Source organism: Sabethes cyaneus, chromosome 2 (genome assembly GCF_943734655.1).
Source record: "Sabethes cyaneus chromosome 2, idSabCyanKW18_F2, whole genome shotgun sequence".
Lineage (NCBI taxonomy): Eukaryota > Metazoa > Arthropoda > Insecta > Diptera > Culicidae > Sabethes > Sabethes cyaneus.
Genome location: NC_071354.1, coordinates 232,920,671 through 233,209,028, shown reverse-complemented (window position 1 = coordinate 233,209,028; position 288,358 = coordinate 232,920,671). Strand labels below are relative to the sequence as shown.

The 288,358-nt window shown below is 40.7% G+C and overlaps 2 protein-coding genes across 2 annotated transcripts; one reads left to right on the top strand and one right to left on the bottom strand.

The window, feature by feature from the left end:
- Positions 1-111,907: 111,907 nt before the first annotated feature.
- LOC128736783 (uncharacterized) lies at positions 111,908-218,132 on the top strand. Its single transcript, XM_053831272.1, has 7 exons — positions 111,908-112,149; positions 157,212-157,279; positions 157,556-157,710; positions 171,299-171,509; positions 180,717-180,828; positions 180,924-181,099; positions 217,597-218,132. The coding sequence occupies exons 1-7, from the start codon at positions 111,908-111,910 to the stop codon at positions 217,977-217,979; spliced, it is 1,347 nt and encodes a 448-aa protein (XP_053687247.1). The 3' UTR covers positions 217,980-218,132.
- A 51,500-nt stretch (positions 218,133-269,632) lies between these two features.
- Positions 269,633-270,617, bottom strand: LOC128736782 (coagulation factor XI-like). Its single transcript, XM_053831271.1, has 2 exons — positions 269,972-270,617; positions 269,633-269,826 (listed from the first exon to the last, which is right to left on the bottom strand). The coding sequence occupies exons 1-2, from the start codon at positions 270,615-270,617 to the stop codon at positions 269,633-269,635; spliced, it is 840 nt and encodes a 279-aa protein (XP_053687246.1).
- Positions 270,618-288,358: the final 17,741 nt, after the last annotated feature.

The following is a 288,358-nucleotide window of genomic DNA, read 5'->3' as shown; positions in this document are numbered from 1 at the left end:
TTTTAAGTTTAACATAAATTCAATATCAAATAAACCTTATAATTTCAATTACAAATTTGAAAGTTGGTGCTCCACCTTTTGTTCGTGGCTGGGCACGCTGTTATTTTTATATATTCTAGAAGGTGTCCTGAAGCCACAGTCACGTGTCCATAGGTATTACCAGGAACAAAACTAGGAAATATGACTACGGGAATTTCCCCGATAACAAAATATAAAAATTCAAATGCTTATTGAATTAGTAGTACTGCAAATCTGAGAACAACCTGTAGCAATTAAGTCATGTTTTATGGAAGAAGAAAACAGAACGAAAGAAACCCCAAACCCGAGGAAAAAATAAAACAATTCTAGCCGCAGCTATTGACGGAACTCTGGTTCACTTCATGTAAAGAGAAATTACTTGGAACAGTAATCTTCAGCTAGCGTTCTAGATATGTTTGTGTGCATTATTTGTTCTACACTCAAGTGCCAACCAATTAGCTAAACTAAACAATTTGACGTGCTGCACAGGACCTTACCTTAACACACGCAGCCAGTCTATTGTTGTGATAACTAAGCACTTCATCACCTTCCACCGTGCCTCTTAGTGGAGGGGTGTTTTCATTGGAAGCAGCCTATAGCTTACACATCCAAGGGGCATTCCGGTTGGAACTCGCTACGAGTTTCCGTCTAATTTGGGATCGCATCAGCTAAAAACGCTATTAACTCCACTAATAGCTCAGGAACTTGAACACACACCCACACCCACACATAAAGTAGCGTAAACACGCAAAACACACGTCCTGGCCGGCCAGGCCAGGTAGGTATTCTAATTAGTTTGCTTTTGTTTTCCACGCAACACTTAGCGCTGAAGGCACACGACCGTTTACGACCGACGGACGGGGCGCTCAGTCGCTCATCCGTTATAACCAGCCTGTCGGTGGGGCGACCGTAAACAAACCATTAGTCAAACAAGCGTGGCCTTCATCAACTCAGCAGTAGTGGGAGACGAACTGATGAAAAACAAACTTAAATCGGGAAAAAGCAAGCCTTGTTGGAATGATTTTTATCATTTCGACGAATATTTGTAAAGGATTTGTGGAAAGGTTTTGATAGTTATTAAATTGCAGTTTGAATTTGCAGCAAACTACAAGTAATTACGCGTACTCTAGAAAAGCGTTTTCAATTTCCATTTCGCTACCCCCGAAAGCAATTAGATCGTAATTTTTCGTTGCTAGCTGGAACACCTACTCACAGATTGGTTACGGGTAGAAAACAGTACTAAAAATTACCGCTCTCAAAGCGCCAAACTTGTTCCTTCCGGTGCGGCGGTTTTGCGCGAAACAAATCCCTCGAGCAGTTCGGAGTTTTTGCCGGAGCATTGCTTCACCGCGCTTCGGCATGCCGACCGCGCCGTGAAAAGAAACGATTTCAAAGTTAAATCCACTCCCGGGCGAAATCCTGGGTGGCTTGATGAGCGTAACATGCCACAAACACATGGTTTCCCGTAAGGCTAAGCCACCCAGCAGCTGTAATATTGTTGCTTTCGCGTATCACACACAAACGCCCAGTAGTCGATAAAGTTTAAAATTGTGAGTGAACAGATGAGGTGCGTGATTGGTTGAAAAATACATTTGATGGATGAGAAATACTCCGGAAAAGGTATAGATTTCAGCAAATAAAAAGAACTTTTAATTGAAACTGTTTCCAAAGTGGTGCATGTGGCTCTGACTCGTTCAAGATAGTAGTTGATTGTTCCTCAATATTATTAATTATTTTTATCGTCAATTCCACGTTTGTTTTAATTGAAGAAAGCACTAACTAGGGGGGTAGTGTTTTCTAATCTTATTCGTTGCAACGCGGATGCTGTGCTTTAAGCATGGTCACATCTCAGTATTGCATGTTCGCAGTGCCATGCATGGCAAGGTCGTAAAATAACATGCAAGGTTTCATTAAAATTCTTTTCACCACATATCACCCATTCACAGTTCTTATATCCACTTCATAAAAAAGGTAACCGAAACAAGAGACACTCAATTATGAATTTTCACAGCAAAAAGGGTCTTCCCATGCCCGGTGTGGTGCAGTGGGGTGGGGTGGTGTGGTGTGGTGTTCCTCCTTGCCACCAACACCACCACCGGGAGCATGGGAAATCGTAACAAACACGGGAGGACAGAAACATTCGAGTCAACCGTCATCGGAGCCCGCAAGCTGCTGGTGCAAAACTGTCGGCGAAGGAGGACTGCCTCATAAAATATTTATGTTTCGTAACTCAGACAAGAAAGTATTCATCTTTTTACTGACATTCGGGTGAAGATGGATATATACGTTTGTCTGGAGACCCGTCCGTGGACCTTTGAGTACTTAAGGTTTCGTTACTATTTCTTTGATACCGGTTACATTTTGTTACTCGACTCGGCCAGGAATGTGATGCAATAAAAACTTGCAAGATGAAGTACAGCTTGAGGGAAATAAATTCTTGACTGTGGTTTTCTATGACCACTCGAATGCCAACTGAGGGGATGCTCCGTAAAAGTGATGTGTCGTTTTCGTGCTCCAACCAAGTAGAATATCAAATAAACTCTCGGGTTAACCTTGCCGCCCCTTACGATTTGATTTTTTCTGTCGTATCCTTTCACTTTACCGGTAGGATTCTTCCACCTCCACTTCCAGCAGAAAACATACAGATGTGAGGCGAGAGATTCATTGCGTAGTTTATTTGCAGAATTTGTATAAGATATGGACAGTGGCAAATCTCAGGACTCAACTTCATCCTTCCGTCCTATCAAAGAAAACGATAAACTGATCCTCGTCATCCGGAAAAGGACCGAGTAAGAAAACATGAATTACATTAGAGTTTCCTCGCTTTCTGATCCCACCAGCGCCAGCCCCGGCGGTGCCTTTCATTTCATTTTGACTCTCTGTTCTAAGCAAATGTAGGTACATACACTTCTTTTTGCGCTTGCCCCCGGTGAAAGAGCCCCGCAATGAGCACTTTTCTTTACTGTTACGACACTCGAACCCGACCCGTCCCGATCCCGTTTTGACGTCAGGAAGTGGCGAAAAAAATGTGTGTCACACAGGATTCCGTGCGGCCCGTATGCTGACACGACCGTGAGCTTCGGAAACCACCACGCAGATAACACGCTTCATCATCTCTGCCTCATCTTCTTGGGTCTCACTTTCCGAAGTATATAGCTACATCGTCGTCGGTTGGTTGGTTGGTTGGTTAGGGGTTTATTATGTCTGTGAATGGCACACTGCATTCCACATGTGAAAATGGGCGAACTTACCATTTGCGGCACTTTGTTTGCTGCCTGCTTGCTTGCGAGTCGTCCGGAATGGTATAATGCAAAACTAGCGCAAAGCTTGAGGAAAAGGGGTGAATTCTGTGCTGCAACGGGTAATTTAATAGAATTTAAATATCAGAACAATCAACGGTATGATTTCTTTTTAATAGGATTTAATTTCCAAAGTCACTTGATTTTTAAAGTTCTTATGTCATTTAATTTTTACTTAACCACAAACTCGATGTGAGACCAAACGTTATTGAACTGTTTAGCTCTTCGTCACTTCTTACGTTTCACTACTCACCTCTTGCCTCTCACTTCTGACTACTCACCTCTCGTCTCTCACTTCTCATCTCTCACTTCTCACCTCTCATCTCTTACCTTCAGCCTTTCAACTCTCACTTTTCACCTCCCACCATTCACCTCTCACCTCTTATCTCTCACCATTCACCTCTCACCTCCCATCTCTTACATCTACATTCTCACCTATCATCTCTCACCTCTCACCTCTTACCACTCACCTCTCACCTTTCACCTTTCACCTATCATATTGCATCCTTACCCTTTCACCTCTCATTTTTCACCTCTCAACTTTCAACTTTCACCTCTCACCTCTGAAGTCTTACCTCTCACCATTCACCTCTCTTCTCCCACATCTCTCACTTCTCACCTCTCATCTCTCGCTTCTCCCCTCTCACCTATCACTCCTTACTTTTCGCTTAAGCATTTGTCAAAATTATAGCACAAAATAGACCGAAAAGTGAATGGACCTGATAAACGGAAATTATTTTCAGAAAATTCGAAGCTTTATACTTTCTTAGCTAACATTAAGGGAAACCTTAAGATTTCAAAAGTTCACAGTTCTTGAACCAAGCAAGCATAGCCTACACATTACTTTTATGGAAATGTAAGAATTTTCTCAGCAATTGAGGAGAAATGTCAATTGGAAAAAGATTTTTCACAAAATGGTCATGCAAATAATTTCAAAAGTTTTTGTCCCCCCTCCTTGCAAATTGGCTTGAAAAATCGAGGGGCAAAAAAATAATTTGTAGGATATGAGTCAATTTTTTTCATAAAATCAATTGTCTGTGGGTTCTACAACCTGAAAAACTCGAAAAATGAGTGTTCGAGTTGAGTTAATGCCTCTAGCACGAAACAAAAATGAAAATTCGAACAACGGAATTTCCGAAAATCGGCCGAAAACTTTTTCTTTCGTTTTTGTCTTTTTTCGTAGATTTTCGTATGGAAAATAAAAACGTATATATTAAAAGCAAGAATAGATTTGGTTTTCACGTTTAAACTTTAAGTAAAAATGCCTCAAATCAATATCAACAAAAGTATTTCAAATTACGTAGTCGTGCTAACGTAAGAACTAGAATGACTCTTAAATGTCTTTGGACACTACTTTTTTGTTCTTACAAAGTATAAAAATTACCTTTTTTGCCGACCGGTTTCGGGTAAGTAGTTACCCATCTACGGGGCCGAGTCCAACTAATTATGTTGATGAGAGCAGCTACAGACTTAACTTTGTTAAGCCGAAGAGCGGCGATACTATTGGAGCATCATCCTCGTTCATCAGTGGCCGCTCAGCTGTGAGGATGTGTAATGACTCCCACGCATTCAAATGTGACGATTTTCGTACATTTTTTAAAAGTTTAGCACTATTCCAGTTTATCACATGTTCACTGCTAATGGCATGCATTGCCACACTGGAGTCATTAGTACGTTTATTTTCGGTTGCAGCTTTATGTTCTTTCACGCGGACTTTAATTTTTCGACGAGTTTGGCCAATATATATCGCCGGGCAATCTTGACACTCGATTTGATAAATTCCCGATTTTTCTTCGGCGGGGACTTTATCTTTCGTGTTACAAAGCAAATCCCGTAGTGTATTACTGCTTTTGTACACTACGTGATACCCATGTCGTTTAAGGCGTTGCTTAATCGGATTGGTGGCTTTCGGGTAGAATGGCATGCTGATTCGTTGTACATCATCTTTCTGCGGTTGTAACGTAGTGACATTTTTCCTGTGTCTCTTGCGCTCATGCAGACGAATTATTTTATCGACAAAATTATTATCGAAACCGTTGATTCTAGCAGCTTCGTATATTTTATCCCTTTCCGTTACAAAGTCCTCTTTCTCCATCGGTATGCTGACAAGGCGGTGTGTCATTGCATGGAAAGCCGCTTGTTGTTGCGCGCCGTAATGGTTTGAATCCGACGTTATGTAGCGGTCCGTGGATGTGGGTTTTCGGTATATGCCAAACTTCAGCGAATTGTCCTCTTTTTTAGTTATTAGCAGATCCAGGAAGGGTATTTTTCCATCCACTTCTTTTTCGACCGTGAACTTTATTGTAGGATGTCGGGAATTTAATAATTCGAGCGTTTGTGAAAGGTGTCGTTCTTTCACGATAGCAAAAACATCATCTACATAACGCTTCCATACTCTCGGAAAGTATTTTTCTTTTTGTAATGCCGCCTCAAAGTCACTCATAAATGATTCCGCCAAGAGTGGAGAGATTTTATTACCCATACTAAGGCCAAATGTTTGTTTGTAAAATTTTTGTCTGAACGTAAAGAAATTCTGGTTCATGCATTGCTCAACTATTGAAACATAGGCTTCGATATGGGTATGTGAAGCTCGGCTTCTTTCTAAATGTTCTCGCAAACTTCGTACTGCTTCAGGAACTGGTACACTTGGAAATAAAGCGCTAACGTCAAATGAAACCATAATCTCTCCCCGTCGAACCGTTACATCTTTAAGTTGTTCAACTAGTTCAATCGAATTTTTCACAGTTGCACCGTGATTAATGGGATATTTCTTCATTTCATCCACCAACCACGCTGCCAGTTTTTCCATGGGGGTGGAGATATTCGATGAGATAGGTCTCATAGCAAGCGGATTTTTATGAATTTTGGGTAAGCAATATAGCGACGCCACTTTTGGATTTGAAGTTAGTAACCGTTTTTCCAACTTTATTTCACCCATTAAGTGAGCTACTTTCTGGCGAGTGCTATTTGCCCCTTCAATCATAGCGTTAAGCGGATCTTTAGGCTTACCGTTCTTGTAAACGTATTCTATATACGGTCCCGAAGAAATCATATCAAGAACACGTGAGTCATATTCTCCCTTATCCATAATAACCACCGCATTCCCTTTATCAGCCCGAGAGTATATGACGTTATGTGTTTTTAATTGCCGAATCGCACACCAATCATTGAACGCTGCATGTCTTTTATTGTTTTGCTGACTAACAGTGCGCATGAGACATTTCTGCACATCATGCCGTACGGCTGCTTTGAATGAACCATCTCTGTATTGGATATAGCTTTCAATGTTGTTTACTATATCAGCCAGCGGTGCGTGCGCTGGAGAGATAGCGAAGTTTAAACCTTTGTTGAGCAAATCCAGCTCTTCTATATTCTATATTGGCCAAACTCGTCGAAAAATTAAAGTCCGCGTGAAAGAACATAAAGCTGCAACCGAAAATAAACGTACTAATGACTCCAGTGTGGCAATGCATGCCATTAGCAGTGAACATGTGATAAACTGGAATAGTGCTAAACTTTTCAAAAATGTACGAAAATCGTCACATTTGAATGCGTGGGAGTCATTACACATCCTCACAGCTGAGCGGCCACTGATGAACGAGGATGATGCTCCAATAGTATCGCCGCTCTTCGGCTTAACAAAGTTAAGTCTGTAGCTGCTCTCATCAACATAATTAGTTGGACTCGGCCCCGTAGATGGGTAACTACTTACCCGAAACCGGTCGGCAAAAAAGGTAATTTTTATACTTTGTAAGAACAAAAAAGTAGTGTCCAAAGACATTTAAGAGTAACAAAAGTATTCTTGACGATTAGCTAGCTACTTACACCAGCAACTGATTTATGCAAGGCTGATGTTTTAAAGTGCCTTTGCATCGCCGTGGGAACCGAAAGAGAAGAGGCACAAAGAAAATCTCTCAATGTTACTTATATGTAAACGATTATTCACCTACAAGATTTAATTTAAATCTAATCTTCTAATACTTTAAGCGGCTTTTGTCGTCTGTAACCAAACCAGACCCTATACAGGATGTTCATGGTTTGCTATGAATCATGTATCAATTAAAGGCAGTTTAGTTATAATTTTTGTTATTTTAACCACTTACGGAGGCTAATTTATACCAACGGTTGTTATAATATGATAAAATATATCAAATTAATGATAACTGTTATTAGAAAATTTGATAACAAAATAACAAGATCTGTTATAATTTTGTTAGGTCCTCCTGATCGGGTTACTCAAAGCTGAAACGAATAGACGTGACCTAAACTACAGCTGGTACGAGCACCTGACGAACACTCTTTTATCCAGGGCCGGATTTGCTGTGAACCTTGGAAAAGAAGTTGTCCCTATAAACATAACAATATTCGTGTATAGATGTCAGTGTCCTGGTTAAAACCCCAGCGAAAACGCAAACCAATTTTGCCAGTTTGTAGTCAAGACAAGCATCAGTAACGTAGTTGCATCTAGCGTTAGAGGTTCGTATTTGGGTGTTTTGGTCCTATATTCCGGTCATCTCCGTTATAGTGAAAGAATCTAGATTATTACAGACAAATAGTGTTTTTTCGCCGAAGTAATAGAAAATTTGTTTGAGTACCGCAGAAGATCTCGTAATCCCTGTTTCGATACATTGTCCGTTGATGAAGTTTTAAATCAAGCTGCAGCCGCCACGCATTTTCAGAGACTAGTCTTGAAACAGCGATATGGATCTGCGTAACTTCTAGTACTTTGCAAAGTCAATATTTAACAAATAATTTGTAAAAGTACCCAACTAAATGTCGTGTTTCTGCAGCCTAGAAGAAAATTGGGAGTAACTTCTTCTTCTGCCGTTCAACAAAGCAAAAAATCAACGTTTTATCGTAAATCCAGCAGAGGAGAAAAGATATCTATCACTGGGTATTTACGTTTTTCAATCGCTCTGTTTTCAGTCCAATAAGTAACGGGTGACAACTAAAATTTTGGAATTTTTTGAGGCCCCTATGCTCCATTACAAACGAGTTCAGAGAGAAATGAGAGTATGTATGTGTTAGCTTTCTCTCTCCTCTTTTTGTCAATATTGTTTGTTTTGTTTATGCTTGCCTTGTTTTGCTTAAAATGACGTCGAAACAAGAAGCATTACGGGAGCGCGTTGAACACTTCAACGAACTGCCACAGAAATCTCGGTAAAAAGTATACGGTACAACATTTAAAAAGCGAATATGTTGCGGCTTCAACTGTTTACCATATCCTAAGATACCCAAGATTCGCCACCAAGGTAGTGGAAGACCAGTCAAAATTACGGACGCAGAAGGACATCGTTCTCTTTCTCGTTTCTTCAACAACAAGCCCTCTGGTTTGGCTATCAATTGAGATGCAGCAGACGAATGTTTGAAGAAAATTTTGATCCCGTTTCTACAAAAACATCATGCAGATGGACAATACGTGCTTTGGCCGGATAGAGCATCATCGCATTACGCCAAAAAACATAATCGTTCCTGAATACCCATTCGATTCCATTTGTACCCAAAAACCACGACCCAAAAAATCTGTCTCAGTGCGAAGATTTCTTCAGGATTTTGAGTTCCTAGGGGTACAAAAATAACTGGAGAGCCACGCATTGCAAACAGTTGATTGGCAGAATCAAGAGATGCATTCGCAAAGTTGACTTGACGGCCGTACAACGCTGCTCTTCGGACATCAAACGGAAGCTTTGCCGAACAGCCAATTACGCACCGCTTTCAAATGTACACTATTTTTTTCAACAATGGATAATGTATCGTAAATTTCGATAAATCAGATCTTCTTCATGTTTCTTTGTCTTTTTTTGACGGCTTGAGAAAAAAAATCCAAAATTTTAGTTGTCACCCGTTATATTCCACTGTCGTCCTTGCCTGGGATGCAAAGCGAACATGAATGTATGGGTATATTTGACCCTAAAAATTTGATTAATTTTCACTAACGCCATTGCAAATTATTTTTTTGCCACCCCCCCCCCCCCTACTTTGGGCCAGAAACTAAAATTTTGGGACAAAAATATTTGCGGTTGAACGGCATGTCTCAGCTCAATGTCGGCAACTTTTTGAATAAAAAATTGATGCATATTTCGAAGGGGTCGTCCAATATTTAGGCATTACTTAAACAACAATTTAAGTAATAACTTTTTGAGTAAACTTTTTTTCACCTTTATGGTTTCAATATATTAAAGATAAACCAATTTCATGTAATTCTTCTGAAAATATGAAACTTGTTGCTTTTACCCATTTTCAGCAATAGACCTTTTATTATAAACGACCCCTCGAATCACATTTCTTCTTGTAACATGCTTATTTCAACAGACAGCTCAATGTGATGTTCTAGAAAATATTTTGCACATAAAAGAGGAATATTTTTGCTGAAGACTGTTTTGCTTTTTCTGCATCAATTAATAAGATATAACTGATTTTAGGTTGAAAACCGTCTGATGAAAAATCCGAATATTTTAGCCATCTGCAAGTATCTGCAATTAGTTTGCATACCGTTTTGTAGGGAATTATTAAAGCTATCTGCCCAAATGTGTATTCCAGAGAATACCTGGGAATACCATGGCTGAGAATACCTGGGAATAGTGCGGATTTTTTTTCATACATTTTATAACTTAATAAATATGCGTCCTAGCGTCAAACAGTCTTCACAGAAAATATGTATTTCAACATACTGAATAGCTTTGTAGAACGTTTGAAAGCAATAAAAAAATCGTGTGCAAAGTTATTAAGTGTAATTGATTTTTAAGTGCTCTTTTTTAACACATCATTATATTTCGCTACCGGTAAGAGATAGATAGTTACTTCATTCAGCAAAGCTGCTTATTTTAGTATGTTCTGCAACTTTTGGAGAAAAAAACTTTTTTTAAAAATTATTTAAGAAAACAAAAGTTTGTATCAGCCTAATAGGTGAATTCATGGTCACCCTAATAGTGCAGGAAGATGCGCTATATTTTATTATTTTACTTCTCCGAAGACACCACGCTGATAAAAATACACATTTTTCATCAGACGGTTTTTAGCCCAAAGACAGTTATATCTTATTATTTAATGCAGAAAAAGCAAAACAGTCTTCAGCAAAAATATTCCTCTTTTATGTGCAAAATATTACTAAGTTATTACTTAAATTGTTGTTTAAGTAACGCCTAAATATTGGACGACCCCTTCAAAAGATGCATCATTTTTTCATTCAAAAAGTTGCCGAAGACTATATTGAGCTGAGACATGCCGTTTAACCGCAAACAATTTTGTCCCGTAATTTTAATTTCTGGCCCATAGTGCCCCCCCCCCCCCCTTTGTAGTTGGCATGAAAAATCGGGAGGCAAAAATAAATTTGTCGGATGTACAGTGGGCTCTACAGCCTAAAAAACTCGAATAATGAGTATTAACGGAACAGAAATGGAAATTTCGAATAACGGAAACAAGGGTAATGTCTAAGAAGCGGTTAAGCCCAAGATTTTGCTTTTCTCTCCCGTGTTCTGGAATAGATTGGCGGAATTATACGTCGCTTTGCACTGGCTAAAATTGTTCCAGATGCTGATTGGTGGCTGCTTGCAAAGAAGTGTTGCGCAGTACAATTCAACGCATGACCTTTTTCCTAGCCGCTCGATTATCACTAATCTAGTGGAGTTCAGTTCAGAGCCTACAACGTATAGAAGGTGGAGCACAGGTTGACATTGTATATACCGACCTCAATCGGCAAAAAAAGAGAGAAAGAAATAGAGAGAGAGAGAGAGAGAGAGAGAGAGAGAGAGAGGGAGAGAGAGAGAGAGAAACACAAAATAAATCGTGGCTCAGTGAATGGAAATTGATGAAAAATGAAACAAAAAAGAGAAAAACAAGAGGGAAATCAGAGAACAGTGAAATGATAAACCGCGCGCATAAAAATGAAGAAAAAAAACGAGTGAAAGAAAAGTAGTGAAAACAAAAAAAAAAGCACGTGTAGGTCAAAAGTAATTTATAATTTTTAAGGCGCCAGAGAAATAGGTAACGAGTGGTCCAAGATCAAGTTGAATGGAGACGACTGACGATGAAGAGAGAAGACGGGACATGAAAGCAAAAAAAGTGACAAAATAGATCGGAAAGAAAAAGAATGAAAAAGCGACACGAAAGGAAAAATAGAACAGAAAACAAGGGAAACCGAAAAGGAAAAGAAGAATAGCAAGAGAGGAAGGAAAACCAATAAACGAGCAAAATGGTAAAAAGAGGGCAGAGAGATACAAAAGGAGAAAAGTGGGTCAGAACGGGATGGGAAAATTGAACAAAAAAAGAGAAAACTAAAAAAACGAACCAAGGAAAGAGGTAAAAATAAAGTGAAAAGAACAGAAATAAGGGAGGCAAAGAAGGAAAACCGGAGAGCAATGGGAAAATAGCGAGCCAAAAACAGAATAAACGGTACAGAGTTTTCGGGTCATCTAAAAGAGGAAAAACGGAACTGATGAAGACTACAAGAGATAGAAGTAAGAGAGTTAGAAACAGACAAATACTAGAAACGAAAAGAAGAAAAAGGGAGAAGATAATACGAAACGGGAATGAAAATCACACAAATTTTAGTGTGAAAACAGGGAAAACAGACGCGAAAATAAGAAAAAATTGGACAGAAAATGAAGAAAAACGGAAAAAAATGTTAGAGAAAGAGAGGAAAAACGGAAGGAAAAAGAAGAAAAGTTAGTGCAAATACCAAGAAAACGGTGCATTGGAAAAGAAAAATGGAAAATAGCGGAAAAACGAGACTAGAAAATAGAAGACTTCGCAGCCGGCTGTTAGAGTAGAGGATAATTACGCGGCTAGTGCAATGATTCTACTGAAACTATCTAGCATGCATCGTCCAGTCGAACATGCGGCGACTGGCTTGGCTTGGCATACGACGGACCACCTTCGTACCTCGAAGTTAACTGGGCGATTCACAATCCGAATTGCAAATGAAACTTCGTGTCCAATTTCAAGGTTAATTTAATGTCCAATGTCAAGTTCCACTCAGGTTAAATTGCATGTCCGATTTTTAGCTTAATTTCAAGTCTAATTCGATTCCAATTTCAAGTCCAATTTCATATCAAAACCAAATAAAACTTACACTCCACATTGCTCCACTCTACTAGCACAGATGTTATAAAGCAGTTGTGGCAACTGATTTAGAACCAATTTCGGTCGTGAATAAGTTTCTTCAACTAAAAGTGCCAAAAGTGTGCTGCTTGGGTAAATTCAAGTCTAGTTTCCAGTTCGATTTGAAATTAGGTTTCGAGGCCAAATTAGTCCAAATTCAAATCTAATTTAATGCTTTCTGCCAAGTTCGATTACAAGTCCAATTTCAACACTAATTTTAGTTCAGGTTTATGGTCATGGTCAAATTTCAACTTGGATTTTAAATTCAATTGCACCCGAAAGTCCGGAGTTTTCAATCTCACCGGTCGGTAGTTTTGTGATAAGTAATAATAGATTCCGTCCGAAACCAGCCAGTTAACATCGAGGTACGATGCTGGTCTAACACGTCAGCCGTCGTATATTTGAATATCGGCTGGGCAGTGCTGCTAGAATCAGTAGAAGCGTTGCACCAGCGCCGTAATGGTCCTGTACTCTAATAACCGACTGCGAAGTCTGTCCATAAACTAGGGTAATGTCTTAAAAGCGGTTAAGCCCAAGACTATGCTTTTCTTTCCCGTGTGCTGGAATAGATTCGCGGAATTATACGTCGCTTTGCGCTGGCTTAGAATTGTTCCAGATGCTTATCGGAGGCTGCTTGCAAAGAAGTGTTGCACAATAGCTTTCAACTGGTCAGCATGACTTTTTTTTGCTAGCCGCTTGATTATCACTAATCTAGTGGAGTTCAGTTCAGAGCCTATCAACGTATATAAGATGGAGTACAAGTTAACATTGTGCATACTGACCTCAAAGCAGCGACTGCGTTAACCATACTAAGTATGTGCTGCTGGCTAATTTCAAGTATTTGGGTGTCCCTGCTACCTTCATCCGGTGTTTGAAATCAGTTTTTGAAATCCGCTGTCTTTCTGTGACACTCGGGAACATCCGAAGAAAGGCCCGAATTACTTTACTTTACTTGATTTTTCGGCGACAATTAGCTTATCGAATCTGGGCCGAATTGCGTCTATTGCCTCCACTCTTCTCGATCTTGGGCTGTCACTATCCAGTCGCAACTAATACCCTCTGTTCTAGTATCCTCGTCAACAGCGCTCATCCAACGGGTACGGTGTCTGCCTCGAAGTCGACGGTCTCTTTCTGTTTCTTTGCTGAATATTGTTTTCGCTGGTCTCTCATTCGGCATCCTTGCTACGTGGCCAGCCCACTGAATAGAAGGCCACAATTCAATGCAGTTATTTCCCACTATAGAAGAATTATTACTAAAGTAAACAAGAACCTGTAATTCATGATGAAAATTGCAAAAGTTCTTCATTCGGCAGTTCCAACGTCTGTCACACTTGGCCGTCTGGTCTCGTAAGCAGCTGCTGTACAATACCTCCAATCTAGCTTTTTTGATTCTTGCCTTCTACAATGAAGACTAAATTGTCTACCTTCAACGGCTCCCGTACCTTGAACCACTTCGGTCTTTGGTTTGTCGTCTAAAGTCTTCATCGCCTCTTTCACAGCCCTCACCATCAGCTCCCATATACCACTCATGTGTGGCGTCCCGGCCACTTTTTTTTTTTGGGAAAATCCATATGCGCGTAATCTTTCACTTGGTACTCGTTAATCTGCATACAGATATTCGCGCGAAGCTCCGAAAGTTTCTGCTGCTCGGGCTACAAATAATGATACCTATTTAGTAAGCCGCTATTGATTCAACCCTGCCAAAAACTATCCAACGGAGGTCGCTGTACAGAGTATCCACGCTGAGAGAGAGTCATGAATGTGTTCGGAATATGCCTCCTGTAGAACTAGCAGGAGGCATTATATGCAAAGTTGACATTTATCTCACCAGGATTTATAGTTTTATTCGCTAACAGATTTATGCCGGTCGTCTTTTTCGTAACACTGTACACTTACTCGGCGACACATTAGACTACCCCACTAACGGGGTCGGGATGGGGTGGGGTGGGTGGAACGACGCGACGACGGGATGTATCATGTGTCCTTAACTAGGAAACCAACATCAGAAGTGCAACTATTTTGCTGTGAGAGCGAGAGAGAGAGAGGGTGCACACACTGGTACTAGGGTAATTCCGTAGGAAAAGCTAGCGAAGCAACACCCAGCAAGTGTAGGGGGTTTAGGAAGCTGCTTTTGAATTCGAATCAAATTGTGAATGTACAGGATAGGGCGACTCGAACTATGGTCATTTTTTAATTATAAAGAAAATTCAATTGAGAAAAAATAGTATTCTATTGACCGACATAAAATTTAATGAACCACGTTTTTATTTCGTCATACATTTCATGAGATTCTACTGAGATGCAACTCATTCTTAAAAAAAAAAGGTTTGGCACTTGCAGAAAAGTAGAAACCCGGTTTAAACTGCATTTTTAAACCATTCCAGCTCAATCATTAGGTTTGTATTTTGTGTTTTGCGTGGAGTTGGAGTATCCAATTTTTACTTTCGACTCTGAATTTCCTGTTACCCTAACGTAAACCCTAACCATAAAACTGGAACTAAACTGGAAAGTACACATTTATGAGACAACTACTTTGCTCCGCCACTTGTTAGGTTCGGATTTCGCTTCTTTTCCCTAACTGTATACACATACCTACTTGAAATTATGTGACGGGTTGCGAATGGATGACACGTTGCTAGTTGCTACTATGTAGATTCAAGTCAAAGTTGGTGTAGGAGAAAACAGAAAAGTTAGCTGCAGTTAGGATTTCAAAGAACAGTTACTGGGAATACATAGTTTTCTTTTCTTCTTCTGCAAGACGGAGTTGTTAGAAAGTTGACAAAGTAAACGGTGTCACTCTACTTGGTCTCGAGTGTTGGAAAGGAAAAAATCTTTGCCATCACATGCCACACTCAGACGCCATCCAACAATCTTTTCTAATGTGGCGTGAAAGCATCGGCAAATTTTGTTCGCTGTTCGAGCGAGAGTTTTTCCGGTAACAATATCAGCACTTTGGCAACAAACTTACACATCTGTTGTGTGTTAGGTACTAATTACCTTGGCATTGCAAGGACCTAATGGCTAAACTGGTATCACGAACAATCATAGCTGTAACCAACTAAATAACGTATGTTACTTATCGTTCTAACCACGCTTCGATTTATTTCGCGCAACCAAAATGCGGCGGCTTCAAAAGTTCAAATCCACTTCCTGCTGTCCCGACGATGCAACACAGTGCAGTGCAATGCGGTGCAACGGTTCGTGATTCCGCTGGTTCTTGATAAAACAAATGAATCAGTCGAGTTGAGTCGGGCCTCGTGCTGTTCGGAAACAAAGCCCATTATCCACTCATCCACTGCTGATAATCGGCCATTAAATCGAAAGGGTAGCTCACGGCCAGCCAGCCGGCCGGCCGGGCCCGGTACCGAAATCCGTGTGACACAACGTGTTTTGCACGTTTTGATGTGACCTCGATAGTAAAGTGATTCCATTTAGCGCTCTCTGCCTCTATCTGATGGGATCTCTTAACATTTCCGAATCGTTGTCACCGGTAACCGGTCGCCGGCTGCTGCATGTCTCTGTCCAAAATGATAAAAGCTCTCCAGCTCAGTGCATTTTCCTGCCGTGAACCATTACCAAAATCTGAGGCTTAACAACCGGCGCAAAGTGTGTAAAATTTCATCGGCACCGTTGCAGTAATTGATTGGCGTTCCGAATAAATTTCATAAGTAACACTCATAAAGTAAAGCCCGGGTATCCGGATAACAACATTACGTAGCAGTTTAGGTATGTTAGTGAGGGTAAATTGAATTTTACTTCGCTACCGTTGAGTTGAGGCCCGATCCGCCTGGAATTCAATGGAAACTAATTATTTACACCACAGTGATAACGCTTCGAAATTAAGCTGCCATCACCGTTTTTCGAAAAGGACAATGCGAAGAGGACTACCCAGACTGACTGGCTCGTGCCGCCACAAAATCGGTGTTGCGTGGCAGGCGCATCACAGCATCAGCGGAGCATCAGATTAAAAGAGACATATTTCCGACTGGCACTTTGGCAGCTTCGGAAGATAGTAGTGCCATGGATCATCGCACATCGGCTGCGATTGAAAATTGGATCGACGAAGCTTTCCCCTCCGGGGATACGGAGCTGTGCTGAGCGCGACAATAGCCTTATGGGTGGCTTCACCTCTGCTCATTTATGCGGATTGATCAATCAATAATTAAATATTTGCACGGTCTAAATTAAATTTCAATTTCGCTGCGAAGCGGGGGTGAGCGATCGATTTAAGTACCTTCTGCTGTAATCCTGTGATATGCTATGAGAGTACAGCAGAGAACAGCTTGCCTGTTTTGGGATGGAAATATTTGATTCCTTCGGCAGCAGTAAACCCAGTAAACAGAAGAGGCAAACGACAGTCAACTGGTCGCACGGATGCAAAGTGTTTGATACTTGTACTGAAGCAATGCAATATGAGCAAATAAGATTTGCCACGAGGCAAATGTGGTCTTTTTGATCTGGTCCACTTCTGGTTTGAATTCTAATCTTTCATATTTTGGAAACATTCTTTTCAACTAGAGATAAAATTTTGTTCTTGAATGTATTTCCATAGCATATTTTTAAGAACAAAATTATCCTTTTAAGCAAAAAAATGTTTATGAAATTTTCAATTTGACATTTTTTTTTTGAATTATCGTATAGGATTGAGCCGAAGGTTGTAGCCGTTGTAAGCCGAGTGGTTCTCCAGATATAAAAGACTTTCAATGAATATGATTCTTTTTCGTGAGATAGAGATCATAGAACACTTGAAAACACTTTGGATAAGCACATTTCGAGCACACCAGTCGTTAAGGTCATTCAGATTCAGATGTCACTGAATCACCTGCAATTCAGCTGTCGAACGTACAATAAGGTAAAGCTTTAGATCATCAAAATAAATTAAATATCGGCCTGATGGTATAACCTTACAGACGTCGTTCAAAAATAGTAAAAATAGCCAGGGTCCCAGATTACTCCCTTGGGGTACGCCCGAGTAGTTTGTGATGCATTGTGATTCATGACCGACTATTTTAATAGATTAAATACGACTAAGAAGGTCTGCGTTTGTGATTGATTCGCACATTTTATCAGCACAATCGACTGCCCTGACAATGTTGTTAAGTGTTAATGGTAAGTGCGGAAAGAATATCTTCGTTCGAAAATCGAATGTTTCGAAAGTTTAGCACATTATTCGGAATATCATGGATGGCATAATCAATCTGAGTCTGATTATCTGATCAATCTGAGCTAATCAAGCTGATTAACTGAAACAGTTGAAAATACACTCGAAAAGTACTTAGCAAGAAGTGCCACTTGGTGATACTGGAAGTTTCGTTTGCTAAAAACATACTGAAGACCGTGTTCTTTGCACTACTCATTTAGAAAAAACCAGAAGCGTCTTGAATTTCAAACCCGATATACCGTGACCGTCCCGAATTCTGCGCATTTTTCTTTATATAAGTATTTTTTAACATTGTGTATAACTATGATCATTGCATTATTTTTTATAAATGTCTGTTGAATATTACGCCATTATTCACACATGGGTCATAATATTTGAGAGCGAAATAATTTAACGTGAAACTGAAAGTATTTTATATGGCAGAAAACATTGCCGTTAGCACCAACGCTAAGATTGTCCTTCTAGAAAATTAACACATTTATGATCGAAATTCTTTGCAATGATCAAATTACTCAGCATAATTAGAAAGAGTAATTAGTTTTAGACAAAAAGAGTAATTGTATGCATTGCTTTTCTTAGAAAAATGCGATGCAATAATGCGCAGATTTAGGCACAGATTTTTTATTCATGTTCCTAATTCTGCGCAGTAATGTATCCTACGAAGAAATCGCAAAAGAATACGCAACCTCACGCAAATGACTGTGGTATAGGCATGAAAATTCAAGTAGAATCTTTAACTAGCATTGATTGGAATCCTGTGCTGTGTCTCGGGTCCAAACCTACGAGCGCCAATTCATGAAACCATGTCTTCTATTTTTTTTAATGTCAAACCTCATGGGGCTGTCAGAGAGTGGGCAAGTGATTTCTATATGAAAACACAATTTTTAGTATTAGTCTAAAGTGTATTGTTCAGTATGCAGAAAACCCGAATCAATTCGCCCTTCACGTTATCGAGAATAAAATATTTAAAATGAGGCAATCAAAATGATAACAATATTGTCACCCGGACAGCACAAGAAGGTCGGATCATGGATTTAATTATGGTGATGGCTAATGCCGAATTTTTTAATGTGCTTTCAGCGTATAAAGACATAAACAGCATGGTAGAAGTATTTATTTTCACTTTTTGGGTACCCAGAATTAGGAACATGGACAAGAAAGTGCGCAGAATTAGGCACCGTGGATAAGTTTACAAAACGAAAAATATACTCAATTGTTGGTCGACTTATAATTCCTATATTTTTTACCAGATACTATAGACCGTAGCACTACACGTTGCTGCTATTCACGTTGTAAATTCAAATCTAGAATACTTAGAATAGCGGAAAAATCATAAAAATGTCTTGACTGCGCAGAATATGGTACGTTCACGGTAGTATGTAACGCGTGTTTAGGAAAGAGTAATCGGTTATACCGATATATACATTGCAAATTGTAATTGTACAGTAGATTGCAAATCACTCTGGAGAATAAAGTTGTTAACCTGCAATATTTTTCCAAAAGAGGGAGGTGTTGTTTAGTGACATTTAGTAACATTTAGTAAACAACAACGTTATACGTAAACAATCAAAGTTCAAATTCAATCATGCAAATGAAGCTATATAAACTAGAGCAATGTCCACTTCTTGAACTTTAGTTATCAAATCCGCCTCTTCACACGAGATTTCGACTTAAACGTCACTACAAGGAAGATAGCTACCATTTGTAGATCATCGACGCGATGTCAAAACGTCGGATTTATAGACCAAACTCGTGTTTTTAGTCTTTAACCTAGAAATGCGATCAGGCAATAATATTATTATTTTTTTGAAACGGTGGTTCTACAATTGATGGAGGGACGGTAGGGCACAGTAATAATTTTTTTTATTGGAATGGAGGGAAAGGTACATGGGTACTAGCGAGCCACATGCCCTGGCGGGTGTTGTGGGTTCGAATCTGGTTATGATCTTAGATTATAGCTTGGTTCGACGCATGCAGTCGTTGTGATTCCTACCTTTTGTCCAATGCTGGAAGGTGCATTGGACAAAAGGTAGGAATCACAACGACTACTTGTTAAGCGTAGCTACCAATAACCCCCCCCCCCCTTCACCTTCCCGCTCTTTCCCGTCCATTCCAAAAAAAAAATCATTACTTTCCTTTACCGTTCCTCCATCAATTGTCGGATTTATGAAAAACCATCAATTTGAAAGCCATCAAACCATCAATCTGTATAGTTGTAATCTGTATGCACACATCCTAGGGTGCCGGTCGCACTCACGAACTGTTGAATTTGCTTACCTCGTGAGCGGGCTGTGCAGAAAGACGCTACTGGAGAAGAAAAAATTGGAAAGAGCTTGGAAAAACTATCTAAGCATTGCCACGAGGGAGAAACCGGCTAAGTGTCGACGAGCGTGGAATGAGTTGACGACCATCCTGAGGAGAAAAAGGAGTCCCCACAAACGGTAACAGCGTCCCGGCTTCCGATCTCGAGAAGATCCGGCGAGAAATTGTACAGCTGAAGGCAACCTCCACAAAGCACCAAATCCAAGCAGAACACTTTAAAATTGACAAAGAACCACAAGTAACGGCACTTCATTGGATAATTTGAAGGATCTGGAGATGGACTACCGAAGGAGTGGATGCAAGCTTTGGTTTGTCCGATTTACAAAAAGAGCGACCGGCTCGATTACTGTAATCATCGCGGCATTACGCTGATCAGCGTCGCCTACAAGCTGCTCTCCCAGATCTTGATACGTCGTCTATCCCCAATAGTAAGAGATTTCGTAGGTATCAGGCGGTCTTTCTGAGGACCCGTTCTACTGCGGGTCAAATGTCGGGGAAAGGTCGCGAGTTCAATGTTCCCACAAACAGCTATAGGAGATAATGTTCAATAATGACTTTCTGAACAAATTGACGCAGCTTATCAAAGTTACCCTGAAGCGAATGATATGTTATGCTCATCCCTTTGAATCGCGCAGAGGGTTGCAGCAGGTGGGTGGACGGTCCTTTACGTTATTCAACATCGCTATTTAAGGTGTGATTTGGCAAATGGACATCGAAACGAGAGGAACAATCTTCGACAAAAGTAGCGAACTCCTACCCTTCGCCGATTGTTACTAGAAACCTCAGGTGATGACGATTGTTTAAAATGATTCATTTTTTCTTGACGCTAAGCTGCACTAGGATATTGGAATGATACCCTGCGGTTAAACGTAGTTCTACGTCAAAATAATAATCTTTACAACCTTTATAAAAGCATGCGCCGTCTTTCAGGCTCTCATTACTGGCAGAGCTGAATTATTTTTAGGCACAAATTATGCCTCGTTCCTGTTTATTTCTTACTCACTACTATCCATTTACTTGCCTACTCCCTTAGCGTCAATTTTTCTAGCTAGTCACCCAGTTAAGGCCCAAACAGAATGCTGCGTCAACGGAAGCGTCAACGTCAATTTGACAGTAAACACATGGGAATACTGTTAGAATAACGCTGACGGATGTGCTAGTGCTACGATCCTCCCAAGCAACAATGTGAGATTTATTGTACTCTTATGGTGGTCTTCAAGACCAATTTTGGTCTTAAATGCCATCATAAGAGTGTAATAAAACCCAAATTGTTACTTGGGAGGATCGTAGCACTAGCACCGCCATTCTTCTGTACCCTAAGAGACCCTGGCTGCGAAGTCTGTCAAATAAAAACAGAAGGTAAAGTTTCTCAACCGGAATGTAGCACCTACACTTTGCTTTAAAAGTTACAAAGTTGCCCTAAGGATTGTACGAAAGGGCGATGTAGGATTTCAATAGTGAGCAGGCACGCTACGGTTACATTTCGCGAAATTCAACTCTTCTTTTGTTTCTTGTTGCTGAGTGAATTAGCCAAAACACCGTCCCAAAAGGCACATAATTATCATAGCATTTAGGCTCCAAATAAATGTTTCAAGCCAATTCTGAATATCATCCATCAATCGGCCATTTTTAAAAGTCACCAAGTATTCATTGATAGATAAAATTTAAGTTTTTTTCAGCTGAAAATAAATCGAAGAATCGAAGTAATATCAGCAACAGCAAATTTGTTTCAGAGAATTCTACAGTATTGTAGCTTAGTAGTTTGAGGTGAACGCCACAAAAGTAGCACGTATTTGGCGTTTTAGGTACGATTAACTAAAAATTTGAACAAAGTGATAGATCGAGAAAAAATACATTTAACCTTCTTTAAATTTGTTCGTGGCCCTTAAAAGGGCCGTTAGTAATAAATACCGATGACACCCCGTTAGGCATACGGACGTTAGGCATACAGACGCGAGGCATAGTACGCTAGGCATAATGGATATAAGGCATACGGATACAAGGCATATAGACGCCAGGCCGAATAGACACGAGGCCGAATAGGCGCGAGGCCGAATAGACGCAAGGCCGAATAGACGCGAGGCCGAATGGATGCGAGGCCGAATGGACACGAGGCCGAATGCATACTAGGCAGAAAGATACGATGGCCTAAAGATGTGCAGAGCAAAAGCAACACATATAGCATACGACGTGACATGCGGTTAATCCTCCGCTCCGTTAATCCAAAATTGATCCAATTACCGATTGGCTCAATGTAATATGCCAACCGTTTGTTTATTAAAAAGAACAGAATGATTTCTTTGCAAAACACAGTGTCGTTTAAAACACCGAAAACACGTCAGTGGTGAAATAATAACTTTAACTATTTTCCATTTTCGATTTTTTTTGTGTTTAGCGGTATTGGGTTTAATGTTCTAATATCCAAATTTTATTTTTTTGTTAAGAAGTACCCTCTGCAATAGTTCCACGACATTAGCCCAAAACCCACTAGCCCGAATGTAACATAACGAATGGCTTCGTAACCGCAAGGTTGCAGAATTTGCTTGATGAGCGAATCTTTGAAGAAACAAAACCATTTTACTTAAAGACGGGATTATTCTCAGGTCTCAGGTATATTATCCCAATGATGTTCCTTATAGAGTTAATATACTGGTAAGAGGAGCTGTTGAGAATGCACCAACCAAGGATGATAACCTCATGCGGCCTCGCCAGAGTTATATAATTGCATATTGATACAATTAGATGTAATAATCTTATCGAATACTTACTTATCTAAACTGAAATGATTCCTTTAAAAGTATCAAATATTCGCAGCCCGACTACGCCTTCAATCCTCTAGGAAAACTTGTTATCTATAAGTTACTTTTTTATAAAAATATATTTCGTGAATGTTACTTTTAGAAACGCAATTATTAACTTTTACCTGATGTTGTGAAGTCTGTTGTTAAAAAAGTTAAGGTTAAGTTTTGAAACGGAGTGTAGCACCCACGCTTTGCTTTCGGTTTTATTGAATCCCAAGAATACTAAAGAACACACAACACACACAACAATGGCGATTTACCTGATTATTAATTTTTTTTTTTAGATTATAGTCACTTTAACCAGTTTTGAGTCATTCGTGACTTCTGCGGGGTTGGGATTTGAACCCGGGTCCTCGGCGTGAGAGGCGTGAATGCTAACCACTACGCCGGGACTGACCCCTGATTATTAATTGTTATGTAAACTTTATTTGAAAACTAGTCGCGCTCTAACCTAATTTATAAATGCTTTAACATAAGATCATCGCTTATTCAGTGTGATAGCCACAAAAAGCGGCTTCGCCGCTTTAAATTTTTCAAAAGTTAAATCGATGCGAGGACTAGGGAAAACTAACTAGGGGTCGGTAGACCTAGGAAAACGAATAGACCTAGACAGATGTGATTTCTGCAGGGGGGCTGCCCCCCCGCAGCGGCCGGCGCTTCCGACGGCGGGTCACCGGCGAACACTCGCCGTTGCCTGCGGCCGGCTCGCCCTGAATCATCTAGGAAACACGTGATACTAACATGGTAAAAAGGTTTCAAATCTTATGATAAGCATAACTTGCTTAACTGAGCTTACTTTTGTCACCTCAATTTAATTGAATTAACGAATACGCCTCAAATGTTTTTAGCGATCAATTGAGAAAATTGTCGTATATTCGGGTTACTGTCACATTTAGGCAAGTGCCCTTCTGTAACACCTCCGTTACCAAAAAATCACAGAAAATGAAATTCGCGTTAGACAAAGATTTGAATTGGATCTATCACGCTGTATAAAACTTCGAAATGAAATTCAAAGCCAGATGACGCACCCTGTGCCAGCAGAACACAACTGTGTTTTTAGCTTGAAAAACAGAAAGCGGCTTTGTCGTCGATGTGAGAACTAGGAAAAACTAACTAGGGTCAGTAGTCCGAGGAAAGCGAACCGGTTCGCCCTGAATCATCTGTTTGCAGCATCTGGCTAGTAAGCTGACTAACCACTTCGGTTCCTCATCGTTGTGTAGGTGATCTAATGTCTATTCGGCCTCGTGTCCATTCGGCCTCGCGTCCATTCGGCCTCACGTCCATTATGCCTTTTGGAAATATGCCCTCCCTCCAGTATGCCTCATATCCATTATGCCTGACGTCTGTATGCCTAGCGTACTATGCCTTGCGTCCGTATGCCTAACGTCTGTATGCCTCGTGTCCCGTCCCCATAAATACCATCAAAGCCAAAGCACGTTCATCGTAAATATGACGTGCCAGTCGGATGTCCTTTTGCCTTGAATGGCAACAGACACGCAGGTTATCGACATCGATTCACGTCATTTGGATCCGACTTACGGGTTTCCTAGAAATATCGAAATCTAGAGGCTCACTCTTAGTTTTGAGCCCGAACGAGCAACAGCGAGTAAGGACAGCCTGCGTCCCGGACGATCGAGTCGGCTACAGGAATTTATTTTTACGCAACCGATCACTACCAGTGTGTACCAGTGTTTTGTTTCCGATCCATCAAACAATCTACAACCATGTTAACCATGGTACTGTAAACATTGTCTCTATCATACCAAACATTCTTTCCATACAAGTTATCGTTATCGTTATCGTTATCGTTATCGTTAAGTAAAGTTAAGTCAACACGAATTATTATCTGACTTGGTTGACCGTCGGTGAAATATCGAAATTTTGTCTTATATTGCGACTCTTTTTCAGCTTTCGTCTGACGTATTCTGCACGCCCAATGACATGGATGTTGCCTTCCAAGGCACCAACCGTCTGCGGTAGACCGGCGTCTACCAGAGACTTCTCATAGTCTTACAAAAAACGGCCGTATAGTTTTATATCGCATGATTTTGGAGGCCAATTCACGGGTTCATTATATTCCAGGCGCCAAACGTTTTTGTTTGGCAATAACTATGGCAAACTGTGACACAATAATTATCGACCTGAGTGATCTTTCTGTTGCGTCACATCTACCGCTACCGAAAAGTTCTGGCTCTATTTGTCGAAATTAAATCCACTGATATCGAGTGATGACGTAAAGACGATCGTATCGCGCTGCCTGAACATTGCCGAGTCAAGTGACGTTGTTCGCTTAGTTCCCAAAGGAAAAGATGTGTCGACTTTGTCGTTTGTTTCTTTGAAAATTAGACTCGATCCTGATAGACGGGACGCCGCTCTGAATCTTTCATCATAACTTGCTGGTTTACTGTTCCGTGAGTTTATTGATCAGTCAAAAAACTTGGACTCGCGCCTGGAACCTACTGCTTCACGAATGGAGGATGCTGTTGCAATGAATTAAATACAACGCGATGTTTGGGGGACGGTGTACAGTAATTCTATGTTACAGTACTGTGTCACGTATTCTAATGATATCGTCGTCTGTTATCAGAACGGCAGGGGATTGAGGACAAAAGTGGACGATATCTTCTTGACTTCTTGTGATTGCTGTTTTGATGTCATCATATTGACGGAAACCGGACTCAACGACTTCATTAATTCTGTGCAGCTGTTCGGCGAAAGGTTCAACGTTTTTCGCTGCGATCGTTCGTCCCGTAATAGTGAGAAGCGGAGCTTTGGAGGTGTATTGATCGCTGTCGCCACGCAGTACCCTTGCGTTGCCCTCACGTCAGCACAAGCAAGTAAGTTAGAGCAAGTCTGTATTACCGCGAATATTCATGGGTTGAAAATTTTATTTGGTGCTGTGTACATTCCTCCCGACAAAAGCCAGGATCCTCATGTTATTGAATCGCACGTTTCTTCTATTCGTGAATTGTGCGAAAAAACCTCTCAACTGATGCTATACTCATTTGCGGTGATTATAATCAACCACCCATTGTTTGGGAATACAATGACGACAAGATAAATCACACTAATACATCGCAGCTTCCCACTGCGAGTGCGGTTTTAGTTGACGGAATGGATTTCCTCAGCCTCCAACAAGCCAACTTGAAACGTAATCATCTCGGAAGGGTGCTTGATTTAGTTTTTTATTCTGCTGACCACGTTGTATCCGTTTACGAGTGCGTTGCACCATTACTTTCTGTTGACTCTCATCACCCCCCATTATTGATTTCGTTACCCGCTTTAAATGACCACTCCGAGAATCATACACCTTCAGAAAATGAACGACGAAAATTAAACTACCGCTAAATAGATTTTGGCCTGCTCTCTGAACATTTACTTAACTATAACTGGGAGAATCTTCTTGAACTGAGCGAAGTGGATGACATGGCCAATTTATTCTATAACGCTATTAACCGGTGGCTTCAATCAAATTTGCCTTTTGTTAAGCAACGTTCCACACCGCCCTCGAGTACTAATCGTTTACGAGCCTTAAAACGTTCGCGCAATACTTGTTTACGTAAATACCGACGCCGTAAATCCGCAGAATTAAAACGTGAATATAAACGCACCAATGACGAGTATCGTCAGCTCAACGCCTCCCTGTATAAGTCATATGTTCTCCGTGTGCAAACTAACCTGCGAAGAAACCCGAAAGATTTTTGGAGTTTTGTAAACTCGAAACGCAAATGCAATTCTATTCCCGCCAACGTACATCTTGATGGCTCAGAATTGTGCTCCACTACAGACTCCTGCGAAATGTTTGCATCCTTCTTCTCTTCGGCATTTGCAAATGAGTTCACCTCCGACGCAGAAGCTGGTTTGGCTGCAATGAATGTTCCCGAAGGACTAGTCGACCTTGACACTTTCGAAATTACTCCAGGGATGATTGTTGAAGCAGCTCGTTGATTGAAGCGATCATATTCCCCCGGACCTGATGGAATCCCAGCCGCTATTTTTTGTCGCTGCGCATTTGAGTTATCCGTACCACTTTGTTGTATTTTCAACAAGTTTTTTGCACAAGGAAAATTTGCTAGTATTTGGAAGCGACCCTTTATATTTTCCGTTCATAAGAGTGGCGATCGTCGGAATGTTAGGAACTACAGAGGAATTACCAGCTTGTCTGCAGCTTCCAAACTTTTTGAAATTATTGTGGGCACTGCCATGCTTAACCGTATCAAAAATTATATATCAGCCCACCAGCACGGGTTCATGCCTGGCCGATCGGTTTTCACCAATCTACTCGACTTTACCTCCTTCTGCATCACGCAACTTGAAGAAAAAGCACTGACATAAAAACTGCATTGGACCGGATCGATCATCGCATCCTTCTACGAAAATTGCATCGTTTGAGAGCCTCAGAGCAGCTATTGGCTTGGCTTGAATCATATTTACGCGAAAGAGTCTTGCAAGTCAAGTTAGAATCTACTGTTTCATCTGTGTTTACAAATAAGTATGGTGTTCCTCAAGGAAGCAATATGGGGCCCTTGCTGTTCATATTGTTTTTTAATGATGTAGTTATGGTACTAGAAACTGGGTGCGCACTTATCTACGCTGACGATCTTAAACTGTTTCTTACCGTGCGACTGTCGTCGCACTCCAAAGATTGTTAGATGGCTTCGTGAATTGGTGTAAGATCAACTACTTGATAGTGAGCACAGCAAAATATGAGGTAATAACGTTTCATCGCACTCAAAACCCTATCACCTTTGACTACAATATAAATGGAAATACTCTCCGGAGGGTAGAGCAAGTTAGCGACCTCTTACTCGACTCCAAACTTATGTTTAACGCTCACCGTTCTGCTATTATTTCCAAAGCATCCCGACAGCTAGGATTTATCTCCAAAATCGGAAGAGATTTTAAGGACCCTCACCGCTTGAAATCTTTATACTGTGCACTAGTTCGTCCTTTGCTTGAAAACGCCTGCGTGATTTGGCAACCACATCAGCTCACCTGGATTCTAAGAATCGAACGCATCCAAAGACGATTTATCCGTATTGCCCTCAGAGAGTTGTCTCCCTCCTTATCGTGAACGTTGTCTTCTGCTCGGTTTGGACACACTAGAACGGCGCAGAAAAGTTCAGCAGGCAACGTTTGTAGCAAAAAATTTTAACAACGACATTGATTCGCCGATGCTGCTTTCAAAAGTGAATTTCCGAGCATCTCAAAGATCTCTGCGAACTCCGGCTTTATTGCGGAATTTCATCGAACCACGTTTGGGTACCACGAACCAGTGACGTCATGCATCCGGATGTTCACTCGGGTTGAAAAACTACACGAATTTGGAGAGCCTACTCGAATTTTTGTTCAAAAATGGTCAAGAACTGATGCTTTGTAAGAGTTTGTGTGACCTTCATTAAGACATTGTCAGATGAATGTATCAAATAAAATAAATAAATAAATAAATAAATAAACTATGGTACGGACGGTGTGGCATGTTGCACCGTCTTGTTGAAACCATAGCTCCTCTCATTAGGGGCACTCAATTGTGGCTCAAAAAATTGGTAATTAACTGTTGTTCTGGTCGGCATAATTAAAAAAAAGGGTGTAATGATTTCCCCGGCCCGTATGGAACTCCAGTGACTTTCTCGGGATGCAATGGTATTCGACAATAGAGACACAATTATTCCTTTCGGAATCTTTACGAGCAGCCAGGCTGCACTACGGGCTCTCAAGTCCACTAAATTTGCATCTAAATTAGTTAGGCAGTGCAGCGCAACTTTAAGGCTCTTTCGCCAAAAAAAGTTTCATTATTCTGGGTGCCTGGACACTGCGGAATCGAGGGTAATGAGCTTGCTGGCAGCCTAGCGAGACAAGGATCTGCGCAGCAGTTCATTGGTCCCGAACTGTTTCTGAGTACCTACCTGCATATTCACTGTCAAAAGAGAATTACTGACCTGGGAAAAGCTTGAAATAGCATCCAGTTGGTATCATGCGCAGGGCTGTAGACTAGCTAAACAGTTTATCTGCCCTGACCCTGTAGGGTGAAAACTACTTACCTTAACGCGTAGTGAACTGCGCACAATCACGGGACTCCTCACCGGATGTTATCCATTTATCATTTAAATAGAATTGACAAGGTCCTCACCGACATTTGTCGCTTTTGCAACTTAGAACTAGAAAGTTCAGCGTACTCGCCCTAATCCTGTGGAGCTCTTGCGTCTTCCAGGTACGGCTTCTTCGGAAGCTACCTATTAACTTCATACTCGGTATGGAAATTCCGTCCATCAAGAAGGTTATTGGTTTAATTAACTATGATAGTATCTAATTGGGGTACAGTCTTACAACCTAGCTCAACTCCTTCACAGGGTATGAGCAATTCATAACAGCAATCGGGGCCTGTTACAAAAGACAGTCTTCGAGACTGTCACAGCGGCATTTTTAAACCCAGTGCCCTTCTGGCATGCAAAAAAAAATCTTTTCGGAGCCGCATCGATGGACAGCTTTTTTTTGTGCAATTCTTGCACGAGTGGAATTTGGAAAGCCTGCAAACCGAAATCATTCCGCAAAATTTTCCCTTAAAATGAATTGATGTAACTCCAATTGTTGAACACGATGCCAAATGGATTCATTGCCACTTGAAACTTTGTACTTGAATAAAAATATCCTTTGCAAGTAAAAGTTATAAGTAAAAGTTATGAGTGTGAAAGAAGTTAAACAATTTAATCAGTAAAAAAGAAAGAAAATAGTGAAGCCTTATTCAGAGACGACCCAGCTGCTGACTGAAACTCTTCAAAATGTTTTCCAAATTTAGCTTAACACTTCAGGGCACAATAATTGAACGATAGTGTTTCTTCAGAATGGCTTACTGTTCGTCTGTTGTTTCCAGTGTTGTTATTCATCAGCGAACAGTCTTACTAAACCACTAACTAAAATTGTATAAGTCTCGCAAACAAACAACTTTTCTTTATATATTGCTCTATATATAAACAAGAAAAAACCTAATTTAGTTGGAACAGTGGTTTTATAATTTTCCGAGCGTTTTATCAAAACTTTTCCGCAAAACTACAATAAAATTAACTTTTTATTATACTGGTGCCACCAACCCGAAACAAGCAGACTTCAGTGGTCGACCACACGGGGTGTATATTTTCCGGAATCAGCTGACGATTGACGTCAGTGGTGCTGCTGCTGTGCATCGTAAAGTTGTACCGCCCTCGGGTTATTAGGTACGTCGGCGGACGACGTCGACGACCGAAACATTGATGGTGTGTCCTATCGAAACTCAGAACATCACAGTAGCGAGTACATACCACTACTGTACTGTACTGTACTGGTTGGAAGTTCGAAAAGCGGATTAAACAAACAATTAACCCATGGAACCGTACAAAACGCTGCGTAAATTATGTATTGTACCGTCAATGCAATAATGGGGTGCCTTTCGACGCTTGGTTGCTCGAATAAATACCGTTGTGAATAGAATAAGTGGTTAACATTAATTTTTAATCGCCTTTAACTAGTTCAATGAAGAAAAAGAACTGGTCAGAAATGCATTATTTTCTCAATTATTGTCGTCTTCCATGGGTATTAGTCCTCTGTACCTTGAACTTCAGGCGACGTGAGCTGCATAGACACCATCGTGCTAGACGGAACAATTAAATTATTTTGCTTAATCTCTGCCCCGATTTACCCTCGAGATAGGAAACAAGAGTTTCACGGGAAAATAATTCCATTCAGTAATGTTCCGCCCGTTGGTTCCGGTCGAAAGCGCGGCGACTGGGTCGCCAATTCAAGATCAAGCGAACCATCTATTTACGGTACTGCTGCTGCTGCTGCTGCTGCTGCTGGGTCAAGGGTCATTCGGGTGGATGTTTTTAATAGGAACAATCCAGCTTACTTCCGTTTCCGCCAAGAAAGCCAAGCAACGGGGTTAATTACGGGATTCAATTATGAAGAAATAATGCCCCATCCGTGGAATAACTTCGGCTCGTTACACCGCACTACCCACCACCGCACCGGCAAGAATGAAACGAACCGGGTTGTAACAGCTGGCCCCGCGAGCAGTGAGAGTCGAACTTTTCACAACTCTACTTGTGCTATCTTTATCACGATAAAGAAGTAATCGAAATTTATTCATCTGTCGTTTTATACTCTTGCTGGAAGGTTGATCCAATTACATTTTGTTTTGAAACAATTATTGCTTTTACAAAGAAGACGAATAGTTTTCGGTGCATGTGCTTCCCTATAGATAAGAGATAAAAGCAAATAAGTCCTTCACAAAACTTTTCGAATTGCTTTCCTTTCTCGACCTTTATCTAACACTAGTAGTCAATTGGTAAATTGTTCTTACATTCTCCCTTCCATTGTCAATGCAAATAAGCGATTTTTTGGGGGACTAAACTCGATCCCATTTTCGATTTGGTGTAGGAAAACATTAGTTTTCCATTACCGAATAATTATTATAACTCAACAAAGAAGATTATCCGGATTTTGTTCTACAGTTCTAAATCAACGTGATGATTCTTGTACATAAATCCCATTGAGCAAAATAATCAAACTAGACTTTTATCCTGTTCAAACAGAATCAGCAACAGAACTAAACCAAATCTGTTTTTTCCAAGAATCCATTTCTTTCAATCAAGCACATCTACTTCCGTCAATAACTTTAGTAACGCATCAAGCATCAACCGGCAACTTGCTGATTGCAGTCTAAAAATAGCAGAAAACCGGAAAAATCAACCTCACGCATAATAATGTCTGCTCGTTGAATGTAGAGATACACCTCAACCCCGGGGGGAAGTGAAACCCCGAAAAGTTTAGTCCCAGTCAATTAGCTCAACGCAAACCACCAAAGCTGCTAGTTCCGGGTGTAGTCGTGCTCGCGCCTAGTTTCGCAGTGATTCACATCCGAGCATTCTACTACTATAGTATTTATTTAATTCAGTTTGTTCTTCTCTCCTCCCAGCGTCGCCGCCCAAGGCATCTGCACGCATCAGGAACGCTACAAACCGCAGATAAACTTTTCAGGAGTTCTTCCCGGACCGTTATTTTATCATCGTGCTCTAGAACAGCCACAACCAAAATGCTACTGCATCACACACACACGCACGGCGGCACAGCCAAGCGCATTATTTGTGGAAAACTTTCAACCCGAAACAGTATGATCCATTGTTGTCTAACAATTTCGAAGTCCCCCCCTCGGAAACTTAATTAAACCAAAGCCGGGTGGTAATGGTTGCCACCAGACAATAGTAGGTATTCATCGAATGTTGCACATTCTTACACCGCGCACAATGACGCGAGCGAGCGCCATAAATCTTTACTTTCGGCTGTGCAGATTCAAGGCTGATGACTTCCTACCAACCAGTAAAATCGAAGAAAATACGGAACGAAGCAAAACTTTTCTGTTTTCTGTTCCAGTTTCCATTCCAGGAGGGGCAGGGGTGCAACTATATAGCAATGCCTCATAGTATTCCACTTACTCGAGCTCTAATGAACCGAACGGATGCCGGAAATTGGTGTTGTACCACTCGCTGTACCACGTACCACGGCACGGATCGGATAGGACGGAATGAAGACGACTCCATTTAGGCCGCCCTTAGCTCAATAAAGCCGAAACAAGCCGAACCGGCAGCAGTTATATCCGGGGCCGCCACCAACAAATGGTAGGCTCCGTGAAAAAGTTTTCACGTTTACGTTTCATTGTTTTAGAAATATTTTAGCCGGGGCTATTCGTTGTGGCGATGAAAACCAAAAACAAAGAAAAATATTTCTATTTGAAAGCTTCCAGACCCGATGCACTTTCGTTGGTGATCGTAAAAAAATGGGAAATGAAGAAAGTTCTACGCATTTCATCCCGTCCGATGAGAAAATAATGCCTCCAAGAATTTGATGTTTGCTGTCACAGAACCAGAGAGAAAAATTGATTTCATTTTTATTATTCTTTTCCCAATTACTGCTGTAAAAATCTAGCTTGTTATAGAACTTTTAACGCAACTTTTAAGTAGCATAATTTTTTTACAAATTTTACTTCATGTCTATTACCGAGTTTTTAATTTCGATTTTAAGTCCAACTTCAAGTACGGGAATGTCGTCGTGGTTGGGCCATCTTTTGGTCCACAAATTTCATTTCAAAAAAAACTTTGGAAACTTTACAAAGGTCTTATTAACAGTTCGTATTTAGACCTTTGTATTTAGACCTTTGTTAAATTTCCAAAACTTCTTTTAAAATGAAATTCATGGACCAAAAGACGGCCCAACCACGACGACATTCCCCTATAATTTCTACATTTACTAAATTTAAGTAAAACTTGACTTCCGATTTCAAAACCTGAAGCTTAATATTGAGTGCAATTTGAAGTACAATTGAAGTCCAATTTCCAAGTCCCGTTTTAAAGCCAATTTCATGTTCAATTTAATTCAAATTACCTCTTGATCTCAAGTTCAATTTAAAATCCCGGTTTAGGTTTTATTTTAATTTCAAGTTTGATGACCGATTTTAAGACCAATTTGAAGTCTAATTGTAAGTGTATTCTTATGTCCAATTATGTTCAATTTTATGTTTTCAGAATCTAATTGAGCTTCAACTTTACTACCGATATCCGGTCAAATTCCAGACGCTTCAATACCATGGTATACCATTTCCTGGTTTCCGTGCGCGATTTAAAATCCCATTGAAGTCTAATAGAGGATCCATATTTCGCCAGGAGCCAAATTTCGCCAGTGGTATTTTCGAATTGTAAGTAATACCTGATAAATTAGTAACAAGTCAAAGGAATTAATTATTTTTGGTAGTACATGATCTTATTGTTACCAAATCGACAGATAATTTCTTTTAAGTCTACCAAAAATATGTAAAAAGGCTTTGGATTCATCAAACTGGCGAAATATGGATCCTCTACCCTATCCCACTTTAAAACCAATTTCAAGTCTAGTTAAATTTCAAATTTTACCTCCGATTTCATGTCCAATTTCAAGTGCAAATTTCAAGTTCCATTGAGGTCCATTTCAGGGGCTTATATATTTTCAATTTTACCTCCGATTTCAAATTCAATTTAAGTCTAATTTTAAGCCTAATATAATGTCCCATTTTAGGTCTTATTTCATGTCTAATTTAATTCCACTTTTGAAGTACACTTCGAATTTGACGGGTAGGACTTGTCTACTAGTCTTAATGGTGGAGCTCCAAACTTTGAAACTTTTAACCTAATTGGTTGAAATTTTTGCGAAAAATAGTTCAATTGCGTCCCAAATACCGTCCAGTTACCTTCAAAGCTTCAAATGACACCCGCAAGTTTTACGAGAAGGTGAACCAAACTCGCAAAGCCCACACACCAAAATCTGGCATGTGTAGGGACGAGGGAAGGGATCTAATCACAAACGAGCGCGAGGTGGTTGACAGATGGAAGCAGTTCTTCGATGAGCACCTCAATGGCGATATAGCAGCAGGAGACGCAGTGGAAGTTAACCTTGGAGTACATTCAAACGACAACAGCGTACCGGCTCCCGATCTCGAAGAGATCCGGCGAAAAATCGGCCTTCTGAAGAATAATAGAGCCACCGGAGTGGACCGACTCCCGGCAGAACTCTACAAAAAGGGCTGAGAACCGCTAGCAACGGCACTTCACTGGCTGATTTCAAGGATTTGGGAAGAAGAGAAACTACCGGAGGAGTGGATGGAAGGCGTAGTTTGTCCCATCTACAAAAAGGGCGACAGGCTAGACTGCTGTAACTATCGCGGCATTACGCTGGTCAACGCCGCCTACAAGGTGCTCTCCCAGATTTTGTTGCATCGTCTATCCTCAATAGCAAGAGAATTCGTAGGGCAGTATCAGGCGAACTTTATGGGGGCCCGTGCTACTACGGATCAAATTTTTACTCTCCGACAAATCCTCCAGAAATGTCGAGAGATTTCAGAGCAGCATACGATACCGTTGAAGGCGAACAGCTATGGCAGATAATGCACGAGTACGGTTTTTCGGACAACTGACGCGGCTGATCAAAGCTACTCTGGAACGTGCGCGTTTCGGCGACACTCTCAAGTCCTTTCGAATCGCGCAGAGGGCTACGGCCAGGGGATGGACTGTCCTGTTTATTATTTACTAGCTGACCCGACAAACTTCGTATTGTCACAAATTTACCTGTGTTGTACATAAATCATGAATCTCGGATGATCTTTGTCACTATCTCGAGTTTTGCAAGCCCCCCAGTGGGCGGCGCTTCCGAAGGCGGGTCACCGGCAACACTCGCGACCGGCTCGTCCTGAATGATCTAGTGTTACTATAGATAGTTTTTGTGGTCTTGTTATTGATTAATGTTTTATGGAAGACTCTCGAATTTCTCGAGTTGGATTAGTTTTTGAGTTTCGCAAAAATTTCTGTTTTATTTGTATGAGAGTCCATATCCCCCTGCCACAAGGGTGAGAGGTCTCTAACTATCATAAAATAAATTCAAGACTCAAAAATCTCCTACATGCTAAATTTGGTTCCATTTGCTTGATTAGTACTCAAATTATAAGGAAATTTGTATTTCATTTGTATGGGAGCCCACCCTCTTAAAAGGGAAAGGGGTCGTAATACACCATAGAAAAAAAATTCTGCCATCTAAAACTCTCACATGCCAAATTTGGTTCCATTTGCTTGATTAGTTCTAAAGTTATGAGCAAATTTGTATTTCGTTTGAATATTCGTTCGCCTCCAAAAACACCCACATGCCAAATATGGTTCCATTTGCTTGATTAGTTCTCGAATTATGAGGAAATTTGTATTTCATTTGTGTAGAAGCCCCCCCTCTTGAAGTGTGGAAGGATCCTAATTCACCGTAGAAAATATTTTTGCCTCCAAAAACCTCCACATGCCGAATTTGGTTCTATTTGCTTGATTAGTTCTCGAGTTATGGGGAAATTTGTATTTCGTTTGTATGGGACCCCCCCTCCTAAAGTGGGGAGGGGTCCCAATTCATCATTGAAAAAAAAATTGTCTCCAAAAACACACATATGCCAAATTTGGTTCAATTCGCTTGATTAGTTCTCGAGTTATGAGGAAATTGGTATTTCATTTGTACAGGAGCCCCCCCTCTTAAAGTGAGGAGGGGTCCTAATTCAACATAGAAAATTTTCTTGCCCTCGAAAACTTTCACGTGCCAAATTTGGTTCCATTTGCTTGATTAGTTCTCGAGTTATGAGGAAATTTGTACGGAAACCCCCCCTCTTAAAGGGGAGAGGAGTTATAATTCCCCTTATAAAGAGGGGAGGGGTCTCAAATTACCCTAGAATAAATTCTTGTCACCGAAAACACCCACATGCCAAATTTGGTTCTATTTGCTTGATTAGTTCTCGAGTTATGCAGAAATTTGTGTTTCATTTGTATGGGAGGGGTCTCTAACCATCACTAAAACCTTTCCTGGCCCCAAAAACCTCTACATGCAAATTTTCACGCCGATTGGTACAGTAGTTTTTGATTCTATAAGGAACACAGGACAGACAGACAGACAGACAGACAGACAGACAGACAGACAGACAGACAGACAGACAGACAGACAGACAGACAGACAGACAGACAGACAGAAATCCTTCTTTATAGGTATAGATTATTGAATACCGCTATTGAAGGTGTGATCCGGCGAGCGGGCTTCGAAGCGAGAGGAACGATCTTCAGCAAGACTAGCTATCTCCCAGCCTTTGCAGACGACCTCAACATTATTACTAGAAAGTTTCTAGTAGAAACCGTGGGACGGCGGAGGCAATCTACGCCTGACTAAAAACGGAGGCTAGGAAGATGGGGTTACAAATCAATGCGTCGAAAACCAAATATATGGTAGGAAGAGGTTCCAGAGAAAGCAACGTTTGACTCGTTTGATTTCTTGACTAGAAGTGGTTGATGAGTTCGTATATTTGGGATCTTTGGTCTCCACCGACAATAATACAAGTAAGGAGATCCAACGACGCATTCAAGCTGGAAATCGATCCTACTTTTCCCTCCGCAAGACGTTTCGATCTAGGAGCATACGCCGCCGCACAAAGCTGACGATGTACAAAACGCTAATAAAACCGGTAGTCTTCTACGGACTTGAGACACTAACCTTGCTTACGGACGACATACGTGCACTTGCCGTTTTTGAACGAAAGGTGTTGCGGACTATTTTTGGTGGAGTACAAACGGAAAGCGGAGAGTAGCGGAGACGTATGAATCACGAGCTACAGGCACTGCTTAGAGAGATTCCTATCGTACACCTGGCGAAAGTTGGGAGACTACAGTGAGCCGGCCACGTCGCAAGGATGCCGGACGACTGTGTAGTGAAATCCGTTCTCTTCAAGAACCCCACCGGCACCAGGAATAGAGGGGCTCAACGTGCTAGATGGCTCGACCAGGTTTAAGCCGACTTGCGTGTGTCGAGACGTGCAACAAATTGGCGACGAGTGGCCCAGGACCGAGTACAATGGAGAGGAATTCTTGATACGGCAAGAGCCACCCCGGCTCTCGGCTGAATAAGTAAGTAAGTTGCTACAAAGTACGATTCTGATCACACAAGCCTACTATCGTACGTTAGAATATCGGCTGGACAGTGCTGCAAGAGTCAGTAAGATCGCTGAACCAGCCCAGTAATTGCCGTGTAATCTAGCAACCGGCTGCGAATAAATCAGTTTATCAGTCGATAAAAAAGGGACAAGTTTAAAAGAAATTTATACCGAAGCTTTTTCTTATTTTTGTAAATTAATTGTGAAAAAGATTCGCCATCCTACGATTATTCGGTAATTTTCAGGCCAAAGCATGCTTTTGGAAGGTCTGTACCCACCTTCCGTTTAGGACTGGGAACGCCAGTGTTGACAACTCCTGACTTTCCTGTTGCACCTTCAGGAATTATTATGTTATGCAATAATTTTTTGAGAAGGTGTGGCTCCCGGCCCAGTTCGCCAGCATGAGCACATTGTTGTCATGTCCAAGCAATGTACTATTGAACAGAAAATATGTAAGAAGCTATTCGCTCACTCTGCGCTCGCCGGTTTAGGGCATGAGTAAAATGGAAAGAGTTGAATTTTTTTTGTGGTTTTAATCCAAAGGGTCATTCACCACCGAATGAATTGAAATTGAAGATTCTAGAAATATTGTGCTAAGGAACGGAGATATGGTACATCCTCCCCCATTGGAAAAATGATGCAACCTAATAGAAAATCATTTTTGTTTAAACTCGAAGATCAGTTTATTCCAAATTTTCTTAATAATATTGGTTTATTGTCATTCTATGAGGATTTTTTTCGAATATTTCTAATGGTATTCACCTACTTTTGTGTACTTCCTTCCTTCCTTAGCAGCTTAGAACCGAGATGCTGCATGCTGTGCTGTATCGAGAACTCGTTTCCACTCTATCTGGCCCGGAGTGACGATGGAAAGATCTTCAAGGAGTGCTTGCAGATCCCTCGGTTCATACGCTTGAGCCATTCTTCGCTTCCCATTTTTAATGCCAAAAATAGTACGCGAAACTTTCCGTTCGATTGCGGCTATAGCAAGTGGGCCATTCCACGGGCAAACCTTACGACGTGTCCGGCCCGCCGTAGCCTTCCGACTTTCGCCAGATGTACGAATGGATCTCTCCAAGCAGTGCCTGTAGCTCGTAATTCATACGCCTACGCCACCCTCCGCTTTCAGTTTTTACTGCGCCAAATAACGTCTGTAGTCTGTAGTCGGTAGATATTTGGCGGAGTACAAACTGAAAGCGGAGAGTGCCGGACGACAGTGCGACGAAAATAGTCCTCTTCAACAACTAAACCGGCCCCAGGAACAGGGTGGCCCAACGTGCACGATGGCTCAACCAGGTCGAAAGCGATTTGCGACTTCTGAGACGACTAGGAAACTGGCGACGAATGGCCCAAGACCGAGTTGAATGGAGACGAGTGCTCGAGCCCCCCCGGCTCCATACTGAAGAAGAAGCTAACCACAAGCAAATTCTTGCAAACAGATGGTCAACTTTTCTGGTCCCATTTTAATAAACTCTGGTCCAATGCCATCTTTCCAAGCCGATTTATTGTTCTTTAGTTGTATAATAACATCCTTAATTTCGCCTATCGTGCGAGCAGAAACCTCTTCTCCGTTTGTCGCACCAACGAAATTACTTTTTCCGCTGCCCTGGTTTTTCGCCAGGGCGCCATTCAGGTGTTCATCGAAGTGCTGCACCCACCTTTCGGTCACCTCACGATTGTCCGTCAACATTCTGTCATTCTTATTCCGACACATTTCGGCTCGTAGTACAAAACCTTTGCGGTATCCGTTCAGTTTCTGGTAGAACTGTCGCGTCTCCTGAGAATGTTCCAGCCGCTCCAACTACAGCGCTTTTTCTTCCGAAAATTGCTTCCTTGGGAGTTGAAAGATCGGCAGTTCCCCATCCCGAGTCTATTTTCGTCGCATGGGTCTATTCCGATTTCCGATTTCAGTTCGAACTTCTTTGTTCTTTGTTCATCGTTCATTGCTTATAAGTTTTTCATGGTGGTAGAATGCACCTGCAGCATCAACACCCCGTCACGCCGTAAAATCAACGAAGCTCAAAAGAGACCCTCCATCCGTATCAGCATAAGACCTTGGCTTCCATCGGGGTTGGCTATCCGATCTCCTCCATGCTCGTATCCTGCCTGGTACCTTGAGGTGGTAGGCATCTCAAGTAGCACAATATAGGTCCTTTTAGTTAAATTAGCCGGATTACGACTAAAATTAGTCATATTTCGGTTACCCCAACAACTTTGTAACACCCGTGCTAGTAGGGATAGGAACTGTTGAATAAGAGGCTGTGAACTACCGTCGGGACTTTTGCCAACCTACAGGTGCATAAGGAAGCGGCGGTACGCTTTATTCTGTCGTTTATCAGCCAGCCATTTTACCAGTGTAGTAAGTAAAGTATAAAAAGTAAAGTAGAAGTAAAATGGAAAGAAATGATATTCTACAAAATTTGCACTTAGTGGATCGATTTATTCGTAGGATTTCAAATAGTTGCGCTGAAAATTATGTAAAAATTTAATCCAGATGGGTAAGTTATGATCTTGCGAAAAACATATATAGAAATACATCATTCCCCTTTGGAAGAACGATGCAACGTAGTGGAAACAACATATTTGTATAAATTCGAAGAACAGTTTGTTCTTAAGTTTCTTTATTTTTTGTTTTGTTTTTTTTTGTGTGGATATTATCACTACGACCAGCAATTTGATCTATTGTGATCTTATCCAGGTGTTGTTCCGCACTTCGTTGTTATTGCAGTATCGCTATAGAGTGAGCGAACTGCTTATTATCCGTGCTTAAAGTGTCGGTGTGTTTTCACCCCTTTTTCCCTCTATGCTTCTTACTACTTTTCAACCAATCTAGCTCTAGAGCCAGGTAGTGCGGAGACTAGTTATAATTTGTCCTTGGACAAGAGGCTTCATTCGCACCTCAAGCAAGTACCACTCTTACAACTTGCCCTGACAAGAGGCTTTCATTCTTAGTAAATGCAGAATGCAGAAGAGAGGATGAGGAGGGGCCTGGGAATAAACCCATGCTAAAGTCACTTAACATCGAAATGCCTGATTCTACTAAGATTCGAACCCACGACCACTCGCTTGTCAAGGCAGACTCGGTAACCTTGCGGCTACAGGGCTGTTTTGGTTAATTTCAATCATACTTTTGTTTTAATATTTTTTAGGTGGACTTTTCCAATGGTAATTATTTTCTATTGAATTAACATTTTATTAGCCCTTTTTGTGTACTTCTGCAGAAGCTTTGAGCTGGGGTGCTATATGCTGTGCGAGAATTCGTCTCCATTCCACTTGGTCCTGGACTACTCGCCGGGCTACTACTTCCTGGTACTTATTTCACCAATACTTAGTCTAACAGAAATCGCTGGTGCTTGTTCCCTCCATCTTCGGTTTCCGCCTCTCTTCTCTATTGTCTCTATATTCTCTAGCAGAACCAGGGACAATTTAGTCGATTTTTACCTTTGTTATACTATATAACAAAGGTTTAGAAATTGGTCGAAAAACACGAAATTGATCCGAGGCCCGTAGGGCCGAATCACATATACCAATCGATAGAGCTCGACGAACTGAGCAATGTCTGTGTGTGTGTGTGTATGTGTGTATGTGTGTATGTGTGTGTGTGCAGCTCATTTTCTATCGCCTGTTTCTCGAAGATGGCTGAACCGATTTGATCGCTTTTACTTTTGTTTGAAAGGTATTATTGTCTAGTATATCACTATTGAATTGCTTTGCGGTCCGACGTTTCGTTTAAAAGTTATAAGCAAAAATGTGAAAACTACGTGACACGCGTTTCTCCTGAACTACGCAACCAATTTTAACGATCTTAGTACCAAACGAAAGCTCTTGCTGTTACTAAACTTTTTACCAAGTTTTATTGAAAACGGACAAGCAGTTTAAAAGTTAGCCTTAAAAAACCATTTTTGATAAGGTTCAAATGATCGCCTGTTTCTCAGAGATGGCCAAGCCGATTTATGCGCTATTAGTTTTATTTGGCAGCTAATATAGCCGGATAGATCACTATTGAATGGTTTTTGGATTGGACGTTTAATTTGAAAGTTATGAGCAATCGTATACACCACACCAAAATTAACAATAATTTACAATGATTTTAACCAAGATAATTTACCTAATTTCAATTATTTTAATATCAAACGAGAGGTTTTGACACTACGAATATATATGCAAAATTTCAGAAGAATTGGTTTTACCGGTCAAAAGATATCAATCCTCGAACGCTCGCGCCAACTTTTGCAACACAGTTACTCGCGCGCACAATAACCCAAAACCAAAGAAAACGTGCGCACTAGAGTTTTGACTAGCAAAACTTGTTTTTAAGTTTATCGAACCTTTGGAAGAGTTTCTTGAAATTGAATGCTCTATCATCTGGTGCAATTTAAATTTGGATTAATCCCCCTAAAAGTGAAAAAAAATTTTTTTTCAGTTTCAATATAACACATTGATATGTTCTGCAAAGTTTTAGAGCATATTATTACAAGAAATTTTGCTGAAGACTGTAACCTGAGATAGAAGCGAAGACAGAGAAATCTTATTTATTGTTTCTGTATTTGTAAAATCAGTTTTTCTATTTTAGCTCTTTTTGTAATTGTTGTATGACTTTTTCATGTTTTACAAAGTTATACAAATAGTAAAAATACACAACTTTGCTGAAAATAGTATACCTCTATGTTTGCTTGTTTAGGAACTGTAGAACTTTGATTATAAAAATACCCTGATTTTAACCCCGAATTACTCGACTACCAACTGACGGATACATTTTAAACATTTTACATTTGCTGATAGTTTTGCTACATACAGACATCATTTTTCCATATGAAGTAACGTGAAAAAATTCCAGTTTGGGGCCAATAGCGGTACACGTACACCTCACATGCTGCTTGCTTCGTTTCTGTGATCTCGGTTTATGCTGATCTATTTTCCTAACAATTTAAAGTATTATTGCATTGAATAATTCAGACATTTTGCTGAACATTTTTTTGAAGAATATACGTTAGTTAAACTCCGATTGGTAAATATGGCATTCAAAAACCTACACATGTTATTCAGTATACAACAGCGTGAGTAACCGAAGGTTAATAAAAATTGATGAATTTTTTTCAAGAAAACCTTAATGATGCATAGTTATGCATAGTTCAAAAACCTATAAACTAGACCTTTACTACGCAATGTATATGTTAAAGAATAATATTTCTTCTTACAACTTACTTTTACTTGCACTTACCCACATTAGTAACAACTTACTCAGCAATTTCATGAGAAAAAGAACTATCAAAATTTGTAAGTGCTACTATTTTGTTCAAATTTTGTAAGCTTATTCAATTTCCAAAATTTTTATGTAAACCAACGCACAATGCAACGTTAACTAATAGATGAATTATGTTCCGAAGACGTGTCGATTTCTATCTCAAATAGCAAGTAAGACCGTATAACAAAGGTTCCTTTCACCAATAGGTGGATTAAATCAGGTTTTTTTGGGATGAACTGCACTCCATTGTCATTGTAGCACGACCTTTTGCTGTAATGGTAGCTGGCTAATGTTATTGTCTTCGATAATCAGGGCCGGCGCACCGTGGGATGAAACCCAAATCTAGGTGGACAAAAGTAAATTCGGTGTTCGGAGTAAATTCGTTATTTTAACTTCCGCATTTTTTAGTGTATATGACATTAGGGTGACCATCATAGTAAGCGAGTGCAAAATATAAACTTTTTGATGGCTTAATTTAGCTGAATAAAATGTTCAGTAAAGCTATAGAACAGCGGGCCCCAACCTTTTTTCGGTTCGCGTACCCCCTGACGGATTTCCCTATACTATTCTGAAGCGAACTAAAGTTTTGGCGTACCCCTGGGGGTTCGCGAACCTCCATTTGGGAACCGCTGCTATAGAACATTAAATTTTAAGTAACTTTGCCAAAGAAATTGAAGTTCTATCTCTTGTGGTTGATGGGTTGGAGCTATTTAAAGTTTTTTGGTCGGGTAGACCTAAAAAATCCGTTTTCTCTTTATATCTTCTTTCGTGTTTATTTCTCACAAATCATGCCTTCTGAGCACTTTCACACGCATGGAAAACGCACATTTTGTTCGAAGGAATCAAGTTGCTATCTCCTTTGGTTCCGAAGCTACAGGCATTTTTTCTAAAAAAGATGGTGTTTTCAAATGTTAATAACGTAAAAAATGCTCAAAAGCAGCAAATCAAATTTGGTACAAATGTTTAGTAATATATTGACCTCCGAAATTAAATGAGAACACATCGGTCCAGGTCGGCCCTTTTTTGTTAGACCGTATTGAATATTGAAGTAAAAATTACCGTTTTACTTACCAAAATCACAATTTTTACGTAAATAGAATGGATTAAAAAACCGAAAATAAGTCTAAATGCTTGATTTTGGGCTTGATTTGTGGCTTTGGGAGCTGAAAAACCTTTTACTTTAGGGGATGTGAATGCTGTAGCATTAGCATAGCTCCAACATAGCTCTAGCCATCTCAAGTTCCTACCTAGCGCCTCCACGTGGTCATACCCGGTAATGCTCTTTTCTTAAGATTGAGTAGTTAAGCTAAAAGGTGCGATGCTGCGTGAATCTCGGCTGCCTGATATCAAAATTGTCATTTTGGGCAAACGGTCGATCCACTCGACCCGTTGATAGGTAAGTCCCAACATATACTCTAAAGTCATTAAGAATAACATGGAAACTGATAAATGATAACTGATATGAAAATGATAACTGATGGAAACTCAAATGATGCAACTATATCTGATTCAAAGGATTGCTGGTGAGCTCGTTCTATTTTTATCAATATTAATTTCATTTCATTATATATCATGTAATAAATTCATTATATGCATTATATGATAAATTCGTAAATACAGGGGCATCATATGAGTGGAAGACTGGAGGATGGTGTCAGGAGGTGTCAACCGGAATCAATAGGAGGAAACTCCTGAAGGTCTGAAACAATATTTATGTTGCACTCTTCGAACAACAAAGCTGGTGCAGCGAAATTGGTTGTTACATAGAAGGATCCTCAGAAAATGCTTTCAGTTTTCTCTGTGATATTGGGAGCATGAAAAAATAATCTTTTCCGCCAGAATCGTTAAAATTCTTGCAGAAATCTTAAACCTGATTTGACAAATGATAAGCTTTCGACGCATTGCGATACTTTTACTATTTATTTTACGGTTAGGAGCGATTAGTCTGGAATAACAGCAAAATTAATTAGATAGGGCGCAAAAATTAATTCTAAAGGCGAAAATGCTACTGCACAGGAAGTGTCAAACAAATAATTTTGTAGTACTGACGTCGTTATAAACGCATTATCTATCCGAATGTATCGACTTTATTTTTACGACTAAATTCTGGAGGCGCCATTTTGAGGATTAGCTTGGAGTGACAAATTGACTAGCGCCGGCCCACAGTGGGACGGATTCAAAAGAATACGGACATCGATATTTGCGATGAAACTACCAAAGATATCAACTTACTGTCTTCTGCAATGTTTCTTCGATTTATAAGAACTTTATAATAGTATTGTAAAATTTGGGATTAAGGGGATACCACAACAGATAGAAAAAATAACTTTTTAGTTTCAAGCTTACCGTCTTCGATTGGTGAGAAACATTTGTAGGTAATATTGTTTTGAGAAACTTCACTGAAGAAAGAAAGTGGCTATCTCTTAAGGGAAAAAAGTTACGGAGCGAAACTTGCGGGTACCCCCTTAATATTGGTATTTTTCACATAGCTCTTTTATTTCAACTCTTATAAACATGAAATGTTCTGCAAATTTGTAGACAATACTAATTTTCATATTTTTGTAAAATATGTGGAAACTCTACAAATGCCGGGTTTCAAGTTATTTAAATTTTTTGCTTTTTTCATTGCAAGCTTTAAGGGGATGTTTCTTGAGTAGTAGCAGAATGTAGCAGCTGACTTATAATGTTTTTGCAACATCCACTCTTTATGTATAAGAGCATGTATAAATGACAATGGGATCTCATGGGCCAAATGAGTAAATTGCATTTAAGTTTTTCAGTTTTGAAGATTTAACCCTCCAACGAGAAAGACCGCCTGCTGACCTAGATCCTTAGAGCAACTTATGAAATTTGTTTTGAACGAACAATATAAAAAGTTTGTTTACAATAGACTTCTTGGCATTTTGGAAACAACATTACAACATTCTGACCATGCGTTCGAGAGTTTTCATCTTTCAAAACCAAGAATTCATGAGAATTGTAAAAAGATTATTCCGTCATTTTTACTTTTAGAGAAAAGATCATTTAGAACAAATTAATCGACCTCATCATTTTTGTGAGTTGTTCATATGCTTTATTTAAATTTTGTAATACATTTGATTTTTAAAAAATATTTAGATATACCGCTGGAGACATGGGAATCGTGGAAAAAAAGTCATTAGCTCGAACGTACGGTTTTTTTCGATGTTACCTGTTAGAGAATCAAAGTAAATAATATGTACCTAACAACTTGTCGCCTGTTCGAATCTTGACTGGTAGATGCTGCGATAGAATCGCAGCACTATCCCTACAATTGTCCTGAATTCCTACAACTGGCTGTGAAGTCTGTCGTAATAAAAAACAAAGTGCCAAGTTTCGAAAATAGCATCTAGGCTTTACTTTACTTTCACCCTGGTTATGGCATTCGTGCCTTAATTTGTTTTTATGTTTGTGTATATATAAGACATGTTTAGTAAAAGAAATCAGCTAATTTAAGGTAACATGAGATTTGTACGACTTTAAACGTTCTTTTGTACTGTAAAACTGATAAACTAAAATGCAGTTTACTCATTTGGCCCATGAGATCCCACTGTCATTTATACATGCTCTTATACATAAAGAGTGGATGTTGCAAAAACATTATAAGTCAGCTGCTACATTCTGCTACTACTCAAGATACATCACCTTAAAGTTTGCAAATAAAAAAGCAAAAAATTTCAACAAATTGAAAACCGGCAATTGTAGAATTTCCAAATATTTTACAAAAATATGCAAATTAGCATTGTCTACAACTTTGCAGAACATTTCTTGTTTATAAGACTTGAAATAAAAGAGCTATGTAAAAAAACCAATATTAAGGGGGTACCCGCAAGATTCGCTCCGTAACTTTTTTCCCTTAAGAGATAGCCACTTTCTTTCTTCAGTGAAGTTGCTTAAAATAATAATGTCTACAAATATTTCTTACCAATCGAAGACGTTAAGCTTAAAACTAAAAAGTTATTTTTTCTATCTGTTGTGGTATCCCCTTAATCCCAAATTTTCCAACACCATAAAAAAGTTCTTATAATGCGAAGAAACTTTGCAGAAGACATTTAGTTGATATCTTTAGTAGTTTCGTCACAAATATCGATGTCCGTATTCTTTTTAATCCGTCCCACTGTGCGGCCCTGTCAATAATAAATCCATGTACTGTATGTGTGTGTACCAAATGTTATGAAATTTGATAATTTGTATAAATCTACTCATCTGTTTTCATTACGGAAATTGCTTAATGCGCTAAAATGAAAGCCCTTTTTATCTTATTTGGACCTTCCCCGCTTTGTTAGGGCTCTTTTGTCAATTTCTCTATAATTATTCCAATATGTTATGGGACACGTATGGCAAGTTTGATGCAGAACGCTTCCGAGTTATAGCATACGAACATATATATTTTGTGGATAAAATAATAAGGCCATAGCAAATTATTTTTAAAGTTTTGGTCACCTCCCCCCCTCCTTGGAAATTGGCTTGAAAAATCGGGGGGCAAAAAAAATAATTTGCATGATCTACGTCATAAAATCAATTGCCGTTGGGCTCTGCAGCCTAAAAAACTCGAAAAATGAGTGCACGAGTGGAGTTAACATTTCTAATCGAATTGAATTCCAATCAAATTTCCGAAGCCGGCAGAAATTTTTTTCTATCATTTTTGTAGGACTTTGCACGTAAAATAATAACGTGTACGTAAATAAAAAGAGTTGATTTGGTTTTCACGTTTAAACTTAAAGTAAAAATGCATTTTTTTGCCCGATTAAAAAAATTTCTTAGTTTTTTTTCGCCCCCCTCCCCTCCTTTCAGTGCTCCAACACCGGAAGGACAAAATAAAATACTGGTAATGACCTAAACTATAATTTTAATTAGACCTTGAATTTGTTGAACCCATAACCCAACTTGACGTGATTTTCGGTAGACAAAATTATAGCTCAATGAACAAAAAATGAACAAAAATAGAACAGAATTTGCTCGACTTTCTTTGTTCAGTATGTAAAATTGGATGCCATTCATCAAGTAACATACAATCACGAGCTTATTTTTTCTTTCTCTGATTTCTCTATTGTTTATTGTGCGTTGATAGGAAAACATGCTGATAAATCGTTCCAGTTTTGCCTACGATAGAATCTCGAATAACTGCAAATATTTTTCGTGTGTCCAAACAGTTATTGGCTGGAGAAATCATCCATCCGATTTATAACTCCCGGAAAGACTGAACACAAAATAAGCAAACAACCAGAAATATTTGAATTCGGTCGCCCGTGCTAGTCTATCGAATGTTTTTCCCTCGTCCAAATACGGTTAGCTTTCGGATGTCTGTCGGGATGCCTGGTAAACAGAGCAATAGTTTTTTTTCTGTTGTTGCTTTTGCACCGACCAACCAATCACAATATTTACTAGTGGTTAGGCTGACTAGCTGGCTGGCTGTGTAACTTATACGGTTGGCACGGCTTCGCTGCTTTGCCGGCAGAAAGTAATTGGTTTTCCTTTTTTTCCTCTTTCCACTATCAATCGAATTTTTTATCCTCTCAGGTCAACATGTTGTTCTCACTTGGTGGTTACGTAAATCAGGATGCATTTGGACTGACAACGGTTCCTGTTTCATCCCGAGTGCTACCTTGTCGATGGTCAGGTAGCTTGTGGGCCACACGTTCGTCAACGTCATCCATTCAGGCAGGATGGCAGATGGGACTGTAGCTCAAAATTCGAGCAGCCCGCGTACGGCTCATGCGCACTGCGCCGCATTCGAGCACTGCGATCTCCGACTCACGTGTGTTTTGTGGGAATGCAAAATCAGCAGGACAGCCGAGAAACCGAGGACGGTTTTAGTCACTGGTGCGAATCCAATGCGTTCGGTTGGGACTTTTCCACTGCCCCGGAGCCGCGAGTGCGAATTTCAACTCAACCCGAGGCCAGCCAGCCAGCCAGCGTTCGCTCCCTGTTCCCTGAGAAGAGCAGAATCTGGTCGTCGATTCAGTGCACACGGGCGGGGGACACACCGTTGTTGGGTGAGACGTCCGGACTGTCATTCCATCGGTTGTGTGTTGTTGTTCTTTCCGCTGAGGTCGGAGCAATGGTTCGATTGCGGTGTAGCCCCAGGTAACCTCCTCCGTTGGGAATATCCGGGTGATTGCGACGATGTTCGGATGTTCGATACTCGAAGGGTTTCCCGGTTTGAATCAAACTTAAAAAAAAGATCAATAGTTTGGAGTGTGGGGTGAACGGGAAAAAAGTTGCTTCCAATACGTCACTGAATATGTTCGAGTTAATGCAGTTAAAATGTTAGCTGAAAACTAGCGCTTCGAGTTTAGGTTAATTGAATAGTTAAAGTGAGCTGTTATGCTGTGCAAAAATGTTTATATTGAAATTCTTCCTCTAAATACCGCTGAATGACAGTGTTTAAAACATTGAAGAAAAGAAGTAGGTTACAGCTCAGTAGACATAAAACTTAATCTTACCGACGAAAATCTCGCTTAAACATTCCGAGGATAAATTGCGAGTAGGCTTCGGAATTATCTCAAATCTAACGATCTCCGCCGCTGCCGTCGCATTTGTCGCACTTTCATTCACCGCTCCGTCTGTCCCTCTCAGTCTTCGACCCTCCCCTGGTGCTGGGGCAGCATTTGAAAAGTAATTCCTCCAACGGATTCCGACGAAGCATACCGTCGGGCACACAACTTAATCGGGATCAGCTTGGGCAAACAGCATGTAATCAGGATTACAATTTACATCGCACCCCACGCGCGGACCGAACGCGACAGGTTCGCCGAATAGAATCATTACTTTGCAGGAGCCTTTGCCGTGGTGTGAAAAAACGTATAAAGCCTAAGTGCTGGCTTCATTTTTCTCCCCGGGAACTTTGGCTAATCACGAGACTCTGACCTGACGGTCGCACCCAGTTTGCGGACCAGCAGTCGTAGCAGCAGCAGCAGCAGGACATAACCATAAATTAATCGTTCATTTATATGCTAAACACTTTCCTCGCGGGGCCGTTTTCCCACATTTCTAGGGATTTTCGGAAAATGCTGTTTGAGTTGAGTGCTGCGTAACGTTTTGCCGCCGCGTGAAAGTGCGATCTCTCCGGTGGCCGGTTTGCCGGAATGCAGAAGAAGTGAAGAAGGATGAGCATAGTATAACATCCGCATAAAGGCGGAAAACCGTCTGCTGTCGTATTGCAATAACCGTAAAAGTTGAATTGTTTCCAACTTTCGCCTCGTGAGTTTTTCTCGTGTTCGGATCGAGAAATAAAGTGGTGCAAAAAAAGTAAAGAAAAAAATTCCTCGGTCTGTCATTGCACGCTGCACGGCAGCGCACGGCAAGTCGGAAAAGGAAGGAAGTCATAAAAACGGATGTGGATTAAAAAAAAACCGAATGCTTAGTAACGAACGGAATGTGAGTGCGGGCCCCGATAATGCTTTACACCGGGTGTTTTGAAGAACGACATGAAGCGAGTGGTTGAAGATAAAATGTTCGCATCCGTGGGTTTCGAAATCAAAGAATTGCTTTGAGGCCGAGCCGTCCTTATAGGAAGCGAGAAGAGAAAAAAAAACGCAAAACGTAGTGAACAAAACAAGGTGGCGCGGTGAAACGACGAACAGGGGAAAATGTGGCTGGAAAAGCTTATGCTAGTGTATCTGTTGGCACTGTTCAACTCACTGGATGGATACTTCCTGGATAACAACCTGCAGAACACCGGCCGTCATCGAAGAAAAGGTAGGTTGGTACGGCCTCACTCACTGGCTGGCTGATGCAAGCCCAGCGTGCTTTGGGCATTGTGCAAAGCAAACATTTGACACTCTGACACTATCTCGTAGGAATCTTGTGACAAACAATAATATTTGCTTTTGTCAGGGATTTGGTGTCAGATTATTATTATTATTGTTGTTGTGTTGCCAGCAGGGAGTGTACACAGCATTGATGAGATTTCCCATTTTATGTAAATTAGTTTGTATTGGTGGAAAAGTCTGGGCGTTGTTGTGGGTGTTTCCTGGTAGAAGAAAGTAGGTTGCTGGAAAGATCGTGCTGACAGTGATAAATCTATTGTTATTTGAACCTACTTTCATCATTCTATGATAACCAAGGGAATACACATTTGCATTTCATAATCAAGACTGGCTTCTGCAGTTTGCTCTAAACGAAGCTGCGAAAACACAACAGTTTCTAACATTATTTGCCATGAATTATTACCTTCTCCACTTTCAGATTAAATGATTCGTAATTTTCATTTTATGCGTGGGCTGTATTAGATTCACTTCCAATACTACCAAGCAAAAGGTAAATAATAATCCGTCTCCAAAGTAATCAAAATTGGTGGAGACGCTTGGTCAACGACAAACGAGTGGCGGAAAAGTGAAACTGATTTGTTGTTGAACAATCGCTTCCCTGTCAAACCATATTGCTTCTAGGAAAAGTCGAATAGAACCTTCTTCTAATCTGTAACGAATAGAAAACGAAGTGGAAATATTCCACAATCGACATCGACCATTATTGCGGTTTTGGGAATATTATATCCCTTCACGCCCCCCCTGAACTGGGTGGGGGGGAGAGAGAAAAGATTCAAATGACAAACCAAAATGATTACCTGGAAGACGATTTTGTCACGGAGGACGAAAAATGATACCGCTGTCTGGCCAATAAGTTAATAGTCCAATAGGAAAAGCTTTTCCGATAATTAGATTCTTTGAAGATGTTTTTCCGTAGTAAACATTCTTCTTAGGCTGGTTTTACGTGCGCGCCGGCTCTTTGATGGTAGGCTTAATTTTCGCGCAAGCTGCCGTTAAATTCAATGAGTTTCTTACGCTGACTGGGCGAGCAACGAGCAAGCAAATCGAAGGAGGGGGAAGGTTCAAACGGTCGTTGAAGTGTGAAACGAGAAAAAGTAGGTACCTACTCTCGAATCAGTAGGGCCCTGATGAAAGATATGCAAACGCCTTTTTCAGAAGTGATGATGTGCTGCGCCGAAGAATGAAGCAACATCCTACGTGAAATAACTTAGCTAAATGAAAGACAGACTAGATCGAAAGTATTATTTTGATTCCTAGTATTTTATTAACTGTTTGATCAAACCGAAGACGCCAAGAAAAAGGTAATAAAATGCAGACGCACAAAAAATTGTTTTTGAGCAACGGAAAGTGAAGTTAAAACAACCCTCCAGCAGAGTGGTTTTATAGATGAATTGAATTGATTTCTTAACTGTTCTTTGGAAGCTTATGCTAGAAGAATCACTTAACGGCTTAACTTGTTATGAAGAGGCAATCAAGTTTGAACGAAAAACGAAACAGTATACATTACGTATATCCCTATAAAACCTTTTTGCAAAAATGTTGGAAATTGCTTTATGATTGAGCCAATTTTTGAAGAGTAAAATTGCGCTTTCACCTAAATCATTCTAAATGCTATTCTTACTCCTACTTAAAGTAAAGCGAACTACACTACGAAATCACTAACGCAAATCGAAATCATTTGTGGATAAACAGTTATGCATAAAGTGAATATTTTGTGATTCATGCTAGTTGAATTTATAATTTTTGTAATTTTTTTCGGATTGTTTACATTCTGAAATTCTACGAAGCAGCAAAAAAAGAATAAATATTTCTGAACTTTGAGTATTTTACGTGTATGAGTGGAAGATTTTCTTCCCATTCCATTTTAGAAATGGAATCTCCATTTAACTTTTCCTCTGCGGTTGTGCATGTGGTATATACACAGCGTCGAAGCGTGCGTAAAACCTAAACTTTAGTTAGGTACTAGCAAGAAGTATAGTGAAGTACTGAATAAAGGTCGCTTGACGAATCAGGCATGAGTGTATAACCCGTAAAAACGATAAACTTGGCAAGAACACTGAATTAAGAAACGAGAGGGCGTTAAATCGGGTATTTAAGGGTGCCAAAAGGGCATGCTACGGTTCTGTGTATACATACCTATACGGCAGACAATAAGCGCCACACTGCTCGCTGCTGTGCCGATTGGACATCTTCTGTACCGCAAGGGTTTGTTCTCGGACCGTTGTTTTTCTGCTTCAACATGAATGATTTTGCACAAATATTGACTAGAGAGCTTAGTTCTCAAACATCTAAATGAATACTGATGACGTTCATCTATTCATTAGACATCTCTAGGAGTAATACACTGATGTAGCTTTTACTTTTTGTCACGAGGTACAACATAAGTGGAAAAATTGTTAAAAACTTTTTCTAGTTATTATTTTTACTGAATTTTGGGTAAAACTTGCCTATCTTTCTATAATTTTTCTATTCTACGATGGTTGCTTCATGAGTTATGAATTTTAAAATAAGCTATGTGCAAGAAAATTGGAAAATTGCGCAGGAGCACCGCATTTTTGAATGTTGTTTTCTTTCGGCAGTCTATTACCTATACTCGTTTGCCAATTTGCGTGGAATTTTGGGATCTTTTTGGCCAACCAACCATCCGCCAAGAAAAATGAGACAAAAGTTATAAAGATTAAAAGAATGTCAAAATAAAACGAGAACAAAAACTTGAAATGAAGTAGGAACTTTCTTCAAACTAGAGTGCAGAATTTTCAACCTTCTGCAGCTGAGGTGCTTTAATCTTAACGATAATGCTGACGTGGTAGTCTGCTGGACACCTAAACTAAACTCAACTTATTATTGAATTATGTATACAGTAATGTTCCGATTTTGTCATTTTTTGATTTGTTTTGAGTTTTCGAATAAAATGATGCCTTCTTGCGAGTAATCCGGGGTCAAAATCAGGGTATTTTTATAATAAAAGTTCTATAGTTCCTAAACAAGCAAAGATAGAGGTATACTATATTCAGCAATATTGTGTATTCTTACTATTTGCACAACTTTGTAGAACAAAAAAAAGTCTTATAACAACTACAAATACAGCAAAAATAGAAAAACTGATTTTAACGATTTTTCATTCATGAGAAATAGGATTTTTCTATTGTTGCTATAGAGATAGCAGGTTACAGTCTTCAGCAAAATTTCTTGTAATAATATATTGTAAAACTTTGCAGAACACACCAATGTGTTATATTGAAACTGAAGAAAAATAAATTTTTTATTGCACTTTTAGGGCGATTAATTAATATTTGAATTCCGCTGGGCGATAAAACTTTTATTTTAAGAAACTCTTCCAAAGGTTCCATAAACCTAAAACCAAATTTTCCCTCTCAAAAACTTTCGAAAAAAAAAAATTTCCCGATGTTGTCAGTTTCCCCATTTTGTCAGCCCAAAATTCAACATGGGGCTGACAAAATCGGAACATTACTGTATTCAGATCTTAATTATTTTAGAATTGTGAACATATATTTAGCAATCTATTGGATGCAATAAAACCGCTGTAGTGCCACATTACAACCTCCGCCGCAGAAGGTTAAAGAGTTAAAGCTTATGAATTTCAAAAATTTAGAAACAGAAGATGCGACAACAGCCTTAACGTGGGGCTGCGAATAAAGATGCAATTCATCCTCTAAATACAGAATCCAAGGATCATTGGACAAATTTTCTGCTCCATTAACAATTTTTTTTTAATTTTGAATTGTTCCCCTGAAAAGGACTGTTTTGTTCTGATTTTTTCCCCTTTTATTTATTCCACAAACTTGGCTTGCCATTTACTATTCCGTTTTGCAGGGGCTTTTGATGGACAAAACCAGTTTTGCTACATACTGCTTTTCGCTTCTGCTTCATTCCTGTGAATACATGAGCGAGTGATGGCACCACCGAGGTAAATGTGCAACAGCTCTTGCAATGTTATTCCCACTTAGTTAGCCTCAAGTACGACGCTGGTCTAAAAAAAGTCGCCGTTTGTTCGAATCACGGCTAGGGGTAGATTTTTGCACTAGCCCCATAAATGTCCTGTACTCTAACAGCCGGCCGCGAAGTCTGTAGAAAAAGAAGGGTCAAGTCTAAGAAAGACGGTCAAGCCCAAGGCTTTGCTTTTTTGAAATTACTTAATGCAGCTCTGTTTCAACCTCTGCAAGCCTGCATACTTATTCTCTTTATCAGCATTTTTGGCTCAAGCAGCATGTTCCTCCACAATTGCGTGGAAGATTTGTACCCCTCTCTGAACCGTACCATACCAGGCAAGCTTGGTTGTATCTTATTTTTCTTTTATATTTATCTTACCAGCTTTTGCGTCTTATCCTCTTCACGAGCGAATAGAACAAGGCAGACTTACCAACTATCAAGATTTAAATTGATAATGAGGTGACATTGAGCAGTCGTCGCGATGAAATTTAGCAATATTGCTCTTAACGCAGAGTGAACTAAAGAGGAGTTCAGTACATACAGTGGAGCGTATTACAAGCAACAGTTTGAGGTTTTTCGTACTTGGTAGTCTGCATCCTGGTGTGCTGATAAAACAGAGATAGTTGAAAAATATAGAGAATAGCAGCGGTCCGAGATTGCTTCCTTGGGGTACACATGATTAACTGATTCATTATTTCTGATCTCCATTGTAAGAGAACGGTCAATCAGATATGCTCTACTTTTTCTTGCTTTCGCGCCACCGTAAGAGCACCACAATAATAAAATTGGTGGACAAGACACAAACACGTATCACTCTTACAACATTTAAAGATAAAAACAATATATTGCTCTAAGCCACTCAATGAAGTAGAATGAAGCACCCAGTCAAATAACCTTTACCACTAAAATTAAATGATCGACTCGATGTAGTGTGAGGTGAACTATGTCAAATTAGTAGTTTTTTGACTCTACCTGGGAAGATAGATGGATCCTAATTTTCCCTATTAATATTTCGAAAAGCTTGGAAGTAGTGTCTAGAGAGTTTACACCTATACGGTAGTACGGCGCTAATAATTTATTGAAAATTATTCTTAACGGTCAATCATGAAGTTTTTGCTTAGGGGAAAGCCCTTTGCGCTAGACTTGAAGTTGAAAAGTTGAAAGAATTAACATTATATGGAGTTACACGTCAAAACATTTACGAAAAGTAGAAATTTGTTTTGTTTGCTTGATAGCCGACCAAGCGGAGTAAGACCGATTAATGAATAAAGTCCCTCATAAGGTGGCAAACCATTCGTATTTCTCCACGGTAATGTGCGGCATACGTAGTGTATGCCGTAGTGGACGAAGCGTTTTTGAATGCTAACAATTTGCCTAGATTCTAGGCCCTAGACCAAAACTCGAACTGTGGATCCCATGCAACACAGCTTGTTTCCACTGTTTATCACATGAGTGAGCAATGAAGGGCTAGCAATGTACCTGGGTTGCTAAGCTCCTTTTTAATCCTCATGATGAGCCCGAGTTGGTGGTTAGATTTGCTAATTATTATGTAATAATGATGTTGGAAGGTTCATCTTTGGCTCGAGCAGCACGTTCCTCACAATCATGTGGAAGATTTGTGCCTACTATGATGCAGATGCTAGCAAAAATTTTGTAGTAGTCATCGATCATTGTTTGCTTTTTGCAGTAGAAACTAATATCTGTCGCATCACTACGCAAATGTGTTGATCAGTATTCGGGGTAAATTATGTATAAACAGCGTAAACAGTAAAGGATCTAGAGTGCTACCCTGAGGTACTCCTGAGCAATTTCCGAACTAGTCAGATAAAGTTGTCAGATAAGAGGCAAGCTTTGTTGCAAAAGTTGCTGAAGCTCCGGGTTTATCAAGTTTAGGTAACAAAATATCATAATCGACTCGGTCAAATGATCCCTTCAAGTCAGTATAAACTACGTCAACCTGCTTTACCTGGTCCATGGTCCGCAAACACAAAGACATTAAACATTTATGCAAGTATATTCCAGAAATGTACACCTTTTCTAAGACTTGTCCCTTTTTTATCAACAGACTTCACAGCCGGCTATTAGAGTACAGGACAGTTACGGAGTTAGTAAACCAATCCTACTAAATCTATCTAGCAGCTCCGCCTAGCCGACATTCGAACATACGACGACTGGTTTGTTAGACCAGCATCGTACCTCGAAACCAACTAAGCGGTAGAAATGTAGACCAATAATTCGTTTATTTTACGATCTATAAGAAGTGTACGGAATTGGGAGACACAATATCTATACTGCTCGTCCGTTAAAATAGTTTTAAAACGATACAAATACAAATTTTGGTTGAAACATAATTTTTTAGAAGCGTCATTGTCATAGCAAATTAAAAAAAAAGTTTATTCGCTATGAGAAAATTCATTCATATGAGTCATTTATAGGAGTAAGAGATAGGAGCTAAAAATTAGGTACGGGAGGGTCAATGAAGCAACACCTACTAGATTCGTAGTTCGTTTCCTCTACCCAAGCTAAGGGATCCGCGGGTTGAAGCAGGTTATAACGTGAGCCATTTATAACTGGATTTGAACCCAACTTTCCATTAGATTCCATAGTTCGTAGGTATTGCATAACCCTTGAACCATTTTTCGGTTAAAACGTGAACCAACTGTTGTGGTTGCCCTTTAAACCATACAGGACTGGCAAAACGAAATCTCTATAATCTGTATATATTAGTATATACATACAGGGTATACAGGGTGTTAGGTAGTTTAGTGCAAATATTTCAGGGGGTGATAAAGGATGATATTTGACGAAAAAAATCCTTCTACGCAAGTGGCCAAATCTCAATCGTTACAGAGTTATTGAACATTTTTAATTTTTGGTTCTGTTTTCTTTAAATTAGCTCTGGTACAAAAACTATGCTGACTAGCTCAATTTTGTTACTTTCATTCGAAAGCTGAAAAAATTTTGAATTGAAAATTGCGTTTAAACCTTCCATTTTATAAGATTTAGTAGCTTCTCAGAAGCAAAAAGCTTTGATATAAGTGTTTCTCAAGGAATTTTTATCGAATTTTCCTAAAGATGTGTGATAAAACTGATTGCTGTTTTTCACCAATTTGAAGCTCTAGTACCGTTCTACAATTCGTTCTTTGACGTAAAACTTCTATCTCTTTTTGTTTCGTTGCAATTTTATTTTAAACGTATGGTTTTGTGTGTTGAATTAGTATCTGAAAACTGCAAGAATTCATACATCACGCATGTCACACTAGATTACCGCGTGCGATGAACATATTCTGACACGTATGTAAAACAACAGCAATGTTTTTCATAAATTGGGGGTTCGCCGCCACTTTTGCTTGCATAATCCTGCAAAACTCAAGCCGTTTAGGTTTATTCGCTAGCAGCAGCTCTTGAACCTGCAGTGTTGATAAGGATGCTTGTGGAACAATAGGTTCCACACCTTCATGGTGACAAGGGACTGTGCCGCAATTTGCCTCGTGCTTGTCTTGACATGATCTCTCACAATTCGCAAAATTTTATGGTCAATTGCTGACGCCACTTGCTTATGAGGCTGAGGCTTACTTCAAAGCCTCGTTGAAAACAACGTTCCTTCTCGGAAGCGACGGTGCGTTGTCGTAGACGTCTCTGAATTAAAATCATTGTGCAACAAAACGAACACTTCTGAATTTATGTTCACTGAATTGCATTAGGTAGCCGACGATCAGCTGACGAAAATCGACAACCATACTCCTGCTGGGCTGTCGTTGCTACACAATTAGCGAAGCCATAACAAAGGTGAATGTCCGCGAGTGGTGCCAGAGAACAAATTTTATTACTGTTATCGTTTCCAGAAACGTCCCAGAGAGACCCGAGAAGTCAGTTTCTGTTTTCCATATGCGTCTAACGGTGTTCCTCGCACGCGTTAATCTAGTGTGCTATGCGTAATGTATGAGTTCGAGCCGTTTTCAGGCACTAATTCAACACTCAAAAACATACGTTTAAAATAAAATTGCAACGAAACAAAAAGAGATGGAAGTTTTACGTCAAAGAACTAATTGTAGAACGGTGCTAGAGCTGTGGACTGGTGAATAACAACAATCAGTTTTATCACATATTTTTAGTAGAAATTCGATAAAAATGCCTTGAAAAACACTTGTTTCAAAGCTTAAAGAAGCTTTAAGAAGCAAAACTTAAAAGTTACTAAATCGCATAAAGTGGGAGGTTTAAACGTAATTTTCAATACAAAATTTTCTATGAAAATGTTCAATAACTCTGTAACGATTGAGATTTGGCCATATGCATGGAAGGATTTTTTTCATCAAATATGATCCTCTATCACCCCCTGAAATATTTGCACTAAGCTACCTTACACCCTGTATAGTATGTATATAGTGAGCATATTCGGTCAGAAAATACACAGAGAAGAAAATATTTACCTTCCCACAATCGTTGCCCAAGCGTGTTTAAATTCTCAATGTTTAGTAGTTTTTATTTCCTGGGAACTAAAGTCTGAATTTATGGCAAGAGTGACTTTTCTTCTTATCCTAAGGTTCCTCATTATTCTGAGCAGAGCCCGGCATCGTCGAAACAAATAAATGAAACTGACTTTCTCTTACCTTCGCTTCATACATGAAGTGACTTGCTTCATTTGTTGAACAGAACGTTTCAAGCAAACTTCAGTTGAAGTTGGTGGCTGTTTCAATTGATGACGGCAGAAAGTCAGGCACGATTTGTCGACATTGGCTAGATTATCTTTAATTTGCATTGCATTGTAGGAAATGTTACTTAAATTCAATTTATTTGAATTCAAAGTTGCTGGCCTTCTTCTGAATATTTGGTAGAAAAGTACAAATGAAAAGTTTCGCTGACGCTGACTGAAGCCAGTTTGAAACTGAAGCAGTGCTGCTTGTGTCACTTATTAGTTGCTTTGCGGATTAAGATTCAAAAATTTTGCTAAATACAGAAGACTGTGTATATACCGCCGGATAAAAGCAAACATGTGGCAATTACCGACGCGCACATTGCTGCTGTGTAGGATTATTAGGAGAAAAATTCTGATGATAGTACCGTGATTGATTGTGGTGACTACAATACGTGGCGATACGTGGCTTGGAAAACATGTATCGGTGTAATACGGTATATATTGATTCAGTGCTGCTTTCGATAGCGAATGCAGCACTAACAGACGGCATGGATTTTTTTAATCTGTCTCTAGTTAATGTGCAGCGTAATCATCTTGGTCTTGGCAAGAAATTGGAAGAGTTAAATTACCGCAAGATTGATTTGCAGCTACCAGTGTGCCCGCTGCCTTCAAATTATTTGAAGTAATCGTGAGCGATGATTAACTCGCCACAATTACTTTCTTTGGTGAATTTTCATGCAGTACAAAGGACCATCTTCACTGCTGACCAACCGCTTTCACTCGCTGCGGCCGCAATGAACCGATTATATCGTGTACTACAACGTTTAGTCGTGTTGTAAAATATTTTGAATTTGGTGAACCTTTGCATAAATTTAAGCGAATGATTACAATCTTTAGTCTATTATAACTTAGTTCGTTAAGACTAAGTCATGAATTTTAAAATAAAGAAATCAAAACATCAAAATCTGGAAATTTTGTATTAATTTAAAAAAAAACGACGACCACGTCACCTTAAAAACTTTTGTTTTAACGCAATAAGACAGTTTTTTGATTACTGAGGCTACAAGCGATGAGTAAATTGTGTCACTTTCAGTTTAGGAGATTGCAAAGGTGTTTAGAAAATGATGGTCAAAATGTTTTAAGTTGACTGGTTAAGGTACGATTTAATTCTACTTGCCCTTTAATATTTCCGCTGATTTTTAGCTGCTGTTGGTGAATGAGTTTGTTCAGATGCAAGAAGCGGTCTGTGCAAATCTGTTCCTGGCAGTCAGCACACATTCGCGGTATTTCTTCCCTGTGTTTCTGGCTATGCCTACGCAAATTCCATGAATAAAGCTAACAAGCCCACGGTTCCCTTCGCACTTCCACAGAGGGTAATTGTCGTTTTTTTTTTTCATACCACACTTCATAATTTCACGCGTGATGACGGTCCCTTTCAGCTAGGTGAAAAATCGACGATAAAAATAATGTTTGTACAATGAAAAGGTGCCCACTTGCACACGTGTGTTAACAGTATTTCATGTTAATATATGTGACGGCTGCGGTGCAGCGATGCGAGTCAACAATGTCCATACGGTCGGACGGTTGGACTAGTTGAAATAGTTTAGTGTTTGACGGACAATTTCTAAACTTTTGTTGAAGTATAACACAGGCAATAAAAATATATGAACTAAAATAATGCGCGTGTTCGAAATGTAAGGCAAAAGTGTTTCAAGTTTGAATGTAAACCATAAAAGTACCTTAAACCATAAACCATAAACCATAAGTAATTAGTATTAGTATTAGTAAAATAAATAAATTTTCTGTTTGATGAGATAAAATTGAAGCATTTGCGAACGTACTTTTGGTTTGCCGATCGAACGAGGTATAAAACATGTATTCAGGAATTTGCCGAATGCGGTCTTGCAGTACGTTTCATCATCTATAATGATGCATTTGTATTTCCCCAGGAAATTTTCGTGGAACTTTTTCGAACATTTCTTTGAATCCCTGTTTCGAATGAACTTTAAGGTTGGCTGCCTTTGCTTTTCTATTAGTGTCTGTCTTTTTTGTCGACGTCGATGGTCGATGTCCTTTAGCAAGTCGAACCACTCAATGTTGCTAATGGAATTATATTCTTGATGGCACAGTTGGATAAACTTAATCGGTTTTAAGACAATTTGGTTTTTACTCGAAACTCCAGGTAAAGCAACAAGTTACCGAATGCGAGATAACAAAAAGAATCTACCGAATCGATTATGCAATTCAATCTGTCATTGAGGTGTTATACTGTTTAACTTTCTCGCGCTATAACGTAACAACACACTTAAAAAAAAACTTTAACCAGTTTGCTTACCCAAAATGGTATGACGGAGTTGAAGTTTCGCTGTAAGCAATTTGAACTTCACATCTGCAAATACGCGCGCTGAATATATCAACAATCAAAAAGTTCAAGCAAAGTACTTTCCTCTCCGGTATTCCCATTATCACTTTAATTTCCGCTATCATGCCGTCGATTCCGGGCGAAGAACGGTGCGGCATTCAACTTCAGCAACATGACAAACTTTGCCACTAATTTCCAACATCCCACCTAACAAATTTATTTTCGTCAGTTCGAAGCAGTCAAAAACAGTTAACCAAGTTTCCACTCCCGGCACAATCTGGAGGAAATTTTGGTCGTTGTTTTCGGTGGTACGCGCTATTCAACACACCGGAACAGAGGTACGATTTTCGGCGAAAGTACGGAGCTAACTAAAAGCCTATTAGCAACTTAATCAGAAAAAAAGCTTAGACACCCCGGAAAGCATTAATAACCTATGAAGAACCCTTTCGCTCGAGATACGGAAAAACCTCAATGAGTTCTTCTGTTTATGTGCACACCTTTGAAACTTTCCCAAATTACCACTTCGAACTGCGGACCGTCTGTGCATATTTTCCACTCCTGAATGAGCAGAAAAAACGATAATGCATTGTTTTATAGAAACAAACAGAAAATTTACGGTAACCGAAGCATTCTCCGGCGGGCAAACCCACCGTGTAGCATCCGCATCCGCGGGCCTAAAAAGCGGTGCCGCACCGGCCAATCCTTATCTGTATAGAGAGTATTTCCCACGTTTAAGCAAAAGTTTCAATAACCAACAATGCACCAAAGTTTGCTCGGTTCGAGTACGTGTGAGCGCGCGCGCGGAAGTACGTGGTCGATCCGTGGCAGGACAGGAATTCCTGCCAAAGAAACCCGTGTCGGTTCGAACTGAACCAGAAGCAGGAATGGCATGTGAGAAGCAATTTGCGAACTTACCCATGTACTAGTGCCACCTCGGTGCCCATTAACCGGCGCCGCAAGTACATGCTAGCCGGGGAAGGACATTGAGGTGAGATCTATCCACCTGGCATACTGTCCTCGTTGAAACGGTTATGGCAGCTCAGTTTATATAGTCTAACCAAGAAGCGAGTGGCACTGCAGCATAATGCACGAATCAATAAGCACCGGCCGAGGTGAGGATGTAACGACTTTGCCAAGGAACGGTAACTTAAAATTTCATAAGATGCATTCCGAGCACGTTCGATTATGGGTTCACTTCAGCTACAGCTACAGTCATTGGTTGGGATGTGAAAGAATCCTTGCTTCTACCGCAAACTCCACCGTATCAGAACGGAAAGGAACATTCTAATTTTCTTAATTAAACCATTGTCATACATGCACCTACTACGGGCACGGGCAACGGGAACCTTTTAACGTAGATTATTTTAGGCGAGCGAACCCGAGGATGGGAAGAGGATTGGAGACCAAGTCGAGCTGAGCGCCGGCGGCGCGCCGGGCAGGAATAAAATCAACTCCTAGCGAGCAATGAGTTTACCATACCAATTATAAAGTGCTCGAAACGAACAGTATGCACTCAAAACGAGTAGAGCAGCTCAGTGCAAGTGGCGTACGGGTACGGGCAGGACCGATTCTCTTCATGCTCTGATTAGAAAACTACGATGAACAACGCAGGACGAACAACGCCGGCGACGCGGAGATACCGCACGGGATATGCGAAGATAATAGTATTTGTAGAAACCACTTTGGAAATAATTGCTACTCAGAAGCAGCAGCAGCAGCAGGAGGGTTTAACATTGCGTATCCAAATAATGGGCTCCGGTTTGTTGTTTGTGCAGTTCAATTGCGAGCACAAGTACACTCGTCGCAGTCGAAGCTGCAGGCTCTTACAGGGAAAATTCGAATTTTAAAACCGGTGGATTGCACTTTTCTGGTGAAGTAACGTTAGTGTCTGGCAGATTTATACCGGTCGGACGTCGTTCCTTAAAAGCAAATGCTCCACATTAGACTAAGTAGTAGATTTAAGTCAGTAGTTAAAGTTCTTTGAAATTCACATAAATTTTCAGACAAATTATAATCCTCACGTAACAAAAAAAAAATCGTCGGATCGATCCAACCTCACGAGTCCGTCTCGCAAGCGACTATTTCGATACAGCAGGAACATATTTAAATATTCATTGCATCACCAAACTTTTCCGTTTCACTGCATATCGCCAAGCGGCAAGCCAACAACGTTCGAGAAGTGTTCGTCCCACCGATCGACTCCCAGACCACATATTATTTGTCTTCCAAGAACGGAACAGAGCAACCATCAAGTTCTTAATTCAGTTTTCGTATCCTCCACCGCCCTACCCATCCCAACAATCGCTTTATACCGTTTTTAAGCTGACAACATTACCCATGTCAGGATAAAGATTTTTTCTTCCATGTCTTTCTACCGTAAATGTCTACCGACGAAAGTCTCCGACGCAGTGAACCAGCCCATACACACATGAATGAGATGAATCATTTCCGGTGTCTGTCTTACGGTTTTATTACTTCCAGAACACGAAAATTACTCGATACCTAAGCTTGTCGGTGGGACGGCAAGCGGAGGTTTGTCGTCCTGGAACACCAATTTGCGAAACATTTAATGGTGCTTAATAATGCATCTCCTGTGAGTCACTATGTGTGAATATCGATGCTACTCAACTCACATCAGAGTCCCATTTCGGTAAATTTAACGTTCCGTTGGAAATCTGTTTATGATTCGGAGATTGCCCTTTTGGGAAAGCCGGTCTTTTGAAATTTTCCGGCTTGGTTGTTGTTTGTTCAACCACTGATAGAGAGAAAAAACATGGATTTAAAAAAAAATTCTAGATTTATCAATGTTTTCTCCTGTTGAATTCAACTGTATTTGAAAATCAACTTTAACAAAACATTTTCCTCCAACTTTTTTTTATTTCGATTAAAGAACCGACCGCCATCAGATCCACTGATATACCTGAGCTTTTTCCACAGATAGTTCCAAAACTATTATTAACAGTATTCCCTCAGCTTCCCAGCTGTTGGGTCGGGGGCGTGCGGCTGAGCGGCTGGACCGTGCGTACCAGCAAATCGAAACAGGCACACGGCAAAAAAAAGTTTCCCATAACAGGTGTTTGGAAGTTAAATTGAGGCTGCCAAAACTTTATCCTACCACCTATACTCATCAGCAGACCCTGTGCCCTGTGCTCTCAAATGTGTAGTAGCAAAGTAGCATTTTGCCGCCCGCCGGTCTGTGAATGCTACGTGATATGCAAAGAATGATTTCCAGTTCTGGAAAAAAATCTCTTCCAGCTACAAAAGCAACAACGTTCGAGCTGCAAGCTTTCTTTTTTATCACATCTGTCAGCAAGATGGGATTTTTTTATAATCATTTTATCTACTGTACTTCTGTGTTGGTACTCAGTACATCGGAACGTGCCATGAATATGATTATTATCTTCGGGCGGAAAGATGTCCGATTCAGAATCATCAAGCAAAAGGAGCAAATAATTGAATTGTTAATTTCTTTCCCCCGCAGTCATAATTGATTATGCTTCTTTTCGATTCTCCAGTAGCTAAATTTTAATTTTTGCTTCCTGCTTTCTGACAAGTTTGGCCTAGTTGAGAGCTTTCCCTGGATGTTCTAGAAAGATTGATTATACAAGCAGTGAAAAACTACTTTCGTTTCTAAAATATAATTGACAGCATAATGAACATGGTTATTGAAGAAACCTGAAGAAGCCTCTGTCAGCATGTTGTAGCTAGCAAATACCGCACGTGCACTAATTTTGCATTTGCGTATCGGTTATTTGCTGTAACAGTCCAACAGTCCGACCGCGTGTATGTCCCACGTTTGACTCGCATCGCTGCACCGCAGCCGCGTATTTTAATCTGAAATATCATCAACACGCGTGTGCAGGTGGGCACCTTTTCATTATGCAAACATTATTTTTATCGTTGTTTTTTACCTCGCTGAAAGGCACCGTGCGTCGTGCGTGAAATTATGAAGTGCGGAATAAAACACGACCATTACCATCTGTGGAAGTGCGAAAAAAAACCGTAAGCTTAGCTTTATTCATGGAATTTGCGTAGGCGTAGCCAGAAAGCTGAGAAGAAATACCGCAAATATGTGATGACTGTCAGGATTAGATTTGTAGATCACTTGCACTTGAGCAAACCGCTTCTCGCTTACTACGAGAATTGAGTGAAAAAATTAAAGTCCAAATAGTCAGTCAACCAAAAACATTCTGAACAACATTCCCAAAACGTCTATCCAATTTCCGAAATTCAAATTGACCCAAATGAATCATCAATTGAAAAAACTTGAAACATTAACAAGCCCAATTACCTCATCGTAGCAAATTATGACCAAGAATCGCTAGTAATGACAATGTATCTGTATAATTTCAAGGATTTAGGAGTAAGAAAAACTACCAGAGAAGTGAAGGAAAGGTGTTTGTCCCACTTACAAGAAACTACAAGATATACCGCCCTAAGGGTTGTACGAAAGGGTGACGTAGGACTATATCAGATCATTAGATCAAAGAATAATGTAAACTGCATCTGAGTGCCATTGTCTGAGTGAATGGTTGAAAGAAAAGAGTGAAATATTCAGATTCATTTTACTTTATTTACTTTATTATAACTTTACCAACAGGCAACAATGCCCTAATGGCCCTTAATAACTAATACAGTAAACATCGAAACATTGAGACAAATTTAGAACGTAACACTTGCTGAGACAAATAAAAGTCAAACGCTGTTGAAACTCGGTTGAATGCACGTTGCAGATCAGTGATGGCGCAGGGAAAAGGCAGGTTAAGCAAAGGAATCCTTCACAACACTCTTAAGGGCCAAACAGAATGCGGCGTCAACGCGTCCGTCAGCGTTATTCTGACAGTTTTCCCAAGGGTTTACTGTCAAATTGACGTTGACGGATGCGTTGACGCAGCATTCTGTTTGGACCTTTAATGGTGCGTTTAGATTGATCTGGCGAAGAATGTTGGGGCAATCAATGTTGAAAGTCAGGATATCGGAAACTACTATGGCGCGCGCTGTTTCTCGGCATAATTCGAGGGTGTCTATTCGAATGAACTGGCAGCTATCTTCGTATCGTGTATTCCTCATGGGCTGTCTCCAAGGCAGCATTCGAAGCGCGTAGCGTACGAATCGGCGCTGGATGCTTTCGATGCATCGCCGATTTTGATTGGCATTGTTGTAGTGAGGAATCCATACAGCAGAGCAATATTCTAATGAAGACCGAATAAGCGACCCGTAAAGCGTTACTAAGCATTCGATACTGCGGAAATCACGAGTCATTCGCATAATTCTCGGGTACTTTTTCATTTCGACGTATCTGCAAATGAGAGACTCTCTTCGTGTCTCCTCTCTTCCGCCGTTTACGGCGATTATAATGCATTTTGACACATCAGCTTTGCATGAATCGGTCGCCGGAGTCACTAGCTAGCCAAATGTTTTGAAAATTTTGTTTTCAATGCATTAGTATCGCCGTAAAAAGCGGAAGAGAGGAGACACGAAGAGAATCTCTCATTTGCAGATACGTCTAAATGAAAAAGTACCCGAGAATTAAGCCTAACTGCCTAGAGGCTTTGGCAACAATGAGTGATATTTGCTGCTTGAAGCCTTCAAGTTGAAGGTTAGTTTAACATCTTACACCACACCGAGATCCTTGACATGGTCGACTAGTTGAATTGGAATTCCGTTGAGATTATAGTCGAAACGTAACGGCTGATTTTTTCTTGTAAACGTAATCATAGAGCACTTCATTTGGTTGAGCAGCATACGATTTACCTCGCACCAGTTAGCAAACATATCAAGTTGTTGTTGAAGAAATAGCGCGTCAGTAGTGCTATGGATCCTATTGAATAGCTTCAAATCATCCGCAAAGGCGTGTATTGGACATTTTAGTGAGCGGATTATGTCATTGAAATACAGAACAAACACTAGTAGGCCCAGATGACTGCCTTGCGCAATCTCGGAAGTAGCGGGGATTGCCATAAAAACCGTATCGATCCAATTTAGCGACTGCAATGCGGTGATTAACCTAGTCGAAGGTAAATCACAGGTCTGTATATACCGCATCTGTTTGGGATCGTCCAATAAAGATGTCCGTCACATAGTTTGTAAAACAAAGTAGATTCGTGGATAAAACCGTGTTGCTCATCTGCAATGGCTTGTTGACAATGCGAAAAAAATGGTTTAACCCTTTAAGCCCGAGCCCTCACAATTGTGTAGGTGAGACATGACTACTTTTAAAAAATTTTCCTTTCCTTTCTAAACGTCGTACTTTTACATATATGGCGCCAATCTCTTGTGTAAACATCGTAACTCGTAAAAAAAATCGAAAATAGCTGAAAAGAAGTTTTCTTTTGTGTTTGGATTAATTTATGTCTAGTCTTCAAAATCTTGTGAAAACAGCAAAAAGTTTTATCTGTCGTATTTTCTTATTGGATCCGTATTTCGAAATTGCTTAGATAAAAAATTATTGGTAATAAGTATTTCTAATTGATGCAATTAAAAATTTACGCGAAATAACTTATACAACTTACTTATGCATATTGTTTTTCATATCTACACAATTGTGTAGGTTCGGCCTTACTGTATACCTACTTTTACCTCTACGTTCCCGCCGGGACTTCAAAAATTAGTGTACTTGCCGTTACACTTTTGGCTCTATCTTTACTATTTTTTGATCGATTTTTATACAACTTGTCTTCAAATAACCACCTTAGATTGACCTTCAATGAAAAAATATATTAGCAAATTTTGGATCCATTTTCCCAGAGATATTCCAGATCGCAGTGGGATTACTTTTTCACGTCATAAGTAATAGATGAAATAAAACGAAATTTGCTGCTGCCATCTCATTTTGAGTCAGTAAGAATGAATACATTATACTGTAGAGTATTCGTTCATGCTCCACACTACGGAACTTCCGTTTAGAGTACTACCAGATCCTAAAACTGGTCATTTATAAATTGTAAAATAATAAAGAAGTGTGGCAAATGATGTATTCAACTACGGTATTTTCTAAGACAAATTCTTGGATCAACATTTGAATGTTTTAAGCCAATCTGGACGTTCCGGTATATCTGTTGTATTAAGATTAGTAAAAACTTAACATGCAAAAAGTTGCGCATATTTCCATAGCTACGTAGCGACCATTCCGCTGCTTCAGAAGCTGAAGTTTATGAGCCTCGAAGCGATGATCTCGCTCTAAACTAAACGGGGTCAACCTTATTCAATTCTGTGGGCTTCTTTACACAAAATAATTAGGTTTTCCATGTTTTGTTTTTTCAAAGCCTGGCTTGGTATAGTCCAAAAAGGGTAAAAAATGTTAAAAATAGGGGAAAATGAGCAAAATGAGGCACTTCTCGATGACAAACAGGAAAGCGGTGGGCACCATGCGATTCTCCGGAAAATTTTACATAAGATCATCTACATGTTATCAGCCTGCAGGCTATATCTTAATTGCATCCGTTTTTTCGGCTCGTTTTTGCCCATAGTGCAATGGTATAAGATAAGGCCGAACCCACACAATTATGTGGGTTGCTAAATTTAGCAAACATTTATTGCAATCTGTAGAATACACTGGTTTTGGTGTCTCGAGCGATAAAAAAAAATTATATTGATCCAAAAACCAAAAATATCGTAACGAAAACCCTCCGTGCTTAAAGGGTTAATGACAACTAACTGGAATAGTTTTGACGGAGCGCACATTGCAGAAATTCCCCGGTAGTTGTCGACATTCGCTCGATCGCCCTATTTGTGAACCGGGAACAAAAATGCCCGTTTCCAAGCTACTGGAAATCTTCCGGTAGAAAGAGATAGGCAAAACAAATGAGTGAGAGGTAGGAGCAACCCAGTGATGCACTTTTTAATCAGCGTTACTGTAACCCTGTCCGGACCCGGAGAACACGAATGCTTCAGTTTGGCGGCGGCTGCCAGAATCATATGGTTATCGATGTCAAAAGAAGCGAAGGAGTGTCCAAGACGAGGAACATAGCTTGCGGTGTCTGAAATTTGTGCAGAAGTAAGCACTTCGTTGCAAAAAACGCTAGAAAATTTCGATGGAAACATACTGCATATAGCAGCGTCAGCGGCACATCAGCCTTATCGCCACCAAATTCCATACTGGAAGGCAAACCTGACACCTTTCGTTGTTCGTTAACAAAATTCCAGAACATCTTGGGAACTGACTTTAACTTTCTCTCCATTTGTCGTCTGTAGTTCGAGTAGCAACGTCGCCTGAGAGCTTTGTATTCATAGTTAATACGTCGATTATATTCACGAAGCAATAATAATGCACCACTAGCAGAAAGTCTCTTAAAAGCAGCTTTCTTTTTTGCTTTCAAACGTCAAAGTTCTTGCTCCTTTGTCTGCCATGGAAGATATTTCCTCGAACGTCTTTGAACTTGTGGAACGTAACGGTTAATCAATCCGTTCATAATTCTTCATTGACTGCAATGGTGGCTTTGAAAATACATGGACGGGGGTTCATAAGTACAACGCCTGCAACCATTGCGACATAGAGATTTCTTTTAAAAATCAATTGTGTGCATCATAAAAGTTGAAATAATAATGAATGGCCAGTCTAGCTTGACATGCTACAATAATCTTACTTTGCTCGCTTGTGGCCTTTAAAAGGGCCAGTGGTTACAAATAACATTGAAGCCAAAGAACGTTCATCGCAAATATGACGTGCCATTCGAATGTCCTTCTCTTTTGACATGAATGGCAACAGGCACGTAAGTTAGCGGCGTCGATTCACTGTCTTTTGCCCCGAGAAGGTTTTACTAGTTTACTTTCACAGATTCCCGCTTGTTACATAGCAGAAAATATGACACATACGAAAAAATTTCTGTTTTGTTTATATGAGAGTCCTTATTCCCCTACCACAGGGGTGAGAGGTCTCAAGCCATCATAAAATAAATTCATGCCTCCAAAAACCCCAACATGAAAAATTTGGTTCCATTTGCCTGATTAGCTCTAGAGTTATGAAGAAACTTGTATTTCATTTGTATGGGAGCCCCCCCTCTTAGAAGAAGAAGAAGTCTCAGTATACCATAGAAAAAATTCTTACCTGAAAAAACCTCCGCATGCCAAATTTGGTTCCTTTTGCTTGGTTAGCTCTCGAGTTATGAGGAAATTTGTATATTATTTGTTTGGGAGCCCTCTCTCCTACAGAGGGGAGAGGTCTCAATTCACTATAGAAAAACTTCTTACCTTCTGTAATACCCATATGCCAGTTTTTTTTCCAATTTGTTTGATTAGTTCGAGATTTATGAGGAAATTTGTATTTCATTTGTATGGGAGCCCCCCCCCCCCTCACCTTTTAGACGGGGAAGGGCTCTTAGTACACCATAGAAAAAAATCCTACCTTCTAAAACCCGCACATGCCAAATTTGGTTCCATTTGCTTGATTACTTCTCGAGTTTTGAGGAAATTAGTGTTTCATTTGCATAGGAGCCCACCCCCTCTTACCTCCTCCATAAAATTGCTATCTATCCAACGACATATAAATTGTTCAGTTTAGTTCAGTAATTTAGGAGTTATTAGCATTTGAAATCTTTCATTCAAACGTTACACTTTTATTTTCGTTTTCACAAAATGCTACCCAGTTTAGTAAACAAAGACGTATTCCTACGTCAAAAAGAGGAATCGGGTAGATTGCTATAATTCCGCGGCATTACGCTGGTCAACACCGCCTATACGGTGAGCTCAAAAATTTGTCTACGTCGTCTATGCCAACTCGCAAGAGAATTCGTAGGGCAGTATCAGGCGGTCGTACTACTACGGGTCATATTTTTACCCTCCGATAAATCCTCCAGAAGTGTTGGGAGTACAATGTTCCCACGCAATATATTTTGGTGGACTTCAGGGCAGCATACGATACAGTAGAATGCGAACAACAATGGTAGTTAATGCGCGGAATAGCGTGTTGTCCCAATTGATTTTTCCAGCCCTTATTTTGCAATCTTCATTGGCCCTAGTGAATAATGGAGTAGCAACATATGGGTGGCATCCGATGATTATGTGCCTAGTATTTACTAGTTTGGGACTACGTCTTACGGCAAGGTTTGGGATAGGGAGTAATTCGAAAAAATCTTTCTCGAAAAGTTGTCAGGTTTTGAACGCGAGTAGCTTAGCGGTTTCCCGACCGATTTTCAATATTCTTACACCAATCAATCGAAAAATATTCTAAGAATTGACCCAAATGAAATAGAGTATTGATTCTTGAGGTTGAACTATAGAAAAATTGAAAATACTGAACCCATGTTTTACCAGAATTCCCGCTTCGTGATTGGTTGTCGGAAATGACGTCTTCGAAGTGGTAACGCGTTTTCACGCTTCAGCTTGTAATTCAGTCAATTCTTAATAGATTTGTCAGCAGTTTTGGGGAGTCCATTTCACCGTTAAGCACTTTCGTCACGAGTAAGGCCTGTTGTAATTTGCGGCGTCGTTCAAGTGTGTCTAATTCAATTAAGCGGCAACGATCCGGATGAGAGGGCAGGTTGGCAGGATCTCGCAAGGGGAAATCCCTCAAAGCTAAACGAACGAATCTTCTCTGCACACGCTCAATCCGCAAGTTCCAATCGAGTTGGTGCGGGGTCAAAACCACACATACATTTTCTAGTATCGGACGTACTTGAGAGCAGTACAAGGCTTTCAGGCAATGAGGATCTAGTGATGAACCCTAATTGTCTACTCGCTTTAGACACGATCGCCATGCGGTGCCTGTGGAATGTCAGCTTTCTGTCAAGAATAACGCCAAGGTCATTAACGTGATCCACTCTCTTTAGCGCTTGCCCATTAATAGCATACTCGAAGAGAATCGGCGTTTGAGATCGGTGAAAAGTAATTACTTCACATTTAGCAGTGCTTATAAGCAAGGAATTCAGCCTAAAAATAAAAAATAAGAAAACTTATCCAATTTAATTCTACTATGTGTATTTTATTCAATGACAGATACGTATTTCGCCTACGACTTGCAGGCTTCCTCAGTGTCTGTTTTCGAACTTCAGTCAAGGAATTCAGTTTACCACGTCGTAAATTTATCTAATAAAAACTGCAGATGATAACAATCTTCTAAGCTACGAATCGTCAAGTAGAGTTTGAAGTCATCGGCGTAAACAAGTCGACGTCCATTGTCTATGGCATGAGCAGCGTCATTGAAAAATATAATAAAAAGAAGTGGGCTAAGAATGCTACCCTGCGGTACACCAGATTCGTTTGTGAATGCAGATGATAAATCCGATCCAAGCTTGACTTGTATCACACAGGAATGATTTCAGCCACGTGACAAACCGCTGAGTAGCACCCAAGCGCAAAATTGTGGATACAGTTCGACACGAAATCCAAAAGGTTTGTAGTCACGAAACGACCAGGTACGAATCCATGCTGATCGGGATCTATGTAGTTCTTAGTGGTACTCATAATAACTGTGCTAACAATTATTTTAAATAATTTGGATGCAGCCGATAAGTTAGTTATGCCACGGTAATTCTTTGCATTGCGACGGTCACCAATCTTGAAGATCGGGAACATATATGAATATTTTCAGATATGCGGGAATTTGCCCCGCATAAACGATTTGTTGAAAATGCAGCAGAGAGGAGCAGTTAGAGTTTCAATGCAACGACACAAAATAACAACCGGAATCCCATCCGGACCAGCCGAATACGAACATTTCAATTTTTTCGCAGCAGTAGTAATCATTTGTGGTGTAATTTCACCTGAAGAAGGCTCAGCGGCGAATGGGGAGGAAAAAAACCTTGCGAAAAGCTCACACGCAGCAGATCCCGACTATGATTCCTCATCATCGAGGTACACATCAGTAGTAGTTGAGCGGCATTTTCGTTTTGAGTTTACAAAATTCCAAAAAAAAAATTCGGATTCCTGCGCAAATCTGTTTGGATTCTCAAAACATATGATTTGTAAAGACTGGAACTTAACTTACGGTATTCATCGCTAGAACGTTTAAAATTATTTTTTGTTGCAGCAGATTTACAACGATGCGCAAATTTGCGCAAGCATGCGTTTCGCTTCCGTTTCACTATTCCCAAACGACGGTTACTTCACGCAGGGGAGAGCGGCTGTCTAACAACTGGTAAATTGCCACAAGCCATGAACGATTGTCGCTGTCCAGTAAAACAAACCAGTCTATACTAGAGCTATATGCAGAAAAAGCAACCAAATCGATTTTGCGGTAATTCAACTCACGCATCACAGAAATAGCATAGGAGCGAGCAGCATCATGGTGTCTACCAGACGGAAGCGAAATAGTCAGCGGGGATGGTGTGAGTCGACCGACAGCAACGAAGCAACACACCTCTCGACTGTGGCATAACGCTCAGAAGAGTGAAATACTATATCCAGCACGCGGCCAAGACAATTACGGTGTAAATTAGCCTGGTTCAAATTCAGGAAATCCATGCCGTCGATGAGTGCGACGCTCGCGGTGGAAAGTGTCGTGGAATTATTATGCCTAATTGCCCCATCGCTGTAGTCCCAAACAATATGGGGTTGGTTGTAATCACCGCAAACTAATGTAGTACAATGATCACCGCAGTTCTCACAAAAATCGCGGACAGAAGCGACGTGTGCATCAATGATAGCTTTATCATTACTCTTGTCCGGGGGAATGTATATAGCACACTATAAAAGCTTCAAACCGTTGATAGTCGCTCATATGTAAATCTGGTCCAAACATCTACCTTGTGCACTTTCGAAGATATTTACACCAATCGATCGGAAAATCGAATTGGAAAATATAGAAAACTATTGATATTCAATGCGCGCCATCGAAAAATTGAAAATAACTTCAACTCGGTCTAACTAGAAATTCTCGCTTCGTGATTGGTTGCCATAATTTCCAATTATTTTCGAACTATGTAGTCTTGGTAAAATTCAGGAATCAAAGAAAAAGTTAAAGGAAAATTTCATTTAATTCTACTATAACATATATACTAAGTTACAAGCGAATTAAATGAAATCCTACTCTTTCTCGTTGATTGATAAGGCCTTGCGAATCATTTTCAAAGTTTTTGTCACCCCCCCCCCCCTGGAAATTGGCTTGAAAAATTGGGGGGCAAAAAAATAATTTGTAGGATATGACTTAAATTTTTTTTATAAAATCAATTGTCTGAAAAACTCGAAAAAAAAGTATACGAGTTGAGTTAACGCTTCTAACTCGAAAAAGAAATGGAAGTTCAAACAGTGGAATTTCAGAAACTCGGCCAAAAAAAATTCTTTCGTTTTTGTCTTTTTGTTCGTAGATTTTTGCATGAAAAATAACAACGTATTTATTAATAGCGAGAATAGATTTGGTTTTCGCGTTTAAACTTTAAATAAAATTGCATAAAATCCATATTTTTTTTGCTCGATTAAAAAATTCTCTTTGTTTTTTTTGCCTCCCCTTCAGTGGCACAACACCGGAGGGACAAAACCTTTTTTAAATATTTGTAATGGCCTAATTGGCTCGTTAATTCCTGATTGTGATGTACCACCAACGGCAACACGAGCGGTGCCAAAATTGTTTTAATTTCAATAATCGTCACATTGAAAAATTGTCCACCGTGAACAAGTGATAGCATTTAAAACCATTTAATTTTTTTAGTTTTAATAATTATTGCTGGCCCAATAAACTTTATTGAGATCAGCGGCGAACAACAATCTTTTGTTTCTTCATATAAGCAGTATTAGTAGTCGCATTTTTAGTGACATCTTTTGCATCTTCATATAAGAATTTGTTCGTTCTTAAAAGAACAGTTTTGGGTAATTGATGAAACTTAGGAAACTTGGAACTTAGGGCTTTTCACTTGGTTTTCTTTAGCAACACAAATCTATCCATCACCAATGCTACAGTAATAGGTAGCATAATTTTTCTTTAGCCGCAAAAGGTGAACGGCTCACTAGTAACTTTGCTCTTTTGTTCAAACTGAAATTGAAATGTTGAATAAACAACGTAGATGATGGAATGATGGACCATGAAAAATAGGCGGAGCCGATTCTTGTCGCTTGCTCTGGTATACAACATGAAGTAAGCCGTCGCACAGCATTATTCAAACGCTAGCTGAGCTACTGCCAACATCTTATTGGCATGTCTGGATACGACAAAGGAGGAAGCATCAAGGGCAATCGAAAGTCACGCTCGAGTCGTGCCCGTCTGCAGTTCCCGGTCGGTCGTATTCACCGGCTGCTGAGGAAAGGAACCTATTGGAGCTGGAGCTGCCGGCCGTGATGGAATGGTTAGCTGCGGAAGTGCTTGGGTTTGCAGGAAATGCTGCTCGCTACAACAAAAAGACCAGAATTATCCCACGTCACTTGCAGCTGGCAATTTTTTGATAAAATCCAACATGGCGACCAAATCCAAGATGGCCGCCAAAAATTTTTTTTACGCCATTTGAAAGCCCTGTTGTCCTTCTTTACAGAACCGGGCCATTTGTTAGTTGTTTCATGGCAAATTTTTTGAAATATCACATGATATAGATCTCAAGGTTTGCTCAAAATTCAACTTGTTTTGAAACTGTTAGGGCCCTTGGTGAACGAAGGGTCCACTATTTCGAGGTAGCAAAATTGTAATTCTTATTTTTTAACCATTTTCAACCAATTAAGCGCAAAAGTTCCAATATTTGAAGACCTCGTGTCAGTAGTGGCCCCGTTTCAGCTAGAATTACTCATTAATAAAATAGATTCAATCAATTCACAGAAATAACTCCGAAATCTGTTGATCACCCTTATTCTGCGAGGCGAGTGACGTGACTAATTTGGAGTCACTGCGACTGAGGTGACAATTGTCACTTAGGTGACTCGCTTTGTTACCTAGGTGACACGGTTTGTCACTTAGGTGACAGTGGTTTGTTACCTAGGTGACATGGTTGTCACCATTTCAACAATGCCAAAAGAAAGTACCTCGAGTGGGTAATCATCTGCATTAGGGATTCGGGGAGATTAGATTGCTGGCAGCGGCCTTTTTGAACTTTTGAACTTTAAGAAAGGTGCGTGGAGCGTTCCTTCCAAGAGCGCTTGATTTTATTATCCGCATGATTATCTCTGCACTTACCGCAGCGTGTTCTGTTGCAATAGTAGGTGGTAGTATATGTCGATTGCTTACAATTGAGGCTGTTAATAGCCCGCGACACAAAGCTTTCCCATGCAGATATACAAGACAGAGCATTTCGGGCGATAGTCTCATGAAATATATATATTTTTATATTCTTCTTCTTCTTCAGCAGCATAGAGCCGGGGTGGCTCGTGCTGTTTCAAGCACTCGTCTCCATTCAACTCGGTCTTGGGCCACTCGTCGCCAATTTCCTAGTCGTCTCAGAAGTCGCAAATCGCTCTCGACCTGGTCGAGCCATCGTGCACGTTGGGCCCCCCTGTTCCTGGTGCCGGTGGGGTTGTTGAAGAGGACTATTTTCGTCGCACAGTCGTCCGGCATCCTTACGACGTGTCCGGCCCACCGTAGCCTGCTAACTTTCGCTAGATGTACGATAGGAGTCTCCCCAAGCAGTGCCTGTAGCTCGTGATTCATACGCCTCCGCCACTCTCCGCTTTCAGTTTGTACTCCGCCAAATATCGTCCGCAGCACTTTCCGCTCAAACACGGCAAGGGCGCGTATGTCCTCCGTAAGCAGCGTCACGGCTTCAAGTCCATAAAGAACTACTGGTCTAATAATGGTTTTGTACATTGTTAGCTTCGTGCGGCGGCGTATGCTTCCTGATCGTAGCGTTTTACGAAGGGCAAAGTAGGCCCGATTTCCCGCTTGGATGCGCCGCTGGATCTCCTTACTAGTGTTGTTGTCCGCGGTCACCAGCGATCCCAAATACACGAACTCTTCTACCACTTCTAGTTCGTCGCCGTCAACGGTTACCGTCCGTGGGAGGCGCACATTTGTTTCCTTTGAGCCTTTTCCTTTCATGTATTTGGTCTTCGACGCATTTATTTTTAGCCCAATTCTCCTAGACTCCGCTTTCAGTCTGGCGTAGATTGCCTCCGCCGTCGCAAAGTTCCTGGCAATGATATCGAAGTCATCTGCAAAGCCTAGAAGTTGGCTACTCTTGGTAAAAATCGTGCCTCTCGTTTCGATGCCCGCTCGTCGGATCACCCCCTCAAGAGCGATGTTGAACAGCATGCAGGATAGACCGTCACCTTGTCTCAACCCTCGTTGCGTCTCGAAGGGACTCGAGAGTGTCCCCGAGATGCGTACGAAACACATCACTCGATCCAATGTAGCTCTGATCAGTCGCGTCAGTTTGTCCGGAAAACCGTATTCGTGCATTATCTGCCATAGCTTGTCTCGATCGACTGTATCGTATGCTGCTTTGAAATCAATAAAGATGTGATGCGTGGGCACGTTGTACTCCCGACATTTCTGCAAGATCTGTCGGAGAGTAAAAATTTGGTCCGTAGTTGCGCGAGCCCCCATGAAACCCGCCTGATAATTCCCTACGAAACCTTGTGCTATCGGTGACAGCCGGCGTAACAGGATCTGGGAGAGTACCTTGTAGGCGGCATTTACCAGCGTAATACCGCGATAGTTGCAGCAGTCTAGCCGATCACCCTTTTTGTAGATGGGACAAACCACTCCTTCCATCCATTCCTCTGCCGGTAAGCGGTCCTTCCCAGCGGCTTTATTGGTCTTCAGCAACCTGATTTCTCGTTTGACTTCTTGGAGATCAGGTGCTAGGACATCACTATCTTCCATGGGCGCTCCTAGGTTAATTTCCGTTCCGCCTCCTTCTGCGACTTCGCCATTGAGGTGTTCATCGAAGAACTGCTTCCACCTGTCGACCACCTCGCGCTCGTTTGTAATTAGATTCCCTCCCTCGTCCCTACACACGTCAGGTTTCGGTGTGTAGCCCTTCCGAGTTTGGTTCACCTTCTCATAAAACTTGCGCGTGTCATTAGCTCGGAATAGTTGCTCCAATTCTTCACGATCTCTGTCCTCCTTTTGGCGCTTTTTTCTCCTCAGGATCGTGGTCAACTTGTTCCTAGCTCGTCGGTACTTGGCCAGGTGGAGGAGGTGGAGGAGAAAAAAAATGCTTGGAAAAATTATCTAAGTATTGCCACTAGAGAGAACCTGGCCAAGTACCGACGAGCTAGGAACAAGTTGACCACGATCCTGAGGAGAAAAAAGCTTGTTGGCATTCCCCATCAAACCAATCATTTTGTGTACTCCGAGGCTCAATACCTAGTGCCGTGGTAGCGGCCTCTCCGATGGCCGAGCGTATTCTGCCCCAACCGTCTTCGAGGTTTGAAGCACCTAACTCCTCGGAAGAAGGCAGTGCCTCATTCAGTACTCGCGCGTAGTTCTCGGCAGCTTGTGGGTTATCTAGCTGCCTGATGTTCAGCCGAGGAGGGCGGCTTTGACGTGTCCGGTATACGGTGGACAGCTTTGAGCGCACATGTACTGCTACTAGGTAATGGTCAGAATCGATATCCGCACCCCGACGGGAGCGTACGTTCGTGATGTTAGAGAAGAACCGGCCCTCTATGAGAACATGGTCAATTTGGTTCATTGTACGTTGGTCAGGTGATCTCCAGGTGGCTTTGTGGATATCCTTGCGCGGGAAAAAGGTGCTTCGGATCACCAGGCCTCGGGAAGCTGCGAAGTTTATACATCGTTGGCCGTTATCGTTTGTGTCGGTGTGCAGGCTATGGGGTCCTACCACCGGTCTATACATTTCTTCCCTACCGACCTGGGCGTTCATATCCCCGATGACGATCTTGATGTCCCGTGACGAGCAGCTGTCGTACGTTGCCTCCAGCCTCGCGTAGAACGCTTCTTTCTCATCGTCGGGTCTACCTTCGTGCGGGCAGTGCACGTTAATGATGCTATAATTGAAGAAACGACCCTTTATCCTCAATACACACATTCTCTCGTTGATCGCCTTCCAATCTATCACGCGATCCTGCATTCCGCCCAGCACTACAAAGCCCGTTCCCAGTTCGTTGGTAGCGCCACCGCTCTGGTAAAACTGGGCCTTTCCGCCACGTATCTTCCATACCTTCTCTCCTTTGCGACAGATTTCCTGCAGAGCTACGATACCGAGTTTGCGGGGTTCCAGCTGTTCAATCAGCACCCGCTCGCAACCTGCGAAATTTAGCGATCTGCAGTTCCAAGTCCCGAGTCTCCATTCGTCGTCCTTATTCCGTCGCCTAGGTCGATGCCGAATATTCCGCTCCGAATATGCTTGAATGTTGTTAGTTTGTGTTGTTTAGGTGTGTAGCCGTACTGGGGCAACACTACCGAGTCTCGTGATGGGGCTGCCATCTTATAGTGCCGAGACTCACTACCTCCTTCCCGGTTAGTATACGACCTTAGTTTCCACCGGGGTTGGTTACCCGATCTCCGCTAAGGTTGCTCGTATTCCGGCTGGTACCACGAGGAGGTCGGGATCGGAGTTGCTAGATAAGAGGCTACCGACCACTATGGGGTCTATATTCCGCATTATCCGGCCGTTTACCTACCTATATTTTTATATAGTTGTCAAGTTATACTTTAGGTAATCGCTTGTAGTCCTGTATCTCTACCGGCTAAACATTGAATTGCTGAATCGTCCGATTCCAAATTCCAGAAGGTCCTGGACGATCAGACTAGGATCACTGACTACACAGGCAATTCCCACTACGCAGGCTAAAACGTGGTACTTTCACGTAAAGAGCTCACAAGTAGTAATCTTGCTTGGCTGATTTGGGTACGAAACCGAAACAGACAATTTATTTGACCGGACTTTCAAAATCTCAGTCACGGCTGAATAATGCTTAACCAATCTCGTGATGATTGTAAAACATTATAAGCTCCCATTTTAGACCGAATAAAACACAACCCGCAGTCGCAGACCTGATACGTAGCAGCACAAAGTAAGTGTGCCTTCTTCTAGCACATTAGCTACCGTAGGCACACGATAACCTTTAACCGGATGGTATTAGCCCAAACAAAGCACTTGCTTCACTACTGCTTGTAAGGACAAGTTAATCGTAATGGCACTTTCCAACTGGGTACAGCAAAGTAACAGCCTAATGTCATCCTACGTCTATCATGCGGTAACACAGCCCTTTTGATTTTTTTTTTAATTATAAGACTGAAGTTAGTCGAGTAGTACCTAAATTTTCACTATAAAAAGTGGCATTCTTGGCAGTGGGATTTTCGTGAAAATATACCGGTTTAAAACTTTCACGCTCGTAACGACGAGTATCAAGAGCGATGGACGATTCTACCAAATCGAACCTTTAAACTACAAGCTGATGACTTAGAGTTTCGAAGATCTGCATCTTTATTAGTAAAATAAGTTTTCAAGTAAGCTTTCGAAAAACTGTGTTAAGTTTTGTTCGGATGTCGATCGCTAACCAACACATAAGGCACATAATTTGTCGGTCTTGTGAAATGGCATTTCCATGCCGGATTTATATTTTTGTGGTTCCATGCCTAATGGTACAATAGTTTTGAATGGTTGTTAAACTGAGATTTCCTGGGTACTCAGCTCAGACTTTTACTGATATTCTAGGCATAAAAATGTCAAAAATGCCATCAAGTAATAGTTAGTCAAAATTCCAAGCAAAAGTGAATTCAGCCAGTTAGAATTGCCGACCACTCGGCAATCCAAATTTTTCTGATACTCATGTTTAGAAGGGTGTGTTATTTCTATTTATCGTTACCTACAAGTACTTGTAAGTATTGGTTGTTTTACAACTATGGATTTTGCTTTATCATCTTACAGTATTAGAAAGCTACTAAACCTGCAGGTATTCTATCAAGTAACAAGATTGTGTTTCATCGAAGGCAAACAGAACCTACGCTATAGCTGGTTCGAAAAAAAATCATATTGGTTTGATTTATTTCATCCGATATTTGCAATAGTAGCAACATCCGAAAGGCACTGATAAGATGTCAAAAAACGAAATAGCTGAATCACGGAATGAAACGAAATACCTGCCACAACGAAGCATGGAAGCAAACAAATTGACTCCCCCACAGCAAGGAGAAGCGGTGAAGGTGATTTTCTTCTGACTTTATATCCTTACTCGTCGGTAAATCGACAGCCACGGCTCGGTTTGATTGCAGAAAGTGCTCGAATCAAGAAGAAGTATGTCGTTTTTGCTTTCGTCGAAAGATGCCGCAACTGTTGCTAATGCTGCTGCTGCTGCTGCTTCCTTCTGTTGACGTTGATGGTTTATCGTAAACTCCACTGTGCGAGATTGTACTTGATTCACCGTGTCACACCGCCCGCCGGGAAGGGGACTCGACTGATGATGGTGCACCATCGTATAATCATATCGAGCTTCCAGAAGGAGCAAACTAATTTGGGAAAATAACGAGGAAGAAACGGGTGCTACTGATACAGCGATGACGATGTACCCGGTTGATTCGAACGAGAGCATCGATCGAAACGATTGAGTCTTCCCGGTGTTATGCTAACTAGGAAAACGCACCGCACCAATTTCACCAGAAAAAGAACCAGTTAACGTCGATGTATGATAAACTTTTCCGCTCAAAGCATGTTGTAGTTGTGCGGGAAATTGGAAGCATAAACATGAACAGTTTGTGAATTTTTCATTACACGTATTCTGGAACCAACTTGATGATGTGATTATTACAGGGTTGTAGCTAAAGCGGCATTTCCGCTTACAGCAGTTAGCTAAAACTAAATAGTTTCAAAGCTAAACTAGCCGGTATTTGCCCTAAACTCAAGCCAGTTAAACACCAACAGTTCTCGAAATCGATAAATTCCAACCCTTGTTTCTCCGGCTGTCCGGTGTCCCCATGAGAAGGGTACAACTTTCAGCGAAAACATGTTCCGGTTCCTGAATTGGCTGAAACTTTTACATCCACCCGCAAACCACTCGAATATCTACAAACACAGACGCACACCCACACTCACACGTGACAAGAACCGGTGGAAAAGTCACATCCTTGCCACCGCGCCGTGGGCGCTGGAAAAAGTTGTCCCTCGCTCGCTCGAGACAGGGTTGCTATTTGCTAAACCGCAAAAAAATTTTTTTTTTGCTGCTGCTGCTATCTGCGTCAACCAAAAGCGTTGTGTGACAGTTGTCCATCAACATCTGACATGGCAAAAATGTACCGATTCCGATGCGACTTTGCTGCTAGAAAGTGTCACCATACGGGGTTTTGTGTCGTGTATTTTTACAGGAAACAAACTGAAACTTATCGACGTACATGTTTGTACGTATGTTTGCCGTTTGGCGTTGTGGTTGGAAAATTTTCTTAACATGTACCTTAATTTTAATTTGAAATTGCTGGAGTCAACCTTCGATATAGACTATTGCCGTGAAGCTTTCACAATGTCGTTGAATTCCCTTACCGGTCTGTGAGTTTTAGTGTTAATAAAAGCGCATAGTTTCACACGAGATCGTCTGCTTGGGGACAGATAACGGCATAATCGCCAGCTCAAGTGTTAGTTTTATCACTGTCGTGCCACAACGACATTGGCGCTAATGATTTCGGGGCGAACGAAGCTGGACCCGAGGCGAATAGAAAAGTTTATTTTTCGACTGCTGGCCCAGCAAGCAAAGTTAGCCATATTAGTGTCCGACGCAGGCAGGACTCCGTGGTCCGACTGGGTGATGTCCGACTAATTTTTCGGACAGCTGTGGCTTTTCGACCCGGGCCCGTTGTCACACTGGATATTAATATCCGCCTTTTTAAGCCCGAAAAGCGGTAAATCCAGTTGACCGGTGCAGAAAAAAAGCAAACTTTTCATAGGGGCTTGTTGGATGAATTATGACCACGCTGCATTATGACGGGACGACAGTTAATGGTTTGGCAAATTTATGACCAATCCCTTCTAAAATGAGACTAACCCCAAGGTGGTGGACCCTGGCTGGATTGTGTGCGCACCGTTTAATGCACCGTCCAAGAGTGATGAACTTTTCGGAAGAGTTTTACACAGACTCCGGGCAACGAGGATACAACTTTGTGGCGTTTGTGTGGATTGAACATTGTACAGGAAGGGTTTCAGAATTTGCGGATGAAAACAAAGTTTATCTTTAAGAAAGTTCAAGACAGGGTGGCTGTGTGAATACGTAGCATGTAAGCTAGTTATAAATTTTGCAAATAATTTTCACGTCTGTTTCAGCAGAGCTGGGCTAGCATATTTGATAAATTGTAAATTGGATTTAAAAATTTAATAACGGTTCAGCAGGTTCAGAAGGGTATTCTGATTCAGCCTTGACTTTCATCGTCAGCCGTTTAACTAATTTGAACACAAGTCGAATACACGAACATAACCATTGTGACAAATGCCACTTAGAGATTGCGTGACTAAATTTATAGCAACGATAGAAAACGAACATTACATTATCATGAACAATACGAAACGATACGAATTTATGATGTCGTAAGCAAATTACCAATAATAGCTAGCGCTAATAAAATCCTCGCTTAGCGTTACCGTTGTTTGCGCACTGTAGTCGAGATCTGTGAGAACGACACGCGATATGTGAATAATTTGATTGAAATAGAATGGTTGGCTAAATCCGTGAACGATTCAAAGTTTTTTTTTCTAGAACTACATTTGGCTAGTTTGCATATCTATAAGAATAAGATTATAATACCTTTAGAGTAACTTTTAGATTCGATAATAGGAACAACAATATCCTATCCTACAGCTAGGTCTGGCCAAAACAGCACGGAGCAACTGTGCTCTTAAAAATAAGGCTGTAAGCGATTATTTAAATATTTTTTACGAAAATATTTTGGATAAAAGTAGCGCTTGCCACAAAAATTTCGCTTTCCAGTCCACATATTCAAATCGTCCGTTAAACCGAGTAGTTTTTCACCAACATCGAACTTGTTTTTCTTTTTAATCTTATCTTTCCTTTTCCGGTAGCCGTATAAAGCTCTTAACCTGGAAACAGGTTTCATCATCTATTTTGATCCAATCAATTTTAGTCAACAATGTCGTGTAAAACTTACGCGCTCTTGCTTTGGCCCAGTTGTTTTGTTTGTCATCTCGTTTCGGTGTAACTGTAACCTTGAATGGGTATGTTTTGTGGACTGTGAAATTCACCATTTTATTTTTATCGGCCCCGTTCCTATAAAACAGACTAATCTCATCTTCCGCCGAAGACCCGCGCTGAGAACCGCGGCTAACACGCTGACAGACGAACAACGTCACGTGTAGTACCTTGTAAGTCGTAAGGGCCTGCATAGTGTCGTCGTCCTGCCAGTAAAACAAGTTAGATTTAAATTTCTCGGTCGGTGGTTTCTATAGTAGGTGTAGGAAGAGGCACAATTTGTGTCTAAAAATAGCCAAACCCACCCGAGTCGCTACATTAATAAGGGGCAGTTGAACGAAAGTAATTTGAAACCCACAAAGTAAAAAGTTATACAAAAAATAGCGAAGGACTCCTGGAGAGTAGAGAAATGAAAGTTGAAAAACTCAACTCATCAGGATTTTAGTTCAGATGAATAAAAATCAGGAAAAATCAGGACTTTTTCCGAAATCAGGATCAGGAACATTGGCATCTCTGGTCTCATATCGTCTTCTTGCACAGCTTACTCGCGAGTCAAACAACTCGTGAGAAATCAGCTGCCTCCCTACTAGCACAGTTGTTACAAACCAGTTGTGGCAACCAAATTATGACTAATTTTAGTCGTAAATAAGTTTCTGCCACAATAAGTGCGTAAAATGTGCTGCTTGGGCTGTGAGGGCTAGTGGCGCACTGGTAGGTATACAGATTTTGCACTACTTTTTCTTTTTTTCTTCATCTTCGCCCTCGGTTCTACTCATGGGCGGGAGTGCGAGCCCTCGCGAGTAATCGGTATCAGTAGCTTGGGAAGCAATGACGAACGAGAGCGACGATCGTAGCTTTTAGCTAAATACACACTCGCACATAGCGAGCCACATGCCCTGGCGGGTGTTGTGGGTTCGAATCCGGTTATAATCTCAGATTATAGCTTGGTTCGACCCATGCACCTTCCAGCATTGGACAAAAGGTAGGAGTCACAACGACAACTTGTTAAGCGTAGTTACCTATTACCCCCCCTTCCTTTCCACTCTTTCCCCTCCATTTCCAAAAAATCCTTCTTCATTACTTTCCCCTACCGTCCCTTCATCAATTGAAGATCGTTTCAAAAAAATATTAGAAAATGTTAACTTACGAGTGTCGAGACGCTCAATGAATTGATGATGAGTAACCCAGGACCAAGTACTGGGGACAAGTTCTTGTTACTGCATCAGTTATTCCGGCTCTAAGGCGCTAGAGGAGGAAGGGCGAGAAATAGTCAGTAAGAGATGAGGAGGAAAAGCGAGAAATAAGGAGTAAGTTGGGAGGAGCAAACTGTTTGAACTGTTTGAAAGAGAAGAGTGAAATATTCAGATTCTTTTCTTCATTGAACGCAATCCAATGGGGAATGCAGATTATTATTATTATTATTATTATTTATTTATTTATTTATCTTAAATTCAACCGACCATAATGGTCTAAATGAAATATTGTGGGTGGGAAAAGCCACTTTGAGTAGAGTTAACTATTCATCCTCAAAGCGGCATAAAAACCTAGCATCTTTTAACAGCACAAATTACAAAATATAAAATAATAACAAATTATAGAATAAAAACCTGAATAGAATAAACAAACTGTCAAAAATTAAAATCAAGTCGACTATTGTAAGTAACAGCCATACGCCGGACTGGTTCATTCAGACCATAATTGGTACGTCGTGTTCCTATTCGTAGAAGCGCTTGGTGTCGTTGAGGTCGTGAAGAGCAATGCAATTGAAGCGAAGAAAGTATAGATGGACAGTCATACACTCCAGCTAGAATTTTATGTGCCGTCGTGGCTATGATGTGTTTCCGTCGTTGTTCCAGCGAAGTGACACCGATCAACAAGCAAAGGTCGACCGGATTTCTCCACGGTAATGTGCGACATACACTCCGAACAAAGCGTTTTTGGATGCTCTCAATCCGCCTAGACCAAAACTCAAATTGCGGATCCCATACAAGGCAGCTTGTTTCAAGTATTGATCGCACCAGTGAACAGTAAAGTATACGTTATGTACCTGGACCAAGCCGGCCTCGTCGAAGGTCGGTCTACAACGGATCAAATATTTACACTGCGGCAAATCCTCCAAAAGGGCCGTGAATACAGAGTTCCCACGCATCATTTATTCGTTGACTTCAAAGCCGCATATGATACCATCGACCGGAAAGAGCTATGGAAAATCATGTACGAGAACAGCTTCCCCAGGAAGCTCATCAAACTGATTAAATCTACGATGGATGGTACGCAGTGCTGTGTTCGGATTTCGGGTGGATTGTCAAGTTCATTCGAATCACACAGAGGGCTTCGTCAAGGTGATGGTCTTTCATGCCTGCTGTTCAACATAGCGCTACAAGGTGTTATGAACCGAGCGGATATCAACACGCGGGGCACGATATTCAACAAATCTAGTCAATTCGTCTGCTTTGCCGATGACATGGATATTATCGGCAGAACATCTGTGGCGGTGGCTGAACAGTACACCAGACTAAAGCGCGAAGCAGAAAAGATTGGGTTAAAGGTAAATACGTCTAAAACAAAGTACATACTGGCCAGCGGAACCGAGGCCGAACGACACCGCTTGGGCAGTAGTATATTGATCGACGGCTATGAGTTTGAGGTAGTCGATGAATTCGTCTACCTTGGCTCACTGGTAACGACGGACAATGATACCAGCCGTGAGATTCGGAGGCGTATTATCAGCGGAAGTCGTGCTTACTATGGGCTCCACAAGCAATTGCGGTCGAGCAGACTAAGTCCCCGTACAAAGTGCACCCTGTACAAGACGCTTATTAGACCGGTTGTTCTCTACGGGCATGAAACATGGACAATGCTCGAGGAGGACCTGCGAGTGCTCGGAGTTTTCGAACGACGAGTGCTAAGAACGATCTTCGGCGGCCTACAGGAGAACGGAGTATGGAGGCGGAGGATGAACCATGAACTCGCACAGCTCTATGGCGAACCCAGTATCCAGAAGGTGGCTAAAGCTGGACGGATGCGATGGGCAGGGCATGTTGCAAGAATGCCGGACAACTACCCTGCAAAGATGGTGTTCGCCTCAAATCCGGTAGGAACAAGACGACCAGGAGCGCAGCGAGCAAGATGGTTAGACCAGGTGGAGCGAGATCTGGCGGAGAGTACTCGGTGTCCGAGGAATTGGAGAGCGGTAGCCCTCAACCGAGTTACATGGAGAAATTTTGTTCAACAGGCTTTGTCTTAGGACGGCAAGCCACCTAAGTAAGTAAGTAAGTATGTACCTGGATCCCGAAACTCTTTTCCAATTCTTATGATAAGTCCCAGTTGGCGATTAGCTTTGTTGATTATCATATCATAATGCTGTCGGAAAGTTAATTGATCATCTAGCACGACGCCGAGATCAGTTACAACATTACTACGAAACAGAAGCTGGCCGCAGATGTAGTAGTCATGAATCAGTGTTTGCTTTTTGCGAGAGAAACTAATAACTGAACATTTGGGGATGCTAATCGTCATATAGTGACAATCGCACCACTCCGCAAACATATTGATCAGCTCTTGCAATCTCAGGCAGTCTATTTGTGTACGAATGGTCGTGTCGTTTAGTGTCGTCAGCAAAAAACAAACGTGTGCAAAGTGGTAGTAGTCGGGATAAGTCATTTATGAATATCGAAAATTGTAAAGGTCCCAGAGTGCTACCCTGAGGTACTCCTGAACCATGTCCGAACCAGTCAGACAAACATGCACCTAATTTCACAGCCATTTTGCGGTTTTGTAGATAAGAGGTAAGCCATGTTACAAAATTTGCTGAAGCTCCCAGTTTATCGAACATAGCTTCCCCCCTTCTTAAAGAAGGCAAAGGTTCCAATTCACCATAGAAAAAAATTCCTTCCTTCAAAAACCTCCACATGCCAAATTTGGTTTCATTTGCTTAATTAGTTCTCGAGTTATAAGGAAATTTGAGTTTCATTTGTATAGGAGTCCCCCTGTTAAAAGATGGATGGGTCTCAGTACACCATAGAAAACATTCTTACCCACAAAAACCCCCACATGCCAAGTTTGGTTCCTTTTGCTGGATTAGTTCTCGAGTTATGAGGGAATTTGTATATTATTTGTATGGGAGCCCCCCCTCCTAAAGAGGGAAGGGGTCTCAATGCACCGTAGAAAAAAATCTTGCCTTCTGAAACCCCCACATGCGAGATTTGGTACCATTTATTTGATTAGTCCTCGAGTTATGAAGAAATATGTATTTCATTTGTATGGGAGCCCCCCCTCTTAGTAGGGGAAGGGATCTTAGTACACTATAGAAAAAAATCCTACCTTCTAAAACCCTCCCATGCCAAATTTGGTTCCATTTGTCTGATTAGCTCTCGAGTTTTGAGGAAATTTGTGTTTCATTTCTAACGGGGCCCCCCTCTTACGCCCCCCATAAAAGTGCTGGTCATTCTATTTATCCAACGACATATAAATGGTTCAGTTTCGTTCAGTAGTTTAGTAGTTGTTACCATTTGAAATCTTTCATTCAAACGTTACACCTCTATTTTCGTTTTCACAAAGTGCTACCCAGTCCCAAAATAGTAAACAAAGACATAGACCTACGTCAAAAGAAATGCTCTACAGTATCATTGTATGTCTGTCTGGGTCTTGTTGAGACAACATCAAAGCTGGTTTAATAAATTTAACAATTTTTGAAGTAACCACTTATCTAATATTGGCCGTAACAAATTAGTTAAAATTATCCTTCTAAGCAGGCCCCGATAATGATAGCATAATGAACGTTAGGCATAATGGACGATGGGCATAACATGCGGAAGGCATTATGTGTGATAGGCATAACGGACAAGAGGCAATCTGCCGTTAGCTTGCAAGTGGTCCAATCGACTGAGCATGACCATGAACTCATCGTAGTTGCACCTCCGTGATTGACCTACGCTAATGAAGTTGCACCGAGAACCACTTAGATAGCATTTTGGAATAATTTGCCATTATTAATGTATTACAATTCAGTAGCTACACCTTTAAATAGATCAATAACGGTGCCGGCCACGTCTTTATGGTTGTTAGGGAAGGGAAGGATTGTTAGTTCAACATTGGCTGTTATGAGGCCGAGTGTACTTATGCACCTCCATGAATATCGCAGGAAGGCCGTTTGTATCAGTATGACAGGGTATGGTCAGATGTGGATTCACTGTGGTAAGTGATTCAATCAGGTGGTCTAATCGAGTCAGTTTAAAAATGCATTACATATAGGGTGAGTTGAATTACCTGCTAATAGCCGAAACACAAATGGCTAAAACTGAAAAGGACGAATTAACAAATGGCGCAGTAGATATAACAGCCGAATAAAAATGGTTAAAACACGAATTGCCGAAATACATATTGCTGAATCACAAATGGCCGAATGTCATAGAAAATATTCACTGCTTTCGACTAGCTCAAAAGTTCTTTGTGCATACTGTCCTTGCTCGGTACCACTCGTTCGTAGTCAACTTAGGGATAAGTCCTACTAGTCAGTAAGCTTATGAAAATGCGTGCACCTAAATAGAGGTAATTTTTGCGGGGGCTGTTGTTTTATGGCAGGTAGGACTCGAACCCACAACCGGTTAATTGTGAGACCTTTACACCACCGCTGCACTCTTCTTTTAGGTAGTCTAATGTCTAGTTTTGTTGCATTCTTCCAAGTTTACCATTCTCCACACATTTCTTAGCAAGACTTTTGTTTTTGTGTGTGTGCATTTTATGGAGTTTTGGAATTCAAATTGATTGAAAATCAGCATAAAAATGCAAAATACTTCTCATTGAATACAAAAGAGTAACTTCTGCACATAATCGTGACTGAGCGATAAAAGGTGAATACATATCTAGAAATTCCAAATGTTAGAAAATCATATGTCACAGCCCCAACCAATCACCAAATACTGAAAATTTCCAACCCCTTCCTTTAGATGTGGATGATGATTTTTTCTACCAAAGATAATTGCCCATCCCAGGAGCATACCTTCCCATATAAAACCAAAAACTTTTCTTCAGAGAATTTAAGATTTTTTGCATGCAAAACATAATGGATGAGCTACAGATGCTTATCAAAAAGGCCAGTCTGGTCACAATCCTCCAGGGAGCTTTCCGACGTAACTTTACTTACCAGAACGTTCGTATTTTTTTCTGTCCATTCAGCAATCTGTCTGGTAGCAAAGCGGTTGACTGATTACTGACAGTATGCTCACGCAACGGTAATAAAATCGCCAACCCGGTTTTAAATTACCCTACCGAAAAAAAGACACAATCGAAATAAACCGATCTGTTACATCATACTGCCAGATCCGGGCACAATAAATCACTGCCTAAATGTGCCACCCGGCGACAAGTCCGTCGAGAATTACGGAAATGTTGAGAAACTTGGCAAACGTGACCGAATTATTGAAACAGTACCGAACAGTCCGAAAAGTGATTTCGGTTACTGATTCAACCGCAACCGCCGTCTGCCACCGAGACATTAGTCGACTTTTCACGGTGATTCCGGAGCTATTACGCTGTCGAATGTCCCCCGCGCTGGGCGCTCCTACAAAAGAGTCCACCAACTTTGTAACGAATGACTTTTGCGTTATCTCTTCTATGATTCTGTACATTCATCACTCTTATCCCGGCTATCCATTTTTATGCACGGCAAAGTGGCACATTTCGTGTGCTTCCGGCAGCAGAAAAAAAGACACATTCTCGCACGAAAACAAATGATAAAGTGATAAAGCCGCTAAAGGCTTAATCCTGCTAATTTTTCGTAATGCTCCCTTTGGCTGTGATGCTTCGGTTCGGTGAAACGTTGGTGTTTCTAATTCCACCAGCAGCGCTTGGTGCTGCTGCTACGTAGGTATAGTTTGCAGTTTGATACCGCTTTCGAGCTTTCGAATGAAACAAACCCGCAGGGAGTTGACAGCACACGGACAAAAAAAAAAACGAATCTCCTTTAGTGACCGAAAAATTTGTTGAGCAGCTTTGCGGGTATTAGTGGGAGTTTACTGCCGTCGCCTTCAGCAGCGGTGTCGCTTCAACCGACCGGCCAGGCCGAAGCGAGTAGAATATTTCGTCATGCCATCAGTTGTGTTGGGAGAATGTGAAAATTGCCAGGAAGTTGGTGTACGAAATTCTCGAACTGTGCTTTCGTGCGTCAATTGAACAGCAACTGAAAATCCGGATTAAAAGCAGGGAACGGGAACCGCTTGGTTAACAAAGCATCCTCCTCATTCCCGGCCCGTCAAACGGGATCGACGCGTCGCGTCGTGTCGGCTCGATTGCGATTGTTTTTCTCCGTTGAATTTCCCGCTCAACACTTGAACATGGGGAAAAGTTTTCGAATATTGCGCAAGAAACAAGTTGGAAGTTGGAACCGGGAAAACAAAAGACAGTAGCAGCCAGGCTCGCACATACACACAGTGGGTAGGCGCTGGGCGATGTCATGCGGATTAAAGGAACAGCGAAAGCGCTTTGAAGTTGTCAGCAGGCGACGTCGACGAGGAGGACGACATCGTCGTTGAAAAACCGTGACATGCTTTGGCAGGTGCGGTCGTAAAGGGGATTTTCTTGTTAAGTGGTAATTAAAAACCCTCCATGCAAGAGCATGTGAACTTTGCCGGCAGGGAACTGCTCGGTGGGCTTGATGGTGGGAAATACGAAAAGAAATCCCCACATGCAAGCATGCATGCATGCAATCAAACAGTTTAGAAATGTTTCGAAAATAAATCAACTCCACATTTATTACACCGGCGAAGGTAGCTTACGTGGAGTTGAGAAGCAAAAAAAAAACGGAAATATAAACCGATTGCACCCACCAGCACCGGAGGTGCGTGAAAATCGTTTTCTCGCTTCGTAGGCCGGAAAACACAAATTGGTGAAACCACTTTTTGTACGTTCGGGGTGGAAGTTAGCGAAGCGTGTTCCATTTCGGAGCTCAACGTTGCCTGCTTGGCTGGCTGGTTGGCTGGCTGGAGCAAGGCTTTGGATGCCAGTGCCAGCAGCAGCAGCAGTACGGTCTAACTGCGACAGTAGCGAGAAAATTGCTGGGCGCGATAACGAAATTCGGAAGACGTGTATTTTTAGTATAATTTCACGGACGAAAAATGATACCAGGTAAACCGCTGGTGTTGGAAGAATTCGTTCCAGTTTGTTATAGGTTTTTTTTTCAGGAAGGAAATGATAAGGTATGATTATTTTTGTGTAAGGATTTCGTATGATAAGTAGAATAAGAAGAATACAAGTTAAAAATAGAAAACAATGAATCAAAAATAAATATGGTGAGTCATTTGTTTTTAAAATTTTGCATGTCCATTCGAGTCACATTTGAAATGGTGCACAAAAAGAAAATCTAAAATCAGATATGTGGTGGGATTTTAGATTATTTAAACTTACAACTCAGTCATTTCGGCAACCTGTGAGTTTTATCATGAATCGATCAGAATCTTTTCTACATATTGATCCATGCGGAGAAAGATATCAAACAACAGGTTGCAGAATTTATAACTCATTTATCTGATTAAGATTTCTTAAAAAATATAAAGCAACAGAATTTTGACGTATGCCTAATATGAAGTTAAAGCTCCAAAAGCTATTTTCATGCCAACGTAAGAACCGATAACTCAGCCAGATGAAGCGACAGCGACTCAGTGAGATGAAGTTAAAGCATCGAAAAATATAACCAAAGAAAATGTTTTTGCTAATGATTCATCCAAGCGGGTCTTAACATTAGCTAACGAAACGGGTAAATTTCCCCACCTACTCTATTTCCCTAAGCGAGTTTCTACTGTTCCACCGATCGGCAAATTACATTTCGCGCGTGAGTTCCTCATCTGTTATTTTTTCCGTGCAAGTTCTTTCACAAGCTCAAGCGCTAGCTGAGATCGGCGAGCATCACTCGCACATTCATCACTTACCCATGCGTGCTGTATTGTTCTCGCAGCAGCAAATTCTTTGGCTCCCATTCCGGCTAACTCCAAGAGCCCACCATGATGTTTTTCTACAAACCACGCCGGAAATGTTTTTATGTTTCATTTTTGTCGTTGGAGCCAGCCAGGCATGTGAAATAGTTTAAGCTTTTGTTTAACTTCGATTTCGTTGCGCGCACTCTTGGAGAAACAGAGTCTGCTATGTAACAAGGGGTAAGCTGTGAAAGTAAACCCTTTTAAAGGCCAAAACCGAGTTAAAGTAAAATTATTGAAACATGTTAAGCTACGCATAATCATATTTAATACAATAATTTGAAGGCTGGTCTTTCATTACTATTTAAACCTTTACGGCGCACACAAGTGATTTTTAAAAGAAATTTCTATGTCTCTATTGTTGCAGGCGTTGTACTTATGAACCCCTGTTCACGTATTTTCAAAGCCACCATTGCATTCAATGAAGAATTGAATCTGAATATTTCGCTCTTCTCTTTCAAACTCTCTTCCACTTAACGCAGTGATGGAAATGCACTTGAACGTATTAATTTGGCATGAAACGATTGCCTGCGTTGTTAGCTAGCTATTGGTTGTGAAAAATTGCATTGGAATGCATTTATGTCGCCGTGATAAAAGTAAGAAAGGAGACACGAAGAGAATCACTCATTTGCGCATAGGCCCTTTTCACATGTTGCGCGAGCAGTTGACGAAGTTCAAAAGTTCTTCGGATTCCTACGAAGGCCAGTCTGTATTCGCAAAACATACGATCTGTACAGTGCACGCACTGTTCAGCCGACAGTAGGCCTTAAAGATCGGAGGACAACAAAAAATTGTTGGATTGTTGTCCAACATCGGTAAGACAAAAACTCTATCAAAAATGTTTGTTAAGGCCTGAATAAATAAAGACATAAGCGTTAATCCTAAAGAATATGTAAGTTTTTAGAAAAAGTAGGATAGCAGAACACAAAGATCTTCTGATGTATTGTAACATTAACGAGGTGTTTTCATCTCCAAGAACCCACCACGATGTTTTTCTGCAAACCACGCCGGAAATGTTTTTATGTTTCATTTTCGTCCTTCGAGCGAGCCAGGCATGCGAAACAGTTTAAGCTTTTGTTTAACTTCAATTTCGTTGCGCGCACCCTTGGAGAAACCGAGTCGCGCATTACGAAGATGTTTTATATTTTTATGGTCGTTCTACTTCTACTGACCAACGCGGCTGGTTTTACTTTGCATGAATTGATCGGGATTTAATCCCCTGGGTTCATGCTAGAACTCTGAATTGTATTAGATAAAGGATTAGTATGGATTAGTACCGAGCTGTGAGGAAAACATTGCTATACATTTTAGGAGTACCCTGAGAATTCCAGGTTTTGCCAGAGTTAAATAAGATTCCTTTGGATTCCCAGTTTTCCAAGTTTTTTTCAGGCAGTAGACACCCTGTTAAAGCACTTCTTTTTAGGTCCTCTTGGTTTCGTACTCTTCGTTTTGATTTTAAAGTTTTACCGATATAAATATTATGTAATCGTACTGAGAATATTCGATAGTACATCTAAAAAGTGCGTAAAAATGGGAAGTTTTTATCTAAAATACTTTATATTCAATAGCTCCCACTTGCTTTCAATTCAAACTGGTTATTTAACCCTCTCTATCCCATGGTGGCACAGTGCAAAGGTGCTCCATAACTTCCGATACTAAAATTGGTCGATAAAATTTTTAAGGCTTTTAAATAAAGATATTTCGATTTTATCACGTAGTAAAAACATTATTTTACAAGCTGAATAGCTCTTCTTCTTCTTATTCAGCCGAGAGCCTGGGTGGCTCTTGCCGTATCAAGTATTCCTCTCCATTGTACTCGGTCCTGAGCAACTCGTCGCCAATTCGTTGCGCGTCTCGACACACGCAAGTCGGCCTCCAGCTGGTCGTGCCATCTAGCACGTTGAGCCCCTCTATTCCATGTACTGGCGGGGTTCTTGAAGAGAACGGATTTCACCACCCAGTCGTCCGGAATCTTTGCGACGTGGTCGATCCACCGTAGTCTCCCGACTTTCGCCAGGTGTACGATAGAAATGTCTCCAAGCAGTGCCTGTAGCTCGTGATTCATACGTCATATGAAGCTGAATAGTTGTGTTTAATGAATTGCTTATTAATAGCTTTTTCACATGATCAAAAACTGTAAACCACCAAAACACCCTTGGGACAGAGAGGGTTAATGCAAATTGTTAAAATGTATAACTATTTCTTACTACACCATTTACGTTCATCTGCTATCGTTCCATTGAGTTGATCGCCGCAATTCAAATTGTTTGCTTCTTGTGATCGGCGGTTTTCGGCGAAAACCAGGGTAGGGTAGGGTAGGGTAGGGTAGGGTAGGGTATGGTAGGGTAGGGTAGGGTAGGTTAGGGTAGGGTAGGGTAGGGTAGGGTAGGGTAGGGTAGGGTAGGGTAGGGTAGGGTAGGGTAGGGTAGGGTAGGGTAGGGTAGGGTAGGGTAGGGTAGGGTAGGGTAGGGTAGGGTAGGGTAGAGTAGGGTAGGGTAGGGTAGGGTAGGGTAGGGTAGGGTAGGGTAGGGTAGGGTAGGGTAGGGTAGGGTAGGGTAGGGTAGAATAGGATAGGATAGGATAGGATAGGATAGGATAGGATAGGATAGGATAGGATAGGATAGGATAGGATAGGATAGGATAGGATAGGATAGGATAGGATAGGATAGGATAGGATAGGATAGGATAGGATAGGATAGGATAGGGTAGGGTAGGGTAGGGTAGGGTAGGGTAGGGTAGGGTAGGGTAGGGTAGGGTAGGGTAGGGTAGGGTAGGGTAGGGTAGGGTAGGGTAGGGTAGGGTAGGGTAGGGTAGGGTAGGGTAGGGTAGGCTAGGCTAGGCTAGGGTAGGGTAGGGTAGGGTAGGATAGGGTAGGATAGGGCAGGGTAGGGTAGGGTAGGGTAGGGTAGGGTAGGGTAGGGTAGGGTAGGGTAGGGTAGGGTAGGGTAGGGTAGGGTAGGGTAGGGTAGGGTAGGGTAGGGTAGGGTAGGGTAGGGTAGGGTAGGGTAGGGTAGGGTAGGGTAGGGTAGGGTAGGGTAGGGTAGGGTAGGGTAGGGTAGGGTAGGGTAGGGTAGGGTAGGGTAGGGTAGGGTAGGGTAGGGTAGAGTATGGTAGAGTAGAGTGAAAACTTTGCGTTTTCCCGATCGTTTTCTATTTTCAACTTTCACTCGGTAAAACTTTCGAATTGTACCGTTTTTGTCCTAGCAGCCAAAAGTAGTAAGGACTGTTGAATTATGATTCTGAGAAATGATTGTGACGAAACTAATCTGCAGAAAGAGAAACAGAGACTGCGAATATATCAATGACAAAGTCCGTTGACTTCGAATGAACTAATATTACTAGGATTCGAACTGACGAACATGTACTTGATAAAGCAAACTCGGCAACCTTGCAGCTACAGAACCTCCCAAAATGAAATTGATTTAGTTTTAATTTCTGCGATATTTCAATTCAAGAGATGAGTGGAAAAATAAGCTAGAAAATGACACAAACTGCTAGAATAAAATATGCGAGCTCTCCAACTAGCGTGTATTCAAATAAAAAAGACAGAAGCTAGCAGAAAAAAGGCAACTCTAAGCAAAAAGCGTTCCATGGCAGGCAAAATTGGTTATTTTTTCTTCGGCGCGGTGGTCGTATATTTTCTATGCATATGGCTCGAATTGTCGTTCGTTCGTATGCTCATAACTAGCTAGGAAAGACGCTAGCAGAAAAGAACAATATGCTCTGCTACTCAGTTGCAACAGCCAGCCACTGTGACTGTAGAGTAGAGAAAGCTCATCGTCACCCTCGCCCCGCCTCGCTTTGCCTTCGGAAAAAACGTCATCATTGTGTGGCAGCTTTTTTCCCACCACTCCCGACGACGGCGATAGCCAGCCATTCGAGCAGGGATAAGCTGCTCAATCTGTTTCGATAACAAACGGCAGGAAAAATGCCGTTCCGCTCATTTCGAAGTCCGTCGTAGCGCTTTTATGGGGAATCTTCTTCTAGAAAGGGGACAGGATAAAAAAAGGCTAGAACAATCGTCGATGTAGAGTGGTGGGGAGTAGAGAGGATTTCCATGTCTTCCTCAATTTTCAAAGGAGGAACTGAGGAAAGGAGGCAGGAAAAATCTGCCGCTGATAAGCATTTGCAGTGTGGATCCCCGGAACGATCTACTGGAGAAGTGGACCATCTACTGAATGACTGGATGTTTTTTTGTTTCTTCCCTAACTGGGAAGCTCCGTTTATTACGGGATGGTAATAATTTGTGACATGTCGTGTTTAGATTGTTCTTTACTTTCTGATTTAGAAAGCTTGGTGAATTTATTTGTTAGCACTGCTTTGTGCTATTTTATACAATGTATTTTGCGGGAGGATCCACTGAATTGAGTAGTAAATTTAATTTTCACAAATAATTTTTAACAAGTAAAAGCACATGAGCAGTATTCTCTCTAGTTATTTTGTCAAACAAAAACGAGAAAATTTCTACTGAACGACTAACCGAATAACACAACACGGGAAATCCCAAATGAAATCATATGGAGGACGTTATATGCATTCATTAGCATTTTATACTCTATGAGCTGGTGGATGTTTCTTGCTGCCAGAGAAAAGTTCTACAGCTGTTACTAGTAGTATGCACACGTCGACAGTCAATGGTACATGGAGAATGGTTAGAACACAATGTTATAATCCGTAATTTCGGATAAATATGATGAAATGTTCATATTTTTAAACTTGTAAATATACGATAAAACTTAATTTTTTTGTTGTACTATGTAACAATATCCTCAGGTTTTCCGCGAAAATAAATTTGGTTAATTTCAGAAACTCTGTTCCTGCTGCAATAGCCGATGGCATTTTAAGAAGCAAAAAGTTGACAAATCCGGTCTACTGATTCAACGGCCATTTTCAATCCAGATCTTCGATGAAGCTAAAAAAAACTAAAAATGCACTTCCGCACATGTTTTGAGCCACTGTGCTGCGTTGTCCAGTCCAGCTGGACAAATAAACGCAACCGAACAGAATGTTGTTCGTTTACTTTCCTTTCTCGTTCTGCACGCTTACCACGCTTAATAGATGCTTGATGATGGCAATCGGACAGACAGTAAATGACCAGCCCCGGGGGTGAACCGCAAAAGCTTTTCCGGAACCGTTTTCTGCTGTTGGATGGTTGTCGGTTGCAGTATAGCCTGTTGTTGGATGATGTATAATCAACTGTTTCGTTCTGTACGTGAAGCAAATGAGTATCGTTTTACCAGAAGTGGCAGAACTTTTTCTGCCTAAGCAAACACACACGTAAGTGGGTTCCGGGATAAGTAGAGCACTCCAGGCTTTGACGTGAATGGGACTCCTAGTCATTGCAGAGACCGAAATGGATATACAACTGGACGACGTTTTGCAACAGTTTATCAAACTATTTCTGAATAGAGTAGATTATTTTGTAAGAACAACAAGTGATAGTGTCCAGTATATACATCACATTATTAGTTCAATAGTTCTTACGTTGCACGAAGATACGAAAGTGAAAGTAGATTATTGTTTCGTCAATATAACAGAATCACCATGGAATTATTTGACGTGGTTAGCATTCCCGCCTCTCACGCCGAGGACCCGGGTTCAAGTCCCAACCTCGCAGAAGTCTACTCTAAGGCTAGTTTTAAGCAAATATATATCAAAACTGAACTAAGGAAAACTATTATAGGCAACCAAAATTAATTTAACTTAAAACAAAACAATTGAAATAAATAACGCTAATATTCGCCTTTCTGCGCTTACCGCATCGGCGAACCTACTACATCAGCTTTAGTACGATCAGCGGTCCCCAACGCCACGTTAATCGTTTTAACACAACCACACAACTTTAATTATATCAGCGAATTTCACCCGTCCATCACCGTGTCACAGCACCAAAATAGTACATATTGTAGTTACATCGGGCAAACAGGGAGGAAGTTGGAGGTGAGGATAGCGGAACACAAGTACGACACTAAGAAGAAGGATGCTAGAACTGGACTAGCACAACACACTATCCATGATGGCCACCTCTTCAAATTTGACGACACCCGAATAGTTGCAAGAATCGACGACCAGGAGACCAGACTCACAGCAGAGGTATTTCACATTAAAGTGCTTGGTGAAGATAGAACGGTCAAACTTCAGCGTGAGTGTGGAAATTTCAACACAGCATACGACGGATTAATACCAAAACTCCGTCGCATACAAACGCAAAACAACCCAACCCGCGGGGGATCAACACAACAGAGAACTGAGGATACCACGGAATAGACATTGAACGCTTAAAGTAACTAGACGTGCCTGTTTTGTAAGTGCAAGATTCGTGTTAATTTAGATTTGTGTGTTATAGTAAATTGCATCATAACTGTTCACTTTATATTGACAATAAGCTCGTTATTTTTTGTAAAAATCATTATGTAATTGTGAAATATTAAAATTAAAATATAATAAAACTCTACACTTCCGCAGGCATCCGAAGATGGCCGAATGACTGCAGTAGGCTGAAACGCGTCACGCATAAAACAAACATAGTATCATTTCACCGAAAAGAATCAAGCAATCTCAAATCTTAGTACATATTGTGCCAAATCGTTTTCGTCAGGTAAAGCCAAGAAGAGTATATGTCTTTCCGAAGCTATACGAGCTACTGCGCGCCCTCATGTCGACTCACACTTACAGACTGCCGGTAATCGCAACATGCCTGACTACATCATCGTTGATGACAGCAGTGCTCCAAATGCCAACGCAGCGGCAGCCGAATGGCCATCCTACGAAGGTGACCCGCTTGCTGCAGTCACCGTAGTTCCAATTTTGGCTGGTCGTCAAACATCGCCAAGCCCAGGCACTGGCAGACAGCTTAGTTTATTCTACCAAAACGTCAGAGGTTTACGCACGAAGATTGATGACCTGTTCGTCGCGGTATCCGATGCTGAGCATGATGTTATCATCCTGACTGAAACCTGGCTGAATGACGAAATCACATCACTTCAATTGTTTGGACCAATGTATAATGTATACCGCAACGATCGGGATACCTTTGATAGTTGGAAAAACGAGGCGGAGGTGTCCTCATCGCTGTGTCACATAAGCTGTCCTCAAAACAAAAAACCGGCGTCAGCTTTGAACTCGAGCAATTGTGGGCGAACATAAATTATTGTGATACAGATATCTGTGTAGGTGTTGTATTCCTACCACCAGACTTCTCTTCTGACGAGCGTAATCCAGAAACACATCGATTCTGCACTTCTCGTTACAAGCTCGTTAGACCACAACGCAGTCCATCTACTATTTGGTGACTACAATCAACCTGGCCTAGTTTGGAAAAGTGCACCAATCGGCCAAGGATTCCTGATCCCGTCGAATCATCCTTCCCATGATCGAGTATAACACTGCCTGACGGAAGGTCTTTATTGAACTTGCTTCAGCTCTCTACAGTCAGAAATTGTCGTGATCGAACACTGGATCTCGTTTTCGTAAACGCAGAAGCCTCGTCGTACTATAATTGCTCTGAAGCATACGAACCACTTGTTGATATCGATGCGCAACATCCACCGCTATTAGTATCCCTGACATGTCCTCACCAGATAGATTTTGAGGAGTCACACGATGTGAGAGAGTTCAACTTCTCCAAAACTGATTTCGTTGGGCTTCAAGAATCCCTCTCAGCTATTGAAGGAAGAATCTGCTAAACGGTGCAATCGATATTAACACCGCAGTGGACTTTTTTCACTTCACAACTCTTTAACACAGCAGTGCCTCCCAGTTGGCTTCGAGGAATGACGCTGGCCTAATGAGCCAGTCGTCGTATGTTCGAATCGCGACTGGGAGAAGCTGTTAGAGTCCATAGGATCGTAGCAACTGGCCCTGCAATTGTCCTGTACTCTAACAGTTGGCTGCGAAGTCTGTCGTATAAAAACAGAAGGTCAATTTCGATAACGTAATGTAGCGCCTAGGCTTTGCTTTTTAACACAGCATTTTAGATCATTTTTGCCTTCACCTCGTCCCCGGCCGTAACCTCCTTGGTCGAATAGTCATCTACGGGCACTAAAGCGACTCGCACTTCGCAACTACCTATACTAATCGACGTGGTCATCTAACAAAGCGGGAATTCGTTCTTGCCAGGAATAATTACAGAACTTACAATCGACTTCTCTACTCCAGATACACATTACGTACGCAATCTAATCTAACGAGAAACCCGAAACGCTTCTGGTGTTTTATAAATGAGAAGCGTAAACAAAATGGGCTTCCCTGCAGCATGTTTCTGGCAGACGAAACTTCAAGTACATCAAGTGCTACCTGCAACCTATTTGCTAAGCACTTTTCGAGTGTGTTCTCAACAGTGATACCTAATCTGACTCAAATCGAGCATGCCATCCGTGATGTACCAAGCGACGAGTTCAACATCGCAAATATCAGTTTTTCGGACGAAGACATTCTTAATGCACTGAAGAAGTTGAAGTCCTCAATATCAGTAGGATCGGACGGAATCCCCTCGATTGTGTTAAAAAAATGTGCAACTGCCTTATGTGTTCCACTAAAGTTAATCTTCAATCAGTCGCAGTAGGAAAAAATGTATCATGTTCCCCATCTTTAAAACCTGATTTAATCCACTTATTGGTGAAAGGAACCTTTGTTATACGGTCTTACTTGCTTTTTGAGATAGAAATCGACACGTCTTCGGAACATAATTCATCTATTAGTTAACGTTGCATTGTGCGTTGGTTTACATAAAAATTTTGGAAATTGAATAAGCTTACAAAATTTGAACAAAATAGTAGCACTTACAAATTTTGATAGTTCTTTTTCTCATGAAATTGTTGAGTAAGTTGTTACTAATGTGGGTAAGTGCAAGTAAAAGTAAGTTGTAAGAAGAAATATTATTCTTTAACATATACATTGCGTAGTAAAGGTCTAGTTTATAGGTTTTTGAACTATGCATAATTATGCATCAATAAGGTTTTCTTGAAAACATTTCATCAATTTTTATTAACCTTCGGTTACTCACGCTGTTGTATTTTATTGTATATATGTGTAGGTTTTTAAATGCCATATTTACCAATCGGTGTTTAACTAACGTATATTCTTTAAAAAAATGTTCAGCAAAATGTCTGAATTATTCAATGCAATAATACTTTAAATTTTTAGGAAAATAGATCAGCATAAACCGAGAGCACAGAAACGAAGCAAGCAGCATGTGAGGTGTAGTGTACCGCTATTGGCCCCAAACTGGAATTTTTTCACGTTACTTCATATGGAAAAATGATGTCTGTATGTAGCAAAACTATCAGCAAATGTAAAATGTTTAAAATGTATCCGTCAGTTGGTAGTCGAGTAATTCGGGGTTAAAATCAGGGTATTTTTATAATCAAAGTTCTACAGTTCCTAAACAAGCAAACATAGAGGTATACTATTTTCAGCAAAGTCGTGTATTTTTACTATTTGTATAACTTTGTAACACATGAAAAAGTCATACAACAATTACAAAAAGAGCTAAAATAGAAAAACTGATTTTACAAATACAGAAACAATAAATAAGATTTCTCTGTCTTCGCTTCTATCTCAGGTTACAGTCTTCAGCAAAATTTCTTGTAATAATAGGCTCTAAAACTTTGCAGAACATATCAATGTGTTATATTGAAACTGAAAAAAAAAATTTTTTTTCACTTTTAGGGGGATTAATCTAAATTTAAATTGCACCAGGTGAAAGAGCATTCAATTTCAAGAAACTCTTCCAAAGGTTCGATAAACTTAAAAACAAGTTTTCCTAGTCAAAACTCTAGTGCGCACGTTTTCTTTGGTTTTGGGTTATTGTGCGCGCGAGTAACTGTGTTGCAAAAGTTGGCGCGAGCGTTCGAGGATTGATATCTTTTGACCGGTAAAACCAATTCTTATGAAATTTTGTATATATATTCGTAGTGTCAAAACCTCTCGTTTGATATTAAAATAATTGAAATTAGGTAAATTATCTTGGTTAAAATCATTATAAATTATTGTTAATTTTGGTGTGGTGTATACGATTGCTCATAACTTTCAAATTAAACGTCCAATCCAAAAACCATTCAATAGTGATCTATCCGGCTATATTACCTGCCAAATAAAACTAATAGCGCATAAATCGGTTTGGCCATCTCTGAGAAACAGGCGATCATTTGAACCTTATCAAAAATGGTTTTTTAAGGCTAACTTTTAAACTGCTTGTCCGTTTTCAATAAAACTTGGTAAAAAGTTTAGTAACAGCAAGATCTTTCGTTTGGTACTAAGATTGTTAAAATTGGTTGCGTAGTTCAAGAGAAACGCGTGTCACGTAGTTTTCACATTTTTGCTTATAACTTTTAAACGAAACGTCGGACCGCAAAGCAATTCAATAGTGATATACTAGACAATAATACCTTTCAAACAAAAGTAAAAGCGATCAAATCGGTTCAGCCATCTTCGAGAAACAGGCGATAGAAAATGAGCTGCACATACACACATACACACATACACACATACACACATACACACATACACACATACACACATACACACACACACAGACATTGCTCAGTTCGTCGAGCTCTATCGATTGGTATATGTCATTCGGCCCTGCGGGCCTCGGATCAATTTCGTGTTTTTCGACCAATTTCTAAACCTTTGTTATATAGTATAACAAAGGTAAAAAGGCGATAAACAAAACGTGGCAAACTATCATGGAATTACATCCCTCTACGCAGGTTCCAAGCTGCTTGAAATCTTAGTCGGTGGTATCACATTACGGGAGGCAAAACCCAGCTAGCATTTTCATATGTATAAAAAACGTAAAAATCAGCATTACGTACAGATATACATGCTAAATAAATCGTATTTCATGCGCAAAATTGGCATATCCGTACTATTTTGGAGGCGATATACGTGATTACGAATAATTTTGAGCGTTACGACTATATAAGTATTTATATACGATAATATCCGATTAAGCGCGAGTCGCTCCGTACTACTCTACGATTTTGTGCTGAAAATCGTATGTATGTCAGTCATTATCATTATATACGACAGAAAATCAACTGGATCCCACTTTATTCAGCTTTACTTACGATTTCGAGTTTGTTAGGAGATATTTACGATAGTTTTCGTACATTGATATACGAGTTGGTGCTAGCTGGGAATCCTATATTTCGACGGATCAACATGTTTTTTTCCAGACAGATCGACAACAACAAACTTAGCACAGTTTACTTCCCATTGCATTAAGGGTATGGAAGGAGGAGCCCAGGTCGACACCCTGTATACTGATATTAGGGCGGCATTTGATCGCGTTGATCACTCTATCTTATTGGCAAAAATTGAACGCCTTGGGGTGTCGCCCAACATGGTAGCATGGTTCAAATCATACCTTGTTGGTCGAACTCTTTCTGTAAAAATAGCAAGTCATGAATCGCAATGTTTCACAAACTGCTCGGGCGTACCTCAAGGGAGTAACCTGGGGCCATTACTTTTTTCATTATTCTTCAACGACGTATGCCAAGTCATGAACTCAGGCCAACTGTGTATCAGGCGGAGATTTTTGCAATAATTGAATGTGTAAATGTTTCCTGGAGGAGGAAATATAAACATGCAAATATTTGCATCTTCTCTGATTGTCAAGCAGCACTGAAGGCACTAAGTGCTTGTAAATGTACTTCTAAAATAGTTTGGGATTGCATTCTTTCTTTGCGACGTCTATGTCAAATGACTCAGTCAATCTGTATTGGGTTCCAGGACACTGCGGCATTGAAGGCAATGAAATAGCAGACGACTTAGCAAAGGAAGGCTCTAACTCACAATTTATTGGTCCGGAGCCTTTTTGCGGAATATCAAATTGCGCAATAAAAATGGAACTTAGACGCTGGGAAGAACAAAAAGTGACAGCCAACTGGATGGCAGTCAGAGGATGTAACCAGTCCAAAAGATTTATAACTCCAAATGCAAAAACCATTAGAAAACTCATAGAGCTCAATAAGAGAGCTCTTTGTACATACACTGGCCTAGTAACTGAGGACTGTCCGAGTAGATATCATTTTAGAAACATTAGTCGGGTTGGTAATGATATCTGTCGCTTTTGTAATCTTGAAAGTGAAACTTCGGAACATCTGTTATGCAGTTGTGGTGCGTTATATACGAGCAGATTTAAATTTCTCGACAAGGGTTGTTTATCTCCCGGTGAGCTTTGGTCTGCTAATCCCGGGAAGGTTATTGGTTTCATAAACCATATCATACCTGACTGGGAATGTGTAGCGGCAAATGGCCAATCACTTGTATAATGGTATTTGGTTTGCCTAACACGTACAGCAAATAAGGACATACTACAAAAAGTTCAATTCAATGGACAAGGTAGTCTAAGTGCCCCCTAACAAAAAAAAATATCATCAGGCCGATTTCTTATCTATGTCGACGACCTCAAGCTCTTCCTTATCGTACGTTTGACAGCAGTTTGCTATGAACTACAGCAGTATTTGAATGATTTTCATGACTGGTGTTCCCGAAACCTCCTGGTCTTGAGTGTATCTAAGTGCTCTGTGATCTCTTTTTCACGTAGGAAAATCTTTATTCTTTGGAATTATACTCTTTCTGAAGAGCAACTCAACAGAGTAACAGTAATAAAAGATCTTGGGGTACTATATTGGACACACTAATGTTTTTTTAGAAATCATTACTCGCATAGTATAGCACAGGCGAACAGAAATTTGGGATTTATCGTAAGAATTACCAAAGATTTTAATGATCCATACTGCTTACGAGCATTGTATTTCTGCCTTGTTCGTACTGTATTGGAATCCTCAGCTATTATATGGAGCCCAGACGCGGCTTCTTGGTCAAACAGAATCGAAGCAGTTCAATCAAGATTCCTGCGCTATACTCTAAGACGTTTGCCTTGGCAGAACCCAGTGGAGTTACCACCATACATTGATCGTTGCCGCTTTCTCGACATTAATACACTGGCCATAAGAAGGGACATTTCCAGAGCAGTTTTTGTTGGAAAGCTGCTACGAGGGGAAATCGATTCGCCTTTCATCCTATCTAAAATCAATATTAACATTCCGCCTAGAAGCCTAAGAACATGGGACTTTCTAAGACTGCAATACCAGCGTACTGAATACGGCCAAAACGAACCCATAAGGGCGATGAGTGATATTTTTAATAAATGTTATGTTCACTTTGATTTTTGCATGTCCAGTGTTAGTTTTAAGACACGATTACAAAGATTATTTTAATATGTATGACGCCGACTAGAAATTTGATTAGTTATTAAGCAGTGTATGATTTTTGTGTATTTGTATGTAAGTATTGTAAAAACGACTTTTATAGAATTTGTAAACACTGATAATGATCAAAAGATGATCACGTTTTTATGGCTCTTTGAGAATAGCGTATGTTAGACTATCTCAAAGGGGCTTTTCCCCATCCAATCCAATTGAATTTCATGGAGGCCTAAGTGGCCAGATGGAAAAATAATTAACAAACAAATCTCTGACAAAAGCCTTTGATTGATATATTAGCGTGTTGATATATTACACGGTTGAGTCCAAATGCCAGCATGAACTAGGTGGGTTAAAGTCTGCAAAGCGTCAGCAGCTTCTCAGGTGAATTTTTAACGCCAACTACCACTCTAGAAACCCGAGAATGAAAGCAGATGGGCGGGTTGCAAAACCAGCGAAAAAGTTTCTCGAAAAAGAGATTTCGTGGCTATCGTTGTATTCGTGGTGCCAAGTTTTCGTTAGAACGAGAACGTCCTAGTAACAAATATTCAGCAACAGCCGTAGTTAAGGGGTTTTAGTACGCAAACCTCTCACGTTCTGTCAAGAAATCGAAAACAGATGATCGGATGCTACCACTGCTTTGACGACTGGAAAAATACTGTACTGTAGGTGTCGAAATTACTACATCGCGAGTGCTTGCCTACAATTACAAGCTGAAAGACTTTTTCGTCATGCTCGAGTGCCAGACCGGTGATGGCGGGAATATCTTAACTGTACCGTGTGGAAAGAGGCTTCCAAAACGCTTGCAGGCATGCATTCCGGTGGCGGAAGATTAAAGGGATGGCTTCTCTGTGACAGATAACGAAACGACATTCGAGGCAGACAGTGCATCCCCGTGGGAACGGTATGTATCTGCGGAGCGCTCCAACGCCGAAACGTGATGGAAGAAAAAACGTGATTCTACAGCATGACAATGCTCGGCCTCACGTTGCCATACCCTACTTGGATACACGCAATTGCAAAGTATTACGCCAACTGGAATATTTTCCAGATATCATCACTTCCTCCGTTTCCCTTTCTTGAGCTATAACACTCGTAATTTCTGACTGAATTTTATCTAAAACATTCATTCGCGAAGAGTATGATGTGCGCGCAATGTGTAATTAGCCAGCACATGAAAAAGTGATTATTTTCTTGAAATTATGCCATGACCCTCAGAAAAATTGTTTTGTTCAAGCGGATTGCCACACTAGACACGACTTGCTCCCGTGAGTGCCTAGGCTCCAAGGTAAAATGCGGCGAATTGTATTTCAAGTTATGAACCACAAAACCGTTAAATTTGACCGGAACAGAACGATAATGGCAGTAAGAACGATAGAACTAATTAGGGAGACACCAGAAACCTTTGAGCCATCATGGACTACCACACCACCATTCTTTCATAACCCATGCTCGTTGATAAACCTTGCAATTAAAAAGGCACAACAAATCTTATCGGTTTCGAAACTCATTTTACGAATGTTTTTGATTTACTGAACTTCTCAATTCGACGAACTCCATACAAATTAGCCTACCGCTTCAAAATGCGATTACTTTACAGGAAACACAGTCAATGGCAAGAATATCATATCAAAGTGCAGAGTAAATCCTGCCTAATATTTGAAAATCCTCTATTGTGTGGCACTCCCCATTCACTACGGTTTAAAACCAGGCAATTCAATCTCTACAAATGCTTTTACAGAATGTTTACGATAGAACCGAGATCGGTTTTCGAAACGGGATGAAATTCTGCACTAAAATATTATTTTTTTGCGTACCTAGATATGTTATCATAAAGCATCCCGTAGCGTAGGTGAAATCTGGGAACGTAGTACGACAGATTGCTATTGATTTTTGCGAACAGATCCCTTTTCCTACCGCACTCAGTAGGAGGCAAGCAGGTAGGTAGCTGTTCTTCTCCACTAGTTTCATTCGGTAGAAAAGCTTTCAACAGTGAACATATGCACACACTCACACACACACCCGTAACACGTCGCTGGGGTTTAGTCGCGCACAGTAACGAAGGACGATAGTAAATTGGAACGGATTTGTCACTGGAAGCGCTTCGGAAAATATTTACCAGCAGCGTGTCAGGCACCAGCCTACTCCGCAGCCTAACCCCAAATGAAGCTATTCATCGTGTGTCGTTCATGATGGCTTGCTCTACCTATAGGAACATGTGAGCATGGAATATTGTGTGCACAGCCGTGTTGCGTTGTTCATCCACGATTTTATCGATACCGTGTGCCGGAAAAGTCGCCCCGATTGCTATGTTAATGGATTTCAAATTGCTGTCACAGAGGCAAACATTAGGGAACAATTACCAATGAATAGGATCAGGTGATTGGTTTTGACGGGGTGGCGAAAGAAAAGAGAGAGAGGAGCAGTGGATTAAATGGTAACCATAAATTATGTTCTTGCAAGGGACCGTATTATATTTATAGTCAGTAGTAAATTACTAAATCCACCGCTGACTGTTGTTGATATTTCCGCTTTCCAATGATAGTGGAATTATAATTATATCCTTTCATAATCTGCGCAAAACAATTGAGCGGTATTAATCAAAGCTCCATAAAAAGCTAATGACTGATTTTAACAAGAAACAGTAGCTTCTCACTGATCAGTGAAATATATCGTTCACAAACACGTTTCTGCTATGATTGCATCATCAAGTGAGCTATCATCGATTTATTTTCAGTGTTTTCTTTCTCCATAATTTACAACGAGATAATCGAACCAGGGATAATGTAGCCATCTTATCGTCTCTTGAATCGGCAAACTTTTCCCATCGTCACATTCTTGGAACGCAAAATAGGAAATCAACTCGACAACTCCCATTGCTGTCCAATGAGGCATCTGTCTGCCAGCGTTCCTCCTACACGACGTCCCGTGCTGACGGAGAAATAGATTTCACGACGCCTGCCTACCCTTTCGTGGATCTGTCACGAGACAAAATCAACTTTTTCCCGCCGCACAAAGTTGAAGCCAGTGGCAAATCTCATTTATATCACAGCATTTTTTCTTATCTCGTAGAATACCTCCAAGTGACAGTCAGATAAAGAGGGGAAGCCGACGGCGGTGCGGTATCGACTAAAGCGCAGGCACGCAGGAGTTGGAAAGGAAAAATTGGTTCCAAACCCGACGTACCTACCTACTTCTTTGTTTGCCTAGCAAACCTTCCCCGACTTGAGTTTAACCACAAAACGATAAAGCAGTAGGAGTTTGGGGGCCGGAGCGCCCATTCCTTAAAGTTATATCGTTTTTCCATCCTATCACTTAACGAGCACCGACGAACCGTTGGCATTGCGTTGCGTTCCGAAGCAAGTCACCTAGCGGTGTGAGCAGAACAGCCAAATGGTTTCGAATTAGAAACCAATCCAGGTTTTGTTTTAAGAAACGTGGAAACTTTTCCCAGATAATACACCATTTCAAAAAGAACCTTTTAGGCAAATAAAATGTCTCAAAATAAAAACGGCAAGATTAAAGCTCACAACCGGACCGAAGCCTTCGGCGAGGATAACCCAAACATTAACTAGATAAGAAATCCGTTTGCCTTTTTCCGTTGTTACGCTCTTACTCGTTTTTTTTTCTTTTCCCACTCACTGATACCTCCCATAGGTTTGGTTCTGCTTGGAAGGCGTAAAACACCGATAACATTGGCAATGTTAAAAAATCAAACTGCAGAAAGTTTTTCCCCTCCCGCTTCCGCCGGGCAGTAAAATACCGCCCGACCAGCCGGCCGGTCGGGCGGTGATGATGGAGTGGAGAAATAAAATCTTAACCTAACTTACGCCTCCGAATTGCTGCTATCTCAAAGGATGCTCCTTCTGCTGAAGGCTAGCTAGATTGAGTCTCGGCTCGGTGGCCATTCGGTGGAAATGTAATTGATGGATTATGGAGCAAGAAAGTTTCTCCGGCAGGTTTAGTGATTGGATCGTGCCCGGAATGCCGAGGCCGGATAAGTGGTCCGGCGTTTTTTTTCTGTACTTTCTCAGTGGATATTGGTCCGAACAGCAGCTAGCACAGGTTTAACTGCATTATCGCAAAGTGATGGTTGGAATTTCAATCGAGGATATGCGCTGGTGAAATTCGCCTCCGATGAATAGATCAGGAGATGCTGGCGTAAATGATGGAATGGTGAGCTAATATAGTTTGAAACATTCTCAGGTATTGGAGTAATTTGATAAAATTGGATTTTCTGACGAATCAAATATGTTTTTAGGACGGTTTTATTCAGTGAAAAAGTTGTGCCGGTCAAAAGCAAGAGTAGTAGGGTTAGTTTCAGACGGAAAATATATGGCCAGCTAATATTTATTCAGCAGGTGTTAAAAAATTTCTAACAATAATTGGAAACGGTGTCCATGGGGTGGCATGATGATTTATTTAATTTATAATGTTCTAATTCAATGCCAGGCATGCTAAGAAATTGAGAGAAGGTATAGAAACAACTATGACATTTCGATTTTAGATTTGGTTAAAAAAAACTCAGAATGATACAAATTTTTATCAATACGAAAACAATTTTTAAACAAAACAAACCAATTCGGCATCGCCAAATTAGCCGAAAAACTACGTTTGAAGAATTTTTCATGCTATTGGAGTGGATATGAAATGTGTGCGTTAGTCTGCTATGAAAGTCGGTAGTTGTGCGTGTCCAAATGAACAATTGAAGAGATATTTAAGATCTGCAAGACGAATCTGATGACCTGAATGAACGCATTGAATGTAATGCAAATCGCTCGAGTGACCAGGACTCTGAAAGTGGGTGCTACTGTTTGAATTCTGTCCACATAGCGAAGATTGAAGACAAGGTCAGTAATCGCAGTCTGCCCGTTAAGGGCCTTACGGAATTTGGGATTGGCCGTTTTAAGGAATCTACTGTCCAGTCGGTAGAGATACTGGACTGCAAGTAAGTGCAATAAGTATCGCTTGACAAGGATACCAAATTTTGTACTCTGTCAAATTCGTTTCGGTTGACTTTTGTCGGATCTGCTCTGCCTAGTGACATGTTTCTATTGTTGTATCGTCGGTATCGTGAAGATTCCGACAGCGTTCAACAAGCTGGCTGCTGATCACAGTCAGTCGCCTGCAGTTGGTTAACAGGTAAGACTTGGGTGATTCCTTGTGGCTGTTAAATAGATTTCGCACAAAAAAGCAACGGAATGTCTGCAATGCGACGAGTCACCTGTGATTGTCAAATTGGCCAAGAAGGATGTACGAAATCACTTCCTACTCCAAAGTTGGCCTCGCTCCTAATCCTAAAACGACTGCATTGTTACCCAGTATCTAACCTTCTGGAATATACTTTGTGGGATTTATTTATTTACGACTGCAGTGCTGCGGCTATTACACCAGTCTGTCTGTAACTGGATGCGGTTTTTTAAGGAAAACGGGGGATCAGCCGCCCTCCACACCAGATTTCGAATACTACTTTACTCGCCATTTTAGCTTAATCAACTTATCCGCCACCAGCCTAGCCGTGTTGGTCTTTCATTATAATACTGGACTGATTTTAGCTAATTTTTATGCCACGTTATCAGTTGATTTACACGCAACAGCCATGGCAAAAACAGTCAAGCAACTACGCTCGATAGTTTGTTCGTACTTCCAGCTTCACTCTGGAGCGAACAAGTTTGACATGGAGAAGCTCTTCCTGTCCGCTGAATTGAGCCAATCTGGCATTTACAACATCCTCCCCAGCGATAAAGGCGAAAGCGTTGAGCGAAAGCCTGGTTTCGGCCGCCCTATAGTACTGCGCGACCGTAACGGTCAGCAGAGGCTGACGTTGAAGATAGTTAGCAAGTTAGTGTCATCGTTTCGCACCTTGCGCCGGGAGGTCCGAGCCACCGGCTAAACGGTGAAGTACTTTGACAAATTTATGCAGAAGCGTCAGTCGAGGCTCGCTGTCTTTGAGTAGCAAGCAATCGCCCAGAGAACGGCCGGACCTGACATTAGCCCATCATGCCAAGAGGTCACTTGGGGAGATGAACCGGCTGAAGATAAACATTGTATCGACGATCACTAACTCTCTCAACATCCTCCAAATGTAACGAATCGAAAATTTTAGGGCGAAGCTCGAACGGAGCATTTACTCCAATAATGTTGTGACCAAAACGGAGAAGGAGTTGATCGCCAAGGCTACGAAAGAGATCTTGAATAATATGCCGACGACTATCATTTGATCGTCCATAGCGACGGTTCCGGTGAACCACCGTAAAGCCACCTGGCAGAACGTTGAAGCATTTTTATGGAAGACTAGTTTTAACGAACCACCGGCTACGGTGGGCCGGACACGTCGTAAGGATGCCGGACGACAGTGCGACGAAAACGGTCCTCTTCAACAACCCCACCGGCACCAGGAACAGGGGGGCCCAACGTGCACGATGGCTCGACCAGATCGAAAGCGATTTGCGACTTCTGAGACGACTAGGAAATTGGCGACGAGTGGCCCAAGACCGAGTTGAATGGAGACGAGTGCTTGAAACAGCACGAGCCACCCCGGCTCTATGCTGCTGAAGAAGAAGAAGAAGAAGTTTTAACGAAAAAAAAATTTCTTATGTAAGGTTATAGTAACTTTAACACTTTTAGGTCGTTCGTGACTTCTGCAGGGGTGGGATTTGAACCTGGGTCCTCGGAGTGAATGCTAACCACTACGCCGAGATTGACCCTTAACGAAAATTTGTTTTATTGAATTACCTTTTACATTTTTTCATTGCCATCCGAGATTAGTCCATTAGTGCAGCGAAGTATTGGATAAGGAGCGAATACGAAAAAATGATAAACCTGGAAGAAAAACTGATTTCGTGAGCGAGAGGGCTCCAAATTAGGTTTCCGCCAAGGGCGCCACAATGTCACGCCACGGCTCTGTCTATCGAAGCTGTTTAGCCGTACTTAATGTTTAGCAGTCATGTCGTCATTTCGCGTACTGTTTAGCCGTCATGTCGTTAAAGTACTATGAGAATAGCAATAGACCAATATTGCTGCCTTGTGGTACATCAGTTGACATCGTTAAAGAACAACAAGAATTGCAATGGTCCCATGTTGCTATCTTGAGAAACTAATCAATGTTAGACTTATTAGTGAACAACGATGAAACACTAACCCATTGAGGTATGAGTTCAGCCATTCGATCATTTGTTGAGAAGCACCAAACCGAGATAGTTTTCGTAAGAGTCTGAAGTTTTTGAAGCGTCTTAGTAGAATATGAAACCTGAATAATGCGACCCCGTAGTAATGCTTAGCCTCTTTTCTAGCAACTCCTGCCCATACCTCCTCGTGGTACCAGCGACCAGTACTCCTCGTGGAACACTACCTACTCCATCAAGTGCGCGGTTATACTCCAGGTTAGGAGTGGCTCAGGACAGCGTCTGATCCGGAGCGGGTGGCTGCATTAAGGCTGTTGTCTCTACACCCGGGATGGCAGCCCCATCACGAGACTCGGCAGCGCAATACTCGGCAATACTCCCCAAAAAACAACATTCGCCTCCCACGGATGATGACTATTGACGGCGATTAACTGGAAATGATTGATGAGGTTATATATTGTTAATCTCTGGTCACCGCCGACAATGGTTCGACCAGGTTGAAGCCGGCTTGCATGGGTTGAAGAGAGACCGAGGAAGCCTGCAAGTCGTAGGCGAAGACATATCTGTCAAGAATAAAATATACATAGTAAAATTAATTTGGATAAGTTTTCTTTTTATGTACACTGAAGTCTTTTTTTTACACTGGGGATACGTTCCGAGTAAAAAAACGGTTTAAAAAAAATCGTCACATAATAAACCGTGTTAATTCAAAAATCAACATAAAAAATCCGCGTTAATTCAAAATTAGGGGGCATCCATAAAGTACGTCACGCATATAGGGGGGAGGGGGGGTTGACCTAATCGTGACGATTTGTGACGTGGGGGGAGGGGGGGGTATGAAGTTATGTGACGTCACATGAAAAAAAAATCAAATGGAAAATTTATTCGGGAAATTATAATTTAGCCTTCATTTGAAGATACAACTATTGAAGGCTTCTATAAAATTAACGTACTGATAGATTTTAAAACAAATAGTTAAATTTTTTGAATGAACACTTTTTTGAACATATATGTGTGAACAGGACTCATTTATTCTATGTAGTATGAACTCTCTATTAAGGCTTTACAGAATATGCAGTACACCGCTGAAGAGTTGCTTGAGTACCGTCCTGCCTAAAAGATTTTTGCAACCGCAAATAGCAGTCGCACAAACTCCTGAAGGGTTACGGGATGCTACCAGAGACCCACGGCAATGTTTTCCCTTGATATTCGTGCTGAACTCAATCGATGAACAAAAACTCATACCGAAGTTCCACGGCTGCTTTTAAGGTTTTTCGGTATAATTTATACTGCCCCTCACTCAAAAGCTCTCTGAAGGATAGGGTTTAAGCCACTTGCGGATTAAATTTCGCATCTAAGGTAGTGTTGAATGATTACACGATTGAAGAAATACACAAAATGACAAAGTCCCTCAGAAAAGTTCTTCCAAGGCGTGTTGCTGCAAGACGTCAGCTGGAAGTCCTGATTCTTTCAACTAGATCAGACGAATTTGAGTGGATGAATGTAAAGGGCGTAGATATGCGCTAAACATTAATCGACGGCACATCAGCGACTTCTGAAGCATATCCGATTGCAGCAATTGAAGATCATCTTCAAAATCCGTGACTCGATGCCTTATAAGCTCGAAAGTTTTCCTTTTTTTATTTGCTGAAATTCATTTGATAGCTTTAAATAAAAAGGTTGGAATGAATATTTAATATTAGGTCTAGAAAGATAATCCTAATCCTAAAAGGAAATTGCCGAAGGAATTCGAAAAAAAAACAATGTAAAAATACTTCACCCTATTGTGAAAGCATGTACACACACTTAAAAAAAAGCGCCGAAGTCGGCTAAATTTTGCCGAGATTTGGACAGCCGGTTTGGACGTTAGTAAAGATCCGTAAACGTCGATTTGCAAAACCGAAATTTTTACCGAACGGTCGGCTGTCCAAATCTCGGCAAAATTTAGCCGACTTCGGCGCTTTTTTTTAAGTGTGCACAGTACACTGAAGTCGCTTTTACTCGGCTTTTTTAACGCGGTTTGTTTTTTACGCGAATTTTTAAATTTACGCCGATGTGCTCAAAACGTCTATTTTTTCGCGTAGTGTTGAAATCCACAAAGTTTTATTTACGCGAAATTTTGGTTTTTTTACGCGAATTTTGGAATTTACGCGGTTTTTTTACACGAATTTCGGAGTTTCCGCGGTTTTTTTTACGCGAATTTCGGAATTTACGCAGTTTTGATTTACGCGGGATGTATCCTTCGCGTAAAAAGCGACCTGAGTGTATATAGTAAAAATTTTCTCAACAGTGTTGCAAATTCCAAAGTTTAAAATGAAAAGCTGGTAATCAAATGGCGGTAATTATCACTAGCATGCTTAAAATTATGTCGAGTCGTTGGAGATTAGTTCTCCGAGGGCGATGAACTCGTTGGGTGCTGTTACATTTCCGCTCTAGCTTTCGAAAACGAGGTGTGCACCATGCGGTGAGGTGATTGGCTGCTTCACAATATGAGTGATTCTCATTGAAACGGAGCCATTACTGACGCGAGGTCTTCATAATTGGAACTTATGTGCTTGATTGGCAGAAAATGGGTAATAAATAAGAATTACACTTTTAGTACCACGAAACGTTTAGGTTGTAATATTAGCATCGGCCGAAACGTCGGATATACAACAAATATCATTTGAATTTGAGATCTACATATATCATGAGATATTAACTAAATTGGCAATGAAACAACTAACAAATGACAAATGACTAAGAAGAAGAACAAGGCTTTCAAATGGAGTTGAATTTTTCGGCCGCCATATTGCAAAGTATCATCAGATAATTGCCGTTTTCACTATGAGTCCCCCAACCGGTTTGCGAAAAGCTGAGAATAAATGGTATGGAATATGTTTATCAAATTAGGTGTGCATTGGCAATAACTAAATAAAACAACCATTTATCTGTACGTGAATTACAATTTTTGACGTTTCAACGATAATTATTCATATACAGTTAATAATAATATATTTTTCACATTTTGTCCCTTTCTAAATACAAACAGAGCCATGATTTGGGTAATATTCAGCTGAACTGTCACGTATCATTTATTCAAAGCGACAATTTGTATACTTGTTTTAGAATTGACACTTTTCGGTGAAATACTCAAACTTCGTTTTATTTAAAATTTGTAAAATTAAAAATTGTTAAATTTATACTAGTTGAGCCCGAATCTTACGATACGGAAAATATAAATGTCTGTTCAGAATTCAGAAAACTGCGGATACATTCCATTGGTCAGTGTTTGCGAAGATGTTTAAACTTTGTATTAGTTCTTTGAGTTCTTATGTTGCATAATATAGCTCTACGATGTTGTACATAAAAGAGTCATAGCCGGAAACTGAAACAAATAGTTTTTATGGCCGTATTGGATTTTATTTAACCGAATAAAAACTTTTGGTTGTTTGTAACATTTATGTAGTTTGAAGTAGTCTGTAGTAAAATGTTCTTTAGAAAATTCTTGATCGTTTGCTATCATTAACTCATTTTTTAAAATTTTGCGACTTGGTCCGGTCTGATTTAACACCAACCATATGATATCGCGACAAGCAGTCGAGTCGAACAGTCAAGTCGAGCACTCAAATCGAGCTGCTCAGTTAAGCAGTCCGGTCTAGCTAGTTGAGTCGAACAGTTGAATCGAGTGGTCGAGTAGAGCAGTCAAATGGAGCAGTTAAATTGAGCAGTCAAGCAGTCTAGTCGAGCAGTCGGGTCAAGCGGTTCAGTCGAGCAGGTAAGTCGAACAGTTGAGTCAAGCAGTTCAGTCGAGTAGTCCAGTCGAGCAGTTCAATCGAGCAGTTAGGTCGAGCTGTCAAATCTAACAGTCAAGTCGAGCAGTCGAGTTGAGCAGTTGGGTTGAGTGGCTAAGTCGAGCAGTCTAATCGAGCTGTTGAATCAAGCTGTCAGTTGAGTCTAGCAGTCAAATCGAGTAGTCTAGTCGAGCAATCGGGTTCAGCAGTTGAGTCGAGCAGCCGATTCGAATAGTTCAATAGAGTAGTTGAGTCAAGCAGTTCATTCGAGCAGTCGAGTCGAGCAGTTGAGTCGAGTAGTCCAGTCGGGCAGTGGAATCAAGCAGGTGAATCGAGCGTCGAATCGAACAGTTGAGTTGAGCAGTCTAGTCGAGCAGATGAATCATGCTGTCCAGTCAAGCAGTCCAGTCGAGCCCTCGAATCAAACAGTCCAGTCGGGCAGTTCAATCGTGCTGGTAATTCGAGCAGTCGGGTCGAGTAGTACGTCAAGCAAATGTCAAGCAGTAGAATCGAGTAGTTAAGGCGAGTAGTCGAGTCGAGTTAACTCGAGCAGTTAAATTGAGCTGTTCAGTCAAGCAGTCAAGTCGATCTGTCCAATCAAGCAGTTGAGCCGAGCAGTCGAATCGAACAGTTCAGTCGAGCAGTTCAGTCAACCAGTTAAGCAATCGGCCCGAGTCGGGCAGTCCAGTAGTCGACCAGTGAGGTGACTGAGGATAGAACTCATTGCTACGAAAAAATGATGTTCTGTCAGGGGCCTGTTTTTAATTACCGATAAGCCTTTCATGACGTCCTGTCAGAGACCTGGTTTTCGATACAGATATAAGCCTCACATAAATAGATAGTATCTGAGGATGACTAATTAAAAATATGAGTAAGCCGAAACGTAATTAAAGGAGTTTGAGTATTTCACCGAAAAGTGTCAATTCTAAAACAAGTTATTTATGTACGGTGACCAAAAAATCGATTCAAAGTGACCATTTTTAATCATTTTGAAATAAAACTTTGCACCAACTTCTACCTAGACCAATAGTACTTAATCGCTCTGGCATGGTTCAGTTTGGGAAAGGATTTCATGGTACCCTTTCACTCACCACCATGTTTTGTCTCACCACCAAAAACATTAATCTTCTGCTAAGTATACCTGCGTGTAGCGAGGAAAACCTGAAGAGCTATTATTGTTTTTCTATCTGAGATATTTTCCCTACCTAATAGAAAAAAAAAAGGAAAATCCAACACCAATATGAGTATCCGGCACGTTCACGCGGTCCGGGTCGAACCAGCAAATCCGCAATTAATCATTTTCCCAAGGTATCATCAAAATGTGTAAACATCGATCCCTCAGTCTGGCGCATCGCCCGTCATTCAGGACACCGGTCCGGTGATCCGATTAGTGTTTACCATGGGTTCGGATCCTTTAAGCTCAACAAACACCCTTAAGCGTACAAGAAACAGAAAAAAAACGATTTCGAATAACAGAAAAGCTTGAAAAAACGCTTCACGTTTCACCTTTCGCCTAATTGATAAATTCCTTGCGTTTAATTTACTGAGTTCAAGGTTGTTTCCATTCCGGGCCGCATTGAAAATAAGTAACAAATTGTCAGTAAGCCGACGATTACTCACTGCTGTGCAGATAAATCCGTGAACTGACCTGCAAAGAAAGAGAAAACAAAACTCATTCTGGCAAAATTATTCCCATTCGGACACGATAAAACAAGCGAAAAAAAGCTATTACAAACTTACGAATTTGTGCAACCGTCTGTTGTCAGCGACAGTAATTGCATAATAATGGAGCCCAGTTTTACCAACCACAGCTTTCACTGTAGCCGTTTAACGGACATTTTTAATGCTAGTGAAATGTCGTAGAGCGTTTTACTGAAAAAAAAAACCATCGTCCCAGTTTTTGTTTTTTCGAAAATCCACATCTCATAAGCGGAAGGAACAACCACAAGGTGTTGCCAGCGGGCGAGCCGAGCAAAAAAGGTTGAACACGTAAATTTTTCCTGCTGCAATTCCTCCTTCGCTGCCTGTCACGGTGGCGTCGGCTGTTTACTGGCACCAGAGGTGCACTTTAGACGGTTGCTCCTATTTTGGTCACTGGATCCGCCCTTTTCCAGTTTATTCGCTATCCAATGGATTACTTCGCTGAAACAGAGTACCTGAACTGCATACCGATTTCAATGACTGTTTTTTTTTTTCGTTTTGCTCCACACAGGGAGGTAGGGATAAATCCCTAAAAATTGCAAAGAAAAAAGTTTTAACTCAAACTTAAGTTGAGCATTCAGCGTTTTAAATCGGTCAGAAAAATGTAGGATGAATATAAAACTGTTTTACTCCCTGGAAAGGTCATAAAATATGTAAAATCTGTAATGTTCGCAAAATCTATAATTCCGCTAAAATAAAGGAGGAAAAACATCCCGTGGAATTCACGCCGCTAGGAAAGCCATTCGATCGCTGTAAGGACCGCTACCAATTCCGAGTTTCCGCGTCAAAAAGTGGGACACAAACACATACATTATAAATTACACCTGCAGCATGTTCTGCCTTTTTCGCCCGGCCAAGTTTTTATGCTCGCACACTCCACTCTACGGGCAAGAGAGAGAGAGAGATCGACCGGCATTCATGTAACACAGCGGTTCGTTCCACTTCCAGTTCGCAGCCAACGTTCATTTTTCCGGTTTTACCTTCTTCTAAACTTTGTTTTCCCCCGGTTGGGGTTGAACAGGAGTTTTTTTTTGTTTTGTTTTACCTACCGGCTTGTTCCACCAACAATGTATTGGCATTCACACCAAGCAATGCGGTAGTAGCTCAAACCCGGTCGGAGCCAGCCAGAATAGTTGGAAAAACTGACGAATGGCTCGATAGCTGGGAAAGTCATTAATAATACGGATAATCAGGCTTTGAAATGCATTTGCCGCAGCGACAAAAGGTGGTTTTAATGGTGCACTGAAAGGTGTAGTTTTAACGCAAAATGTATGTTCGCATCCATCACAATTCACATTTGCACGAAGAGTTATTTCGTGTTTTATCAAGGTGTTGAACTTGACAGCAAGCTAAGAACACAACTTCATAGACAAAAAGTGAGCCTTCAATCAAAACCTTAGAACTTGGATGCCAATCCAGGGCCGGTGCAATGCAGGAAAAAATCCAACAATGGTTCGCCTCAATAAATAAAAATAATCACCTTTCTCAAACCGTGCTTTATCTAGTGCCAGCTCTCTCGTTCGTTCGGTCGCTTCCCGAGTTACACATGAAAAATAACATTTTTCCGCATTCGATGCAAGCGCCATTCGTCATCGATTTCCCCGCGTTCTGTTTCAACCGTCCGGTGGCAGTGGCAATGGCGCTGCTGCTGCTGCTGCTGCTGCGGTGCAGTCAGTTGGGACACTCTTATATGCGTTCGTGACTAACTAGGTAGCTCTCGGATCTAGCGGAGAATTCTGTTTGCCTCCCGTCTGTTTTCCTCAAGCACAGCAGCTCCGTGCCGCGTCGTGCCACACCGTGCCGGGAAAATGCTCGAATTCATGGCCAAAAACAACGATTCGTTTCGTTTTCCACCAGCGAGATAGCAGAGCGCTCGGTTGCCAACCGAGACAGTTGTATCCTGTTGGATTTATCTACCGGCAGATATATATATATATGAGTAACATTTGTTGAAATCTTACTTGGCGAAACGGAAGCCGGAGTGGGCGGTAATGGCGGGCAAAACCGGGGTATGAAATAAGTGTGAAAGTACCGGAGCAACGTTATGCAATCACATCCGCAGTCTTCTTGATCCGGAAATATGGAAACACTTGCAATCGATTCCAGTTGAGCGACGAAACAGACTTTTCGATTTTCTGACGGTAAGAGTTGCTTCCGATCGCTTCATTGCTAGGAAATGGTTGGAAATGGAAACTTGTATCACGTGTGTTGAGTAAAGAAAAATTTAATTTAATCCGCCCAAAAGTCTTTTTATCTTTTCCTATATAGTCCAAACAGTCATCTATTAGATCTTCGCAAAGTTCGACTAAACGACTAATCTCTCATTTGACCCTTCTCGACATTTATAAATATTCCACGAAAAAATAGAATCACGTCTCAGGAGCCCATTTTAAGTGCCTGACTTTACCCGAAGGGACTGACTGGAATGTGGCTTGTACACGTCTGATTCAGATAAAAGTTTTTTTTCTTGAATTTGGGTGCATTATTCGACCGTGACAGAGCTTTTTCACCACATTATTTTATGTTTTGATCAATCAAATAAATCAAACAACAAGATTGCTACTTGGGAGCCTTTTATTATGTGAAAAGTAATCATAGCATGATTATCACGGACTTGCTGAACTTTGGGATTGCCCATTTGAAGGATTAAAAGTTCATGTTTTAATTTTCAAACTTTTATAGTCGAATGCCAAAATAATGTAGTGGTACCCGGTGTAAACCAGAAGGGCGCGGTCAATTTAAAAGATTGAGCAATACCTTATTCAAGGTGGTACGGCAAAATCAGTAAAAGGAAGTAAAATCGGATCACAAAGAGCAGGACAACCCTGAGCTCGAATACTGCCCAAGTGACAATTTGGGTTTTATTACACTCTTATGATGGCATTGTAGACCAAAATTGGTCTTGAAGGCCACCATAAGAGTACAATAAAACTTACATTGTTGCTTGGGTGTTATGGGTGTAAGTATTCTTGTTTTGAGGCTATCCATGAATCAATCAAGCCATTTTTAAATGTTTTCATATAAGTGGAACTGCTGATCAATTAGACCACATGCCATCGAACGAAACAAGTAAGAATCGTACGATGCAATATCTGGAAAATATGGCGGGTGGAATAGGACTTTTATTTTTGAGTGTTTCCAAATTGAGTTTCCTGAGGTTGGATAACGTGAGACCGAGAGCTGTCATGCTGTAGAATTACTTCGTGCCTCTGCTTATACCTTAATATGATTTAATCGGTTCAATCATATCAGTTAAATTTGATACCGGTTGTTGACGCCTTTGCCAACATATAGGGTAGATGATCCATTAGTTGCGCCACTAAGCACAATATACCTTCATTTTGCTTATTTATTGAGGTATATGCTTCAATTAATGCTTGTGGGATATAAATTTATCAAATACAAGGTATTTGTCACAAGGCAAGACAATTGCTTTCGTTGTACGAGAAGCTTTATAAAGAAAAAATGAATTTTCCGATTCAATTATATTGTACCAACAGTTGCGCTAATGTTTCCTTAATTAAGTTTGATGTTCCTTTAATTGTGTTATTCCATATACATTGCTAGGTTGCTAAGTGAAAAAACATCGTAGCAAAACTATAGATGAGCGCCTATAATTGTGCGCTCCAACTGCGGGTTAGATTTTGGAAAATTGGCATTTTAGCAAATAATGTTTTAATTTTAAATGGTGTAGTCTACCTACCAATACTTCTAAAAACCTGTTTTATATAATGAATGTAATTGTTTTATCTAAAATGCTACGGTGACGAAAATATGCATTAATAATGAATAGTAGCGCAACTATTGGTACAACCACAACTACTGGATCAACTACCCTATAGGTGGGTGGGTGCGCGGTACCGCTTACTGGCTTGCTGCTAACTGAACAGGGTCAGCGCAGCGGACACGGCAGACTGCTTCGGCGCAGTACTGTACACAGGATGGGGAAAGCACGCAAAGGACAGTGGCAACAGCGTGCCACACGGAAAGGATAGCGGTGATAGCTAACTCGGGAAGCAACGTTCTTAAAAGAACGATGCCTAAAACTCTTCAGACAATGAGCAGCTATTCACCACTAGTACACGAAACACAAATCCAATGCGGCTCTCTTCGGCTTTCTCAGGATAATGAGGGAACACTTTATCTTTGATGTATACCGTATAATGGTCAGAAAACTTATGAACTAAATTGCGCTAGAGCGCCACTATTTATAGCAAATTCAGACTGCGCTGCAGACGCTGCTGGTCGCTGATTGGCTGGGGGCTGATTGGCTGATCGTATGCGTGGTTGGTTTCCATTCGTTATCCAACAGCGCGTACTGTGCGTTAGAGATGGTCGGGTAGCGGAAAATTTACCCGAAACCCGCACCCGTACCCGTACCCGCCGGGTACGGGTCGGGTTCGGGTATTGAAAAAAAATAATTTGCGGGTTCGGGTCGGGTACGGGTTTGGTTTTGAAACCGGGTACGGGTCGGGTCGGGTCTATTGACCTCGTTTAACACTAAAGATTGTCGGGTATCCGGACCCGTACCCGTGCCCGACGGGTTGCGGTCGGGTTCGGGTATCAAAAAAAATAAACTTGCGGGTTCGGGTCGGGCACGGGTTTTTATTTTTTTTCCTAATCGGGTACGGGTCGGGTTCGGGTATTCAAATTTTCATACCCGACCATCTCTACTGTGCGTGTTCGAACGTGTTTGCTTCCTCGTTGGTGCGTCGTTCGCTTGGTCCCTATGGTGGCGGCGTGATGCTTTCCTGCGCGTAGATGAATTTGACGTTGCATGGAATATTCCATTCGCTACCGCGAACACCGGTGGTTTCGCTTGGTTTCAACTGTTCAAGGCACAGGGTAATCATCATAACTTCCTTTTTTGCATGGGTTGCTGTAATGATGAGATGAAGGGAACCCTTCCGGGAGAACGATGTTCATAATCTTTTGCTAGAACATCCAACGATACATTATACCAATGGCTTATATCAAATTGCACGTTAGTGAAGACACCAGCATCCCGCAAGTGCTCAATGCCTGACAGCGTAAATGTTCGAATCTTATAATAGATAAGACATGCCATTATGCGGGTACAAACTGACGTGGGGACCGACGTAGGCCACATCAATTTTCGAATTTTGAAAATTCTAAGCGAAAAAAATTCTTCTGTATTGAAAGATGCTTTTGGCACTTCATGTATAGCTCAAGTCATGTCATTCTTCTCCATTCATAAGCAAATCGGGCATACCATTAGGCAGAAATCTAGGATCATAGGCCATCGATTCATTGCCATATTCTAGTAGACTGTTTTAGCTCGCAAACAAAAATTTATCAAAGCAAAGTGTTTCGCAGAAAGAAAGATTCCTCCTGTTTTCCTTTCCGTCCTCATCAGGTAAATGATGACACGGGCAAGATGGGCAAGGCACAAATCTTCCACATGATTGTGCGGAACGTGCTGCTCGAGCCAAAGATGCTGATACCTGATACCTGATTTCGCAGAAAGAAAGTTATTATCATTCGGTTTTCCTGTCACAGCAAGCAACTAAATAGATTTGGCTGGAAATTGAAATTGACTAGCTTAATATATACATATATATATATATATATATATATATATATATATATATATATATATATATATATATATATATATATATATATATATATATATATATATATATATATATATATATATATATATCTATACCTATAAAGAAGGATTTCTGTCTGCCTGTCTGTCTGTCTGTCTGTCCTGTGTTCCTTATAGAATCAAAAACTACTGAACCAATCGGCGTGAAAATTTGCATGTAGAGGTTTTTGGGGCCAGGAAAGGTTTTAGTGATGGTTAGAGACCCCTCCCCCCACTAAGAGGGGGGGCTCCCATACAAATGAAACACAAATTTCTGCATAACTCGAGAACTAATCAAGCAAATAGAACCAAATTTGGCATGTGGGTGTTTTCGGTGACAAGAATTTATTCTAGGGTAATTTGAGACCCCTCCCCTCTTTATAAGGGGAATTATAAGTCCTCTCCCCTTTAAGAGGGGGGGTTTCCATACAAATTTCCTCATAACTCGAGAACTAATCAAGCAAATGGAACCAAATTTGGCATGTGAAGGTTTTCGAGGGCAAGAAAATTTTCTATGTTGAATTAGGACCCCTCCTCACTTTAAGAGGGGGGGCTCCTGTACAAATGAAATACCAATTTCCTCATAACTCGAGAACTAATCAAGCAAATAGAACCAAATTTGGCAGGTGGGTGTTTTCGGTGACAAGAATTTATTCTATGGTAAATTGAGACCCCTCCCTCTTTATAAGGGGAATTGTAACTCCTCTCACCTTTAAGAGGGGGGCTTCCATACAAATTTCCTCATAACTCGAGAACTAATCAAGCAAATGGAACCAACTTTGGCAACCAAATTTTCTGAATTAGGACCCCTCCCCACTCTAAGAGGGGGGGCTCCTGTACAAATGAAATACAAATTTCCTCCTAATTCGAGAACTAATCAAGCAAATAGAACAACATTTGGCATGTGGGTGTTTTTTTTGGTGACAAGAATTTATTCTATGGTGAATTGAGACCCCTCCCCTCTTTATAAGAGGAATTATAACTCCTCTCCCCTTTAAGAGGGGGGACTTCCATACAAATTTCCTCATAACTCGAGAACTAATCAAGCGAATTGAACCAAATTTGGCATGTGTGTGTTTTTGGAGACAATTTTTTTTTCAATGATGAATTGGGACCCCTCCCCACTTTAGGAGGGGGGTCCTATACAAACGAAATACAAATTTCCTCATAACTCGAGAACTAATCCAGCAAATGGAACCAAATTTGGCGTGTAGGTGTTTTTGGAGGCAAGAATTTTTTCTGTGATGAATTAGGACCTCTTCCCACATTAGGAGGGGGGGCTCCAATACAAATGAAATACAAATTTCCCCATAACTCGAGAACTAATCAAGCAAATAGAACCAAATTCGGCATGTGGAGGTTTTTGGAGGCAAAAATATTTTCTACGGTGAATTAGGATCCTTCCACACTTCAAGAGGGGGGGCTTCTACACAAATGAAATACAAATTTCCTCATAATTCGAGAACTAATCAAGCAAATGGAACCATATTTGGCATGTGGGTGTTTTTGGAGGCAACCATTTTTCCCATGATGAATTAGGACTTCTTACCTTTTTAGGAGGGGGGGGGGCTCCCATTCAAACGAAATACAAATTTGCTCATAACTTTAGAACTAATCAAGCAAATGGAACCAAATTTGGCATGTGAGAGTTTTAGATGGCAGAATTTTTTTTCTGTGGTGTATTACGACCCCTTTCCCTTTTAAGATGGTGGGCTCCCATACAAATGAAATACAAATTTCCTTATAATTTGAGTACTAATCAAGCAAATGGAACCAAATTTAGCATGTAGGAGATTTTTGAGTCTTGAATTTATTTTATGATAGTTAGAGACCTCTCACCCCTGTGGTAGGGGGATATGGACTCTCATACAAATAAAACAGAAATTTTTGCGAAACTCAAAAACTAATCCAACTCGAGAAATTCGAGACTCTTCCATAAAACATTAATCAATAACAAGACCACAAAAACTATCTATAGTAACACTAGATCATTCAGGACGAGCCGGTCGCGAGTGTTGCCGGTGACCCGCCGTCGGAAGCGCCGCCCACTGGGGGGCTTGCAAAACTCGAGAAGTGACAAAGATCATCCGAGATTCATGATTTATGTACAACACAGGTTAATTTGTGGCAATACGAAGTTTGTCGGGTCAGCTAGTATATATATATATATATATATATATATATATATATATAGTTCTCGAGTTATGGGGAAATTTGTATTTCATTTGTATTGGAGCCCCCCCTCCTAATGTGGGAAGAGGTCCTAATTCATCACAGAAAAAATTCTTGCCTCCAAAAACACCTACACGCCAAATTTGGTTCCATTTGCTGGATTAGTTCTCGAGTTATGAGGAAATTTGTATTTCGTTTGTATAGGACCCCCCTCCTAAAGTGGGGAGGGGTCCCAATTCATCATTGAAAAAAAAATTGTCTCCAAAAACACACACATGCCAAATTTGGTTCAATTCGCTTGATTAGTTCTCGAGTTATGAGGAAATTTGTATGGAAGTCCCCCCTCTTAAAGGGGAGAGGAGTTATAATTCCTCTTATAAAGAGGGGAGGGGTCTCAATTCACCATAGAATAAATTCTTGTCACCAAAAAAAACACCCACATGCCAAATGTTGTTCTATTTGCTTGATTAGTTCTCGAATTAGGAGGAAATTTGTATTTCATTTGTACAGGAGCCCCCCCTCTTAGAGTGGGGAGGGGTCCTAATTCAGAAAATTTGGTTGCCAAAGTTGGTTCCATTTGCTTGATTAGTTCTCGAGTTATGAGGAAATTTGTATGGAAGCCCCCCTCTTAAAGGTGAGAGGAGTTACAATTCCCCTTATAAAGAGGGAGGGGTCTCAATTTACCATAGAATAAATTCTTGTCACCGAAAACACCCACCTGCCAAATTTGGTTCTATTTGCTTGATTAGTTCTCGAGTTATGAGGAAATTTGTATTTCATTTGTATAGGAGCCCCCCCTCCTAAAGTGGGGAGAGGTTCTTATTCATCATAGAAAACATTCTTGCCTCCAAAAACACCTACATGCCAAATTTGGTTCCATTTGCTTGATTAGTTCTCGAGTTATGAGGAAATTGGTATTTCATTTGTACAGGAGCCCCCCCTCTTAAAGTGAGAAGGGGTCCTAATTCAACATAGAAAATTTTCTTGCCCTCGAAAACCTTCACATGCCAAATTTGGTTCCATTTGCTTGATTAGTTCTCGAGTTATGAGGAAATTTGTATGGAAACCCCCCCTCTTAAAGGGGAGAGGACTTATAATTCCCCTTATAAAGAGGGGAGGGGTCTCAAATTACCCTAGAATAAATTCTTGTCACCGAAAACACCCACATGCCAAATTTGGTTCTATTTGCTTGATTAGTTCTCGAGTTATGCAGAAATTTGTGTTTCATTTGTATGGGAGCCCCCCCTCTTAGTGGGGGGAGGGGTCTCTAACCATCACTAAAACCTTTCCTGGCCCCAAAAACCTCTACATGCAAATTTTCACGCCGATTGGTTCAGTAGTTTTTGATTCTATAAGGAACACAGGACAGACAGACAGACAGACAGGCAGACAGAAATCCTTCTTTATAGGTATAGATATATATATATATATATATATATATATATATATATATGCAGCGCCACTCTTCCTTAATTTGCCTACCTCTATTTTAAAGTATATGCGGTGTGATATGAATTCCCCAGATGCATTACAATAAGCTGATTGAAGGATCGGCCTTCTGGCGGGGAAAACCCTCATTCACAACATAAGGTTTAATTTGATTTTGTTTTGTTTAACGGCGCTTGCTACCTATGCGCCAAATAAACTAAAGGGATATGTTATTGTTGGCCACTACCTGCCGCCCATCTCGCTAATGTCCATCATCATCATATCAGCATTCCATAGGCAGGACGTTTGCCTGTTTTAACACCGTCTGGACGAAGCATAAATAGGCGGACCGATGCTCACAACCATGGAATTTCCAACGAAGCCTACCGACAGCAGTTTTATTACCTGGTCTTAAGTTTCCTGTTTGTAAATTTAGTTTCAATAAAGAGAGTCGTAATCTAGAGATAGATCGTGCGTGTTTGGTTTCTTTAGATTTAAGTTCGCGGATTCCCCTCTTCCAGGTGGATCCGCGGCAGTCCCATACGCGGGGGCTGCATATATATATATATATATATATATATATATATATATATATATATATATATATATATATATATATATATATATATATATATATATATATATTAAGCTAGTCAATTTCAATTTCCAGCCAAATCTATTTAGTTGCTTGCTGTGACAGGAAAACCGAATGATAATAACTTTCTTTCTGCGAAATCAGGTATCAGGTATCAGCATCTTTGGCTCGAGCAGCACGTTCCGCACAATCATGTGGAAGATTTGTGCCTTGCCCATCTTGCCCGTGTCATCATTTACCTGATGAGGACGGGAAGGAAAACAGGAGGAATCTTTCTTTCTGCGAAACACTTTGCTTTGATAAATTTTTGTTTGCGAGCTAAAACAGTCTACTAGAATATGGCAATGAATCGATGGCCTATGATCCTAGATTTCTGCCTAATGGTATGCCCGATTTGCTTATGAATGGAGAAGAATGACATGACTTGAGCTATACATGAAGTGCCAAAAGCATCTTTCAATACAGAAGAATTTTTTTCGCTTAGAATTTTCAAAATTCGAAAATTGATGTGGCCTACGTCGGTCCCCACGTCAGTTTCGAGAACTAATCAAGCAAATGGAACCATATTTGGCATGTGGGTGTTTTTGGAGGCAACCATTTTTCCCATGATGAATTAGGACTTCTTACCTTTTTAGGAGGGGGGGGGGGCTCCCATTCAAACGAAATACAAATTTGCTCATAACTTTAGAACTAATCAAGCAAATGGAACCAAATTTGGCATGTGAGAGTTTTAGATGGCAGAATTTTTTTTCTGTGGTGTATTACGACCCCTTTCCCTTTTAAGATGGTGGGCTCCCATACAAATGAAATACAAATTTCCTTATAATTTGAGTACTAATCAAGCAAATGGAACCAAATTTAGCATGTAGGAGATTTTTGAGTCTTGAATTTATTTTATGATAGTTAGAGACCTCTCACCCCTGTGGTAGGGGGATATGGACTCTCATACAAATAAAACAGAAATTTTTGCGAAACTCAAAAACTAATCCAACTCGAGAAATTCGAGACTCTTCCATAAAACATTAATCAATAACAAGACCACAAAAACTATCTATAGTAACACTAGATCATTCAGGACGAGCCGGTCGCGAGTGTTGCCGGTGACCCGCCGTCGGAAGCGCCGCCCACTGGGGGGCTTGCAAAACTCGAGAAGTGACAAAGATCATCCGAGATTCATGATTTATGTACAACACAGGTTAATTTGTGGCAATACGAAGTTTGTCGGGTCAGCTAGTATATATATATATATATATATATATATATATATATATATATATATATATATATATATATATATATATATATATATATATATATATATATATATATATATATATATATATATATATATATATATATATATATATATATATATATTTTGTTAAAACGAGCAGTTTTCAAAAATTGCATAATTTTGATAGCGCGTTGATTTTATCCCCCGATCATATCAATATGCACGATAAAATTTAATGCGTACGTGCTGCAAAACAATGTAAACTGCTAAAATTTGTTAGCATTATTATTATTATAGCTGTATGCTTTATAGATTTGTAGCGAAAAGCTTCATTAAATTATGGCGGTAACTGTCAAGCAGCGAAAAGTACAATCAGCTTTATTGCTGCTTTCAGCAGAGCGTGATAGAACTACTTCAGTTCTGGTGGAGCTCATAGTTTTATTAGCGGTTTTATGGAATAGGTCATGAAAACCGCTAGTGGAATGTAATAAAACTTGTTACTTGGGTTGGGTGCTCTCGAAGCCAAGCTAAGTTTTAATCTAAATGGCTGCACTGCCGACTCCAAAGCAACCCGGCGGTTCGTTTTTAATCTAAAATTTAAAAGCTCTGTAGTATTCATTCACCTAGTATTACGCGATCATATGAACCTTCCTTCGTATCCCAACCGGTGCCACCTCATTGGTCTCGATACTTTAGTATGACGTAGGAAACTCTAGCAAACTGTAGAGTAAGGAGGCGTAAAAGTGTGATGCGGGAAAAAGTGCGATTCAATGATTTATCGGTGCAGATTCCGAGTAAATTGACTACATTGGCATGGATGGGTGACTACTTTGACAGCTTGAATCTAACGTAATCTTTGGTTGCTTACGAAGCATAGTTGCTGAGTTATGTTATTGTTATTTTATGGCGATTTTGATGTAATTTTTCGTTATACGGCAAATACGATATCAACAAGAGGATATTACTTGTTGAAAATTTGTAACAGCGTTTTACATCACTCACATATCTGTTTTGAAAATACGGTGAAAAGAATTTACAAAATATATTTCGCTCTTCCGTAATTTAATCTAACCTCGTCACGCGCCTACCAGGGTAAAAGTGCGATTCACGGACGGAGCAAAAGTGCGATTCATGGACGAGGTAAAAATGTATAGCTAATTATACATAGCTTTAGGCACTATATGACAAATACTAGAAATGCAAGATCTGCAGAAAACTGTGTGCTCTACAGATGTTGGCCGAAGGAAAACAATGTTTTTCCGCTGATGAAACAAAAAACAAACGTTTGGAAAAGTTTCCAAAGGATTCATAAACTGGACCAGCGCAAAATGGGAAAGGTGCAATATGAGAATATTCCTTAGCGAAAAATACCGCAGATTGAAGATAATATGGTTTTGTTAGCTACTGCTGTGCTAATTTCATGAATTTGAGCTTCGCACTTTTGCCCCGCTAGTGGGGTAAAAGTGCGAATCGGCACTGGATCAGAAGAAAGAAGAATTTATTTTGCAAAACACTATTACCGCAGATGATTTATAGTTGAATGTGACGACATTGAGTTACTGCATCACTATAAAATATATTATGTTGTTTTCCTTCTTTATATCTCACGAAAAATGATGACAACTTCAAACATCGCACTTATGCCCCGCCCTACTCTATTCAGGCTAAGATGCTTAACGGAGAAATCAATTCTCCAGACATGCATTCATTACTTGGATTTTGTGCTCCTCAACGTTGTCACCATTCCTTCAATGCTTCCTACAATGCTACATAATGTATGGGGGAAGTCGCCATTATTTAAAGCTGCTTCCCATGTGGGTAGACTTACAGTGGAACCAGATTTGGTTATGTGAATTTTACACTAAAGTTACAGAAGGGCCAAAAAGTGTTGTTCGAACCCGTAAACAAGTTACGCGAATCACCTTGCGTTCTCGTAGTGAATTCGGTTGACTACTCACTTCTGTATCCAGTCTTCTATTCATGTAATGCCCCTGTAACCCCATCATCCAGCAAAGTATGAAGCAATTTCCATTTTCTTCTGCTGTCTTAAAGAGTTGTAACACATACGCGTATTTAGGCTATGACTTGGAACTTTTCGTGTTATAAATTATGGATTGCTGAGGAAGCTTACAACTCGTACCGAATTGGTAAATAGAAATTGGTCCAAACTTTCTAGTTGATTAGTGAATTCTACTCAGACGCTCGCTAAAAAAGTTTATAATTAACGGTTAAGTTTATTCCTAAAGGTGGACGCGCGACATACGAGCAAGCAAAAAGTTTTAGACCAATCAGTCTAACGTCTTTCTTGCTTAAATCACTTGAGCGGATTGTTGATCACCACATCCGCCAAATAAGCTTAGTAGAAGTTCCTCTTCATTCAGCACAGCATGCTTATCAAAGTGGCAAGTCTACAACCACTTTATTACATGATGTGGTGAATAAAATTGAGGTTGCTTTTTCACAAAAGGAATCTTGCTTAGGAACTTTTTTGGATATTGAAGGCGCGTTTGATAACGTATCTTTCGCTTCCGTTTTGGAGGCTGCTCGTTATCATAATGTGCCTTCAATAATCATAAAGTGGATAGAACAAATGCTTAGTAACTGATTGCTTTTTTCGTCCTTACGGCAAGCAAGCATTTGGAAGCAAAGTGTTTGTGGATGTCCACAAGGTGGCGTTCTGTTTAAGCTGTTTAAGCAGAACGAAACAACTGCGTTAGATTAGTGGCAACTGATCTTCTAGAGAAAAATCCCTGCTGATCAACGGATAATTACTGCGAACTGCACATAAAAAGTGCGTTGTGGACTATGATTTCCAACACTTGCGAGCAGGCACAAAATGATGTGTATCTCCTTTTTTGTACACGGGAAACATGATGGATTTTTTCCATGATTCAGGAAATACATTCTGCCGGAGAGAAGTTTCAAATAACATCGCCAGTGGGTAAACACTAGCTGCAGCACATTTCTTAAGAACACAAAAAGGAATTCCGTCTGATCCAGCAGCGAACGAATATTTGAGCTTTCTGAACGCGGTTTCAACGAGTTAGATAACGATCAGTTATATGCAATATATTCAAGTTGATCGCATCACATGGAGTATCTTTGATTGCGGAGGCTGTCTGCATTTCCGAAGCAACAAAAGTGTTAAAGGAATTCTTGAAGTGAGTGGCAAAGAGTTCGCATTTTTCCATGGCAGTGTTCGCCCAGACTGTACCCAGGAACATGTTTACAGGCAGTCCTATTTTATTTTTCTTGGAATTCACGAACGACCAGAATCATCCGGGATTTCTGCGCAAGTTGGATTGCAACATTGCGAAGCCGTCGTTAGGGAATGTCTAAATCAACAGATTCCGAGGCATTTTCATTCCCCAGATGGCCCACATTTTGGAGGCCTGTGGGTGGTGGTAGTTCGATCAGTAAAATATATCTATTTTCTCTCTCTCGAGGAACCGGATAGAGATGGATACTGACGGGCTCTATATATAAATACACTCAAGTCGCTTTTTACGTGAAGGATACGTCCCGCGTAAATCAAAACCGCGTAAATTCCGAAAGTCGCGTAAAAAACGCGTAAATTCCAAAATTCGCGTAAAATCCACAAGTTCGCGTAAATAAAAACTTTATGGATTTCAACACTTCGCGAAAAAATAGACGTTTTGAGCACATCCGCGTAAATTCCGAAATTCACGTAAAAAACAAACCGCGTAAAAAGCGACTTCAGTGTAGCTCGATCTAGATAGAAGAGATTCTCCGTCTCGAGGTCAGCGTTCATTGAGAAACAGCGGTTTCAAGAAATTCTTTCTTTTTGCACTCGAATTAATTAAAACTTAGTGTTCCATCATTCCCAAAATTCGCTCGCTGCTATTGCTGTTTCCGCTGCTTCCGTGCTCCTGCCAAAGGCTGAGTTGAAACGAAGCTGCTTCTAACCTTGTGATGGTATGTATATTATTTCGCTTTTGTTTTAGTAGACTCACTGGACAGTTTTAATTGGTGTTACAATTCGCTGTTGTTCTTTTTATTTTTCTTCTTAAACATTTTCATAGTTTCACAGCTCACAGGTTCACAGGTTCACAGCTTATAGTGTCTGAAATCGTCCGTGTTTGGGGAGCACAACGATCCCGTGGAAAGTGTATGGGAAAGTTTTACATCAAAAGTCTTGGATACTTTTTGTTATCTAACAATTAAAGAGCAAAGCATTTTATAACAACCAGACAATTGGTGCATCTTTTATGAGTCGATTGGTATACGAATCTTCCAAATTCGTTCTGATTTGGTTTCCATTCAAAATCTTTCACTCTTTCGTGACGCGGGTCTCAATCTAAATTTAGAAACTATAACCAACGGTAAGACGTAGTCCCGCAACAAAAAAAATGAAAACATGAAACTTTTTACGTAACCGCGTTTTTGGATTCTTTTAACGTAAACTTGGTATTGTACCATTTTTGTGTTTGAACACTTTTAGCCCATGAAATATAATATTTTTGTCGAAATTGGTAAATTTGTAATATTTGATTTACTAATAATAATGGTAGCATTTAGAATAGAACAGTGCTTTCATCAAGATCAGCAAATAAAAAACACGATTACAGGCGCCTCCATCAATTTAAAATATAAAAGGAGACGCATGGTTACGTTAGAAGTCGCAAGAAAAATTATACGAATGCCCCAAGCGATAGACGATTCCGAACAGTTCAATTACCATTCATATTCAATAAACACTGAACACGCATTTCGCCACTTATATAATACTACAATTGTGCTTACGTTCAATTACCAGCATTTTTTTTGTTATATTCACCGCCAACGTCAACTGGACACGAAATCAAGCGCCATTTATCCTGTCACAGTTACACTCGCCGGTGGAAAGTGTAAAAGTGACGACGTGTGTACGAGACTAATAGCAGGACAGACCACTTATGACAAGTAGCCTTTTCACCTTACCAGTCAGTCAACCGACGACCCTCGACGCGTTCGCCAGCAGCGGGGCATGATTGATACCCGTGGAGAATGTCACCTTTATTTCATTTTTATTGCCTTCCACTGCATTCGAGTATCGAGAAGCCACTTTGTGTCATGCCGCCATCGTCATCGTCGTCGTCGTCGTCGTCGTCGGTTAGCGACTCAGCGAAAAACAGGGAACAAAAAAAAATTTCCTCCTTCCCACCCGAACACAGGAGGAGGGTCAACGAGAGTGCATGCATAATAGCGTGTCATTGCGGTACGTACTCATGAGCATAAGTTATTCCAACGATTTATTCTCTCCCACTATATGCGGGTGAAGCAAGGTCTCAACGAGTGCAGGCGTTGTGTGATTGCTGGAAAATTGAACAACGTGCCATCCGGTATGCATTATGCATGTAGATTACATATTTGGCTACAAAGTTGTGCACTATTCCTGTGCAGAGCAAAATGACTGAAAAGTGGTACGTTAACCGACTGGAGACCAATAAAACACGATTAATTTCCAATTCCCACAAACATTCGCTCATATGAATGCTCAGTGGATGAGCATGATTGCTCGTCCTTATTTTATTCAAAACGTCAATGAATGAAATGTGATCATAAAAATCAACAGTTTTATCCGATTCATGTGTCAACACATCATTTGAAATAAACAGTCACTTAACCGAATAATAAAAAATAATGTTTTGTGCACTCATAACTTGTGAAACGAGAACTACCCATTTTTTCCCGAATCATACTTGTTTCAAGTACATTTTCCATGCTACATTTCCTCGTGCTTTCGTGCTTTCCGTGCCGGTTTTTTACTGCCTGCCTGGCAGCAATCACGGCCGCCGGAGTCTGTGCTCTCATAAAAGAATGTGAATTATATATTTGGGAGCAGTTGCGGGCCTCCACGGTAGAACTTTTTTTAATGAGTTTAATTTGCTCACTTTGGATAAAAGAGCACTAAGCTGCGAGCCTTCTACACACAATGGCATGAAGCAAGGCACAATGGCGGGCGGAAATGAAATGCTACACACCTGTGCCGCTCCTTAACAAGTCATCAAAGATGGAAATCAACAATGAAACTGAGCAGCATGTGCTGCATGAAAAATTCCTCTACGGGAGCCTTCACTGTGACTGTGAAATTGCTGAGCTTAGAACGAATTTACGGTTGAAAATGTCGGTGGAAATTAATTATCATAACTAGAGTAGGAAACCACCCTCGTTAACCTTAATACAAAAAAACTAATCCTTAAGATTCGTTCTACTGCAATAGATTGTGATTCTGCCGGGTCGGGGAAGTTTTCCGAACGCATTCGCAGTTCTTTAAAAATTCAAAACTACTTTTCTTCTACACGGGTACACCTCATCGTTTCACCGTCGCTCGTCGTCGTGGCCGTAAAACTCAATTATAGGGGCGAAAACTACAACGCAAAAAACAACCCGAACTCGTTAACTGAAACACTCGGAGACTCGGTTCCGCCTCGCTTGCTTCGGTAATAATTGTGGTGGTCCCGTTCCAACCTTGCGGCCAATTTGTTAGTCGGAATCGTAGTTCTTTTTTTTTCGTTTCTCGCGCGCGCACCCCTGAAGCTTGCGTAATCAATTTACGACTTCTCCCGACGCACGGTTGCCCGTACCGACCAGAATCCAAGCAGGTAGAGCGGTGGTGGTCCGGTAGGTCATGCGGTCACACGTCGGGCCACGGTACCTGTACTCCTTTCGACCCGACCGGGCATTTTTTTTGTCTACGTGAGCTGCGAACGTTCCGGTGGTGGTGGGTATGTGTGTGGGTATCTCGGTTAGCCGAGCCAAAAGCGGCCACAGACAAACGCCAGCAGTGCTTTTCCATTGCCGGGCTGCGGAAAAGCGAGTACGTGAATAATTAATTAGATGTAGTGGTTTGAATTTTATGAGCCCACCCAACCTCCCGGTTGGTAAGAGCTTCCACTTGTGGGGGCAGGAACCGTTGCGTTGGTTCGTAGGTTGCTCGGAACAAAAAAAAAACCCCGTTGTTGGTCGGGTTTCCCCGAATGCCGCACCGGTTGGGTGCCAAGAATTTAGGAGCTCAGTTCAATTAATAATGGCTGTTTTTCGGGTTTGCCATCGGTTCACTTCTGCCTGCTGCATTATCCATTCATTTAGGTCCTACACACTTTGGGATCGAAACGTACGCATTCGTTCAATGAAATGGAAATGGGCGTTACGCATGATGGGAAAACTATCAGAAGTTTAGGAAGGGATTGGTACGCCTTGCCTTACTAGGTGTCAATTGAAGGAAATTTGGGTGGAATAGGTTATACTATAGCAGTAGATAAAAATGAATTTTTAAGCAGCGTGAGGCAATATCTGAAAATATAATTGTTTGACCTAGCGATCAAATGCTCAAGGAATAAAAGGTCAATAGCCAACTAACAATTTCCTGCCATCGTATGAGTTAAAAACAACAATTTCAGAGGGTTGTCCGCAGAATAGAAGTTTTGTTTGTAATCGAAAGATACACATGCATATGTAGTTCACAGATTTTTCTTCCCTTCAAAGTCAGTGCACTACAATTTCCAAGATTTCGTTGGAGCAGCCAACGAAATCACTCAAATCATACGCAGAAAGATTCATCAGAAAGCACCTACACAAATGGACAGAAAATGATAGCCAGTAGTACTTTGATCGTTCGAAGGTATCGCATTTCGGTGGGTTATGGGAAACCACGGTTGCTTCCATGTAAAAGCATTTTGTCTGAGTACTTTTGTGTACTAAATATTCTCTGGTCTACGATGTAGTTACTCTTTTTTAGTTGAAGTTTTCTCATTGAATCAGCCCCAAACCAGTACTAGAGCTTAATGTTACCACTGCCCAGTAATCCAACATTAAAAAATCGTAATCATGAGTAACCGCTCATCATTTTAGACTTGTGGTGTTTTTGGAATGGTTTCTGAAATGAAAATATGTTTCTTTTTGATGATCTTCTGTTTTTGATTACCCTTCCTAAGAGTAACATAATAAAATTATTTTTCTTCTCATTATAACATAGGGTATATTGTTACATCGTCGTAATTGCTTATTCCCGTCCTATCCAACACAAATTATTAAAAATATCAGTATTTTTATGACACACAATGCAAAACTAGTTATTCCCTAATATTTTAGTTTGTTGTCTATCACATGCGATCAATCAAAGTAAGCTGAGGTCTATTTAAATGATTTTTATTATTAAAGAAGTCCTACCAGCCAAATTTCCTACTTTTTTCGTGCGACGAAGAAGACAATGTCGACTAATCGTTTTAATTTCCGTCATTCATAAATGAAAATAACTCACGCAAGGCATTGTCGTTATTCTACAGCCAGGAAAACTTGTCTGACTTGCAGAAATTTGGTAGAATACCATTTGTCATGCCGTCCTAAACAAATACATGCGCGTTAGATTCGTAAACATTGTTGTAATTTTAAGTTCGGACGATGAAAAATTTTGACAGACGGATTTTAAAACGGTACGACGAATTTTAGAAATAAAGTCAGTTGCGTAATTTCAATAATATGCTTTAATAGTCGCTTTTCAGTGATTTCAAAGTTCACGGATCGGAAGGTAAGTGTGTTTTAGTCAAATCAGCACAAGAACTTTTGGAGTATTCATTAAATCCATCCAACAAATGATTAAAATTATAATGGCTTTACCTATTACGACGGGAATTAGACCCTACTAGCCCGAATCTTACGATCCGGAGAATATAAATGTCTGTTCAGAATTCCGAAAACTGCGGATACATTCCATTGGCCAGTGTTTGCGAAGATGTTTAATCTTAGTATTAGTTCTTTGAGTTCTTTGCATAATATAGCTCTAAGATGTTGTAACTGTTAATATTTGGCAGGGCAGAAATTTATCAAGACTAAAGTTTGATATTTTCCCGACGTTTCGACACTTTGTTGGCTTAGTTGCGCTTAGTGTTTCGCAGTACAGCTGCAAAGCAAGAAAAACTTGTTTAATATGTACACTCCTAAAAACAGAACAAAAGACTAAATTTTATTACCTCTTGAAAAAGACACCAAAAAGTGTCGAAACGTCGGGAAAATATCAAACTTCAGTCTTGATAAACTTCTCCGAAGACTGCTCTGCCAGCTATTATCAGCATCTTTGGCTCGAACAGCACGTTCCTCACGATCATGTCAATGTCATGCCAACTATTAACAGTTACAATTGAATCCAGTCGATAAAAAACACAATCTAAGATGTTGTACATAAAAGAGTCATAGCCGGAAACCAATAGTTTTTATGGTCGTATTGGATTTTATTTAACTGAATAAAAACTTCTGGCTGTTTGTAACATTTATGTAGTCTGATTAGAGTAAAATGTTGCTTAGAAAATTCTTGATCGTTTGCTATCATTAACTCATTTTTTTTAAATTTTGCGACTTGGTCCGGTCTGATTTAACACCGACCATATGATATCGCGACAAGCAATCGAGTTCAGCAGGCGAGTCGAGCAGTCGAATCAAGCAATCGAGTCAAGCAGTTGGGTCGAGCAGTCGAGTCAAACAGTCAAGTCAAGCAATCAAATTGAGCAGTCTAGTTGAGCAGTCGAATCGGATGGTTTAGTCTAGCAGTAGGGTCAAGCGGTTAATTCGAAAAGTTAAGTCGAGCAGTTCATTCGTGCAGTCGAGTCGAGCAGTTCATTCGAGCAGTCAAGTCGAGCAGTTCAGTTCATGCAGTTCATGCGAACAGTTGAGTCGAGTGGTTGAGTCGAGCAGTTGAGTCGAGCAGTCGTATCGAACAGTCCAGATGAGCAGCTGAGTCGAGCAATCGACACGAGTCGTCCAATCGAGCAGTTGAACCGAGCAGTTGAGTCGGGCCGCTTAATCGAGTAGTTAAGTCGAGTAGTCCAGTCGAGCTGTTGAATCGAGTAGTCTAGTCGCGTGGTTGAATCGAGTAGTCAAGTCGAGCATTTAAGTCTGACAGCTCGAATCAAACAGTTAAGTCAAGCAGTTGAGTCGAGCGGTCGGGTTGAGTGGCTAAGTCGAGCAATCCAGTCGAGCTGTTCAATCAAGCTGTCAGTTGAGTCGAGCACTGTAACCGAGCAATCGGGTTGAGCAGCTGAGTCGAGCAGCCGATTCGAATAGTCCAATCGAGTAGTTGAGTCAAGCAGTTCATTTGAGCAGGCGAGTAGAGCAGTTGAGTCGAGTAGTCCAGTCGAGTAGTGGAATCAAGCAGTGGAATCGAGCAGTTGAGTCGAGCGTCGTATCGAACAGTTGAGTCGAGCAGTCGTATCGAACAGTCCAGTCGAGCAGTAAAGTCGAGTAGTCAGGTCGAGTAGTAAGTCAAGCAGCCGAATAGAGTAGTCCACTCGAGCAGTTAAATCGAGCTGTTCAGTCAAGCAGTCAAGTCGATCTGTCCAATCAGCCAGTTGAGACGAATCGAACAGTTCAGTCGAGCAGTTCAGTTAAGCAGTCCAGTCGAGCATTCAAATCGAGCAGTCTAGCCGAACAGTCCAGTCGAGCAGTCTAGTCAACCAGTTGAGCAATCGAGCAGTCCTGCAGTCGACCAGTGAGGTGACTAAGAATACTACCCATTGCTACGAAAGCATGATGTCCTGTCAGGGACCTGTTTTTAGTTACCGATAAGCCTCTTATGACGTCCTGTCAGAGACGTTTGCGTTACAGACATAAGCCTCTTATATAAATAGATTATATAAATAGAATGCTATGGCGCAGTAAATTCGACTGAACGTAAAAAACCTCTATACTTCAACGAAAACAGAAAAATCGTCGTCGTCAGCGGTTGTTGTTTCAAAAGTTCAAACGCAGAACTTGTTTAGAGCAGTCGTCTCCATTCAAGTCGATCTTGGGCCACTTGAATGCAAAATCCACCGTACGACAGATTATTCCAAGCTGCATAACATGTCTCAAAAATCGCTCTTCCATACTTGGTCAGCAAATGAGTGATTTACCGAAATCCCACATCATTCCGCATCGCCTACGTGACGGCATTGATTTTGCTGGTTCAATTTTATTAAAACAAAGTAACAGAACAGCGGGTCCCATCAAGGCTTACATCGGTGTCTTTGTATGCATGGTAACTAAAGCCACGCATCTCGAAGCAGTTGACGATATGTCTACAGAAGCTTTTCTTGTACCATTTCAGAGATTTGTCTCCCGACGTGGTATCCCTGAAAATGTGTTTAGCGACAATGGTACTAATTTCATTGGTGTTAAATCAGAGTTACATTATCTTTACTTAATGTTTGAGTCTGAAACATGTAAAAAAAAGGGTTTGAATATTGTCGAATAAAGAAAAGTGTATAGCATACTATTCCACCACATTCACCGCACTTTGGTGGGTTGTGGGCAGCCGATGTTAAAAGTGTAAAATCTGTTCTGAGGAAATTATACCATTTCGCCTCTCTGACAGTCACAGAATTTTAAATTCAAGGTCGTTATATGCTTATTCAGAATTAGAAGTTTAGAACTCCTGAAGACTTAAATATCGGCAGACCCTTAGTCGATATTCCTAAGGCAGAAACTCCGGTAAGTCGTTTGGGACGTTGGCAGCACGTCCAACAACTTCGTGAGCATCTTTGGAATGGTTGGAAGAGAGAAAATCTCATAGAGTTACAGGTTCGTGGCAAATGGACAAAGAAATCGCCAAATATTCGCTCACCATCGCCATCGTTCTTATAAAAGCAGATAATTTTCCTGCCCAATCACAAAAGATGGGTTGCATTATAAAGATTTATCCTGGTCCAGGTGGCTTAGTTAAAGTAGTTGATATCCAAACAAAATCGAGCACAATGAGTTGTCCTATACACTGACCGAGTAGATAACAGTCATTCTTCTCGACGGTAGAAACAAAGAACAGTCATACAAAAATAATATCGTCGCATAGGAAGTGTGTGGTACGCGTTTACGGGGAATGACAGAATTAGGGGGAATAAAACAAAATTAGGTATAAGATTACTCAATATAACAGGTGGTAGTGAAACATTTATTGAGTGTAACATTCGGGTACTAAGCGAAAGAGCGTGAGTACGAGCCCCACCTGCCATTGTACATCCCGATAAATTTTTGGTCTATATCAAAATGTTCCAGTTCATCTAATTAATCATTATTCGCATCAGACACTTCCTTCCTTTCCAAAAAATAGTTAGTAGAGTTTTTAATGGGAATTCTACCTGAGAACAAACCGTTTATTTTAAGTAAGGTCTCGAAATCAAATCTCATCAAGTTGTTTTCTGACCTGACAACTCATACTCTTTTTGCCACACTGGATAGATTCATCAAACGACGCGGGTTGGTAAAGAAAAGCCTGTTGAATAACGCCTCTCAAGGTAATTATTAATGATTTCCTATTCACCATCACCATTTTTTTCATGAGAGAAACCACATGAGCTTGACAAAAATGTCACAAAAGTGTCCAGTATTCACGGTCTCAGCATTATTGCTAATTGGCAATAATTTAACCTTCGAATTGAACAAGGGAAAACGCCTTCCGACATCTTCACATCTACTACTCTGATCACTCCAGTTGTTCAAGATTATGTAGGTTGATCGTCCATAAATAAGCCTACGGTATTTATTCTCGCTTTGTTACGTTAATTGTGCCGTTCCTGTGACTGTGAAGGAAAGAAGCTCTAAACCGACACACGACGCAAACATAGCCGCTTGTCTCGAAATGGAATCCCCTTGAGTTGATTCCTAACAAGTCGGGGTTTCCTTGAAGCATTGAATCAATTTATCAATCGATACAGGATGATCAGTAAATTCCTAAAAACTTGGTGAGCGCTTCCAAGGACAATACTCAATAATCGATGTCTTCCTACCTAAACAGGAGATAAAGTGGAAATTCATTCTACCCAGACCCAATTTTGGCGAATTGTGGGAGGCTGAAGTTGAGATCGTCAAAACGCACTGAACTCTTGGTAATGCAATACTTGGGTTTTACAAGTTTGAGCTACATCGAACCCATAATAAATTCTAGGCCGTTGTATGCTTTATCGGATGACCTGAGTAAGACACCATTGCTAAGAACAAGTCATCAACTACATTTGGAAGACCACTGGAACTTGTTATGAAACAAAATTATTCGCACGATCCGGAACCGACCTTCCGGATGGCAGTTTTTTAACTAGAGCAAAACAGTGAAGACGGACACCTTATGGTTGGGACTCAGTATTCACTCAAATATAACTGCATTGATCGCAATTTTCATACAAACTTAACCTCTGTCAGAAAATTTTAGATTCGGATTTTTTATTTGACCATTATGGCAGTCCCAAAGACCTAATATTTTTGATATTTTTTTTCGAAAAGCTGAGGTTTTTATATGATGTTTCACAATACAAAAATGTGAAGATAAAGCGTTTTCAGTTCAAAACGCTGAAAAATAAACCATTTATATCTCGACTATTGTTGATTGAAATGGAATTTTGCTGATAAATATGAAAGTACGCAATGTTTGTCCACCTCACAGCAGAGATTTTTTCCCGGTAGATCAGTTTCTGCAAATGCGTTCGATTTCACTTCTTTGTGCTTGTGGACCAACTAGAACTAGTTAACACCGTTTATTCTGACCTGGAGACAGTATTTGACCGAGCCGATCATGATATTCTGCTAGCTAAACTGGGAACTTCAGCAAGATTTACAACATGGCTTGCCTCTACAAAACCACAAAATGTGCAAAATTAGCTGTGAAAATATGTGCCTTATTAATGTGTTTATTTGACTAGTTCGGAAATCGCTTAAGAATACCTCAGGGCAGCATTCTAAGACCATTACTCATGCCGAATACTACTCTCTAGCAGGCGACAATTTTATTCTGACGTCACTCAAATTTACACCGAAATGTCCGAACTGTCAGAGACTGCAAGAGTTGATCAACAATCGCTGATTTCACCATGAGTCCTGCTGAGGAAAAATGCTATAAGAAGCAATTATCATTTTAAATGTGTAGAAGTTGTTTAGATTTCGGTAAAATTTAACCGATTTTTTTAAGTGTATAGTCCGGTATAAGGCTGTTATTTACAATAGAGATTTGACGACCTTAACTTCTGCCTCCCACAATTTGCCAAATTGACGCGATCTGGGTGGAATGAAGTCCCACTCTATATCTCGCTTGACTAGGAAGTCGCCAATTATTACCTTGAGTGCACCTTGTTGAATATGAATGTGAATATATGGTACTACCATTTGGCTTAGCAGAACATCTGTTCATAGCAATGAGCCTATCATGTCAAAGAGAGTTGTACATATTCAACGATTGGTCATGCTTCCCAACTCTTGTATGAAGGTCCAAAAGGGAATTGGTCGATAAGCAACATCACTTACACGTACCAGGGATTTAGTGCAGGTCTTAATGCAGAATGATTCCAGCAGGTAGGAAGAAGAGCCCGCTCATTATCCGCTCATTAATTGGGCCAGGATTAACCCTAGAAAGTTGAGTGTTTCACTCTCCCTAGGCACACCGCTTCAAATAAGTGCTCTGATTGTCCCTCTCTCTTCCCGATTCTAGTTTATTTATGAAATGTGGTATACATGGGCAAAACTAGAACAATCTCACCAGCAGTCCTTTGAATGGAATAGAGTTGCGTTCTTTGAGTTTCCATAAGTGCTTCTAATAATTAATTTAGTTTTTTCTTCTGGTATCCATGTGCAGTTTTCACACTCGAATTGGCCAAAGTTTTAACTATATAGCAGGAGGTGCTTTATAAGCTAAATCGAAAAAAATAATTAAATTAACTTATATTATGCTTATTATGACGAGTAAATTAAGCAGGAGTGTGAGTGGTGGTCTTAAAAGGCGCTAAATTGGTCCACTCAAGATCAATTACCCTATAATCTAACAACAAAAAAATAAAGATTTGACGACCTTAACTTCTGCCTCCCACAATTCGCCAAATTGAGCAATCTGGGTGGGATGAAGGCCCACTCTATACCGTACCGTGTTACCGACTCCTCCTCCTCAGTATCGAGACAAGCACCAATTTGTATGAAAATACAAACAGTTTTTCTCAATTCTAAAAGGAGATCGATTTAATCCATCTATTCCTGACAGGAACCTTTGTTATAATTTCTGATTTATCATTTGAGATAGAGCTCAGCATGTGTTAGGAACACGATTGCTGTCAAAGTTAATTCTGTACCATAACTTAGTTTAGCTATAATACCAAAAGTTTTTTTCCATCGCTATTTCTAATTTTGAACAGATTTCACACTAATCTCTTTACTGGTTATTTAATTTTCTACTTTAAATTGATTCCTACACGTAATGAGGTCATCTCATCCGTCGGTGACAAACAATAACTGTAGATCTCAATTATACAGAGCTATCGCCACCAAATTGGACGTAATCCAAAAGTTATCCGGATAATGATCCACCCGGTTCTGACCGGTAACTGCATCCCCGGATGGCAAGCCGACGGCCATTTGGCCCTTACACCCACCGTAAAGAGCTGACTGTGACAGTATTTATGCCGATTTCCACCCAAAATAGTCCACTAAACACCACTTAAAGACCATTTGCCAGTGCCAGAGCGTGCCACCATTTACGGGCCGAGCCAAAAATGAGAAGTCAATTAGTGTCACACTGACTTCCGCACTTCCAAACAAAACGAAACTCATTTCGGGGAGGCATCCCAGTAGGCGTGACCGGGCGGAAGCCGCCATCCTGGGTGGGGGGGGGGGGGGGGGGGGTGGTGGAGGGGGTGTCAAAACAAACCTCCACGGCACGGGCCACCGAACCACAGGACGCTGTGGGAGATCGTCGTCCTCGTCGTAGTCGCTGGAAAGCTGCAAACACCCAAATTGCTTACGTTCCGTGGCAAGTAAAGTTCGCCGGGGATGTTCGGGGGCGGAAGCGCACCTAATAAATTTGATGCTGTCACAGTTAATAATTCCCAGCGCAGAAAAGTGCGCCACTGCTTGCTTGCTTGCTTGCTTGGGAAAACAAACGGTGATAATGTGATAAGGCTAATGCAAGCCCCGTAACGATACGGTGCGAAAATTAAACAAACGATCTGCGAGGTGCTGTTTTGTTGTGTCTCGGAGAAAGAGACGACGCTGATGACGCTTCTGGCTGATGGGAGATTGAGTTTGGCTGTGAAAATGGTTCGAAACAAAATCCGTCTTAATATAGGTTAGGCTGTTAAAAATATTAGTAAGAAGATATTCCGGCGAAAGATGATTGTGGACGATAACCCCGTGGGTTATGAATTGCGTACTTTTCGCCCGGCTTGAGATGGCAAACAAACGGCAGGCTGGAGACAGTTATTGCACAGCGATAAGGACGATCTGTTTATGTGCCCGCTTTCTCCCCGATTGATCGGGCCGTTATTTATGGCTTTGACTTTTTTTTTCTTATTATTTATGGCATATTTTACGGTATGCTAAACGAATTCGATCGATTCGAGAAGGTCGCTCGTAAATGTTACGATATTTTTGCTAAGCCGGCCGGTTTTCTAACGAGGGAATCTTGTTTTTTTTTTCATCGAAAATTGGGTCAATTTTCTACATCCTATAAATTTTCATTTAAAAACGATAACAGTGATTCTTTAAATCCTCTTTGATTTGTTTTTATGCTGCGAGTAAAGAAAAATAATAACTACAAACAGTTATTGCCTGCATTTTCTACATAGGATATTGCTTCTAACAAAATATCCCATTAGAATTTAATGTCCATATTGCGATACTTCACCATGGATCTACACAACACACTGTGCTCACTCTCAACCTTCTAAATATATTAATTCATTGTCATCTCTACTTCCAATCTAAGTCGTTATCGCTTTCAGTGTACATCCAATGATCCTGTCGATACGTTAAGCACACCAACCGGAACGAAAGGCAAATACATCCCGGCAATTGATTCATCTGCCCTGCTCTTGTCGCCCTATGCTATGCTTAGCGAGCGAGTGAGTGTAGTAGAATCAACTTTTAGTAATGCTCATCGACCTAGTTTGCCTTCCTTCTCGGGAAAACTTCTTTACACTTTGCCTTGGTGCCGGGCGAGCTGCTGCTGCTGCTGCGGAATGCTTGCTTCAGAATGGAATGTTATCTCTGTTTGAACAACTGATTGCCCGTTTCCCAGCTTTGTACCTTGCCTTGGTATCGTGTAGATACACTACGCGAAGCTGCCTCGGCGCTGCTGCTGGTGGAATATTTGTCTATGTCCATATGCCAAGCGTTCCTGTACCAGCACCATAAACCTCTCCACATCGATGGTATTGGCACGGAAGGGTCCATCCAGGCAGTCGTCGGTTGGACGGTCGGTTCCATCCGTTCGTCCGATGAAAGAATTCCTCTCAGATCGAGATTCCGAGGAAACCCAACTAAGCGGATGACGAAATTGAATTAAGCAAACGACATAGCAGCGCGCTGAAGAAGGGAAAACGACCGTAATTACCAGTGTTTTTCATTTCTCGACAGGCGGTGGATTAATGAGAAGATTTTTCGACGCAGGATTGTGCCATACCTAGAGGGAAGTTATGGGGGTGAAATGAAAATCTAAAAATGCGATTGCCTAGAATGACGGTCGTTTTGAATGCTTATCACTCAGAGGTATTTAGCAAAATTTACAAGAATTTTAATCAAGTCAATTAATCAGAAATTTCAATATAAATATTTTCAATATGGAACGTTGGTTTTCATTTAAATTAGTAAAACTTTATTAATTAACAGGCAAATATCAAACCGAACGTCAAACATGGAAGCGTTTAGATGAAATAACTCATTTATGACTTTGATTGGTCATACATCAGTCACTGCAACTGCTTTATAACATCTGTGCTGCTAGCGCCGAGAGAGGGCAAAAAGGAGTGTATTCCATTAAATGTTAAGCATAAATACGTCAGGCATAATGGATGATAGGTATAAAGGACGATAGGCATAATGGACGATAGGCATAATATACGAAAAGCATAATGTATGGTAGGCATAATAGACGTTAGGCAATCTGCATTTCATTTAGAGTGAGTCATATTACCTACGAATGACCGAATCTCAAATGGACGAAATAATAAATGGCATAGCTGATCTAATGGCCAAATCAGAAATGGCCAAAACATGTATGATCGAATCATAAATAGCCGAAACACAGATGGCCGGATCACGAATGGCCGAATGTCATTGAAAATATTCGCGGCCTTCGATCTGCTCAAATGTAGATATATACTGTCCTTAGTCACTGCCGCTCGTTCAGACTCAACTAACGGATAATCCCTACTAGTCAGTAAATCAAGGAATTGCTCAATTTAGCCAAGCAGCGGCTGGTCTAAAACGGGCTACGAGTAATCATGTCTCTCGAAAGAAAAAAATTCGATGACATGAGGGAAGAGTCTAGTACGATTAAGACAAAAAACGAGTACACTTCACAACTACCAGTATCAAAGGTTTTGACGTAGGAAAGTTCATGCCAGTTTTATTCCTTGATCTCAAAAAAGCGTTCGACACTATCGATCAGGGACTGCAACGGTTGACACTTTTTCTATATGTTTACCAGCATGCAATGCCATGTCAGACTCTTAACCAATACCATCGCTTCGCACTGTTTAATTTTATGTATCGACAGTGCCTACCTATTGTAAGCATCAAAACAAACCTGAATACGTACATGATAGTAAGCCAACATTCTCTTATGCGCGATGATCAGTCGCACAAAATGTCGTATAACATGTATTCGCCACTTTTTGCTATATTTACAGTTTTAGCTGGAATAGTACGGACAAACGATAGAGAATGAGGTGTAATTATTACTCGAAGCCGCGTTGTTTGGGGGAAAGATGTATGTTGTGCTTACGTACGTGTCTTACAAGTAAAGGAAAAGTCCAAGAACAAAAGATGTTTCCTTTGTTCTCTTATTTCTTCTCGGTGCGTGTGTATTAGAAACATGCCGCAAGACTAATTGCAGGAAAAAATGGCAAATATCTTCGAATTGCTGTCACCAACCTGTACATTTGACGACCCTGCTATCGATCACCAAATTATTCTTCAAAAGTTATTTCCATAGTCGAACTCAATGTATCAAGATTAATGAGAGTTGTCTTTGTAAATTGATGGTGAGTAATTCACAAGGCAGCCATCCAGGTCCGTCACTATTTCTAATCTACATAAAGGTATTTCGCCGTACCCTAGCCCTAGCCCTAGCCCTAGCCCTAGCCCTAGCCCTAGCCCTAGCCCTAGCCCTAGCCCTAGCCCTAGCCCTAGCCCTAGCCCTAGCCCTAGCCCTAGCCCTAGCCCTAGCCCTAGCCCTAGCCCTAGCCCTAGCCCTAGCCCTAGCCCTAGCCCTAGCCCTAGCCCTAGCCCTAGCCCTAGCCCTAGCCCTAGCCCTAGCCCTAGCCCTAGCCCTAGCCCTAGCCCTAGCCCTAGCCCTAGCCCTAGCCCTAGCCCTAGCCCTAGCCCTAGCCCTAGCCCTAGCCCTAGCCCTAGCCCTAGCCCTAGCCCTAGCCCTAGCCCTAGCCCTAGCCCTAGCCCTAGCCCTAGCCCTAGCCCTAGCCCTAGCCCTAGCCCTAGCCCTAGCCCTAGCCCTAGCCCTAGCCCTAGCCCTAGCCCTAGCCCTAGCCCTAGCCCTAGCCCTAGCCCTAGCCCTAGCCCTAGCCCTAGCCCTAGCCCTAGCCCTAGCCCTAGCCCTAGCCCTAGCCCTAGCCCTAGCCCTAGCCCTAGCCCTAGCCCTAGCCCTAGCCCTAGCCCTAGCCCTAGCCCTAGCCCTAGCCCTAGCCCTAGCCCTAGCCCTAGCCCTAGCCCTAGCCCTAGCCCTAGCCCTAGCCCTAGCCCTAGCCCTAGCCCTAGCCCTAGCCCTAGCCCTAGCCCTAGCCCTAGCCCTAGCCCTAGCCCTAGCCCTAGCCCTAGCCCTAGCCCTAGCCCTAGCCCTAGCCCTAGCCCTAGCCCTAGCCCTAGCCCTAGCCCTAGCCCTAGCCCTAGCCCTAGCCCTAGCCCTAGCCCTAGCCCTAGCCCTAGCCCTAGCCCTAGCCCTAGCCCTAGCCCTAGCCCTAGCCCTAGCCCTAGCCCTAGCCCTAGCCCTAGCCCTAGCCCTAGCCCTAGCCCTAGCCCTAGCCCTAGCCCTAGCCCTAGCCCTAGCCCTAGCCCTAGCCCTAGCCCTAGCCCTAGCCCTAGCCCTAGCCCTAGCCCTAGCCCTAGCCCTAGCCCTAGCCCTAGCCCTAGCCCTAGCCCTAGCCCTAGCCCTAGCCCTAGCCCTACTCGAAGCTAGTCGGAAATAACATGAAAATACGATGAAAAGGCTTCAAAACAGCAACAAAAAACGACGAAAAACGATAAAAAATTATTTCATGCGTGAGAAAGTGACAAAACATCCAGAAAAGACAACGAAAAGATGACGAATACAGTACAAGAAGATAACGAAAGTACCACAAAAAGGCAATAAAAAAAACCACATTTTTGCTGCAAATGAAAGGACGAAAAATAGGGAAAAAAGCAAAAACGAACAATTAACGACAATACAATCAAAATACAACAAAAACACAAAAGGACAGAATGAGGTGTCAAAAAGACGACCAATACGAAGAAAGAATAATAATAGGAGGACGAAAGAACGACAAGTAGACAACGAGGCGGCTAAAAGACGACGGAAAAATGACGAAAAAGTGATACCAAATTGGCGAAAAGCCCATTGAAAAAAGACGGAAGACGGCAAAAAATAATTAATCAAAAACGCCATAAACGACGTAAACCTATCGCCAATCAACAAATCGTTGAAAAGAGACCAAAAAATGGTGTGAAGATGACAAAAATACGAAGAAAAGGCGCCAAAACAGAAACAAAAATGACAAATTCGCCAGAGAGATGATAAAAAACGGTGAAAATATAACAATGAGATGAAGACAAGAAACCAAAATAGCGACAAAAAACAGGACTAAAAATGACAAAGAAATCAAAAAGACGTTTTAAAGTGTCAAAAAGGCGTCGAAATAAAACAAAAGCGACAAAATCCGACGAAAAGGGACGACAAACAGAAGACGAAAACACGAAAGATGACGACGGATGACGGATAGGCGAAAGGACAATGAAAGAAAAATAAAGGACTGAAAAATACGCCATAGCAGCAACGAAAAATGCCAAAATAAAAAAGATAATAAAATCGACGAAATGTCGACAAATGGATGCAAAAAAGGCAGTAAAGAGACAATAAAAAGACGGTAAAACAGCGACAAAAAATGTTTAAAAAGTTTATAAAAGGCAACAAAACACACAAGACAGGAGACGAAAAGATGGCGAATATACGATAGAAAGACGACGAAAGAATGATGAAAAAACAGTATAAATGAAACAATTTTCTTGTCTGGACAACAGATAGGACGACGAAAATAAAAGTCAAAAGTCAAAAAAAAAAGCGATAAATAATGATGAAACGATTAAAAAAAGCAAAATAAATCCCAAATTTCGTCGTTTCTCTCGACCAAAACCAGGTTTTATAAAACGACAAACAGACGTTGAAAATACGAAGGAAACGTCACAATTAAATACAATGAAGACGACGAAATGACACTAAAACAGCTCAAAAAGAAAAACCCGGAAAAAACTTTTTAAAAGCGTAAAAAGAATTTACAATGCCGACAAAGAGACACTGAAACAACAAAAAAACGACAGAAACGGCAAAAAGTCACCGAAAAAAGTCAACAAAAAATGCCAAAAACAGAAGGAAAAAAATGGACCGAGAAGAAGACGAAAAGATGGCTAAGAGACAACAAAAATACGACATAAAGTAAAGAAAGATCACAGACAGAAAGATCACAAATGACGTCGAATACAAAATAAATGCAGCTGACAAAAGTTGCAGCGAAAAAAGTTGCAACAACCACAAGATGACGAAACGACCCTAAAACAACGACAACAAAAACAAAAAAACGACATAAAGGCATTTAAAAAGCGTTAAAAGGTAACAAAACATGTAAAACGGACTGCGAATATACAGAAACACCACGAAAGAATGCTGAAAAGGCAGTAAAAAGAAAACATTTTTGTTGTCTTGTTAGCAAACAAAATTACATACCCAAGCAACAATGTGAGTTTTATTGTACTCTCATGACGGTTTTTGAGGCCAATTTTGGTATTAAATGCCATCATAAGAGTGTAATAAAACCCAAATTGTTACGTGGGATAAAAAGCTGCCACGAAGGCGACGAAATGACAATAAAAGCCAACGAAAAGATAACAAAAAAAAACAAAAATCGACAAAATGACACCAATACAGCAACATAGAAGACCACAAAAACGACGAAACACGGCATAAAAAAATCGACGCAAACTGCCAAAAACTGAGTTCAAAAAACGACGTACAGATGACGAAAGTAACGTGAAAATATGATGAAGTTAGGCCATCGCAAATTATTTTCAAAATTTTTGTCCCCCCGCCCTTCAAAATTGACTCTAAAAATCGGGGGGCAAAAAAAATTTGTTAAACATGAGTAAAAATTTTTTGTATAAAATCTATTAGGCTTATACAAATTTGAAAAAAAGTTTATGTCCTGGTCTCAAAATATTGTTGAAGGGGGGGGGCAAGAAAAAAATAATAATTTCAAAACTTCAATAACTAAACAATAGAGTAGAAACCAGTGTTTATTTTTGCATATTATTGAAAATTTAAAACAAGAATTTTATACAGTACTTAAATTTCAGTTCGATTCGAACCAACCATCAACATTTTTCAAACCAAGCACATAAAGTAGTTTGATAATAGTGGAGTGTCACAGGATCACCTTAGAGAGCTACAAACACATAATCATAGTGTGAAAATATTAGTTTAAGTCACTACAACTTTTTTACTTGGAACGCATATGCTGTGCTACCGACATATTTCAAGAAAACAAATCTCTGAAACTATTCACGTTTGAAAACGCTTGTTTCTTGGTTAACCTTTTCGTCTTGAATATCAGGCCGTTCCTAAGCTGATGTTTGTCTTCAACAATAACGTGTTTACTTTTGTATATTAAGGATGCAAATCGTTTCGATAACAACTATTTGACGAGCGTAAAAGTTCCCAACTCTTTGGCATCTTTGATTCCTTCTGGCAGTGGTTCGATCACCTTGACTTATTTTTTTTGACTAAATTCGCAACACTCTCAAATCGTCCAGCAAGATTGATAACTAAACGATGAACGTACCAGAAAAGTTCCGAGAGTACTCACTGCGCATAGGAAATCCTTAAAAGCAAAGCAAAGCCTAGCCTTCTGTTTTCATACGACAAAATTCGCAGCCAGCTGTTAGAGTACAGGACAATTTCAGGGGCAGTTGCTACGATCCTATTGACTCTAACAGCCTCTTCCAGCCGAGATTCGGGAATCCTTATCTAGCTCCGGGAGATAGGAAATCCTAATCTAGCTCAAAAAAGTAAAATAACTTTGATTTGATTTGATGTTATGGTAGGGTCTCCATTGATCCCAATAATAATCATAACAATCATAGTCAGAAAATTTCAAGCTTCGAACAGTTCAGTGACATCCTTTCTATATGTATCCAACGCATGGTAAAATACTGCATCTTTGAGTTTTACGCCCCTGACATCCAAAATTAGGGTAAGTACTTGGATACAACGGAATAAAATGACCAATTTGGAGCCCCGAAAGCTCGGATAGTTGATATTCCGGAGTGTCTAATGTGTCGTATTTCTATTTTTATATACGACGGGAAAAAATAATCCCACTGCAATTCGGAGTATCTCCGTCAAAAATGGTACCGAGTTTCACTAATATATTGTTTGATTGGTTTTTGTCTCAATCAAATTCGGTTCTTTTAAAACAAGATGAATTGAAATGGAACAAAATTTAAAGTAGGTGGAGCCAAAAGTTTTATTGCAAGCATCTCAATTTGCGACGTCGGAAACTTAAAGGTTAGGTACAATAGTGACCTGACTTGCAGCAGGAACCAGAAAGCTTAGTTGGTGAAAAAAGTTGATCAAGACTAACGAGATAATTGCTTTAACTTTGCACATATTGGATAATTTAGAGTTGTAAACTCGTTGAACTGTAAAAAACCTGCTTATCACTAAAGATTGCAACATAATGATATAACGCTTTATTTTTTTGCCCCTTCACATTTCAAAAATTTTTGAAGGGGGGGGTGACATAAACTTTTTTTCAAATTTGTATAAGCCTTATTTGTGGGGTTTACAGCCTAAAGAACTAAAAAGAGTTTACGGAGTGTTAAAGCTTTTAGCACGAAACAAAAATGCAATAATGTAATTTCAACAATAATACAATAATGTAATTTCCAAAAATCGGCAAAAAAAAATTTTTTTTTTTTCGATTTTAAATCTATTTTGAAAGGTTTTTGCAAGGAAAATAATAACGTATATATTATAAGCAAATACACATTCGGGCTTTACGATTAAACTTCAAGTAAAAATTGCTAAAAATCTTAATTTTTTTTGTGTGATTAAAAAAATCTTTGTTTTTTTTCGACCACACCTCCCCCCCCCCAACCTGCAGTTGTCTAGCGTCCGAAGGACAAAAACTTTAAAAAAATATTTGTAATAGCCTTAATGCAAATACGCCAAAACAGCAACAAAACTGATAAAAAGTCGGCAACAGAAACCCAATAAACACAGAAAACACTGCAAAAAAAACAACAAAAAATCATTCAGTAAGCGACAAAATATGCAAAAAAGACAACAACAAATGAATAAAAGACTGAAAGACGACGAAAAGATAGTAAAAAATAACATTATGATTGTCTTTTTTATATGCCACAAGGGCTTTGGGCAGGGATGGAAAAAATCGCTTTTAGCGATCAGATTCAGTTCATTAACATCACTACTCTATTTTGATTAAAGCAGAGGAGCGTTTGGTGCGAAAAATGTTAGACCGATTACTTGGAAAACTTCGAGCTGCAGCTAAAATTATTGGGTAGTTTGTGGTAGTGGGACTCCAACCCAAAATTTCTCGGTTGGTACCCGAGTGCTTTACGCATTTAAACTATACCACACCCACGTATTAATTAGTCTCAGATCTAGTTTTGTTCCTACCAGTCCAAGCATTCCATCTTTCGCACACAAACGCTTCCCCGGCGACGTTTATTATTTCTAATATGGCTGCCCTTTGCTTCTACCACTGAGAAACTGAGTGTGGGCAAGATGGAATGCTTGGACTGGTAGGCACAAAACTAGATCTGAAACTAATTAATACATGGGTATGGTATAGTTTAAATGCGTAAAGCACTCGGGTACCAACCGAGAAATTGTGGGTTGGAGTCCCACTACCACAAACTACCCAATGTTTTTAGCCGCAGATCGAAATTTTTCCAGTATTCAGAGTAATAGAGTTTACGTTTGACCGCGAAAAAGTCAGTAACAGTAAAACGAAAGAACATCACTACTTGTAAATGATAAATATTCTGTGCGTGTGGCGATAACTCGCAGATTTGATCAAAATCACTGATTTTACATCCCTGGCATTCTGTTAAAAGGCAACTGCGACAGTCTTTTGCGGTTTGTTGTGGTTGTCTTGACAACATACAGGACGATAAAAAAGGTGTTTAAAAGACAACAAAAAAGGGAATACGATACCGTAAAACGATGAAAAGATGAATAAATACACAAAGAAAATTCCACAAAATGGTGATGCCAAAATGAACAACTAAAAGCCTACAAAAACGGTAAAAACTTGTTGAAAAGGCACGACGAATAATGAAAAAACGGTGGTCAACAAAACACTGTCGTTGTCGCCCAAATAAAGTGCCCCTTAAACTTTAGTTTAATTCATTTAAAGTTCCATTTAATCATGAAGAGATTGATACCTGAACAGCGCACGTAAATTGTGCAGATTTTTTAGGGAAACAGCGGTTTAGTTCGAAAAAATCATCGCGCTAGTTTTGTTCAGCGTGGAACAAATTTTGTTGAATGGATACGTTAATAAACCCAACTGAAACACGGTTGCATTCTGCAAGTCACTATTTGTTCACTTATTGTAGAAGAGATGTTGTTTCAACAAGACGGTGCAACATGCCACACTGTGCAGTGGCACGTGCCACAAGTGATTGATTGAAAGAAATTTTCGGCGAACAAATAATTTTATAACGCATTTTTAGAGATAATCCCTGGCGAGGAAGGTTTCTACACAAGCAGTAGAAGCAGTCGCGTTCAGCAGAAGATATATTCGCTTTTCAACTTTAGTAATTATTCACATCGTAATGAAAGATTCGTTTGCAAAAAAATTAAAAATAAAACACTTGAAATGTGGCTCAAAGAACGGGCAACTCACTTTCATCATTAGAAAAGAAAAAAAAACTCAAAAGACTCAAATTTCAGCGTAATTACTCTTCCCATTCGTACATTTTCCTCTGGGAGTACATTTTTCACTAACGAATAGAAAAAAAAACTCCGTTCAGCAAGACACGACCTATCTCAGGTTACGCCATTGAAAGGATGACGACGCGACGGTAAAAATAAAACCTAAATTTAGGCTTTGATCTGCGGTGTGCCTCTTTCTGCATTCCACACATCCACTTCCCCATCACCGTTAACCGCCCGATTTTTCAACTTTAATCCCCTGAAGAGCTCACCGTGTCGCGCTTACTGAAAAGAAACAGAAACAGCTTGTAATTAGGTTTGTCTGCTCGACGACATTCGCACGTTCATTGCCGGTGCCTGGTGAACTCACAATCCGGCTGTGTCAACAGTCGCGTTTCACGTGCATAACGCTCATCGTTCCAACTTCCAACCATTCGTTTGCTAGCCATGAATTAAGTTTACTCCGGCAGCCAACCACCCCATTTTCGTAATCCCCCACCACCCCAACCGGCGCAACGTGGAGTTGCCAAATACCGCAAAGATCCTTATCTCGGAGCTGCACTCATTCCTAATGACATGGAAATTTCGCTTCGAGTTAAGATATAACAAATGGTAATACAATCATGACGGTAATGATTATTATGATGATGACTGTGCCGCTTTCATTGTCTTGTGCAAATTATTTTCAGGACCTTTTCGTGGAGGCATCACATCAATTCGTCACTCCCGCAAGACGATGGGAAGTTTTTTTTTCTTTTTTGCTTCCTTACTGTATAGAAGAGCTTCGGGGAAAAGCGAACGGCACGTTAATTGAGTTTGGTTTGCGTTGGTACACACTTAGCTAATTATAGTTGTTTTTGCCACTATCGAGCCCCCTACGTAAGCTACATGGCACTCACTCACTGGATTAGCGTGCGCTTTAACGATAAAATTAATGACAAATGGTACTTTTACTGGCGTCACCTACCCACTACTCACGAAGTCAGTCACTTTGGCTTGATCTGGTTTGAGCGGTCGGTGGCGCTCGGTAACGATGACAGGACAAATCTTTTGTGTTGGGCGTGAATTTGCATTACAATTTCCATAACTCAATCTCAGTGACGAGCTTAAAAGCTTCTGCCTAGCAGAGAAAAAAAAACAAGAATGCCATCGCAGGCAGTTACTTGGTAAATGACATAACAGCATAATAAAAGTTAGAGCATTCCCTCCCACTTGGCGGCGGGTGGGGTGAAGCCATGTGGCGATAATTTATGCCATTAGAAGAGCTGCCACTGCTGCTGTTGTATGTGGCTCGTTGACAATTACATTGAATTGAAGCGGCTGTTTTTTTTCTTCCTTCGGTTGCCTCTCTGTGTACTCAACCATTAATCGAGTCATAAAAGTTTGACCCACCGAATCCTCATTCCAGTTTTTTTTTCTCCGTTTTTGCTTTTCTTCCGCAGAGTCGAGCGAAGCCAAATCATCGCACCGAAACACGCTCAGCTCATCGCACCATCACGAGAGTCAATTCATCACCAAGAACAACAGTAGGGTAGTTAGTCAACGGGGGGGCCTCGCGGTGCTTCCCTGCAGCGTCACCATGTCAACACCAGCCACTGTAAGTAAGTATTTCGTTAGTAAACGCGGGGTAGTTCAGTTTGAGCTTTTGTTGGTTTTTCTTTCTTTCTTTTTTTTTTCTTCTTGCGAATTTTCCGCGTTTTATTCGGTTTCCTATGCACTTGGTGTGCTAATTTATTCCGCTTGGCAGCGAAAGAGAAAAGATCTGGTTGACGGTTGAGTGTGTTCTGTCTATTTGTGTATGTTAAATTATCTCAGCTCCCGCAACTGAGAAAAAAAAAAGTTTTTTTTTGTATAAACTACTACACTTCTACGTTGAGTGGAAAATTTTCATGACTTGGATAGACGTGCCCGTTGTTTAACTCATTAACAACAGCCCAATTTAAAAATATATCACTTGTTTCAAATGGGTTTTAAAAATTTGTTCAATTCCATTAATCAAAAGGGGGAAAGACCCTCTCAAGACGATTTTCGGTTTTAGGGCATCAGAATCAAAGACACATATTGAAATTTTTGATTGAGGATGTGAAAGATATGTTCAGAGCAATTTGCTTGACATTTATCAATATAATAATGCTCAAACACAAAGAACCAAGAAAATTACATTGAAAATTAATTCGTTAATTTTTTGGAACACATTTAGAAAAAAAAATCATCTTCAAAATGTTTCTGTGACCTGTCTACCTGTCTTTTTGAGTTATAAAATACATCTGTTTTCAACAAAAATTTAAGTAAAGTGTCGGATGTGTAAAAGAAGAACCTGTTTATGGACTATTTTTTGCCTGGCATTAATATTAATTATTATTTTTGCATGAGTATTATATTGCTAGTCACCTATATTATTAGTTGTTTCCAATAATTTCTACGATCTTGTTTATTAGAGAATTAAATTGGTTAAACTAAAAATTTAAAATATTACAAGCTTACTTTAGGTTAAACTACTTGAAATTCTTGAATTTTAGTGGAAAACATTTGTACCATATTAATTCTCTTGAGAAGTAATGTCAAGGAATGGGCCAGACCAGTTTACATATGGTCCTTTTTATCGTGAGAATCGATAAAATGTGCAAAAAGCTGAGGTCAAGTGACTTGATAATTGGGCTAACGGTACTAAGTCTGTGAACGGAACAGAAAACGGATACCACTTTGAGACGGGTTTGATATGGCTTTTATACAGAGCGAGTTTTACAAGGTTATTACAACCTTTACAAGGGTGTAATAAAACTTATATTGATAATTGCGCGGTCTTTCCCGAAGCGACCCCATGACAGTTCAGTGGCTGGAATCGTTAAAAAGAAAGTGGCAAATACATCCATAATTGGTCGTTCGTGCGCGAAACCAGATTGTTGACAAAGGTTACACCCACAGGGTCAGTCTTACTGGGCTGACATCCTCTAGTTGCGTTCCATACCTACCCCTAAGCGTCGTGGCCAGTTCAAAGAAGACCAGGAAGGTCATGGTGCTCTAGGACGCGGCGGCCGAATTTCATTGAACTCTAAGCTTCCCAAAGGGACGGCCCTACTGGCTCAGCTGGCAAAAATCCTGTGTCAGTTTCGAAAAAAAAACCCGTTCAGGGCTGCTGCAAGGTACAGGTCGTACAGATCTTTGAAATCAATCTCACTCTAGTCAGTACTTTTACCCAAAAACACCGATGAGAATTCGTGCACCATATTTGTTCATTGATTTCAAAGCTGCATATGATACCAGCGACCGAAAAGAGCTGTGAAGAACCACGAACGAGAATGGTTTTCCCGGGAAACTCACTGGCATAGTAAATATATGGTGAATTTTTTCTGTTTTACTTCTTTCTGACTCTGTCGCCGTACAACGTGAACTTTTTTTGTAAAGTGGAGGAGTTTTTTTGGTGCGACGGATGATAGACTGAATGAAGCTGAGTAAATTTCGATATGAGGCCAAAAATATATTGGGTCTTTCAATTGCATGTGGCACTCCAACCCATAGTCTCTCGGTTGGCACACGAGTGTTTTTTGCAATTAAACTACCGCCAAATTTTAAAGCTGTAACGTTAAGATAAATCCATCTTGCAAAAGAATGTCACAAAGTTTCGTTAAAACTATTGTCAAGTTTTAAAGAAGCTGTAAAATGGCATTTTTAAATATGAATTGAATATACTTTAAAGCTGCTTATATTGTGAATTACATTTATAGACACGACCGTTTTATGGGTGTTTTTTAGTCTTCTTTAATCATACTTCAGAACTGTTAATCAAATTAGACAAAATTCGCTTGAGAAAAACTATTATAAAACCTGGTGGACTCAACAATGTTCTGCTAAAACTATAAGAAGCGAATAACACCCCTTTGCTATTGGATTGTTACTTGGGATCATTCCATTATCCCTGTAATTGTCTTGGACGTTAATGACAGGCTACAAAGTATGTCGATAAAGAAGGAACAAGTCTAAAAGACTTTGGGTTCCGGAGGCTTTGCTTTACTGTATTAGAAAACTGATTAACTGATTTTTTTCACTGTTATAAAAGTAAGGTTATCTAAAATACCTTCAAACTAGTGAACTGACTCTCACTCACTACCGTACCTAAACATAGAGCAAAGGTGGGGAAGCCGACTTTTCAGAAAAGAGTAGAGTAACCATTCTCATAGTATTTTTTCTCAGCTTTCCAATGGTGGTCTTAAAATTAAAATCGATTGGGGGACTCATGGTGAAAACGGCAATTTTTCGATAAAATCCAATATGGCAACCAAATCCAAGATGGCCGCCGAAAAATGTTTGCTTCATTTGAAAACCCTGTTCTTCTTCCTTACAAAACTGGGCTATTTGTTAGTTGTTTCATGGCAAATTTATGAAATATTACATGATATAGATCTCAAGGTTTGCTCAAAACTCAACTTGTTTTGAAACTGTTGAGCCCCTTGGCGAACGAGGGGTCCACTATTTCGCGGTATCAAAAGTGTAAGTCTTATTTTTTAACCATTTTCAACCAATTAAGCGCAAAAGTTTCAATATTTGAAGACCTCGTGTCAGTAGTGGCCCCGTTTCAGCGAGAATTACTCAGTAAGGAGTAATCGTAGGATGGCGAATCAATTATTAAAATCAAAGTTGAAATTGGACTAGAAATCAGAGTTGAAATTGTACGTACAATAGAACTTTTCATGGGGCACTACAATAGGTTACAAATTGGAATAATTTGGGCTTGAGGATTTATTTTAAATTGAACTGGAAATTGTACATAAGTTGGCTTTAGATTCGATATAAGATTAATCATGAATTTAGCATTTTTTCCTTTTTCTTTGCTTTTAGGCCCGTTTTTCCAATTTTAATTTTTATCATTTTTTAACTCATCTCTATTTGTTTGTTTTTCGGTCACGGTTTTCGCCTTTTTTCACCTTTTAAACTCCTTTTTGTTTTCGTCTTTTGCGTTCTTTCTCTTATTGTGTCCTGCTTTTCTGGCTGTTCTGTAACATTCTGCTTTTCTTGTCCATTTTATCCCATTTTGTCTTCCGTGTTCACTTTTTTATATATTTTTTTCTTTTTCTCTCCCGTTCCCACCCCTGTTGTGTTGTTCTTTTTCTATTCTGGATTTTCCATTTTTCTGCTCACGTATTTTCTCCTTTTTTGTCCCGTTTTTTTTTTCTCTTTTTGTGATCAGTTTTCCCAGTTTCTTTATCTATTTCGTTTTCTCGTTTTATGCCCGTTTACTATTCAAGGTTTTTCTTGCGTTCACGTCAGCTTTTTACGTTTTTCCTCGTTTACTAAGCCGTTTGTTCAGTTTTTGTCACATTTTTCTTCGCGCTCTTTTCCTTTTTTTCTCTTTTTTGCTTTTTTTCTGGAAATCTGAAAGACGAACTATTTCTACAGCCATCTGTAATCCATCTGCGAATGTGCTAAGAAAATTGACTAACATTTTCATAAGAAAGCGGTTTACGCTGTTTGATTCACGTGATACTTGCGTTTGAATAAGGAAATTCAGCACAACCGAGTTTTTCAGCTATCACTCAGGAACAACAAAAAATGCTATCATGGTAATTAAAAACTTTAAAATAAACTATTCGCGCATGCCCTCCAGAATTGAAGAACCTTCGCTGAACCCCAAAACATCCAGCCTTAGCTATAAAATGAACAGAAGGTTTGTGTTCTAGAAACGACCGTGTGGTTAGACATAATACTACGTTCGAGAGGGTTTTGCGACGATACTTGGACTTAGACCTGAAATTGGACATAGACTTGGACATGGGTTTTGGTCGGAATTTGGACATGGACTTGGAACTGTATTTGGACATGAACTTGAAGCTGATTTTGGACAAGGACTTGGATCTGAATTTGGACATGGATTTTGGTCTGCATTTGGACATGAACTTGGAGTTGAATTTGAACATGGACTAGGATCTGAATTTGGACATGGACTTGGAACAGAAATTGGACATGGACTTGGATCTGTATTTGGACATGAACTTGAAGCTGAATTCGGACATGGACTTGGAACAGAAATTGGACATGGACTAGGATCTGTATTTGGACAGGGACTTGGATCTGTATTTGGACGTGGTCTTGGATCTGTATTTGGACATGGACTAGGATCTGAATTTGGACATGGACTTGGAGCTGAATTTGGACATGGATTTTGGTCTGCATTTGGACGTGGACATGGACTTGGAGTTGAATTTGAACATGGACTTGGATCTAAATTTGGACATGGACTTGGATCTGAATTTGGGCATGAACTTGAAGCTGATTTTGGACAAGGACTTGGATCTGAATTTGGACATGGATTTTGGTCTGCATTTGGACATGAACTTGGAGTTGAATTTGAACATGGACTAGGATCTGAATTTGGACATGGACTTGGAACAGAAATTGGACATGGACTTGGATCTGTATTTGGACATGAACTTGAAGCTGAATTCGGACATGGACTTGGAACAGAAATTGGACATGGACTAGGATCTGTATTTGGACAGGGACTTGGATCTGTATTTGGACGTGGTCTTGGATCTGTATTTGGACATGGACTAGGATCTGAATTTGGACATGGACTTGGAGCTGAATTTGGACATGGATTTTGGTCTGCATTTGGACGTGGACATGGACTTGGAGTTGAATTTGAACATGGACTTGGATCTAAATTTGGACATGGACTTGGATCTGAATTTAGGCATGAACTTGAAGCTGATTTTGGACAAGGACTTGGATCTGAATTTGGACATGGATTTTGGTCTGCATTTGAACATGGACTTGGAGTTGAAATTGAACATGGACTAGGATCTGAATTTGGACATGGATTTGGAGCTGAATTTGGACATGGATTTTGGTCTGCATTTGGACGTGGACATGGACTTGGAGTTGAATTTGAACATGGACTTGGATCTAAATTTGGACATGGACTTGGATCTGAATTTGGACATGGACTTGGAACAGAAATTGGACATGGACTTGGATCTGTATTTGGACATGAACTTGAAGCTGAATTCGGACATGGACTTGGAACAGAAATTGGACATGGACTAGGATCTGTATTTGGACAGGGACTTGGATCTGTATTTGGACGTGGTCTTGGATCTGTATTTGGACATGGACTAGGATCTGAATTTGGACATGGACTTGGAGCTGAATTTGGACATGGATTTTGGTCTGCATTTGGACGTGGACATGGACTTGGAGTTGAATTTGAACATGGACTTGGATCTAAATTTGGACATGGACTTGGATCTGAATTTGGGCATGAACTTGAAGCTGATTTTGGACAAGGACTTGGATCTGAATTTGGACATGGATTTTGGTCTGCATTTGAACATGGACTTGGAGTTGAATTTGAACATGGACTAGGATCTGAATTTGGACATGGATTTGGAGCTGAATTTGGACATGGATTTTGGTCTGCATTTGGACGTGGACATGGACTTGGAGTTGAATTTGAACATGGACTTGGATCTGAATTTGGACATGGACTTGAAGCTGAATTTGGACATGGACTTGGATCTAAATTTGGACAAAGACTTGGATCTGTATTTGGACATGAACTTGAAACTGAATTTGGACAAGGACTGGGATTTGAATTTGGACATGGATTTCGGTCTGCATTTGGACATGAACTTGGAGTTGAATTTGGACATGGACTTGATACTGAATTTTGATATGGACTTGGAACTGAATTTGGGTATGGATTTGGAGCTAATTTTGAACATGAACTTGGACATGGATTTTAGTCTGCATTTGGACATGGTCGTGGATCTGTATTTGGACGTGAACATGGACGTGGATCTGAACTTGGACATGAACTTGAAGCTGAATATGGACATGGACTTGGAACAGAAATTGGACATGGACTTGGATCTGTATTTGGACATGGACTTGGATCTGAATTTGGACATGAACTTGGACATGGATTTGGACAAGGACTTGGATCTGAATTTGGACATGAACTTGGACATGGATTTGGACAAGGACTTGGATCTGAATTTGAACATGGACATGAAATTGGAACTGAATTTGGACATGAACTTGCAGCTGAATTTGGACAAGGACTTGGATCTGAATTTGGATATGGACTTGGAGGTGAATTTGATTATGGACTAGGATCTGAATTTGGACATGGACCTGGAGCTGAATTTGGACATGAACTTAAAGCTGAATTTGGGGGGGGGGGCTCTGTAGCCGCAAGGTTACCGAGTCTGTTTTGACAAGCGAATGGTCATGGGTTCGAATCTTAGGGGAATCAGGCTATTCGAAGTTAAAGTGACTTTAGCATGGGTTTATTCTCCGGCCCCTCATCACCCTTCCTTCATGCTGAGTTCTATATTATCCCGATATGGCCTATTGACAGTGCAAAAATGAGACCCTTATAGTAAAAATGCACTGGTTTGCCACGCCAGGGATGACTATAATTGGGGACTGCGCGCAGTCAAGTGGAACGAGGTGGGTAAAGTAGAGTAAAGCATTGAAGGAAGGGTACTCAATTACACACAAGCACGCATAAAAAAAATTCAATGAGCATATCGCTCAAGCAATAGCGATTATAGCAAAAATAAATGCAGTGCGGGGTTATACAGCAAACACCCGGGCGATATCACAATAGATCAGACGTTATTGGTCGCAGTGATGAGTCCATACAGGAAAAAAAGCTGACTTGGATCTGAATTGGGATATGGAGTTGGAACTGTATTTGGACATGGACGTGGATCTGTATTTGGACATGGACTTGGACATGGATTTTGATCTGCCTTTGGACATGGACTTGGAGCTGAATTTAGACATAGACTTGGATTTGAATTTGGATATGGACTTGGATCTGAAATACTTTTCCAGGGCGATAGTCCTGATGATCTTTATTAGATACATCTGGCAATTGTATCGATGAAGTTTGAAGACTAGGTCGTCGTCGAACGCCTTTTCGAAATTCGAGAGTGCCATTACTCCCAAGTAACAATTTGAGTTTTATTACACTCTTATGAAGGCATTTAAGACCAAAATTGGTCTTGAAGACCACCATAAGAGTACAATAAAACTCACATTGTTGCTTGGGCTGTCATGTTGGATCTTCGACATCGAACTTCGACTTATTCCGCTGGGTAATGCTGGATAATGGGTAATTGATGGAGTTGATGAATTGTGGATCTTCCCAAACTAGGAGAGGACGTTACCAATCTCATCAGCGAAGGAAAAAACTCGGTTTTGAATTGACTTTTCAAATATCTTGGCCTTCATGTTTTTAGTTCCTTTGGCATGTCCCATCAGCTCGTCCGCTGTGTTATTTTATTCCTCAGATACCAGGCTGTCTGATCGATCAACTTCAGCAGCTTCCTCAGCGATTTTGATCTTTTCTATTTAGAGGATTTCGATTATAGACCAGAACGGTTTTGAATGAACAAAATCAAACAATTTTCGGTGAGTTGGGCAACGTGACTGATTCCGTTGCTGTTGGTTGTTTAGGAGTTCCCTACTTTGCTGAGCCAATGACTCAGAGAGTGTGAACGATAAATGAGCAGAGAGCAAGAGGCACTCCCATGTAGCTAGAATTATTTATTGATGAGTTTTCCCACCATGTGCGTTTGAGCATCGAAAATTAACAATGAAAACGCTCCTGTGTGTAGTGTAGGAAGACGGACGGAGTGTCGCATATAGAACTCGCCTAGGGATACGAAGTAGGTGGGGAAACCCCTTCAGTTTAGAATAAAGCAACAAAACTGTCGGAAATAGACTGACAAATGGGATTATGTCTTGAGCCACCAGGTCGGTATAGTTGGCGGAGTAATTTAAATCTCGATGTTGTCGTCGGCGATATGCTGCCGTTCGACCCAGTTGGCACAATGGTAGTTTCGCCGGGGTCGACTACAGAGACAGCAAACTTGCGTAATAGAGTAGAGTAGTGGTTGGATGACCGCTCTTTAAGCACCTGTGATACCGAGGTGATTGCCACATTCGTTTGGAAGATATCTAGAATAGAGTATACTCCCGATCCGAAAATCTTGATCAAAAAATTCGGCGCCAGAATGTTATAGCGTCTGGCCTCGAAGTCGTCCGCCAGGATGGTTCCGTTCTGGTTTCCCGTTAGATTGCTCCATGCTTCATGCCGAGTGTTGAGGTCATTGAAAATGTTATACTTCATTCACAGCCGAATCAGTTTGATCAAATCGGATCGTAAATGAGCGACAGTACCGTCTCGGGCTCTGGTTCGTTTATGACAACAGGCCGCTATCGATATGTTGACCTTGACCCCAATGGACTTGACAGCTTTCTGGTTGGAGCTCGGCTTACTATAACCGCTCCTCCTGCACGGTTTCGGAAGAGTCGCAAGAGCCGAAAGTCGCAAAACTACATGTTAACCTTCAGCTTGGGACGGGTTTCCGTGATAATGTTGATGTCGACCTCCTTCTCGCTGGGAAATCGAGCAGCTCGGATTGATTGCTCCTCAGAGAACAGGTGTTCCAATTATCTATGGAGAGCGATTCACGGTTTATATCTACTGACAGTAAAGTTGCCAGCATCGGGCTGCTCAGCTATGGTTTTACAGGAACATTTAAGTTGATGCGTTCTAACGAACATTTAAAACAGCCATGTCATCGCAGCCCGAGGATAGCGATTGCTTGCGAGGGCTCGCACTCGGACCCGTGTGTGTCATCTAGGGTGTAACATGAAGAAGAATAGAAAAAGTAATGCAAAATATGTATCCCAGTGTGCTGTAAGCGTTCACGAACTGCTCACGATTTGTCAGACTCGTAAACGGGCTGTGCAGAAAGACGCCACGAGAAAGTGCGTTCGCGAGTGTGTAGGTAGCAGAATATAAGCACCCAGTACTGGTTATTGCTTGTCGTACGCCTGTGTCAGTGGCGTAACCGTTGGATGCTCTGCTCCTCATTGGCGACGAGACGGTATTGTGCGGAACGAATTCTGGAGGCCGTTTAATGGGTTGCTGAATTCACTGCGGCATGCCGGGGGTTGTTGAGAAGCAGGGGAAACTGGTTTGGGGCCTGCGTCTGAGTCTGAAGACCAGGATACTCGATATCTGTGATGGCAGTTAGTCGGCGATCAATGTGCCTGCGACCGAACTGGTTATTTATTGGTGCTCGTTGGCCTGTCCGTTTGGAATCCGATCTGATAAGCAATAGCGTTACACATAGAGTGATGGTTTCCCATGTGGATCAACGCGTAGTATGATTTCTGATCGATAGGTGCAAAAATCTTTTTACTCCGTTAAGAAATAAAAGAATTATAGACGTTCAAAACCGGAGTTTTTCACAATTTTAGATTTTGATTTTACACCCTTACCTTCCTGAGAGACGTAATACTATGTCACTCGTGTACAACAAGCAATTGATTTGATAATAAATTAATCCAGTCAAGTTTCCAAAAACAACAACATTGGAATACGTACGGGAACCACTCTGATTTCAAGATTATCTTCTAGCCTATATATATTGTTTATTTTAGCTTAAAATTAAACGGACACTAGAAATAAGGAATTCATGCTTTTTTGCCTTTCATTTCATTTTGGTAATTTTATTTTCAATTAAGATTATTTCTGTTACTTGTGGTTATGTATCTACATTTAGCTGTTGTTTGCCTTTTGATTGCTCATTGTTATTTATCAAATTGTTACAAAGTAGTATGGTCATAACAGATATGTTATTAGAACCCCTTTTAAACTCTGTTACAACCCATTAAGGTGCTAATTTCTATTAAATGTTTTAGAATGTTCATTCAGAATCTGTCGCAGTGATCGATTGTTAGTAATAGAAATTAATTTTAAACAGAGAACTGAAATTTACTCAACAAATAAATTGAAAACTGTTGAAGAAAAGCAAGTTTTTCTCAGTTTGAAATTTGCAGCGCTCTTTCATTAAGTTCTAGAACTAGCAATTATGCGATTAACATTGACCAGCCACGTTTGATAATTCAGCTTTAGTTACCATATGAAACCGTCAAACTGTTTTCTTTTCTATAAATTCTAAGAGTCAAACTGGTAATTTACGACACTGGATTTACTCTTCAAAAGATGGAGTGATAATAACTCAGTTATATAATCTATAATTTTTCTACATGCAATGTAGGAACAGACAGACTGTAACAAAATGAAATACTAAGATTGCCTCGTTAGTACAACGGAACGCTTAACCGGGACTGCATTATCAATCGGATTACAATAAAAAAAACAACAAGCGAAATAAATTTAAAGGAATAAACTTTTATTGCCAAACCCTCCTCGTATGGTTAATCTGCTCATGCTATCTGCTCTGCACGATGAAACTTCATTTAACCTTCAAGCCCGTACGGATCAAGGAATGCGCGCCCACGAAGCCGAAGGCGCGTTACCCATTTTCGATGCCCATAAAACCCCGCCGGGCAGGTACTTGGTGGAGTAGGTACACTTCGGTGAACCCGGCAGCCAACGGCAGAAAGGAAGAAAAAAATACATATCTGAGAAAATTCATCTTCATCCATGTGGAAAAAAGATTTCGCCCGTAATGTGCGCGCCGTTCGCCTTCTTCCGGTACTTGATTTTATGACGCTGTCATAAAATTTGTATGTATTCATTTCCGAGCGGGCGGCAGCAGAGACTGTAAGACTGTCTGTTCGCTAATAAAGTTGAAAAAAAAAGAAACTGCCAGCACCAGCTGTTCTAGTGACTGAACCTTCCACTCAATGGTTTTCACGCTCTAACTGAAACAAAATTGCGGAGTCTACAGCCATTCGATTCAATTAGAACCGTGCCAGTAGTGGTGTCCAAAAGTCAATTCTTTCCCCGTTCGTTCGGGGGGCGTAGGATTTTCAATCGAAAATAATTATTCTGCAGTGAAATTATTTCCTTGAATAAAATCCTTTTTTTTCGGTTGCTAGAAAATTTGCTTCGTTTTTGATGATGATTTTTTTCTTCTTTCTGATGCTACCTGCCATGACCAGCCGTGTGGAAAGTGGTTCGGCAGGAAACGTTTTTAATTAATTTTGCTCTTTTACCGCCTTTTGCTGCGGCATAAGTTCTTAACCATCCAGCAGCAACCTTCCCCTTCCTCCTTTATTTTGCCCTTTTTAGTCCCTGTAGTCAGTTGCCGAAAGTACTTTCATCGGTAAGTTCGGTACAGAGCGCGTAGTTCGGCTTTCATCTCGGTCCGCTGTCAACCCATCCGCTACTGTAGCGCCCACCCGCCAGTGGCGCCGTAAGGATACGCTTTAAGGCACCGGAATTCGGTGCGAACAAGCGCACTCGCAGTCACTGGCAACAGTTGCAGCCATTATCAGCGTCTTTGCACGCGAAGAAACCAGATAGGTCAGAAATCATTTCGCTCGGCAATGGACAAATAACGGATGCCGTGAACAATTTTACCGGAATTGAAATCAAGAATAAACACAGTTCTAAGTTGAGGAGCATTCGCTATTCGCGACAACGAAGACGACGACGACGGTCTCCGGAGATGGCGTGTCGAGGAATTCCTTCGGTTGAACTAGCTAATTTGCTTCAAAATGAAAAATGACGCCACTCCGGGTCAGCCGGCTGGAAACGAACCGAACCGAACCGAACTGAGCGGCCCCAGTCCCAGTCCCAGTCGGCTAGCCAGCTGTTGATGGCAACGTTTCCGGGTTCTTTTGTTTGCGCTTTTTTCGCCTCACTGCTTCCATCGGATCGGAACGACGGACGACGGGACGTCGTCGGTTGAGAGCCGCCAAGGAAGCGCGCTTGAATGATTGACCTGCCCCGTCGTCGGTTGAGCCGTACTGACGCCGACGCTTATTCGTCGGCTGGTTGATGCAGCAGAATGCGACTGCATTCGAAATCGTGATTGTGATGGGAAGATAAATGTCTGTTAAATGAAAAAGCAATGAACACAAACTAAATAAGATTTTTTACTGATTTAAAATCTGTTATGGATTGAGTTCAATGGAACATTTTTCTTCTCTGTAAGATTATTTACCGCTGCAATCAGCAGAAGAGTAACGGATTTAGCCAACCACAGGCATGTGAGCGGAGGATTGTCAAGCATTCCACTTCACAGAGCAAAGCCGTTCAAGTACCTTGGGGTGAAGGTTAAACAGATGGTCGCAAAACCGGGCAAGAAGAATGACAAACACCGTACGCGAAGGAAGCGAGCTGAACTCGCCCGTATACTTTGCTCGACTCGACGACTCAACTGCCACACGTTCGTGTGCGGGGAAAGAGACATCCTTGTAAGCCAACCAACGAGCAGCGAGCTTAAAAGTGCTTAACAAGTGCAAGACAAATGAAAGCAGGCCACAATCCTCCGGCACCGGGACGCGTCCTAAGCGACGTGAACTGACCTGGGCGAAAGATAAAACTTCCGACTTTCACTGTGGCAGTGGCCCATTTTTTTCTCTCCACACTTTCGTCTTGCGATTTTTGGCGCCTCATAAATTTTATACTCGACAGTCGGCACGTGAGTAACAGTGAAAGCAAACCGCACCGGGGCTGCCGGGACAATTGAAACGACAGCTTCCACCAGCAACTCGGGAAGACGCAAACTGATTTTCTGCTCTTATCTTTTAGCCCGGGCTTTTCTTTTTGCGCTGGACAGACTTGCGGTGGGAAGAATCCGGAACTGCTTCAGCTGAATGGTGGTGAAAACTTGTGGAAAGTAGATTCTTAATTTATCGCTCTGTGCGCTGCTAGAAGTACAAGTTTCTCCAGCCAGCCACGGATGGGTGATGAAAAGTTTTTCGGTAGCATTGTTAGTGTATTCTTGTCCCTGCTATCTTCCCGACAGTGACCTGTCGGAAGCAAGACTTTTTTTTGTCCGTCATTTTCCCCGAGAGGATCAGCGCTCGAACGTTGTTGGGTGCATTGAAAAACTAACGAGGTTCTCCTAGTAAATGGTTCGGTTCGGAGGGAAAAGTATTTGAGGTACACGAACATGATCTCCACTTGACAATTCACCAAGCCATTCCATTGTCATGTCGAAAACGGCAAGACAGGCTCATAAAATCTTTGTTTGCAGTATTTTTTTTCAAGCTTCAATTTATGTTAGCAATTGAGTTTTTTTTTCATTTTGCATCAAAACCCCGATGATTATAATTTACCGCAATTAGTGGCAGTGCTTGTCTGTGGCCTGTTAGCAAAAACAAATGTCTCTCATTCTATTTCCGTGTTTTCTTTTCACCTCTTTCACCTTTTCCCCGGCGGCGGCGGCAAACAACAACAACAATAGGTTTCGTGGTTCCGACGGAAAGACTACCAGCTGCTCACGGTCGGGCTGTCCACGTACAGCAGCGACGATCGGTTCCTGGTGGAGCACACCCGCCACCTCGGCAACTGGGCGTTACGGATAAAGAACGCCCGCAAGGAGGACGAAGGACTGTACGAGTGCCAAATTTCCACCCATCCGCCACAGTCGATTTTCATCGAGCTTAGGATCGTAGGTAAGAATGAAGGGCTCTGGGCGCTCTAGGCGCTCTGGGTAATGAATGGCACGATAAACTGAAAGAAAAATGACGCTATGAAAGGAATTCTCAGAAAATGGGAACGGTGAAGCAGACTTATTGCCCATTCGCATTGCAGTCTAAGACATCAAAGATTTGATTATTTTTAATCCCAACTAGCGCATAATTGGTTTGACAAATGATGTCCCAGCCACTTCTTCTGTTAAAATATATTTCTTTTAACTCGCTGTTCTACAATTCAACCAAATTTGGAAAAATGTCCAGTAGGAACAAACTTATACTTCTGTGGTTAAACTTGCCACTCCATTGATACCAAAGTAAAGGGGACGCATGGTTATTAACTAGAGTAAACAGCATCAGTCACATACAAAACCTTTAAAATACATGATTTTTCATTTTCCCAACTGTAACTTAAGTTTCACTATATTTTGTCTGTTAATATATGAAACATTTATAACCATAATATCCGATATCTGATAGCAAAAGGTTCAAATCATAGAGATCCAACATCAGAGTTTGATTGTGCGCACGAGAAAAACTTTAGAGTTTATTTCACCAAAGAATATAAAAGCACAGTTCAGCTACGTTTTCCACATTATTGGTTTGCAAACTCATTTCTCGTTTGCGCAAATAATAATAATAACAATAATGATAATAAATGAAAGAGAAACACATCAAAGGGAATGCAGGCAAGCAACGTGAATGCAGCAGTGCAGAACTGTTCCGACAACTGCGAACGCATTGTGAGTTGAGTTTACCCCCCCTCACTAAAGCAGCATGAACTGAATGTGCTTGTATGCTGGCACAAGCTGCAATCATTATAAATTTTCGTGCTAATTCAGTTTCGCTCAGAGTAAACGTTTGACGTGGGGGGGATGTTAAAACGCAATTGTGTTACAGCGATCAACCCACTTGGTTTGTAATTTTTTTATTGATGTTTCCGAATGTTTCGTTCCGAATCAATTACGGGATAATGACAATCGGGAAAAGTAACCTTTTCCCCCTTTTTGTGTGGTATTTTTTCTGCGTGGGACTTGTGCGCCTACAAAACGTTTGAAACATGACATTGCGATAAAATAAACAACAAATTTTGCTACTAGGAATCTTTTTAAATTAGGGGAAGTCAAAACGAAAATACCACATTTAGTCGATTTAATGGACTAATTTGCTAGTCGGCTTGAACGTACGATGTCGGTGTGCCAAGTTAACTGATTGTCGACATCATTCCGGTTAGATTTTATTACAGAGTACAGCAATTTGCTTGTGTCGGATTTTTTTTAAGCTGACTCTCAAATCAATGATTTCTATCTTCATTAAATTTTCCAATCGTGTTTCACAAAATGATATGATTGTAAAAAAGCGCACTAAAATGATTTTATGGGTGTTTTTATACTGATATAGAATTTTATTTTCAATGAAACTTAAATGAATGGTATTAATCTCCATTAATTTGGCTTCATTCGAACAGTAATGGTTTACCTTTTTGCCTTTCTACTATATAAATATTTATTTGAATCTGATCTCTGATATATGATTACCTCGGCTGGCTCTGCGGAAGTTCAATTGAGGCATGCATTGTTCGATCAATGTTTGCAGCAATGGAGGCCATATTGAGGCTCACTGTATGTAAAGCATGGACTGCACTATCTATTTTGGCCTGAAATCTGCTTTCGACCGTTTCGAAATTTAATCTCCAAAATGTGCTAAATAATTTCAGGTTTAATGTTAATGTTTCATGAAAACACACCATGAAAAATCATGATATCAAGAAGTTCTTGAACTACAGCACAACGCAAGATCAGGAACTAAATATTATTCATGATTTTGTGCTGCCGTATATGGCAGTTCAGTCATGATTTGATAGCAATTCAAACTTTGATTTTATGATGATTTTATGATTTTATTCATGGTACCAGAATCGGGTTTCTTTCCGTGTGGCTTAGATGTTACTTCACTTCAGTCGAAATTTGTGTGTCAAAGTAGTATCTACTGTACTGTCCAACTGCTTTTCCAACCGATCTAGAGTCCCGCAAGGCAGCAACCTGGACCCGCTACCACTTGGTTGTCGACTGTTTAATGCTGACGATACAAAAATCTTCAAAGTCATCACGTGTCAAAGCGATTGTGTCGAACGGCAGGAATACTTGAATACTTTTGTTGACTAGTGTGCAACAAACTGCATGCCGTGAGGTATTGACAAATCTATTTATATAAGAGGCTTATGACTGTAACGGAAACCAGGTCTATGACAGGACGTCATAAGACGCTTACTGGTAACTAAAAACAAGTCACTGACAGGACGTCATGCTTGCATAGCAATGGGTTGTATTCTCAGTCAACTTACTTGTCGGCTGCTGGACTGCTCGATTGCTCAACTGGTCGATCAGACTGCTCGATTTGATTTCTCGACTGTACTGCTTAACTGAACTGCTCGACTGAACTGTTCGATTCGACTGCTCGACTTAACTGCTTGATTGGACAGATTGATTCGACTGCTTGACTGATCAGCTCGAATTAACTGCTCGAGTGGACTACTCGATTCAACTGCTTGACACATTCCCTTGACTTATTACTCGCCCCAACTGCTCGACTTAACTGCACGATTGAACTGCTCGACTGGACTGTTCGATTCTACTGCTCAACTAGGCTGCTTGGCTGGACAGCATGATTCATCTACTCGACTAGACTGTTCGACTCAACTGTTCGATTTGACGCTCGACTCAACTGCTCCACTCAACTGCTTAATTTCACTGCTAGACTGGACTACTCGACTTAATTGCTTGACTCGACTGCTCGAAAGAACTGCTTGACTCAACTACTCGATCGGATTATTCGAATCGGCTGCTCGACGCAACTGCTCAGTCCGATTGCTCGATTCAACTTCTCGACTAGACTACTCAATTTGAATGCTCGACTCAACTGACAGTTTGATTCAACAGCTCGACTAGACTGCTCGACTTAACCACTCAACTCGACTGCTCGACTCAACTGTTTTATTCGACAGCTCGACTTAACTGCTCGACTGGACTACTCGATTCAACTACACGACTCAACTGCTTGACTTCTGTTTGATTCGACAGCTTGATTTAACTGCTCGATTCAACTGCTCGACTGGACAATTCAACTCTACTACTCGTATAAACTGCTCGACTGGACTAGTCCACTCAACTGCTCGAATGAACTGCTCGACTCAACTTTTCGACTTGATTGCTTGATCCGACCGCTTGACTAAACCATTCGATTTGACTGCTCGACTTAAGTGCCCGACTAAGCTGCTCGATTTAACTGCTCGACCGGACTGCTTGACTGAATAGCATGATTTAACTGCTCGACTAGACTGCTCGATTTGACTGCTCGGCTTGACTGTTCGACTCGACTGCTCGACCCAACTGTTTGACTCGATTGCTTGATTCGACTGCTCGACTCGCCTTGCTTAGGTGGCTTGCCGTCCTAAGACAAGGCCTGTTGAACAAAATTTCTCCATGTAACTCTGTTGAGGGCTACCGCTCTCCAATTCCTCAGACACTGAGTACTCTCCGCCAGATCTCGCTCCACCTGGTCTAACTATCTTGCTCGCTGCGCTCCTGGCCGTCTTGTTCCTACCGGATTTGAGGCGAACACCATCTTTGCAGGGTAGTTGTCCGGCATTCTTGCAACATGCCCCGCCCATCGTATCCGTCCAGCTTTAGCCACTTTCTGGATACTGGGTTCGCCATAGAGCTGTGCGAGTTCATGGTTCATCCTCCGCCTCCATACTCCATTCTCCTGTACGCCGCCGAAGATCGTTCTTAGCACTCGTCGTTCGAAAACTCCGAGCACTCGCAGGTCCTCCTCGAGCATTGTCCATGTTTCATGCCCGTAGAGAACAACCGGTGTAATAAGCTTCTTGTACAGGGTGCACTTTGTACGGGGACTTAGTCTGCTCGACCGCAATTGCTTGTGAAGCCCATAGTAAGCACGACTTCCGCTGATAATACGCCTCCGAATCTCACGGCTGGTATCATGGTCCGCCGTTACCAGTGAGCCAAGGTAGACAAACTCATCGCCGTCGATCAATATACTACTGCCCAAGCGGTTTCGTTCGGCCTCGGTTCCGCTGGCCAGCATGTACTTTGTTTTAGACGTATTTACCTTTAACCCAATCTTGTCTGCTTCGCGCTTTAGTCTGGTGTACTGTTCAGCCACCGCCACAGATGTTCTGCCGATAATATCCATGTTATCGGCAAAGCAGACGAATTGACTAGATTTGTTGAATATCGTGCCCCGCGTGTTAATATCCGCTCGGTTCATAACACCTTGTAGCGCTATGTTGAACAGCAGGCATGAAAGACCATCACCTTGACGAAGCCATCTGTGTGATTCGAATGAACACCCGAAATCCGAACACAGCACTGTGTACCATCCATCGTAGATTAATCAGTTTGATGAGCTTCCTGGGGAAGCTGTTCTCGTCCATGATTTTCCATAGCTCTTTCCGGTCGATGGTATCATACGCGGCTTTGAAGTCAACGAATAAATGATGCGTGGGAACTCTGTATTCACGGCCCTTTTGGAGGATTTGCCGCAGTGTAAATATTTGATCCGTAGTAGACCGACCTTCGACGAAGCCGGCTTGATAAGTTCCCACAAATCTATTCGCAATTGGTGATAGACGGCGGAAAATGATTTGGGACAGCACTTTATAGGCGGCATTGAGAACGGTGATCGCTCGATAGTTCTCACAGTCCAACTTGTCGCTCTTTTTATAGATCGGGCAGATAACCCCATCTTTCCACTCCTCCGGTAGATGTTCCGTATCCCAAATTCTAACAATTAGTCGGTGCAGAAAACGGCTCGACTCGCCTGCTCAACTGGATTGCTTGTCGCGATATCATATGGTCGGTGTTAAATCAGCCGGACCAAGTCGCAAAATTTTAGAAACAGTGAACTGAAGGGGGGGGGGGGGGGTATTTTCAAAGAACATAGATTGTTTTAATCACGCTAAAAAAATTAAGATTTTTTCACTAATATTTTCCGACTGAGATATAAGTATCGAATGATTGAGATTTTGGCCGTTCAGTCATTAAATTATAGTAGACGTTCTATTTACCTTTTACGCCAACGTTTCGATCCGGATTTGGATCTTCATCAGGGCTTAAAGTGTTGATCGTCTTTGTCTAAATTCTTTTAGTCTACAGTGTTGTCTGGTTTTGGATTTTGGAACAATTTGTTTTATGGTAACTGTCATTTGTTTGCGTTACATTAATTACTATTTTAACCTGTCGTGAATTGTTCTTCCTAATCGTGCCCAATAGAAAATCGAGTCGAGCAGCCGAGTTGAACAGTCAAATCGAGCAGTCTAGTTGAGCAGTTAAATCAAGCTGTTCAGTCAAGTAATCTGGTCGAGCAGTTGAATCGAGCAGTCGAGTCGAACAGTTGAATCGAGTGTCGAGTAGTCAAATTGAGCAGCCCAGTCGAGCAGCTTAATCAAGCAATTAAGTCGAGTAGTCCAGTCCAGCAGTTGAATCGGGCAGTTAAATCGAGCTGTCAAATCAAACAGAAGTTAAGCAGTTAAGTCGAACAGTCTAGTCGAGCAGCCGGATTGGGTGGTTAAGTCGAACAGTCTAGTCAAGCTGTTGAATCACGCTGTCAGTTGAGTCTAGCAATCAAATCGAGTAGACTAGTCGAGCAGTTGAATCGAGCAATCGGGTTGAGCAGTTGAGTAGTGGAATCAAGCAGTTGAATCGAGTAGTTGAGTCGAGCAGTTGAGTCGGGCAGTCCAGTCGAGCAGTCGAATCGAACAGTCCAGTCGAGCAGTTATATCGAGCAGTTAGGTCGAGCAGTCGGGTCGAGTAGTAAGTCAAGCAAATGTGTCAAGCAGTCGAATTGAGTAGTTAAGTCGAGTAATCAACTCGAGCAGTTAAATCAAGCTGTTCAGTCAAGCAGTCAAGTCGATCTGTCCAATCAAGCAGTTGAGTCGAGCAGTCGAATCGAACAGCTCAGTCGAGCAGTCCAGTCGGGCAATCAAATCGAGCAATCTAATCGATCAGTCCAGTCGAGCAGTCTAGTCAACCAGTTGAGCATTCGAGCAGTCCAGCAGTCGACCAGTGCGGTGACTGAGAATACAACCCATAATAATGAGAATACTACAATAAGCAACTTTGCTGAATAGACTAACTATCTATCTTTTACTGATTGCGAAATATAATGATGTGTTTAAAAAGAGCACTTGAAAATAAATTGCGCTCAGTAACTTCGCACACGATTTTTTATTGCTTTCAAATGTCCTACTAAGTTATTCAGTATATTAAAATACACATTTCCTCTGCAGACAGTTTGTCACTAGGACGCATCTTTGATTGATTATAAAATATATAAATAAATCTCATTATGTATTCAAAAAAATTCAATTTCGGGCAACTTTGCGCAAATCAGATGACTATTATTAGGTAACTATTTCCATCAGGAGATCTCCAAAGGAATCCTTGAAAAAATCAATTGAAAAATGTATTATTTTTTGATAAAATTTTTATAACTCTTTAAATTTACGGGAAGAGTTAATGTTTAATGTGACAAATCAATAATAAGATGGACTGAAAATCTTGATCTTAGACTAAAAATATCGACTAAGCGAGGGCGAGAGTCGAACTCACAGCTCTCAATCTCTAGTTGAGCGTGTTGTTTAACCAATTACACCACCAGGCCGTCTGTTACCTTACAGTCTAACATCAAGATTTGCTGCGTTATCGAACTTTGTGATTCAATCGTGCATTTACACTCTTCAAGGGAAAGAGATAGAGAGTTACTGTATGTAACAAAGTTGCTTATTTTAAGGTGTTCTACAACTTTTCTGAAGGCATCATGCCTCTTTGATTCATAAGCTGTCCGTTAAGTTTGGTTCGATCGAATCAAGGAATTTCTGCAAGAAGTCCGGTATTCCGGTAGATAAGCGGGGCCGTAAGGCTTTTATAAAAATAGTAAGATCTGGTGTTCCGCAGGGAAGCAATTTAGGACCATTACTTTTTCTCATATACTTTAATGACGTTTGCTTTGAAATTCCACTTGGATGCAAGTTACTGTATGCGGATGTTCTAAGACTTTTCCATGATGTAATTAGAAGACTGCAAACAGTTTCAAGATGAGATAAACCGATTTGCTGATTGGTGTCATATGAACAACCATTAGCGGTCCCAAATGTTCATGCATTTCTTTTATCAGCAAAAGCAAAACTCCAATCTTATATGCATATAGCATCGATGGATCCATTCTGCAACATCTTGTGAATACCGAAGACTTAGGAGTGGAACTGGATTGCAAGCTTGCGCTGCAAAATCACTTTTCCAGCATTATAGCGAAAGCAAACCGTAATTTGGGATTCATTATACGCATAGCTATTTGCGAGCACGCGTCTGTCTGATCCCCAGGGTCTGACCCAATAAATCTTCTACCTTATGAAGACTGGTGTAAACTGAAGTTTTTGGAGCGTCTTAGTAGAACAGACACTGAGGAAGCCTGCAGGTCGTAGGCGAAATACGGATCTGTCGTGAATAAAATACACATAGTAGAATTAAATTGGATAAGTTTTCTTATTTTTTATTTTTTTGGTGTAAACTGCTAAATGGTGATGAATGCGGACATTGAAAGAATGTCAAAGTGGTCACGGTAAATCTGTACCTCCGGTATCTATCGAAAAGCATCGCCAGAGATTGACGCCATATACGAAGCTTACATAACTATGTCAAATGAAGGCAAATTCCGTGCCTTAGAACCAACTTAGCACCATGTCCGTAGTAGAAGAATGCATGCAACAAATGTTTTACTCATTCTGAGAAAAGTTTTATGATCAGAACTTTTGTCTCATCACGGATTGAAAGTTACTATTACTTGTAGCTGAACACTTCATGAGCGATTTCGCGGTGGAATTAGAAAAACATTTTTTTTTGGCGATGTTGTTGTTGATGTGAAGTGCAACATAGAAAAAGCGCTGCCTATTTAAAACTCTTGAGTTACTGAATTCTCGACATTCTGCGAAAAAATTCACCAGAAGATTCCTCCTAAGGGAATATCGAATCTACCAGTCTGTGACTTATCCAGCGACATATATTAATCAGACTTGGCACGGTAATGCACACCAATAAATTCAAAGCATTACATTACAAAATCTTTGCATTTAAATACATGTGTATCAACGCACTTCATAACAGCTGAACGACCATTTAGAAACGTAGATGATGCTCCCATCATATTATCTAATTTCCATTTGACTAAATGACTGAAAACATTACCATTGATTTTGATGTAATCAGTCGCATATTGTTCCGTCAATCAGTAATAGCTCACCCGAAAGCGGTCAGACAAAGGTATTCATATTTGACGTTATGTCCTATGACATGTGCCGTCGATGGTTCTTACGTTTGCACTTAACGTTAACAAAAGCTTCATTAATCGTCATGTCATATGAAATAGCCTTACGATCAGAAAATGTTTCCTGATTAAACATTTTGCATTTTGTTCTAACACTAAACCTACTCGATAAACATTCACTCTTCAACGGGATATAATCATATGGATGGTTATTTTCGGCAATTTGCTACTCACTAGAACTACCAAAGTAATCCATCAGCGAACCTAGCGGAAAGTGTGGAGGTAAAATGATCGAAATCAATCTTTCGCAAAGGATTACGACGACGAAGAACTATGGGGGATGCTTGATGGATCGAAACAACAACGTCGGCAAGCGACTGGAATGGACTTAGTGGGGCTTGACGATGATTGGTGTTGAGATTACCTCGAAATTTCCGGGCGCACCACTTACTGCACGTACAGCGGCAGAGACATCCCAGCAGAGCTTTAATCGATGTGGCCTTTCCCATCCAGCCGGCCGCCAGCGGGGGCGATCGGATACAATTCGTCTCGAGCATCAACAACAACGAAAAAGTCAGTGTCCTAATCGATTTATCTGCTGCGAATGGATGGTCGAAAAATGTAATTTATATGATAATTTCCGATGAATTATTGGTCTTGAGAGTTGCTACTGAAATATGGGACCGTCCGTCGTTTGGACATTACACACAGTGGCTTCATATTCTTGTTTCTGTTTGACTTTAGAAAATTGTTGTTGTTGTACCCCGGAATCAATGAAAATTCCTTCCGTTCTTGCTCAATCACAACCGGAATATTTTGCTCTTTTCGTTTTCTCCCCCACAGAGGCAGCGGCTGAAATTTTGGAAGCGCCCGATTTACATATAGACGAGGGATCGACGCTACGGCTGGAATGCAAGCTGAAACGTGCCACCGAAAGTCCTTTGTATGTCTTCTGGTAAGTCAAGTCGCCCCTAGGAGCGGCGGTTGAGAAGTAGCAAGGAAAACTTTCTATAATGATGTTGTTCATTTTTTTCCTTCCCTGCTTTTCAGGTACCATGAGGATCGAATGGTCAACTACGACCAGGAGGATGGCATTTCGGTGTCGACGAACAAGCTGACATCGAGCGTCCTGACGGTGCGGAATGCGACGGCCCGGCACGGAGGCAACTACACCTGCGCACCTGCCAATGCCCGGCAGTCGAGTGTCTACGTACACGTGCTCAAAGGTAAGTGGGCTGACGGGTGTTGCACAGCAGCGAACGAAACGAGGTTTGCCACGTCTGTTTCTTGATGATTGGAGACATATCTTCTGGAAAAGTACTAATACTAAAAGTACTATCAGCTGTAATTGGTTTTACCTTGACATTTTTTAAATCCACTGCTTTAATGGTATTTTGTGGAGACCACCTTCACTGATTTAGCTAACGGACGTTATGCGGAAAGCTCTGTTGTAACAGATGCTGTGAAGCGCTGCAGTTTGGGCCAGGGTGGACGGGCTTACGACAACTGACTTATGCGACCAACCAATATCTTACTTTGAATCCAACCGAGTGAAACAATTTCAAATAGCTACCATACGTGGTTACTTACAGCCACTGGTGTACCCAGACCTTGATAGTTTGAGGAGCTACTAAAATTTTGCCACTCACAGCAACACACTAAACATACAATGTAGCTTTTAATTGAATTTGATTTAAATGCGCTTAAACATACTCTCAATTCTCTTTTATAAACCGTCCAGGTATTACAATAGTTTTAAATAATGTTTGTTTCGGTTATTAATTTAAATCTGTTCAATCTTGGTTTGAGTTTTACTCAATCTTACACAAATACAGTGGAATTCAAATTTTCGGAGTTATGGCGGAACATACATTCTTATTCTCGTTCCTTGTCCCCTCCTCCTGTTGGCACCCTCCCAGTCGGCTTCTCCTTCAGTCGCATAGGCATCTTTTTAGCTCTCTGGAAATTCCTCTAACAAAAGAAAAACTCTTTTTTCATATATCTCTCCTCGGTGGATCCCCCCCTTTGCACCATCTTGTCTCTCAGCCAACTGTGCAACTGTGATTGGTCTAAATGCAAGAGAAATGCAACTCACCAGTGTTGATTCCTTGATTGATTTCAAGGAATATGTGTACCAAGTTTGGTAGAGAACGATCAAAGCGTTCTGGAGTTATGGTGGAACATACAAACATACTAACAAACATACTCACATACTTACTTACTTATGTGTCCATGTCCGCCGGTCAAACAAAGGGATGAAATCAGAGATCTCCACTGTTGACGGTTATCCGTCATATCTTTTACCTGTCGTCAGCACAGGTTCTCGTCTACAGCCTGGATGTCGTTGGATAAACTACGTTGCCATGAGCCTATTGTACTGCCTCTTCTACGCTGTCCTTGTGGATTACAGTTAAAAATGCGGGTTTTCGTATGTAGAGTGATCTGGTATTTCGCAGACCTCAAAGGCACCCCTGGCCTTTCTGATTCGTGTGGCTATATCAGTCTTGAAGGCACAAATCTTCCACGTGATTGTGAGGAACGTGCTGCTCGAGCCAAAGATGCTGATATATCAGTCTTGGTACCACCATCGGGCGTTGTCTGGCTACCAAGATATTGAAAGGCGTCTACCTGCTCAACTTATTGTGCCACTACTGTAAAATTGGTGGAATTGTCAGTGTTCACTACCATAGACTTAGTTTTTGCTACATTGACTGTGAAACCTGCTGCCTGGGAGCTCTCGGAGACGTAATCTAACTTGCTTTGCATATCGTTTCGGCATTGTGCGAGCAAGACAATGTCGTCGGCTAGGCCGAGGTCATTTAGCGGCTTCATCGTTGGAGGGTTCCAAGGCAAACTTCGATTTGGTCTACTGTCAATAGAGGTTTTCCGTCAGATTATACCCCTCCTTTTCTTATTTTTTCTCGAAAGTACTCCCAATACGAGTGACAATGGTGCAAAAATATAGTTTTTTAGTTGACTCTAGAATTTACAACGATTTTTTAAACAATGCAAATTGCAAGAATGTTGAGTTTCTTTTCACCAAATCACGGTCATCAATTCGGCTGCACTGTTTATCAAAATTGCACAACAGTTTTTGACATATGTGTATCAGCGGTTGAGTGAAAAGGACAAAACGAATGAAAAGCTAATAATTACCTTCTTTTTCGTTTCGTGTGGTACTTGCCACAAGAGTAAAGAGTGGCACAAATGGTCCGTGGAAGTGGTAGAAGTGGTGAAAATAGAGGACACTGGGACAGAAAGGCATGTATTACATCCGAGAAGTGACGAGTTGAAATATACGTATTTTATTTATTCATTTTTACAGTAGTTAGAGGCTTTAATAAAGAAAGTTTTTTATGGGTATCATTTCTAGGAGTCAAAAGCGAACATTTAGTGAAAAAAAAAATTTAGACGGAAAACCTCTATTTGTTCAACTAATATCCTATCCATAACGATAAGAAACAGAAGCGGTGATAAAATGCAACCCTACCTGACGCCAGCAGTAACCCTTATAAGGTCGGACAAGACGTAGTTGTGCTAAACCATGCGCGAGAACGCCCAGAATTAACGCTCACTTTTATATACATATACTAGCTGATTGCCCGGGGCCCCTTTGTCTCCTCCTCACTTATACATCTGTTGTAGCGAAAATTCTCATAATGCAAGAAAAAAAACATTTTTTCTTCATTTGAATGTGTCTACGCCCTTTGTTAGTTCCGCTCTTGTTTTCCGCCAGCCACTTATAAATCTATCTTCTTCTCGGTAATCCCTCGACATCGACACAAAGCCTTTGTAACGTTTTTGAGCCTTCCCCTTGTTAATGGTCACCCTAATCCCCCTTTCAGAAATCCAGCCGCTTGTACAACTGCTTTCTTTCCAAAGAAGCCCACCCCTTTTCCCATTTGAACCTTCCGCCCACTTGTAAGAGACCGTCTTCTTCTTTTGTAAACACCCTTATGTCAAGGAACTTGTGTACCAAGTTTGATGAAGAACGGTCAAAGCGTTTTCGAGTCATGGTTACCCCCCCCCCCCCTTATGAGCGCTCTTTTGTCAACCCCCCAGTGCTGATTCCTTGATGTCCAGGAACATGTTGGCCAAGTTTAACAAAGAACGGTCAAGACGTTTCGGAATTATGGCCACCCCCTATTGGGGATCCTCCCCCCTCCCTCCTCCCTATTAGGGATCCTTTTTCACCTCCTTTTTGATAACCCATCACTGCTTATTCCCTTATGTCAAGGAATATGTATGCCAAGTTTGGTGAAGAACCGTCCAGGCATTTAGGAGTTATGGCCTCCCCCCCTCGTGTTACGACCCCCCTCTTATCAACCGCCCAGTCCACATTCCCGTATATCAAGGAATATGTGTGCCAAGCAGGGACCGAAACGGTTACATTTTTTTTACATTTACCAGCATGCAATGCCATGTCAGACTCTAACCAATACCATCGCTCTGTACTGTTTCTGCATCGACAGTGCCTATCTCTTGCACGTGTCGAGACTAAACATTTTCGTATGTCAGCCGACCATTCAGTCAGTCAGTCAGTCAGTCAGTCAGTCAGTCAGTCAGTCAGTCAGTCAGTCAGTCAGTCAGTCAGTCAGTCAGTCAGTCAGTCAGTCAGTCAGTCAGTCAGTCAGTCAGTCAGTCAGTCAGTCAGTCAGTCAGTCAGTCAGTGACTGTGAGTGACTGATGGGAGACTGGTAAGTTAGTGAGTGCGTGATTGATTGATTGAGTGATAAAATTGTTTTTGTCCATCCGCTTGTCATTTGTGTCATTTTTTTGTTATTTTGTGTCATCATTTTCCATTACTTTGGCGTTTATTTATGCTAATTTTGCGTTATTCTTGTGCTATTTTTAGATCAATTAAATATTTTTAATATTCATTTGATTGGTGTATTTGTTCATTTATTCAGTTTTATAATTTGTGTTATTTCTACGCAGATTTTATGATATTTTTGTGTTATTTTGTGTAGTTTTGGTAATCGGTATTGTCTCTCTTTCGCATCTTATTTTATATATTTTTATAAAAATTATATTTGACTTTGTTTAGTCTTTTTATATGTTTTCGCAAACTCTTTTATGAATTGTTTTGTTTATATTTTGTTTCATTATCACGTTATGTTTATGTTATTTCTTGTGTAATGTTGGGTGTCGTATTTGATATTTTATTTTGGAATCATTTTTTGTGTCCTTTTTGTTCCATTTTTCAAATTTTTTTGAGCGCTTTTCAAAATTATTGTACAACATGGGCCGAAGATTTTCAAAATTGCATGAAACGTTGTACACAAGCAAAGAGAATAAACTTGTGAACAAAATTTTCCGATTTTCTTGGACACAGCTTATTAGGAAAGTTCACAATGCAATAAAAAAAATTCTCAATCTCTCAGGCACAATATCAATTGGAAAAACTTTTTCTCTAAATTTTCCATGGTGGGGAAAAACTTTTAGGAAGTTTTAATTCTTGAAAAAAATAATTTGTTTGCCAATCCATAAACACTCAGTTAAACAAATTACCAATATTTTTTTTACGTTGAGTTTGTTTTCATTTATAAATCCATCAATTATGCCCAAATTTTAGAAATTCCGGAACCCTGCGTCCCTAACCTGTACAATATTTTGAAAAGGACCAATTGCCCAAAGTGTTCAGTTTCAAAACTTTGAAAACAAAGCGAGTCTTCGGTCATATATTTTAGTTAAAAAGCACTAAACGTACAAACGTACGGAAAACTGTAATTTATTGAAACACCCATCATCCGAAATGCATTTCGTACGACATTAAATTATAAACAGAAGATGGGACACATGCCCTGATATGCCTCGAATCCTAGGCACGCCAGTGAAGGCATCTGACTTATGAAACCAACCAACATCTTACTTCGAATCCAACCGAACTGAATCAACCCCAAGCATTTACCATTCATGGTTACTCACAGCTTGTAAATTATACCGAGTGCAAGCAAGAAAGATGCTCGCCAGAAAACAGTACATAAATCATAGGATAATTTGAGTGCAACCGAATGCCTCTCAAGACTCATACATGGAAGGTACCTACATTTGCCTAGCATGCACTGCACTGTGCACTGTGACAACTTCATACCGATTTCCCCCGAACGAATGCAGTACTGTGGCAGAATTCAACTGCTTTGCAGAGATCTTTTACGGCTGAGCACGCCATGCACGTAATCGAGCTTTGAGAACAATTTATCTTACTTCTGCTCCGCACCGAGCCAGTGAGCAGCAAGCAAAAGCTGAAATACGAACCTTGTGTCCTTGATGTTTTCCTTCTCCCGTGAGAAAGAGTTACGGGTTTGCTTCGCAAACTATTCATCTAAATTTAGAAATGCTGTGTGAAAGTATTTCAACAATTTAAATACTTTAAGAGACAATCAAATTTTATTTATTTTAATCTTCTGGTGTGCTTTTCCAGGATGAGGACTTTGTTTTATATCCAAAATTTTCTCGTTATCTCCGCCAGCCTCTGCGAGCCGGGGCAGAAAAACACAGCAAATCACTTGGATGGATCGTAAATTCTAAGGCGGAAAACTCGAGCACCACGCCACAAAACCGCGTTTAAACAATTTCAATAAATCAATAGGCAGCATCAATTAAACATGCAGACGGCACTGTTTTCCCCGAAGAGCGAACGAGCGACGACTTTGGCGTTCTCGGTTATCTTATTAGTGGTTAGTGGATGGAACGCCGGCAGACAGCTCTAAATATTTATTATGCTGTCATAATAGATTATTGTGCCGCTTGGCAGCCAGCTCCTAACCATAGCGCTAGCCTGGTTATAGGCGAAAACCAAACCAAGCTGAAGTTGTTTTAATGACTTGAGGAGGTAAACAAAAGTACGTACGGTCGGTCGGTCGGTTGGGCGTCATGATCCACTTGGCGCTTTGCCACTCGGTCGCATGGCATGGCGTCGAACGAACGAACGAGCGAGCGTCCGTCGGTCGTCCCAAACGGCAAACAACAATAACTAACCGACCGAAGGGAGTCTGCCCGGTTTCGGTTTATCAGTTGATTTCCAGCATCCTGCGCCGGGCCTTGGACGGAAGTGTCGTGTTGCTTCTGGACGACAGGCTTGGACAGATGGCAAAAGTGTGTTGTTGTGGTCCTCTAAAGTTACCACCCACCATCGGAAAAGGCGTGCCACGTTGAGCCACGTATTAGCATATATGTACATAATGCAATGAAGAAAAAATGAATTTAACACTAAATTTTCGAAAAGCTTCTCCATCATCGAATGGCATCCACCTACCTCCCTAGTGGATGGAACATGTTTTATTGCTCCAGAGGAGCATGGGGTGGTGGGATGCAAACAACGACTCTTTTGTTCTTACAACGAAAGTTATGATAGCCTGAACGGTGGTTGCGTGGAACGCTAAAGCTAGAAATTGCACTGCAGTCTGTCGGTGGCTGGCACGGGAAACTATGGGGCGGGTGTTCCCCGGAGGGTGGGAGGGAAATTTTGTGTTTATGTTTCTTTCCGGAAATGAAAAAGTTTGCTTTCGTTGTACAACATTGATCGTACTTGATACTGCTAGTTTGTCAGTTTGTTTTAGAAAGGAAAAATTCAAACTCACACACTCAACACAGCGACAATAGAAAATTCATTAGTTGAATGAAACTTTATTTTAATTGGCACGAAAATCGCTGTATCGCAATTAGACACGCTAACAGAAAACTTTCATTATTGTTATTAGAATATTATTCGACGAACGATGGTGTTAGTCGTGCTAGTTTCGGGAACTGGCGCTCTAGAAAAGTCCCATTTTTGGAACCGTTCCATCAAGGGCAGTAGATGCGCAGGAGAAAAAAAAGACTCCTGTTTGCTCTGATAAATGAGTACCCGTTCCTCACATATGAGGAAATTAAATTTCTTTAGTAGATTTCCATCATATGCACTCGGGGTCCTACAGACAACCGAGGACTGCCAGCACGAACGACGAAAAAAGTGTCCAACTACCGACAAGCATATGTAGACATAAGCATAAGCTGCTCGGGCGATGATAGCGTATGATTTTCGGGGGAAGCGAATTTCTCTGACGTCGTCGGGTTGCACTGCGCTGCACCGGAAGAAAAATGAGTACCCCGAAGAAGCAGGAAATGATTTTTACCCGTTCGTTCGGTGTGAAATAAATCTTATACTGTTTTTTCGACTTTTATTCTGTCCTGCAAGAAAGTCTTTCAATTTTTGTCCAGCTTGCCAGGAGTGTGTGTATGAGTGAGTGTGTAACAAGGGAGAAAGAAAAATGATCGAATCCACATGGGGAGGGAAGAGCTTGCAGATACCTTCTTCTACCGTCCGGTTGGGAGTCGTTTATCAAACATGTCCAATAATGATGCATTGCAGCTGTGCGCTCCCGGTACAAGTATATAATGTTTCACGCCGTAGTACGTACCAGCAGCGTACCAGCATCCACTTGGAACCTGATAGCCAGAAAGATACACCACCCGAAACAGTCAATTTTCCCGGAATGAATCATATCCAGCGGGTGGGCAACGGCAAGCACCGCGTCAATAAGGTGCACCCTGTGAATTGTTCAGTGCGAATATTAAAGTGCGAATTGATTGTAAATTGATAATACGAAAAAGATTATCCTATCAATCTTTAAAACATGTGCTGGATTTCCGATTCAACATTTAAAACAGGTTATGTTTTAATCAATTCTGTATTATTGAAACTGGATTTCGTGGCAGCCATCGGAATCGTAATTATCAGAGAAATTTTTATTTTATTTTTTATCTTTATTTATTCACGAGTTGAAGGAAGTTTCGCGTGCGAAGAGCTCACCATTAATTGGATGATTGTATAACATTTCGCCGAATGTTATTTCTCAATTTACGGTTGGCCATAACGAGGAATATACTGTTTCGCGGAAAACTATTTCCGGGAAAACCTTTTCGCGGAAAGTACCATTTGGCGGAAATATTTATACTTTAAATACTTTTTTCAGAAACTATATTTCTGCGGTAAGCCATCTAATAAAACCCGTGGTTTTCGATCTACTCACAAAGCAAGTGTGGTCTGTCCTTACTCGCTGTTGCTTGTTCGGAATCAGTTAAAGAAGAGTACTAGTGGTCAATAGAGTTAAAAAAAAAACAAATAAACCTAGATGGAGGTGATTACTACAGAGGAGTTTCGTTTTTAATATCATTGTTCGTGCGAGCAATATGCTTAACGAAGTGTTATTTGGAAGCTGAAATGTTTTCTTTTAGTGCCAGTCATAGACAATTTAAAAAATGCTTGATAAGTAAAACTACAGTAAAATGTCAATAATGTTTAGCATATGTGCTATAAATGACGCAATAACTGATAATTTCATGATACACACGAACAAAAGATAATAATTTTAATTGTTTATGACGGTAATAGTAGTATGCTTCATGCTAATTTGTCTTTTCCCTTTTCACGCTGTTGTGATGAAAAAAGTTTTCGGTAATATCCAAGGGTTTAACGCAAATGCAGCTAGCTTCAAGCGGCCTTCCTATTATTGAGCATATTAAGATGCAGTAGACACTACGAAAATAATGAAAATCCAGAGACTCAACAGCCATTTCGCGTATAAACGTAAGGGACCCAAGTTTCTTCCTTGTGGAACCATGGATAGATTGAAAAATAATGCCTATTTTATCGGACTAGCTTGATATTAAATATTTTTGATGAACCCCTTATCTGATTGGTGCCGAATGACGAATAACAACATTTCGTTGCCATGCGATTTACTGTTGTTGTTAAGTAAACTCCGATCTGCAACGGACATTTCATATTTCATTTCATATCAAAATACTATTCCACTACGCAAATGAAAACATCTGCCATTTTGATGCGTAGGTGGCAATTTATCAGGCAATCGTAAGCGTGAGGTTATGCTCGAGCGCGAGGAATCTGCGTAAGAAATATTTTATTTACAGTCTAGCTACCGTGTCCCTCCGAGCGGTGCTTTTAACAAGCCATGTTTACTGTGCCTCGCACGTTTTGGTAAAATACCATAGTAAAATGACAATTAATTCAGCTTTCCCGTTAATATTGTGTTAATAATAGTATTCCGTTTGATATTTTTGATAGCAAAAGTAGTAGGTATGTAATTTTATTTCACGGCGTGGAATTTTTGCAATCAATTTTGATATTTTAACCACTAAGTCGACCAAAATGAAATCATACTGAGTAACCAAAATTCGTTACATTAAGGTATCAAATTTTGTTTTCAATTTGCTCTCAAACTTTGCTCGGGAAAAGAAAGCGCGAATGTGTCAGGAGGGTTAGAGGCTACCCTAGTAGTACTCTTATTATAAAACAGTTGAGCTTATTGTTATATGTTTAATTTAAGTTATTAATAAGTTGCTTTAGCTAAAATTTTCGTAAGTGTGCTCCATCGGTATTCTATTCAATTTTATTTATTTACAACCGTCGACAGATAAATTATCACGCCAATGACATAAATAAATAACATTCTAGCTGTCTCTCCCAGACGTGATTGGGACATACTATGACTGACTTGTTGGGCCAGTATCGTACCTCAAAGCTGTCTGAGATGTGCCTTCACTGCTTTCCATTATTGAAGAAATCCGTTGTGCACATTCATGTGTTTGTAGCAACCATGCCGCTCCACAGTGGTCCAAAAGGGTGAAACGTGGAACTATTTTGCTAGTGTCTTTTGATATCATTTAATCATTTATATCACTTTTGTTCGTATGAATATCCCGCTTAATATAAAAGTCTCAAAAGTTAGTAATAGTATAATAAAAATTTAAAAATAACTTTTTTGTGTTAGTAAATATGGACATAGTTTCTTCGACGAAGTTGTAAATAATATGAAAATAAGCAACTTTGCTGAAGAAATAAAACTTCTATCTTTATCGAGTGCTCAACTATAGAGCATATTCTTTGGAAATTCTTTGAAAATAAGGTTTTCATAATTAGCTTATTAGCTGTTGGTTGCATTTTACAACAAAATATGGTTCTAGACAATTATTAAACGACACAAAACATGTTTTTCCAGCAGGTTGTAAGTCTCTAGGTAGGTAGTAAATTAGCTAAGTATGAAAAACTTATTTTTAAAGAATTTCCATAGAAAATGTTTTATAGCTTTGCACTCGATAGAGATAGAAATTCCAGTTTTTAGCAAAGTTGTTTGCCTTTATATTTTCTACAAGTTTGCTGAAAAAACCATGTGTCTATAAAAAAGTGGACGTGCATCGAGCCTACAGAGAACGCGAAACACCTGAAACGTATGCTTGTCGTACTCTCATTTGTGTGGTTGGATACTAGCGGCACTTACACAAGTTTGTAGTACTCGATCTAAGCTTTAACCATTTATGTCCTAGCGTATGATTTATCAAACCCCGTCTTCAAAACCTGTTTACTGTTGAATTTCAATAGTTAGCATTGTTAATATTGTAGCGAATAATTGAATACAACGTTTATTCGTTCGCTTCTGGAAGCCTAATGATATATTTTGCACTGAATGTCACTCTTATATCAACTTCTACTATATGCTATGCCTACTATATCTGCTACAATATATAACTACAATAGAGATAAGATATCAATCTGATATGTCTGTGAGATAATCTGTCAGCTTTTGTCACTTCATCTGTATTTTCAACAGTTCAACTTGTTATAAATGGCGGGAAATAAGTTGAAAAAATGGCGAAAAAAATTTTGTCTCCAAAACGCATGAAAAAGTTTACATTTTGTGACGAAACATTACCTGAAATGTAAAATGGTATTTATATGTAAAGTCTATCACAAAATTCGATAAGAAATATGTAAATAACTTTGTAATTTGTTTGTTTGAAATTGCGCGTATGAAATATAAAATCTGCGACATTTTGGCCTTGAAACCATTCCAAATGACGATTTTGAGTTTCCCGACACATTCGAACCATAATATAATGGATTGTATAGTTTTACTACATTTGGACCAAATTTAGGTATACCCGGGTCATAACGGGTTAAGGTGAAGCACTGATTCTATAAATTCACTTGCCCCATTTTACCCCATAGGCTCATGAAGTGATGGAAATTTTTAGCTTGAATATAACTTATAGCAAGTAAAGGTCCAAGAGATTTACGGTCTTCTGCAACAACGTGTATTTTGAATACTTCGATAATTGTCTAGACCAATGTATTCTTGTAAAATGCAACTAACAAAAGCTAAGTATGAAAAACTAGTTTTAGAGGAAGGCGCAAAGAATATTCTCTATAGTTCACCACTCGATAAAGATGGAAATTTAATTTTTTCAGCAAAGTTACTTACTTACTTAATCAGCTCCAGGCCGTGGTTTCCTCTGCTGTACGAAGAAGTCGTCTCCATTCTACTCGGTCCATGGCCGCAATTCGCCAGCCACGTAGTCTACGTAGGGTCCGCAGGTCGCCTTCCACTTGATCGATCCATCTTGCTCGCTGCGCGCCCCGCCGTCTCGTTCCAGTCGGATCGTTATTGAGAACTTTTTTAACCGGGCAGTCGTCCGACATCCTCACGACATGTCCAGCCCATCGCAGGCGACCGATTTTTGCGGTGGCAGCGATGGGTGGTTCCCTAAGCAGCTGATGCAATTCATGGTTCATTCGCCTCCTCCACGTTCCGTCTTCCATCTGCACTCCGCCGTAGATGGTGCGCAACACCTTCCGTTCGAAAACACTAAGGGCGCGTTGGTCCTCCACGAGCATAGTCCATGTCTCATGGCCGTAAAGGACTACCGGTCTAATCAGCGTCTTGTAGATTGTTAATTTCGTGCGGTGGCGAATTTTGTTCGATCGCAGCGTCCTACGGAGTCCAAAATAGGCACGATTTCCTGCCATAATGCGTCTTTGTATTTCTCTGCTGGTGTCGTTGTCTGCGGTAACCAGTGAGCCCAGATACACGAACTCTTCTACCACCTCGATTTCATCACCGTCTAAATGAATCCGGGGAGGGAGGTCAGCATTCACTTCTTTAGAACCTCTTCCTTTCATGTATTTTGTTGTTGTTATGTCGATACATTAATGACAAGTCCTATCCGTTTGGCTTCAGCTTTCAGTCCAATGTACGTTTCCGCCATCTTCTCAAAGGTACGTGTAATGATGTCAACGTCGTCAGCGAAACCAAGAAGCTGGACGGACTTCGTGAATATCGTGCCACTCGTGTCTATACCCGCTCTTCTTATCACACCCTCCAAAGCGATGTTAAACAGCAAACATGAAAGCCCATCACCTTGCCGTAACCCTCTTCGAGATCCAAAGGGACTCAAGACTGCCCCTGATACTCGAACAACACACATTACTCGATCCACCGTCGCCTTGACCAATTGCGTTAGTTTATCCGGAAATCCGTAGTAGTGCATAATCTGCCATAGCTGATCTCGATCGATCGTGTCGTACGCCGATTTGAAGTCGATGAATAAATGATGCGTGGGCACGTTGTATTCGCGACATTTCTGCAACACTTGCCGAAGCGCGAAAATCTGGTCCGTGGTGGCATGGGCACCCATGAATCCCGCTTGATATTGCCCCACGAACTCCTTTGCAAATGGTGATAGTCGACGACATAAAAGTTGGGAGAGTACCTTGTAGGCGGCGTTCAACAGTGTGATTGCGCGGTAATTGCAACAATCCAACTTGTCGCCCTTTTTGTAGATCGGACACACGATGCCTTCCGTCCACTCCTCCGGTAGTAGCTCATCCTCCCAAATCTTGACAATGACCCAGTGCAGCGCTCTAGCCAGTGCGTCACCACCGTATTTCAGCAGCTCGCCGGGTAGCTGATCAGCCCCAGCCGCTTTATTGTTCTTCAGCCGACCGATCTCTTCTGCTACCTCCTGGAGGTCAGGGGCTGGTATTCTGTCGTCTTCTGCACGTACTCCAAGATCTATTGCCATATCGTCACCTCCATGTTCAGCTACATCGCTGTTAAGGTGCTCGTCATAATACTGCTTCCACCTCTCGATCACCTCACGTTCGTTCGTGAGAAGATTACCGTCTGAGTCTCGACACATATCGGCCTGCGGCACATGGCCTTTGCGCGAGCGGTTTAACTTCTCGTAGAACCTCCGTTTATCGTTAGCACGGTACAGTTCTTCCATCGCCTCGCGATCCCGATCTTCCTGTTGGCGCTTTTTCCTCCGGAAGACCGAGTTTTGCCTGTTCCGTGCTTGTTTATATCGATCCACATTCGCCCTCGTACGGTGTTGCAGCATCCTCGCACGTGCTGCATTCTTCTCCTGCACTAATTGCTCGCATTCGCCGTCGAACCAATCGTTTCTTCGGTTCGGATTCATTGTACCTAGTGCCGCTAGTGCAGTGCTACCGATGGCGGTCTTAATGCCTTTCCAACCATCTTCAAGAGTTGCTGCGCCAAGTTGCTCTTCCGTTGGTAGCGCTGCTTCCAGCTGCCGCGCGTATTCCTGGGCAACTCCGGTGACTCGTAGCTGCTCGATGTTGGGTCGCGGCGTACGACTTCGACGCGTGTTATGCACCGTCGAGAGTTTTGAGCGCATGCAAACTGCAACTAGGAAATGATCCGAATCTATATTCGCACTGCGGTAGGTGCGAACGTTTATAACATCAGAGAAGAATTTACCGTCGATTAGAATATGGTCAATTTGGTTTTCTGTTCGTTGGTCTGGTGATCTCCAGGTGGCCTTGTGGATATCTTTGCGGGGGAAGAAGGTACTTCGGACTACCATTCCGCGGGAGGCTGCAAAATTTACGCATCGTTGGCCGTTGTCGTTCGTTGCGGCATGCAGGCTGTTTGGCCCGATTACCGGTCTATATATAGCTTCCCGTCCTACCTGCGCGTTCATGTCACCGATGACGATTTTCACGTCCCGTCGCGGACAGCCATCATACACCTGCTCCAGCTGCGCATAGAACGCCTCCTTCTCATCATCGGGTCTCCCTTCGTGTGGGCAATGCACATTGATGATACTGTAATTGAAGAAACGGCCCTTAATCCTCAACTTGCACATCCTTGCGTTGATCGGTTGCCAACCAATCACACGCTGGCGCATCTTTCCCAGTACTATAAAGCCGGTTCCCAGCTCGTTGGTGGTGCCACAGCTCTGGTAGAAAGTAGCCGCTCGATGCCCGCTTTTCCATACCTTCTGTCCTGTCCAGCAAAGTTCCTGCACTGCTACGACTTCGAAGTTTCGGGGATGTAATTCATCATATATTATCCTATCGCAACCCGGGAAGCCGAGCGATTTGCAATTCCATGTCCCGAGTTTCCAATCGTAGTCCTTATTTCGTCGCGTGGGTCGACGCCGATTGTTCCGATCCCTATTTTCTTCTTCGTTGTTGGTAACTTTTAGTTTTCCAGGGCGGCTTGTTGGGCCTGCCCCTAACCCCCTGTCTCGCCGGAGGACCATCGTGCACAGCACTGTTTAGAGTCCCTGCTGGCATAAGGACGAGTATAATAATCAGCCGCCCCTAACATGGAGAACAGACGCTGTTTGAGCCGCACCTCCTTGGTGGACAGACGCTCGTGTTTGACGAAGCATTTCCTCTACCGCCATGCTATGGTTACCGCGCCAGTATTCGCGTCGCACCTCCTCACTTCGCTATTGTCAGATTGACAACATTGCCCAGGCTACGCCGCATTTGGTATCATATGACTCGTGGAGGCGTGAGGCGGGAGCTTGTGAGAACCAGAGCTGTGTTTGACGCTCCTTCCAGGTTGTCAACTCACCATTTGAAGCCCAGCAAAGTTACTTGTTTTTAAAACTTTGCCGAAGAAACTATGTCTATATTGTCTAACACAAAAGTTTACTCGTTTATCGTTTACTCAATAACGATAAAGCACAGAAATGCAGTGCAGAATACACCCGGGCAACATTACAATAGATCAATAATGTTGTGGTCAAAGTGATAAGCCCATACAAAAAAAAAACACACACAAAAGTTATTTTTCTATTTATATTATAGTAAGCGATGACTAACTTTTGACATTTTTATATTATGCGGGATACTCATACGAACAAAAATGATTAAATGAAAAAAAAACGGTAGGAAAAAAGTTCCACTTTCGCCCTTTTGGACCACTGTGCGCTCCGAGTGGTGCCTGAAACAAGCGATGCTTGTTCTGCCAAGTACGTTTTAGTAAAAAATCGACTGGCGCAGAATATTTTGACAGCAATTTATCTGGAAATGTTTTGAAATATTTCTTCTTCCAGTGCTGAAAATTTAGTCACAATTTATTTTATTTCAAAGAAGTTACGCTTGATTGAAGCCGCGAACCGAAAGTCAATTTTGGATACCCACTTTGAAAATCCGACGTGGTCAGGTTTAAAAATCGGGATGACAATAAAATTGGCTAAATCAACCATGTACAGCGGTCGCAAACATTTCCTTGTGCGGCATACTAGCAATCGGCAGGATCATAAAAGGTATCGTAGTGAAACCTAAGGGTCAGAAACTGCATTCCAAGGTTTTGAGAACGATTAGGGCAAACCCAGGGCTGTCGGATAATGATCAGTGTTACGAAGCCCACACTTGTGTGGTCTAATTTTCTCACACACGCGTACTCATTCTAACGAACAGGTCGGCATAAGCATTCCTTTTGAGGTCTCTCTCTCTTATGTATTCTTGCACTGCGACGAACTTTTGCTAGTGTGCATTTAGCTAACAGCTACGGTCGTCGCTCTCGTTCGTCATTGTAGCCCGAGCTACTGATACCGATTACTCGCGAGGGCTAGCACCCCCGCCCGTGAGTAGAATCAAGGGCGAAGATAAGATAAAGAAGAAAAGAAAAATTAATGCAAGAATTGTATTACAGTGTGCCATTAGCCCTTACGGGCAGTTGATTGCTCACGAGTTATTTGACTCGCGAGTAAGCTATGCAGGAAAACGCAATGAGGCTGGGCATTCGCTAGTGTGTAAGTAGCAGAATGTGAACCGCCCAGTTAGCTTCGAGGTACGATGCTGGTCTAACAAGCTAGTCGTCGTATGTTCGAATCTCGGCTAAGCGGTGCTTGCTAGATAGATTCAGTAGGATCATTATACTGGCCCCGTAATTTTCCTGTACTCTAACAGCCGGCTGCGAAGTCTGTCGATAAAGAAGGATAATGTCTAATGACGGCTTAAGCCCACGGCTTTGCTTTTTAGGTAGCAGAATGTCGGCACACAGCAACGATGGCTGTTTGTCTTACGTTTGGATGAGTGGCGTAAGCATTGAATGCTATGGTTCTCATTCTCTCTCACAACAACATTGATAATGATATCGCCAAGAAATTCAATACCAGCCAAAGCACCGCCAGAAGGATTCGGCTGTGAGAAGGATTTTCATCTTTTCGGACCAGTAAGAAAGCAAGATACTGAAACAGAATTTAGTGGCCAAATGAAGTACCCAGAGATACAGAGATTGTACAAGAAGATTCTTACGAAGTACGAAGGATACCTCCACATGGATGACAAAATGTACGTGAAGATGGATCTTGAGTAGCTTCTAAACAAAAGTTCTATAAAGCCACTGCTCGAGGTGATGCTAGTCTTTGGGATCGCTTCCGCAGTTTCAAAGAGTTCTGGAACTGCGGAAGAGGCCCCAAAGACTAGCATCATAGATTTTCATCCAGGTAATCATCCATATAGTGGTGATAAACGATGACTGCTACTGCTCGTGGGAAATTTATTTCAAACTTATTCGTATTTATCTTTTAAATATATTGCTCGTAAGTTGCTGAGAATAAATTCCCAAACATCCGTAACGTAGGTCACCGGTTCTTAATCGGGATAGTCCCTGAAAAGAAATCCCCAGCCAGCACCAACTCGTATATCAATGTACGAAAATAATCGTAAATATCTCTTAACAAACCGGATCTTTACTAAGCTGTCGGTCCATCGTCCAACATGAAACACACATGTTCCGGTATAGTGTCTCGGCCATCCTGTGGTGTTTATCTTCGCGATTTGAAGTCACTACCACCGTAAGGGTTTATTACTGAAGGCACGGATGTGGACATTCGCTTTTTGACTGAAGTTTTTGGAGCGTCTTAGGAGAATGACGAAACCTTCAATTAAATAAAAAAGAAATCTTTCCAATTAAATTCTACTATGTATATTTATTCGCGACAGATACGTATTTCGCCTGCGATTTGCAAACTTCATCAGTGTCTGTGTTCGAAAACAGACACTAATTAGGCCTGCAAGTCGTACGCGAAATACGTTTCTGTTGCGAATAAATTTACATAGTAGAATTTAATTGGAAAGATTTCTTTGTTATTTAATTTCAGGATTCGCTTTTTTCCGAGAATTTGGGGCTCTGCTTGAAAGTGCTGGCAACAACTTTTATTGTCGATCAATTTCCCCTCGATCAAGGCTTTTTGACCACCGATAAATGTTCCCCGAACATCTTTAATACGTTGGGAACAGTTGATTTGGCCACTTTCAACGATTTAGCTAATTTGAAGTGAGAGTAATTTAGATTTTTGCGCTATGCAAGGAAAATTTCGATGCTTTATTCTACTCTTGTTTTGAGCCCATTTTAAAGAACAAATATCAAAACAGAGGCATCATTCCACGCCACGAAAATGAAGGATGTTCCTATTTTTAAATTGCACGATTAAAAGCAATGCGAAAGTTTAAGTCGATCAAATTATGATTATAACACCTTTTATTAAAGAATATGAAGAAAATCTACTGTTGCCATCCTAAAATCACAGTTAGTTAAAGGAAGATCAATTACTCGTTATTTTTATTTAAAATGTTTGAATGGTCCCAGGAGTCCTCCGATTTAAGCCCGGTAGTAATGTATGAGGTTATTGGTGAAATAAAACAGCAAAAATATTCGGAATGTCTACGTAAACTTGATCAAAGTATCCAGCCACCTCAAAGAGCTTACTTGCATCATAGTTGATTGAACTGATTTCATAAATCCACTTGCCCCTTTTTACCCCACAGGCTCGTTAAGCTATGGCAAAGTTGCTTGTTTTTACATTTTTTACTACTTTGCCGAAGAAACTATATCTATATTTCCAAACATAAAAAAGGTTATTTTTTATTTTTATTATGGCGATGACTAACTTTTGACTCATTAAGATTGTGGGCGCTATTCATAAGAACAAAAGACCCCAAATGTTCAAATGAAAATAGTTCCACTTTTCGCCCAGGGGTGCTCTTTCGGTTGGTACCCGAATGTTTTACTCGCTAAAGTACTGCCGCCTGTTACATGTGACTTTTCTGAGTTGAAAAAATCCCAAAAGCCGGCGAGCTTCTTTTTGGCCAAAATTAGAGCACTTTTAAATTTTGATTCTTTTATGGAATTGTTGTATAAGAAGAATGTCAAATAAATCTAATAAAAAAAATAAAACTCTTACATAACTCGTAAATCTGTTTATTTAGCGAACATTTCATGTCAACTTAACTGTATTATTTATGTTATTCGACAGTGAACAATTTCTTGCACGATCCGCGGTACCATCGATCACTGCACCGCCGTCGTACTTCTCAGTGCGATATAAATTAGAAGCTTATTCCGTCATTTGCTGGTCCATGCGAACTACGAGACTAAAATCCGTTCCTCACAACCGAGGAGCCATTAGAATCCGCAACAAAAAGTGCAACAAATCAGTGTGCCTTCTCCTATGGGTTAATCTATGACTATATTGGACGCACTCTGTTCCGACCAACTGCGGCCCATCTTGAAATTTATACTAGTGTGGAACAACCGTTTCTAGCAACGCTGCTTGATACTTGGTCTTGTTTTTAGGTCATAAATAACTTTCAGTTGACAGTGAAAAGGATTGTTTTTAACTTTACAAAAGAACACTAACAATATTAGATTTAATTTAAACACAATCTGCAGAATTTTCACATTGAAATATGCGGTACTTTCTAAATGAAATTTTAAATCATTTCCACATGTAGGCTGACAGGAAACACCCTTTTACCAAATGCATGCAAAACGAACCGATTCAGCATGTTCGGCCTGGTGATCCCGGACAGCTTAAATCGGCTAACAGTCTGACAGTTTCCAAATGCAATATTCTTTATAGCCGGACGGATGTCCTGACAGTTTATTTAACAACCGAAAGCTCAGCTCAGCCGAACGCTCTGTGGACAGACAATTTTGGGACCTGTCACAAACGAAGCCTACAACTTTTTTCCTGACTATGCTATGGTAGGTACTAAAACGAATTTCATTCCGCCAGCCAGCCGGGGCGAGCGTTTTACGCCTCTCCCGTTTTGACGCCGTCCGACCGTGTGATCCAATTAGATTTATTTATTACATGTGCAATAATTTTGCTGTTGCTGTTTTCTTTTGCTTCGATGAAAACTTTTCCTTGTGTTTCGCCAACAAGTGCCACAAACTGGTGAAACTGGCTGGGCGGTAGACCGAGCAGGACCATGCCGAAAAAGCTTATTGATTAAAGTCAACTTTAGCCAACAGACTGCTGTTGGACCGAGATGCTGAGCTGTGGTTTACCGGCTAGCCGGGGCCTTGGCTCAGGAAGAAGAAACTGCCACCCTATTGCCCTAGAGGCCTCTGACCTCACTAGACCGCCCACCCCCGGACGGAGTGGTGCAGCAGCAACAGTGGCGTGAAAGATAATGGTCAGCGCCCCGGCCGTCTGGTCTGTCGTGGTCTCCCTTGGAAAACTTGGCAGCTGTGTGTGTGCTTCGGAGGAAAATAGCAACCACTACTGGCACTGTTGTATAATAATAGGCTTTTTGTTTATGAGCAACATCTCGCTGACTGGCGGTGACTGGGAGACGTGCCTGGCCTGTGCTTGGTTTGTGGTGATCTACGAACCAGACTCCTGCCAACCTGCCAGGCAGGCTGGACCATCGGTGCTTTGCTGGAAGATGTTTCGAACTCCAAGAAAGTAGATTACATGCTGCTTTTGCATCCGGTCCGTTGGTCGGTCAGCGGGCTGCCGCCGGGAAAATAAAGATGTCAACTTTTATTTATGTGACACTGGAGAGTGCGGCATTCTGGCGCATCTCGAATAACCTTTTTGGTGATTATAGCCGTGTGTACTTGAAACTTTGTCCGGTACCTATTTTGAAAACACAAAACAACGGGTGGGGGGAACCTGTTCTAAAATAACAGGACGGCCAATTATCATGTCATGAATTTAATACCGAACTTGTTTCGTACACCATGGAGAGTAGAGAGCATAAGTTTCAAGTTGCTTGCTTGCAAATTCAACATGATGATGATGATGATGAATATGTAGTGACTTTCACACAAAAGCTGAAACAAATTGGGAAACCTCTAAAATCCGATTGAAACGCATTCAACATGTGACTTATTTCCTTCCTTTTAATCAAACATCAATTCAAAAGTGAAATCACTTTTCATGTTGCAAGTAGGTAGGTAGGTATGAAAAGAACTCGCGACCAAATAGAAATCAAAGACACAATTTTCATTTCACAGCTCGCTAGCGCTCAAACGACGTGGAAAGGCGCCAACCGCCGGCTCGCCTCATGAGAATCACATTCTAGATTTCTTTCCTCGATAGAGGGTTTCTGCTGGAAAAGCCTCACAATGAAGCCACAAGCTGAGCCAGTCGTCGTTACGTAACTGTGTCTGATGTGAGCATAGAAGCAGGAAGCCAACGCTGTAGGAGTTTCATCGAAGCGCCAATGTAGAATTTGTGTACGACGTAAAAGAAAAATAATAGAATGTCTACATCCATAAACAGTGGGTTGTAGGTACGCTTTGTCAAGGTCAGAGGCTTTATTTTCGGGGAAATCTTATTTTATTAGTTGACTTGTTTGCGATTCATTCACACCTACGCAATGTGGGCCATCCACCAAAGTGCGTATACGATAAGGTGTAACTGCCGATGTGGGTCGATTTCAAGTCCCTTTTCACTTTGCCAGAGCTGCGAAATTGAATTTATTCAATTCCACTTGTCGACACCTTTATTTCACTGAACCGAGCTGGTTTTGCTGCTTCTCCTCCGGGGGAAGTTTACTCGGAGAAGATATATCGGAATCAATCGTCACTAATGGTTGTTTGTCATTTCTTTTACGATTTTTTTTTAGTTGTAAGTTTCACTGGTAGGTCTCGACCCGGTTTGGAGGCGCCATTTCAATTATTGGCAAAAGTTTTGGTCTGCTATACTTTTGGGGATAATTTAGTTAGATGATTTTTGAGTTCGAAATTGACAATCGACAAAAAACCTTAAACGTTCCTTTCAGATTCTGAAGTGAGGTATCAAAGAAGTAATTTATTTTCTTTGAAATTACTCAAACTTCTTTTCTTTGTTGGGTTACAAATATTTTGTAACGTAATTTAACATTTAGAAGTCCAACCAAGAAAATGCATTAAAAAATAATAATTACAAAACTATATCCAATATTGAATTTAAACCGGTAAAATTATCCCAGCTGGAAAACTGGTTGGCTTTCTTTTTCGAGCATAATTATTTTCATCTGGATGAACTAATCTGCACCACCCGATAATTCCAGGCAATGAATTGCCTCAGCTATTCAGCTCAACCGAATAGAAAAACGTCTTTCAGGCTTATCGTTGTCGTCGTACCTAACCTTCCATTTAAATTACCCCTGATATGTTAACATACTCTGTCTTTTATTGCAAGGATTGAATTTCCTCTTCCAGTTTCAAAGGGCGGCCGATTAAACCAGCATCCCTTAGCTCCCTGCCCTTATGTTACAGCAAGTTGAAGAAAGCCGTAGGCATAAAATGAAACTTCCGAGACGGGCGTCTCTCTCTATCTCTTCAAAAGGAGCGGATATCGTTTTACTTTCAATCGGCTTTTACTTTATTTCAAGCTCAAATGAACAACACTTTGCCGGTGCACACAAAAAACGAAGATGAGGTAGTAGGTGTAAGCGTCCGGAAGTAGGGTTTATTTTTTTTTATTTCTGGCTCGGTTGGTTGGTTTATCGGACTTTTGTTTACTTGCAATCACTTTACAAAGGATTTTGTTCCAGTAAATCGTATGCCAAAGTGTTTTGAGTTGGTTTTAAAACGGAACTCAGCGGGGTCGAGACAAGTGCATTAATCATACAAAATAAAAATAAAGCAATTCGATTGTTTGAAAAATCAAGAAAATTCGGCATGAAAAATTCGCCTGGTGAGACGGTGCAGAATCTTTTTGGAAGCAGTACGGTGCATTCTTGTAATGTTTTTATGACGATGGGAAGCAAATGGTTCTTCAAAACCAGGCTTGGTATGAGGACAATTTTCCGGATATTATTTCTTCGAAAGAATGACCTGCCTTTTCACCTGACTTGAATCCAGAGGTGTTATATAGGATAGTCGCTGGTAGTTGGCGAATAACCAGTTCCCGCAAACTCTATTTTTTTTAAACTAATTTAGAAAGGAGCTAATCTACCACAATTTTTCTTGATTGGTATAGGTAGTCCATCGTTATGAGTATTCATTTGATTTATCAATGCTTCCTGAATTGATCTTGCCTTCTGTCAAACGTCATGAGTTTGAGGACGTTAACAGTTGTTAAGTGAAAAATCAGTGCAAAGCGCTTTCAGTGAGGATTTCATAAGAATCACTAAGGCGCTACACTAACAGAAGATTTCCTGATTGGTCCTGTCGAACGAATCTGAAGGCGCTTACAGTGAGGTTTTCTTTAGATTCACCAAGACGATACAGTAAAGAAATGCGTCCTGATTGGTTCTGTCCAAAGATTCTGTGGGCACTTACAGTGTGGATTTCATGAGAATCACCAAGGCGCTACACTAACTTCTTGATTGGTCCTGTTAAACGAATCTGAGGGTGCTTACAGTGAAGATTGTCAGAGAATTGTAGTAATCTCTTTTGCGTTTTGATCACGGAATATGAATTCAATGCACTAGGGATTTTTGGCGCCGGGGAAGTGGAAAGTTTGATTTCAACCCAAACATTTTTTCTTATATGCAAGAGGGTTCTAAAATACCACTGCGACAGTCACGAAGACTGCCTTTTGTAGCTGACCTCGATTGCTTACGAATTGCTTACGAACAATTTAAGAATTGCTCATACTCAATTAGGTACTACATGACTAATAAATTCAATAACCTTCTTGCGATGGAGTTTCCTTAAAGAGTATGGAGTTAATAGGTAGCTTCCAAAGAAACGGTATCTGAAAGACGCAAGAGCTCCACAGGAGCAGAGCAAGTGCACTGAACTTTCTAGTTCTAAGTTGCAAAAGCGGTAAATGTTAATTAAGATCTTGCTAATTCTTGGAGTCGCGCCGCCTCAGGCAGAGTCTGGATGCTTTTGCAAAACTTGACTCTAGACTTTCTTTTGGCTTTGCGAAGCTCTGCGTTGTATTTGGTTAGGGACACCTAGCCTCCCGACGAAGGCTGCTGAGCGATTCATTCCAACACGGCACGTCACGGCAGATTATCAGCGTGATTAATGGACAGTTAGCGGTATAAGGATCAATGATCCTACTCTGTAGGTCATTGTCTGCAACATCCAGCTTAACTGGTGTGCATATATTGATATGACAGAAGTTCCGAGAGCTACCCAGATGTACTCTGAGCGAGCTCCAGTTTGTTTTCTTCGGATTTCTGTATTGTTCTCTCCTGTGTGAGTTTGCCTCAATATTAAAGTCGATATGCCTGTGGTCTGCCCAGCTGGCATTTTCATATGTATACATATGTATGTTCATATGTATGTATACATGCCACATAAATCGTATTTCATGCGCAAAATTGGCATATCCGTACTACTTTAGAGGCGATATACGTGATTACGAATAATTTTGTGCGTTACGACTATATTAGTATTTATATACTTATATAGTCGTATGTATGTCAATCATTATCATTATATACGATACATCCCACTCATCCCATATACATCCCACTTTATCCAGCTTTAGCTACGATTTCGAGTTTGTTAGGATATATTTACGATAGTTTTCGTACATTGATATACGAGTTGGTGCTAGCTGCAGGGCTGTCATTCGCTCACACTATGCGCCCAATGTTCCAATATTATGCCTTGTCGCACAGAGCGATTCGGCAACACACCTCCAGAGGTGGCATAAACCGCAGCGCAGACCAAAAGACACACATTCTTAAGCAACACAACACTCGCCATGCGGTGTGTGTTCGCCCACAAATTCCCTTCAGTGTCTCTTTTGCTAAACACGCTCTTTCGTGTTTTATGCGCACCAAGAAAAGGCAGTCGCAAACGCAGAGTGATAAATTTGCTGCGTGCTTTACCACACCAAGAGCCGCACTCTGCGCGGCTGGATTGTACACCCTGCGCTGGGTCAGTTGAAGTGGTGTGATTGAAAAAAAAACATTTTTACTGTTGCGGTGCCTGATCCGTACTAACTTAACATAGACCATATTAGTTGTTCAGTGCAGCGTGTATTTTCACTTTTAAAAGGGCAGAAAATTTGTAAATACAAAACAATTTTTTGCGCAATTCCGCACGGAGTGTGGCAAAGGGCAGCACCAAGTGCTGTTTGTCACTCACTGGGCGATTTTCACCGAGTGCTGTCGTTCGCTCCCACTCCGCTTTCGCTCGTACGCTGTGTGCATATTAGCTGTAGAGGTGTGTTGCCGAATCGCTCTGTGCGACAAGGCATAATATTGGAACATTGGGCGCATAGTGTGAGCGAATGACAGCCCTGCACACCTCTACAGCTAATATGCACACAGCGTACGAGCGAAAGCAGAGTGGGAGCGAACGACAGCACTCGGTGAAAATCGCCCAGTGAGTGACAAACAGCACTTGGTGCTGCCCTTTGCCACACTCCGTGCGGAATTGCGCAAAAAAATTGTTTTGTATTTACAAATTTTCTGCCCTTTTAAAAGTGAAAATACACGCTGCACTGAACAACTAATATGGTCTATGTTAAGTTAGTACGGATCAGGCACCACAACAGTAAAAATGTTTTTTTCAATCACACCACTTCAAATGACCCAGCGCAGGGTGTACAATCCAGCCGCGCAGAGTGCGGCTCTTGGTGTGGTAAAGCACGCAGCAAATTTATCACTCTGCGTTTGCGACTGCCTTTTGTTGGTGCGCGTAAAACACGAAAGAGCGTGTTTAGCAAAAGAGACACTGAAGGGAATTTGTGGGCGAACACACACCACATGGCGAGTGTTGTGTTGTTTAAGAATGTGTGTCTTTTGGTCTGCGCTGCGGTTTATGCCACCTCTGGCTAGCTGAGTGATAAACTAGGTTCGTTAGGGACATGTCAGTTTTTGACCTTCTCTGCTATAAAAGTGCTACACAGAGTGAGGTCGAGGACCTTATCTCTGATAGCATTAACAAAAGCGGGGACGCTCCCTACATTGCATACATTAACATTGTTAGCAGTTAAGTATTCAAGTAGGTACTCATCCTTGTTATCCTTGTTATCGTTGCTGCCCCAAATCGTGTGGTGGGCGAAGCTTCGACCAAGACACTGTTACCGTTCGTAACATTTATATTATATGTTATTTAATTAGTTAAGGGTAAAGTTTGTCAGATTTATTATTTATATAAAGCCTCCGGAGCGCTTAAGTAAATACGGCCAATTCAGATATACACTCAACAAATAGGGCTAGAATTAAGCACACATGACACTACACGAAAAACGATTAAATAACCGGTTCGATGTCAGTTCAGTGGGTGGTTGAAAAGGAAGTAAAAGGAGATAGCAGAAAATGAAGAGATGGCGATAAAAGGTATTGATGGCGACAAGCTTCCTGATCTCCGCCGTCATTTTCTAACTAACTGTCGAGCGAAAAGCTTGTGAGTGGACGAAGGCGTGAAAATAGAAGAAAAGTTTGAAAAAGCTGTGAGTTAGTTTATAGTGAAAGATTAATAGTAAAAGTAGAAGAGAGTCGAATCAGGTAAAATTAGTTTATAAAACCAAGCGAAAACCTAAATACCTGCGCGGAATATCGCAGCCAAAAATCCTGGTTACACTGGATATATCTATTCACTCTTCACTTAGGACCCGTAATAGGAAGCTGGAGCCTACGAGAGCCCACCAGATTGGCCCCGTAGGAATATTTCCGGCAGATAACGAGCGGCCGTTAGCCTAGTAAAAGGCGAATTACGTCCCAAGACTGGTAACCAACAAAGCGGCGGGCCAATCCGATCTCCGATTAGCCATTCACCACGTGTCATCACTGAGCCGCTGAAAGCGGTCTCCAATAAAACACTGCGACCTTCCCGTGAGCTCACGGCGAGGCAAAGCTCCGTCAGCATAGGATCGCATGGGTATATAGGAGTAGCGTCCACCCGGCGACAACCACGTGTCATCTTGCTTCGATCGAGAACTGCCAGCCGAGGAAATCTGTAGCCGCGACGGTACGAGGATTGTTCCGTGAAGCCAGTGGTAGGTCAGAAGCACCCTTGGAAAGTCCAGCTGAAGGAAATCGTCATCCTCACATCATCCTGTCACTGTTAATGACCAGCCTACCAGGTAATGGCGTCCACCGAACCACCCACATTGACCACACTTACATTAACACTCACACACAGAATAATGTACATGTTAGGGATCATTAAAAGTTTAAATTGTATCCACTAGCTTTTTCCTTGCGCATACACACTCATATCACAGTCCTGATTAACGAACTAGGCCAGAGCCGACCTTGAGCTGTTAGAGCCTCACGCTCGTGCTCGGGTGTGAAAAGAGGTCGTGAGCACCCACCCCAGACGGTCCCCAGTGGTTCGACCAGGGACCAGGGGTATAGTAGGTGGAACCCCTCTGGTTCCGCCAGTAACAACACTGGAAGCGCCGTTGGCATAATGAACGTTTACATGCACGCAGCGAAGCCTCCCCGCTATATTACTGGTTTGCCGTCCTTGGCAGAGTCGTTAGACTGAGAATCTGACGGACGGCTGCCAGTGGCGTGGACGTCTTCTTGATTTGCCTGCTTCCCTGCATCAGAGGGCTTCGATGGCTGCAGTCAACTGAAGACCGAATTACAGTCGGCGCTTTTCGGCCAATTCTGAGTTGTGCGAGTGATTGGCGGTTGACGCAGAGCTCCCTTTCGGGAAACCTTGCGAACCTTCGCAACCGCCACTAACGTGCGGACATTAGTAGATGGTTGATGCAGATTCCCCTACGCAACCGTAGCCGACGTACCTGGAGGTCTATCTCCAACGCCAGTTCGACGGTGTTCTCTGTCGCACTGCGACGAAGTACTCGCCACGTTTGTGTAGAGAAGTGGTCCTTCTGATTTTGGAGTAGTTCCGGAGGATCCTCTCGCTCGAGGTATCCACACTGCTCGAAAAATACCCCATGGATTCAAGGGGCCTAGCGAGGTCCTTCATCGTGTATGTTCGTAGCAGCGCTTTATCGCACGGCTAGAGGGTTGGTACCGTAGTCTCCAGCCATCTTACTGTTTCGATGTCGTCACACGTTAGTGTGTCCCGTTAGTAAGTCGAAAATAAATAATCTTCGCGACAATACTCTTCTTCCTGCTAACGTATGGGGTCTTATTAACCGGCAACGATTTTCATAAGCAGGAAGGTCTAGCGGGTTCTGCCATGGCAAACGGCGCAGAGCATACCGATAGAATGCACGTTGAACGCTTTTAATTTTATTGGGGTGAGTAACATTATATGGTGACCATACCGGTGCGGCATACTCCAGAATACTGCGAGCAAGCGAGCAATACAGCGTTTTCAAAGCATAAATATCTTCAAAATCAGCGGCAACCCGACAGATGAAACCAAGAATGGCGTACGCTTTGGACGAAATCGTGTTAATGTGCTCGTCGAACTTTATCTTGCTGTCGATTGTAACCCCCAGATCCTTGACGAAGCTGCAGCGTCGTATCGTGTCGTGTGCGTGTATGCAGCATGTAAATCGTTGTGGATTGCGAAAGCGGCAGTAAGAAATAACGTTGCATTTCGATACATTCACTTCCATACCGTTTACGAGGCACCAACGAAGCAGGTTGTTAATATCACTTTGCAAAGCATCGCGATCGAGAGAGGAAATGATAGTACGGAAGATTTTTAGGTCGTCAGCGAACAACAATTTCTCGGAATCGATCCAATCGCAAATATCATTCACGAAAAGTACAGAGATTATTGGTCCTAGGATACTGCCTTGAGGTACTCCGGACGGAATGACAAAGCTATATGACTTAGTTTCTTGAACATTCACGGAAGCCGTCCGGCCAGTCAAATAAGAGTACAACCAGTTACAAATCCAATCCGGCAAACCTAGACGCCTCATTTTTTCAACAGTTAGCGCGTGTAGAAGGCCTTAGCGAAGTCAATGTATATTGCGTCTACCCGTTGCTCTATGCGCCTCAACGTGTTAGTTACAAAGCACATGAGGTTTAGCCGAATGGCTGGAGAATCCTATTCCGCAATGCCGTTCAGGATTTCGTTGCGAATAGCCGTAAGCTGATCCGCAGCAAGTATAGTAAATGGGTAAACACTCGACGTGATTGCGATGCTGTAGGCATCTGCCATCTTACTATAAGAAACACTATGAGGTTTGAGCCCAGATGGCCTTTTATTTTTGCGCCTTCTAGGTCGTTTAGTACTAGGACCCTTTGTGCTGGTGTTAGGTGACAACAGTTTCCGTTGACTGTTGCCGCTTGCTCTGCTCGAGAGGTTGCGATTGCTGGTCGACTGAACGTAGAGCCAGTTTCCTGGCTGAGATACAGCTTGTGCCGCCTTTTCTAAGCACTGGAGAGCCGCTTGAGACCAGCATGAGACAACGTTGGTGACCCATCATCGTCTGGTGGCGTCTCCAAATCGAGAAGATTATCCGCTAGACTTTGCACGCTCCCTTTTGGTGAACTCAGGATCAGCGAAGAGACTGTAAATCCTTTATAAAGCGAGTCGCTGTCGAGGTTGAAGATGTCGTCCAGCTCTTCCTCCTTCGTTCGACTGATTGCGCGTCCTCTAACTCCATTGGTTCCGACTTTATAAAGCGGTGCTTAGAAGTGAATTTTTTATTTTGCTCGCCATAAAGTTGAGGGGAAAGAAAACTACGCGACATCAGAGCCCTTCATGATGCGGTAAGGGCTCCGTTTACGGCTGAGTATTCTTCGATTGATTGCAGTTGCTTGAATCCAGCAGCTTTACCTTCTGTAACATCAGGTCCCTGAAATAAGCTATACCATACTGTAAAATATCTTCGATTGTGAGCTTCCCTTCGGTTACTACACCATCGATCAGGCATGGCACGATTACTTTTAATTAACTTTGATTTGTAGCGCCTCAGCCAAGAAGAATTGATTGATTGATTAAGAAGAATTGGGATTGAGACTGGAGACTCGCTTAGGGTTTTAGTCTTCGACTTCCGCCTTCGTAATTTCGCTTCGATCTTACAACATTCTGTTGTTCCAGAGCGTAAAAATAACTGTAATAGTTCGATCTATCTAAATTAAACCGAGAAAATACAGCAATTTGCCATTTTGATTTTAATAATATTATATTATATTTCAATTGCCAGTTTTTGCAACTTTTTAATCTATAGAAGTACGAAATATGGCTAATTTTTACCTAAATCGTTCAATAACTCGCTCTGTATAGAAGATACGTGTTTGGTTTCTCCTGCAAAAATGTGTGCTTTTAAGAGATGCAAATGTTTACAGAACATTATTTTTCCCTAAATCACATAGTTTTGAAGCTATAGTGAAAACCCCGATTTATGGTGGTCTGTCATGAAAGACGCTTATCTCAAAAATTGTGATACTTGGAGGAATAATGATTTCGGCACAAAGCTTCATAATAAGATTACATACAACTTTCTCGAACATACTGTAGCTCTATATTATCAAATTAGAAAGTTACATTTTGCAGCGCCACCTGTGTTTGAGTTCCGAACTAATACTAACCACCAGTCGTTGCGTCTATTGATATACAAAAATTCTACCGAAGACGCCATATTGAAAAAACACTATGAAAAGAGTTATTAAAAAGTTCTCGATTCCGAGCATTCAAAGCACTGTGCAACGATTGTAAGGGGTAATTAAAGCAAATAGGGAAAGATTGGAATTGAACTAATTTAAGCCAAATGTTATGGATATACATTAAACGAAATACACTCAAAATTAAAATTTATGCAAGTGTCTCATTCTTGTGACGATTTCCTTTACTGACAGTTATTACTACTGACCCTGTACAGTAAAACTCGTATTTTCGTATTCGTGTGTTGAGTTGGTTTAGTTCCTACCTCGTTGGTCGTAAACTGATAATGACAGTTGCAGGGTTTCAATCAAATGCGTTTGCGGCCTCGTCTAGAATTCCACAAGGTTGCCATTTGGGACCGTAAATCTTTATGCTGTACTTTAAGATTCGTCTTCCGGTTTCGTCTGCGGCATCAAAACTGGCCAGAAAAGATTGAGTCGGATCAATGCCGATTCTTACGATTTGTTCTCCGTCGTCTAGCATAGCAAATCCATGTCTAAATTAATGTACAACCATAATTTTAGTTTCATGTCCACTTTTAAATCCAATTTTCAATTCAATTTTAAGGATTACCAAGTAGAGTAAACTGATCTATATTCATGGTACTCTACTTTCAACTTCAATTTCAAGTTCTCTTTCAAGTCAGGTCCAATTTAAGTCCAATTTCATTTCCAATTCAATTCCGATTTCATCTCTAATTTATTGTCCAGGTAGTTGCAAATCCAACTTTAAGGTCCAGGCTGACGCACGTTTTTCGTCTATCTCGCTATTCTCTCAGCAGCCGTTTTGTGTTCATCCAAGTTTCTAAAATAATCGATGAATTTATTCATTGCGCTGTGAAAGCTAAAAGCACAATTTTCATCGGTATAAAACTGTCACAACTGAAAGGAGATCCCGCAGCGTTTTAGTCGTTTCCTTCGTTGAGGTACTAAAATCCTTTGACGAACCTAAGTATAAATTAGTTAGCCCGTTTCCGTAATATAAATTTCAATTCTTTCAAATCGCGTTTTTTTTTGTTGTACAAGAAACGCAAGGTTTCCTCTACGCTCCTTCCATTTTTCCTCAACCACACTGTCGCTTTGTGGTGGAAAGGAAAAGTGCTCGCCATAAATTTCCATTCGCTGTATTATGTAAAATTAAGTTGAAACAAAACACTCTCCCCCGCCCTGTAAGACGAAAACCGTTTTGCTCGACTTGATTCGGCGGTCTTGCGAAAGTTCGTTTCAACCAAAACCACACCAACCAGTAGCAGAAGCAGCAGCAGAAGCTACTGAACTGAACCGTCTCGACTCGTCTCTCGTAGGTGGACAGCTGACGAGAGTAGGTATGGGCAGGAACAAACAAACACACTTGCCTTACCAGACCAACAAAAAAACGAAAGAAAGATTTCAAGGAAAGCATGACAAAAAATAAACTTCCCACCTGATGTGGTTGGCGTCATTCAGTCAAGTCAGTCTGGCCTGGCCTGGCCTGGTCTGGTGGCAGACTCTTTCGCCAGAAGCGAGTGAAAACCTCAAGGAAAACCGTCACCGAGCGCCGAGTGATGCGTTCGTTTGAAGACAAACTTGCCAGTTCCGCTGGCGCTTGTGCCTCTACTATGTTCGACGGCAGTGAAAAAAGTTAGGGTTTGCAATGAAATCGGAGACTTACTCTGTTATCGTTGGCTTGTATGCCGAAAAGTTGAGAAGTACTGGCACAGTTGCGTATTCAACAGAAGAAAAAAATCCTTGCCGTATAACCACATGAGCAAATAAAGAGTGACTATGTAAACAGGAAAAAGTTATGTAGATTGTGTACACTTTTGCCGAGAAAAATGCAAACGAAAAGTTTGGTGATGAGTTTTGTGCGGCTTAAGCAATTAACTGAAAAGTCACCGTTAGTTGGTATAGATGGAAAGACTCATTAAAAATGATTTCCATTGAGACTTATACAACATGGTGGGTTTAGTAGTCGGATTTGTACAATGAGATAGAGTGTAAATTGTAGGAAACAGTATATAAATATATCTACCTGTTATAGCGACAGAAAGTTTTTCCTGTTTTTCTTGTTTTTCTGTCCCACTTCTTATTATCAGTAAAAAGACGAATCCTTTGAATTGTACTTATTTCTTGTTTTTCTACTTTTCTGTAACGTTTATTCTGTTTCTGGCTCCCTATTCTACCTTTGTTCTCCAGTTTTCTTTTCTTATCTGCTGCTTTTTGCATTTTTACTTTTTACCTGTTTTGGTCTATTTTTCCTGTTCTCTGTCTCATTTTTCACACATTTCAGTAAGGTAGCAGGAAAGCAAACGTTTGTGTTCTTAATTTTGTTGAATTGTTTTCAAATGCACAATCTTTTGAGAATTGAACGTATGCAATGTTACTACTTTGATAAATGTTACATACAACGCATGTAGCATGTATATATGTTGCATATAGCATGTATACATGAAGAATCGAATGATTACAAGCATGAATACATGCTACTATTACTACAATGACACTTACGTAGTCCTGCGTCACCTATATATGCGGTCGTGTCTTGTACACAACCCCTCTGATTTTTTTTGTATATTTCGTTTCAATTTCCATCTGTTTTTTACATTTTACCTCATTTTCAAGCACGTTTTTCCTCTTTTCCAGTCTCGATTTTTGTTGTCTTTCCGTTTTGTGAACTTCCTTTCAAATTTATTTCTTTTCGTCTGTTCCGTTTTTCCTCCTATTATGTCCAGCTTTTCCTCCTTTTCTCTCACGCTCTGTTTTTCGATTTTTTCTCATTTGACTTGCGTGTTCTTGTTTTTGTCAATTTTCCTTTTATCTGTTAACTTTTCTTTACTTTCCTGCTCTCGTATTTTCTGCTTTTCTGTCCTGTTTTTCGTATTTTTGTCCCGGTTTTTCCTTTTCTGTTCATTTTGTCCTCATATTCTTTTTTCGTTTTGTTCGTCTTCATTATTGTTTTTCCTTGTCTCTCATTTCCATCTCGTTTTTCAGGCCAATCTAATTTGGTCTTTGTCGTTTTGTATTCTGTTTGATCTCTTTTTCCCGTTTTCCTCGTTTCCTCTATGCTCTATCGACTTTTTACTCTCTCGCTGTTCTTCCTTTCTCTTTTGGTTTCTCTAGTTTTCTGTTCCTTATTATGTCCCTTTTTTGTCACACTTTCTATCTCTTTCTCTTCCGTTTTAGCACGTTTTTGTTTTTCTGTCTCGTCTTCCTTTTATTTGTCACCCTTTCCCTTTATTTCTCTCTCTGTTTTTTCCTTTTTTCTGCTCGCCGTATCGTCCTTCTGTGTTCCGTTTTTTTTTCTTTTCCTGTTCTTTTCCTTCTCAGTGTAGATTTTTGGGTGTTTTTCTTCTGTTTTTCATCATTTTTTCCGTTTTTACCGGCTCGGTTTTTTTGCCTTTTCTGTCTCGTTTTTTGTATTTTAATGTCCCTTTTATGCTTTATATTCCTTTATCGGGCCCGGTTTTCGTTTTTTCCCCTTTTTAACACATTTCCCATTTTCGTTATCGTCTATTCAATCCTTCCGTTTATTAAGTGAGTTTATTAAAAGGAGGAAAAACCCTTTTCTGCCACGTTCTACTTTTCTTTTCCGTTTAATCCATTTCTTTTGTTTTCATTTTTTCAATTCATTTTTTTCTCTTCTCGTTTCGTCATTTTTCTGTACCCATATTTTTTCCTTTTTGTCCAGTGTGACCTCATTATGTTTCATTTTTCTTATCGTTTTTCCTTCTTTTCTTTTATTATTCCTGTCTCTCTGTATCGCTGTTTCCTGTATTTTCCTGTTTTTTCTGTCACTATTCATCTATTCCCGTTTGGTTTCTCTAGTTTTCTGTTCCGTCTTGCCTCGTCACGTTTTCCATCTTTTTTTCCGTTTCACCACGTTTTGTCTGCCTTCTATTTGTCTCATTTTCTTTCTATTTCTCTCTCGTTTTTTGCAATTTTTTCGGTCCGCTGTTTCCTCCTTTTGTGTACCGTTTCTGTTCTTTTCCTATACCGTTTTTCACCATTCTTAGTTCTGATTTACCGGCCGGTTTTGTTTGTCTCGTTTTTGTTTTTCGTTTTCTTTGTATTCAGCTTCGTTTTTCTTCTTTTCCTGTCTCGTTTTTTGTCATTTTCTGTCTTGCCGGTTTTTTTGCCTATTTTCGCTCCCAGCTTTCGTCGTTTTTCCCATTTAAACTCATTTACTATTTATTTAGTTTTTTTAGTTTAGTCTATTCAATCTTTATTGAGTTTATTAAGTGCTGCTTTTCCTATTTTACTGTTACGTTCTGTTCTTCTTTTCCATTTAACTTATTTCTTTTGTCGTCCGTTTTCCTTTTTGCTATCCATTTTTGTCTTTTCACGTTTCTCCTTTTTTTCTACTCCCGTATTTTCTCCATTTCTTTTACAATTTTCTGACCTGATTTTTTCCTTTTTTGTCACGTTTTCTATTATTCTGTTCAGTTTGATGTTATTTTTTCGTTTGCCGTTTTTCTGGTTCCTATTTTTCCAGTTTTTCTTCCGTTATTCCTGTTTTATCTTTTTGTTTCTCTAGTTTTATATTCCGTCTTTCCTTTGCTGTCACAATTTCCAATGTTTACGTTTCCGTTTTACAACGTTTTTGGTGCAATTTTGTTTTTTTTATCCTGTCTATCCTGTTTACCTTCTATTTATCTCGTTTTCCCTGTATTTCTCTTTCGTTTTTTTCTATATTTTTCGTCTGCTGTTTCCTCCTTCTAAGTTCCGTTTCTCTTCTTTTCCTGTTCAGATTTTTCACCCTTCTCAGTGCAGATTTTTGTGTATTTTTCTTCTGTTTTTTATCGTTTTTTCCATTTTGCTTCATATTCGGCTCAGTTTTTTTGCTTTTTCTGTTTCGTTTTTTGTATTTTGATGTCCCTTTTAGGCTTTATATCTCTTTTTTCGGTCCCGGTTTCGTCGTTTTTCCCTTTTAACAAATTTCCGTTTCTCGTTTTTGTCTATTCAATCCTTCCTTTTATTAAGTGAAGCTTTTCTTTTCTTTTTGTCACGTTCTGCTTTTCTTTTCCGTTTAATCCATTCGTTTAGTCTTCCGTTTTCATTTTTTCAACACATTTTTTTCTCTTCTCGTTTCGTCATTTTTCTGTACCTATATTTTTTCCTTTTTATCCAGTGTGACCTCATTATGTTTCGTTTTTCTTATCGTTTTTCCTGCTTTCCTTTTATTATTTCCTGTTTCCCTGTTTCGCTGTTTCCTGTAGTTTCCTGTTTTTTCTGTCACCATTCTTCTATTCCTCTTTGGTTTCTCTAGTTTTCTGTTCCGTCTTTCCTTGTCACGTTTATACCGTTTCTGTTCTTTTCCTATCCCGTTTTTCACCATTCTTAGTTCTGATTTACTGGCCGATTTTGTTTGTCTCATTTTTGTTTTTCGTTTTCTTTGTATTCAGCTCTGTTTTCTTCTTTTCCTGTCTCGTTTTTTGTCATTTTTTGTCTTGCCGGTTTGTTTTTGCCTATGTTCGATGTTATTTTTCCATCAACCGTTTTTCTGTTTCCTATTTTCCTGTTTTTCTGTCGTTATACCTGTTTTCTCTTTTTGTTTTTCTAGTTTTATATTCCATCTTTTCTGTGCTGTCACGTTTTTCATTGTTTACGCTTCCATTTTACCACGTTTTTGGTGCCATTTTGTTTTTCTATCCTGTATACCTTCTATTTATCTCGTTTTCCTTTTATTTCTCTCGTTTTTTTCTATTTTTTCTGTAGGCTGTTTTCTCCTTCTGAGCTCGGTTTCTCTTCTTTTCCTATCTCGTTTTGCGCCCTTCGCAGCTCTGATTTCCTTTTCGTTTTTCGCATTTTTCTTTACTGTTTCTCTTTATATTCATCCACGTTTCTCTCCTTTCCTGTCTTGTTTTTTCATCATTTTTTGTCCCGCTTCAGCTTTTTCATTTTTTTTATCCCAGTTTTCGATTTTTTTTTCAACCCCGTTTTCGTCTGTTCCATCCTTCGTTTGATTAAGCGCTGCTTTTACTCTTTCCTATCACGTTCTGTTTTTCATTTCCGTTTCATCCATCCCGTCCACCATTTTCATTTTTTTATATCCATTTTTTTCTTTTCCTGTTCTATCCTCTATCCTGTTTTTTTCTCTTCTTTTTTCCTTTTCGGTCCAGTTTGTCATCATTTTTCGGTATTCTCGCTTTCTTTGTCATTTTTTCTTCTTTCCTTCTATTCTCTTTCTCTCTTTTTTGTACAGTCTCCTCTTGTTGCCTCGTTTTCTCTCCCGTCCTTTTCCTTTCCACGTTTTTCTTGAAATTGGCTTGACTTTTTCACGCAATTGATTTACTTATCCCAAAAATAGTGGCCGATTAAATTAAAAACGGTGGACTTCTGGGTTACAGAAATTATTTTGTTCACCATTAAATTTTATAGATATAAGTGTGCCCCAGTCCAGAGCACGTCAGTGCTGCTGCTATCCCACTATCTTTTCACACCATAATAAACATTTTTTAACTAAAACGGTTGGTTAAATCATTATGACTCATTTTACCGCAATCATTAGCCACGCTATTCTACTACTCAGGGTTTCACGGGACAGTTTTTCCGCCTTGTGAAGGTCCAAAAAGACTGTCGCAGCAACCGAACTCTGAACCGGGCGCTTCATTCCGCCGCAGAGTCGACCACATTTCAGGGCGTTGTCACGGGTTGCCACTTTATGTCCCCACTGCTGCTCTAGTGGAACTCTTCAGATGAAATAAAAATATTTCCATAACAATAAATCTTCCCACTCTCGCAGGCTCGTTTAGCACAGAGTGCTCCATTTCATTTGGCTCCAAATTCTGCCGCGCGACCATACCCGGTCCTGGTCGGTCGACCGGACCCGACCCAGTACGGTCGACGTGCAGTTTCTGGGTGCCGCTCGTCAACAAACTACTCTGCAGGTGAAAAGGTTTTTAATGCATGTTTTATTTTTTCTTCTTCTCGCTCTCTTTCCCTCTCGTTCACACACAGGTGAAAAGCCAGCCGCAATGCAACATCCGAACAAGAGTCCGACGGCAGCATCCGGCGCAAGCAGCAGCGGAGGAAGCAGCAGCACAGCCGTCAGTCGACGCCTAACGAGCTCTGCCAGCTGCTGGCTGGCTGTTCTGCTGCTGACCTGGACCTACTACTGGTCCTCGCCATGGGTTCTCTTCCGTCACTGCAGCAGTGGCAGCTCCTTCCACTCGTCGCCACCAGCTTCATCCTCAGCGGCCTGGCTTGCGGCGGTGTTTCGTCGCACGACGACGTGCTCCGGACTCCGGACTAGCTTCAGGATGACATTTTGTATACTATTAGTGCTGGTAACCGTAAAGACTACAGTCAGCAAAAGTATTAAATTGTTTGATGCGGTTTAAGAGGGCGCACTGGAATGTGATAGAATGGGATGAAAGTGCGGAGAGAGGGAACCGAATTCCGTACCGCTGCGCTGTACCGACGAAGGCCGCCCTCTGAGCCTATTGCAGGTTAGAGAACTTCGTTTTAGGGACGAGTAGTTATAACTATTTTGTACAGGTTTTCTAGTATTAAAGTGTATAGAGTTAATCCAGCTCTTCTAGGGAGTGTTAAATTTATGAACGGATTCTCGAGTGCGGTGTGACAGGAAGTGTGAACTACGTCCGGCTAAATTAGACTAATGGACAAGACGAACCCTCGGGGAAGCGACGAAGCATATCTGCTGCAGCTCAACTGTGTATGTGTGATACGAGTGGTTACACTAAAATTGGATTTTTGCTTACTTAGGCTCACGTTAACCGGAAAGCACGCTGAGCGTTTGTTCGGTAAAATTCTTCACTCAACAAAACGGCAACAATTTATCAGGCCATGCGATGTGTTTGCCTTTTCATGCGGCACTGCAGCAGCAGTCAGCAAAGGCCCGGGGGGCCATAAAGCAAATTTCAAACAGTCAGAAGAACCCGGAAAAAAGCCCCTCTAGATTCCATAAATGCTTGTTCAACTTGTAACTACAATGCGCACAATGACTGGTAGCAATAGTACCTACCTACTTCAGCTAGCATGGCTTTGCTGAAATACGTTTTTTCGAATTCAGATTCAGAGTCATAACCAGTCAGTGTGTATGCAAACTCTGTACTGTACCAACATGCGAGCTCGTGGCCGGCCACGCTGCTAAGGCAAACGGGCAGGCCCCGCTCAGCACGAAAGGATTTATGATGGATATTTTTCAGAATCAAATTTGCCAGCAATGAAATTGGTTTGCCACCTTCGGCGGGTGATTTATTTCACGGTGCTCTCGCCGCGTCCGCACAAAGTGCCGAAGGTACCGAACTGATTTATTACCCTTTTGATGTAATATTCAACTAATTTATTTGCTGCACGCGGACAAGGGCCAACGCGAACTGCAATCTCCGGGCAAACATTTGTCATACACTTATCTATTGTTTGATGTTTGTACCGCGCGGATTGTGGTATGCATGAATATTTGATTTAAATATGTTGTTCATCAATCAGCCGACGAGACGAATATATGTTATGCTTTTGATTTCGGACAGAAATTCAACGGGGAATTTTCGGTCTCTTCGAATGAATTATTATGGTCAAAGTTTTTTTGTTGGCAAATTCTTAAGAATTGATACCATGATTGTGGAATGAAATTTAGAATATTTGAAATGCGCGAGGAAATTAGTTCGTTCAAGAAGGCCACATTTAATCAGATTATAACAGGAAGGTGATAACAAACGTCAGCAAACTACGTCAATTAATGACACAGAGCACTTAAAAATTCACCTAAACTCTTTTATCATTCTAATAACAAACTGGTCAGACTTCAACTCCTTTTGATCGCTTCTCAATTGCATACTAGGCTCATGGTGTATAGATTCCTTTAATATGGAAGCTTCTGCTACGCCGACCGCAGTGTACCGGTGTCAAATCTGACCTACAAGGGTTCGTGAGTTGGGACAGGAATTTTCAAAACACCATTCTCAGAGAGTTTATTACCAGAGCGTTCGTGGACTTCGAATATATGAGTATAGGATACTACCATTTAAATGCATTTGCTTTGGTAGAACGTCCGTTTATAGCAAAGGGCCTATCTTGAAGAAAAGAATTGTACATATTGAACGATCTAAATATGACCGATCGTTCCTATATGAATCCTAGATCCTGTATTAAGGGCCAAAAGGAAATTGGCCGGTAAGCAACATCACTTATACGTACCAGGGGTGTTGAGAATCGCCTACCAGGGACTAGTTCCATGAGCGAATCGTTGAATAAGCCCTCCTAATGCAGAATGGCCCCAGCAAGTGGGGAGAAGGGCCCGCTCGTTATCCATGATATGTTGTTAACCGGACCAAGGTCTACCTTAGAAAGTTGGCTGCTCCACTCTCTCTAATAACACCACTTCAAACTAGTACCCTCCCAAGCAGCAATGTGAGTTTTATAGTACTCTTATGGTGGTTATCATGACCAATTTTGGTCTTAAATGCCATCATAAGAGTGTAATAAAACCCAAATTGTTACTTGGGCCTGATGGTTATTATGTATGTACATACCTATATACTAGTTTAATTTTTCTCTCTGGTAGTAATACATAAATGAAAGCAGAGTACTTATCTTAGGTTTTCCATAGTTCTTATGGTTCCTTGTTATGGTTAACGGATTCCAGAGTACCATCAAACACCAAAACGCCTTAACCTATACCAGAGCGTTCGTGGACTTCGGAGCCACAACTTGGTGACCTTGGCGTGACAACTAAGTTCATCTCGTGACTCCCTTAAGTAACCTATTAACTCCCAACTCATCGTATCTTAGCGTCACTGCTATTGAAGCCAATAGTAGACACATATAATCCATTTTCTGCTCTTCAAACCATAGCCAAGTTCGCTCACGTATTTTGGATACGTAGAAATGGTTGTGCTTTTACTGTTGATTTGGTTGATTTAAAAGAATCAAATTCTCAGTAAATTAAAATCATACTGAACAATCGATGGGTAGGCAGAATAGACTTTGTTTTAGCCGTTTGCTGCAATCCATTGGAATTCTATCCATGTATCACCAAAAACGAGGTGAACGGCCATAAAATTCATCAACGTTACTAGACCCAGAAGTAACTAGACAGCGTTCCTTCCAACCGTAACTGGTCATAACTTCTCAAGGCCCCTTAGCATCAAGCAGGGTTCAAACATTTGCAAAACTTCTTTTTAGCATTCCAAATTTTTGCTTTGTATTCATTTGGATCGGGAATGCTGTCTAGTAGTTTCAGTTGCATCAGATTTTATGCATATTATTTTTTTCTCTCAAGTCAAGATACACTATTAAACGAGACTTGCTGATAGATAACTCGAAATGAAGGCATCTATAATTTTAATTTTCTAGCAAGTCTGGTATCATGTATTTCAGAGATTTCGCTGCCAAGGCACTAAGTAACATGTTGGCCTATCAACGAATGTAAAGTAACCTTCACAATAATCTGCAATATTTCTATTCATTTATCAACTTCAAAAAATAAAGAGAAATTGTAAGTTTGCTCACCGTTCTCTAAGTGCCTACATGGCAATCTACCACTCCATAGGGTATTCCTACCAATTTTGCAACAACCTGGCGTACCGCAGGGCAGCAATATTGGACCACTGCACTTCTCACTATTTATAGGTAATTTGCTTTCCTTCTTGGTTGTCGGTTATCTTAGACTTACAGTAGATTTATATTTGATTATCAAATGAATTTCACACTAATGCTGTTACAGAAGGGCCAAAAAGGGTTCGACGGACCCACAAGCAGAAACACTTGTGCGCATTCCGCCGTTTTAAAAATCTCCTTTCAGCATTAGTATCCTTCCATGAATAATAATCAGTCAAAGAACGGTTCATTGAAATTCACCAATGGCAAAAACCGTATTCCTTGCACGAAGCAAAAAAATCTTATCATTCTGAGGACACCAACTAAAAATAATGGTGATTCAAGAATTTTATTGGTTCAGTGGTGGTGGTCATGCTGCTAGGGTAGCGAAAACTGGTACCGTTACCTTACTATAACAGTTTCGTGGAACTCTGGCGGATGAAATAGACTAGCAAAATCGGAGACGACAAACCATTTGGTGATTGATGATGGAGAGGTTATCTTTTCAGAGGGGTAGGTGTGCAAAAACTAATTTGCCTGGTGCAAAGTATCTGCCCAAGACTTGCTTGTTTAACTGGCTGCAAACGACTGGTAGTACTCAGCAGTCAGGTTTTTGAACGCGGTCAGAATCCAGACGTTACCGATGATTACCGACACGACGACGCACCGAACTGTTCATACCGTTCGTTGCGACGGTAGCACGATACGTATCACTGCTGATATGGAGTACTTTGCGGCGCTGGGATAAGCGAATGTCTAACTGACACACTTCAAAACAATTTTTATTCACGAATTGGTCATTGTTATATATTGGGGATAAAACCCGACTTTGTCATACATTCTATTAGTATCTCACAAGCGAACGGAATCCTGTGGGTGGCTCTTCCTGACGAAACTGGGACATAGTTGGTGGTATCCATGTAACTGATCGCCCAGAAGGTACAATAGTTTGGCGCAATTACCAGCCCTAGCATTGTTCAAATCCTTAGCAATCCTCGAATTTGGATTTTGCCGAGACGATGCTAGTTTATTTTCCAGACGAGTTTCATCTAATTCTGGTTCATTTCTACTTAAATCACCCGTTGGCCCATATATGTCTGCAGCCTGACATACTGAATACGATGATAAAAAAAGGAAAAAAATTGTTTCATGCTATTCATGATTAATGGTACTTATATAAATTGCTGATTTTCTGAATGCAACGCAGCTTTAAAAATCTGTTTAAAATGGATCAACCATTTTATCCATTATATATTTTATCAAAAATCCATTTAAATCAAAAGCTCAAACCTGTATAATTACTTATGTACATAATCTGGTACTTGATTCACACTGTATAAAGCCAGCTTTGCGACAGTGCACATATGAGTATTTGAGCCGAAAAGTTGGCCAAAAGTATTGTTAATCATTTTTATTAGAGTAAACAAGCGGTAATGAGTAAAAAATAGTATCATTAGTTCTATGAAGTATTTTTTTATGGAATTAAGTTTGTATCTAGCAGTGTAGCACAACTTTTCTGCTATTGCTTTTACTGATGGTTGAAGAATGGAAACTTTTATAAAAATTGCGTAAATAAAGGGAGAGAGATATGAGAGAGAGGTAAGATAGAGAGGTGTGAGAGAGAGAGGTCTTAAACACTTTCCTTCGTTTTCCGACGCATGCTTCTCTCGGTCCATTAATTATGGAACCCCTTCGATGGGCTTCGATCACAGGAAAACCTAATCCAGATCCAGTATGTACAATCAGTCCACAATCATGGGTCACACACAATTATGGGTCATTTTAACTTTAACTGCCGATTAATGCATGATTGTTTTACTAATTAGTTGACTAATTTGTTACTCACAAGTAGCACTAATAATTTAATCAACTATTATGTGATATTTAAGCGGAAATTAGCAGCTAGAGCTAAAATGACCCACAATTGTGTGTGACCCATGATTGTGGACTGACTGTACTTATTTTTCTTACAAAACTGGCCTTTTGACTGGTAGCACGCTCATCGAATGAATTGCGTAATGAAGAGACTCAAAGCATGCGCAAATTTGATAGAAATTAAAGAAATTTGGCGAATTCTTCTTATAATACCTGAAATTTCTTGTTCAATTAGTTTAGAGCATTCCTCTGGTGTCTCACAATCACTATGGCATAAAATTTATCTTTCAAATGCTTAAAATTTCATGATAGTATAATTTATCCTAAGAAAAATGCTGCGAAATTGAATATTAAATATTCATCATCAAATATTCAAATTTTCATCATTTAGTAAATAGTTTTTATTTCATAAAATTGCAAAAAGTTGCAAAAATTTCACTCACAACCTTCTTTCTGGAACTCTAAGCTGTGAAATGGCATCAAAGATTGTGATGAGAAAAGGTGAGAACATGAACAAATATTAGTTTAAAGTAGCATCATATTTGCGCTATTTTACTATAATGAATAGTGCTCGCTTGTCATCATTATATTCGTTGAAATCTAATATGTACATCAACAAATAATTGTAAAATCTTTGAGTTTAAAAAGCCTTTTTACAACTGGTCGATAGGATATGTATAGCTTTAGAAATGTGAAAGGCAACATCCTTACCTATATGAGCGAAAATATATGGCCCATTTTTACTCGAAGTTTGACAGCTCTATCGAAGACGTAAACAAAACAAATGGATTCAAAATTAACGTTACATTGTGTGATAGGTATCTGGGAAGACAGCGAGGTTTAATTGGAGGGGATTGAACGAGTTTTAATTTTCCTCATTTTGGTCAGCTTTTTGGTCCAAATACTCCTCTGTGCATTGATCGTACAAAACTGTTTTGTACATCAATATTGTCGTATCAAGCAATTTCATTCGTCTATGCCCAAGTAACAATTCTAAAACCACTTGAACCACTTGGTGTTACTTGAATTTTATGAAGGTTTTATTGCGGTATTAATCATTACCTCTGGTTTTATTGTGGTATTGCGCAATACCAAATGCATACGAGTCTAAACACAGTTATAGCTAGCTAGGAAACCGTAATAAAGCTGTTAATAAAGCAAATTTAATGTGGTTGCTTATATTACCACTATAAAACTAGTTGGCTGCACCACGTCTCTTATAAACTCGCCGTCCGTATGGCGGGGCAATGCAATGCGAAACCGCAATAACTCTGTTAATTTTCTAAAGCCCCGATCAGGAGGAATGTTATCAAATGTTTTAACAACGGTTGTTATAAATTAAATATGTAATAACAACCATTGTTATAAATGAGCCTCCAAAAGTGGTTAAAATAACAAAAATTATAACTAAACTGCGTCTAATTAATACTTGATTCATAACAAACCCTGTAATGATTTTATCTAATTTGTAACATTGTGTTGAAACTTGATTGTCAACACTTCAAGATATTCCAAAAATAACACAGCAAATAAAGCTATATCAGTAAGTTTTAGCAACTGTTATGTGACGTATTTAATGGGGGGACCCTATTCTGGAAAGTCGGAAAAATCGAATTTTATTTTTATTTTTTGCATTTTCGAGACGCTTATACCTTCAGAATTGTCATGCTAAAAGGATTTTTTGCTATCTGATCTCATTAATCAACCTTTATTTTGGAAAAATTGCCGCCATTTTGGTAATTTTTCGAATTTTCAAAATCCGCTACGTAATAATTTAGGTATTGACATAAAGCTTCAAAATCATTCTTGAAATCCATTCTACGATACTCCGTTGGTTCCCGGCACGTACCGCCAGCAAGGGACTATTTTCTAGAGGGCATTCACGCGCCCACCTGCCACCAGCATAATAATGACTATTCTGGTATCCAAAAAAGATAAAATATATCTTCAAATATACCTTAGCCAATAACCAAAATACCCCAACACTTAACTATAATTCTAGCATCTGAAAAAAATTTACGAAAATCTATCATTTTTCGGTTTTCTAGAGTAGGGTCCCCCCTAACATACTTTTGAAATGATGATGGTAATTAAAATATTTTTTTGCAAGTAACATATTTTGTTACAAAAGTAATTTGCAAGTAACATATTTTGTTATAAAAAAAAATCTATCTGAAATCTATACAACTCATCCATAACTCCATGTGTTATTCGTATCAGAATCTGTTACAAATTGGAATTTGACAGTTTTTGCTTCCCAATTAGTTTATTCTCGATTTGTAACATAATATGTTAAAAATATAAAAATGTTTTATAAAACAGATCTAGATCTAGTTATGACCTCCTGATCGGGTATTAGAATGGCAACACCATGACCAATCAGATATATTGCAGCTATTGTGAACAATATTATTCAACTACGAAATAATATGCACCGAAATTTTTATGCGAGGCCATATTGCCATATTCTAGCATTCTGGTTTAGCACGCAAACAAAAATTCATCAAAACAAAGTGTTTTGCAGAAAGGAAGTTATTATCAATCGGTTTTCCTATCACAGGAAGCCACTAGAATGGTTTTGCTAGAAATTGAAATTGACTAACTAAATATAGTTATTTTATTAAAACGCCAAGTCTTTGAAAATGCCAAAATATCGATGGCGCGTGGATTACATCCACCTATCTTATCAATATGCACGATAAAACTTAATGCGCATATAATGCAAACCAATAGAGACTGCCAAAATTAGTAATTATTTTGTAGGATGCTTCATCATGGTCGCTATAAACCAAATCAATCAGGATGATCTGACAGTAGAACTTCAACTTTTCTGCTCACAGATGTATTGTCAAGTTAACAAAATTGGCGAACTGATTTAGCTTTTCATCAGAGCAAGCTGCGTGTTTTTTAGCGTTGTAGCGAAAAGCTCCATTAAATTAAGGCAGTAACTGTCAAGCAGCGAAAAGCATAATCGGTTTCATCAGCTTTCATCAGAGCTGCTTTCATCAGAGCGTGATAGGGCATCACTTCAGCTTATGACCCGATTCTTATAGAGGTTATGAAAACAGTCTGAAGAGAGGGCCAGTTGGTAGGAAAGCAGTTTTGTAGCAGTCATCAGAAAGTTCTGATGGAGCTCATAGTTTTATTAGCAGTTTTATGAAATTGGTCATGAAAACCACTAGTGGAACGTAATAAAACTGAAAATTGTTATTTGGGCTTATTAAGCCCAAGCTACCGAGCCTCGTGATGGGGCTGCCATTTTGGGTGTAGTACCGAGACAACACATTTCTTAATCCAGCCGCTTGCTCCGAATGAAATGCTGTCATGAGCTGCTCTTAACCTGGAGTATAACAACGCAACCGATTGTGGAATCGTCAAGCCAACAAGAGCTGTCCCTAATATGGGCTGACAAGATTATTCCTCGTTGCTGCACTCGGCGTTCGCTTGAGTACCTCCTTCCCTGTCAGTATATGACCTCAGTTTCCACTGGGGTTGGTTACCCGATCACCACTAAGGCTGGTCGTGTTCCAGCTGGTATCACGAGGAGGTAAGGGCCACCGTGTGGTCTATTTTATACTTACTCCGATGTTACGCGAGGCTTCGATGTTATGCATTTGCCAGCCATTTACCAAGCACGAGGCTAGTGATGGCATGGCCATCTTAGATTTAGACGCTGTCGTGAGCCGCTCCTAACAAGGATGGTAGACACTCTATAGGTTGAAAAACTATAATCTATCTTGTAGCGCATTCACCGTCAAGAACTACGCCTGACATGGAAACAGACACACAAGGCCGGCTCATGCCAACAATCAGTGACCTACTTTGCGCACATAGATTTTAGTTTGAATTGGGGTTGGTTACACGATCTCCATTAAGGTCGCTCACCGACTTAAATCACGAGGAGCTAGCGATAGAATACACAATTACAGCCTTTGCTAACTAGGACAAGTGGAGGACTACTATTTCGGTGGACAGGTAGAGGACAACTATTTTGGGTATACGTAAGGTCTACAAGAAGGTGAATTAATCCTTTAAGGGTAGCACGTCGAAACCTGGTGTGCGTAGAGACGAGGAAGAGAATCTGATCTGAGAAACTAGGACGAGGCGATATGGCGATACGATAGCTGAAGATGTTTCTTCGATAAAAATTTCAATGGCGAAGTTGTAGAAGAAGCAGGAATGGAAGTTAACCTAGAAATGCCCATGGAAGATAGTAGTGTCCAAGTTTCTGATCTCCAATAAGTTAAACGAGAAATCAGGTTGTTAAAAACCTATATAGTTGTGCTGCGGTAAGGTACACCTATCAGAACAACTTTACAAACATGGGTTAGCAACGGCTCTGAAATTTCTCTGTCTCGTATATAACAGAGTCATCGGTTCGACTGCGGTAAATAACGTAGATAAACGACGCTTACAAAGCATTCTTCCAGGTGTTGTTATGCCAGATTGCACCCACAGCTGATGTCAGACAATTCACTTTTAGTGTGGATTCCACAAGTCATGCCTGTTTCAGAAATAGCAATATTTCTCAACATAGCTAAATATTCAGATCATTCGTGTAACGTGGTTCATTGTGGCCAAATTCAACGCGGTGAAAGTGGCTTGTATGCTGCAATGACGGTCGCAGAGTCCTTTGAGATGCACGAAAACTCAAAAGCGACTACCCGAAGTTAGTCAGTTAATCTCGCCATTTAACAATTTTACCAACAAGAAAGCCACGTAAGGTACAACGGCATTCTAATATATCTAAGCCAAACGAACGATAGTGGTCGAAATACGGAGATAAATTGCCTAGGTCATTCCAAAACATACTATACAGAGCCAATGGTTTAAACGATCTCGGCACTCGTTCAAGTGGAAGGTTCCAATAGCGCTAGTGCAGAGTCCAAATTAGGCATTTTCGACAAGCGATACAGTACTATCAGGCATTGCAGATAATCGAAATCTCGTCTAATTCTGGCAATAAATCCCAGCCGGTGGGATGCTTTTGAATCTCTCGTTGTACGGTGAAGATCGTTTACGCAAAAAACTTTTAATCTGGCCGTCAATACTATAGTCAAATATGATCGGTGATTTAACACGGTGGAATGTATAATGACCTCACATTTAGTAATGCTGATATTCAGGTAGTTCAAATGTCCGAAACTAACTGAAAATGATGACAATCCTCGCTGCAATGAATCATCAAGTAGATTTTAAGATAGTCGGCATATCTTAAGTCTGCATTCAATTCCAAGAACAGCACAGCGTCGTTGAAGAATAATATATACAGCAGTGGTCCCAGGTGTCTGCCTTGGGGAACAGCGAATTTCTTTGTGTCAAAAGCGACTTGAAAATCAATATATATCAATTCAACTTACACTTTGCGTTCCATTTCAGCAATATAATTAGAAGGGAAGTCTAGAAGATTTATTGTCGCGGAACGGCCAGCCCTGAGTTGGTTCGAGGAAATGTAGTGTCTAGTACGTTGAATTATGATAGTTTCTGATACTTCGGTGATCACCACTATTAAAGACCGAAATCATAAAAGAATGCTCAAAATTATAAATAAAATAGAATTACAGGATAGAAAAAACCTCAGAAAACTTTTGGTTTGTGCAAAAGATTTGTTGAAATACTGTTGAAATGTACCACTAAAGCTTCAGCGTACCGGGAAAAGACAACAATAGTAACGAGTTTCCACCAAGAGTGTAATTGAAAAAGCTTCACGTGAATATCATAAAAATGGAAAAAAAAATATAAAATCGGTGTAATTAGCCATTCAGGAAAATTGTGCGATTATCCTTATGTGACTCAATACTCCAGTATAAATTACGGTCCTTAATGTCAATTGTCTGTATAATGCGAAGAATTTGAAAATGCCAGAAAATAAAATGACGGTCTTGGTGGTTTCGGGAATGCACAGCAAATCCCATCTGTTCATAAAGGTCATAACGGCGAAGTATTTCTATCAAATGTTCACATTACCGTTATCATCTCAGAGCGAAGGCAAAGCACAGAGCCGCGCCACTTTCGTCCTATCACCAAGGCACAGGGTAATTCAGGAAATTCAGAAAACCACAACTAAAGCAGCTTAAGCACACTACACAAACCCCATCCAATTTCGGTGCAAATCCGAGGAAAATTGTCATCTTAAAACTCAGCTTAGTGCCGACGCCGGGGCTTTTGTCTAGTGGCTCGTCGCATTTGCACACTCTTTCGGATCAACAAAACCCTTCCGCTTTTTTGAGCCTCTGTAGACACACATACACACATACACAACACACACACACAACCAGTTGATAATAATCCAGCATATTTCCCTGCGCGATCATCGTCGGTCAGGGAAGGAAAAAAAACACAACGTTGCCAGTTCCGGTATTGCCCTGGATTCTGCTCGACGGTGAATGCAATCGTTTTCTCGAGCGTGAAACAAGCCAGCAAATACAAACACACGACATGAATGCGGATGCATGCATAAATATACACACCCGGTTTGCCAGCCTGCCTGCCTGCCTGCCTGCCAGAGACAGAAGCAGGTGCGGGGTGATGCTGGCTGATGATGGAGGAATTTGCTGCAATGATATTACATTCTGTTACATTCCCGTCTCCCGTGTTTCAGGACTTTGTACGCGCTTTTCAAAGAAAAGGCTCCCGTTACTAAAGGCAACACGCTGCTGCGCTGGCTGCTGCACTCGGCTCGGAACAAAAACTATGTCACATGTCCTTCTTTCGGGTTGGTGAGCGGGTTGTGGGTTGTGCACAACCGCCTATCCTAGTAATGGTACAGGAAATGTCCCAGAGATACCTACTTCCGCGCGCGCTTCGCTCCGAGATGAATTAGGAAGATGAGAGCGTAATTATTTCCGTCGTGACGTTTGTTGGAATTTATTCCGGTTCAAAAAGATGCTTCCCCCGCCACCCCGTGGTTGTTTTCCTGGCGCGTTCCGCGCGCCCCCATCGTCGGTGCGAGTGTTTTCTGCGTGGCTGAACTAAAGTCATCCTGGCAGCGAATCGTGAAATTTACGCGGACTAATTGCTGGAAAGCACAGTTTTTAACTATGTTGTTTTAGATTGACGGATGGACTAACACGTGCTCGGGACGTGTTTTACACGCAACGCCAACGATAGCGACGGTGTGTGACATAGACTATATGTTTTTACCCTCCTGTCTGTCCTGAGAGCAACGCAAAAAAGTTCATAATCGACTATGCAAATCTCATCAATGTTGCAAATGATGAACGGAGCTGGAAAAAAAGCGGAGCGAAAAAAAAAGATTCATAAAAAAGGCAAACACGCCATTGTATCATGGAACACGGTTCTGCCAAGAAGATAAGCACCCCAGCCCAGAGCCTAGCACGGCGCAGCAGCCAGCGTTGGCTGTTTCGTTCCTAGCTGGGGGAGCGCTTTTACCTGGTTGGTGGTATAATATTTGCTCTCAGGTGAAAATTTCCTTCACAAACTTAGTTTTAAAAATGGTTCCGCTGCACGGCACAGCCCCGCAGCAGCAGCAGCAGCAGCAGCAGCAGCAAGCAACCCAGTTTGACGGGCGCTCATCAGTTATGCAAAATGACAAAATAGATGAATGTGTTTTATTCATGATTTTTCTTCCTCCATCACACAGCCTCCGATCGTGTGTAGTGTGGCTGACAGGAGACACGATTCCCACTCGCAGCAGACAATTGTGACAAACACAAAGTAAATCAACAAAACTGAGCTATTGTGATGAGGGAACCTGTTGGAATTGTTGTTGACAGACGGGAGATTTGTTACGATAATGGTTCGCTATTCAAACTTGTGTTCGCGCAAAGTTTCCGCTCAGAGACACGCATTAACACGGCCACCCTAGCGCAGCCCGGTGGTGCGGTGGTTCGGTTGCTGACGCCAGCAGAATGCTGCAACTGGCACTGGCAGCCCGGGGCCATTTGCTAGTTTCTTTGATGCGGTGGACGCCACCACTTTTTGTGACTCCACCGAGGGGAAACTTTGGAAAAGTCGATTTGGCACAGCTAGCAGCTTGATTACCCAACCTTGCTGGCCACAGTCGACCTTCTTCCGGACGACGAGTTTCAGGTCGGTCGGTCGGTCGTTCGGTCGGAACGTGGGTGGTTTCACTTTTTACCGGTGTTGCTTGCCACCGTGTCGCTGGCTGCCGTTTGTTTAATCAATACTTGATTGAGCGATAGCCTTCTGCAGGGGTCTTACGGATCCGGTTAAGAGTCCATCCGGACGGACGGAAGCTTCCGTTCGGGTGAAGCACAAAACACCGTACCGTCCGTCGTCGTTGTCGTACCACCGACACGGAGGAGTTGTTGCGTGATAGGCGAAGCGTTTTTCCAATGTCGGAAAGCAGAGAGAGAGCAGTGTCTGGTGGAAAAAGTGGGAGGTTGGACTGTCATGTTGCTGATGAGAGAATACATCGATTTGCAACCGTTTAATTTGTCGATTGATTCGGCAAGCAACGGTTCGGTTGGCGTTAAAACAAGAAACTAAAGTTGTTTTATTGGTTTTCAAGATGGACCCAAGGGTAAATAACCGAACTGGAAATAGATTCAATAGTACTCTAAAGGTTAATTGGAAAGAGCTAATTTCACTGCTTGTCGATAGCTTCAGTAGAGAGTACAAAGCCAACATTAAATTAAGATTCGTTAGATTTATCAATTTGTTTATTTGTTTAACTCTAAATTTCAACTGACAAAAATGTCTAATTGAATATTTGCGGTTCTGTTTATAAAAATCTAATACTGTTCAATTTATGTGCAAACTTCGCTGCGACGGCTTATCAAACTCCAAAAAGAATTCCAATGGCGGAGACAGTTCGAATGCAGGTACTTGTTGATTCCTGGCAATCAACGGTTGTCCGGTAAAATCTCGACTGCAGTAATTCTATCGTTCGGGACGAGCTTTACGACGCACGAAAGTTTAAGACAGACAGAGGATCGTCGGTGAATTGATCTCGTATTTAATATCTTCGTATTTATTTATTTATTTATTTATTTACTTCATTCTTAATGAATTGTGATTAGATTGGGAAAAGCCACCTTGAGCAGAGGCGGACTGGGAGCCAAAGGGTCCACTGGACCTTTGATATTAGGGCCCCAGTTTGCAATATTCTCATGATAGTAAAATAACACAAAAAAAAAACATCTACTCAAAAGACATCAGCGTTACAAGGACAGTAAATCGAATGAACATGGGCTCTATTTTGTAAGTCATTTCGTGCAACTCGACTCGACTCAGGCACTGTCGAGTGTCGAGTATCGGGAGAACGGGCAGCATAGCGGCTCGATGCTCGACACAAAACAAACTCTGTCGTTACTAGGACCGAGTTACCAGCTTTTAGCGTGTGCGTCATATTAGCGGTTCACGGTACTTTAGTTTTGACGCATTTTTCTTCAACCCAATCTTCGCTGCTTTGAGTTTTAGTTTGTTCGGCCACCACCACAGATGCTGTTCTATCGACAATATCCATTTCATTGGGAAAACAGACGAACTAACTAGATTTGCTGAAGATTGTGCCTGTGTGTTGCTTCTTTCATAACATCCTGTAACGGCATGTTGAACAGCCCACATGGGGGACCATCACGTTGATAAAGTCCCCTGCGAGGTTAGAATGGCCATGATTTTACGGTCGATGGTATCATACGCAACTTTGAAATCAATGAAATAATTGTCCGTTGAATTCTGTATTCATGGACTTTTTGGAGGATCTGCCGCAGCGTGAATATTTGGTTTGATTTGCGTGATAAATGATAGGATGTCAATAGTTCAATATATATGAGTAGCTTACGTCAGAACAGAACAGTTCATAGTGCAGGCGATTCCCATGCCGAGTTAAAGCTATCCCTGGGATTAAACTCTAGGATTCTCCTAAAAGAATCCTGCTTCTATAAGCAAGGTATTCTGTGCGAATCCTCTGTAGAGTTTCTTCACACGATTTCAATGTGAGGAATGCCCGAGACTCTGCGCGAATCTTTTTGGCTCGTCCTGGTAGAGCTGCGGGAAAAAGAACCCACCGTCTAAAAACGCCAGTACGAAGAGCACGTGCTCGCCAGTCCAGAGGAGAGGTTCGTCAGCAACGACACACAGAGTTTCCACAAAACGGTCAGGTGCAAGAATTTTGCCATGCCTGTGATGTGCAATGATAGTGCTGGCAACCAGCTGACTGACAAAACGACGGTAGCAGCCAGGTGGAAGAGTATTTCCAGACACTGTTGAATAGAGAAGTAAACACGAAAATCAGCAGCTACAGGATAAGAATTTTGAGCGAAGGCCAAACTGTGGAACCACCAACACAGGAGGAGGTCAAAAGAGCAATCAGTGAGCTGAAAACGGTAAGGTTGCTGTAAAGGATGGTATCCTGGCTAAATTTCTACAAACGGGGAGCGAGCGCCACCTCATTGTCAGGAACAGAATATGGAAGGAAAATAAATATCAGAGGAGTGGTTGACTGACCTCATTTCCCATAATTTTAAAAACGGACATCAACTTGAGAGTAAAAACTATCGAGGTATTACGTTACTCAATTTTGCCTATAAGGTGCTCTCCGTATCCTGTGTTTTAGACTGAGACCGTTAGCTGAGTTCTTCGTCGGCGAGTATTAAGCTGGTTTACATGAGGGTCGCTTCACGATGGATCAGATATTTACCTGCGTCTAGTAACTGACGAGTTCCGGGAGTGCAACTTGCAGACTCATAATATATTTATGGATTTCAAGGCGGCATACAATTCAGTCAAACGAAATGAGCTGTGACAGTAAACGCTAGGACATGGTTTTCCCACAGGACTAGTTACGTTGATTCGTGTGACGCTGGATGAGCAAAAATTATGAGTCAGAATAGCAGATGAGACCTCACGTGCTTTTTGATTTTGCGGATGACGTCGATATCACCAAAATCAAAAGTAGAGCAGCGAAAGAAGCCTTTAGGTCATTTATTGAGAAATTGGGACTTACCATTAACACCGCCAAAACGAAGTACATGGCGTGGAAATCCAAATGGTGTTGGTGCCGAAGAGGAACTGAATATATTTTGGTATGCTCGTGACATGTGACAACGATGTAAGTCGCAAAATAAATCAATTTCTGGAGATGCAGCTGCGAATTGGCCTTTACGCAGGCATTACATTTTGTAGCTGAAGTCCCGTAGCTTGCAAATTCGCATAAAACAGACGCTCTAGAGAACACTAATCCTCTCGGTGACCCTTTACGGACATGAATCATGGACGCTAAAAGAAGCTGATCGACGAATGCTTGGGGTTTTAGGGTAAAATTTGGCAAAATCCAAAATGGAGTGTAGCGCAGACGCATGAACCACGAGCTATATTAAGAATGCAAATATGCTGTTATAATGAAGATAGTACAGTGTGGCAGTCTGCGCTGGACTGGTCACGTGTCTAGAATGCCCGACGAAAGAATAGCCAAAATTATTTTAAGCAGAGAATTAAGAAGAGGCCGTAGACTTCGGAGTAGACATCGCACTGATAGATGTGCGCTATCGAGGATGATGCACGTTCAGCTGGTGTTCGAGGGGTAGGACCATAATTCATTCGGCGCAGGATCGATAACGGACCGTCGCCACTGAAGTAAACTGAGTATGGAGCTTAAGCCGACAGTTCAATATTTATAAGTAGTCAAATAACTGCGGATGAAATACTAATTGTACTTTTAAATACTCAGAATTGAAACTGGTAATATTTAAACTTAACTTAAATGATTTCATGAATCACCGTGCCCCAGCAATTGAACATTCGTGAGTCGTAGAAAAAGTTCAATTGAAAGAGAAAGTTTGGTTTAAAGTTCGGGGCCCCAACAGTCTCATTTGAAGCTGAATTTTCAATCATCAAATCGGTTGATTTCATGAATCACCGTGCCCCAGCAATTGAACATTCGTGAATCGTAGAAAGAGTTTAACTGCAATAAAAATTTTGGAAAATCTCATTTTGTGTAACAACGAAATTTTTACTGGGGCCCACCGGGCATTTTCCCGGCTACCCGGTGGGCCAGTCCGCCCCTGACCTTGAGTAAGTCTCATATTCTTACTCAAAACGGCACAAAAACCCAATATCTTTTGAAACAGTTGTACAAACATAAATCAATAGGAACAAATCAATAAAAAACTACCAAATACAATACACACACTTTACAAATGTACAAAAGTAACTAAAAAAACATGTTGTTTCCGCGACGATTATACTCCAAAGCCATTCGACGAATTGGTTCATAAAGTCCATAATTTGTGCGGTGCGAATCGTCACGCAGAAGCTGTTGACTCCGTAGCGGTCGACGAGGGCAGTGTAATTGAAACCGCGATAAAACAGCAGGGCAGTCCAGAGTACCCAACAGAATATTATGAGCAGCCTTGACGATGATGTCCTTTCGTCGCTGCTCAAGAGGCGCAATTCCTATTAGTTGACAAAGTTCCTCATAAGGCGGCAGAGTATCGGGGTTACTCCAGGGTAGCATACTGCAAATCTTACGGATGAAGCATTTTTGTATCCGATCAACTCGAAGTATCCAATATTCATAATGAAGATCCCAGACCATACAGCTAGTTTCGAGAACGGAACGCACTAAGGAGCAGTAAAGAGTACGTAGAGTATCTGGATCATGGAATTCTCTACCAATTCGGAATATAGTGCCAAGCTGACGATACGCTTTATTGATAATAAAGGTATAGTGTTGTCTAAATGACCATTGGCAATCCAGTACAACGCCTAGATCTGTTACTGAGTTACTCCGTTGTAGTGACGAAGCGTTAATACAGTAATCAAATACTAGGGGCTGTTTTTTACGAGTAAAGCTAATTACAGTACATTTTTGAATACTGATTAGCATACGATTACAGTTGCACCAATCGGCAGACAAATTGATCAATTTCTGGAGACGCAAACAATCTGATGTGGTTTCAAATGGCAGATCAATTTTTATATCATCAGCGTAGCACAGCCTTGTTCCAGGAGGTAACAGTCGAGTGACGTCGTTCACGAACAGCGAAAACAGCAAAGGTCCTAAGACGCTACCTTGTGGAACTCCAGAACCATTCTGGAACCATCTCGATTGACTCCCGAGTAACAATTTGGGTTTTATTACACTCTTATGATGGCATTTAAGACCAAAGTTGGTCTTGAAGACCTCCATAAGAGTACAACAAAATTCACATTGTTGCTTGGGACTGGGACCCAATTTAACAGCGATTTTACGATTGCGTAGGTAAGAGTTAAGCCATGAAAGTAAATTAGTTGGCACTCCTAATTTGTCGAGTTTGGCTAGCAAGATATCATGATTGACTCGATCGAATGCCGCTTTCAGGTCAGTGTAAATAGCATCGATCTGGTTACCCTGTTCCATTGTACGCAGACAAAGCGAGGTAAACTCCAGTAAGTTGATTGAGACTGATCGGCCAGGATAAAAACCATATTGTGAAATAGAGATGTAGCATTTTACATGAAACAGTAGATGGTCATAGACTGTGGCTTCAAATATCTTGGAGCAAGCACACAATGAAGTGATACCACGGTAGTACTCCACACTATGCTTATCACCTTTCTTGAACACAGGGAACATAAACGATGATTTCCAGCACTCAGGAAAACTTTGCCTTCGTAACGAGAGGTTGAAAATAGTGGCTGTTGGAAATTTTAGCGCGTCGCAGCATTTTTTCAGTAAAACAGCAGGTATACCATCAGGTCCCGGGCAGTAGTAGTTTTCTTCTTTTTTAATTTTAGATTTCGTATTCTACTAAGACGCTCCAAAAACTTCAGGCAAAAATTGGACAAATGGGATACAAAAAGTGGAAACACGCGAGAGAGAAAAGAGAATAAAAATTGGCATGAAAGAAAAACGTAACAAAATGGGAAGAAAAACGTGGTTCACTGAACGCATCATGTCCGACAAAGTAGGTAGCATTATCTCTGCGCCATTCTCCGTCACATTTAGGGTACCTCAAGGCAGTCATTTAGGTCTGTGTATATTCTTCCTCTACTTGAACGATATCAATTTTACTTTAAAATGTTTGAAATCAGATGTCAAACTCTTTGCTAATATCAGAAATAACACAAACACTGATTTTTTACAAACGCTGCTGGATAATTTCACCGACTGGTGCACAACAAATAGAATGGCAATGAATGCCTTCGAGTGCTCCTGCATTTCTTTTATGTATGTATGTATGTATGGGAACTACCACCTATCTTAGCAGAACTGTTCATAGCAATGGGCATATCTTGACAAGGGGAATCGTACAAACATAACGATTGGGCACGTTTACCAGCTCCTGTATCAAGGGCCAATAGGGAATCGGTCGGCAAGCAACATCACTTGCACGTACCAAGGGAATTCAAGAATCTCCTTCCAGAAACTAGATCACATGAGTCAATCGTTGAGTAAGCCCTCCCAATGCAGAATGGCCCCAATAGGTGGGGAGAAGGGCCCGCTCCTTATCCACAATGTGTTGTTAGCCGGGCCAAGGTTAACCTTAGGAAGTTGACCACTTCACTCTCCCTAAGCACACTGCTTCAAACAAGAACCCTGATGGACCCTCCCATTCATTGATGTTATTGTTTTTGCGTACTTTAAAGATATGGTTTTTAAGTGATTTTCTTTAATTATTCCTGCCATTGCACTTATTTATTGTCTTTGGGTTATAGGTCTTAGTTGTATGCTTTCTTAGATTGTGGATATATTTAATATAAATATTTTCAATGGGAGTGCTCTGGTCCATAGAACCCGTTTTCTGTCATGTACTATTATTTATTCTTTTTTGATCTTTTTGTGTTATAATTCTGTTACTAGATCATAATTATGTATAAACTCTACGATGCTTTCTATTTTGTTTTTTTAATATTTGGAGTGGTTCCATTATGCTTTTCAATTTTAAGAAATCCGAAATATTGACATAAAAAACTATGAGAAATCAGTTCACCGATACCAAAGCTGATATTAACCTATTCGATTTCGATCCGATAGACATTTGTTGCAATGCCCGAAAGCCGTCCTGAGACCAACGTATCAATTTGACAATTACATCGAAAACTATGGTTACGCGAGTTACCTTTTCGCATCCTTCGATCATAAAAAATACCTAACAACCCTGATTACTTTATTAGGGAGTTGTTCAAAAGCTATCAAGTTTTTGATGTTCAATTATGATATAATGGTAGTCACGCGTGCAATGTTCATAAGTAACGATTTCACGTATCTAATGCGTCGTTTAAAACGCTTCAATATACGTTCTGCTTTGTAAACACGTCATTATTAAGTGTTGCCAAGTTAATTTAATTTAATTTAATCTTCAAAAACCACCGCTGTCGGAAAAATGCAACGAGCGAGGCACGCAAACGAACAATGCTAAATTGCTATACGAAACGACACTCAGTATGTAATCACCAATTGCATGAGATTTTCGAAAATTTTCTTGTAAAGTAATACAGTGGTATTCCGATTATAGCTACACCTGGTTTAATCTACACCCGATTTTAGGTACTCCCGATTTTGTCTACCATTTTGACCCGGTTTTATCTACCTTTTTTTAAATTGTCATTTCAACCATGCGGCATGAACATTTGGAAGATTTCATGAATTTATGCATAACAGAGAATATTTCTTTGTATTTTATAGTTGCATCTGTGGTATATAATTATACACAGAATGGATATAATAATGCTGAAGTCAAATACGCAAAGTAACTTCCATTTATTTTATAACGCATATTTTCAACATTTCATAATGATCCTTTGTGATATTTTTCTATACCGTAACACTAACGAGCACACCCTGTCTCCCCTAGAAACTATGGTTATCACCTTTCTTTCCTTAAAAATTCTAATCTTTTGAACCATTGAACCGATTTTAATAATTTTATTATCAAATAAAAGAAATTTTAATGAGCTTTTCAGAAAAAAAAACAATAAGCTGACGTTCAAAGTTTTTTATGATTTCAAAAAAATTTTTGTAGAAGCCTTGAAACTCTTAAAACCACTTAAAACATTTAAAATATTCGTTTTCAGTGTTACCAGGTCGATTGCCCATTTTCCCGCTGCCCAGAGCTTGATTTCCCGCTGAAATCCCGCTGGCCAGGATCAATTTCCCGCTAGAAATCCCGCTGAATCAAAAGTCATATTATTCTTTCGTTTCTGGTGCAATATTTTAGTAAGGCTTGCATTTGAAATTAGGATGATCTGCTGAAATTGAGAGGTTGCAATTGAATGAACATTATGCAAATTTACTGCATTCATGTTGACGAAGTTTTGGGATTCAGGAAACAGAAAACGAAATATTCTGTTATCCCTTATATAATGACAGTTTACTGCGAAATTTCGCAAGAATTATAAGATTAAGGAGTCTAAGAACACAGGCGAAAATTTCGAAAGAAGCTTTTAGCACAAATTCTTTTTCTGTGTCTAGCTATGATAAAAATCATGCAAAATTTCAGCAACGCTGGCAAATGGTTATGGTTTTTGGTGACAAAAGAAGATATGTTTCAATCTTTAGAAACACCCAAAAATCAAAAATATCTGTAAAGCGCATCGGCTCTTTGTTCTCGCCTTTATTTTGTTTTAGCACCGATTTGTTTTGGTTTTGTTATCATACAAACCAAATGATGTATATAGATACATAAGTGTTGTTTTGTTTCCAATTCATGAATCAGTTGGATTTTGCCATCCATTGGCAACGAATTAGTGCAAAACGGATTTGTTTGGTGGTCTTCTTTTTCAGTAAGTTCTAATGAGTATTTGTCAGAACTATCCCATTCTAGGTAAGAACCACGGAATTTTATAATCAACAGAATATACTGAACCATCTGCCAATGCATGAGCAGACATTAGAATGTCACTAAACGAAGTGTTTTGCTGTCAACCTCTCTTTCAGCACTCTTTTTGCCTATCAAATATCGCTAAATCGAGATCCCGCTAAAATCCCGCTGAGTTATTTAAGAAAACCGCTAGATTCCCGCTAGCCGCTGTTTGGTTATTAAGTCCCGCTGTCCGACTTGAAATCCCGCTAAATCTAGCGGGAAAACCGCTGATCTGGCAACGCTGTTCGTTTTTGCCTTTCTGCTATATAAATATATACTATAGCATCACTCCAAAACCCGGAAATGGAAAGAAGGTTTTATTTTTTCATTATACTTTCAATGGCAAGCTAGTTGTTTACATATGGTATCAAAAAACTGATATCTGACATTTTTAGTTTTTGACATACTCTTTTTTAAGAAATAAAGATGCGAAAATGCAATGGACTCGCATGGCATTTTATTTTAGAGACGCATTTCTTTGTCAAAAAAAACCCTTTTATTACAAGTAAAAACAGAACCCATGCGTCTCCATTGTATTCTCGATACTTTATGAAAACTTAGAATTTCTTTGGTCTACACACCATGGAAACATAAAAAGTGAATGTTTTCAATGTTTTTGCGGTAGTAAAAAAAAGTTTGGGCGGTAGCCTTATATTGAAAAGCTCATTAAAATACTTTCCATTTGGTATTAATATCATTAAAATCGGTTCAATGGATCAAAAGTTATGAATTTTCAAAGAAAAAAAAGTGGAAAAAATGGTAACTTTTGGGACCACACAGACTCAGAAAAGAGAATCCTAAGTACCAAATAAAAATACGGATCTCAAATTTACTGCAAAGGAATAAGTACACAAAATTTGAATAAAATCGGAGCAATTTTAAATTTCGATATGTCTTTTTTCATAATATTGGTGAGTTGACATGCATTATTGCTAATGGTTAATATGAATAAAAGGAGCTAAACTAATACATAATTGAAGAAAATGATCAATATTAACAATATTTTTTGGTCATTTAAATTATTTTAGAGCAATTTATTTTTCCCCAATTTTGTCTACATTCCAAATATATCTACCAAAAATTTTCGGATGGGTAGATAAAATGGTAAACCACTATATTATATCATGGTATGGCATTATATCATGGTATAACCACAGACAAACAGACATAACACTCGTTTTCCATTCTTCGTAACGATTAAACCGTCATTTCAAATTTGAGCTTAGTTGGGAATGTCTCCGTTTTGGTCAAAGTGGCGCTTTTTGACGAAAGAAGGGGAATTCCCCATAAAAAATACTTGCTACTTTGAGGGATACTCTTGTTGCTATTTGATATTTGGAAATGTCTATTATAGATGGTTCTTCCAAGAGTTATGTCTGTTTGTCTGTGGCATAACTGTTGGTGCCTACGGTAGAAGGCGTCGAACACTGCTCCAATTGCGCAGGCTTTTCCTTTCTCGAAAAAAAAATTAAAAAATAGAAAAAGTGAGAAAACAGTGAAAAAATGGGGGAAATAAAATGAGGCGAAAAACGAGGTGACTGGACAGAAAAAAATGAAAAATGGAAGCAAATGTAAAAAAATGAGAGAAGAGAAGGAAACACTGTGGAGAAACGAAAAATGAAATGAGAACAAACTGGACAAAAAGAGAAAAAGGGGATAGAAAAGGAGAAAATACGAGAGCAGGAAAATGAAGCTAAGAAACGAAAACAGAAAAAGATAAAAAACGGGACAAATAAAGAAAAAAAAAAGAGAGGGAAAAAATTAAAATCGAGGACAAAAGGGATAAAATGGAAAAGAAAAAGAGAACGTGACAGAAAAGGAAGAGAAATAGGATACAATGAGAGGACGAACGGACCAAACGCAAACTGGATAGAACGAAAAAAGGAGTTAGGAAGCAAAAAAAATCGAAAACCGTTACCGAAAAAAAGGAAATACATAGTTGAAACGGGACCGACAATGACAAAAAACGAGAAAAACAGCAGAAGAAAAGACGTAACACGGAACAGAGGAAAATCAGGACGCAGGGAAAAAGCATAAAATAGCATAAACGAGAGCGAAAAAAAAGGAACAAGAATGGGAATTCGGAACAGATAACCAGAGAAACTCAAATAGAATTGAAGAATAGCCAGAGGAAAAAAGAAAACAGGAAAAAGCGATTAAACGGGAAATAAAAAGAGAAAGATGGGACAAAAAACGGCAAAATTTGACAGAAAAAGAAGAAAAATATACAAGAAAAATGCTTTAAACAAGCGGCAAACCAATGTTAAAGAGAGAAAGATGAAAAACGCGAAGAAATGGAAAACCAGAGAGGAAAGGGAAAAAGGAAGCCAAAAATAATAAACGTGGCAGAAAGGACAGACAAATGGGGCATCGGAAACAGGAAAAACGAGACAGACAAAGACGACAAATGAGAAGGAAAGGAGATCAAATGAGTTAGAAAAAACGGAAACGAGTAAAAAACAAGAGGAAAAATAATTGAGGATTGATAATCTGGAAAAATGGCACTGGAAACGAAGGAAATCAGAACAATGAAGTAGGCAACACGAAACAAAAAAAAAAGGAAAAACTGAGCAAATACCAAAAATATAGTACAGAAGAGTAGAAAAAAAACGGAATGAAAAGTGGAAAAAGGTACTGAAGAAGAGAAAAACAGGGTACAAAATAATTGAAACGTGTGATCTTATGTGTGAGAGAGACGAAAAAAGTTAATTTCATGTAAAACTTCGTGACTAATTTCAAATTCGTGTCCGGTTTGAAGTATAACTTTTAAGTTTTTAAATCTCTTAATTTCAAATACAATTTGAATTCCAATTTAAAGTCTAATTTCAAATGGTAGTTTTATCTCAAGTCCAATTTAAGTCTAATTCAATTCCAATTTGAAGTTTAAAACCGATCTCATGTTTGCTTCCAAGTAGAACTTCCAGTCCAAGTTTCTTCTAATTTAAGTGCATTTTCAAGTCCAATTTTAATTCCTATGTCCAATTCAATATGAAGTACAGTTTCAAAAACAAATTACTCCAAGTTAAAGTTTAATGTTTTGTAATTTAATAATTGTTTTGTAATTGTAATTTAATTTGTAATTTAATGTTTTGTGTCATGTCCGATTTCAAATCCAATTTGTATTCTAATTTCAAGCTCCGTTTTAGGTTTAATATCTAATCCAATATCTAGACTTGGATTTTAAATCCAATTTCAAGTCCGGAGGACTCAACCTAATCGGTCAGTGTTCTTGTAAAAAGTAACAATAGATTCAGATCAACCTGGTGTTTTTAGTCTTGACCTTGAAATGCGGTCAGAATCGCCATCCTACAATTATTCTGTTTTTTTTTCAGACCATATCAACCTTCTGAAAGGCCATGTACCTTGCCCGTTCGTGCATCTCTGGGCACTTTGAGCATACAAATAACATGCTTTTGAGCCGAGTTTATGGCAGCTTCCCACAGCCCTCCAAAGTGAGTGCGATCCCATTTGAGGATTAGAACGCCATCGTAGGTATTCCGTTTTCGTTGCATTCAGTCGATAATTTTTCCTTCGTTGCTTTTAATAAACTGTCGCAGTACATTGGGATGTACTTAGCAAATTGCGGCCATTGACGGTACAGGCGTCGGAGCATAGTTCTCTTCGTGATACAAATCGTCGAAATGTCTGCTGAAATTTCGCATTGCGAACGCCCATGACGAATTCCAAATGAACTGTCTTGGTCACAAAACATACGAATACAGGTATCAGTGCACCAGGTAGTTTAACCATAAATAGTTGTATCCGCTTTGGTCGAGTATAGTACGTGATAAGTGTTGCACTGAATGAACTTCAAAATAAGCCTCGAATAGGACCCTAAATTTAGTATCAAAAAGAGTCTCAAAAACGGTAGACCTCTTAATTTACTTTGAAAATAGGCAGTAAACCGAGCTTAAAATGGAGCTCAAAGTAAACCTAAAATGGTTCTGAAGTCTCAAAACGGGCCTCAAATTGGTAGATATTAAAATTGGTTTCAGGATCTCAAAAATGGATCTCGTAATAGACTTCAAGACGGGCCTCAAAATGAATTTCAAAGTAAATCTCAATATGTGAACTTCAAGGTGGACTACAGAATGGGTAGACTAAAATGGGCCTCAAAATGGACCCCAAAATAGGCATAAAAATGGGTCTCACTATGTAACTCTAGTTGGACTTCAAAAAGGAACCTTAAAATTTGAATCAAAATAGACCCTGAAATGGTTCCTAAAATGGATTTTGAATTAAGCCTCAAAACAATCCTCAAATTGTGTCTCGTGATCCACAATAAAATGGAGTCCAAAATGAACATACCCACATAACCCTTAAAGTGGGCTTCAAAATAAACCACAAAGTTGATCTTAAAATGAACCTCAAAATGGTTAGCTTTAAAACGGATCTTTAGACTGGCCTCAAAATGGACAAAAAATCGGTGCTGAATTGGCTCTCAAATGGATAGATCCAAAAATTGGCTTCAAGATGTGCTCTTAAACAGGTCTTAAAATGGACCTTAAAATGGAATCAAACTGTCCTCAAAATAGGCTTGAAAGCGAGCCCTAAAATAGATTGCAAAATAGGTCTCAAACTGTACCTAAAATGGAGTTCAATGTTCACCTTAAAAAGGACGTCAATTAGACCTCAAATTATACCCCTCACTCCCCAGCAAACCCTCAAATGAATCATAATGGTCCTCAAAGTGAACCTCAAAATGGACTCTGCCATTGGCCTCCAAATGGACTTCACTATAGAACTCAAAATGGACTTCAAAATGGGCTTCGGAATGGACCTAAAGATGGCCCTTAAAAAGGGTTTGCAAACGGGCCCCAAAATAAGTCTCAAAGTGGGCCTCAAAATAGGTCTAAAAACTGGTCTGAAATTGAGCTGAAAGTGGCCCCCAAAACGGAGCTCAAAATGGATCTCATCTCTTCTAAACAGGCCTCAAAATGGGCTCCAAAGTGAATCTAAAATGTATGTGAAATGTATGGGCCAAATTAAGAGACAATTATAACTGGATTCGAACTCAACTTGTTTCAACCGAACTCAAATAGGCTCAACTGGGCTCAGGAGGAGAAGTTGAGTTCGAATCCGTTTATATCCGTTTATCCGTTTTTCTGGTAACCAAAGGTGGAAAATTCCACATTTTCGCAGCTGCAGCCGATATGACTGTTGAATTTCCCTCACAATGCACAATGCTCACGCTGCACATCAAAAACGCAGTACAAACCAGACCCCAGACTTCTCCGGAACAGGAACTGAACTTGACACAGTGAACGAGACAGACCGATGACAAATTAACGCAGCAACTTTGTGCACTCACACAACCGAAAAAGAGAACGCAATAAAATTGCAATCAAAGTTGTAACGTCAAGAAATCAAAAAAAAAAAAATAACTCACAGGACAGAAAGGGAAACCCAATCCGCCCCCAAAGGACGTGGTGCGTAGGTAGAAGGTAGCCTTCCAGTTTGGTCCAATAATAGGGCAAAAGTATGACTCTGCGACTGAAATCAAACCGGTCGGTAATGTTCACAGTCACACAGGTGGTTAACTGACTGGAAGCACAGACAGGAAAGGCGGGGAACGAAAAAAAAAAAGAAGTTCCAGGCGCTGCCGCTGGGACTAATTGTAATGAAAAATTACGACGGTACACCGCCCGTAAACCGGGAGCGGAAAATGGGGAACAGTTAAAATCGTGAACATAACGACACGATGCTGAGAACAGTCTGAGAGGATAGCAAATTTGTCCGTTAAGAAGATAATTATTTTTCTCAAATTACTTCCACTTTTTTTCCATCCCAACAGGTGTGTAATGAAAATGAATTCGCAAATAGGAATAATTAAAGCAGCAAAACGGTGTATAATAAAATGTTATGACAACTTTACGGTCCGGAGTGAGTGTGATAGACGCTTTGTATGTGTGTGTGCGTGCGAACGAGGCACTCAACGTTGTGCTATTGTGTCGGGAAATTCCACCACCAGACAGGGATAGGTGGGAGGAAAATTGGAAAAGAGGTGGGATAATAATTGTGATTAAGATTTTAAATGACTCCAGTCAGTGGTTACAAATTAAGCCCGTGTAGTTAAGACGAAAACGTAATGAAGAGAAAAAAAAATTTACTCTGTTAATAGAGGGCAGCTCAGCACGTGTTAGTGCATGTGGGTAATGTAATGAATGTCGGTTGGTCGATTGTGTGACAAATTAAACAGAAAAAAAGCAGAATACTAACGAGCGTGCGAAAATACAACTGTCAATGTAAGATACTGTTTATTTAAATTAATTAGCAATTATACAAACGGAATGGACAGTCACAAAACAAAAATTAAAATAAAGCAAAATGATAATAAACATTATTGATTACAAAAATTAAAAGCAGTTTTGTTTTAATTTTTTCCGAAACTGACCGTATTTTATGCTTGACTAGGCAGTGTTTAATACTAACTGTTTGGAACAACTACGGGTAAGTAAAAAGGTTCAACATTTTCATCTGTAGTGTGAAAACGAAGTCGAAATCACGAGAACGCAACATACAGTAAATAAAAGTTGACTGTTGCACTCTCCCTAGGCACACCACATCAAATAAGTGCTCTGATGGTCCCTACCTCTGATGGTTTATTTATGAAATGTGCCATGGTATACACGGGCAAAACTAGAACAGCCTCACCAGCAGTCCTTCGAATGGAACAGAGTTGCGTCATTTGAGTTTCCATAAGTGCTTCTAATAATTAATTTAGTTTTTTCTTCTGGTATCCATGTGCAGTTTTAACATTCGTATTGATCAAAGTTTTCACTATATAGCAGGAGGTGCTTCATAAGCCAAAACAAAAAAAAATAATTAAAATAACTTACAGCAAAGTCGTGTGGCTCCGCAATCTGCCCAAAACTGCGGTTTTGAGATCAGGCAACCGGGAACCACCCAGTATCGCACCTCCTAGCTTGGCTACTCAATAGAGTATTACCGGGTATGGCCACATGGAGGCGCTAGGTAGGTAGGGGCTTGGGATTGCTAGTGCTATATTGGACGCTCCTCATTTGCCTTCCCCATTTCATTCCCATTGGTTTCATTGGTTTTTAATTCTAGCCTAAAAATAAAGGGGGATTTCCCCACCTACTGAGTGTCCCCCGGCGAGTTCTCCATGCAAAACTCGCTTCTACCTGTTTTAACTGCTGATTTATTGCATCCCGCATATGAGTGCCCTCGAACGTATTCGTTCGAGGGTAATTCATCTTGCGCTCAAACCGCGTGGGAAGGCCCACCACAGTGGCCTGACCGGGAGTATACTCCTCCGGATTCAGGCAAGGTTTCGACATGATGATAGCCCAAGTTACTATTAGGGTTTTATTACACGCTGGTAGGTTTTGTGTAAATTAGTCACGCAATAAAAAATGTAATAAAATTCAATTGTTACGTGGAAAATTTCGGATGGCTTCGCTACATTTACCCCCTCTTATGAACTGCTGAGTGTTTCTGAACAATAGGCTAAGCAACTGGTAAGTAATAAGTGAACTAGTGCGCAGTAAACTAGAAGTGAAAGAACTGCGAAATTTGGTTCCATTTGTTTGATTAGCTCATGAGTTATGCAGAAATTTCTGTTTCATTTACATGAGAGCTCCTCCTTCCAGGGTTGAGAACGGTCTCGGGGCATTATAAGAACCTTTCCCACCCCCAAAATTTCTTGCATTCAAATTTTCACGCCTATCAACTAAGTAGTTTTCAAGTGTATAAGGGTCATACAGACATAATATAGTTTTATAGGTCTAGATGCAACGACCAAGTTAGGAATAATCGTTCACTTTAGGAATATCCACGTTTATATTGATAAGAATTTGTATTTTGTGTTTGTCTTATTTGTTTACGTCTAGACAGCTCTCGATTCTAGTCAACCCTTTCCAGTGCAGCCGAGTCTCGAAGAGAATTTGTTGACATCGAAGGGTTGGTTCGGTATCGCGTAACACTCGCCCTCTAGTACACACGATCACGGTCATCCTATATCTACTCGATATTGCACTCACTCAGTGCCGTAGCGTGTACTTGCCTAGAATGGCCCTCGCCAAGGGCGTTAGCTCTAGGGGGCGTCAAAAACGGCCTGAATCTCAGTAAGGCACTCTCCAGTGTAGCGTAGTGTAGAATATAATGAGAGTACGAATCATGTATGACAGTCTAATTAGGCTTATACAAATTTGGAAAAAAGTTTATGTCCTGGTCTCGAAATATGGTTCAAGGGGGGGGCAAGAAAAAAATAACATCAAACCTTCAATAACTAAACAAATGAGAAGAAACCAGTGTTTATTTTTCCATATTAATACAAATTTAATACAAAAATGTTGTACAGTACTTAAATTTTAGTTCAAACCGAACCAACCTTCAAAATTTTTCGATTCAAGGACTTAAAGTAAGCATTGTGGTAGAGATGAATCAGCTTGATAACAATAGAGTGCCACAGCATCACCATAAAGAGCCGCACGCGTGTAACTTGACCTTCATTTGAATTTTGCTTAGAACTTGCGTGTCACTCGGTTAGTTACCTTGCATTTTAGAATAATACAAATCTGTGTCACTTACTAGTTCAGAACTTCGTGTCCACGAAATAGTATCGGTATCTAATCATCTTGTAAAAATGGCAATTTAGTTCCCTATAACTTTTTTACTTGGAACGTATTTGCTGTGCTCCGAAATCTGTCGATAAAGAAGAGTCGAGTTCTTAAGGACGTTTATACCCATGGTCTTGCTTTTTTGCATGTGGTTAAGCACAATAGTCGGCTGTGACCTGTAGCAGGAGTTGGTGAGGGAAAGTGGATCGAGACTAACCTAATAATTACTTTAAATTTGCATATATTTTGTAATTTAGAGATGTAAACTCGTTGAACTGTAAAAAATCTGCTTATCACTAAAGAATGCAACATAATGATATTACACTTTATTTTTTTGCCCCTTCAAATTTCGAAAATTTTAGAAGGCGGGGGGCGACATAAACTTTTTTTCAAATTTGTATAAGCCTTATAAAAAATAATAAACTTTGAAGGATCACTGATTTAGGAAACGAGGGTGCCCCAATCGTGCATTCGCCAGGGTCTAGTGCAAATTTTTCCAAAATCTCGAACAAAATTTGATAAAAAATGTAGTCCACGATGTAATCCATGTTCAAAATATGGTCCATATCCAGAATTTGGTCCAGAATCTGGTTCAAAACTTGATCCAAAATCTCCAGAATCCGGTCCAAAATTTGATCAAAAATGCGTTCCAAAATATTATCCAACATCTTGTTCAAATTTGATAACAATGTGGCCCAAAATGTGGTCTGTAATCTGTTTCAGATGCAGAATGTGGTACAGGTCCTAAATTTGATTAAAAACGAGGTCCAAAATGTGATCAAAAATGTGGTTTAAAGTCTTATCCAAGAGCTGGTTCATGATAAAAATGTGATCCAAAATCTGATGTAGGGTCGGAATGTGGCCTTCTAGACCAGGTTTAGAATCTGGGTCTAAAATTTGATCCAAAATATGGTCAAAAATCTAATCAAAATTGTGCTTCAAAAGGTAGTCCAGAAACTAGTCCAAATCTGTCCCAAAAACTACTACAGAAGTTGACAACAAAATGGTCCACGATGCAGTGCAACTCCAAAATGTGGTCCAAGTCCGAAATCTGGCTCAACACCTGATCCAAAATCTGGTTGGTGGTTTTAAAATTGGTAAAAAAACTGGAGCCCAAAATATGCTCCAGGTGAAAAATCTGGCCCATAAAAATCTGATAAAAAATGTGGCTTAAAATCTTGTTTATAACGTGGTCCAAGTCCGGAATTTGGTCCAAAATTTGATCCAAAATCTGATCCGAAATCTAATAAAAAAAATGTGGACCAAAAAGTGGTCCAGATTCAGAATATGGTACAATATCTGGTCCAAAATCTCATCAAAAATGTGGTCGAGAATCTAGTGCCAATCTGTTCCAAAATTTATTACTAAATTTGGAACAAAATCTGATAAAAATTGAAGTTCAGAATTTAGTCCAGGTTCAGAATCTGGTGGTTTAAAATGTAATCAAAAATAATAAACTTGGTATTAACACTGATTATATAATCGTGGGAGTGGTAAATCGGGTCTTCGCCAAGGGCTTCGCAATGGCACGTAATACTACGGCTCTGTCAACACTGCCAGCTTTTCCATCGGTCGTTGATAAATCCCATAAAAAAGCGCCGACTCATCGATGGTAAGTACTTCCGCAGCTACTGACTACTGGCTTAGCGAGGCTCTCGTTGTATGATCCCAAAAAAAGTAATTGAATGTTTTTTTACCCTCCACTAACCCCCATGCTAACTCCACACTAACCAAAAAGCTCATATCGAGAGCCCTCTGGTAGTGGACACCTACTAATGAAAATTAACGTAATGCGGAGTATTAAACTACAACAAGAAAGACAAAGAGAAATCCCAATGGAACATTAGTTCCTTTGAAGGGATTCTAAACTAAGTATTTAATATTTAGTGATAACGCTTATGGCACAAAATAAAATTTAGTTAAACAACATAAAATTAGTATGTAGGAAAAAACCAGCAGGAGCCAGAAAACCCCACATATACAAAATGGTTGACACATTACATGATATATTCGTTTACATTCATTAATAGATACTGCTTCAGCTTGCTTTTCATGAGAGTATTACTAGTTAGAGACTTAAGTTCGTTTGGAATCGAATTATACTTCAAAGGACCATAATTTGTGATACGCGATAAGCCTAAGTTCGTAAAAGCTCTGCTTCTCAGTATTTCATTTGCATGTCTAGTGTTCCTAGAGGTGAAGGCAATATTACAGTGAAAATTTTGGCCATGTAGAGAGCTATGTATAAACATGATTGCTTGAGAATCACGCAGTCCCAGTAAGGGTAAAATTTTGTGATTTAAACTTGAGTAGAGCAAATTTGTCGAAAATAAAAGAGGTAAGTTAAAAATTACTTTTACACACCTGTTTTGCAATGTTTGGATTCTTTTGAGTTTTGATTTCGCCGCGTGGCCCCAGACAGCAATTAAATATTGCAATATGGAATGGATGCATGCATAATAAAATTTAAGCAATGATTCACGAGGCACAAAGCTGCGCACTCTTCTCATGAGACCACATAGCGACGAAACTTTGCTCGATACTTGCTTAATATGTGTGTCCCAAGAGAGACAAGGGTCTAAGTGCAGCCCTAAATATTTAAAAGTTGTAACTTTTTCGATATTCGGATTGCCGATGCATGGATCTGGATGTTGGGAGATTTTTTTATGCGACGAGTGAAAAAGCATGTATTTTGTTTTTGACAAGTTTAAAGAGAGTTGATTACCGTTGAAAAATTCAGTGAGTGTTGATAAATCCGATTCAATGGCATTTACAATAGCCTGAACATTACTGCGAGGATAGAACAATGCTGTATCGAATGACCAAACTCGTGACTTTAGTCATGACCTTGAAATGCGGTCAGGCATATATTAATATTTTTTTTGAAACGATGATTCTACAATTGATGAAGGGACGGTAAGGGAAAGTAATGAAGAAGGATTTTTTTTCCGGGCATGAAGGGGAAGGGTGGAAAGGAAGGGGGGGGGGGTAATAGGTAGCTATGCTTAACAAGTTGTCGTTGGACAAAAGATAGGAGTCACAACGACAACTTGTTAAGCATAGCTACCTATTACCCCCCCCCCTTTCTTTCCACCCTTCCCCTTCATGCCCGGAAAAAATCCTTCTTCATTACTTTCCCTTACCGTCCCTTCATCAATTGCAGAATCATCGTTTCAAAAAAATATTAATGCTGTATCATCCGCAAAAAGTTTTGGTATTCCTTGAAGCTTTAAATTTCCCATATCAATGAATATTAAGAAAAAAAGAGGACCTATATTGCTTCCTTGCGGAACTCCGATATTAATCGGACGCAAGGTACTATGAACACCGTTTATGCCTACGAATTGCTTTCGATTTGTTAGATAGCTTTTAATCAAATCGTTAGCGACTCCTCTTACTCCGTAACGCTCAAGCTTTTTTAGTAAGATTTCGTGATTTATGGTGTCAAATGCTTTTTTTAGGTCGATAAATAAGCCACCTACGATTTTTTTTGATCAATTTCATAGATTAACTTATCGATTAGCTCTATAATAGCAGTTGATGTTCCGCAGCCTTCCCGGAAGCCATACTGAAATTTGTACAAAATATTGTTAGCACAGAAAAAGTTTACAAGCCGGTTTGTTAACAGTTTTTCGATTATTTTGTTCAGAACTGAATGCGTTGAAATTGGATGATAGTTAGAGGGGTCACAAGTATCACCGGATTTAAAGACTCGAACAACTTTGGCGATTTTTAAGATATTTGGATTAGTCCCGGATTCTATTATTTTATAGAAAATATTCGCAATAATCTCAGAAAACCGAGCTGAGTTGGCTTTCACTAAGTCTGCTTGTATATTATCATGCCCTCTACTTTTCCTGACATCAAGTTGACTAATCAAGATTGTGACTTCGTTGACACTGGCGGGTCTGAGAAAAATCGAGTTATTAACACATTTCACAGGCTTCAAAAAATCAAAGTTCGATTTTGGAAGTGTAACTGCTAGGTTGTTTCCAATAGATGCAAAATAGCCGTTAAACACTTCGGCAACTTCGCGATCAGAATTTAGTAGTTTTTCATCAATTCGCAGTTTTATCTGTTCACTAGTTTTCGTTCGGCCAAGCACTTCGTTCAACTTTTTCCAGACATTAGAGTGACTCGAGATATTAAGTATATTTTCGTAGTATTCCTTTTTGCACCGTCTCTTGGCAACTTTAAGCTTCTTCGAAACATGAGACAGCATTTCGCAAAGATGTGTGTTATTTGGATTTCTTTTGACTTTATCAAGGTAATTATTTTTCAATTGAATCAATCTCCAGAGGCTATAGGTCATCCAAGGACAATGCTCACCTTTTATTATAATGGTTTTTATTAAGGAATTGGTGCATTCAATTAAAAGATTGTTATAGGCTGTAATTAGGGTGTTCAGAGTAACGTCAATATCATCATTAATCGCAAAATCACCTAGAAACATTGTAAATTTATGCTGTAGCTTGACTCGATCGACTATGTTGATTTTTAGTTCTTGTTGTTTTTTCTCGTTATTTAAAGGAAGAGACGAAATGATTGGTAGATGGTCACTAATTTCACTGAAAATCGTATGATTCTGTAATTTAGCAGCAAGATCGATTGGACAAATGAAATGATCCAGGATGTTATTACTTCTTGGACGCGTTGTGAACGTATTTGTGCACACATAACCATATGACTCTAACAAAGTTTTGTATCTGACTACTACGTTGTTATTCTGTAGATTAATTGGGACATTCATATCACCAATAACGAAAAATGGTTTGGAAGTAGTAGCAGCTGTTAGCCAACCTTCCAATGTTTTCTGAAACTCGCTGTAGTCGAACGAAGGCGGACGATAAACACGTATAATGTTATATGAATGGCCCAGATGCTTGATTTCTAACTGGATGTAAGTGCTTACTTCTAAGAAAATGGTAAAATTGTTAACTTCTGGCAGATTGTTCCTGAGTATCTTCTTTACAGATTTTACCAATCTTTCCCAGTTTCCACCCATGTGGGATCTGCGCGGAGATGAGAAAGTGTATTCAGTTTTTCGTGTTACAATCTTTTCCATCATGTTACTCTGGTCTGTGGAGCACGAAACTTCACTCAGTCTACATTCCGCACCAACAAAATTGGCTCCACGTCTACTGAAAATTTCTAGAAGAGATCTAGAAGAGAGAGAGAGATAAGTGAAAGAGGCGCGAGAAGGAGAGCGGAGAAAGACTGAGAGCGAGTGAGAGAGAGAGAGAAGTAAATTGCCGATGACATGATATGACATGAATATTATCGGCAAAACATCTACGGCGTGTATATGTGCTATGCTTAGACAGGCTGTATCTTGCGCTGCTGACTATCTAGAAGGTCTTCAGGAATGTTACTCAAATGACTGACACCTTCAAGGTGGTATGAAAACTAGCGCAAAACTCAGTAGTATTCTTATACAGGCTGTGTCTAGCGATACTGAATGCTCCAGGTTCAATTTCATTCTCTAGCAACATTTACTGCTTGCAAAAAAATCTATCGCGCTAATCCACCAACTATTAATGCTACTTGCTATATTGCCAGAGAAATCCCACCAACTCACTTATTCGATTAGTCTCAGTTATGTTAACAAATTTCTAGCATAATTTCTATTTCTAGTGTCCGGGCACCCAAAGTAGTTTGTTTGTTTTTTTTTTGGCGGGAGAGCTCCCTCAATGCTGTGCTGCACTCCCAAACTAATTTGGACCCGTATTTGGCGGACTTGAGTGCCAGTAGTGCTGCTTGGCTGTCCGTGAAGATACCGATTTTCGCATGCCTGTACTTTCGTTTCAAGCATATTGTTGCACAGATGTATATTGCATATACTTCTGCTTGAAAAACGGTGGGCCACTTTCCTAATGAGATAGTTTCCCTGACGCCGGGTCCGTAGACTCCGGAGTCTGTGCAGGCCCCCATTTTTGAACCATCTGTAAAAAAGCAGATAGTTCCAGACGGAAGATCGGGCCCTCCATTATTCCACATTGAGCGATCTGTTTCAATCACCTCATATGGATCGTCCATTTTGGGCCTGGCTTCCAAGCAGTCAGAGACTGAAGTTACTAAGGGTGTCAGATTGAACTCCCGAAGTGTGCGAAGATGGCCGATTTGGTCACCTTCGTGTATAGTTTTACTCCTTTGCAACCGTAGTGCGCCGAGCTCTGCTTCCTTCTTCACATGAAGATGCAAAGGCAGTAAGCATAGCATTGCCTCCATGGCTGCAGTAGGTGTTGTACGCATGGCACTGGTAACTGTAAGACAGACCAGGCTCTGAACTTTGTTTAGTTTGGCTTGGGCTGTCACCTCATTCACCTTTGGCCATCATACGACTACAGCATAGGTTATCCTAGGCCGTGCAATAGTAGTATATGACCAAAAGACTAGTTGAGGTTTCAATCCCCAGGTTTTGCCAAACAGTGACCTGCCTGCCCAGATAGCCGAAGTTGCTTTCTTAACAACATAATCAATGTAGGTGGGCAGCCCAGTTCAGTTTTTTATTGAGAATTATTCCGAGGTGTTTGACTTCATTACTGAAGCCCAGTCTGACACCATTCAGTATAGGGGGAGTAGTGGTATGTTTCCTTCGCCTAGTGAATGGTATAACGACTGTTTTGGTGGGGTTTACATTAAGTCCCTCTTGTGAGCACCATAACATGGTGGTGTTTAGAGCTTCTTGCAAGTGACTTGACAATACTGCGTGAAACTTTCCTCTGACGATAAGTAAAACGTCGTCGGCGCAAGCAATGGTCTCATAACCAAGCTGTGATAGCTTATGAAGGAGTGCGTCGGCTACCAGTGACCAGAGCAGGGGGGAGAGAACTCCTCCCTGTGGACATTCTTTGATCACCGAAATCGTGACCGACGTATCTCCCAATGGTGCTGTAATTTCTCTGCTCGAGAGCATTGCTTGAATCTAGCTCATTCTAGTGTGGTCGATTCTCTTTTGACAGAGATCGGTACTAATTGACGCGAAGAACGTGTTATCGAAAGCGCCTTCAATATCAAGAAAAGCACAAAGTGCCGTCGCTTGATATTTGAGCGATTTCTCAATTAACGTCACTAAGCAGTGCAGTGCGGTTTCCGTAGAATTACCGTGTTGGTATGCACGTTGATTTACATATGAGAGTTTTTTAAAAACTCATTGCGGATATAGTTATCCGTGATTTTCTCCATCAGCTTAAGAAGCGTTGAAGTCAGACTTGTCGGTCTGAAAGCCTTAGGCATGGTTTTGTCTTTTTTGCCAGCCTTAGGTATGAACACCACCCTTACTTTTCGCCAATTCTCCGGGATATACCCCAAACTGAAGCTGGCTCGAAAGAGGTTGATGAACTCGGACATTATAACACCGTCCGTTTTTTGTAAGAAAATGGGTAGAATACCATCTGGACCTGGAGATTTCGTTGGTTCAAAAGAGCTAAGTGTCCAATTGATCGAAGCCTCCGTAAACAATCGGCGTGCAAATAGAACCGAATCACAACCGAAGCACATTGTGTAATGGCCCATTCCACTGTTGCCCGCCTATGTCTTGTCCAGTGGTAACTGTCGAACCAGGAAAGTGCGTGTTCATCAGAACTTCCAAAGTTTCCCTGGTGGTAACAGTGAGACTCCCATCCTCTTTCTTTAATTGCCCTAGACCATTGCAGTGGTCCTTGGACATCGCTTTCTGCAGACGCATAGCGTCTGGCAGAGTTTGAATGCTTTCGCAAAATTTAACTCGTGATTTCCTTTTGGCTTTGCGTAGCTCAGCGTTGTATTTGGTGAGGGAAGCTCAGTAGTCTTCCCAGTTAGACGTGATTTTGGTCCTGTTGAATAGACGCCTAACCTTCGGACGGAGGTTGCTAAGCGTCTCATTCCAGCAGGGCACATCACGGCAAACTGTTCGCCTGTTTACGGGACAGTTTGTGTTATACGCGTCGGTGATCCTACATTACAGGTCACCAGCGTGATATCCAACTCAACTGGAGTTCGTATATTATTGTGACAGGAATTACGTCAGGCTTTGGAGATGATCTCCAAAGGAACTTCAATTGGTTTTCCTCGGATTCCTGAATTGTTCTCTCTTTAGAGGATTAGCGTCGATGTCGAAAATGATATGTCCGTGGTCTGATAAACTTGGTTCATCAGAGACATGCCAATTTTTGACTTTCTCAGCTATAGAGGCGCTACATAGAGCAAGGTCTTTTATCAAAAGGTCAAGGTTATTTTATGATGGTTTGAGACGATCTACTCCTGTGGTAACAAGATAAGGACTCTCGTACAAATAAAACATAATTTTTTGCGTATTTGCCATATTTTCTGCTATGTAACAAGCGGTAAGCTGTGAAAGTAAACTAGTAAAACCTTCTCGTAGCTAAAGACAGTGAAACGACGCAGCTAACCTACGTGCCTGTATTCATGTCAAAAGAGAAGTACTTTCGAATGGCACGTCATATTTGCGATGAACGTGCTTTGGCTTTAACGTTTTTTGTAACCAATGGCCCTTTTAATGGCCACAAACGAGTTAAAGTAAGATTATTGAAACATGACAGGCTACGCATAATCATATTTAATACAATAATCTGTGGGCTGGTCATTCATTACTATTTCAACCTTTATGATGCACACAAGTGATTTTTAAAAGAAATCTCTATGTCTCAATGGTTGCAAGCGGAGTACTTATGAACCCCCGTCCACGTATTTTCAAAACCACCATATTGCATTCAATAAAGAATTGAATCTGAATATTTCGCTCTTCTCTTTTCAACATTCACTTAAATAATGGTACTCACAGATTCTTATAAACATACATTTGCCAGAAATGCAGTTAACATTAGTCTTTGATCTAATGATCTGATATAGTCCTACGTCACCCTTTCGTACAACCCTTAGGGATGTATACCTTGTAGTTTTTTCGCTCGTTTTTGCCCAGAGTGCACTGGTGCGGCGCTGTTAGCAGAGTTTCCTACCGTTCAACCACGGTTAGCCTCAACCCAACCCCCAATAATGAGAAAAATACAATTCGTAAAACACATGCTAAATTTATCGAGGTCAAAATATGCAACGATTTCGATTTCGGTAAACTTAGATGACCATGCGGGTATTGACAAAATCGAAATCCCACTGTATATAATAGGAATATTTCAAACCGAGTTTCTATTGATTTTCAAATACGTGCTTGGTTCAGTATGTAGGGACATAAAATCAAGATCAAGTTTGTTAAAAATCCGATAACTAACTTCATGAAATATCAAATTCTGTTAAACTACTCTGTCTTGTTGTCTTTTCATAATCGAAACGTAGAAAATATCAACTAGACTAGAATGATAAACTGGTTATTGTTTTAGCTCGACCCAGAACATATTTGCTTTTACCAAAACACCAATCAAAACAAACTTATCACTTGTTTGATTGCTCTATATTTTCAGCCGTGTTATTATTATTTATATAGGCTATCCTTCCCAGCACACCATTTGCTCAGCAAGGCAGTATCACCAGTGTTTCATGCTGTTAGCCTAGATCCGGTTATGACGTTGTTTCAAATTATTCTCAAATATATGAACAAAGTTTACAGTTCCAAGCAGAAATATAGCTTTCGATCTTAATTTCAGCCACCGTTCCGTTTTGCTAACCGACCGAACGGCCGAACGACCGAGCGACGGTACAAACAGCACTCCAACCAACCAACCATCGTAAAAGACCGGCACACTTTACGAGCCAGAAAGACTAATGTTTTTACCTGCAACACGAAGAAATAACATCGAGAATATAAAAACTTCGAGCCCACTATCCATCTGTTTTCTCTCGGCCCACCACCCCGAATCCTCGGTCTGCCGTGGCTATGAAAACAGCACACTTTTATTTACGGACAAAGTTTTCCGTTCCGCCGGCCGTCCATCCGCCGCCTATTCTCTACGTTGTTGGACGCAGATTCCGCCTGTCGGCAGGAAAATGGAAACGGTAATCACACCGAAACAGGCTCTCATATTTGCTTTATATGTGCGATAATTCTCCTTTTGCGCACCTGTCACACCATTCTTGCCTCCCTTTTTTAGTGCGACGACGACCGACGATATCAACAGCACATATCGTTGTCAATTTTTCCGACGATTTATTCCCCCCCGAGAGCAGAAGTCGCTCGTTGCCTTCCAATTCAGCCCGAGTGTCGCCAATGCCCTAGCCCCCAATGTTTGGCCGGCTGGCTGGTTGTGGTGTGGTGCTGGTGAATCGCTATCAGGGACCAAAAGTGGGTCGAGGCTGGCTGGCTGGCTGCCTACCTTTTTCCCGTGAGCGGATGCGGACAACCATTCCAGGTCGTAAATCTGAATTATAATTTTCGAGAATAAATTTTTACTTGCTGGTCTTTCATGTCTGCGAGTGGAAGAATAAATAAACTTTTCACATTCCGTATCCTATTTCCCAAGGGATGGTAGCTACAACGTATCGTTGCATTAAAGGCCGGGCAGTTAAATGAATAACAATCATCGGCGGTAAAGCTCTGCCCGGATTTTAGGCCAAAAGAATCCATAAAATGTTATTAGCCATTCCCATTTAGGTTGCAAAACACATTAGCAAGACAATATTTCCTATTTAATCCAGTATGCAATCACAGCCAATGCATCACAGCACAATTTGATCATCAAACCTAATTCATTAGTTTTCAGATGGAAAACAACCCTCATATGTTTGGCTTTCGTATTGAAATTGAGTCATCCGAATAACAAATCTCCATCTTTTACTCTGCCTCCGATTCTTTCGGAACTGAACCAATAACACCAGGGGAAGAGACGACAGGAAAACCCGGTCTCGATCCCCCACCGGTTGCTTCCGTTAGTCACTATATAGCTTTCAGATTCATTTTACCAGTTTAAAGCTTTCCTAGACTAACCACTGCTATACTATTGCTGCAGAATAACGAATGGGGATCGTTGCTGCTGAGGCAGGAAGTGATTTAATTCGATTAGCCTTTTTCCACTAAATCATTTCCTTTCGGTAGTCCATTTCGGGTGGCTGAGAACGACCGACCGGTCGAGATTAATAGGGAGGACTTTCGAGGCGCTTTTCTGCCAGCAACGACAAAAACAACAAACAGAGGGGAAAATCGATGATAATTCGAATGATTCTGACTTTTGGTCAAAAAGATTTTCTGTGCCATCCAGAGAACGAGGAGCTTCTGTAGTTTGTTTTTGTGTATTTTGCTGTCTTTATGGAATAAATTTCCGGTATTACAGATGAATGGAACTGAAAAACACATTCATAATCGGTAAGCTTGCGCTGCTGCAGGGCGGAAGAGTAGGGATTTGATTTCTTTTCGAATTCGGCGCGGTGGAAATTCCAGCTCGGAATAAACGAACCGATTCATACTCATCAATGGATGACTTTTGGCGTCTGTCACCACAGCATGCTAATTTTGATGGAACGGAAATGGAAATTAGATTGCCTTTGAGATTTCCCGTGCGTGGGACGCTGACGCGGCGCCACATCCATCGCGCCGTCGTGTCGGTTTACGAAGGATAAAAGAGATACTTACTTGTTTGCCGGCAAACGTGGCATCAGTGATGTGCACAGCGAAATTGGAATTTGATGGAAGGTTGGTTGAATTTCGATTCAGTTGCGCCGCACAGTTCGTTGAGCACACGCTCCATGTATCGCAAATTTTCCATCGGCAAGCTTTAAGATTTGCTTTGACGATTTTGCAACCGAATGTCGATTTTTAAATCAATACTTTTATCAATTTAAATGATTTCAAACAATTATTTCATTATTTTCATGCAATTATTTGTTTTTTTGAGCATTAACTTCCAATGGCTGCCCCAGCTGACTACTATAATTATTTTTTTTTTATAACAATAGTTTTTACAATCGACGGAGGGAAGTAATGAAACAAAAGTGTTAATAGTACATCAGCAGAGGCTAGACAAGACTGTCTGAGACAATTCCGTTTTCAGCTTTTTCGAGTTCTCTCTCATTTCACATGCCGTATCTCGTTCGTGTCACACGATGTATTCTCGGACGTTCTAGAAGGCCCGTTGCTGGGAGCGCTTGTCGCATACATTCTGCTCCCCGCTGGAATGCAATTCCAAACTCAACTAAAGGTTTTCACTGTTATCTTGCTGGGGCAATAGTGTTAACTTGCTTCCGCTCGACGGTAGATTCTAGGTGCTGTCTGTACATCAGCAACAAATGCTACGATGTCCTTGCCTGGCTAAACTGCGATGACCCTTCCCAACTTCAACGCTTACGCTGGCTGGCCAGCCAATAATACCACTCTCCCTACATCGATCGTTGGGTTGTTTCTTGGTCCATTTCGCTCTGGTTTGTAGAGTGGATAGGTATTCTCTAGGCCATTTTCTCCAAAAGTGGTCCCGCAGCTGATTGAGGTTCTGCCATCTCATCAAACGATTGGCTGGAATGTGCATCATTCAGATCCTCAGACAAAGAGTACAGTGGCCGGGAATTGACAATAAACTCAACATGAGTAAGCACGGTATAAAATTATTCAATGGTCAAGATAATAATAATGAGTTCTGACAAATGCAGTTTTACCACCTTTACTCCGGCCTCCCATAATCCTCTGTAGTCATGCGATCTCAGTGGAAGGAACTCCCATTCCAGTTCTCGGCGTAGTCTTCGCGGTTTCATTTTCGGACCGGGTACGTAGCTGGTGCAGCTCCTCGGATGGTTCTGTCGTGGGAAAATATTCTGCGCACCATGCCCCGTCAATTGACAAAGCGGTCTAGTGCGGTCAGGAATACTTCCGACGACCAGTCTGACACAAATTATAATAAATCGACATACACCTCGACGATCCTTGACTTATACGTTTCCTCCATTACTGATACTGGCCCAGCACAATTGACGCCAGTCAATTCAAACGGTGAGGCGATGATCACTTGGGAGTAAGATTTCCCATCAACGATTGGATCATCCTCGGCTTCGTGCGGAAACATCTCACGCAATTGTGGATCACCTTGCGAATAGTTGAACGAGCGTTGACAACACTCCGGACTGTCCCTCGTAGAGATGTTCTTCGCAAATTTTCAGTCGTCTACCGACTCGCAGGAAACCGTCGTTGTCTATGAATGGTCTATGAATGGCCAAACGCTGAGGCCGCTCACCACAATGAATGCACTAGATCTCTTCTCGTAGTTCTATCTGTTGCAGGGCTTACTTACTTTACTTTAGTGGCAACGGTCCGTTACCGAGCCTGCGCCGAACGAATTATGGTCCTCCAGTACCGTCGGTCCTGAGCTGCCGTTCTCCAATCCCCACGAACACCAGCTGAACGTGCATCGTCTTCGACAATACACACCCACCGGGCGCGGGGTCCGTCTCGGAGTCTACGGCCTCTTCCTGGTTCTCTGCTGCAAATAGTTTTGATTACTCTTTTGTCGGGCATTCTGGCCACGTGCCCAGCCCATCGCAGTCTGCCACATAGCACTACCTTCACTATATCAGAATTTTTGTATACTTGGTACAGCTCGTGATTCATGCGTCTGCGCCACACTCCATTTTCCATTTTGCCACCAAGTATAGATCGCAGAATTTTACGCTCAAAAACCCCAAGCACTCGCCGATCAGCTTCCTTTAGCGTCCATGATTCGTGTCCGTAAAGGGCCACCGGAAGGATTAGTGATCTGTAGAGTACCAGTTTTGTGCGAATTTGCAAACTACAGGACTTCAGTTGGCTACGTAATCCGTAGAAAGCCCGATTCGCAGCTGCAACTCGTCGTTTCACTTCGCGGCTTACATCGTTGTCACATGTCACGAGTGTACTAAGGTATATAAATTCCTCTACTACTTCATATCGTTCCCCATCTAACTCCACCTCGGCACCAACACCACTTGGGGTCCCACGTTTCCTACCAGCGACCATGTACTTCGTTTTGGCGGTGTTAATTGTAAGTCCCAATCTCGCCACTTCCCTTTTAAAGGGCCTGAAGGCTTCTTCCACTGCCCACGGTTGACTCCGATGATATCGGCGTCATACGCAAAACCAAGAAGCATGTGTGATTTCGTGATGATAGTTCAATTCCTTTCCACGTTTGCCTTTCGTAATGCACCAAGGCAATGTTAAATAGCAGGTTAGAGAGTGCATCCCCCTGCTTCAGTCCATCCAACGTCACGAAAGCAGCTGAGGTCTCACCCGCTATTCTAACGCATGATTTGGATCCGTCCAGCATCACACGAATCAGCGTAACCAGTTTCATCGGAAAACCATGTTCTAGCATTATCTGCCACAGCTCATTTCGTTTAACTGACTCATACGCCGCTTTAAAGTACACAAACAGATGGTGTGTCTGCAAGTTGTACTCCCTGAACTCGTCTAGCAACTGACGCAGGGTAAACATCTGATCCGTCGTAGAGCGACTCTCACGAAAACCAGCTTGGTACTCGCCGACGAAGGACTCCGCTAACGGTCTCAGTCTGCAGAACAGGATACGGGAAAGCACCTTGTAGGCAGAATTGAGCAATGTAATCCCTCGATAGTTTTACACTCCATTCGTTGTCCCTTTTGGAAAATTGGGCAAATTAGGCCATCCAACCACTCATCTGGCATTTGTTCTTCCTCTCAGAGCCTGACAATGATCCGGTGGATTGCTTCGTACAGCCGCTCGCTCCCCGCTTTTAGAAGTTCAACCGGGATACCGTCCTTCCCAGCAGCCTTATCGTTTTTCAGCTCACTGATTGCCTTTTTAACTTCCTCCTGTATTGGTGGCTCCACAGCTTGACCATCGCTTACAATTCCTATCCTGTCCCTGCTGATCTCCGCGTTTACCTCTCCATTCAACAGTGTCTGGAAGTGCTCCTTCCACCTGGCTGCTACCATCGTTTTGTCGGTAAGCAGGTTGCCAGTACTATCATTGCACATCACAGGCATGGCAAAATTCCTGCATCTCACCGTTTTATAGAAACTCCGTGTGTCGTTGCTGGCGTCTCGCTCCTCTGCACCGGCGGGCACGTGCTCCTCGTACTCGCGTTTCTTTAGACGATGGATTCTTTTTTCCGCAGCTCTAGTCTCTCTGTTTTGACGCGTTGCCGCAGTGAGCATGCGGCTGCTGGCCTGGTTCTTTTCTTCTCTCGCAGCTGTTTCGATGGCACTATGGATATTCCTCCACAGCCCATTTATATCTTATCCTTCTACCTGCTGTTCTGCGATTCGTTGATCAAGCATCATCGGATTTATCATTTGTCGGTGCGTATAGGTTAATTAGGCTGTAGTTGAAGAATTTACCCTTAATCCTCAACACGCATATACGCAGTGATGCGAGGTTTTGCAGAAGAGAAACCCATATTTTTACCATTTGACTTTTTATCACAGAGGAAAAGCAAATTTTAAATCAAACTTAAGATTTAAAAGAAAGCTTGACTAACATTTATTCTTCATTCAAAGGTTTGTTCGTATAAAGTGTTTGTCAGTTTTGCTGAATAGTGGAAAAAGTTAAATTTTTATCGCGTGGGTATTGTTCTTGATTGTATTTGATGGAAATTAATACTTTTTTGTATCAAACCAGTTCATAATATACTTCAAATTTTTCCTATATTATAATTAATTATTGAAGGCCGAATACTCTTGACTTTCGTCATTGGTTTTTTATCGATGTTTTTCCGTATTTCATCTTTCATTTTTCGTCGTTAGGTTATTTCTAATTTGGTCTTTAATTTTTCATTCTTTTGTTTTGCTAAGTGTCGCCTTTTCTTGTTATCTTCTTGCCGTTTTTTTTGTTTTAATTTGATTATGGTCACTTTAACACTTGGATCATTCGTGATTTCTGCGAAACTAGAATTTGAACTCCAGTCTTCGGTGTGAGAGGCCTGAATACTGTGTTAACCTCTTGTTTTTTTTTGTTTTTTTAACGTTTTTTGGTTGTTTTTCCTTATGTTTAACATCTAGTATTCTGCCATCGTCTTTTTGTCTCTTTTCAGCGATTTTTTGTCATTTTTTATTGCTTTTTGTGGCATTTTTTGTTTAATGTTTGATGACTTTTAATTGTCTGTCTTTCCAAAACCTTCAGCCAAAGGCTACACCTGTTTATAGCCTTTTCGTCGTTTGTATTGCTGTTTTTAGGCATTTTTGTAGCCGTTTTCAACATTTTCTGGCGTCTTTTACTCGTATTTTTGTCGTCTTTTCGCCTATTTGTTTTCACTTCTTCGTCATATCTTTTCGCTGGCATTTCATTGCCAATTTGTCGTTTATTTGCTGTCATTTTATCGTTCATTCATCATCTTTTCGTCACCTTATCGTTGTCTGTTCGTCATATTATCGTTACTTTTTCGGAACCGTCTTTTTGTCATCTCTTTGTTGCCTTTTCTACATATTTGTTACCTCATTGTCATTTCTCTTTTGTATATTTATTGTCTTTTGATGGTCCTTTTGCCATCTTTCCATCGTATTTTTGTTTATTTTTTTTATGAAAATCCGTAGATTTGAGCAGTTGATCCGAAGGTCCGTAGAAAATTCCTAAATCCGTAGAACTACGATAAATCCGTAAATCTGGCATCACTGCATATACGGTCATCTACGGGCCTCCACCGGATAACTCGTTGCTTTTGTTTTCCAAACACTACGAAACCGACTCCATGTTCTGCTTTTTTACCGCCATTGTAGCTGATGTGACACTTGAAAGAAGTGCCTGCAATAGAGTCTACTGGACGGAACTCCCTTTCTCCGGAATTCGGCCATCGAACTTCCTGAATAGCAGCGATCTCCACTGCGAGTTGATCTTCTGAAACATGGCCTTGAAGCGTGGCCATGTTTCGTAACGACCATCGAAGGGGAGCTCGATATGACTGGGTTTGGATTTGATCTCGACTAATGTTCAGTGTTGAAAAATTCCTAGCAGCAAAAAACTCAATGAGTTTTCAAGCATGAAATTTCAACCTTGATCACAAGCGCGAAACTCTCATATGAATTTTTCTCGCTATTATACGCGATGTCTCTGTTGCTGTGCGATGTAAACCAAGTTCAGCTGTGAGCATTTTGTTTAATTCTTCCACAGGTGGCATTTCATACAACGAACCAGTGAGCAAAAGAGAATCTACCGTCAGAGAAAACATCAGCAGCGAAAAATGCAGCACACATTCATGAAATAAGATGGCAAACATATTGGTGGAATTTACATTTTTCCTTCGCGGGAATAGAAATTTTCTTAACTAGAAAGTAACAAGCTACAAGCCCTATAAGAATTAGATAAACATGTAATTTAAATATTCGTTTTAGCTTAACTTTACGATTTATTTACAGATTCATTCCCTCAAGCTCACTCACAACTACGTATCGCACGAGAGAATTCCTATGCTGTTCTGTAGATTGCGGCAGACCAGTTGTGTTAATATTCCTTGACTTTTCCAAAGCCTTCGATACGATTTCCCACAACATACTCTGCACGAAGCTTCAAACCAATTTCAATTTTTCAAACCACGCTACGGAACTTATTCATTCATATCTCACTGAAAGATGTCAAAAGGTTTTTAGCGATGGCTCATTTTCAAATAATATCCATATAACATCTGGTGTGCCACAAGGATCCATATTAGGACCCATTTTATTTACCATGTATATCAATGACCTCCCAGATATACTAAAGTTCTGCAAAATACACATTTTTGCGGATGATGTACAATTGTACTTCAGTTGCGAATCCATGTCTTCCCACGATATTGCCGCCAAAGTGAATTTTGATCTCGCTAGTGTAAATGAGTGGTGTACTGCAAATAGGCTGTCACTAAATACTACTAAAACCAACGCTGTATTCATCACAAGAAACACACTTTCTAACAATTTAATGCCAACACTAGAACTAAATAATGTGCACATTAATTTTGTAGACAGTGCTGGCAGTCTAGGTTTTACTGTCCAGAATAACTTGGAATGGGACAAATACTTACTGAAGCAATGTGGCAGGATACATGCCTCTTTACGATCACTTCACAAAACTGCCATAAATTGCAGTCCTGCAATCAAATTGAACCTATTCAAAAGTTTAATTCTTCCACACTTTGTAGCATGCGATTTTCTACTGCTTGAAGCATCCGCGCCTATTTTATCAAAGCTAAAAGTGGGTTTGAATATGTGCGCGCGTTTCATTTTCGGCCTCAGTCGATTCTCAAGCGTGTCTCACCTACATAAACAACTAATTGGTTGCCCTTTTGAAAACTATGCGCGAATGAGATGTTGTCTGTTTTTGCACAAGCTAATCAACACTAGAGAACCGGGCTATTTATTTAACAAGCTTCAACCTTTTAAGAGTTCCAGATGCCGAAAATTTGTTTTACGTCGCTATAATACTTCTAAATCTGGCAACACTTTTTTCGTACGAGATGTGTCTTTCTGGAATTGTCTACCTAACGATTTAACTCTAGAAACATCCTTTACCGCATTCAGGAGAAAATGTATTGAGCACTTCAACCAATAGTTTTAAATGAGCACTTAAATTAGTAAATTTTTAACGAATATTTATATTTTTTGTAAAATTACGTGACGCTTATTCTACCATTCAACACAATGTGACATTATAAGACTTGTCTTAAGTCGCGAATAATAAAGATAAACTAAACTAAACTAAACAAGGAATTTGCATGTATATGTGCATAGCTCCGGGTAGCAGTTGAAGCAAAGCAGAATGTGATCAAGCGGGAAGAAATATGTGTAAGTTTTGTGCTTTTTGCTATGAAAACAGAAAAACCCACGCGTGATTTTTTTCTGCATAGGATGAAGCTGACATGATTCACAGTTGATTTTGAGTTTTGATGAGTTTTGAGATTTTGAGTTTTGACGTAGAACTACGTCTTTCAGGAAGGTAGCTGGTATAGGGTGTCATCCCGAAAAATCTTTCTTGAAAAGTGGTCAGGTTTTGGTTTGGAAAATATTCTACAAATTGGCCCAAAAGAAGAAAAGTATGTATTCTTGATGTTGAACTATTGAAAAATAGAAAATAATGAACCTATGTTTTACCAGAATTCTCGCTCGCTTGGTTGTTGGAAATGACGTCATCAAGTGGAAACGCGTTTTCACGCTTCGGCTTATAATTCAATCAATTTTCAATAGCTTTCCAAGATATTTACACCAATTGATCGAAAATCGACTATTGATTTTCAATGCGCGTCATTGAAAAATTGAAAATAACTCTAACTCGGTCGTACTAGAAATTGTCGCTTTGTCATTATTTGGAAAAATTTCCAATTATTATCGAACAAGTCTTGGTACAATTCAGGAATCAACGAGAAAGTCGCTGGAAAATTCCATTTAATTCTACTATAACTAAGTTACAAGAGAACTAAATGAAATTCTACCATTTCTCCTTGATTGCTATTTGCCTTGATAATTCCTTATTGTACTCAATATTCAATAATCGTCACGTTGAAAAATTGTCTGCCGTGAATAAGTGATAGCAATTAAAACCAAGCTAACACCAAATTAAACACTGATTCGCCGCAACAAATGCGTAGGAAAACGCATTAAAACTAAACTCAATGTTTTGTTTTAATAAATACTGCTGGCCCAATAAACTTCATTGTGATCAACGGAGAACAATAATTTTTATATCTTCATAAAAGCATGTTTTCATCCTTAAGGGGACGGAGTCTAGTAATTTATACAACTGTTAGAAATATCGGCATTCTTCTCACTTTTCTGGGACAATACAACAGCTTGAATGTTTAGCAAAACACCTCTAGTAACTCCGAAGAAAGGTTTGTTCATTGCTCCGTCGATACGGACAGCCAGCTGCAGATTGGTCTTCTCGTCACCACACAATCTGCCCGCCTGCGTGCTGATAAATCCAAAATTCCAGTTACGAAATTACTACTGCTGGTTTATGGGCGCACGTAATTTTGCTTTGGCAGCAAAAGGCGAACGGCTCACTGGTAACTTTGCTCTTTTGTTCGGATTGAATTTGAAATGCTCCATTTTATTCAACGTGGATGATAGAATGAAGGACCACGAAAAATAGGCGGGACCGATTCTTGTGATTCAAACGCTATCTGAGCTACTGCCAACATCTTACTGGCATGTCTGGACGCGACAAAGGAGAAAACATCAAGGGCAAATGAAAGTCACGCTCGAGTCGTGCACGTGTGCAGTTTCCGGTCAGTCGTGTTCATCGGCTGCTGAGGAAAGGAAACTATTGAAGCTGGAGCTGGCTGCCGTGATGAAATAATTAACTGCGGAAGTGCTGCTCATGACAACAAAAAGACCAGAATTATCCAACATCGCTTGCAGCTGGCCACCTGGACTGGCATTTCGTCGTGACTCATGACTGTACACGAACGGCTTCGTCGATCGCATAGCTACTGTGGCTTTCCGTTTGGTTCGTTACAATAAGCCGTTTACCGAAATGAAAATTACGTTAGGTGCGTAAGTGCAAGTTTATTGCAAGCTGGAGTTATGATAATCAAACAACCGGCTCTTTTAAGGACCACACAACAATTGAAGAGTTTTTTATATTTTCTTGTCCAGTGAATACGATAATAACACAGGCAACGAAGGAAAAGTTGAATTTTTCGCCGTTGCGGACGACCAACAAATGGCGGGAATAAGTTTTCTGGTCACGGACGACATTTTCTACCACTGCCAAAACGTAGGCAGCTTGTAAATCAGTGTTTTTCTTGTGTAAACCGCAGAAAAGTTTTAAGCTTTTTGAAAACTAGCTATGGATCAACGCTTTCTTATCTTCCGGAGTCTTCATTTTCCAACACATTTGTCTTTTCTATGATTGCCCTGCCTTACATTACATGCAAAGACGGAAGTTTTATACGTTAAGTGGTTTGGTTTTAACTGACATGATAAACTGTATGAAAAAAGCAAGCTTATCATCGCTTCGGACGTACTTACGGTTCTTTCAGTGTATTTTTTACAAATTTACTGTTTTTTCATCCAATCGCTTTATTTAACACCATGGAAAATTCGGAAAGTATTCGCCTGTATTCTACATACCGATTTCGCTTCGATTGGAATACAAAGTATGCCCTAACATACGTCGAACGGGATTCGGAATATGGTTTCTGATCGGAACGTGCCCGATCGAAATGTAGAATCGAGTCGATTATAGGTTGGGATTCATTTGAAAAAAAAAAAAAATATTTGATTTCGTCTTTATTTTGAGTCAAGAGCTGTTTCAGCATGATTCATGATTTATTTGTATTTAATGGTGCCTCAAAACTTTTTGAAGGATTTTTTCATCGTATTGAAAAGACGTACTCCAGCAAGCAAACACTTTAATCAGCATCACTATTGGTTTTAATCCAGTCATAATATTTCGCAACGTCAGAAAATGCTGTTAACGTGTTAACACCACATCGCCTGCTAGGACCCATGGTAGGACCGAAAGACACAATGCCTACTACGTAAATCGTTTCATTTTGTTGCACGTACAATCCGCTTCCTCCGCTGCCATTGCAAACCTTTGTTCCTGTAAAATTATATTGAGTTACTCACGTTAGACTCAATACAATGGTCGGTAACTTTTCGGTACTGAAAGCGATTAATACCCTACGGTAACCCTAACATTGATACTATAATTTCAAACAAAATCCAATATATTTGTCTAAACTTACTTGCACAAATGAGAGAATTATTTTCCACCAAAAGCTGTCCAACTTGTCGGTAACAGTCCTCGCTCGGTGGCAAGCGGTCGGAAGTTTCCACCAAAGTTTTGGAAAACCGTTCATTTTCATCGAGACCCCAAGCGACTGCGTGGGCACTCGTTCCGTCGATCGTTTTATTGTTATCGCTCACCGGCCAGACACAGGCCGGCTGAACGAATTGATTCAACGAAACACTTTCAATCAATTTGAGCAACGCAACATCATTAGCTAGCCGGTTAACATTGTAATCCTCATGAATTACAATCGATGAAACATTATACGGAGTGGAATATTTAACGGATTCTAGGGAATAAATTCCGGCATAGATCTGCAACAGTGTTTCGTTGAGAGCTATACTATCATGCTCGACCACACAATGGGCAGCCGTGAGAACAGTCCGGATTCCGATTAGCGTTCCTCCGCAAATATATTTGTACCTGGGCGGTACGGTGGCCACGGCCCCATAAAGAGCCACATGAAAGGGCCAATTACCGGGCATAATTTTACTAAATCTTACTCCACATTGTTCCTTCAGCGGTTCACCTCCGGAGAAGCCACAGGTGGCCAATCTAATGAAAAGATAAATCAATGTTGCCCCTAGCAAATGTGTAGACATTGCAGACAATTTTAATCAAAAAACGCCCACACTGCACTCGCACTGTACAATATGTGATGGTAACACTATGAGACTAGAACTGAGCTCAAATTCGTTCGCCCGGCTGTCTGTAAGTCGTATCCAATTATCCCATCATGGCCTATTTGGTACGAAAGATCCATTAAAAGTACGTTATACCGATTAGACTTGGGTGAAACCCAACTGGAGCAGGGGTGAAAACCAAATGATGATGAGCTTCAAATAATTCCCGGTTCGGTTGCTGAACACAATACCAGTCGGCTTACAGCAAATCTGCGGTTGCTTCAGCCGGTGCTCGTCATACAAAATTAGTTCTACTATTTAATTTGCTGAATAAGATTTACAACCCACTCATCCGAACATGACTCTCCAGTTTCGCGAACAAGTTGTCGGAATTTGATCCGGGCAACTTCGTCGGTTGGATGCCGGGTGAAACAATTTCAAAATGTCACACTTCCCACGGAGCGTAATTTGTTAGAACTGCCAAGAAATATTCCTTTTTCCTGTCTTGATCAAATCCGTAAACTAACCACACCTCTCCTTCAGCCCCGGTGGGGTTGGCGGTGGGGCAGGAGTGTGAGAACTTTTCGCAGCGTGTGAAATTTTTCCGCATTATCACTTTCCTTGGATACAGCAGAAGCAGCAGAGCCCAGCAATCCGGAGGCACTTTTCTGCCTGTTTCAATGCAATCGGAGCGAAAACTTACTGGGCCAAAGAATTCGCTATATAGACACTATCTACGTGCGAGAATAACTGGAGCACTAGAGAGTGTTGGAAAATGCAGGCCTGGGGGCGTAGCTCGGTATTAAGTTTTTTTTTCTCTTTACCCAACAACCGAACCGACCAACCAACCAACCAACCAACCAACAAATCAATGCCGGCGTGGAACGTGGCTTCCCCTGCCCACTGCTGGAACAAAGTCACTCGGAATCGAAAGTTTTCTTATTTGAATAGTGCTGATTCCATTAGAAGAGTATGAACCAGAGCAAATATTTCCAATATTTCATGCATAAGCTTCTTTCAGCAGACCCGAAGAAACATCCGAACATTTCTACCCGGCTTGGCGGTGCTGTGCTGGCTTGGTGGGAAAAACTTTTCGTACATAAATGCAGAAAGGAAACAGCAGAAAGTTAATAAACTTTCCGTTCAAGGGGAAATGAAGTTGTACTCGGGATTTGTTCGATATTATCATTCTCTTTGCTTTGCTCGCTGGGCGTGAGACTTTCGACAGTAATAATTAGAAACGAAGGGGGAATTAAGTCTTATGCAATCCTTTTTATGCATGAACAATTTTCCTAAACGCTTGTGCACTGTTGTTTGGATTTACTTTTCTTGATCCGGATTAATTAAATTACATTTATGATGGATTACCCGAGTGTTGCTTTAAAATTAAGATTTTAGCTTGCACGCAACCCATTAAACAAACTAGTACTATTAAAACTTATCACACTTGAGTGGATTTCCGCACCGGTCGGTCGTGCAAACACTTAAGTAATCTAAAAGATTTGTAACACTGAAGGGAAATGAGTAAAAACTGGTAAATCCTTTTAGTTTTAGTTTTAGATATTTTAGTTTCTTTACTGATCTACTGGTAAAAAATTGACCGAATAAATGCAAAGAGAAGTTTAGGCAAGTTTAAAAACTACAACCACTGTTGACATTAGTCAAAAATAACTTACTAACCATAAACTATCGACAGAAATAGCCGAGCATAGGTAAGCCCCACGGAGAAAACAAATTGCTGGAAAAAATTTGATCCCTTTGATATAACGAGCGAGCTGCTCGGAGAGAAGCTTACCGTGCCACCGTTGGTGGCCACTATCGTGGTATTATGTTTTTCTCTGGCGGATGTCAACTTTTCTGCATGAAGTAAATTTTTATCGATGTCCTTCCTGTTATGGGTATTTTTTTTTTTTTTTTGTTCTTTCAACTCTATCACCAACCGGGGGCTTCCCAGAAGCCCGAAACAATACTCAGAAGGGAAGGCTTCCAGAACGTTCAGGACCACTACCGTATAGTCCCATAGTAGTAGTAGTAGTTGAGCAGCAAGGAGAATGAGGAGAAAATTTGCATTATCGAGACAGGAAATGAGAAATTAGTGTAATGATTCATGGAAAAAGTTTAATTTATATGATAAATTGCACTGGGAAAATGTGATCCGGCCAGCAAGGCGGGCGCAGCTCAGCGCTATGGCGGGAAAGAGCCAACCATCGTTGTTCTACGATCTACTAATGAATCGAACCGAGTCGCCAGTTGATTATTCACTCGTGTCGCTTGCAGCACAGAACGAATCCATTGTATTTTAAACCATTAATTTTAGTGGCAAAGTTTATTCGGAAAAGTTTCTAGTTTTTTGAAAGTGCTTCGTTTGAAATAGTAAGTTCATGAACATTTCACGAAAAACGGCAATATATTATTTTTATGCCTGATGTGTTGATTCCAAATGCAATCATCTTTAAGGAATTCTACAACATTAAAACCAATTAACACATATTTTCACAAAATAGTATAACATTATATAGAATGTTGCAAAACATTGTCTCTAAAAAACCTTCTTCCTGATAAGATAACCTTCAAGGTGACCATCTTTAAGGATTGTACAAAGCAATGACATAAAGAGTGGTGAGGTCACAATTTGGTCAAACAGGAATATTTAATTGGTTAAATTTTCCATCAAAAATCAAACTATTTTTAACTTTGTTTTCAAAGTTCAATTAGCATAACATACAGAAAAAAAGTTTAGTTAAGTTTCCGGTTGACTTAACTTTTACAATCAAATTTTGTTCAGTAAACTCGTTCACTCGTTCACTCGTTCGTGACCAACAAACAAAATGCCAGTTTGCCTTAAACTGCTGCTTGTTTTCAATGGTTTTTTGAGTTTTCTTCAGATTCAACACATGACGACGACCCAATATTTCTCGTTTGAGTGGAGCTCTGGAGGGGTTAGGAGGGTTCCTGCCCTTGAACATCACCTGCACGTTGTTGTCGGCGTACCCGTTGTTCCATAATGGCATAATGACAAAATCCGGCCAAAACAGCACGGAATAATCGTATTGCTTACGGAAATACGGCAGACGTTTTTATGCTCAGTTACGTCTTACCCTGGGGACTGATCGATGCAAACTATCCGTACAGTTGGTCACATGTTGGAAAATTTCTACCGTTTCTCCCCTAAGGGTTGCCATATAAAACCTGGCGTAGCTTTTGTCGTCCACAATCACGCTCAGCATTGTCGTGTACTGCTTCCGGGATCGTGTTTTAACTGATAGTGCGATGGAATCGGACATAATCTGACATTTTGCCGTATTAACGAGCCCGTTCTTGTGGCACCACTTGATGAAAATGTCCAGCAGCTTGTGCTAATCACAACAGTCTTCAATGGATCGTTTAACAAGATATAAGTTTAGTTGGTCGACTGCGTGTCAACAATTTATATCTATTACTCAGAACAAGGGATGGAAGATCAGTGACTTTGATAAAATCTGTGAGTTATCGCCACACGCACAGATCACGATCCGTACAGGTCATGACAAACAGTGAATCTTTAGCATTAATCTCAAGATTTTGTTCTCTAAACAGTCACAGCAGTCGATCATAGTGTTACATTTTACCTAGCTGCGAGAAAAAGGTCACACATGTTGTTTGTATTGCGATTCATACGATGCACATACGATTTCTCAACGCAATCATGCAATGAACATAATCTGACATGAGGTTTGTCATAATCTGTACGGATCGCGATAAAGTGTTTGTCGCTTTCAAGTAGTGATGTCAATGAATCTGAATCTGATCGCTCCTATGATCTTGATCGCTAGAAGCGATTTTTTTCTATCCCTGCTCAGAACTTATGCCCTATTATTAAAGCACAATGGGAAAAACCATAGTATAATATTACTGCCTTGCGGTACACCACACTTTTTGGGAACATGTAACCCATGACCTTATAAGTAGCTGTTCAATAAAATCTGGTAATGAATCAAGTCTGGAGAGTTTAATCGGAAAAAAGTTGCTGCTTTCTTTCTTTCTTTCTTTAGAAGTCTGACATGTTTATAAGCATGCAGCGAATGCACTCGCCTTTCATGAACTAAAAAACTTCTCACTATGCACTACGCACCACTCGCTACTCGTTACTAGTTACTCGCTACTCACTACGTACTATTCAATACTCACTACTCACTACTCATTACTCACTTGTCACTACTCACTATATGTTGATGAACAATCAACTAAGGGAAATCTGGTTCCAAGTTTTTAATCGTATATTAAGGCGACGATAAAAACTTCCTAGATTCGAATACAATATCTATATCTATACCTATAAAGAAGGATTTCTGTCTGTCTGTCTGTCTGTCTGTCAGTCTGTCTGTCTGTCTGTCTGTCTGTCTGTCCTGTGTTCCTTATAGAATCAAAAACTACTGAACCAATCGGCGTGAAAATTTGCATGTAGAGGTTTTTGGGGCCAGGAAAGGTTTTTGTGATGGTTAGAGACCCCTCCCCCCACTAAGAGGGGGGGCTCCCATACAAATGAAACACAAATTTCTGCATAACTCGATAACTAATCAAGCAAATAGAACCAAATTTGGCATGTGGGTGTTTTCGGTGACAAGAATTTATTCTAGGGTAATTTGAGACCCCTCCTCTCTTTATAAGGGGAATTATAACTCCTCTCCCCTTTAAAAGGGGGGTTTCCATACAAATTTCCTCATAACTCGAGAACTAATCAAGCAAATGGAACCAAATTTGGCATGTGAAAGTTTTCGAGGGCAAGAAAATTTTCTATGTTGAATTAGGACCCCTCCTCACTTTAAGAGGGGGGGCTCCTGTACAAATGAAATACCAATTTCCTCATAACTCGAGAACTAATCAAGCAAATAGAACCAAATTTGGCATGTGGGTGTTTTCGGTGACAAGAATTTATTCTATGGTAAATTGAGACCCCTCCCTCTTTATAAGGGGAATTGTAACTCCTCTCCCCTTTAAGAGGGGGGGCTTCCATACAAATTTCCTCATAACTCGAGAACTAATCAAGCAAATGGAACCAAATTTGGCATGTGAAGGTTTTCGAGGGCAGGAAAATTTTCTACGGTGAATTAGGACGCCTCCCCACTCTAAGAGGGGGGGCTCCTGTACAAATGAAATACAAATTTCCTCCTAACTCGAGAACCAATCAAGCAAATAGAACAACATTTGGCATGTGGGTGTTTTTTTTGGTGACAAGAATTTATTCTATGGTGAATTGAGACCCCTCCCCTCTTTATAAGAGGAATTATAACTTCTCTCCCCTTTAAGAGGGGGGGCTTCCATACAAATTTCCTCATAACTCGAAAACTAATCAAGCAAATGCAACCAAATTTGGCATGTGAAGGTTTTCGAGAGCAAGAAAATTTTCTATGGTGAATTAGGACCCCTCCCCACTTTAAGAGGAGGGGCTCCTGTACAAATGAAATACAAATTTCCTCATAACTCGAGAACTAATCAAGCAAATGGAACCAAATTTGGCGTGTAGGTGTTTTTGGAGGCAAGAATTTTTTCTGTGATGAATTAGGACCTCTTCCCACATTAGGAGGGGGGGCTCCAATACAAATGAAATACAAATTTCCCCATAACTCGAGAACTAATCAAGCAAATAGAACCAAATTCGGCATGTGGAGGTTTTTGGAGGCAAAAATATTTTCTACGGTGAATTAGGATCCTTCCACACTTCAAGAGGGGGGGCTTCTACACAAATGAAATACAAATTTCCTCATAATTCGAGAATTAATCAAGCAAATGGAACCATGTTTGGCATGTGGGTGTTTTTGGAGGCAACCATTTTTCCCATTATGAATTAGGACTTCTTACCTTTTTAGAAGGGGAGGGGGGCTCCCATTCAAACGAAATACAAATTTGCTCATAACTTTAGAACTAATCAAGCAAATGGAACCAAATTTGGCATGTGAGAGTTTTAGATGGCAGATTTTTTTTTCTGTGGTGTATTACGACCCCTTTCCCTTTTAAGAGGGTGGGCTCCCATACAAATGAAATACAAATTTCCTTATAATTTGAGTACTAATCAAGCAAATGGAACCAAATTTAGCATGTAGGAGATTTTTGAGTCTTGAATTTATTTTATGATAGTTAGAGACCTCTCACCCCTGTGGTAGGGGGATATGGACTCTCATACAAATAAAACAGAAATTTTTGCGAAACTCAAAAACTAATCCAACTCGAGAAATTCGAGACTCTTCCATAAAACATTAATCAATAACAAGACCACAAAAACTATCTATAGTAACACTAGATCATTCAGGACGAGCCGGTCGCGAGTGTTGCCGGTGACCCGCCGTCGGAAGCGCCGCCCACTGGGGGGCTTGCAAAACTCGAGATAGTGACAAAGATCATCCGAGATTCATGATTTATGTACAACACAGGTTAATTTGTGGCAATACGAAGTTTGTCGGGTCAGCTAGTAGCTTATATAGGGTTGTTTCCAGTTTAGTTTTCTTCACTTACGTTTAGTGTTTCCAATTTACTTCTTCTTTCCTATGGTTCTTCATCTGATCACTTCTCTCTTTCCTTTACTACAACTTTTGGCTATCTCTCACGTTTTCCTCTATCTTGCATTCTGTATTAATAATTTTAAGCTATTGATTAGAATCTTGCATGTTACTTTTCAAATTTCCTACCGGTACAAATTGCATACACAAGTTAACTCGGTTAAGCATCAGCATTAGCATACTGCAATCATTGCGTAGGATACGTAACCTAGCATTTAAGCACTAGTATGTAATTTAGTCGCTAAGTAGTTTTATGCACTTTGAACCTTAATAGGTACGTAATTCTAGCATGTAGCCACCAAATATTAATTAGTTATAAGTAAATATTATCTCACCGCTTGTAAATCACTTTTTACTGTATTGCCTGCCGACTGTTTACCTTTTTACCGATGATGACACTTGCTACGCCTGAGTTGCCAGATACTTTGAGCCGCTACTAAAGGTGATGCGCGCCGACCAGGGGGTCGTCACACTATACGTTAGGCCATTGCAAATCATTTTCAAAGTTTTTGTCACCCCCGCCCCTTGGAAATTGGCTTGAAAAATCGGGGGGCAAAAAAATAATTTGTAGGATATGAGTTAATTTTTTTTTATAAAATCAATTGTCTGTGGGCTCTATAGCCTGGAAAACTCGAAAAATGAGTGTACGAGTTGAGTTAACGCTTCTAGCACGAAATAAAAATGGAAGTTCAAACAGCGGAATATCCGAAACTCGGCCAAAAAAACTTTCTTTCGTTTTTGTCTTTTTGTCCGTAGATTTTTGCATGAAAAATAACAACGTATTTATCAAAAGCAAGAATTTATTTGGTTTTCACGTTTAAACTTTAAGTAAAAAAGCTTAAAAACCACATTTTTTTGCTCGATCACAAAATTCTCTTTGTTTTTTTTTCGCCCCCCCTTCAGTGGCCAAACACGGGAGAGACAAAAACTTTTTTAAATATTTGTAATGGCCTTACTCGCTAGTCACTACTTACCAAGCGCTACTCACTACTCACCAAGCACTACACACTACTAACCAAGCGCTACTCACTACTCACTACTCACTATTCACTACTCATTACTCACTACTCACTACTTACTACTCACTACTCACTATACGTTACTCATTACTCACTACTCGCTAGTCACTACTTACCAAGCGCTACTCACTATTCACTACTCACTACTCACTACTTATTACTCACTTCTCACCTCTCACATTTCACCGCCTACTACTCACCTCCCACTGCTCGCCTCTCATTACACCCTACTCGTTTCCTCCCATTACTCACTTCTCACTTCTCACGTCCCATTACCCATTCCTCACCTTCCATTACTCACATCTCCACGTCCACGTAGCTGTTAAAGTTAGGTGCTTCACTGCTCGCTTCTAGATAATGGCATAATCTACTGTGCGTTCTGCTCCACTTTGCAGTTACTGACCAGCAACACTTCTTTTTTGTAGTGTGCTATCTGCATTTTTACTCCCTACATCCAATTTTCTATCATTCCAATTGTCTCAGTGGCCAGCATTCCAACCTTTTCCAGCGTTCATCCGCAAAATCAACGATCATTGCCCCTTCAGGTAGCTTTAGCGTCAGCAATGATGCGGCGATGGTCTCCCAGCTGGCACTATTGAAAGCATTTTTGACATCGATCGACCCTTTTTTTTGTTTGGCCTTCTCCACTACAGGTATCAACCGTTGAACTGCTGCGCTGCGCAAACCAAATTGCATCTTAGACAGACCGTGTGCGCTCACCGTAAACGTCGTCAGTCTATTATCTTCCTCCAGCCATTTCTGCAGCACCGTCCTGGGAACTTGACCGGGAATACTTGAATTGCGGTCTTTAGAACTACTTTAGGAATCCCATCGGGGACTGGCGCTTTCTTTACCTTTAGTCTTTTTGCCACTGCTACAAGTTCCTCGTTGGAGATCTGCACCGCTTCGGAGTACTCGACGTCTAAGTACGGTGTAGAAGGCCACAGTGTTGGGTTGTGCCGTGGAAAAAGTCTTCAACTTTCCTGGAGATAACTCCATCGTAATCCTTGGTGTCTTCGACCTTCGCGGTCACAATTCTGTACGCTGTGCCCCAGCTGGTTGACACCAGCATCACCAGCATTGTAGCAGTTCACTGTGCACGCTTTTATTTCTCTTTTAGTGCAGCTCTTGCTCTTCTCGGGTTGATGCAATTCTCGCTCTCTGTACTCGTCTTCTGGTTCTGAGACAAGTACTGCGGAGGTTGCTGAGTTGCTTATTCCACCAATACACTGGTCGACGTTGGTTCCTGGGTTCCAGTTTTCTTGGTATCGTCGCGGCACATACCCTTACAACATGTTCGTAAGCACTTCCGCACTTCGATTCAGAGGCTCGCCGCTCGTTCTACGTGCGATGTCCCAGCTCCTTTTACCCTCCTTACTGCTACCGCTTCTTGTTTGCCCTACGCTGTACCAGATCGCCTGATGATCGCTGAGGGTATACTCCTCGAACACCCTCCAGTTTGTTACTATCGACGGACTGCAGAGGGTCACGTCGATGATAGATTCACGACCGTCCTTACGGAAAGTACCTGTCGTATCTATGTTCAACAGCACCACATCCAACTTTACCAGGGCTTCTAGCAAGCTATATCCTTTGGCATTAGTCCATCTACTGTCCAAGCATTTAAATCCCTTCCAATGATTATTGGTCTTATTGCGATGAGCTCTCTACGTCCAGTGTGTGCTGGAACTGCTCCGTAGTGCTTGGAAGTGCGTAACAAACTACGTTTGTAGATCCCATTGATTTGGGCGATCACGAAACCTTCATATGCGCCGGAAATCACCTCCTGGAAGGGAAATTTTCCATTTGCTTCGTAATTCGAGTTGTGGCTTTTTATCCTGAGTTCTGAACTAGCGATCGCATAAGCTTCCCACTTCGAGCGAACGCATTCGTCCGTTTGTCGTCCCGCAACAGCATGCATGGGTTTTGAATTGTTTCTGTAGTCTCTGTATCCTGTATTATCTCTGGTCTGGGTTGCTTTGACAGAGTTGCATTCGGGTCTAGTTTCATAGAAGTTTAACAGACCCCGCTGTCAAACCTCACCACATGCATACACCACTATTCTGATACATTTCTGATACACCACCATTCTGACCCGTATTTTTTATTTGGCGTTTGTGATGGTCCCTTCTTAGCTACGCTACGGTGCACACAGTGGGACGGATTCAAAACTAATGAGAAATAAGTAATAGCATCGAAACCTTAAGACATAGAATATTAGTTGCTTCAGAAAAGTTTCTTCATTCAAAAAGCACTTTCTAATGGTGAAAAAATATTCGGAAATTAGGGTGTCCCTACCAGGGATGCCACATATAATTCTGTGTTTTTTGTTGAAAAAATTTGGCCATCTGTACAACGAGGAAAAATATATATATATAGGCAAAAATCTGCCCAATGCAAAATAATGAGAGTAAAAAAGACGGAGAGTCATTTTGGGAACTATTTTCGTCTCTTTCACTCTCATTGTAGAAGCTCAAAAATCTGTTTAATCTGTGTAATTGGCGAAATTGGTATTCTGTGCATACGGATTCTGCACAGGCGATTTCTTTCAAATATCTGTTAAACACAGAATAATCTGCTTGTGGTAACCCTCCCTACTGGCACAGTTGTTATAAACTAGTTGTGGTAACCGATTAATGACTGATTTCAGTCATAAATAGGTTTCAGCAACCAGACGTGACAAAAGTGTGCTACTTGGGCTGGTCCCTACTTACTTACTTACTTACTTACTTACTTACTTACTTACTTACTTACTTACTTACTTTAGCAGCCGTGAGCAGGGGTGGCTCTTGCCGTATCAAGAATTCCTCTCCATTGCACATGGTCATGGGCCACTCGTCGCCAATTCGCTGCGCGTCTCGGCCCACGCAAGTCGGCTTCAACCTGGTCGAGCCATCTAGCATGCTGCGTCCCTCTATTCCTGGTGCCGGTGGTGTTCTTGAAGAGAATGGATTTCACTGCACAGTCGTCCGGCATCCTAGCGACGTGGCCGGTCCACCGTAGTCACCCAACTTTCGCCAGGTGCACGATAGGAATCTCTCCAAGCAGTGCCTGTAACTCGAGGTTCATACACCTCAGCCACTCTTCGCTTTCCGTTTGTACTCCGCCAAAAATAGTCCGCAACACCTTTCGTTCAAATACGGCTAGTGCACGTATGTCCTACATAAGCAGAGTTACTGTCTCAAGTCCGTAGAAGACTACCGGTCTGATTAGCGTTTTGTACATCGTCAGGTTTGTGCGGCGGCGCACGCTCCCAGATCGAAGCATCTTGCGGAGGGAAAAGTAGGCTCGATTTTCAGCTTGAATGTAACGTTGGATCTCCTTACTCGTATTATTGTCGGCGGCGACCAGAGATCCCAACCACTTCCAGTTCATCACCATCAACAGTCACTGTCCGTGGGAGGCAAACGTTGTTGGAGCCTCTTCCTACCATATATTTGGTTTTCAACGCATTGATTTATAACCCTATCCTCCTAGCCTCGGTTTTTAATCTGGCGTAGATTGCCTTCGCCGTCCCAAGGTTTCTAGTAATGATGTTGAGGTCGTCTGCGAAGGCTAGGAGTTGGCTACTCTTGCTGAAGATCGTTCCTCTCGTTTCGATGCCCGCTCGCCGGATCACACCTTCAATAGCGATATTGAATAACATACAGGACAGTCCATCCCCTTGCCGCAACCCTCTGCGCGATTCGAAAGGACTCGAGAGCGTCCCCGAAACTAGCTAGTCGCCCCTTTTGTAGATGGGACAGACTACACCATCCACTCCTCCGGTAGTTTCTCCTCCTCTCAGATCCTAGAAATTATCCAATGAAGTGCCGTTGCTAGTGGTTTTTGGCCATTTTTGTAGAGCTCTGCCGGGAATCGGTCCTTTCCGGCGGCTCTATTATTCTTCAGCAGACCGATTTCTCGCCGGATCTCTTCGAGATCGGGAGCCGACACGCTGTTGTCGTTTGTAGGCACTCCGAGGTTAACTTTCATTGCCAGTCTCATGCTGCTATATCGCCGTTGAAGTGCTCATCGAAATACTGCTTCCACCTGTCGACCACCTCACGCTCGTTTGTGATTAGATTCTCTTCCTCGTCCCTACACATGTCAGGTTTAGGTGTGTAGCCCTTACGAGTTTGGTTCACTTTCTCGTAAAACCTGCGCGTGTCCCCCGAGATACACCTCCATAAATATTACGTGTAAAAATAAAAAAAACCATGATAGCTTCTAAAGGAAAAAAATAGAGAGATCTACTATCTTCGACAAAAATGTGCAATTTAATTTGATTAATATTAATATTTGATTAATAATTCTTAGAACATTAGAAAGGCGTACAAATCGCTGTTAAAGAGATAGACCGAAAAAACTGCTTTTAAGAGTGTCCCTAAGAATTTATCTCTATAACTTCTTTCACCTAAGAAATAAAAATATTCAAAATTCAACAATGTTTCTTAAAAATAGTTGAGTGATAAATTTTCTAGAGATAGTAACCATTTTTAACTTAAATTCAAGAAAATATTTTGTTGTATCTCCTTAGGAACACCCCAATTTCCAAATATTTTTTCACCACTAGAAAGTGCTTTCTGAATGAAGTAACTTTTCTCAATTAACTATTATACTATGTCGTAAGGTTTTGAAGCTAATACTTATGTCTCTCAATTTTTGAATCCGTCTCAATGTGCGGTGGCTCCAAAAATCATTGTTTTGTCAACCATTCTTTTTCTTTGAAAAATTAACTTTCGAACATTACGATACCGTATGAAAGGTATTAATTTATTTATTAAGATGAAATTTATTAATTTATTAATCAAGTATCTGTCAGAAGAAGTTACATAAAGTAACTAATTCGGCGTTATCAAACAGTTGAATTATTTTTGTCACGATAGTTTTTTACAATCGACGAAGGGAAAGTAATGAAATAAAGGTGTTTATAGTATCTCAGGGGAGACAAAACGCGAAAGGAAAAAAGCAGAAAATTAGGAGAGAGGGCAACGTTGAAGCAACGCTTATTAAGTTTGTAGAACGTTTCTCTTTACCCAAGCTGGGCGATCCGCAGATCGAAACAAGCTATAAATGGACTCGAACTCTACTTTTCCCCAAATCCCAGTATCTTGAAGCATATTGGGATATTGGTTTGCAACTGATACAGCTTTAAAATTATTTTGCTGAACCGTTTATTAAATTATTGTTGGCAAAATCTATTTTTCCAAAATTTTGAGTTTAGTGTCAGAAAAGTCAAATATTTACAATGCATGTTAAAGTGTTTGTAAATGCAAATGGGTGATTTAACTGTTAGTGGAAAAATCAATAAAAAAAATTTATTTCCTATGCATAAATATCAAATATAAATATCATAATACAGAATCAATCATTCTAATAAACTGATAACGTCCTACGTCACCACATAATACATCACATTTGGATGTGTACCCTGAAGTTTTTTTTTTCTGCTTTAATATTAAAACGAATTTATCAAAACAAAATTGTAAAATTACAAAACAGCACGTGATCACTCAGAGCGAATTTTTTCTAGTTCGTTTGAAATAAGTCGAGTCAAGTTTTGTCCATCAAATTTTCCCAGCAGCACCGAAGTACGTACTTCTTTTTAGTTTAGGAATTTCTCATCAATCCTTTAATTTCGAAGAAACTCTTTCAACGGGATGACCGGTCAAACCTTATCAACCGAGCAGTGTATAGTCACTTTATACAAAAACAACTGTGTAAAAGTAAGCTGCCACAACCAACAAACCAGTTGTGTAAGACGAGATAGAAAGAGACGGAGATCGAGAGAGAGAGGATAAAAGAAGACATAGAAAAGTAAAAAAAAAGTTGATTTATTCATTATCTGCATAATAAATTTCAAACTTTTTTAAATTAAAATACTCCGACCTGTGGCCCAGGAGGCAGGTTAGGCTGGTGGAAGTTCGTGCCAGGACTGGATCGCCAGGAGTCCATCATCATCTTCATCCGTGCTGCAGCAGTCACGGCCGGGCCCATTTTTCCATCATCATCGTCATCAACGTCGTCGTCGTCGTCGTCGGTGGGGAGTTTGTCTTCGTAATTTGATCACTTTCCGAAGATGAAAAGTGTAGAAATGAGGAAGAAAAAAAGCGCGAAAACGAGCGCTTTTAAGAAGGGGACATCGGAGCGTGCTGCCGTTCTTTCAACAAAAACAGCATTTGTGAGGAAAGTTTCCACGGGAAAGTGGTAGGAAAAGTAGGTAAGGTGCGGCGACGGTTTCTCCGGTTAGAACTTGAAAGCTTTCCCTTCAAAGTGCAACCTTTCAACTGCTAGGTAAATAATTTCTATTCATTTACATACTTACTGCATTTCCATTTCTTTGAATCAAAGCTCTGATCTTGTTGCGCTGCTTTGCGCGTGTAAATCTTGAATGACATATCCTTAGGGCGCTGGGCGTATCCTAGGAAATCATATTCCGCACATGTACTCATAAATCTCGATAAAACCATTATCGTCCGGAGTCGCGATAAGGCACTCGTGTAAACACCGTGTCACGAACGCCCGTTCCACCCCTCGTTTAATATTTTATTTGCTACCATGTTCCGCTAACTTTGTTCAACTTGTGACAACCTGAACCGGCTGGTAGAGCATCAGCACATCCCGCCAGTGTGTGTGAGTGCGAAAAATATATTCAATCTGATCTCACGTACGAAGCGTAAAAAATCGAACAACGAATTCTATTCAAATCGCACCGGTTTTGGAAACTTCCAAGCCACATGGTGGGTAGGGCCACAATGAAAAACGACCACCACGAGTGGGTGTGTGACACTGAAAATCGCTCGCTTCCGGCATTCGCCGGTGAGGCACATTTAACTATCGCCAAACGAGGAGCGAAAAATGGTAAAAATGCAACATTTCACGGCACCGCTTTTTACACCGCTCGTTCGGACCGCAAATTGTCTACTACCTAGCAGTTTATCATTTCCGAGGGATGGCTTCGCCGGATGATTCGTCAGCAAGTGCTAGCTGTTGGATGGGGCGGCGGTGTGGGTCGGTCGGCAGTAGGTGAGAAATAAATTCGCATAACGCCAATAAACAACCAACCGAATGCCGCCAATTTCCCAACGGAACACTTTCGATCGGGATGAATGCCATGACGTAAATTCTCCCGGAACCCGTTGGACTTTCTACCGTTTGGTGCTTTACATCTTTATAGCGCAAATAAAATGTAAATTATGACGGATAACCAACGGTGCGAATCATTGGTGCACATTTCAATTGGTGTCACTGCCTTTGAACAGCACTTCGTAAAGTTTCCAAAAATGCGTAATTGGAAACTTACATCATGCGATCATTTAAAATCGTTACGAAAACATCATACCTATAGAGTATGCCGTTTTTTGTGCTAAAGCGATAAATCGCGTTTAAATATATCAAAATTCAGTTTTCTAGGTATCGGGCAACCAACGATTTGGAATGCCGTACATTAGAGGAAAAAATACTGCAAACATTTGCGACTTTCTCCCCACCGCGCACCCGCACCAGAAAAAATATTAGAGAATTCAAAACGTTCGGAATTCCTGCACTTGACAATGATGTGGGCGCGCGGTTTGGGGTGTGTTTTGCGCTGACACGTTTTTACCGATCAGTTTCATCGCGAGGAAAAGCCACGTTAGCCTTTTTGTCACGAACTGAAATGGGCACAATAAATACGTAGCGTACGTACATTGCATTGCGGATTGCTGCAGTGGGTGCACACCCGCGCACTCCGGCAACTCGCCCGGTAGTGATTGAAAGGGAAACGAACTGGATTGCAATAAATCAAAGCGGGCTAAATCAAATAGGAATTATTTAATCAGGATATAAATTATTCGAGTGTGAAATTCGCATTCAGTTTAAGGGGGGGTGTGAAAATTTTCCTCGTTCTCTCTCTAGGTATCTTTCTCTCATGCAGATGTTCTACATTTGCTATCAAAGTTAGCGTCACAATCGATTCCTAAATAGTTAAATAATAAGTATAATTATTGTAAAGTAAACTTAAGATCTAGGTCAAGACAGTTACTGCATTAGAACACAATTTTTATGCAATCGAATCGCAACTGAACTGAAGACAAACTAAAATGACATTAAAAAAATTGAACAATACTGTTAGAAGTTAATTCAAAATTTGCATAAAATGATGAGGAACAAAAAATCTCAATTTAAGTTAAAGCTTCAATATTCTTAAGTCTAAAATTACCAAAAAATGTCTGAAGGACAAAAACAGAAAAAACCGCGATAGTAATTAAAACAGGGAAAGAGAAAGAACAGAAAACAGTAAAAACATAGCAAGCTGTAAACAGAGAAATCAGAATAGAGACACAACATGGAAAACATCAAACGCAGAAAGTAATGCAATAAGAGATATCATGAACCTAGCATACTGGGAGAACAAGAAAGGGGAAAAATAGAAACAAAAACCGAAATACCAGAATACAGAGAAAATTGCAAAAACTGTAAACAAAACAGCAAAAAGCAAAGCAATCAGAAGAGAGAAATCAGAAGAACCAGAATGAGAAAACAATTATGGGAATTCTATTATAACTTTCTTTTTCAATCACTAAGACCATTGCAAATTATTTATAAAGTTTTTGTTCCTCCGCCATTCAAAATTGGTTCTAAAAATCGGGGGGCAAAAATATTTGTTAAACTTGTGTAATTTTTTTTTATTGTATAAATCAATTATCTGTGGGTTTTACAGCCTAAAGAACTCGAAAAATGAGTATACGGAGTGTTAACACTTCTAGCACGAAACAAAAATGGAAGTACAAATAATGTATTTTCCGAAAATCGGCGAAATTTTTTTTTCTATTTTGACTCTATTTTGGAAGGGTTTTGCATGAAAAAAAATAACGTATATATCAAAAACAAGAATGAATTCGGGTTCCACGATTGAACTTCAATTAAAATTTCCTAAAAATCTTAATTTTTTGACGTAGATTACGTCTTACGGCAAGGTTTAGGATAGGGTGTCATTCTAAAAAATCGAGAAATGTGAGCGTCACGATAAATGAAAGATTTTGAGCGCTAATAGCTTAGTGTTTCCAGGTGAGTATGAAATGGGGAGGGCAAATGAGGAGCGTCCAATATTGCTCTAGCCATCCCAAGCCGCTACCTACCGCCTCCACGTGGCCGTACCTGGTAATGCTCTATTGAGTAGCCAAGCTATGAGGTGCGATAAAGCCTCATATTAGTTATTATTATTTTTTTCGTTTTAGATTATGAAGCATCTCATGCTATATAGTAAAAACTTTGGCCAAAACAAATTTTAATACTGCACGTGTATGCCAGAATGAAAAAATTAAATTAATTATTAGAAGCATTTGTAGAAACTCAAACTATGCAACTCTATTCCATTCGAAGGACTGCTGGTGAGATTGTTCTATTTTTGCCCATATACACCACCTTTCTTCTTTATACCGTATTATTAATAGTATTATTATTGATATCATAAATGTGAAAGGCTGGATGATGGAGTGGATTGCCAACCTGAATCCTTAAGGTCTGAAGCAAATATGGCACTTCCCACTCAGAGATGCCAGAAGTGAAGACATGTCTTCATTTTGAAGACATTTTTGTTACAAAAAAATGAAATGTCTTCACTTGAAGACATGTGAAGACATGTCTTCACCATGCAGTTTAAATGGGCCGAAAGCCGAAGGAAGACAAATGAAGACATTTTTCCTTGATTTGTGAAGACTTTTCAAAAAATCACCTGGCATCCCTGTTCTCAATTCAAAACAAACAAATCATCACGTGTATTAAAGTTGGTACAGCGACATTGATTGTTACATGGAAGGACCATAATGCTGGAAGGCGACTCTTATAACCCCGGAATGCGCACAAGTGCCTCTGCTAGTGGGTCCGCCCAATTCCTTTTGGTCCTGCTGTAACAGCATTAGTGTGAAATTCATTTTGTTAAATACCAAAAAGGGTTTTCAAAATGATAATTAAAATTTGCTTATCCTATATTATGTTTATACACTTAATCAAACTTATCAACAATTATATTAGAACTTAAAACTATATTTGATCTTGAATTATATTAAACTTAAATCTATGAGTTTACCTTCACAAATATACTATGATATAAAGCGGAAATCAATTTGCTATAAAAATAAAATTGTAATCACGATCACGAATTATATGAATACACATACAAACACACTTTACAATGATAAAAGGG

Excerpts from the sequence above, each read along its gene's own strand:
- LOC128736783 (XM_053831272.1), top strand. The coding sequence starts at position 111,908 with ATGGCAAAAACAGTCAAGCAACTACGCTCGATAGTTTGTTCGTACTTC. Across the intron at positions 157,711-171,298 it reads CCATGTCAACACCAGCCACT|GTTTCGTGGTTCCGACGGAA; the intron begins GTAAGTAAGTAT and ends CAACAACAATAG. Across the intron at positions 181,100-217,596 it reads CTACGTACACGTGCTCAAAG|GTGAAAAGCCAGCCGCAATG; the intron begins GTAAGTGGGCTG and ends GTTCACACACAG.
- LOC128736782 (XM_053831271.1), bottom strand. The coding sequence starts at position 270,617 with ATGTCTACACATTTGCTAGGGGCAACATTGATTTATCTTTTCATTAGA. Across the intron at positions 269,827-269,971 it reads TAATTCTCTCATTTGTGCAA|GAACAAAGGTTTGCAATGGC; the intron begins GTAAGTTTAGAC and ends ATAATTTTACAG.